The sequence below is a fragment of the Vidua chalybeata genome, chromosome 8, assembly GCF_026979565.1.
Source record: "Vidua chalybeata isolate OUT-0048 chromosome 8, bVidCha1 merged haplotype, whole genome shotgun sequence".
NCBI classification, from domain to species: Eukaryota; Metazoa; Chordata; class Aves; order Passeriformes; family Viduidae; genus Vidua; species Vidua chalybeata.
This window is the reverse complement of record NC_071537.1, coordinates 17,760,482-18,004,274: the sequence shown is the minus strand read 5'-3', so window position 1 is coordinate 18,004,274 and position 243,793 is coordinate 17,760,482. Positions and strand designations below refer to the sequence as shown.

Below are 243,793 nucleotides of genomic sequence, written 5' to 3'. Positions count from 1 at the left end.
TTGTCTCAGCAAATTCAGCTGAATTTTATTTTTTATGTCTACAAGGAGACAAACCTGCTGAAGGGAGAAATACAGGCTTTTCAGCAAAGCCCCGTCCCATTTGGGTTTGCAGTCAGGCTGAACTATGAGCCCTCAGGAAAAGGCAATGGCATGGCAGTAGCCAGAGGACGTGCCTGCTCTTCCTCTAGCCATCAGCCATTTGGGGAATGGAATACAACTGAAGCATGCTGCCAGTGTGTTTTTGGGGAAATCTGCATTAGCTGACCTCCAGTCTCAGGCTGAAAAAGTACTGTGATTCTTGGCTTTCTGAATCACTAAGATAAATTGGTGTGGCTGGTATCATAGATGTAAAGGCATGAATCTTGGTTTTCCACTTGTGTGTGGAGATTGGAATGGCAAAGAGACAAGTTTGACAAGAAGCAACATGGGGCACAGCATTGGATGCTGAGAGACAGGTGGGCCTTGTAGCTCCAGTTATCTCTGGATCCTTGCCTCAGAAAGCCAGATGTATGTCTGGCTCAGGCAGGAGACCATCTCCACGGGGCCATGGATGACCTACATCACAGCGCTGCCCTACCGGCTGGCAGTTTCCAGCTGGTGTTGGTAGACCTGGCTCCTGGAACCAGGAGATTTAGTGCCCTTTCTAGATGTCTCAAACAAAGTGAAGGTTCCTTTGAATTAGGTGCAAATGGACATCCTGGACATAGATGCAAATGCATGTGGGAGACATGTCTTCTTTTTTTGATGTTGTTGTTTCCCTGAGACTATAGGGAAGAGGACAAAGAAGGATTTTTCTTCCTGTTTTTGTAGGTGGAGGAACATTACAAAGGGGTTTTTAGTATAAACAACCCAGGCTGACAAAAGGGTGTTGAGGTGCTGTTTCTTACTATGTGAACTGTATGTTTGTCTTTACCCCTTGAGTTATTTTTACCACACATAATTTGGTTACATCTGTTTTGCTCCAGTGAAGCAGAGATTAAGTGGGTGGGCATGTTGAAACTGGACTTTCAGGCCCATCAACAGTTAGTGAAGTGTGAAAAAGAGAAATGGTACTTCCTCTGCTGTGACTGTTCTAACGATTGTGTCTGCTTGAGTCCTGACGTCATCTAGTGAGGAGGTACCATTGGATTGGGAATATCTCTGGGAAATAAATCTCTTTAACCAAACAGCATGGCAGGGCTGCTGCAAATGACCTGTGCTTTTAAAGTGGCAGTAAAAGGGTGGAAATGGAGCACACTTAGGTTTGGTTCTGAGTTAGGAAGTCTAAGACAGTGATGTTCTCTCTAGATTGGTATTAATATTCTCTTCTGGATCTCTGTGCTTCTGCCATTCATCTCAGCAGCGTGGGCTAGATTGCAGCTGGAAGTAGATCAGCTGGTATGTGAATGGCCTACAGCAGGAAAGCAGCAGATGTGTTGGCACAGACCTTCACAGGCTGTAGGAACTGCCCTGCCTGTGCTGAGAGCTGTCAGAGGCCCCACAGCCACACCAGTGCAGCATGGGGCTGTGAGCGGCTCTGGGGCTCACTGAAGTGGCCAAATGCAACATTCACTGGAGCTGCCCTGAGTGTTCATAGCTCCGGGTGACCTTGCATCTTCTTGAAAAATGTCTAAGTAAATTATACTTAGCAGTATGTAAACAGTCTGTAAATTATACTTATTAAATTTAGCTAATGCTTTCCAAAACCTGGTCAGTTTCGAGGCTACTGTATCTATAGACTGCAGTCTATACAGAGAGTCTTTTCCTTGGGATCTAAATCTGTATTTCTGTTTGCAGCAAAGCTACAGTTGTGTTTAAATTCTGGTATAAGGTGTAAAGGGATGAACTGAAGCCATGATTTTGCTGATGCCTGTATTCCAATACAAGACATTCCCCATAAAGGATGAGAACTGTCCTCTGGGATTGCTCTGTGCCAGGAACACCACTGCATCAAGAGAGGTCCCTGTGGAGTATAGGCAATTACTATCCTGGCTTATGACTTACTAGGAGTCTTCAGCCTGGATTAGCAGCACTTTATGCAGCACAGTTGCAGCTTAGTTGGAAGAGAAAGTTGGTTAGTTTTCCTTCTGAATGCTTTTTCAAGCATTTGAATAAAGCAGATATTAACAGAAAACAGGTAGCTTTAACCACCTAGGGTAGAGTCCCCTCAGGTTTCAGTCACTCTAAGTTCATGATCCCATTGGTTTTCAAGGTCACCATAAAATTGCTGGAGAGAAGCAGTTGGAAACACTTGGGTTTCCTGTGTAAAAATGTTTAAACTCTACATTCCCTTAAAAAACCATTATAAAACCTTTCAGATGTGTTTTAGGGAGGACAAAAAAGAAACTAGACAACTGAGAAGTAATCTTCCCCCAAGCCCCTATCTAATCAAGGTTCATTTATGTTGTCAGTGAGCTTATAGTGCTTGTTTGCCTCTTGATCTGAGTAGCTGCCTTGACCATTTCAGTAAAGTGGTCAGGGACTCAGAGTTCCCCTTGCCATTCAAATGTATTTATTTTAAGGGTGCAGCATTTAAGGAAGGACTACAGTAGTTTCCTGACTTTGGCCATAGATTGTTGCACAGAGAGCATGAGCTCTGTGGTGCTGTATTAGTTTTTTAAACCTTAAACTCAAAACCAAAATGAAACAAATCCCACTCCCCTTCCCCCTTTTGAATATGGTACAGAGGGGGAAATACCTGGTTACTTTTGATGCAGAGAGAAGAATGCTGTGCCTTCCAGGTTCGTGTGTTAGCTGAACTGTTCTAAATTGCTTTGGGAGCTTGATGGCTCCTGAGCTGTGGTTCATTTGCTTTTCACTTCTGCTTTCCCCAGGAAGCAAGTGCAGCAGCTAATCAGGTGATTCACAGTGGAATCACTGTGCAGAGCAGAGTGGGAGCTACTGCATACACCAACATGCCTACTAGGGCAGAAGCAACAACATTCATTTCTCTGGATATGGTTATTGACTGCCATAGGAGCTACCAAATCTAGGAGCCCAGGTATGTCAAGAGATTGTCTTTGAATGCAGACAGAACAGACTGCAATATTGGTTGCAACTGGTATGTTATGATAGGATTACTTTCAATTAGTGAAGTAAAAGTTCACCCGAAGTTGCAGTGCAAAGACAGTTTTCCTTAGGAAGTAGTTGAATTCCTGGTTTTGGCATTTACAATTATTAGCTGTCATAGCTGTGTTCATTAAACAGTCATCTTGGCTGGCAATTAAAAGAAGGGAGTATAAAAGAGTATCACACTGGATTTTTGGGATGATCTGAGCTGTGTGTTTCCGATAGTCCACAGAATCCTGCGATTTAATATTCAAGAAAAGTATATTAGAGAAAGAATATTTAAAGCTGGTAGTCCTAGAACTAGGGGTCTGATATTTTGTCTAGTATATCTCTTGCTATCTGAATAGTTTGAGTAAATAAGGCCAATTGCAGTCTTTATTTTGTGTTCATGTACTTTTGGAGATTAAAGATTGCCATGTATACTCAACTAACATTTTTTTAAAGATACTTACTGTAAAAAGGGGTCCAATTTTGGCCTGAATTTTGGTATGAGATTTGATTCTTATTTAGTCTTGGTGCAAATTGGGATTTTTTACCTGAATGGGATCCTTCTATGAATTGCTGAAGGGGGTAATCACAGATAAATGTAATTAAAATGTCATTAAAAATCATGTTTGTTCAACTAGTAAGCTGTCAGGAACAGTATTCTGCTGATTCTTCTGCCAGTTTTGGTCAGGCCTTTCTTCCCTTCTGTCTTTTCAGTCTGGAAAGATGTAGCCACATTGCTGTGTGATTTCACACAAGCTTTATTTAGAAAAAAAGGGGAAATACATGATTAAGTTCCACTTTCTCTCTGTAACCTGTCACTGCATTCTGAATTATATATATACCTTCTTTTGAGGTCAGTGGAAGCACTTTGTTTCACCTCTCCATGACTAAGTTTCACCATTTATAGAATCCCTCTGTAAAGCACTTTGGGGCTCTCTGTGCAGAAGACCATGGTGAATGTAGGCACTGGAGTGAGTTACTCGTTAGCATTGATTTAGGCTTAGCAGAGTAGCTTCCAAGGTGAGAGATCTCCTTGAGGAAGAGAATGGCTTTCCTATTTGGGATCCAAGTTGAGCCTCACTGAAAACATTACTGAACTATGCTCACTGCTAGAACAGCACCCAGGCTTTCTCAACCAACACAGAGCTTCAGGATGACTCAAGTGGGTCAAAATCCCACACCAGAGTTAAGTATAACATATGACAAATGTAACTCCCACACAGTCACGAGGAACAGAGTGTTCCTGTTTACTCTTGTGTAAAAAGTGTGGCAGTCACCACACTTTTTCTTCTCATAGGGCTCGTTGTCTTAATACAGATAATTAAGGAAAACAACAGCAGCAGAACACAAAATGTTGTGGAGATAGGAAGTTCTAGACTGACTGTTCCTTGGGGACTGATCAAAATTTTATAGGCCTCCATCTCCAAGCAAAGAACAGAGTATGGGCTGTGGTAAAATAAGTTAGCATGTGGCATAGTGTGAAGGACCAGCATTTGCATCTAAGCACAGGTGTCTGCTGGGACCATCATCTTGCTGCAGGTAGTGTGGTGCACAGTGACAAGATAAATGTCCTGCCCTTCATATCTGTGGTAGAGAGATACTGCAGGAGTGTGGAAGTGAGACTGGGTCATCTGGCATGGAGTGGGCAGAATGCAAGCAGTAAGCTAGCTGTGTAACTGATGGATGATGAAGGAAGAGAATCCCAAATGCTGTTTTAGTGTTGGCTCATAATTCTAAGCCAGGCTCATAATACTGTCTTTTAAAATTTATTTTAAAGTATGCATGTATTGGTAGTGCAGATCTGACTCAGATTTTAGTTATGTTTGATTTTTTGGCATTTTTATTGAAATGGTAATCCAAGAGACACTGTAGAGAAAGAACCTATTTCCCAGAAATGAAGGCACATTGTTGGTTTTTTTTTTTTTTTCTTTGAGAGGTAATGATTTCTTAAAGACTCTTCTGAGCTCTTAAAAAACGATATATTTGCTAAGTAAAGTGAGCTACATTGATTTTGGTGACAACTCCCATCTGCCCACCCACACTGTCATAATTTGTCCTGTCATAGTCCCAGGAGACAATGACCTAGACTCCAGCAAGCATATGGATGACTTTGATGGAAACTGGAGAAGCCTGATCCCTGTTGGTGTAAGTGTTGTCATGGCTCAGTATAGCAGGGTGAGCTCACAGAGGCTGTGGCAAAGAAGTAGGGCTGAGTGAGCCTCCAGAGCACTATGGATGAAAACATGGCTGTAAAGTAGATGAGAGGACTTGGGGTTGAGGTAAGGGTACCAGAAGGATGTGTTTTCCTACTACACTCCTCAATGTGTTGTGTAAGATGGACCCATTTTAATTTTGATGGAAATGAGAGTGCCAGAAGCACCATGCACTTTCATTGCAGCAAATCCACTTCAGTTTACAGGATCAGCAAAACAAGCAGTGGTGTTGTGAAAATACCTATTATACAGAGCTGTACATCTGCCACAACGAAGAGCTGAATGTTGCTGCCTCTTTGGGCCAGAACAGCTCTGTGAGGAATCTTTGGGTTTTCCACACAGCTACTATTCCAGATGGGCTTCACTCTAGGTGGGGAGTGTATCAGTGATGTGCAGCTAGATTTAGCAACCATACCCAATGAAATGTAACCTAGCTCTTGGCTAGTGCTCTTATGGTGCAGATCTGCTGATAGTAATAGTTATAACTTCTTTTACAGTTGGGGTGGCTGAGGTACAAGGGAGAGGATCTGCCTCAGTGGCAAAGCTGGGGCTGGAATCAAGATTTTCTGTGTGGTTTACTGGTTTGTTCTGCCAAAGCCCAGATGAGTTGTGTCTCACATGCATACATCTCATGGAAGAGAGCTTGTTCATGCAGTTACAGGGTAGTAATGCTCTTGTCCAGGAGCAGGTTGATTTGCCATTAAAATTGGAAAAGAGTCAGTGACTGAGAATGTTTCTGTATTTCTAAACTCTAACTCCAACAGTTAAAACTGTCAGTGTCTAATTTTTTGGGAGAGCTGGCTGGTAAGAGGTGTAAATAACAGTATATTTATCTGGTCTCATCTCAGCATGGACAAAGCAGCTGAACTCATGTGGCAGCTGGAGGAGTCACCTGACAATGCAGGAGAGCAGGAGCAGAGCCCTGATGATGGAGACACAGCAGAAGTGCTGGAGCAGCCTGCACACAGCAAGGACGAGCTACCCCAGAGCCATACCCTCCTGTGGGAGACTCTAGGCAAACAGTTTGTAGAATATGAACAAGTGTCTCCATTTCTCATCCCAGAGGATCAACAGAGAAGGCTGCTAGAATTTCTTCCCCTCTTCTTAAAGGTTTGTTCTCTTGATTGCCTTTGGTGCAGATGGCAATTTGAGTTTCTTTTCCCTTATCCATTCTGTGGTCACCTAAACAGCCAGTGTAGTTAACTGAAGCAGGATCCCTCTAGGTGATCAATTCTTTTACTCCACTGGGAGCCTCCTCTCCAGTGTGGCAGCATGAAAAGGCCTTGGCTCTGTGTGAGCCCTGCTCAGCAATGACAGCAATATCTCTGTTATCAGCCCTGTGAGCAGCACAAATCCAAACCAGCCCTACTGAAACTAGACCAGCCTCTACCCCAGACCAAACCAGCACACTTCCTCTTGAAGGTCCATGGAAAACATGCATCCTTAATGCTTCTACGGCATTAACTCATCCAAACAAACAGGCCTCGCTATAGAAGATTGTCTCTCTAAACTGCTTCCTCCTGTTTTCATAAGCAATATATTGCTCTATGTAGGCTCTATGTGAAATTCTTCCATTGAGGTTTTCTTGCCTCAAATTTACAATTAAATTGAAATTCTAAGATCTCCATGTTTCTGAGTTCTATTAGAGCTTTAGTTTTTGAATACCATCTAGTGAGCATGAAATAAACAAGTTGTGGTGAGATGAGATTATATACAACACCTTTAGATTTACTGATCCTTAACTAAGTATGAAAAGCAAGAGTGCCTTTAATGTGCTGTTAATTTTTTGGAATGAAATTTTCAAAGAACCAAGAAAGCTGAACAAGGGTGATAAAAGTTATAAAATGTAAGAGTGTTAGGAATTAAAAATTGGACAGCATAGCAGTAAATTCTCAGATGTCACAATAAATAAGCAAATAAATTTTAGTACCAGTACTTTAGGGCCAAAGGACTGTTGTTCCCAGGAGGCAAGATGAGTATTGCTGTGGGACTGGCAATGTTGTACATATGCATATCCATCATGAGTTTCCTTTCTATAGGGCTGAACTTCACAAGCCTTAGGGTTGTAGAAACTGATTTCCTGAATTTCAGTAATGCTTGAAAAAAGGGGCTTTTAGGTTCTCAAACTAAACTTTGCTACCAAATATATTCATAATGGAGAAGTGAATTTTTCATTAGTTTAACACTAAATTTTGTGCCCTAGGCGTGAGATTCTTGCTCTCCACTTTTCTTATGCTAGTGGGGCTTTGCAGTGCTTTGTAGGCATTAAGGTCCAGAAGTGTGATTTTGGCTTTGCATCATTCATTTAAGAGTACATTGTGGAGGACCTTGCCCTTTAGCTTTTAGTTATCATGTCCTTCCCCACATGACTTTTACTCCCTTCATATAGCAGCCTTCTGCTGGCTTGGGGAAATGCATCTCAGTTGGAGATGTACATGTTGTGAAGTTCTTACAGAAACGACCTCATTTTCCCCTGTTTAACAATGGACTCTGTAAGTCCTCTCCTTTCTTGGAAGATTTTTCTCTTGCTTTTACTTTCCTGTTCTGATCATGCAGATTCCAGTGCATCTCTGCCTTTTTGTTTTAGTGCTTTAGCTCTTACTTGGTTGGGCAGAGAGAGGGTCACCAAGCAGGAGACACCTGGGGTGCGGGGGCTCTTTACTCACTGACACTCCTTGACGTGGAAGGAAAAAGGGTGGGAGGGAAATGTCAGCCATCTGCTCGTGATTCAGGCCTGGGCTGGGAGTCGTTTTAATGTGCCTTCTGTGTATCTTCTCTCTTGGTGCCTCAGAAAGTATCAGAACGTTCTATTACATGGCAGGTTTTGAGCTAACATCTCTCCATGAACCATAGAATAGGAAGGGCAGATGGTAACAGCAGACACAGGGAACTTGTGGCAGAATCTTAAATATGTAGAAACAGGTTTAAGAGGAAGAAAGAAAATCAGATTACTTTGATACCATATTATTTGAGTTTCCCCTAAAAGCAGATGTTCTACAATGGAGTCAGGTTGATATGCTCCCAGATATAGATTTTCTATAGGCTCAGACATGAATATGAAATTAATTAAGTCTGTTCCTAAAGGACAGTGTATTCTAAAGATTGGTGTCCGACCCTCAGGAAAAGCACTGACAAAATCAAACCAGAATATTAGTGGCCTGTTTTGTAGGGAGATGGACTAGTAGCATTGCTGTGAACATTTGATTACTGCTCTCTGCAGTGTATGGTCTGAGCTTCTAAAACTTATCCTGCTCATTCTGTTAGCAGAAGAGTGAGTATAGCAGGGCCTTTCTGAAGTGTTAAGAGGAAGAGGGGCAGAAATCTTTGAGGAAGAGGGGCAGAAATCTCGCTCTGCTTTCTTCTGAAAAAGGGCATAGCTTAATGACAGAAGTGTATTTTTAAGCGACTGTAGGTTTCTTGTCATTGTGTTTGCCCAGCTTGCTTCTGCTCTTTACAGATTTTCCCTCTCTTCTGCATCAGAGATGGATGAATTGGTGGATCTTGCTTCTGCAACTGAGTGTCTCTGAAAGTAACTTATGGTCAAAAGCTGAAAAAAAAAATTGCTTTTAATATTATTGACTGATTGATGAAAATTAATAATAGGTACACTGTGCAATTGCATTTCACTCTTATAGCACAGAAAGAAGATTTGGGTGCATTTTACTTATTGACTGCAGTAAAATGAAGTAAAAAGTTGATGCTTGCCTTATTACTGAGAGGTGACTGACACTTTGTCCACAAGCTGCCATCTGTGATGAAAGAAAATAAATTGAAAGCCATGGTAGGGAAGGAAATAATATTTGTGGAAGATCTTAATTTACAGAGAGTTGCACTGATTTCTTGGCAGAAAGTACTATGGGATGTCTGATCCAATTTCCAATTTTTTTTAGGAAGACTTATGTCATTTTTCTTCCTTTAATCATTGGGGCTTACAGTGTGATTTTTCAGAGCTTTTAAAAGGAGGAGACTTGTAAAGAAAATTTTTCAAGATTGCTGAGGACAGAGGTATCTCAGACTGGTCTTTAGAGGTGAATGCTGAACTGTTGCTAATACATAAATGTGTGTATCAGCAGATGTTCTATATAAAAGAATTGGCTGGTTCTCGGAGGCTGATGGGTGCAATAGTATTAGTCTGCTGGAATATTTTCTTTATTGGTGTTTAATTTTTTTCCCCAAAGGTAGGGCTAAGAAACATAAGAGGGGTTTGTTTGTCAGACTCAGGGATTCAGCAAGTCTTCCTGTTGTTTATCTAGTAAGTTTTGTACTTAATTGCTTATGCATTCTTGAACAAGTGACTTATAAACTTATTAATAAATTGTTTATAAGCTTGTCTATAAATGTGTGTTTCTTCAGGATGTTTGTCATACTTTGAAAGGAGCTAGCATAATTTTTGATACAAATAATTAGAGACACAGGGTATGACCAACATTTGCATTGTTTGAATTGTATTCAGTATAGAAAATGATGTAAAAGCTCTCTGGTAGGTGCATTACATGATTCAAAAGTTAATTCCAGTTTGATTTCTGTATCTGTAGTGTCATATTGCTGCCTGTCTGGGAAATACTGTTTAATGGATTATACTGACTAGGGAGGGAATTTTATAGAGGAATGTTAGCCTTATCTCCTCCTTTATTTATGTTTATTCATTTTTGTCAATCTAGCAGAGACATGATGTGTCAGAGACTTAACAGTTACACTTGGATTTCAGGCCTGGGAACAGTCTGCTGGAGAAATCGTATTCCCCAACATTCAGCTGTTAGCCAGTGAGGTTTCCAAGCTTCTGACTAAAGAAATTAAGAGGAACCTCAACGGGAAACCTGCAGGTAATGATCCCATACCAAATCCATTGGATCCTCTTATTCTGGAAATGTGTGTCTTTCCGTTGTACTCTGTGCTGGAAATAAAGGGGGAACAGGAAAATGCTATGTAGCAAACCAGATGTTTTAGTGGGTATGAGCTAGGACTGATTTGAGGTGATTGCACTGAAGATTTGGCCCTGTATGCCATGCTGATTTTTAGTTTGGAACTTCTGTAGCTGGAAGTGTGTAACATGTAATGCAGGTAAGAGTGAAAGAATAGGTTATACCCTATTCTGGGGAGCTTTCTTAAATAAGAAAAACATTGCTAGGTTGGTGGCTGTTGTACATTCTTTGTGCTGTCAGCTGCCAGGCTTCATGAACTGAGCTGGTATTCTTGGTGAAATTTTTCAGCTTGAAACATGTAGTTTACATGAACTGAGCTTGATGCTCAGTTCAAAATCATTTTATGTTTTTCTGTTTACTTTAGTGGACTCCTGCTACTGTAATTTTGTTAAATTTGTCAGATCTGTGATACATCTGACAACTTTAGCAACATGAAGAAGAAGAAAGCATAAATGCAGCATTTTTGTCATTCACTAAATAATTAAAGTTTAATGTTTTTGTGATAACAGAAGAAGCTCGTCTGGCTTTGGAGCAATTGCTGAAGCAGAAAGGGGAAGCAGGAGATGGCCATTTGCTCCTGAAATCAGTGTATCTGCTCTCACAGACTGACATGGTAAGAGAAAATACCACAAAGCGTGTTTTCCACTGTATTTCAGAGAAACTGTGTAGGTACAGTGGAACACCCAAGTCTCAGTATTTGCATTTTCCCTAATACTTTGAGCTTGAGCATGCCCAAGGTATGCAGTTAAAGGACACACCACCAGGTTTGTAGGCCAGGCTTTTCTAAAAGAGAGAAGTAAGCATTCTGTGCTTTCAGAAACGTTTTTTGTTTTGGTTATCAGACAGCGTGTTTTTCCAGTGTTTCTCTACTTTTTTTCCCACCCATTGTGTATCTTTTTGGGTATTCTTTCAGTCTACATATCAAAAAAGATGAATAGTAAGAATCTGTCTGATAATACAGTGGTTGACTTTTCAGTCCTGATAGTCTCTCGCTTTGAAGTGTTTCACAAACTCTACTTGTACAGCCATTCCCAATGCAGACTGGCATCAGGAGTACAGCCTGCTGGTGGGCATCTGTGCTGTGTTTATCCATGACATTTAGTTAAACAGTTTGTCTTAGTCTTTCTTGTTCAAAGACACACAAAAATAAAATCTTACTGTCATATTATAGTGAATATGTTCTGTATCATAAGGACCTCTATAAAATTATATATATAGCTAGTCACAACATGAACTTTCTGATGAAACTTGTTTTTTTCACAGACTTAAGACATTGCCATTTTTTGTAGCACACATACTCACAAAACTTCACATCACAAACCTCATTCTTCTGCTAGTTTGGTGCTGATTTTTGTTATGACTACTGTGTGCCAAGCACACACACTGAGACTTCTCTGGAAGTTCTATGCAGCCATAGTGAAGATGAGAAGAAACTAAGTATTGAGAAACACTGTGAAGAAACTGTCACTTGCATTTATAAAATCTGTAATTAGAAGTGTGTGCAGTTATTCAATATGTTAAAAAAAGTGAAGGCATTATAGGTAAACTGCTGCTGTCCTGAGTCAGGAGGGAGTGGAGAATTCATGCTTTCAGCATACCAGGCCTCTCTAGCTGCAGAGTGTCCTGGAAAGTAATGGTAAAGGGGACACTGTCAGTCCCTGGCCGTGCTGTTGGTTCAGCTGCTAGTTAGGTTGCAGGCTGTGTGCTTCACTGACTGCAGGTCTCCATATGCAGGACAGAGTACTGCCAAAGCTGTAGTTCAGCTGGAGCAAGGAGTCCTGGGAACAGCTACAGCAACACACAGTGTATTTAACTCTGCCAAGTGGATTTTACAGGCATGCTATGTGACTGCCAGTCTTGTGTGCCCTAGAGCACCCATGAGGGTAAAATGCTCAAGTGGGTCTTTCATCTGCCATGACTATTCTCAGTGTGTAGGAACACAAGGAAACTTGGTCAGATTCTGGAGGGACTGATCTTATTTTCTTCTTAGAGGACTATGTGGAATATTATTGGATCTGGGCTCCCAGCTGCTCTGATGCAGTGCCTGTACCTTTTCTTTACCATCCCTCTGAAGAAAACCAGTGATGACAGGGAGACAAGTGAGGATGATACCCAAACTCAGGAAATGCTTGTTAAGGTGAGATTTGCATTTGGGGGTTCATTTGCCCTGGGTACTCAGATGTTCACTTAGGCTCTTAGTTGTTCATTTGATTCAAACTGCCAAAAAATTGGTAAGCTTGGGCTGCAAAATGTTGAATGACTATCAGGAGCCATATAAGAATATATAAACTATCTCTGATTTTTTTACTAAACAAAACAACATGACTTTAACTGGGAAAAATCCATTAAGAATATCCTAGTGGTAGTTGTTGATTTCACTGCATCTTTTCTCCTGGCATTAGTATCAAACTTGTAATCTCCTTCCCCAGTGGATTATTCTTCATCTCCTGGGTATCTCTAGAGGTGTTTATTTTAGCTGATATTTGCTTGCTTTTCAGATAATGATTAACATGTACAAAGAGGAACAAGGCATAGAGGAACTGCTGGCAGCTGATAAACTTCAGTCATTAATTATAGCAACTTCTTCTCTGTGGGACCAGTGCAGCCAGTCGTGGAAAGTACCTACAGGCTGTGTGCTAAGAACAATTTCAAAAGCTCAGACCAAAACCAGCATTGTGTACCTACAAGGTTTGCCTTCTTCTTTCCTCATAGTTCCCCTGAGAATGAATTACCAAAAAGAGTCTCCCCAGAATAGATTACATCATCTGTAATCTCCCATACATCGTCCAGTAGTCAGCTGCAAAGCATGGGCTTGTGACTTAGTAGAGAGAAGCTTTATTTAGTACTGATATTCATCTAACATAAAAAAACCCTCAAAATTACAGCCAAGAGCCAATCCCACTTAATCACACTGACATAGACAAGAGGAAGAGGTGTTTTTTTTTTCTTAAGTTGTGTGACAGTCTGTGGGTCTGAGACTCATGAACACTAAATACAAGGCTGGGGGCACTATCAGGTATCTTTTGGGACAGCAATGTGGTTGGTTAAGTGCTCATTTCTTTCTAGGCTTTATTAGTTCTAGCAATCTTTTTCTTATGAAGAAATGCAAAGGCCACAAGTCTCAATTTCTTAGAAGTGAAAAAATAGTTTTATAATGCACAAAATACCATCAGTATTCCATGTCATGCATAAAGATATTTTTATTTTTTAAAATAAAAATGTGGCTTTGTGAGTGAGATGGAAAGAATTATTTGGATATATTTAAGTTGCCCTGGAAGGACTGGCCATGAGATTAAGCTTAATTTTTTAAAGCAAAATGCCTGTACCCCATTACATATGATTCATTGAGCAAAGAATTATTCTGTGAACTCTGCCCAGAATGTATGATTGACTTAGTATGAGACAATTACATCTGTTAGTCTCTGCTTACCTTGTGCTCAGACAGCTGGACTCAGTATATATGAATTTTGGTAAGTTGGGGAGTTGAAAGCTTATACTCCTGAGATTAAATCAGTTTCTGTTAGTAAAGCAAAGAAATTTATGCATATTTTAAAGCCAGCAATGCTTCTGAAATGAGTATGATATTTATATATCCTCTTTTCTTTTCTTTGTAGCAAAACAGTTATCTGACTCCTATTTTACTAGGAAATAACTTCAATTTGTTTAATTTTTTTTAGCAACTTTAAATTTGTTTGACTGTCAGTTCTTAAATACCTGCTTTTTTTTTTTTTTTTCCCACAGCAGTTGACTGCATTAAAATAGCTGTTCAGAATCTCTTTACACTGGCTGATACTCTACCTGCTTGTGATGTGTGTGAAGCTGCCAGTATTGTGCTGTGCTTTGTGAAAGATTCTTATCCTGTATCGTCAGCTTTGTTAACAGAGTTCGAAAATAATGATGGCTACCAACTCCTGCTAAAAATTTTACTCAGGTAAGAGAGGTTTCTAGTAGACTTCTAGAGGATAATAAAGCTTAATTTTCAGAGTGCATAGTGATCTCTTAAAATATGAATCATATAGGTAACTCTGTGGATGCAAAGCATTGCTATATTAGGAAGGGAAGCAGTACATAACTTTTACTTTAGCCATAACAGAAGGAGAACAATATAGGGGAAGTTAGTTTGCAGGTGGGATAGGGACTTTTTTGAACACAAGACAAAATTTCTTCATCAATTAGTATTATAGAGGATGTAGGTCAGAGACATTTGTCTCAGTTAAGCTGAGCTTTTTATCCAGGCACGCAGTCAGCTAGGGAGGGAAACACTATCTCCTTGCTGTGCAAAAACAAGCAAACAAAACCCACCCAAACTCAAATCTGAGATGTTTACATTCTTCAGAACCGAGATGAACACAAACACATCAGGAAAAATCTGCATTAGTTATCCTAATCCAAAGTACAAAGCAGAATCTGTTACTCTCCTTGTCACCTTGTGTTGTCACACCAGGCAGAATTTCTTTTTTTTATATGAAGTGTGTTTTAATTATTTGAATTCTCAAAAAGTTTAAATTTTTATTCCCCAAATCAGAATTTTTTTGTGGTTCTTTTTTTAAGGACACATAACGGGACTAAGTTAAAACACTTACCTTCCTTTTGATAACAAGACTCTTTCAGTGTCACTTCAGTTTCCTTCGGTCTGTAGGTTTTGTTCTGACTCAGTGTGCCACCGTGGTGTGGATTGTTCTGTGTAGCTCCTATGTGCTCTATGCCTGATGATGCATCCAGTGTTTGTATAATTAAGGCATGAACAAATGACTGTCCCGAGTTTTGTTCCTAGATGCGAGGGTTTGCAGCAAGATGAAGGAGACCCCTATCTGGATGAGATCCTGGACATGCTGACTTGCCTTACAACCTGTGGAAAAACTGAACTGAAAGTTTCTGGCAATATTGTACACCCGCAATTGCCACACTTTGATTTTGAGCGGACACAGCCTTCTGGTATGGTGCATACGTGTGTGTGTGTATATATGTGCACATGTGGCTGCGTGGGTCATAGCAAAATGAAACTCTATTCATTTTGTGTCTTAATATGGAGGAAAGGAGTATGGTGTGGCATCTTCAGATCTATGTGTCAGTGCTGCAGGAGCCTGAATGCCACCTACATCAAACTGAAATGAACAAGTTAGCTCTAGTGTCTCATCCAAGCTGAAGAATATGCCTCCCAATCACATCCCTCATGTCTGTTGCTCTTATTTCCACTTTCAGATGATCTAACATTGCAATTAGGGTGCTTGCAGACTTACATGACACTCAGGTAAAAATGATCTCACCTGGGTTTTTCTGCACAGGAATGACAGTGAAAAACCTCCAGCCTTTCCAGGTGTTGCAATCCATTTTCCAGAGAAGTAATGATCAGCACCTCTGTGGAAGAATCTTGGCAGCAATTGGTACCATATGGGCTTGGGACAGAGTGAACTTCTTTCTTCTGGAATGGACACTGCAACCTATCAACCAATTCACTGACATAATTCATTTCAAACCACACCCAGTCCAAGTCCAGTTCTTCACACTGGTGGAGTCCATAGTCCTGGACCTCTCCTATGTTCCCCATGAGATTTTGAAGAAGGTTCAATATTTGATAAAGGAAAACACAGTGCCATTCTGCACCTTAACAGCTCTCCAATGCCTTCTCAGCATGACCCAGAAGGACTTGTTATTTAGTGATATTTTCCGTGACTCTGGGCTCTTAGGCCTACTGCTGGCACTTTTGAGGAAGGAAGCCAAGATCTTGAGGAAATCAGGTACAACTTAATGCCACTTACAATGACCATTGAAGTAGGCAGATCAACAGGAATAAATAATCTATTTCTACAGTAAATTTATGTATTTTTTTTATACTGAGTAGTTAGATTTTGTCTTCAAGCCAATTGGCCTAAATTTGACACACAAGCTGGGTCCTCTGAAATATTTGCTGTTTATTTTTCTGTTCACTAGCCTAAACAGCTCTGGGCTTTTCTTTGCTAGTGTATGTTGAATTTTTCTGGGTGGCACCCTTCAACCCACACTTTTAAACAGGTCTTAATTTGGGGTTCTGTAGAATGCAAGCTTGAGATTGGAGCAAGAAAAATTCTTCCTTCCATTTCTTGTATATTGTAACATAACTTTTAATATGCTGACAGCTGGAACTCATCTGCCTAGCCTGAAAGAAGGCACTGAGAAGGAATTAAATGTTGTGATGCTGAAAATGGTGGCTGCCCTTACAGCAAGGTCTGTGAGGAACACAGGTAAGGAAATACACATGACTGCGTTACCTCATGATATTTGGTGGTAAGTGGCCATGGTCTTAAGGAGCACTAACAAATTTTCTGACTTTTGCGCTTCAGTCAGAAATGGAGGAAAAAAGCAAGAAGTGTAGGAATGACCGTGTTACACTAGGAAGAAATGAGAGAAAAGTATTCTCATCCTGCATAATGAGCTTTGTCCCAGTAGTCAGCTTGTTTCCTTCATCCATGTGCATACTCCTGAAGTGTTTATATAGGATGCACCAAATTAGCTTGTAAAAAATAAAAAAAGTGTGTACTTGACTCTTGTGTATTGTTTGTTCATCCAGATTTTCTTCCATTATATCTGTTATTTGAAATCTTGATTGGATCAGGTCCATGCTGAGGAACACTCCTCTATTTGTGTTATACCTAAGAAGTCTGCTTGTAGAGAATCTTGTGGAACATAGTACAGGAGTGAATGCTACTGAATACTAGAATCCACTCAATTCACTCTGGAACCCTCGAATTCATGTTTGCAGCATCTTGGACAGTGTAAATATATTTTCAGAAACTATCAAAAAGTTCCCTTCCTAAATGAAAGAGATGCTTAAACTGAAACTAAGGTGTATTTTCCTTTTCATTCATTATTGTATTGGGAACCTGTAATCTCTGATGATTGGAAATCATGGTCATCCAGTCATTTTATCCTTAGTTGTTCTTAGCCATTCCATTTGCAACATCTTTAGCTTAACCAGGTGCTCTTCTTACCTGTCCTGCTGTTGTGGCACTTCACACCAACACTGAAAATCTGCCTGTATAAACTACAAGCAAAGGATAGTTTAACAAATGATAATGTGTTTGTCCCTAGTTGTTCTGAAGGACTATGGAATGGTGCCATATATCAAGATATTTTTGGATGATGAGTGCTACAGGAGTGCTACTCTCAGCATCTTGGAGAAGTTATCAGTCATCAATTATGAAGAATATATGAGCATTGTTATTGGGGCCCTCTGTTCTTCCACTCATTGGGAACTGCATCTGAAACTAGATCTTCTGAAGGTAACTCATGTGGCTCTCACTTGGGCATTGTTTTCTTGGGAACTATCTTTTTTCAAGATGTAAGAGCAGAAGAAAGAGCCATAGGCCAGCTCTAGATTATGGTAACTTGGGCACTCTGGTTTTTAGCAATGCCTGTGTGGTCAATACCTTCACTCAGTATCAGATTACAAAGTATTTTGAAGACTTAAATAGTAATGCAGGAGGGAAAAATTGAAATGCTAGAGGCACAATTGTATGAGCAGTTCTATGTAATGTGACAGAAAAAGGAGAAACAAATGTGGATGGAAGTGGAGAGAGGATGTAAGATGTGAAGCAGTAAGATTGGAAGAGCCAAGATAGGTATGAGATGAACAGCTTCATTCTGATAAGTTTTCAAGGTTGAAACTTTGCTGTCCTTAATTTTGTCATTTCTCACAAACACAAGTGTCATGTAAAAAGAGATGAGGCAATGGAAAGGAAGAATTTTATGAATGTTTGGAGAAAGAACTAGTCATAACCTCTATTGACCCCAGAGTGTTTGATCCCTAAACAATGAAACAGAAGAAAGAATCATGGTGTTTTATTGTGGTTTAGGTCATAGGCATCCAGTTGAAAAGCAGCACTGTTGTAAGCACTGATTTTAAAATTTCTTTCTACCTTCTCTGTCAAGTGTGAATGAAATTCACTTTTCTGTATAATATAATAACTGTGTCTATAACAAAAGAACTATGTTATTTAAAAAAATTTAAAAGGATGAAGTTTGTAGCTTTGATTTGAAATAGTAAACTTTAACAGTATCTGTGGAAAAGTTGAGTATGGTGTCCAAACTAATATGAAAATAAATGCAACTTCAGTGTCTAATTTTGCAAATGATAACTGTATTAAAGTATAATGTAAGCAAATGAATTTATTTTCTTTATCCATTGGGACTGTGATTGTGTTACACACAAATTCAGATTGATTTGCTAATGTATATTTAGCTGTTAAAGCCTGAACCCAAATGCAATTAGCACTGCCATATTCCAGTGTGGCACGTGGACAATTATGAGGAATAACAAATAATGGAATGTGTGAAATAAATTCTGTTAGCAGTAACTGAGTTATGGGGTTTCCAGCAGACATCAGTTTTATAGATTCAAGACAGAGGAATACTAACTCACAGGTGATTAAATTCTAACTGAGTTAAAGCTGGAGGAAATGTGTTTACTGTTGACCTACTCTGGAATGCGTTAAAGCCATCCCGATAACTTCAGCTCTAAGTTATTAAATTTGCTCCCTGTTCAGAAGTCTCTGCCTGGTGTGATACATTATCATACAAAATTGAATGACAGTAATAGAGTGCTCCCTCCCCCTTCAGTTCTCACAACCCTTTCTCACAGTCCTAGGTCCTGTTATGGGCAGATATACTTCTGTTAAAAGCTGTTCCTCCTCAGGAGGTTGTGAAGTAAAGCTCTTTCATTGGATATCTCTTGGGGTGATCTATATGTAAAATTAACCCTTTCTAATGTGCAAAGGTACAGCATCAAATCTGAACAGTCCCTGTACAAAATGAATTGTGCGACACCCCAAAAACTTGGGATCAATTATATTCAAATGCAGTAGACTGTTTCCTTGCAAGCTCCATTTTCTCACCAATTTTACTTCCACAGTTCTTAATAAATTTTCCAGATTTGTTTCAAAATGACAAGCCCATAACATTCAAAATTGGCAAATAGTTTAAGTTGTTTTTATATATGTCAAGTGGCATTCACTTATAACCTGCTTAAAGCCTATTGAAGTTAGATGAAATCTAATGACTTCACTGTCTTGAGATCTTACTTTTTATGGCTTTTTTCCTCTAAAGTGTTGTGCAAACTTTAAAAATACCTCACCTGAGAAAAGGTATTCTTGTCTTTCTTAATGAGGAGAGCCTGCTATTTGCAATATTCTTTGTGCCATCCCATGTTGCTGGTTTTTTGGGGCCTTGTCAGTCATATGAGCAGAAGTTTAGTGTGGGTTCTCATGTGCATTCAGGGCTGCAGGAACACCTGTCTGTAGAGAGCTGTGCCTTCCTGCCAGTTTCCATGTGAGGGTATTTGCAATTTAATCTTTATTTCCATTTAGCTAGGTCAAAGGCAAGCTGCTTGAGTCTGAGAAGACTGGTAAAAGAACAGCCAAAGATATGAAACTACCTCTGGCCAAAATGACTAGGATATGTAAAACAGGAAATTTGATCTCTTTGCTTCCTCCTGTTCTGTACCTGTTAGGCTGAGTGCTTTAGCAGCTTCTAAGGGTGCATTTAAGTCCTGGTTGTATGATTCATTGGGTATATGGGGAAAGGGAGGAGAAGTTGTGCAGTGATGACCTTTATTTTGACCACCTTCCCCTCCTCCCTCAAAGAGTGAAATTTCAGTGAAAGAATTTATGTGCAAACTTGCAATTTTAAAATATTCTAAAGCTTCTTTTCCCCTTGATTTAAGTGCTTCTTTTGTTTTCTTTCTTCTTGGTAGTCACTCTTGAGGATACTGGAGAGTCCCAAGAGCCATTCAGCTTTCAGAACCTGCAGTGGATTCAATGGGCTCCTGTCCCTCCTCTCAGACATGGAAGGTGCATTGCAGGACCCTCCATGTGGGCAGTGGGCAGCAGTTGGACAGAATTGTATATTGGAGCTGGTTTTCTATGCTCTTCAGGGGATAACTGCAGCCCTGCACCTAGACCCTGTCAACAGCACCTTCTTCCAGAGGAATGGTCTCTTTGAAAAGATGGCAGAGGATCTCGGATCACTTGGATGCTTCTGGACAGAAGGGAAAAGGCAAATTCCTGTGAGCCTTGAGAAGACAAGGACATTTGCAGAATTCTTGGATGCAGCATTCTGTTCTTCAGAACCTCTCCCAGGATGGCTAAAAAACTGCATTTGGATTCTGAGTTTTCTTGATCATATGGTCAAAGGAACCCTCCATCAGGAAAGCTACTTTAAGGAGAGGAAGCCAGAGATGGGAGAAGAAGCAAGAGATGATCAGGAGGCACCCCAAGCTCAAGAAGAGCATCCTGTTGCTTTCAAAAGACCAAGCAACGAATTACGTGCCTCTGCCTATATGCTATGGGGAAACCCTGAAGAGAAGTAAGCCTTTATTTGCTACAGGAAATAGAGTACTAAGGCTGATATGTGCATTTTATATGGTAGTAAACTGAGGTCATGTGTGGTATAACCTGCCAAGGGTAAACAAATCCGTTCAACCCCAACTCCCAGTCCTCCAGGCAGCAGAAATCAATGCTTTTGGAAAGGTAAATGATGGAAAAAATTGGGGTATAAGGATTTAGTGCAGCAGTGGGGCACACAGCCCCAAGAGTTGCAGAGTTTATGTTGAAGATTCTGACACCTACAAACTTGGAGCAGGAATGGAGTCTTAGAAGAAGGTTGCTTAAATCTTGTGCTTAGTCACTGCTTGAACCTGCTCTGATCAATTTTGACTTTTTCAGTTATGTGGAAAGCTGCTTCCAGTCACTCAATACATTAAAAATAAAAGTTACGCTAAGGCATTTTAAATGCTCCCTCAAGCGTGTGTGTCCAAGTACATGTGCAGACACACTCTCATTTATTCATGCTTAAATAGATAAAATAGGAAAAGGAACAGTCATGCTGCCTACTTCATTGAATGAAGGTTTATGTCAAAATATATATCCTTGGTAGGAAGAGAAGACCATACCAGAAATCAGCATAGCTGTCAGCTGTGAATCAGTTCTGAATCACCTGCATTTTGTAACTCATGAGATTTTTCAGTCCATTCATTTTTCTCTAGCTTATCTTGAATCTCAATCATTTAATCAAATTTGTTTCTGGTTGGAGTTATGCTTGAAAAGGCTAAGTTGATAAGTGTGAGATTTCTTCAACCCTTACTGTAGATTATTGCAAAGTCATCTTCCAAATTAAAGACCAAGACATGATGTCTGCCACTCATAGCAGCAGTCACTGAAGTCAGCAGAACTTTTCCCTGTGTACTGAAGCAGGCTGAATAAGCATTTCTGGTTATATTTATACTTGTTTGAAGCAAGTAAAAAAGCATGTGGTGGATTTCTTTGTACCCTGTGCAGGAGATTTTAAAGTAGTCATGTAGATGTTTGCTCCCTGTTTACTCTTTAAATTCCACTGGAAGTTTCTGGTTAGATACTCAGTGCTGGGGAGAGGCCTTGGTAGCTTGGGAGGAATAAATGCTCTTTTCCAAGCAGATCTTCCTAGCCTGATTTGGGAGAATATGGGTCCATGTGCATAGAGTACATAGATGATGGTAGCTGTGAGAAGTACCCTGTCTGTTGTTGAAGTGTGTGTATAAGGGAGGCTCAGGGATGTTACAGGAGAAAGATTAGGTTGGGGCAATGCTGGGAGGGATGTGGCTCTGTCTTCTGATTGTCTTTCTGAAATTACTAGGTCTGAAATGAGCAAGGCTTCCTATCTCCTTGTGTTGTTTTGCCTGCTGAGATATGATGCTGTACAGTTACTGAACACCACCTGTGGAGATGTTAATCCTGTAAACTGGGACCCTTTCAGTTCACAGTGTCTGTCTGATTTGGGATTGTTTGTCTTGGTTCTGGGACATGAAGGCACAAAAGGAGGCCAGATTAGCTAGGGGTGGTTGGAGACTATCCATGACAAGTGTATGCAAACACAAAAGAGGAACATGTACTGTAAAGCTGACAGTCTTCAAGCCATACAGCCTGAATCCTTTTGCAACAGTAAATTTTATGAAAATAAAAATAAGAAATTCCATTGTTTCTGCAAGCCTGTTGTTCCCCTAATGCAGCTTCCTCTTAGCTGTAGTCCACACTCACACTTCCCCCTGAAAAGGTTTCAGGCAGCAGCTATGGAGCTTGAAAGGAGGAACTTGAATGCAGTGAGTGTAGGTAGCCTGTGATGCCCCATCTTGCAACACATATTTAATATTCCCAAGGAGGCAGGGAAAGGGGGTGATCCTGCAGAAGCCTGTGACTAATACATAGAAAAGTTAGTATTTTAATGCTGGATAATATTCTAGCCCCTTCCACTGTCCTGTGGTCAATGATGTTGCAAGCTTCTGGGACACAGGGGAATTGACTCTGTCTTACCCATCTAAAAACCAGCCCTCTGTGTTCCTGCTCCTGCAGTAATGTTTGAAACACCTTTTGTGACAGATGGGGTCTCTGGTTTTCCTTTTGTTCCTGGTGATTAGACATAGCCTGCTGCAAGCTGTGTTAACGGAGGCTGATTTCTTTGGGAGGGAAGCCCTTCTTTGTGCCCACCCAAGCAGCATGGCTGCTGCAGCTGCTGTTACTACAGACAGCTCACTGTGCTAATGGCTCTTCAGGTTCTTTGTGACATCTCATTTTGTCCCCAAAATCTCTTATTTATCTTATTTAAGTAGCACTAATGCAGAGCAGATTTGCAATTCACACCATGAAACGGGTGAGATAGATGGAGTGGAGTCACAGGGCTGATTGGATATCCCTGGGGCAGGAGTGTGAGAGATGGGGTATTTGCAGACATGAGGAGCTGGAACAGGAGCACAGCTTTTGTACTAAGGCAGCCATAAAATGAGGGCCTCAGAGGAAACCACAGAGAAGGGTGGAGATAAGGCTTATATAATATTCTTTAAAATCCTCCTTGAGCCTTGTTACTCTTCTCTGCACTCACTCCAGCACCCCGATGTCCTTGTAGTGAGAGGTCCAGAACTGAACACAGCTCTCGAGGTGCAGCCTCACCAGTGCCAGGTACAGGGGAAGAATCACTCCCCTGCTCCTGCTGGCCACACTATTGGTGCAGGCCAGGATGCCATTGGCCTTGTTGGCCACCTGGGCACACTCTGGCTCACCTGGGCAGGTTTGTTTCCAGGCAGCTTTATTTTGTCCCTATGGATTTTAGTGAGCCTGGATTTTTCTCTTTTAAAAGGTCTGGGTTTTCTCAGGGAGATGAGAGTGTATTTTCAGTGTACTTTTTTCTGTGACATTTAAAAACTTGCCCACATTCATGTCAAGTACAGGTGTATGTATCGACACTGAAGCCACTGCTGCAGCAACTCTTTATACCAGACCTGATTTTGATTTATTGCACTGAAAATATTGCAAATGAGGAATTAATTTGAAATTATCCTTCTTGAGGGTGCAGTAAAAATTATTTGTCACTGTGTGGCAGTGTACTACACACTACTCCCTGTTCTGCTGTATCAGATGAGCCTTTTTGGGAGTGGCTAACAAACATGTTTAATTGCAGCCTTTTTACCCTCCTTTATGTCCCTGGTAAAACTCTTCTTCTTCTTTTTTTTTTTTTTTTTTTTTTTTTAATGCTTACTCTTATTCTTGTACCTTGTGTTTTATACAGTTCATAAAGCATATTGTGCTTTATTTTGTCAGTCTAATTACAGCCATTAGGTGTTGCCTTTGCTTTTTGTGTGAGATCTGCCTGGGACAGATATTTCTGACAGTGCACATCACAATTCCAGTTCAGAGGTGCACCCAGAAATGCTGATGATACTCTAAACAGGATGAGCCTGTAGTGCCTAAACTAGAGTATTTGCTGTGCTGTGGGTTCATCTTTGAGATATATTTGACCTCTAGCCTGCATCATGGCATTAGCAGATCTTCTCTGTGATGTCTCTGATTCCTCAGTTCCTTCCTGTGCTTGAATATATAAAGGTCATAAGTGGAAAAAAATGAAAACTGGTGGGAAAGCAGATATTCAATTTTAGGCAAATTGAATTTTTACTACTTTAGGCAAATTCTAGTGTTGGAAGGGGAGGGTGGCATACTGATTTCATCAAGACTGTCTCACCTTTGCTTATTTCCATTTTATTTTAAAGTACTAAAGTTAGTGTATAACCCAAGTTATAAACTTCTAGAAAATAAAAGGATAACACTGATTGTGGACTGATGCATCAGTGATTCCTCTGGTTGTCTGTTTTCTGTTCTGCAAATACCTTCAAAGACAAAATTTGCTTAAAGAGGCTGCCTCACATCTGTGAATGTGCAAGTCCTTGAAATGTCAGCTCATGAGCAGGTGATGTCCTGTCTTTGTTACTCTCAGGAGGCATCCAGCTGTTCCGGGTCATCTGTATTGTTTGCTTAGTTTCCAGTGCTGAGACTGGTTGCTACTAGGAGGATTTAATGCTGTGCTCTGCTGGAACAGTGTTAGAACCTCTTTGCTGTTCTAATGATAATTATGATGTGTGTTTTTACTGCAGGTTGGAAATGAGAGACTGCACCATTGTACATCCAGGTGCTGTCTGTGTCATGGTGAGGTTGTTGCCAAAGCTGTACAAAGACGGATATGCTCCGGTGAGTCTGAACATATCAAAATACCATCTAAACAGTGTCTTCTACTTCTCTGTAGCTTCATTTCAGGAATTGCTTAGTCTTTGCAAATGTGGCAGTGCTAAAATTTACCTAAAACATTGTCAGGAGGAACAGCACAAATTTCACTGAGTCAGTAGATGTAAGAACAACTATTGTAGTAGATGTAAGAAAAACTATTGGCTGTCAGTTTGCCAAAGCATTTCTGTACCTGCCTGATGCAGTATATGGATTTTGGTCTCAGAATAGTTATTGCAAAGGCATAATGTAGAAGTGCCTTGAAAACTGTTTTACGTATAGCCAACAGGCCTAGCAACAAGAACAGTCTGACACTTCAGACCTAATGGTCCATAAACTTTTAATGCAGCTTAGAATGTGTTTTTCTTTGTCAAATCTGCCATATATATACACACCCACTCTGAATAAAGATACTGCCTATATCGTATTGGCTGTTTGGTCTAAAATACTTGAATGCAGTCAAAGTACATATGAAGGGACTGAAATAAAATCGGGTTCTTCATCCAGAGCTCTGAAAGGAATAAATAACTGCTGGCACATTCCAACTCTGTTTATTGGAATCAATCCATGAGCTAGTGAAATTTTGTTAATTACAGTAATTAATTTCTGAAAAATAAGTAGAAGGGTTAATTGGACGAGTGTCATCAAGAAATTGGAATTGGCTCCAGGAGTTGAGCTCTGTAAGAAGAGCCTTCAGATCCTCAGTAGGTGGCAGTGTTCTTAAAAGTATGAAGGCCTAGAGCACAAATTCCAGTTATGTATTTAAGCATGCTCATATTTTCTTTTTTTCTCTCACTCCTTTTCTCTTAGTCAATAAGAGAATATTACTGGTAGCATTTTAGTATTTCTGTTGTGAATATGATTGCTTCAGGTAAAATTGGACCACTATTATGCAAGGTCCTGAGTCAAACCCTAGCTAGGAGTTAACAAATGTCTTGAAGAGTTCTCATAAAATAACCCACAAAAAAGGATAAAGGAAAAATAGAATCTTCCTGGCTATTTCTATTGAAAAATCATTGAATGAGAGCGAGAATGAATAGAATATTTCAGAGCTTGGGAAGCTCACTGATGCTGCCAGACAGAAACATATAAGGCTGGAATTTTATTAGCTTTAATCATAACATATACCACTGCATGAATCTTTGTGCCAGGAGATTCTACTTGGAACACAGGAGTCAGGTAAGGTCTGATGCAAAAGGTTTAACCTCAGTGGCTAGTGACAGGGTAGAAGGAAAATAATTGAAGGAATTAGTCTTTGGGTAGATATATGCTGTTCCAAATAGGTTACTATTTTTTTTTTTCTAGTGCCACAGTATTTAACAGCTAGATAAGACGAAATAATGGCTTTGTGGATGTACTGCAGACTTTCATAAAAAAGTCTTAAGGGGCTTCTTGCTCTGAATTTAAGACTGTTGCACATGTTTCAAACACTCAGTAAATTGAGACAGGTTTGCATCCACTTTAGATATGTGGCCCAGGATATTCACAGCGTATTTTCTACCTTGAAAAGAAAGAAGTTTCCTCTCAGGCACATGTCATCCTTGACTGAAATTTTAAGATTTCAGAGTGTCATGACAAATCCTTCCCGTTTGTTATGTCAGAGATCCAGATCTGACAAGGGTGGGTAAGGGAAAGGAAAGAACTTTTGAGAAGAGAAAAAAAGCTTGTTTCAGTTTTGTCTCATCATCCTGGCAGTTTTCTTCTGAATACAGACAAAAATATAATACTCACACAATTTATCATGTAAATTATTTATACTTTTACTAAGTAATACTATTGCTTCTGCAGCTGGATTTTTCCTTTTTGTTTTCATCCATGTCTCTTACAGGATGAGCTGCTGTCATAGTCACTGTTGTGAAAGTAAAACATTGTCCATCAATAAGGATTTTGCATCTTTTAAAAAGAAACTTATCCCTGTTTTAAATTTAGGCTAAATTAATTGTTCTCCCTTTAGATGTTAAAAAAGTAAAATTTTTCAAGTATTTCTGCACACATAATGATGTTTTGTTCTTCAATCTAAGGAAATTACACCCTTTTGAAGTGAATGCACAGTGACAAAAGTTCATTATTTTTGCTTATCTTGAATATAGCATAATAACCTGGAAGACTAATAACAGTGAACTAAATTCAGCTACCAAGCTTTGAAACTATGGTACTTAGGAGAAAGAATCTGGGAACTACTTAAGCATATTGGGCAAATTGGTAGGTGACATTTGCCTTTAAAACTCTAATCTGAGGCAGAGCTCAGCTGCATTCTAACTGCACCTTCAATATCCTGATTCACAGTGCAAGTAATAAGTGTTAAGAAAATCAATCCATGCATACAGAAATACACAGTGTGGTTTCTTGGCCACCTTTAATATTTCCACTAAAATCTCATTTTACTGGAACAAAGATCCATGAAAACAGCTCATTTTATTCAAAACAAGGCAATATTGGTATTGACAGAGCTGCTAGCCTAATGAAAACAATCAATCTTTTTGTACACTATTATGCTTTTATTGGATTTATTTTGGAATAAACAAGTTGCTTCATTTAGTCAAGACCTGTGTCATTTTCTGCTTAGTGTTATTTACACATACGTTCCCGCATATAGTCAGAAATGGAGTAAAATGTTAATTAAAAGATTTTAAAAGTTGTGAGACTTTGAAACACTCTGTAATAATGTAGTTCAGTCTGGTGGAACTTTCTGTGTGTAATGCAATGTACAGTGAAATGTATGTCCCTGGCAATGAATAGTCCTTCAGAGAGAAGAAAATGCTATCCAAAGAACTCACCCTTCAGATATGACAAATGGTAGTTGAGTTTGCAAAAACAGTATGTATGTTGCAATGTATGCATTGTTTTCTAAGTGTTGCAGTTGGGGACACTTCGAAAACAAATTGCTTGTTGGCTTTGAAATTGTCCTGTATTGGCTTTGTCTGGTTGAATGCAAAAGAGCTCAATTCCTCTTTACACTTAAAAAGCTTCTTCTGAATCCAGTTGCTTCTCATTTATGTTATAAAATCAAATCCCATTGTCTTTATTTGTGCATCTGTCACCATTGTTGTCCTTTTCTTTAAAAGTTTGCATGTCTATTTCCTAGAAGAGCATGTGAGAAAGCTTGGAAGCTCTTTGAAATAGGGAATAATTCATCTTTTTAAGATTTGTGTTTAAATGTATGATCCAGTTACTTTTACATGAAATCTAGTTAGGTGAATGGGGTACAATACATTTCTAACTGGGAACAAATTGCTCTGAAGATAATTTATGAGAATTGAGAGACTTAAAGATCATTAAGAAGCAATAATGAAGCAAAGCTTCAATTCAGCAAAACATATAAAGAAGTGTTTAATTTTTTTCGTGACATGGTTTGATACAGTTTTAAGTACAGTGCTTTTAGAATGAAGAGTAGTTCATGCCAATATGGCTCTCCACAGGCTTAATGGTAAACATATTCTGAGTTCCTGTGTTGGTCTTGGAGTTTCTGCCTAATAACCTGCCCTCGGTGGTAGTGCCTTGTTTTTGAATGACAGCTCATTGTTTTCTTCCTTCACTGCCAGAGAGATGAGGCAGGAAAGCTGAGCTGTGTTTGGCCAGGCAGCTGCTCAGATGAATAAATGCACACTGTTTTAGTGCAGAGCTTGATGGAAAGCCATGCAGTTCTGCTTGAGCCTCTTGCCTTAGGGGCTTCTTTTCTGGACCAGATGTTTACACTCAGGGATTTGACAACTGAAAAACAAATTAAAACAGAATAAATCAGTTGTCCTATACAGTTTGGTTCCAGCTCTCTGGCTTTACTTCTGTGCTCATTTCAGCTTTCCCAGGAAATCCAGTGTGCTCTGGTTGATCATATCCAGTCCTTGGTGAAGTCAGAGAAGAGTCGTCAGGTGATGTGTGAATCTGGCCTGCTGAGCACAGTCATAACCTCCTGTCAAGATGCTTTCTGCAGTGACAGTCATCCCCTGCACCTGCCCCTCACCAGGGTGTTTGAGAAGCTTGCATCACAGGCTGTTGAGCCACATGTGTTAAGGTATAAGGTTGTATCTAATGGAAGCAATTTGCTTTAATGGTGCCATTTTTTGCAAAGTTTAGAAAATAATTAGATGCTTCACGTAGTGCTCTAATTCAGCAAGACTCAGCCTTTTCTTTCAAGTCCCAGTTAATCCTCCTTTCTCATTGATTGCAGGATATATGCTTAAATCACTCCTGAAGATGGTATGAGTCTGTAGTGTTCTGCATCATCTCTGCAGGGGTTATAAAGCCATTTATGAATGAACTAATTAAGTCATTGCAAAACAAACAGGGTTATTCTCTCCTAGTATTTATATGTTTTCTGCAGAGTAAAAATTACTCTCTCATGTCTCAGATCCATGTCAATGACAGATGCAAAAATATAAAGTGCAATCTTCTTCCTCAGTTGCTATTTCCAGTTTGAGGTTGCACTTTCTTCATAAATGCTAACAAGTGCTAGACATTACAGTACCTAACAGCTACCAGAGTGCAGGTGAATTTAACTGTTCAGTGGAAGACTGTATTTCTTTCATTCAAATTTGGAATAGGATTTATAAAAAAAGCACTCAATGAAAAACCCCAGCCAACAGATTTTTTTTTCTGAAAAATTAGGGCTATTCAAAAATATTGATGAAGAAAAGCAATCTTTGATTCTTTTTTTCCAACAGGAAAACCTTGAAAGGAAATGTAAAGCAAGCAAAATATTTGTGCTGCTACAATGGAAAGCATTTCTTCTGTTCTCTTTGAGATGTCTTTAAAATTTGGTGTTCGATAAAAAAATCATTCTCCAGAAGTCCCTGGAGAGAGACTCTATTTGTATGATTGCTGTGACTCCAAAAGTGTCTGGCTTGTTTGCCTTCCTTTTTTTAAATGGCTTTTTATTTGGGGTTTTTTTTTTCACATTAGGCAATTTTTGTGGTTGGGAGGTTCTCCGTTACTACCTTCTAGGCCCAGTGTAAACAAGACCAAGGTCCTTTCCTGTCAGGGGAGTGATTCAGCTAATGCAGGTAAGCACACAAATGAACAGCCTGTTGCTGATACAGGGGCTGAGTCAGAGACGTCTCTGAAATGACAGGAAATGCTGTTGAGTAGGTTGCTCTGAGACAGTCACTGTGAAGGTGGAGTATGCCTAGAAGATTTTCACTGGGTATTCCCCAGATTGGGTGGTACTTGACCAACACTGAGAGCTGATCCAATGGCCAGCACAGATCAAATTAAATCTTTGCTCAAGTTAGATGCTGAGTATAGACTCACATTTTGCTGGATCAGACATGGACATGGTTTATAAAAACATTAATATTCTACACATCAAGGACAGTGTCTCCTTTGCTTGCAGCATATTTTCCTGTGTTTTATAGACAGAAATAGAATAAGGATGGGAATAAAGAACACTGCTTTTTGTAGTCCCTAGGGATATCCTAGTAATCTACCTTGCTTATGCAGGCTGTTTTCCATCTGAGTCATTTCTCTGCTCTAATGTATTTTATAGATGAGAGGCTGCAGTATTTGGTGCTTAAATTAGTCTCATGCCTGACACCTGATGCAGTATGGTCTGTATTTGGGTATTATGTTCTTTGCAGTCATTCTTCAAATCCTCTCCCATGTGTTGCTTGTGACTATTCTGTTACAGCAGAGTTGAATGAATGGTCTTTGTACAAGAAAAATGAAACCAATGGGTTGGGGACATTTTTTAGTAGGGTGAGTGCTGGAGTTGCCTGAAGATGTGTGGGAAGAAAATATGGCAAAACTATGGCTATAGCTCTCCTGACAGCCTCCCATTTTGAAATGTCTTCAGTGCAATATTGTTTTGTATTGCTGTAGGATTTCTGTAGCCTGCTGAGGATGTGTTATCTCAAGAGCATGAAGTGATGTGCTGAGTAGGGCCTAGAATATGGGTAATACCTGTGGCTGGAAAAAGACTTGCAGACACTGATCTGGTTAGGCACTATGTTAATCTTTCAGGTTCAGAAGAGAGTGTGGTGAACAGTAAATCTGATCCTCAGACTGTTGTGCCTGTCAGGACCTCTCCTTGGCTGTCTAAGGGATCTGCACTGGCACTCCAGACTGCCATGAGTCTTATCTCCATGACATCCCCTCGGAACTTCCAGCTGCACAGCACTGCTTTAGCTCCGTCGTTTGTGGAGTTTGACATGTCCATGGAAGGCTATGGGTATTGCTGCTGTTGCTTTTAGCTGCTCTGGGGTCTCCAAACCCTTACTCTGAACACAGTAACCATTCACTTCTCTCTTCTTCTTAATCTATGGTACCCTATGGCTGCCTTCCATGCAGCAATGTTGCCAATATATTTTGTTACTGTCTTATTGCTGACAGCCTGCTCTCTGCCTTGCCACCATGATTCTGCAATACCAGAAGTCACTGGTGACCCTCAGGTTCTGTTTCTGATGATGGGTTCTTGCTTGCTTTTTTATAGGTGTTTATACCTCCCTACCTTGGCCACTGTCATGGGATCCAGTGCAGACCAATCTGTCTCAGGAGGGACTGGCATGGGTAAGTGCTGTGACTCACCTACAGCTTGCTAGGAGCACTGAGTTCTCAGCCCCAGTGAAAACATTCAGCAGCTGTAAGAAAGGGCAGCACATAGGCTGTGTGCTCCAAAACACTTCTATCTCTGTGTCCCAGACCAGCTCTGAACTGTAGAACTTGTAGTGCTCAGCAAAATGGGGAATTGGATGCAGCTTCGTAGTGTGATGAATTAATATTAGCAATACAAATTTAAAGCAGGCTTCTAAGAAAACAGTCTTAATGAGTAAGAGCCACCAGATTTTAGGGTAATCTTCTATGGAAGGAATAGGAACTGTCCCTTAATGGAATTCTCCTATACAACAAAATCCTCTATTGGGTGAACTGGGAAATGGTTGTACCTTTAGCTTCCTGAATTTTTGTGAAATTTGAGAACTTGTTGCTGGCTCAGAGACTGCTAATTCATCTGCTCCACAGCATGGAGATCTAGTGCTCATTTCTCATCAGTCAGCTTTATGTCATTTATACATGTGCACAGATCATATGTGCAATCTCTGTGATATTGAATACAGGCAACGAAGTCCAACAGAATAGAAGTTAAACCCCATAATCTAATGTTGGTTCTTCCATGGTATGGAAGAATGAAACAGAAAGCAGTTTGCTAATGGCTGCACAAGAAAAGAAAACTTCCTTAATACTTCTTTTGTTCCTATCTACAGGCAGCAGAACGTTCCCTCCCTCAAGTGGCCTGACACTGTCCTGCTGGTTCCTGGTTAGCAAGTTTGATTTGATGCACCACAGCCACCCACTTCGCTTCCTTACCATTGTGAGGCACATGTCAAGAACAGAGCAAGAATTTGTTTGCTTTTCTGTAAGCTTCTTGCCACAGGACCTTTCTTTGGTCATTTCTACAGAAGAAGTGGAATTCCAGCCACTTGGTAAGGCTCTTTTCTGTCAAGTTGCAGTGCTGTGTCCTCTTGTTATCTGGAATTTTTCATTAATAAATTTCCTCTTCTTTGAAGTACCCAGGATATTAATGAGGTTTCTCTTCAGTTTTCTTCTTGAATCCAGTCATGATTGTAATTGTTGCCCATGTTTAATTTTTAAGTTTGCTGTAGGCATTGTGAATTACTGCAATATTCAGTGGAAAATTTTCAAGTGTCACTTATATTGTGGTGTGCGGTTGTGGAGACTGGGCATGAACCAGTCAGCTCTGTGTGACACTAAGCAGGCTTGGAGAGTAGGACTGAGGATTTGGGGAGTGGTCCAGCTTCCCAATGAAACAACTCATTTTCTCTCCTTGCTTTCAGAATGTTTTCTATTATGCCAGTCTGTTAATATTATTCCCTGTTGATATTTATCCCCTTTTCCTTATTGAGTAGAGTGGGTACTTCAAATGTAAATGTGATTGAATATTTCAGAGGAGGTTGGAAATGGAGTGGAAATAGTAGCTGGGACTTTTTCATGCACAGCTGACATTGTGTGAGTGCTCTGATTGCCTTAGAGAATAATAAAAATTCCAGCTTGCCTTTTTTCATAAAAGCTACAAATTAATATGGAGACTTTTATCATCTCATGGATCTGCTAGGAATTTTTTCTCTGTGTCAGCTAACTCTGTAAATACACTGAGTGCTTCTCCTCTTAGTGAATATGTTGGGTTTGTCCTAGTTCAGGGTAGTTTTGCAGCATCAAGGCAGATAGCAGGTGTTATTTGGGAGGGTGAGACATATACTGGAGGGATCTTGAGAGCTATGCAAGTTGTAGGTCCTGATAACAGACCTTGGGCAGTGTTTTTAAGACATTAGACGTAATAGCATCAAATCACACTCTACCCACAGAGTGTCATGTTTTTTCTGTCACATTTGTAACTTGTGTTCCAAAGGCAGGTGAAGATGAGAAACTTTCTGTTGACTTTTCCCCTTTTTTTGCTGTTACAGATATTATGGAACCTGAGGGTGAGGTTCTAAATCCCTCCCCATTTCCAGGGCAAGTCAAGTTTGGCTGTGGCAAACTTCTCGTCACTGGCCAGTGGCATCATCTCACAGTGACAGTTGCTAAGGAAGCAAAGAAGAGCTGCGTTGTGTCTGTTTATATAAATGGTCAGATGCTTGGCTCCGCAAAGGTAAAGGCTCTCTGCATAGATCTTGTGCCTGACTTTTAACTTGCATTGCTTTTTATTTTCATCTCCCAGCACACCTACAATGACTTCTCAGTAATTATCTGAGAAACTCAAAGCATGGTGATTCACACATGTAACACCTGCCACTGTGCTCGGTGTGAGTGGAGTCAGAAATCTGTACAAAACAGGGTGTACTTCTGCTGCTTTTCAGAAGTATGTTCTCAGCTTATACTGATGCTTTGAAATAGCTCTCCTCTCCCCCTCAGCATGTAGATAAACCAGGGCAATTTGTGTGGTGATGCTTCTCTAGAGTCAGGGGTACCTAACTTGCAGGTAGCTCAGGGTTATGTTGCTGAAATTCAGTTGTACCCTTAGGTCAAAATTTTCTGAGTTTACTAGTGATTCAGAGGATCTATCAGTTTAAGCCCAAGATCTGCAGAGGTTGCCAGCTCTAAAAAGTACTTCATATCAAGGTGTGGCCAGAGAGTCCTAAATCAAGGAGGACTTGGTTTTAGGCTAAAACCTGCAAAGGTGATGAGTTACGCAGAGAGTCTCCACTCTTTCTTTTCAAGAAAGTTCTTGAAAAGTGGAAAGGTCACAGCAAAATAAGCTGCTGTGACTGGTCAGCTCTTTGCAAGAATCCAAAGGTGGGAGGAATTTCCTCAAGCATCTTATTTGGTCACATTTCAAGCTGTCCTCTTTCTCTTGCACTCTTTGCACAATCAGGCAGTGGTCTTTTTCCTCACTAGCACACTAAGCACTCAGGAACAGATAAGTGTTCCTCTGGGTTAGTTGTTCAGTGTGTGAGATGATATCAGTTCATGAGTTCATTGCTAATATTGGTGTACTGGTATCTCCCCTAATATGCAATTTCTTGTGATTTTTGTTGCACAGCAGTCAGTTCTCAGGTTGGATGAAATAGCAGGCAAAAGTAATCCAAATGTACCTGAAGGGTTCATAATCTATGAGATAAATGAGAATAGCCCCTGGTTTCTGTTATTAATATCATCATGCTCCTGGATTTGCAGTTAGTCTCATACTATTTCAGAGATCTGATTTTTGGATTTTGAATGCAGTGTAGAAAATGCAGCCTGTTCTTTCTATTATATCTCTGGTTGGTGTGGTGGATTTTTGGTTTTTGAGTAGAATCCTTTTATGAATTGAAACTTGCAACCTTGGTCTCCTTCTTTTTGTTCCCATATTTTAATTCAATCTCAGCACGTGCAAAGCTCACTTGTGTGTTTTATTTTTCCCCTGTAAACACAACCTGTTTAATTCCAAATATTCTCTTTCCCATACTTGAGAAAAATCATCTGTCTTATAAATGTCTTTTGGGACCTATATCCATTTCAAGAATGAAAATTTAATTTAATTTGACTTTCTTCAAATGAGACTGAAAGTCATCAATAAAACTAGGCCTAAACATTGCAAGAATTCACAACAAGTGTGTTTAACATTCAGTGAAAGAGCTTATATAAATAAAATAATCCTTTAGTAAACAAAAGATTGTCACAATGTTGGGTTCACTGACTTAATGTCATCTTGATCTGATATGTACAGTGAAGAGATTGCCTCTTGATATGTACAGTGAAGAAGAGATTGCCTAAGAAATTAGAAATGGACAAGGTTTGTTAACAATACCAAAGGCAATTTTTAGTTGGTGGAGCTGGAGTGGGATGTGTTACTGTGCTGCATCAAGTCTAATATTTATTCACTGAAGTGTCAGCTCCTGCCTCTTAATATTGACCATCCCTGTTTTCTAAATCTCAGTAGTCAGAGACCAGTAAATGAATGCTTGGAGTCTCCCATCCTAACAACAATTTGTTAAAAACAGGGCTAAGCCCCAAAGTACACTATAGTTTCTCTCTACCAAAAAAAATCCAACTACTTTCTGTTAAAGCTCTCTACAGTTAAATAAAATAATAGACTCAGTTTAGGAGGCCAAATCATTATTTTGGTACCAAAAATAAATGGCCCTAAACAAATAAATGTTTCCTAAACAATGTTAGCTCCACTGAAATTTACTGATGCAATTGGACAATCTACACTCTTCAAAAACTGCTTATTCTCCATTTATGCCAGTACAAAGTAACTGTAACTTGTCTTTCTGTGTTGAATGTCACTGTCAGGATTATGAAGTTAGGAAAGGAAAAATATGTTTGAAGTCAAGGCAGGGTTTTTCTTTGCCAATACTTAAAATTCTTTTGATTGTGTTTTTGGAACAAAAATTAGGCTTAAACATTCAAAATGCTTATGTATAGAGTACTTCTTAAAGTCCAATTTCTGAACAGTAGTTTATAATTGTTGTGGTGGGTTGACCTTGGCTGGATGCCAGGTGCCCACCAAGCAGCTGTATCACTCCCCTTCCCAGCTGGACAGAGGAGAGAAAATAAGGTGGAAAATGACTAATAAGTTGAGATAAGGGAGTTTATTAAAGCAGAAGTGAGTTTTCATGTGCACAAGCAAAGAGAAAAAAAATAAATCGGTTTATTTTCTACTTCAAATCAGTGAGTGCTGTTGAGCCACTTCCTGGGAAGCAGCGCTTCAGCACATGGAGCAGTTGCTGTAGGAGGCAAGCACTGTAAATCACGAATTCCCTCCCTTCCTTCTCCTTTCCTTAGCTTTTATGCCTGTGTTGATGTTATATGGTATGGACTATCTCTGTTGTTACTTTGGGTCAGCTGGCCTAGTTGTGTGCCCTTCCAGGATCTTGCCCACAGCCAGCCCCTTGATGAGGGGAGTGTTGGAGAGCTGATGCTGAAGCTGCCAGCTCTGCTCAGTAATAGCCAGAACTCAGGTGTGTTGTCAACCCCTTTGTAGGTCCCAGTGCAGAGCACAGCACTGTGAGGGCTGCTGTGGGAAAAGGAGCCCCAGCTCAGCCAGGCCCAATATAATTGTGTTGCACAGCTGAGACTTCAATGAGCAAAGAGGTGGCAGGCAGTACCTTGCAGAAACAAGACTCCAGGGCACCCTGAGGTGCATTGGATCCCCTCAGTGAACTCTTCCTCTGTTACAGATGCAGTATCTGCAGCCTTTACCTGGTAGCTGTGTTTCCATGGAGCCCTCTTCCTTTATTGATGTCTATGGGTACATCGCTACTCCTCGGATTTGGAAACAGAAGTCCTCCTTGACCTGGCGCCTTGGTCCTACATACTTGTTTGAAGAAGCCATTTCTGTGCAAACCATAGAAGTTATTATTAAGCTTGGTCCTCAGTATTGTAGCAACTTCCAAGCAATACAGCTTCAAGGTATGTGGCAATTCTCATACCCACCACTATTTGTTTGTCAGGGCAGTGTTATTTTTATTCTTGTATTCTTCTGTTAGTGTTCCAACTGTGTCTAGAGATCACTCTAAAAGTCTGAAAAACTGCATTACTGGATGTTGTACAAGATTGTAGTAGGATACACGAGGATCTTGTAACATACTGTGAATTGGAAAGAAGGGTAGGAATCAAGCAGCAGAGAGAGATGAAGAGTAAAGAGGGACAACATGTCCTGAGTTGCAAGATTGTGATTTCTGTTGGACAGACATTAAAACAGAAGCTTTAACTGAGACATTCTGCATTAACGGTACTAACAGGAGAAAAAAAAAAAGGCAGAAAGAGAAGTATGGAGTTTAACTGCAAATGCCTGCAGAATGGGAGACAGGGGCAGGGGAGTAAATTATGTTCAATTTAATGAAGAAGCTTTTTAACTAAAGTATGCTGTTAGCTTCAATTATTAAACAGACAGACAAAACATTTCAGTTATTGATTATTGTTTGTTCAACAAGTAGTGCATTCCCCTCTGTGCTAGAGCTTGGGATGAAATGGGATGGTCATTTCTCATTTGAAAATAGCAAAATAATCTTTCTTGGTCATGCTTTAGCCTAAAAGAATGTAAAAAGACTGGCTGAGAGTACTCCTTTAGACAGAATGCTGTCAATCCACACAAAAAGCTGCAAGTCAAGTGTGGGAAGGGGTTGTTGAGAGAGAAATGGTGTCAAAGTATAGCTCTGAAATAAAAACATTACCTCTGTAAGTCAGAATTATTTGATTTTTTGAATCATTGAGTCTTTATGAAGTCTTCTGCATAGCTCTTCCCAGATGGACTTCAGTACTAATCATAGGTTGTGGCCATGTGACTCTCCCCTGTTTAAGGGAGATCACTGAGCAACATACAAGATGTGATCTCCTAATTGTGAAATGATCTCACTCTCCCTATTTCCATCAAAACACCCAAAGGAACTTCGGCAAATAGAAATTTTGACTTAAAAAAAGCTTTACACAATCCCCCCAAATACTACAGTTAGGGTTTTTTTTTTCATTAAAATGGATTTATGACCTCGTTGCAAACAGCAGTGGGAATTTTTGGCAGTGTTGTGTCTTGTCTCCCCACTATCTCATTGCTTCTTGCTAATCAGCTGCAGTTGTACAGAGGCTTAGTCTGCAGACCAAGTCCTGCTGGAAGGGAAATGGTGACAGAGTCTTGAGGCATTTTATTTATAATTAATCTTCATGTGGTTTGTGAACCAATTTTTTGCCTAAAAGGGCTGTGTTACCAGCACTAGTAAGCAGTTTTGTAAGTCAGCTGTTTTCCCAATCTATAAAACTGTCAAGAACACAACTTGACCTTTTTTTTAAGAAAAATACACGTAGTTTTTCCAAGTGTGAGAAGGAATAGAAAATTCTTTAAAGAAATACATAAGAGAATTTAGTACTAAACTGCTGAGCCTGGTACTTTTAAGAAGCTTGCCAAATGTGAGTTGGCAGCTCTGAACTTTTGCCTCTGCTCTCCTTCCACACAAATCTTTGCTTTGAGTACCCCAATGAAGTTCCCAGAAACACAGAAGGCCTCTGAAATGTTTTCTATGTCCAGAAAGTTTGTTTATATTGTGTGGACAGAGAGAGGTTTATTCTGGACATTTCTGAGCTTCGTGAGATGTTATGAGAGGATATAGAATCAAGGCAAAGCGGTTATCGGAGCACACAGCCAAGCACTGGTGATGCGAGCTGCCATGGCCTATGTTGCAAAGGATGGATGCTTTTTCCTGATTATAGTTACGACAAAGTAAAATTATTTCCTAAAGATCAGTTTCCTCCAGTTATTTTTCACCTGCCTCTCTCCTGTTTTGCATATTGAACAGTGAACTTCCTTCCAACATTCACAGTCTTTCTTGTTTTAGGTGAGGACCAGTGCAGTGATCATATCATCGCACCTCTGGTGGCAGAAGATAAGATTTCTTTTGGAATCAATGCCGTGTGCTCATCTCTCACTACAGTCCAAGATATAAAGAGCTCTTACAATGAAGTGGATGGTCGGCTGATTGCCAAAGAGGTCACAAATTTCCCTTTCTTAAACAAGTTTTCTGTGGCTTCTAATCAGTTTCCTAGAGCCAAATTTCTGACTTTGTCTTGCCTGTGTACCTTCAGAGATATATCTTTTTTTAACTTTTTTCCATTCCTTAACTTTGTTCTACTCATAGGTTAACTTTTTATTCCTTTCCTTTTATTTTTTATTTCCTCCTTCCTTTTATTTTTTATTCCTCTCCTATGGAGAGGAATAAATTGGACAGTGTGAGCACAATGTGAAAAACATTTTTTTGAAACAGGAACAGAAGCCATATTTTTCAGGTTTTATGATAATTTGTTTGTCTGTGTTTTCTTAATGCCTTCACAAGGACTTTTCACATGCTATTGTAACATTCTTGCTAATACCAGGTCTATTGATATGTGAAAGTAGTGGCATTGTGGGATGTTATTGGTGGGTGAATATTTGTCCTTACAATCAACTTTTTCATGAAAAAAGACAGTTTTCATAGTTTACAATTATTTAAATAATCTAAAGTATTAGAGCATGCATTTTTTTTAGTGTCTCCGATACTACCAAAGTTTTTCCTAAAGTGCCTTTTATCTGTTTTAGATTGGGATCAATTCTCGGGACAGTTCAACTCCAATATTCCTAGCTAAGAATATTGCTGGACACCTCTCAGGTTCCTTGCGGACTATTGGGTCAGTTGCTGTGGGCCAATATGGTAAATGCACTTGTCTTAACGTTTAATATTCTTTTAAGAGTGGAGCTATATTCTGTCCAATAATAGATTGTCTGTGTAACAACCTGAAAGAGTAACACTGCAATTTCCTAGGGGTAAGAGTGTTCCAGTCCTCCCCAGCAGCTACCAGCCTGAACTTCATTGGAGGCCCTGCCATTCTCCTGGGTCTCATTGCTATGGCCCGTGATGACCACACCATGTATGCAGCTGTCAAAGTCCTGAACTCCATCCTCAGCAGTAGCCCCTTGAGTGGAAAACTGATGAGGCACATCCATGGGTACCAGGTAGACAAACTTTTGTTCATTCTGGTTATAGTCTTTCTCTTGTAGATATTTATCTCCAAATCTATCAATGGGAATGAACCAAACATATCCTGACTATAGCCACTTGTGGTTGGAACTTAATAAGTTAGGAGGGGGATGTAGGATAGTGCTCTATCTCCTGTGCTTACAGTCCCTGGGAACCTCTGTAACAGTTTTCTGCTGAAGGAAACGTGAGGACAGATACCTCTTGGTCAGACATGATTTAACAAACTAAATAAGCCAGTGCAGCAGATTTGTGACTGACACGCTCTTCACCTTTTACCAACACACTTGATCCCACACACAGAAGACCACTTCTCAGGCAGCTTTTCTTCCTCCCCTTGGCTCATACAGCCTAAGACTCCTCTTTACGGACTGCCCAGTGTAGGGCTGACAATGAATTCCTATGGCTCAGTCTTCACTGTGTATGAGGAATTGTGCTGATATAAATAAGTCCTGCCTGAATTGCATTGATTAGGTCTGTCCCAAATTAATCTTTAAACCTGAAAGCTATGCAGATGTAAATATGCAGATGCTTGTTGTGTGTAAAATCTAAATATGTAATATTGGATGGATTGAAGCTCAAGTATGAAGTTTCAGTTTAGTATAATTTACTTTGTGCTGTGTACGTGAAGCAGAGAACTCTGAAGGAACAGAGAAGACTTTAATATAGAAGGTTCCAAACAAGACCCTTAACATTAGGGTTTCATTAATGATTTATTATAAACGTTCCATTTTCCCAACATGCAAATTGTTCATAAATTGATCGCAATTTATATGAATATATTTATCCTACTTAGATATTGCTTGCCCAATCCTTTCTTGTAGGTCAATGCCTGTCTTTATATTGTGTAAAAGCTGTTCCTTTTAATTTTTTGCTAAACAGTGTTCTCTCCATGTAATTGATCATTATATTGCAATGGAGTGAAGCTTTTTTTAACAGTCAAGTAATAAATGTGTCTTGATATGTATTTTCCAATTAATTTCTATTCTTCCCAACCTGTTCAAAATGTAATGTTTTTCTGAACATTCTTCTCACAGTGTGGGGAAATTGTTGGATAATCAAAGGTAGCCTCAGCTGAGAAACTTGCAATGTTTCACAAATGTTTTTCAATTGAGGAGGTAAAAATTAATATTTTTAAAATTAGCACCATTTGTAAGCAATTAACAATGCATCCATGAAGACTAGCATAGGACACCTACCATGGTTATTTACAGTTATATTTGTCTGTTGCTTTTTAAAAATTACATTCAACATAATATGACATATATTTTCCCCCTGTTCAATGCTACAGAATTGCCAAGCTCCTTCAAAAATTCATCCTTACACTTTCTGCACAAAATTTTATGTCTGGACTGAAATCTTCATTTTCTTCATGATGCTTATGCAAAATGCATGCATGCATGACTGCTACATCTGATTAAAGTATATGTTGGTCTTGAATTAAATACAGATTTATACTTGGCAGGTACTTACTCAGTCTTCTCTTTTCAGTTGCTGAGCTATCTTTTGAAGAGAAAAACTCAGCTGCTAAACAACAGGATTTTACAGTTAATGTTCTCCCTAGTGGGCACAGCTGAGCTGGGCTTTGAGTCTTCCGTCATCAAGAATTATAGTGCATTCCAGTATGTTCTCTGCAACTTTGAGGTAAAACGGTTCATGTTACTCTGTGGCTTTGGCTGTATTAAAGATGCCTTTATAGTACAAGATTTGGTTTGTTCATAGCATCTCCTGGATCCAATATTTGCGTATTGTGCATTATCAGACTGTGGGCCCCCCAGGTTTGCAGGAACCCTCCTAGGGGGTCTGCTCCTCAGGGCTAGAACTGGAGCTACAGTTCCTTGCACTAGCAGGGACTTCCCAGTGCCTGCAGGCTGCATTACAGAAACACTGAAAGTTTATGATCTCCTCCCTAAACTGGTTTTAACTTTTTCTCTGATGCAGCTACTGTTCTCACAGCTCAGCAGAGCAGTAAAACCTCTGCTTTCCTTTGTCTTTCAGCTTTGGATGAAAGCACCAGAAAATCTTGACCTTGTTCTTCTTTCCCATCTTGTGGAGATCTTGCAGTCTTCCAGGTATAAACTTGTGTTTGAATCAGAAACCTGTGGGACAAACTCATCTGTAACCTGAAGATGGAACTCTGTGGTGGATATGAAGGGTCTAATCCCAGTTGGAATCAGAGGATTCCTGTGAATTCACTGAATCATTCCAGTATTGCTCTTTCAAGCCTGGAATTAATGATTGATCAGGGCCAGTCTGGGAAAAGATATCTGGTTATCTGGTTCATGTGGAACAACTGCTGTACAATGCAAGTTTAAATATCTGCTGGGGGGGGAAATCTTAATGTTTGAATTGACTATGAAATAATTTTTTAAAATATATTATTGAAGTTGTTTTAAAATGAAAACACAACCCTCTTATCAATATTCTTAATCATCTGGACTGGAGCTAAATGTATCTAAAGAGACAAAGCATGGCAGAGAGACTGAGTAAAGATAGATTCCTGCTTTTTGGTAGCAGAAAGCTCTGTGCAGAGCTGTCTTTTGCCCCTTGCTAAGTTTTACAGGAATAGCATTTTTTGCTACCAACTCGCTGCTTGAAAATGCAATAATGTTTCCTCGAACTTGTTGGAATGCAGCAGTTTCTGGGGAAGAGAAATTTCTCAGAGAAGAGTAGAACACACAAAGTAGTCTTCTGATCTCCATCACTGACACATGCTCAATTTGTCTAACAGTGTTTGAAATGTTATAAAGACAATATTAGAAGCCAAAAGTGCAAAGTATCAGTCAATCTGAGAATCCTTTTTGCTAAAACTCTGCAAATTTGGTCAGTTCCAGTAGAAGCTTTTAATAGTCCCTGTGCTTTTTTTACAGAGATGCAGGTCAGAATATTGCAATTGCCTACCAGGTGCAAATGGTGCCCAAGCTTGTTTTCCTTTTCAATGATCCTGAAATCAGCAGCTCCAAGATCACTGTGGCCTGCACTATTTTGTCCCATCTCTTGCAAGGATACTTTAACACAAGGGATGTTCTCAGGTAACCCTCAAGGTCTATGGCTTTCCTCAAATTTCAGATGAGCTATACTCCTGCTAGAGCTGGAGAGAGCTCGACAGTAGAGCTTCCCCCACATTGTCTTTGGCAGAACACCAGGTCTTTGGCAACTGCAGGATCCCCTGGTGAAAAACTTTTCATTCACTCCAACTTTATATTTGTGTGAAGGTGAATTGGGTGATTCCTGTTATAATGGTGGCACAGACAGTTCTGTAGGTATGACTGGGATTACTCAAATATGTACTTAATATTTGGTTTCATTAAAGCCTTGTCCCTAAAGTATCACTACAGTATTACAGTCTAGTCCCAAAGAACTGTGTACCTAATCCTAGTGGTTTGGCTTATATCCCAGTAACAATCCTTTTTGTTCCTGAATTTCAATCAGTTGTGTTAGTCAGGATTTCATGAAGCATAGCATTTAAATCCTTGTTTGCTCTTCATAGAATGCAAGCACTGCTTCATTTTATATTCCCAGCCTAATTGTATCAACCTGCAACATATCAACTGAGGAAGGTCCACATAGTGCTGTCTTCAGGCACCTAATTCTCAGGGAAATGCACTGCACAGATGAAAGCTCTGTTTTTAATAAAATGTAAAAGCAGAGTGGCATGTCAAATCAGTGGACTCTGCCTTTTGCTCTGTTGAAGAGTATAAGTACCTCTAATAGTTAACTATTAGTTAAGTTTAAGGAGTAATCTAATACATGAACTTGGTGTTTTCCAGCTCTTTTGTGACTGTGTGCTCCTGGATATATGTTATCTATATCTATATTCCTACCCTGGGCTTGTAGGAATTAGTCTGTTCTTTTTTCATATAGCTGGTGAGACAGGTGAGAGTTGTGGATTTAGTGTGTCAAATTTGTTGTGTTGTAAGGAGTGTGAATGAGTATTTTTTCTTAAATAATCTTTTTTTGTTAGTCCATGGTAATATGATTTGTTTTCATGCCCATGAGTGCTGAGAGTGGACAGAGACAGCACTCTGTCCGTGTCCTTCTAACTCCAGGACTGCAGAGACTGTAACAGGCTCTCAGCAGCACTGAGAGGTACTGGAGTTTCTGCTGGTCCCAGATTTGGACTTCTAGAGGGAATTGCTGTGTGGGCTATTCCTGCAGAACAACTGGTGTTCTGTCCCTTAAGAAATATCCCTCTTGTGGGCAGGAGGAGATTGTGCACTTTCACTAAATGTGTATATATCACATTAATCTTTCTATCCTTAGAACCAGGTAATGTGTCGAAGCAAATTATGGGTGTAAAAAGGGTGCCAGTCCTCCTCACAGTGAACCTGCTAAGGTTTCTCTGTTCTCCTCTGTATGCTTGGAAACCAAGTGGTGATAACAGTGATATTAGAATGCCACAGGCTGCTCAGAATCTTTCATATAAACTGAATGCTTTACTCAGTTCCTTTCCTCTTGGTGAAAAACCTTTAAAGTAGATAGAGAAAATATTTTCATAGCAGAATATATTTTACTTTGATTTGTCGATAGTTTCAGCCATCACAATATAAGAAAGATAAGCTATTAGAGAGCATACAAAGAAGGGCCACGAAGAGCCTTGAGGGGAAGCCAGATGAGAAGTATCTGAGTTCACTTAGTCTGTTTAGCCTGGAGAAGAGACTGAGTGCAGACCTCACTGCAGTTACAGCTTCCTACTGAGGGGAAGAGGAGGGGCAGGCACTGATCTAATTCTCTGTGGTGACCAGTGACAGGACCTGAGGGAATGGCCTGAAGTTGTCAGGAGAGATTTAGACTGGATATCAGAAAAAGGTTCTTCCCCCAGAAGGTGGTCAGGCACTGGAACAGGGTCCCCAGGGATGTGGTGACAGCACCAAGGCTGACAGATAAGCAGTGTTTGGACAATACTCTCAGGCATAGGTGTGACTCTTGGGGTATCCTGCTGAGGGCCAGGAGTTGGGCTTTGATGATCCTTGTGGGTGCCTTTCAACACAGCACATTCTGTGACCTTTTAATTTACTTCCTACTTTATAAAGTTTTCATCCTGTTTCTGAAGTGGCTAGAATTTCTAATGGTGGTTGTTAAGTCAATTAACCAGTATGCAGCTTTGCCTATAATCTCCAAGTAAGTAAATTAATATATTTCTGTTGACCACAACTGCTTCACTCTTTCTCTGCAAGGATTGGACTGTTCCTTGTTTACACCTTGAAACCTTCTTCTGTGGATGAAAATCAGTTTTACCTGGATAGTGAGGCTGAGAGACCCACTGAAGGTGAGGGGCTGCCTCTGGGGTATGTGTTGTGATAGTTTAACTACAGTATTTCCCTCCCCAGGACCTGATGAACTCTAATTGCAACATTAGTGCTTCTGCCTCCTGTGGCAGGAAGAGGCAAAATTCAAATTTCTTCATATGGAGAGGGACAGGCTGCCCTGAGGTGACTCTTTGTTCTCTCTCTGCTAATAAACCAGCAGTACTTTTGCTGTATTCTCCAGAGCCAACACAATGCTGGATTTCAGATATACACAGAGAGGAAGGACATTAAATTGAAATTGCCCCCAAACCAACCTACTGGGCTGCTACAAGGAATAAAATTTCAATGGGCATCCTGGATTTTCTGTGAAGACTTTACTACACTTACAGGTGTAGCAAATAATAACGTGGAGCTCTGCACCTCTTAAAGTAGCTGTGTATTTGTCAGGTTCACGTGGAGGAACATCCAGTCACTTGGCCCTTTCAATGGGATCTTTCAGTTGAGGCTTTTTTGTTATTTCACCTCTAAACAACAGATCATATTAAGGTGACAGTGGTAACTGCAGTTTGTATATAGACATCTCAGCTAGGCAGTACAAGTCAGATTGCCTGTATACATTTCCCTCTCTAGTTAACCTGAAATTGCTTCCTCTGAGATATTGTTCAACATGCAGTCTGAATGAGTTTTAAATAACTCTAAAGAGAGGACTTAGGCAATGTAAGCAGTGGTTGTTTCTTATGTTAGCAGAAATCCTTATGTCTAAAATTTGATGTCTGCATCTTTTTACTCTGCAAAAACCAGATATGAGTACTTCTACAGGGCTAACTGGGTGCAAACAAAATTGTTCATCAAAGCAATGGAACATCTTTTGTCTCTTCTTTACTCTTTATTTCTTTCTGATATTCGTAGCCTTAAACCAAACATCTGGAAAGACAATCTGTCTTCGAAACCAGCTACTGAAGATGCTGTTAGATGTAATACGCTCAGACAAACTTCACCTGTCCTCTGAGTAAGTAGAACCATTAGGAAGTTAAGTGTCTCTGTGTCCCAGGTTTTTCATCTTCCTGATGTTAACCAGGACTAAACACACTGATAGTATTTGAATTTTATCAAATACTAAGTAAGAGCAGATTGCATTCAGAGAGACTTTTTTGTCAGTGATTTATTTGACATTCACACAGCTGTATGGTCAGATGACACATCTGATACTCATTCTGGAAAAAGTCTTATTTTTTCAGAAAACATGGTGAAGGGGGAACTTGATATTAATGCTTCTTCTGCATAGCAGGGGCTGAAGAAATCCCATCTGTCTCTGAAAATCAAGTCAATCTAATGTGGGATTACTTGCATCACTCTATTGTAACCATGAGAATACCATTATTATAATTCTACCTTTCATAACTGAAAGGCAGATTTCATAGTGCTGGGAGCTGTAATTGTGCATTTTCATTAGATAGTAGATCTTGGACTTAAAAATTTAAGCCAGAATTTTGAATATCATAGCTTGAAAGAACTGGTCTGTGATATAGTTTGCCTCATTTATTGATACACACTCTCAGAAGGGGCTTCATATTAATGAACTGTTTTGCCTGACAGTAATACAAAGTTAGATGTAGCAGGAATTGAATGACTTCAGCTGCGTGGATGAGCTTGTTGTTACATCTTTGTGATTCTCTAAAGGTAGACCTTTAATGAGATTTTTTTCCTAGAGAAACATGAGGTTCTAAATCACTTTAAGATAATTTAAAATAATATCTCCTTTGTCTTCCATCATGTTTCCTTCCATGTGTTTTCCTTTACCTGTTTGTCCTAGGGAAAAAGAAAAGACGTTTTTGGCACTGGGGCCAGACTGGTTTCTGCTGTTCACACAGAGCTACCTGCACTTCAGCACAGTTGTCCTGGGAATCAAATTGCTTCTGTGCTTCCTCCACAATCGTTTGCTGCTGAACAAATTCAAGGAGGGGGTAGTGGCTGGGCGTTGGCTGGAAAACAGCTCTGCAGGATTGAATATTCTAATGGGTATGTGTTGGTTTAACATTCCCAAAACACTGCCTTGATCCAGCTCAGTGATAGAAGATCTCTGTGTACATGATAGCAGAATTCCCACTGATCTCAGTAGACCTAGAGTTTAAATTTCTAGGGCAAACTTGTCCTGGTACTTCAGCATTTCTGTGCTGAATAGTAGGAAGTATTACTTCTTCCTTGCAGGTAATTAGCAATTCTAATTAGAATCTGCAGGGAGATGGGCCTTTTTGTGTTGCACAAAATTAGGCTACTTGATAAGCCTGTAAGGTGTTCAGATGTCAACTTGTGCTCTGAAACCTTTTGTTTTTTAAAAATTGGTTCAGCCTGCTTTTTGATAATTAGACCTGGGGTTCTGAAAAAGGGAAGAGAAAGGATGAAAAATAATTCAAGGAAAAAACCCTTTAACAAAGATGATAGTGGGAAAAATTGTAATCTGTTAGTCTGGGGGTGTTTTTTAAACTGTTGATACTGCAGCCCAGCAGGCTACTGAGTGTTCTGGGACAGAGACAAATGAGGATAAAGTTGTGTCAGTAATCCTTCTGCTAATATGACATTTATTTTTAGACACTTTCCTTTTCTTTTCCTTTAAAGATAATTTAAAAGGTCATCCTCCAGTGCCTGACAATAGCTACTTCTTGATTTTTGGATTTTCTGTATTGCAAAGATGTCTAACTGATCATGTTCATGTCCCTGAGATCTACTTAGTTGTGGCAGAGCTCTTTCTGGCAACTCCACAGTCTGAACCACCTGAAGCAGTCAAGGTATTATAAAAAAAATAGCAGACAAGCACCTAAAGCTGCTATTACATTACTATTTTGACATTTTTTGCCCTTTTCCATGAGAGGATTCTCTGGCATGTTAACCCTACTTGGGTTTTGTAATAATAAAAACTATTCATATTTTTAAAATTAAGTTAGTTAACTTTTATTTAAGAAAATTTATGTTCAGAACAACCTTGTTCATGCAGATGTTAAATGTTACAAATTTAATAGGAGAGGAAGGAGCTGCTGGATGTAGACACATGTTGGTTTTGTTCTGATGTAGAGAGAGCAGGAATTGTTCTTGATGTATCATACACAATTCCCATCTCTTAATGAAATCTCTTTCCTCCTCTGTAGAAAGATCTTGAGTCTATGTTGCAGTGGATCTTGCAGCACCACTCTAGAGAGAATGTCCTCAAATTTGGGTTGTGTGCAGAGGCAGCTGTGTTACTGCTGGAAATGATTAGATTCACTGTGGACAAGGTAAGTGTTTGCTTGCAAGGACAGTGCAGTGTGAGTGGCTGAATAAAGAGCCCAGGTGTGCAGGCGCTGGTGGCAGCCTTTGCCTGTAATCTCGAGTCCTGCTCTGCCCTCACAGGGCAATACTGGGCAGGGACTGCCAAGGGCCACAACTACTACTGCCCTGGTTATGTAGCACAGGATGTGATGGGCTCATGTTTGAGAGAGACCAGAGACAGATCTTGCCCACAACAGTACTCAATTTTTTCATTCTTGATGACGATATGCCACCTTTCTGGTTGGTTGTATCTTCAGTCTGCAATGTGGGGGTTGGCTACTGGTGCCTTGTCTGACTTTTGTGGCTGTGTCATGTTTGCTTAGGAATACCTAAAGAGGAACAAAGATAAGCTTTTATGAATGAGAGGAATGCTGCCTTGACCAGATGCACATTTGTCTGTTCAGCCTATTGCAGATGCAGAAGCCTCCTGGGCGATTGCCTATCCAAGCAATGTTATCGAGTTTCTGAGCTTGATCTATCACAGTTATACACAGGACCCCGTGTGGCACTGTCCTGACTTCTTGAAAACTTTGGCTATGCTTGCTTTTCATTCAGGACCACCCAAGGTATGTGCACAGGAGGCAGCATAAGCCCTTCAGACCAGAGATGGGTCCCTAGGAGAAAAAAAATCAATTTACAGTAGACTGAATGACAACGTATTGCTATCTGCTTTCACAGGGTGGGTCTGAAGGCCTTTTGACTCCTGATGGTCCCGCCATTGCCGAAGGGAAAGGCTGTACTGATCCCTCCTCTCTCCCACTCCTGCCACACCCTGCCAAGAAACAAGTGTGGGATTTTGTGCGAGTCGTCCTGATGGACAGTCTTCTCAACATCCCAGCAAACAAACAAGGACATCCCCTTGAGCTGCTTCTTGAGGTTTATCTCATCAGCAGGCTTTGCTGTTCTACCTTGCACTGGGGGTGGAAGGACAGGACATATCCTTCTAGAGACCTAGTAACAAAAGTGCTAACAGTGACAAAATGAAAGGACTTCTCTAATTCCTCTGCATTAATGTGAACTAAGAAAATGCTGTCCCCAGAAAACAGAAAAGATATTTTTCAGACAATGTTTAATATTGAAGAGAGGTGTGAAAAAAAAAATCCTTTTCCTTAGTAATTCCTGCTTAGTAATACCTGCTTGAATTTGTTGAGAGCAGACAATGTCACATGGAGCATCCTGTGTACTGATTTTTAAGATAACAAAATCTCAGTTCTCAAATAAACAAAAACCCCTGCCTCTACTGTAAGTACAGATTAATACAAGCTGTAGCAGCTGAGTCTGATTATAGATTTCAACCACTCAAAGCACTCTAGAGAATTAGAGTAGTCTGAAGAAAGGGGAAAATGAAAAATTTAGGATTCAGCTCCAAATTATCAATAGTCCAGGTGTCCCAGGTGTGAGTTCTGATGCAGACTTAGCTTAGTAATATGAATAGTAATGAACATAAGCTTGACTGCAATTGTAATGAGTTAAATCTTGTGGAGCACCAGCTCCCTAAAGGTTTATATATACTATCCTAAGCTTTGGTACAGTTAAAATAGAGTTTGGATTTCTGACTGTCTGAACCCTGGGGCTGGTACTGGAGCTCAATGTCCCCGAGCACAAAACCTTTTGGGAACCACCTGTGAGCCAAATTCTGGCCCTTTACAAAGCTTGTTTCTGTTCAGTGTGCAGAGGGTGACTGTGCAGGCTATCAGTTAGATGGTGTAGTCCTATGTAAGATTTCCTTGTTTTCCAGCTGGGAATGAAGTTCTGCCATCTCATCTGTTGTCCAGTAGTTGTCCACATATGCACTCATGCTGAAAGTGAAGTTGAGTCAGATTTCCTGTTTTCCTGCTGTACTAACATGTGTGCCATCACTGTATAGGCTTCTCCAGAAGATGCTACCAGTGAGCAGAGGAGACTTTTTCAGACCAAAGTTCTCCTGTCTGCTATGGATGTCTTTCAGGTTACCAGCCAAGGCGAGGGGAAATTGAGATCAAGAGGTGAGTGGTGAGAATCAGATTGTTTAATTATTGTTGAAATATCATGCTAACTGATATTTAGCATGTAGGTGTAATTTTTAGAAAGGTTTGGAAGCAATAGCTAGGAAGGACAGTCCAGCTCAGCAGGCTCCACTGTCCATTCTATCTTGCTGCAAGCCAGTTGGCATAAATTATTGTAATTTTATAATTTTTCTGGAGAGCATCTTCCTTCTTTTCTTTTTGAGAGGAGATTCTGAATATTAGAAAGGGAATATATAGAAAGAAACCTAGGTTTAACTTCTGGAAACAGCCCCATTAACTTAGATCTTACTGCTCTCCTTTCTAAGTCGTTAGTTAAATCAGTTCTTCATTACAGCATTTTGGTGAGATTGGTTCCATCCTCTAGATGGAGCTGTCATTTCCAGTCTGAGTAAGGTGTTTCTGCTATACCTGGAGTCTTCTTAGACATGTCCCAGCTCTGATATATTATGGCATGAGACTGTTCCTTCTCAGCTCTGGTAAACTCACATTTCACTTTTCTTTTTTTTTTTTTTCATTTCCTCTTGTTATGGAATAATCAACCTTTTTATATCCTCTCCAGCAAGCAGTGATCCTCATAGTACTTCAGAATCAGCTGCACCCCTATCCATGATGAATATTGCTTATTTTGTTCAGAAGCTGGTTGAGAAACTGAGCAGCAGAATGTTTGTGGCTGACCCCAAGCAAATCCTGATCTTCATTGCCAAACAGATTATGTGTGTGAGTCACGTTTTTTCTCCCCAACTTTTATCAACATGCTGTAACAAGCTGGTTTTTTACACTGAGGTAATGATACTGCAATTCTGAAGAAGATGGCTGTCATCCATTTGGTGATATTCCTGTTTTTTTGCATGAGAACATAACAGCTGTAAATTATAATTGGAGAGAGATGGTGCAGCATAAAGAAAAGATAGTTAACTCTTTTGTGACATTGTCTGTTGGCTATGTACACATTGCTAAACTGGGATAAATTAATCTCTTCCACAATTATGGGGACTTCAGCAGAAATAGAGAAAAATGGAATTTTTATGTAACAGGTACTTCAGGGGAATTTTGCTGAAGTAAGTTTCCAACTGCTTAAATGAAGTGGGAGGAGTGGATCCTTGGGGAGAAAGTTCTTTGAGCAAGCCAACTAAACTGCTGTTTTGTGTTTTCACAGGTCTTAGAAAGCTCTGTTTCTCAAAAGGAATTTTTCCTCAGTGCCCTGTACAGTTGCTTAAACAGAGCCATCCTATATTGCTTATCCAGACCACAACAATCACTGCCTGAACAGTTTAATGTCCTGAATACTCTCATTGTTCTGCAAGAGCAGTGGGACATTATTTTTGCAACTTACAACTCAAATAGTAATTTTGTCATCTGCCTGATGTACTGCCTTTGCCAACTGAATTCGGGCAGGTACAGATGTTCATCTTATTATGTTTCCTTATATCTTTGTGCTATACCTATGAAAGTGAGTGCAGAGGAGGAGATGTCACACAACTTAGGCAATATCCAGTCTGGGGAATCACTAGAAGCTGAGATTGAGCTGGATCCAGCATTTCCAGCAGCCTACTCACTTCAGAGTAGTAACTGCAGTTAACAAGCTTGAACTGATTTCAATGGAGCTGGCTCACAAGCCCATCAGGAAAATGAGGATCTGGCAGTCTTCCTGGGATTTGGGCTAGGATCACTCCCAAATCATGTAGGTGGCCATTCTCCGAGACATCTGCATGGGATAATTCAGTGAGATGTTTTTTTCTGATCCAGCAGTCATTTGTGTGTAGCTACATTTAAAACATACACAGAAGTGTGAACGGATCTTGTGATCTTTCTGTTATTTTTACTTGTATCTGAGCTGCAACATTTTAGTTGTTCTGACATTGGAAGGTTTGCCCTCTGCCATTGGGTAGGGCTAGAACATCCATACCCACTGCTTGCTGTTCTTACAGATGTTGATATAACAGATGCACTCTTGCTAATGTAAGCCGGGGAGTTACCTTGGAAGCTTAGTTTTGTGAGAAAAAGCAAATATTGGCAAGCGCATTTTTCACTTTAATGTTTCTTGTTTCAACGATAACCTTCTGTACTCATTTGATGATCTGAATTGAATCCATTAATACAGTATCACACCAGAAATGAGTTGCACTTCCTGAGATATTTTCTGGATGTTCTTAGTCCAGTCAGATAATAATTTCCAGGCCAAACCCGTTGAGATGGGGTGAGGATTGTTTTTATGGAGTAAGAGCACAATTTTTTTTTTTTTAACTAAAGTACAGAAGGGTTTATGTTATCCAAAAGCTAAACATAGCAAATCCAGAGAATCAGAACTGTGGTATTTTGTGGTATTTTAAAGAAAATCAGAAATAAAAATGGCAACTTTGCATACCCAAGGATTTGATTGTCCCAGATAGTAGGGCCTGTTAAGACTTGAAAGAATTTTGTGTTACTAGTGGCTATATATGCTGTTATTGACAGCAGTTCTGTGAGAAAGTCCCCATTGTCTGGATACCTTAAGCAAGCATGTTTCATTTTTTGAAGTATTATTGCTGTACTGAATTTCCTTGTGTCTTTTACCTCCTGACTGGGTAGATTGTGGCACAACCCCTGTCCCAAAGCAGAAGTGCTCTTGGCCATGGTGATGTTCTCAATAATTCCATCTACATGCTAATAGTATCCATGGTGCCAAGTTTATAGCTTTTTTGTGCTATACACTTAGCGCCATGGATAAAGCATAGCGTACAGCAAGACACTGCTTTCCACATAGTGGCAGATACCTCTAGCAAAGGAATTCAGAGTAAAGAGACAAAGTACAAGATGCCCAGGGGAGGTGCAAGAAGGCTGGATGCAGACTGGACAGCCCAGTGTTCTATTTAATTGGGGTGAATGGTAGATACAAGTGCAGTAAAGTGCAGGGATAAGGCACATACAAGGGAGTGATCTACAGGGTCATGATGACTACTCCTTGCCTTTGAAAACCAGACTGGCAGTTGTTAAGTTCCCACTTGCTGAAAATTCTCTGGTATTACATGACTGCTATAAGCTCCAGACCTGAAAATACTCATCTACTAAATAAATCAGATACGACTGGATGTGCAGAAACACCTGTAGCTCTTCCACTGTTCTCAATTTGTTCTAAGTCTGATTTCCTTACCTGCCCTCCTTTTTTTTCCTTTTTTCCCCTTTGTCACAGCTGTTTGGAAGGTTTTGGGGTGGATGCAAAACCAAAGCTGGCTTCTTATCACCAAATTTTCCTTGCACCCAGTGAAGAGGAAAAGGGCAGCCTGCCTTCTCCAGATGATGGTAATTTATGGCACGTGTTGCCTGTGGCTTAGAGAGAAGGAAAATACCTGTGTTAAGCAGTTATCAGAGCAGCAAGTGCCACTTACTTCCTCTTTGGTGTACAGGCACTGCAGGCACAGCACAGAGAAAGGAGAACTGTGCTAAAATTTACTTGTGTTTGCATCAAGCCTTTTTATTCAAAAGTCACACCCAGCATCCTCAGGAGTAGCGGGTATCAGTTTGGAGATCCCTCCTCCATGTTATGGACAGTATATGGGGCCAGATACATATACTACTACTTTTTTTCAAGGCCCATGGAGGGTTTGTCTGTTATATGAAGAGAGAAGTATTGCAGCATTTCAGAAAAACACAGAAAAAAAATTGGGTTGTATTCAGTGTGGTCAGCTGAACCCTGCAGCAGAGCAGGGATTTTTTAAATTTTTATTTTTAGATATATATTGGCTTGGTTAAGATGCAACCAAATCAATCTGGTTTGCAGGGAAATAGAGTAAAACAACTCAGCACTTCCTTGTACAGTATCCTCCTGCTGTGTCAAATTTTTTTCACAACTTGGTTACCTTTGCCCCTCCATCTCCAGTGATGTTTGGCAACATAAAGGAATATCCTTTATGTGCTTCAGCATTCTATGCATGACAATAAGATCTTCAAAATTCTGATTAAATGGTTTTCCAAAGCAGAAACCAGTTAAAACCATGTGTCACTCCTACTTGTTTCTTTCAAGGAGTTGAAATATCATAAAAGAAATGTCCTGCTGTTTTCTGTATTAGATTAGCTAGTCTAGCTTAAAACCTGTGGAGGCAGTGGACAAAAAGGAACAACTCCACTGACTCTGGCAGTTACTCTGAACCAGTGCTTTTCCAAATGAGATGTTTTTGCTTTACCTGTTGCTTGACTTGAAAACATAAAGGAAGAAATATTTTTTGGTGTTACTTTTGTTTCCTAGTCCGCCAGGAGATTCTGAGAACAGTAGAAATCATCTGGAAGCAGCTCATTTCTCAGAGGCGACAGGCTCTGGAGGACATTTACAAGATGGATCTTTCTGTAAAAGGAAATGACAAAGAAAGGGACATGAAGATAACAGAGATCACTCCTTTATGGGAAGAAATTATGACTAAAGCTTGGCAGCACTTGCTAGGTCTCTGTTCTTTTATGGAACACTCATTGTAGTAAGCAAAAATGTGGTAAATGGGGCACCTGGTGGAAACTGCTGTTCCTTGGTTTTGCCTTTCCTCACCTGCTGAGAAAACAGATTCTCAGTTTCTCTCATTTAGGGCTGTGATTGCTTAGTGTGTCATAACCCAGCCCTTGTGTACTCACCTGGTGGTGTCCCAGGGCTCATGTTGTACTGCAAGAAAGAGAAATTATCTTAGATGATTGTAACCCATAGGAAGATTTAAAAGGGAGGAGATATGGTTGAAAGAAGGGCATTGCAATGCGTGTAGTGCTGCAGTGATTCAAAGTTCATGTCTATGTAATGAAACAGATCTATGGCAAACCTCTGTGAGGCTTTTAAATAAAAGCTTGAGAAGTATGTGTTAATTCACTTCTCATAAAAATAGAACATTATTCATCTGGAGTGACACACTGCCACATTGTTTTGTCTTGTGTAATGGGGATAGAACCCCTCTATTTTCTGACAGGCTCAACTACAAGTCTTAAACGCTTTTTTATCTGTTTTCCCTTGCAGTATCTGAAAAGAAGCTTCTCCAGAATAAAGCAGGGCCAAGCCTGTCCCAGAGCAAGCACAATTCCTGGAGTGAAAGCCTCTCTTCAGCTATTAGGTTCATACCTGGCCGCAACACAAAGGAAATGTCATGCAATTCAGAGGTAAATTTTGCTCTTTGTCTTTTCTGGGTCTGTTACTGGTCTGCCTGTTATATAGCTCTGGATCTGGATCTGGGAGGCTTCTGAGTGTGTCTGTTGGTTGACATGTTCCATTGTTAACTAGACAGCTATTGCAGCTGAGGCTCCTTTTCTAGGCTGCTAGAAATAATCACAAAGAAATAGTGACCTGAAGAACTTATCTTGGCAGCCTGTTCATACAGTCTAATAATGCATACTGTTATTAGACTGTTCATACAGTCTAATAATGCATACTGTTATTAGACTGTTCATACAGTCTAATAATGCATACTTTCTGCATAGGGCCCAATTATGGCACTGGAAAAACCTAAGCAGCCCAGATGCTTAGGTTAGCCCCGATGCAGAGGCTTACAGGCCTCTACTTGGGGTGGAGCAAGGTGAGGAGATGCCAGCTTTGCTGCTGCTGTTGGCTTGCATCACCAATGCAAACCTTGTCCTTCAGGCTCTGAATTAGTAGGAAGGCTCAGGTGTTATAGTACTATCCTTACATTTTCTGCTCAATATAAAGTATTAAAGGTCCAAATTTTCATTTAACCCCTAGAGATAGGGAAACAAGTCTTGGTGTATAATCCAGGGATGGGTTTGGAGGGTATGCATAATTTTTCTGTCAGCAATGAGGATGTGAACTATCTTTTCTGTACATAAGCTTCTCCTTTGCTGAAAGAGAGGACCATTTCCATGTTTTTGCTTAGCATTGTCAAAAATAGACATAGAAAGCACTAGATAGATGTTACTTTTCAAGTGTACTAGGGGTAGAGTGACTAGCTATAGGGTAGGGCAAAAGTGCATTAACAAAATATTCAGAGCTTTAAACCAAGCTTGTGTTACTGGGCTGCTCAACATATTAAGGTCTTTTTACTTCTCCTGAGGAGACAAGGAGTCTGTTATTAGGCTCACTTTAGGCAGCCTTACTCCTCTAGCTCAAGCTATAGGCGATTGCAGCTACGTCTGGTGATGCCTGGTTCACTTGCAGGTGTGTTGACCAGGCAGACTGGGACACCCAGCTAATGTGTCTGATAGTACCTTACTGAGCTGACAGGTTTTTTTCAGCGTGCCTCAGAATCCTTCTCAGTCTTAAAATCACACTGCTGCTTACAGAGTGAGCAAGCTCTTCCCAGGTACATATGCATACTGTGATGTCATACTGCAAGAGTGTTGACTATTTGCCCTGGGGTCTGTTTAATTATTTTTTAAAATTAATTTTGATTATTACAGCTGATTACACCTCAGTGAGCAATGTAATTGATATTTGTAAATGTATCCCAAGGAACATTTTGTACAACATGCTTTTTGCTGTTGAAGGTTAAAGACTCTGTTATTGGTTTTTCCCTAAATATGCCCACATCATTAGTTCCTCCAGTGAAAAGGTTGCCATCTGGAAAAGGCAGCACGGAGACATTATTCAGGCACAAGTGCATGAAATTGGTGTTTCTACATCTTCTGTTTCTCTTCTGCAAGGAAACTGCTTGTAATTAAAGGAGCTGGGTTTGGAAGAAACATTACTCACTTGGTGTTATTCCTTATCATGTCAAGTACTGACAGCTCCACAGCTCTGATAAATTGTTCTTCTCAATGAGATATGAAGCTACAGTTCCAAATGTTCTTCTCCTTTCTCCCTCTCCCCCTTTTTCCCTCCAGCCTGTCTTTCAGTGTTTGATGCACTTTTTAGAGAGGTGAAATATAAGAGGAAGAAAATGTTGCATTACCTCTCAACAGCCCTCTTCCTTTATACACTTAATTACATTAGAAAAGTTACATTAAAAATAAATGGTATTTGTATATTTAACTCGTATTTTTGACAACTTTGGTAATCACTTTAAAAAGTGGTGTAATGTAATTTTGTATCATTTTCTGTGTCAGGTGACTTCTGTGTTCACTACTGGCTTCTGTCTTCACTTCTGCCAGTTATGGATTTATGTCCTAAACCAACAGACACCTGGTTGAAACATGGAGATTAAAGGAAAAATAACAGCATGAACTACATAGTGAGGAACAAAGAATTTAAATCCCATAGTAAAATAAAAATATTTGCTCCTAACTGAGCAAATTTACTGACAAAAGTGCAGAAATTCACCCAGGATTTCAGAGGTGTGCCCAGTAGAAAGAAGAAATTGGTTGTTTACTGGGTTATTAACTTGATTCCTTTACCAACTGAAAAGTAAACAAAGACATTGAAGCAGTAGTAGTATTTGCTACAGATTAAAACAAACAAAAAACAAGCAGCAAAACACTCCTCTTAAGTTTTTCCCTGTGGTTATTTACAAGATAGGAAGAGTGCCTTTGAGGCCCAATCTTCAATCCGGAAAAAACAGCAAAATTCAAACTATTCATTCCAGCAAAAGCTCAGACCCCACGTTTCCGCTGTGCTTTTGCTCATGTTCTCCATCATCAGCAAAGCCAATTTCCTGCTGTTTGGTGGCAAGTATTTGAATTAGCCATCAAATGCAGCTGTGTTTTCTGCATATTTCTGAATACACTGTGCTATCTCATGCTTTGCTTGTGGCTTTGTTTGGGAGGCGTGATCATGTAGAAAAGAGAGTGTAATTACATTTCTGGTAGTAGAATGGCAATGATCTGCTGTGGTGATTGTATCCTCTCGGCAGCCTCAGGAGTTATGCAGGAGCATGAGGAGCATTGCGCACAGTTGGATTTTGTTTGATGCTTAAAGGTGACAGACTTGGGTAAATTTGCTGGCAGAAAGGTCTGTAAGACTGAATACAGTGCCAAAGGTTCCAAATCACTGACTTTTTTTGTTTCAAAGTGAGCCTTTTGATCTCTTGCTCTTTCTCCTCCTTTCCCCCTCCCACCCAGTTTTGCTGTCAAAATCTACTACAGGTATTTAATTTTTAGGTTGACAATGATTGTGACTCTTTTTTGATATCATAAAAAGCTACAAAAGCAGCAAAGGACTACTGTAGCAATTGTGTTTCAGTCAACTGTAAATCAGTCAGAGCTTCTCCATGCCCTGTCCTGAGGTTCTTTAGGATGAGTGCCTGAGCAAGGTTACAAGCACCACACTTTAACTCCTGTAAGACACACTGCCTCAGAACTGTAGACACAGCTGTTACTCTTTACAAGAAATGCAGAGCTTTCTCAGTTTTACAGGAGGCCTGATTGTGCCTGTCCTCTACTGTTTTTGTTGATTAATTGCATTCCTCTATGTCAAAGGCCCAAATAACTTGAAATAGATAAGGTCTTTCTAATCCCCCTTTTAATCCCAATCTTCAGAATGAAGAGGTTAAGAAACTTCTTAAATTGTAATTGCAAAGCCAGAAACTTTACTTAGATCTTTTTCTTACCAGTCACTCAGTTGGTCTTTTATCATATTTTCAAGTTAACCGAGTTAAAACAAGCAAACATTTAATGATATTTCTTTGAAAAGAGCATCATTTGTGTAACATGTTTATCTTCATAATAGAAGGATAATTAACATCACTAATTATCTAATTAAGTTCATTAACTATCCACCAACAGTGCACCGTGAAGTTGACATTATGTTCTTCTGTCAACAAATGCTTTGATTTCTTAGGAAGTAATTAAAATGTAAATTAGCATGTCATTAAATGCACAAGGGAACTTTGGAATCAAATATTCATTTCAAAACTGCTCATAGCATGCATTTTTTTTTACTTCAATGAAAGCAGGCACTTTACTATTAATGATGTATATTAAACAATTTTCATTATAATATTATTGTCTTGTTTAATAACTGGCTCAAAGCTAAATTACAGCATGCTGTAGCAAGCTGGAAAAAGTTTCTTTAACTTTGAACAAAGAAATTTTCATGTCCTCTTACATACATATCTGACACTGCTCATTTATCATTTTCAGATTGTTTACAAGATCATAAAGAAATAATTCAACAGATCAATGTCAGATAAGAATTGCATGAAAACACAAAATACAGAGCTATTTCATATTATGTGATACAAATCACTGAACTTTCTGAAACATGTGGGGATCATTTCCCCTCTCATTGAAGGCAAGTATTTAGCTGAGAATTGGAATAGAAGTGTTCTATGATGAATACAAGTCTTTAGGCTGACTCAGATTCACAGACCCCTCTCTGTCCCCTAAAAATTCATTAGAGGCTGCTACAGGAGATGGTGTGTGATAGCGCAGTGCACAGTAAAAAACCTATTCTAGCACAGTTGTTTCTTTCTTGATTGATATCAGTTTCATCTTAAAACCTGAAACACAAGAGATATCACTTACAAATTTTTTGTGGGTAGCTCTTCAGAGGGAGTTTTCCTGTATTTTTAAACTCCGTGGTCTTCTGTGGGAGTGAAGTCCCTTCATTGAATTACACGTTGTATGAAAATGGTGCCTGTTTTCTCCTGCATCTTGTTTTAAAACATCCATTTGCCTTTCAAGCTTGAGACTGTGTCTGGTCAGGCTTAAGTTTGGATATTGGATTTCAGCAAGTGGAATTTAATGTTTAAAGCTGTTGGCACCAAAGTCTCATCTTTCAAGAGCTGCTGGTTGCAGAGTTTTACTTTCACATAACAGAGCTGATGCCAAATGAGTTGAATGGTGTTAATGTGGATGAAAGAGGAGTTTTATTTGGTTGCAGAAAAACCCTAGAAACGTGTGCTAAACACTGAAACAGATTATTCTTTTTTTTTTTTTTGCTAAATACATGGAGAAATAATTTTTCATATTTCTTGGTTCAAATATGTCTGTTTTCTTCCAATTTTTTGATTCAACGTTTTACTTATAATAATTTCAGAAAGAAATGGTTTGAATTCAGAGAACTGAAGTGCCAATTTAAAATGAAAAGTAAAGAACAGAAAATTGAGGGAGGTCCTAGAAATCTCTGCAAGATTGACTTAAATGTTTCTTCTAGGTCAGGGTATAGGTTGGTAACTCTGCTGAAGTCTGTGACCATTCATTTCTTGTTGCTCTCATCTTTGCTAGCCAAATTAAAGTTTGCTTGTGTCTATCTGTGTTCTATTTATACTTTCTGCTGCAGAGCAGCTTGAACTACGTGCACTAAAAAACCCCAGAAGTAGTCTTGTCACCTTTAAGTCATTTTAAGAAAACTGTTATTTTTATGGGTCAGGAGAGAGATGTTTCTTTTTTTTTCTGTACTCTGACCCCTAAGCACATACTGATGTTTACAGAATTGTTTCATCAGCTAAAGGACTAGAAGGGCATATTTTCCTAAATAAAAGCCATGACTCAAATGTAATCAGAAAATGCCAGCTCATGAGGCTGTTGGACAAATGCATTTAGATAATAGAGTGTAATAAAGTCCTAAGTTACATACACCTGTAGGACCTCCACATTTTAAATAGAACTAGGAAAACAATGAGTAAGAACAAGTGAAGGCAAGAGATTCCCCTGCTCTTCCCCATAATGTCCAAGTCTGACCTTCACCTTTTACTTCAGAGGTAAAACCTAATGCTACTGCTGTAACAGGATGGAATATGAGTCCTCCAGGGGTTGAATGAACTGTCACAAAGTCACAGAAGCCATTCTCAGAAATAGGATTAAAGAACAAACATGCCTTGACTCTCATTGTGGTTTTTTGCTATTAGGAGGCAAGTTATCTGTCCTCCCAGGAACTAATCTGTTCAGGAGTGTCATCTGTTCAAGGGCTGTGTGTATGCCTGCACACATACAGACTTATGGTTGCTAGAGAAGTAGACTGGCTTCTGTACTGCCTGTCCTTAGCTGATAAATACAGTGCGGAAGTCTCATCACACGTACACATGACACTTTAGGTTTACCCTTTGAAACCCACCCCTGTGAGTGGGTACATTTATGATGCACTGAAATATGGAGGATTTTTTCATTAGGTCTGCTATTCCCCAACCAACTGGCAATGCCAGGAATCCATCCAGGATCCTTAGGAGCAGTTGGCACACTGCATTAGCCTCCTAGTGGGCTGAGGCACAAGGCTTCCATGCAACACTTCACTGCTGGAACTCAGGCTGTTGAAAAGCTAAATGAATTCTGGCAAAGCAACAATAAAATTCACACAGCAATAACAATTTTGTGATTCAAAAGAGCCTGCAAACAACCCTCAGTGTGGAGAGTGTATGTGAAGGACCAGGATAAACCGCTCTTTAGTCTGCTAAGGAAAACATTATCTGCCTTAGCTTAATGATTGCTACCTGGAGAGTAGAACAATTTTTCCTCTTCTGAAATAAACCTATTTGCTGCCTAGTGCATAGTTATTTACTTGAAAAGTAATCTGGTCTCAAGATGTGTGGCTTATTGTTTGCACAGGGTAGCAGCATACCTGGTCACTGTGTCAGATTCAGTAGCAGGAGCAGATTTGGAGATGTTACACAATTTGTATCTGAATAGAACAGGGCTGGTGCACTGAAGACTTCACCCAGCTCTAGTAGTTTACTATAGCACTCAGATGCTTCTCTGTAAAGCTGTCATGGTAGCTGCAATCCTGTCCTCTGTAGCAAACCTGATGAGGAAGGGATTGATTGCTTGATTTAGAAAGAAAGGACCAGAAATACTGAGCTCTAATTGCACATGCTGGGTAGATGTGTGGAAAAAGGAGCATGAAAACTGCCATGAATACAAGAAGATAGTTTTCATATCTCCAAAGAATTTAGGCTTAAAACTTTACTGACAATCTGGCTCTGCCTGTGAAAGTCATAGTGGTTCAGGAATGTGCTATGAAAAAATTTTTGGCTCTAGATGATGCCTGAAAAAATCATTTGCTTTTGTAAGAAACTCTCTCCTTCCTGACTAGGTCACATCCTCATCCACACTGGTTAGGGCATGCAGTTCAGCAGGCAGAGGTTGCATATGGGGCTGCTAGAAGAGCAATGCTGCACCACAAGCAGATGCCATTTAACGTTGAGCTGCTGGGAAATATATACTAAAGAAAAATTGAACAATTTTCTCTTTATAAAATGGCATTTCCTTAGTGTTATTTCATCTCCTTTTCTGTTTGATTCAAGATGTGAAGTTTACTACATTGGTGTAATTTAATTTTTCTCATTCTAATGATGCTAATTTCCTATTTTCTTCTTTCAGAGTTATAGGGATTTTAAGTATTTTTAATTGTCACTTTCGAAGTTCAAGTACTGCCTATGTATTATCTGTGAGTTGATATATTTAAAGTTTGGTTTAAAGGAAAGGCTGCCCCCCTTCACTAGCAGACAATCTGTACATAAAGCTGTGAAATGCATACCTAAGGATATCCCTAAACATAGTGATTTCTTGAATCAAAGTCCTCAGATCTCTTTCTGCCATGCACAAACTCTTTGCTACTGTCACATATGCTATTCACATGCAGTTTCTGGCATCCCTAAGAGCTCACTACCTGTTGTTCTGTTTTTCTATGCCCATGACATACTGTCTAAAAACCTAATGATTACTTGAATATTCATAATTAGATTAAAAAACCTTCCTTGTAGAATTGTGAAGGCCCAAGTTAGAGGAATTAAGTACATGAACTCTTCCTGGGATATGATCTAATATCTAATACATCAGCTGTGTTAGATTGCTCTCTGCCACTGGAAACATAAGAGTAGAAGGGAATTCCAAACTGGTTCATCAAAAGGGTTCCTCCTCCCACTACTGCATGCTCTCACCATATGCATCTTCTTTGTGGGCTTATTAAGCTGTTGCAAATTAATTCAGGTTGGGTTTGCCCCATCATACCCCCATTCACTGCAACCATGTCCTAATGACAGGAGGTTGTGGATTCTCCATCCCTGGAGCTGTTCAAGACCAGTCAGGATGGGGTTCTGAGTATCCTGCTCTAGTGGAAGATGTTCCTGCCCATGGCAGGGGGGTTGGAACTGGGTGATCTTTAAGGTCCCGTCCAACCCAAACCATTCTATGATTCTGTGATGTTCCAGAAACTCAGCTCTTGGATTCTGTGATGTTCCAAAAACTCACTTCTTAGTTTCCCCATCTGTAAACTAAAGAATTTGCCTTCTTTCATAGAGATCTCTAAGATGTACTGGTCAAAAGTACTGCACAAGGGTTATAGCTCTGATGCTATATTAATGCTCTTACTATGTCTGTTCATATACTTACAGTATTTTGCTCAGAAGAGCTATTGTAGACTAATATCACTAGTTCTAGCCCTTACCAACAGATGACTTAAAATACATGCTTCAAAACAAGTATGTGGGTATTAACATCCGTGGGATAATTTGCTTGGCACGGGAACGGATTCGAACATTTGGACTTTCCTTGTGTCTCTTACAAGTGCAAAATTAGTTTGTCTTGATATTTATTTTCATTTATTAAGAGTTTCAGCACATACTTTTGTGTGCATGTGTATTCTGCGACCCAACACATACAAAGAAAGCCTCCAAGTGCAGAAGACACCATGACATAATGTTTCTTTAGGAAAGAACTGTGGTATGTGTGCTGTCTGTATCATGCAATATGAGTATATTATGGCAAGCCTGAATATTTATGAGTTGCAGGAGTGTTAAGTGATCTATATATATTAAAAAAAATCAGACATAAAGCATTCCAAAGCTCAGTAGAGTTTTGTTAACTTATAAGTCACACCTCAATCTTTTTTTCTTTTCAACTGTTTCTCATTACAAATAGTCTCTCAATTGCTTTACTTGAAAGAAATTATAGAAAATTCACACCCTGGGTTTCCTCAGTGCTAATCATTTTCTCTCCTATTTGAAAACTCCATGCAGCAAGACAAAAAAGAGATTTGAGTCTGTGATTTGTTTTGGTTTTTTAATAGGAAAATAACTTGTGAATTCTATCACCTTTTCAAGCTCTAAATATTGGCGGGGGAATATGTGGCAGCAAAATGATCTGATTCTACTTACAATGTGATTGCCTAAGGTTACAAAGTAGAGAAATCTGTATTAAAAAAGACTTAAAGCATGGTTTCCTACTATTTCCTACTATTTTAGGAAAGGGTTGATCAATAAGACCCTTTAGTATGCCCTTCCCAAAAATGTGCATTACAGTTCTTACATTTACACCTGCTTTTCTGCATATGAAACTCAAACCTTATGTTACACTACATCACTATTTATCAAAGCTGTTATGTTCTTGTTTAAGATAGATTTTACTGTGGCACTGATGTATTTAATCTACTCCATAAAGAGTTGCTCTTTTAAAAGATAAGCACCTATAATTTTTAATGGAATCTGTTTATTTGTTTGAAACTTGTTTGCACTAGTTATTCATTAGGCATTACTGTATAATTGTTTTGAGTGAACACTTAGTAAATAATAGCCTGGTCTATATTCTCCATGTTTACTGGTTGTCTTTTTCAGGTTTTGTTTTGTGTGTTGGTCTGGCTTGTGTGGCTATTTTTTTTCTTCAATCATAGTCATCTCCAATTTTGTGAACTGTTCATTTCACTTTACAACCAGATGGTTTTCCTGTGAGATCAATAGCGACATGTTCATCTGGTTGAAGCTGGCTAGCTATAGCTCATTTGGAAGCCAAAGTGGTTAGTCTTCAGTTGACCAGATGTGGGTAGCAGAAGCTCTTCTTAGGACCTTTCATATGTTTCAAGGGCGAGGAGCTGGGTCAGTGAGAATCTTTGTAATGTGGACTTTGACCTTAGGGGTCTCACTGATGACCACGAGTGAAATACGGACTATGAGCAACTTTGAAACAGCTGCCAGTAGAGCACTGACTTGGCTTGAACAGCCTGTGAATATCTAAAATGGAGGAATTGATTTTTCTACTCTGAATGGTTTTGCCCCAAGTCCACATAGAGCCAGGGTCTCAGCTTTTCTCCTATACCAGGACTGGTTTAAGAGCACAGAGATGCTGTTGCTTTCTAGGTCAGCCTTTATGGGAGTTTTATATGAATTATGGAATAGTTTTGTGAGGCCACAACTGTGATTACAGGTTTAATGATGCTTTAAACAAACAAAAATATAATTACTTTCATCAGTGTAAAACAGGAGCTTCCTGCAGGGAAACACCAATAAATGTGACTTCACAGCAGGGTTACAGACCTGGCTGGCAGCCAGCAGTAATCAGCACAACACCCAGACCCTGTATGTTAACTTAATTAGAGCCCAGTGCAAGCAGCAGCCAGAAGTTTGCTGTGAGGGACCACTGCCAGCGTGGCACAGAGTCCCTGCATTTAAAAGTTACCTACCTGACCCAGGCTGGGACTTTACAGCAAGTTTAGCCTCATGCTGTGACTCACAACAATCTCGCATTTGTTAGGGAAGTTCAGCTGGATGTGACAGCCTTTGGTACTGGGGGCACTTGCCTCTCCTTTATAATCTCACTGTAGATCCTTACCTTAGCTGGAGTCTCTACAACAGACAATTGTAATTTATGCTATTTGCAGTACTAAGTCAGCTGCAAAAAGAGGAGCCTTACATTTTATTTGGTGTTTTCTTTCTCCTTCTGAGAAAGTTCTGAGTAGTTCCAGTAATGACCATTGTAAAGATGATGTCTATGTTGATATTTGTGGTGTAAGTGTGCAACTTGCTCTCAGGTGATTGAGTCATCTCTACACTGCAGAGCCATCAAACTTGCAGACACAGGCCATATTCCTTAATTATTCTTGAAAAAGACAGAACAACTAATGCCTGCTTCTGCCCCTCACAGGATTTACAGCTGCAGCACCTTGGCATAATGTGTTCTGATGTTTCTTCTAGGGATTTGTGTCATGTATGGAACGGTACCGAAGAGTTGGGCAGGAGCTGTATGCTTCTCTGTACAAGGACCACGTACAGGTAAAGGACAGGAATATTGGGCAACAGCTTTCTGTTGTTGAAAGGTTACTCTTGGACTACCCTGAGAAACTGCGCATTTTAAAAGTGAGATGAATATTGTGCCTAAAGAATTGCTGAGAGTTGATGAGTCAACACTCCTCCCCTGACATTACTGCTGAAGTGTGAAAAATCTCTGTGATATGGTTTTCCTGGCTCACTGCTTTTGAGTTGGAAATTTTATGAAAGCAGCCACTTTCAAGTTTGTGACATTCTTTTATTTGTCACTGTCAGACTATCACTATTTTATCACTAGTAACATCTCCTGCAGCACTTGCAGTGGTCAGTCGGGCTTGTGTTTGTTAGGCCTGCAGCACTCCCTCTGCAGTGGTCCCATCTGGTGGGTTGGGTAGACCCCTCTGAATCACTGGTGGCTGAGAGGAGGGAAGTTTCCAAAAGCTGGCACAAAGTGCTTCTGTCCCACAGATGCAGCAGTGTGCTTACAGCAAAGCAGCCAAGGACTGGATGATACTTGAGGAGCAACTTTTCTACAGAGGAGGCCCATGGAGAGATTCTTCACGACCATTAGAGCCACGATGGATTCTTGATTGTTACGAGGGGCCCTCACGAATGAGGAGGAGGATGCAACATGTGAACACACAAGTGGCAACAATGCAAAGGATGAGTGAGGTAGAAAGCTTTTGCAGGAGGTGCACAATGTCTGTAATAGTTGCTGGTCACTTTATAGAATTAGAGAAATATTAAGGTTGGAAAAGGCCTTCAAAATCAGAGCCCAACCTTTGATAAATATGTGCATCTCTTTCCTCTGGTTCCCATCAACTGACTTCTGAATATGCTGCTCCATGTACAGAGAACCCACTGAAGGGATCCAGTTTTGGGGGGTAAGAAAGGCTGCAATGTCCTGTTAACAGCAACAGAATTATTTTCTTCTTTTTTCTTATATAAAATCTCCCAATACAGCTGACAGTATAAGCTGTCTGTACTTTTCTGCTAGTAGTATCTCAACGATATAGTGCTTCCCAATGTATGCAGCAGAGTCCAGTTAGAAGGCTGCACTGTCCTGTTACTAGTGCTGCTAAAAGTGGTGAATGGCCAAAAGGGGAAATAAGAGTGGTTTAAGCTAAGACTGAACTGTGAATGTGGGGTATTTACTGCTGTCTGTTTCTCTAATGTCAAAATGCCAAATCCCATAAATGAAAGGCTGAAGCACTTTAATATAAGGTTCCCATACCTAAAGCATTTTTTGTGGTGCTTGGATTCTGGCAGTTTTCTGTACACTGAGTAGTATGATTTTTATCCTAAACGTGGCCTCATGTACGATCACCTTTGGAAAGATAATAGTTCTTTTCCTTAATTGTTTATGTTTGCTCCTTTAGGTTCCTTTCCAGTGATGTTTATTTGTTCCTTTCCAATGGGTTTATTTGAATTTCCAAGGCATTTATTTGCAGCATAGTTCTAAATCTGTGTTTTTCTCTGCCAGCAAGGTTCTGTTGGCAGAGTTATGTTTACCTATCTGCATGTTCCACTCTAGTCACACCTAGTCTCTTTTCAGGTTCACCTAGGAAACAGAAAGGAAACAACTTCCCCTACTGAAGTGAATCCAGGTAACCTTTTAGGGCTACATTACATTATCAATATAGTAGATATAAACAGTCAAAGATATTTGGAATTAGGGTATGAATTTCTAGGTCACAATTTAATCCAGAAAAAAACTCCTTACTGTTGATGCTCTGGGCAAAAATGTCACTGTAACATCTGTGACAAAACTGATGCAAATTTCATAGGTGATATATCAACTATCTTCAGAATTTGCTGCTCTCTTGTTGCCACCTGAAAGGTCTAAAGCAAGAAAGCTATTTTGAAGTGTAAGCTTTGGGCACTTTTGGGCACATGGAAAGCTCCCAGTTGCTTAAACTTGGAAGAAGTGCTCTTGGAAATATGCAGTATTGTATACTTTTTACTGTGATAGCACCTAGCAAATAAATGAGTGGAGCTCATTGTTTTTGACTCCAAACAAGATGGAACCACTATGTACTTTCTGCATGAAGCCTTAATAAGAAGACTGATTGTGCCTTTTCTGTGTGCATTGCATGAGTTTGCAAAACTTGAGACACAGCTTGGGCAAGATATAAGTGAGTTGTCTCTCTTCGGGTTTTCTTAAGATCCTGCTCAGTCCATGTCCCTAAAAGAATACCATTTAAATTTTTTCCTAATTTCCTAATCTTCTGTGAATATAGGGATTTTGTTTGAATTATGACTGACTGCATGTATCTGTCTCTGGTTCCCTGAAATAAGCATCCTTCTTCAGCAGTCACAGATTTTAATTCTCTTGCCTGTTTTTTGGAGATAAATAATGCTATTTCCCAAGGTAGAATAGATTGAGTGAAAGACTAAATTGAATTGCTTTTGGTGTCATCCGGCTGCCACTAAAACCACAATCTCTTTTATACTCATATAGGAGAGCTGATGTTAAATGGAGCAGAGAGGGAGATGGATCAGAAGGGATTGGATTGTAACCAGCTAACATTCTTCCCCGCTCTACATGAAAGTTTCCATTCAGAAGACTTCTTAGAATTATGCGTGGAGAGACAAATTATATTGCAGGAGTTTGCAGAAAGTGAAAAGGTAGGAAAGATGAACTAGAAAATTTTCCCTGGGGACATGGCATTTTAGAGGGTGAATTAGATATGGAGGCCTATCTGTTCCTTTCCGTTTGGGGTTCAGGTGGATTCAGGCTACAGTAGACATCATTGCTCTCTGTTTCCTTATGGCAAATACAGTTTTCCAGACTCTGTATGAGCTCCTGTACAGACTCGTCTTGAAGAGCAATTAACATTAATTCCTTGAAGTAAGAGAAAAAAATTTGGGCATGGCAAGCAAGATATTCTCTTATGAGGCACTGTCTGAATTTGCCAAAGACATGGCAAATTCTGAGACTCCAAGAATTTCTGTGCTGCTCTACAACCTTTACTCATGCTCAGAGCAGTGCCTACATCAAATTTATTTATAACCTCTGGAAGAGTATGCCAGTTTTGTATAGGTTGCTAGTTCAGTGGTGTTTACATGTCTTCCTGAAGAATACCAGAAAATGTTTTCCTCTTTGATGCTTCCATCATGTGTTATCTATTAAAAACATTTCTGTTTCTTCTTTGCTCTTGTACTGGACTGGATGCCCTTCACCAAGGTTTCTTCCCAATATAAGGAAGAGGCTTAAGGTTCAGGAACACTGGAGGAGAAGAGTTGTGGAGTAAATAAGGGTGACTCTTAGGAAGATGGTACCTTTGTTGTCAATTTAATTGAGACAACACCAGTGAAATTGACAACCTGGCCTCATTCCCTGATCTTTTGCAGTGTACCTGTTTTTTTTTCAGTGGCATCATTCCCTCAGTGGGCCAGGAGTTAGCATCCCATAGTGGAAGCCAAATACTTGCAGTATGTAAACTCGGACCTCACAGTGCTATGATAATTGTACACAGATATAGAAATAGCTGTTTTATTAAAATATCTCAACACCATCACCAGACTTTCTTGATGCTTTGCCACTGGCTAAGGGAGCACACTCATTCTCCCTAGTATGACTTTCTCAGAGTTCTTGATGCAGTCTGTTTCTGTAACAGAATTAATTTCTCTGCCCCTTCCTCCCTATACCTCTTCCCAGCAGAAGGAGACAGGCATGAATATGTGAGGCATGATTTCCATACACTGATCTAATTTTGAGCCTTCAGGCTGTCTGTCTCTTCTCCATGTAACTCTGCAGGAAGCCATCAGAAATGCCAGGCATGTTTTTTTCCAGCAGCAGTCACTGCCTTGCCGAGCTGACAGAAGTATTAACAAAAGCAGCAGGGGGTGACATTAGCTGTCCTGTGCTCACTTAGTGCACAGAGGTCCTGCCTTGTCAGTGGCTTCCTCCTGAGCTGTCTGCACTTTAAGCAGGCAACTGAAGATATTTTATTTCCTGCACTGCTCAGAAAAGTGATTGAGTGTGTGTGTGTGTGTGTCAGTGTGTGTGAGTTTGAGTGAATGTGTTCCCTAGTACATCTGAATGAACAGAGCAATCAAGAGATGAAGGGCTTTGGGCAATACCTTAGAAGGTAATTATTCAATTATTTTATGTCATGTTTGCTTCATTGATTAATGATTCTAGTAGCTTGTGAACTGGGTTTTGATCTGTTTTGACAGAAAATGAAAGTTTTTGTTTAATTTATGATAATGGCAAGCTGCTTGGTGTTCAATGCAAGACTGAAGGTACAAGGCTTGCAGATACAGCACTGTCCTGGTGGAGATTCTGCAGTACGACTCAGTCAGATCTTTGTTGCTCATCAGCAATAATATAAGTCACATTCCCCAAATGAAAATAATTGACTCAGCTCTTATATTTGAAATAATGCAGATCTATTCAATAATATAAATTTGAAGAAATAATATAAAATTGAAGAAAGGGATTGTTACTATTGACTGTTTCTGTGACAATACTTGGGCTTAGTTTAATGTTTGTGAAAGACAGGTTACATGCTCTTCCCCCTCAACAAGGTCTACTCACATGCCCTGGTTCTGCCTTAGGCACAATAGCACAGTGTTTTTTTGTGCCAGACCATAATAATGATCATAGGCCTCCTTCATGGTCCACGTGCCTCCTATACCCACACACATGATCTCTGGGTTTAGTGAGGTGGATTTCTTAAAAGTCTGGATTTCAACTCTGTGTCTGTGGAGCTGCTTTATGCAACTGCCTGATATTTCAATATTCACTTACCTTCCTTTTGGGAAGAAGCAATCTTTTTCCTATTTAATTACTTCAGGAAACCACGTGGTTTGCTAATGTGAGCAGAATTCCCCAGTATTCTCAGTGCAAGCATACATGTCTCTAACCACGTAATGGCAGGCACTCCAGTCCAGAGTTCTGTGGTTGGCATATCCCCGCAGAGACAGACATTCTTGTGGGAGAGGTGATGGAAAAATACTACCTTCCTCTTAGAAATCATTTAGGGGGGAGAGAGATTGAAGAGATTTTCATGAAAAATTACCCACAGAAATCTCCCAGGGCTGTTTTTTTCCCTTAAACCAAGAATGAGAGAAACAACCTCCTGTGCCCACTAAGTGATTTCAAAATGAAGCGCCCTGTTTGTTGGTAAAATAATAGCTTTTCAGAAAAGTATTTAAGTGTGGAAACAAGATTTTATTTAATTTACTTATGAATTTAATATTTATGTTATCCTAACATCAAAGACTAAAAGCTTGTGAAGCAGTGTGGGTCTGCTTCAGCTGACCTTAGCTAGACCATGTGTAGTTTGCGATGGCAAGGAAGGTTCTAGATTTGGCTCCAGAAATAGTGAGTTTAGGAACAAAGGCAAAGAGCGAAGTAGAACCATACTTATTCTATATATTATCATATAGACCTTACATGATCTAGTAAAACTAATCCCATTTCTGGGTCAATTTTGCATGCCACATAAAACAATACAGTCCCTAGTTGCTATGAAATTTGGCAGAGATAAGGTAATTGAGATTTTAAGAGAAAAACAGATTTTGTGATACTTCTCATACTTATCAGTCTGTTCTCTTAGGAACACTGCATTACATTTCTGAACCAGGAAAGTTGTCCTGTTATGTAAATACCTCTCTAATCCCTTTGTATGTAGCCCTCTGGTCCTTGCAGCTTCAGATGGACTCAGCTTGCAAGATTCTACACTCATTTCTGGATTCTGTGCAATTCAGGATTTTGCTAGTTTAGAGAAGGAACTCAGCAGTGAGCAGTTTTCTTAGTACGTAAAGTAATATTAGTGATTTAAAATTTTAGGAGCAATATTTTTGAGACTGGGCTAATAGATGATTAGCTACTGTCCCCTTCCTAGGAATAGAGGAGGTACTGGTTGAAAGTTCTGGTTGAAACTGGGCACAACACTGACTTGACCTTGACCATCCCAGTTAACTGTAATAACCAGTGGACTTAGCTTTTGGAGCTGAGTATAGAATATTTTATGAGCAGACAAAAATAAGGAACTCCATGCTGCTAAATGTAAGGGAAGTTCTTTGCAATGAACTACTGCTTGATTTAAAATCAGAACTTTTAAATTTTCTGCAGACCACACAATTTTCTGATCTCTAAGTTGGTTTGTTTACTTTGTGCACCATCTCTCAGCCATAGAAAATATTCCAGAAAACAGGCTTTCTTTTCTTTATCAAAACTGGTCAATTCCCAAGAACCCTTTCTATCAACTGCCATATATAATAAACAAAATACTTTGAAAAATTCCCCATGTTTTTAAATCGTATTTTAGAAATTCCTCTATTGTAAGGGCCAAGTTAGTTTACTTGGGAGTAAAAACAATAAATTGAGTCTTAGGATATCAAGGAAAATTTTAAAAAATATTCTAGAATATTTATCTGAATCCTTAAGACAATTAGATTGATATATTCTGACTGGACTTTTGTCAGTCATACAGCAATTTTGTGACTTTGTCACTGTGAACCCAAGAATCAATATGGCAGGTTTTTGGTACAAGCATGTGCTTTTCTTCATCACTGGCTCCAGCTCCCTGCTGCCTCTGTCCCCTGTGTTACCAGCTCCTGGCCTTATGCTTGCCTCCATTCTAGGTGACGTTCAAGTGCTCCGTGGCAGTTGTGCAGGGTCATACAGCACTGGAAGGGGTGCTGCTCTTTGGCAAAGAGCACTTCTACATCTGTGAGTGCTTTGTGTTATCCCTTCTGGAAGAAGTCTACTGTACTCGTCACTGCTTGTCCAGGTGAGTCATTCTTTCCTTCCTTCCAGAGATCTGCCTGGTCAGCTTCAGTATTGGCACAGGGATACCTTGAATTTGCACAGATTTTGTGGGGATTTCAAGCAGAATAATAGCACAGCAGGAAGTTTACCATCCTTTTCATTTGTTAAAAAAACTGTTTAACATAACTAACATAGGTGCTTGTTCACAGGCTTTGGAGGTGCCATAGACCACCCATCTTCAACAGATGGAGATGGTGGACAGTCTCACACCTACACTGCTGGTTTTCAGTTATGATATAACATATCTGTTGTTAAAGTTTCTTTCTGAGTAACTCACATCTTTTATTCATATGGAACAGTTAGGACAGGAGCCTTTAGCTTCATTGTCTCATAAGTTTTTTGTTTGTTTCTCCAAGACAGAATCGTAATTAATATTTGGCACACTGCTATCATCTCTTGACTCATGATTTATTGAAAGTGATCAATATTGCAAATGAGTCTGTTAGACCAAGCTCTTTGTGCATACTGTGTGCTCATGTGCAAAGCCCGGTGGGACAGTGAGTAGCTCAGCATTTTTACTCCCTGTCTGCTCTGCATCCAAATCTTACAAAGTCTAATATCAGTCAATATGATCAGGTGACTCAAAGATCGATTGGACTAGATCTGATAAAAGCTTAGGTTGTTTTTTCTAAGGGATTTTCTGTGGGCTTGGCTGTTGATTGCAATTCTAATACATATACACTACTAAAATAATAATTAATTAATTGCTTAATTATTCATTCCAAGTAATTGCTGTTTACAGTAGCTGTGTCCATATGGTGCTTACCCTCGACTTGGGCTTTCAGGTTCTCCCAACAAGTTTCTTCCGTTGCTGATTCTCAGACTCCAATGTGTGCAAAACATTGCTGTCTGCCTACTTGCATATACTAAAATAACTCCAAACTTACCCTTAGCCTCTTCAGGCTCTTTATTTGGGTAACTAATAGAAAATCTGCCTTTAGTGTTTAGCTTTATTTATTTAGCTTTGTTTTCAGTTTATATGCATCCTAGTTGATCTTGATATCTCTCGGTGTTGTTATTTTTATTTAGGGGAGGACTTAAATGTTCAGGAGGGCTCTCCAGGTTGTTTGTTTTTTTTTTTTTTTCAAATTAATTTTTTAAAATTTATTTTTCTCCTCCAGAATCAGTGATCCATTTATTTTCAACTTATGTCATAAAGATCATGCTGTGGGAGACCAGATATGTTCCCGTTATTCATATCATGATATCAAAGAGATTCATCTGATGCGCTTTCTCCTGCAGGTAGGAATTAACATGCTCAGTCATTTGAGGGAAAGCTGCAACAGCAGTAATGACATGTGACTGAAAACCACTTGCTCAGTTTTCACTAAGACTGCTGATATTTTTTCACTTGATATCAAAATGCTTTTGGTCCCATCATTGCTTCATTAGCCTTTGCTAATACAAACTCCTTTCTATACACACCACAGTGTTTAAACACCCTGACTGGAGTGGTTGGCTTATTAATTGTTGGGCTAACAGTGTTGTTCACACAGTGTTTTTGAAAATTAGACTTGAAGTAAGTGTTCTTTATTTTTATGGAAGCTACCAGTAAACAGCTGACTACCAGTAATATTCAGCTCCCAAGGACTTCAGTAGTCATGGCATCAGTGTACTATGGGTTACTAACACACATATCCTGGGCCTCTTGGAATAACTTTTAAGTCGTCCATGTGGTTCAATAAGAGAACATAAGCCAAAGAAGAGGATTCTGTGCCTGTAGCTGTAATACCCAGGAGCTACTCATCACCAGGGGCCTTGGTACCCTTTCAGTTTTGTCTTGTTTAGGTGAACCTGTGAGGAGAATCACAGAAGAGTTGTAACTAGAGCTTCTTGCAACATCAGAGCCTGTACTTGCCTTGGAAAGCTTTGGTACAGTCCAAGGAGTAATTCACAGATTTGACCAAAGTATGAAGTTCTGAAGCAGCTGTAACTATTTTTCAAAACTGTAATTTTGAATCCATTTTTGGAAGGTTGAGATTCAGCAGGGAATTACAAAATCATTTAGAAAATTCAGAAGCTGGAGAAAATGGGGCTGATAATTGTCTTATGTCATGTAGTATGATCCTCATCCATGAGTCAGCCCTGTTTTATTTTATATAAAATTATGTATGCAAATGGGGCAATTTTGGTAAGTGCCACTTGCTTCAGGATACAGTATAATTGCAGTGGTTAGGTCATTAACCAAGCATGCAGAGGAATGGTAACTCATGTTCTGACAAACTGTGTGAAGCTTACTAAGACCACTGGTGATCAGCCTGAGCAGAACTGTCACCTCTTCTGTTTGGGGATAGTATCAAAGTTGCCAGCAGAAGACTTCCAACTACTCATATATTCACATTTGTGTATGCATGGATTTTTTTAACCATACAAAATAGAAAATTTTGGTGTGACCCAAAGTGAAAAGTGGAGATGAGTAGAAACATTCTTTGGATGGGACTGGGGCACAGGCTGAGCTTGTTGGTTTGAGGGGTTTTGAGGTTTGGGGTTTTTTGTTGTTGTTCCATGGGCTTTTTGTTGTTGTTCCAGGATTGTTTTGTTCAGGTAATGAACTGAAAACTCAGGTATCTGTATCAGGCTTGTGCTGGGACTCTATACCACAAACTCCTTTGAAAAAATATTGTGGAAAAAGAGGAAAGCTGATTCCTTGTGCTTTCCCTGCAGGACAGGTAGATCTGCTGTTTAGGCAGTGACACTGCCTCAGCCGTGTCCTCTTGTCCATGCACGTAGTCCAGCCCAGAGCAAAGCACTGGCCCAGTCCTGTAATGGCAACACTTGAGCAGACCTGGTTTGGAAAGCTGAGCTCCAGAGCAAATGCTGCAAGCTGTTTATTGTCATAGCTGCTCTCATATTACCTTTCTGCTTTATATTTTATTTGTGAATCATGTATGGGCCACCTGCCATCAGAGTGTTTCTCTAGGTTTGTATTGCACCTGCCACATTTGGATTGAAATTCATGTCTGGGTTCCCAGACACTACATGTTATTTATAGTTTTATTTGAATGACTTGGGGGGAAAAAGGACCTCTCACTAAGTAAATAATAGGATTATATTCAAATGCTCAGCAAAACAAAGTATGGAGACATTTTAGGGACAGGGAAAAGGAAGTGAAGTTTTCTTTCAACTTCAATTCCTCAAAGTTTTGGTGTGAAATGTCATAAACTGCCCTTCCTCCTTTGGTGCTTCTAGTCAGGAGAAACTATTTGGCAGTTCTGTTGAGCTCTGTCTTAATTTAGCAAGCAGTATGGTTGCTTTCTAAAAGAAACTCTTATTTAGAATCCCCTCTTTGTGTTATCTTTATCATCTAGCTGGAACTAGATGATAAATGCTACTCTTAATAATCACACTGTAATTTCATGATAAAAATGTTTCAGAAGCAAAAGGAAAAAGTGCGTGATAGAACCAATATCTGGACTTTGGTTTTGCTTCAAAAAAGTATTTGAACTGCTAGTCACCTCGTAGGACCATCTCTACAGCTGAAGAAACTTAGAATGTTAGACATATTTTGCTTTAGTTCTGCACATTTGTCAAAAAAGTCAAGGTCTGTTTTTTTAAAGCCCTGAAGAATTGGACAGGCCATGATGAACCCTTTGCAGCACTAGGCTTTGCTCTGCAGCTCCTCACACTGTAAATTATTTACCTTTCCAGGAGATCGCCTTGGAAATATTCTTCAAAAATGGTTACTCCAGATTTCTGGTCTTCCATGACAGTGACCGAAATAAGATATTTAAAAGGTAATGACTAGCTCACAATAATGTGGGAATGCTCCTGGTGATGCTTGGTATACCACTCTTATTTATCCTGGTGTCAGGCGTCTCTGTTGTGTTGCTGCAGGAGCCTTGTTTTCCATTTTTTCCTGGAGTTTTAATGGGTTACACTTTAGCTGTGAAATTTTCCTTTTGCTGACCTGCGGGCTCTTTGGAGCATTACATAGCCATTGACTTATCAAGGGATCTAATGTGTAGGACTTTTCTAGCACCCAGTGGTGTTGTGTGTCCCTTCATCCCAGGAAATTTCTACTGTAGTTGTTTTCCTGTCTCCCACTGAGATGACAGCCACCTCCACCTCACCTCACAGTACTGGGTGAAAGAAGGTTTCTTTCTGCTTTCTTCCAACCCTCATAGTACCACTAGATTCTTTAGGAATAACATATTTTTGTCTCTCTGACTTTATCTTTGTAGGGTTAACTTTTAATAATGGCATTTTTTAAAAAATTCTCCTTATGTACTTGTCTTGTTTAATGGAACTTGAATGTAAGATTATGAAGTGATTAATTTGCACTTTGTTTTCGTGCATATTGTTGTCTACTGCAGTTCTGGCCTTTAGATCAGGATTGCATTCACTGGCCTCTACACAGGAAAATTCACTCCAGCACTAGTGCTTCCTGTACTAAATTCTGCAGATCGAACTGAGCATTGGTACTGTTAATTTCTAAAGAATCATAGGAATTCCTTCTGCTCCTGAAATGTCTGAACAATCCCTATTGCAGTATTGCATTAAAAAGTCAGTGCAGATCTATCTATTCTTCCTTTTCAAACAGGCTGCATAGTGAGGCTACTTAGAATCACCAGGATCTGCCCCAGAGCCAGCCCTTTTCTTTGCTGTCTTTGAGTTGTGACAAGTATCTCTTGGGGGAATCTTTCAAAGGCAGTTCAAGACAAGGTTTTGATCCTCAGCTGAAGGTCACCAAAACTGTATATTTCAAGAGTATCGTTTGTCTGATATCACAGCACATCAAATGTAAATACGAATAGTTAAGATGAGGGTTGGTGCCTCTTTCTGCCATTTTTGCTAAATAAAAAAAAAAAAAAAAAAGTCTGAGTGGGTTCTTATTCTCTGACTTTAATAGCACCTTAAACCAAAAAATCCATAACCCTTTATGTAAATTCAAAGTCCTGTTGGTGAAAGAAACTGCTTTTATCCAGCAAGTCCTTAATATTAGATCTATGCTTTTGCCTGTTGTCTTATAGCTTTGTCCTAGGTTAGAGAATCAGGACAATGCTGTGGCTTCCTGAAGAAAGTTGTGAGGACAAAGCAGTTATATAGATATGCAATGTGTCCTAATAACCATTTACATAACTATAATGTGACCTTTCATATCTCCTATAGATTTTGTTCTTTCCAGCCTGCTTTGAAGTCGAAGGGGATAACAGAAGAATCCCTAAATATAAGGTAAAACATAGGAAACATTGGATAACTGTAATAAGTGCAAATATGTGAATAAATTGCACCTTTTAAAAGCATATAGAAACACACCTATTTGTATCCTTCCTTTTAAAGAGTCAAAGGTGTTGCCAGAACTTCAAAAAGCATTCTAGCATACTTCATCACAGTATGAAGCTGAGTGTCAGAAGCTCACTGTGCATAGATGATTAATAATTATCTCCTTCATATCACTTTATTGATAAACTCTACACAAATAGTTACTGTGGGAAGAGAGAGTGAGGTGAGGACAGAGCTAATCCATAATGCTTTTGCATAACAACCTCTTCACTGCGTGCTCAGGGCACGTGATGTACATATGGCTGTTTTGGCATGTTGTATTAGCTGCACAGTGGAGATTCTAACTTGTCCCTCAGATTTTACTGTTGCAGGAAAAAAAAGTTTTCTTCTAGTGGAAGGACCTTGAGAGAATGTTTCATGCATTCCATGAGTTAGAGTAACTTTTCTCAATTTAGGTGTCTGGGGAGCACAGCCCTAAGTGCCTAATTGGTGTCCTCTGAAATTATTTTCTGAGGCTGAAATTGTGTTGAGACCTGAGGTGCACATTTGCCCTTGTGTTGTTGCAGCCTGTATCAGCTATACCCATTTTAATTTTCAGTCTACCTGTTGCAGATCATTACCTATCTTGTAAGTGAGCACTTTCACCCCTGAGCTCCAGTCATCAACTGCCTAAAGGTATCAGTGCAATATGGAACCAGCTCCAGCTAGAGCCTAACCTAAGCCAGAGGGGATGGCTGATGTGGAGTGTGATATCTATTCTGTGTAAACAGCAACTCGCTCTAGCATTTCCTTTCCCCCTGCTTGCTGGGAGCTCAAGAGGTGTGAATGTCTCGAGAGAAGATGCATTAGAGCTTCAAGAAACTTGGGCATTAACTGGGCTGGTGGTTTTTGGAAGAAGCACTTGACTCACGGTTAATCTCAGAATTTGAGACAGGCTGCATGCCTAGGTCTAAAGTAGCCTATCCTGAATCCCAGTAAGTAGCCTATCCTTTCTCCACTGGCTGAGAGAAGCCCCTACACAACTTATTCATTCTGAGAATGTAAAGGGCCTTTGGCATAGCTTTGGCTGGACCATGTTAGAGCATGAACTGAAATAAAATAAATGTAACATTATAATCACTGCCTAAATATTGAAGCCAGAAAAGTTGTGTTGAAGTGGAAAGTTAGAGAAAATTACCTCAGTAGGTGTGAGTCAGAACTAACAGAATGAGGACTTGATGAATTTACTCTTCCCTTGTTTGAATTGTGGAACTGTTTCAGATTTAGAAAATTTCAAAAACAGCACTTGGGGCTCCTTCCCCATCTAGGGGGACAATGGCCAACTTCCACATCTTTCCAGCTTTTCCTGCCATACCTGAGACAAGGAGGCAGGCCAGATTAAATTCTTTGCCAAGACACACTATTAATGATTGCACAGTTGAAGCATGGAAAGAAGAAATTACTAGCTTGATGCATCATATGACATTGAGGTAATAGAATTTCTAGGAAATCCCTTATCAGTTTTCCCACCTCGTCCATAGGAAATATGCAGGAGCTCTGACTCCCAGGCTCTACTGTAGTAATTTAAAAAATAAAGTGCTCCTGGCACTTTATTCTTCATTCAAATATATTTAAAAGTTTGCTGTCACCATAGGTTATTATGGCCACTGCCAACCCATCTCATGTCATGCCTGAGTGCTTTTATAATCTGCTCATTGCTTGTCCCTGTGTATTGCTGTTTGCAGGATGTCAGCACTCTCTGCCCTAAGGATGTGGTTTCAGCAAGTGAATGTGTGTGCCCAGGTGCACATGTGCATTTGTACATGTCAACAGAAACTGTTGGGAATACCAGACCTGACTTTGTCAATTCAGAAGCTGACTCTTGGATCATGGAAGACAGTGACTCTTCTCTTAATCACTTTAGTCACTACTTATGTGATAAGCCTGGGACCCTTAAAAAGATAAATATTTTTCCTACCCATTCTACATCCTCCTTGGAGAGAGATTCAGAGGCCAGCAAAATCCTATGAGTATGGGCAGTCATGCTGATTGTGTTGTACAACTTGGAAGACTGCTGCATCTAGGTATAGCACTCAAAATCCCAAAGAACTTGCAGAATCTGGCCCCTTGATGGCAACCAGGATCACTGGTTGTCTATATCTAAGTGTTGTGTTTGTACTGCTTAGTTACTCCTGTGTTACTCTTGTGTTTGCTGCCTCTGCTGAACTGGAACAGACTTGCAGTTCCTACACTGACAGTGCCTGTTTGAGACTCTGAGAGCTTGGTGGCAGCCACCAGCAGCAGAAAGTTCCCAGGTCTTCTTCCTTTTCCTCCGAATGGTATTTACTGAGACTAGTTGAACTGTGTCTCGCCCTATGAAAATGAGCAGAAATAAAACCTGAAGCTTAGTGGTGGGAATGGATTTACTAGAAAAACCCGTTGTTTAAAAGATCCCTTCACTGGGCATTGTACACAGAAAAGACCCCAAAAAGCTCAAACATGGAGAACATGTTTGACAAGCCCAGATGTAAAGAGCCTTTTCCAAATACACATCTGGTTTAGTTGTTCTGGTTTTCATTCTAGAGACCACAGACACCTGCTTCTAAAACAAAGCTGATCTTTAAAGAAGCAGAACTATAGGAAAACGGAGGAGGAGGGTAGGCAGGTTTTTATTTGCTTGGGCTTGACTTCATGGAACATGGTCTGTAGAGTGCCTTGGTATATTTCACAGATTTTCGTCTTTTATTCTCCATTCTTCTTGGTTATCGATAGCAGTGGAATTGGGTGTAGTGAGTGAAGGGAAACTTGGCTTATCTGAGGGGCCGGGTGTCATGTCCTCTAACTTGTGCAGCTCATCCCTCTCACCCTGACACGTCTGCAGGCAGGAATTGCACAGGTCTTTCTTTTCTACTAAGTAAAGCGATTCTATGCGTTTAATGGTGTCAATTGGCTCATCTTCCTTTGCGAATTCTGGTAAAGGGTTTCTTTTTACATTCAGTCTCTCAAGCTTGGGGAGTTTTTTCACGCTCTTCGGGATGATGGTCAAGGAGTTGTCAAAGAGACCTAGTTCAATAAGTTCCCTCAGGGCCCCAAGAGTGGTGGGAATAGTCTCAAGACAGTTTAAGCCAAGGTTGAGAGTACGCAGGTTCTTGAGGTGGGTCAACTCTTCTGGTAGACCTTTTGTAGTCAACTTGTTGTTGCATAAATTCAGGTAAGTAAGGTTCTGAAGTGTGCCTATTTCTGCAGGCAGCTCATCAATCTGATTACTATGCAGGTCCAGCCACATCAGATTCTGGAACTTCTCAATGATGTTTGGAATCTTTCTTAACATGTTTCTGCTCAAATCAATTTCCTCCACATCAGCCAGCTCCAGAAGGCACTTGGGGAAGATGGCAATGCCCATTTTGCTTAACTCAAGACGGCGCCTTCCATTAAAAAGTACCCGGACTGCGTTTTTGGCCACTTTCAAGGTGATCCTTTTCCCTTGTGGACCTTTTCCCTTGGGCATCTCTCTGCTGACAGACAGACAGACCAGACCCTGTGGATAAAATGTGAGATCTCCAATAGAGCTTTTGAAAGCCATGGCTGTTAATCACACAGTTATATGTTAATATTACTGCTAGATTTTTCTGAAGTTGTTTTTTTTGAGGTCAGAACTTTTCAACTGAAAATCTGCAGCTCTGAAAATTCTTCCTCAAAGTATTTTCAGTAGGTGAAATTTTAATAATTTACAATATTATTTCATTGCAATGTAACATTTATGTTACATTACAGGGTGAAATTACAAGTGGGACACATTTGCTGTCTTTCATTCCTAAATACTGATTTGAGCTTAGGATATAATGAAACTGAATGAAATATGTTATTGTCCATCAGCCAATTGAGGACTGGAGAAAAATATACTGTGGGTCTCAACACAGTCCTTAGAGACTGCATTAAAAGAAGCTATCCAAAATTATCTCATTCTACCAGATCAACATTTGCCATCTTTACAGGCCTGGCATTTGCTAACAGGCTGGTTAAATTTCTTGTGTAATGGACTTGAGATTTGGGCTCTGGATGTTATTGAAAGATTAAAGGTTTAAAGGAAATTATTAAGAATTTTGTTTTGACCAGGACTTGGAACACAGTGGCCTCCCAGACTTGCCAGAACGACTGGCGATTCATACATCACCTACAGGGCAAACTGCAACAGGGATTGATGTCAGTGCTGCTTAATGCCATGTTAAACCAGGCTTTGCTAAGTGTCTCCTCCTCTGGATACTCTAACTTTGTTATTTTGTTCATGCTGTGGGATAGAGGGTCTCCCACTGCAAAGGCACCCTGCCCTCAGAAAAATGCATATAGGTGTAGTAGTCAGACTTTTGACTCATACTGATGCTCAGCATGTGCTACATGCTTCCTGGAATGAGGCCTGTAAGAGTATAGTCCACTTACTCTCAGGTTTGGTGAACTCTTTCTAATCAAAGGTCATCAAATACAGCTGCTAATTATGGCTAGTGGCAAAGGAAATAGGCTGATTCCCTGGAAATGGATGACAATGTCCCTCCCAGTGAGAGTTTAGAGAGGAGCACAGGTTACAGCTGAGTAATCTCAGGTCTGGGTGCTCTGGCATTTAATTTTGAAGAGTCAAATTGCAGCTTTGATGAATGATTGTTTAGGACAAAATATAGATTTGTCAACAATACATGTCCCTATTAGAAAGTCTTCACTACAAACCCTTCAGGCTTTTTGGCTACTCATTAATCATGTGTGAGTACATGAGGAAGAAGCTCAAGCTACAACTAAGGCATTTCAGCTTCTTTTCAATTACATGCCATAGCCCAAAATAATGCAAAAGCATTAACCCAGCTACCACCCACTCTCCCAAGAGCTCTGTAATGAGGCAGATGCTTCAGAAAATACTGGAAGCAGTGCAGTGGATTCAGTCTTGCCCCAAGGGTGAGTTCCGAAATAGGTTTTTTGCTATTTTACATGAAAATATTTAAACACAGTTAGATGATTGTGTGTCACTCCCATGTTTCTGTCTCTCATGAATACTTACAGAACCATATTACCAAGGGGCAATGTCAATGCTGTTCTATCTATATGTTGACTGGTAACTGAAGCAAAGTACTCTACAGTGTAAGTAAGTACTCTTTCCACCTTTGTTGATGTTAGTGTAAATAATTTCCCCAGGAGTGAGTATAAAGTTCTGGAGATCAAAACAGCAGGATTTTCTCATCACAGCTCACTCATTTTAAGGATTTTATGCAATATTCTTGTTGGCAATTCTGTGAAGATAAATTGAGCTGTATGGGGAATGCCAGGGTCCTACTGCTGACACAGGACACCCTGAGTACTTTCTGGTCCACAGAATTGGGGTCACTGCCATGCTTCAGAAAAGATCTATAGGGGAGCTTTCTTAAGTGTTGGTAGAATGGAAAGAGACTTTCTGCTTCCTGTAATTGACATGAACCAGGTGACCTTTGGGTCCGATTTTTTCTTTGTTTGAATTTTGTGTTGGACAAGTCGACCAAGACATTCGGTGCTTTTTGATAATGAAGCTTTTCAAACATGTATGCCTTTAAAAAATGAATGGGAGCCTCAAGGAAAAACATGTAATTTTTTCCCCTAATTTCAAAATTATAGTTTCTTTTAAAATGCTTTTATAAACCATGTTCAAATCTCCGAAAACATTGTATTCAGTTCCTATACATTTTTTCTATTATTTTTTATTTACAATTCAAGAGAGCAACATTGAGCCAAAATACTTCCTTTCCTATTTTACAAAATACTATCTAGGCAAAGAATCATTCAGTTGTGCCACTGTTCTGGTCACTGGCTCCCGGTGCCGGGTCCCCCTGCGCTGTGCGCGCCTGGCAGCACTAGAGGGAGCCTGGCGTACAAGGTTGAGTGCTGCCGTTCAGCCCGCTGGCTTTGAGTGTTTCTCTGTCAATAACCCTTTCCAAGCTGTTACAAAGTTTGAACCTGGACCTTTCACGTTTTTAAGTTGAAACAAACAGATCAGTGTGATTTTTCTCAGGACAGTTCTCTTTGTATGATGCGCTGCATAATGTGCAGGTTCCAAAGATTTTCTTCCCATAGCCTGCTTTAGCCAGATTTTTTTACATCCAACTGTGAACCTCTCAGATGCACTGATCAAGTCCCTAAGGAGTGCTCACTCTAAGTGCTATTTAGTTTGGGTTAAAAGTTGGAGCCATATTTCAAACTTAGAAAAATATGATTTGCAATTGCAAAAATAGGGATTAGTACTAGAGGACTGCAGAAACATTTTAGTGTGCTTGACAACTTGAAGAGGATGAATAGCTCTCCTGCCTCTGCATGCTTGTAAACTAATTATCAGTGTTTTACAGAGCTGTAGCTGGAAATAATGGAGCTTACTTAGCCATGTTTTATTGTCTTTGGTTCAGTGTAAGACGCCTCCAGTCCTGTAGCCACTGATATTAAAAATTCAGGAATCACAGGAGTCCTCCTTGCTTAAAAGTTAATTATGCCTGTTCAATCTTATGCTCACAGTGCATCTTCTGGAATGGCAGAGGGAGAGGTACATGTGCTGCTCTACCACCTAAGAAGTGATAGATAATAAGACTTTCCACCTGTTTTCTCTAAACCTGCATCCCACTGCTGGGCTCACGCTCTGAGTCATTGGCAAGCCTTTTCCTCAGGTGGAGGGTGCTGTATTTCTGTGATAAGGTCTCACTAAAATGGATCTTGACTAGAAAACCCTTTCCCTTTCTATCCACACTTGTTAGAATCTTTAGCCTGGATGGGCTTTTGAAGCCCAGAGCTTTAGGAGTGTTTAGAGGTTGATCCGATACAGAAATTAATAGAAAATGTGTGTCAAGGACATTGTGCTGTCTGTGGTGCTCAGTGTTGCTGGGAGCTGCAGGGATGGAACAGACCTAAGCATCAGTACTAAGACTGTCAGTGTCTCTCTGAGGCAAGGAAGGATTGGGGATTATTCCTTATCTGCACTTAAGCACTTGCACAGGGGTCAGTCATGACCCACTGTATCTTAAGACTGCCCAAAAAGGATGATCTTATCCTAAAAGAGTGCATATTTGGACCCTGAACATCTCTTTTTCCTTTCCTGGCCCAGGTGGGTGCAGAACTGGCCTTCTTCCTGTAGCACTGCCTGGTGCTTCAGGGCCTCCTTCTCTGTGGTTCTGCCTATTATTTTCTTCTAGGGTTGGTTTTTCCTAGTTCACTGCACCTGAAGCTGTACAGGACCATCTTAAGCCCATCTTGAACTACTCTGTAAGAAGTTTCCTCTGTCTTGCCTCTTGGAATTCTGCATGCTGCAGAGCAGCAAGCCCAGCAGAGCTCCACATTCCCTACACCTCTCTGGTGGCAGGAAGACTGTGAGGTGACGTGTGCTAATTCACCCATGGAATAGGTGATACTGTCATCTGTAGTGAAATACTTGCATGTAGAGCTTAAAACCAGCATTCGTACAGCAAATGATTTTGCATGAAGCCAAACAGTTCCACTTCCCTGCTCACAAGCCTGTTACCATTTCTTGTTGTTGGATATGATCTGTTGTGGAAGAGATTAATTCACTGACTGTCTTAAATGCAGTCTTAAATAGGCAAGATTTAGACTAAATTTAGATTAAATTTAGACAATTAGATTAGATTAGATTAGATTTAGATTAAATTTAGACAATTTAGACTAAATTCCACCATGAGTAAGTAGTTTGAGAAAAGTTTCCTTTCTTAATATTCTCATTTTCCAGATGACTTCAGGGCCACTTGTGCTATCACACAGTTCAAAGTCACTTGCAAAACCAAGGCCCAACAAGAATAAGTAAAAACATTGTTTCATCTTAACAATTCTGCCAGGCTGTCCCTGCATATGATCTTACCGGCTAAGTTGCTTGAAAGGCCCAGAGGGTGAGGTGCAGATGTCACAAGCTGCTCGGTTTTTCTCAGTAGTGTGGGCTCTTACTGTGCAGTTGTCCTCTGTCTGCTCTTCTTTGAATAATGAATTAGTCTTTCAGTCTGTAAATAAAGCCATGAGGATGAAACACAGGCAGTTTCCTTTCCACAGTCCTGTGAATTCTGAATGGTACTTCCTTGATGGAAAATGGCAGCTCTTCAAGAAGCTTGTGTGAGCATGCCAGTGAGGAGTGGCTAAAGGGTTTCCCCAACTCCAGGGTCCTGCTATTCAGTGTTATTTCTGCAGCTTATGAAACTTGTGTTACCAAGCAACAGGAGTGCTACGCCCTTGGAGATCATTAGCATAATGGTTGGTTCCAGAATGCAAGATCAAGCTGGAAAGAGAAGACCTGAATGGCATGCAGTGCCTGGAAATGTTGTATTTCAAATTATGCCAAAAGAAAAAGCATCTGGAGTTCATTAGATGCTGTTAGTCAGCTTCTAACATTGCCTTAACTGTCCATTTTAGTCACTTGACTATTTCATTTTACTTGGCTGTAGCAGAGTGAGATATACTTGTCTGTGCGTGTTAAAACTCAGGATGTTTGTGGTACCATCCTTACCACGTGCCACATGGGATAGATGTGGACACTGGAGGGGAGGTTCATTCAATGGTGCAGCAGAGAGTATATGATCTGCAATTCATCTGTTCATATGTATCTATCTGTCACATCTATCTACAATATCTATCAGTGACCCTTCAAAAGTGCACTTGATATAATGATTTCCATCTGGAGCATGTGAATTTATTGAAATTTGTCCCTATGACTGAGGTTACCAAGCTCAAGTTCTTAGTAACTGATCACAATCATTTCAAAATAATATCTGAAAGAAATACTAACCACAGAAGAGAATAAGCTGAATGGTTGGTTTAGGTATTATTCACAGGAGATGCAACATTAAGGCCTCTCTTGCTGATAATAGGACCAAGATAGTATTGGCATAAAGAAGCTGATGATGTTAGTGTACTTGTCTGATTCCAGGGTTGGAGATTGCATTCTGCTCACCTAAACAAATTAACTGGATTTACTTGATGTGTTTCTTCATGACCTGAAGTATGCCTGAGTGCAGCATCTCCACAGTGGAAATGTTATCCCTTTGGTTTAAGCACTGTGAATGCACATGGTGCAAGCAGTGTTCCATAAATGAGGGAGATTCCTTTCTCCCCCTGCCCTAGCCCTTTCAAGAAAACCTGCTTCAAGGAACCCTACTTGAATATGGTGTTTATTTTTTATTTTGAATTACATCTCAATTCTTCAGCACAGATTAAGCATAACTGGAAGGTGGACTGGTACAGTCAAACAAGGAAGACGCCATTCCTTTAGAATAAAGTAATCTAACTTAGCACACTTCTAAGTTTGAGAGAGAGATCATTTCACAAGGGAAAGCTGGTATTTTTTTGGTAATTGCAAAAATTTTTAAAGAAAAGTTGGTTTATGAGAGCCTTGGCAGAGTTTTTTAGACTGTGGTCTGGAGGATGGAAGGAAAATAAAAAGTTAAAGCAGAAATCTAAGAATCAATTAAATTTATTGGAATTTTCACGTTAATTTTAGTGAGGGCAAAATCTTATCCTTTGAGATTATCTCATCTACAATGAATCTCCAAATGGGTTGAGGTCCACCTATCTCTAGCAAATGGCACACTGGCTATCACAAGGGTGAGATCATAGTCTGATGTTAATGGAAAAGGGATTAATAAATCACATATAGAGTAGCCAAAGGTGGATCATCATTAGTACACATCATGTTTACATTCTGCCATGGCTGGTGTCCTACAAATACCTTATAAATTAAAATATAGATATATCTATAGGTATTATATGAACTCTCTTGAGTTCATATAATTTCACTCCCTCTAGAACTCTAGCTATTTATATTTATAAAGCACTTCAGTTTCTTTTACAAACCAGCCTTTGATTATTTATTTATTTTTAAATTCACTTACTGCAGTTGGGTAGCTGATCTTCATCTACACTGAGCTTTTGCTGTGCTGTCTAGAGAGGTGTTGGCTGGAAAAATGCAAATTGATTATCAAGGAGAAGTAGGAATAGGCTTTAGCTGCCTGTAATGCAATTCTTGTTTTGAGACCCTGAGTCAACAGAGGAGAATGGAGGATTTCAGATCTCTGGGGAATTAGAGGGAGCATCCTCTGAGACCCAGAAGGATGGCTTTTACAGGGGAGAGACTACATTTAGCCTTGCTTATTTTCATGACATGGTGAACTTGTCAACCTCTTTTGAGTTATGTAGTGGCTCCCAAAGTCATCAGAGAGAATTATTTTGACCCTTGTATGGTCTTATTAGCTGTTTAGGGCTTGGGACAAGTAGAGCAAGTGTTTCACTAGGAGGTCATGGCACCCACAAATCAACATGCGTATATTTACATAACATCCACACCAGACTGGCCCAGTTTAGTCCCATGTGAAGCATTTTATAATGCTCTCCCCTGCTCTCTAACTCAACCAGAAATCCAAAATAAACCTGGATGGTTTTAGTGAGCAAGTATGCCCCTATGGAAAGGGAAGAACCTAACTTGATCACTCTGTAACAAACAGCCTAATCCAACCACACTTCAAATAATGCCAGGAATCCTGATCCTATTACATCCCTTTAAGATACCCTCTCTGAGTTCCAAATGTGTCTTGGAGGCCTCACAAAGGCCACTGGGGCAGCGCTCTGTGAAATGTACATGCAGTGTGAGAGGACTTTATTTTAAAGGGTAAGTGTTCACTTTTGTACTTTGGAGCTCCCACACTGATGAGCCATGTGTTGCTCAAACTGGGGTGTAACACAACTACTCTAGTCAATAGAATTTCTTCTGATTTACACTGTGTAACTTGTATACTCTATTCTTTTTTTGGACAAAGAGTGAAGATCATATTTTTCTGTACTGCACATGAACTCTACACCTTTGTGTGTACTGGTTTCCAGAAACATAGCTTATCATTATTAGTTTTCATATGCTTAGCAGAAGACCTAAGCAAAGCTTAGGAATTGTAGACCATGTGCTAGAACTCAACCTGGCTTTCATGTTTATGCATTCAAAACCCTTCTCTCAGACACACACTTTTCTCTAAGCAAAGAATAAAATAACATGTAAACCATAGTGTTTTTCCTTTATGTACGCTATTAAATGGTCCAGGATTCAATAAGCAGTAAAATTATTCATAAGCATGAGAGGTGGTTGATGAGACATTACTACTGCAAAATTCAATAAAATGGTAATGATCATAGACCATTCTGGTCTTTTATTTAGATCTTTGAAGCTACTTTAAGCCTTGCTTTGTGGGTTTCTAGTGTGATCCAATGCAGAGCACAGGAGTAAAAAATAGCAGCTAGTTATTCCTGCAGTAGTTTTATAATCTATGCCGAACTGATTTCCTTACACTTCATGAAGTGAAATGTCCTGACTCTGAGCTGGCACCTTAGGATTTGTTTTACTGTTAAGGGGAAGAGCCTCTCTTACCACCAGTATTGTATCACATCAGTAAGCTTGTTTACTTTGGTAGATGAAAAGTTTCTTCAGTCTGTGTACTGGTTTTAGCTGGTATAGAGTAAATTTTCTGCATTGTAGGAGAAAATTGTGTTTGGATTTGTGCTGGAAGCAGTGTTGATAATTCAGGGATGCTTTAGTTATTGCTGAGCAGTGCTTACACAGGGTCAAGGCCTTTTCTATCTCTCAAACTGTACCATCAGGACCATGGGGAGGCTTGGGGTGCATAAAATGTTGGGAGGGAACACAGCCAGGACAGCTGATCCCCACTGCTCAAAGGCGTGTTCCACAGCAAACTGTGTCACACTGGGCGTACAAACCTGGGGGAGTAAGAGGCAGGGACATTCCGAGTGCTGATGTTTGTTTTCATAAGTCATGGTTACATGTGATGGAGCCATGGAGATGGCTCAATACTGGCCTGCCAACGGGAAATAGTGAGTGAATTCCTTGTTTTGTTTTGCTTGCGTGCACATCATATACTTTGTCTGTTAAACTATCTTAACTCACAGGTTTTCTCACTTTTCCTCCTGCAATTCCTTCATCCCTATGCAGGGACAGTGCTTAAGGGACTGTGTTGGGCTCATTTACCAGCTGGGGCTAAGCCATGATAATCCAGTTGTCACTTGTCTCAGTTTTGTCTCTAGATGTTGACAAGAGCAAGTCCATGGTTTTCAGATACTGACATATGTTCTGGTTCAGTGCAGTTGAAATGAAACTCTTGCTTCCTCAGAACCTTTGATTCTTATTTTCAAGTGAATTCCCCTGCTTTTAGTTGATCTGGGATTTTTTTATTCAAAGTTTTAATATCAAGTTGCATTTTGAGAACTAAAAATGTGGAAAAGACATGTTTATTACTTTAAAAAGTATTAAAATGACAATCTACTCTTTAAGAACCATGCTTGTTTTGTGCAACAAAAGTCTTTGACATGGAGGCTGAGAGAGTTCTGTTTTCTGAAGTCAGTGTTTTCTGAAGGCTTCAGAAAAGTATGAGCTTTTGAGAATAAGGCTTCAGATAGAAGCAGACAGGCTTAATGGTACCTGTCATTGGCACTCTGTAGCTCCACAATGGCATGAGACTGGGAGTACAGACTGAGCAGCGTGGCTTAACTCAGAACAGTACTAACCTAATCAATGACACTCTGATTTTGGAATTATTTGAATGAATCAATGATGAAACTTCAGCCTTCTAGTGTTGGTGTTCTCTCATTTCTGTGTGATGGGAGTAGGGGGCACAGGGAGCACAGATGTTAATGTTTTGACTTTCTCTTATTTTTCTGAAGTAGGCTGTTTCAATCAAATGTTTGTTCCATACAGGAAGCACTCAGGAGGGGAAAAGACAATGCTCCAAAAGTGGCAGGTAAGCTAAATCTTGGCTGCACATAATTAAGCAAAGAATTTCACCACAAGGTATGTCTGCACAGAGATATGTGTGTGTGTGTCCATATGTACCTCAAGGCCTAAGCTGTTCTCTCCCTGCTGGAGGTGAGGCTGTTGGCAAGAGGAGCACAGTATTTGCATCTGGTTATTGCAGAGTTTTTGCTCCTCCTGCTATGAAACATATGGTGCTACTGTCTGGCAGATTAAGTGTGATTTTATGCACATTTTTAAATTGAGACCAAAGAGAGCCACCTAGTTGAATGCCTGTTCACAGATCATCTATACAGCTAAATCAATGCACAGATGTTTTGCTGAGCTGGGAGACGTGTTTACTTTCCTGTAGCCGTGATCTTGGTGACTCGAGACAAATGAAGAAATCCATACCTTCTTGCTTATATATAGCACTCTGTGCAGCCTTTTCTGTATAGGCAGTTATCCAGGATTTTCCAATACCCTGACTGCATGCATTTGGCTCACTTTTAAATCAAGAAAAAATGCTCTGTTATGCATAAAATCATAACAGCATGATTATAGACAAATGATTATAAACAAATGATTATAGACAAATGCAAATGGCCTGCCTGAAGAAGAGACAGAATGAAGACAAGTTCTGTGGAATGGATTGTTGTAGAAGAAGTATTGTGTTGATCTGAATGGCAAAGGATGATTGATTTCACTATTTATATAATTCTTGTCCTGGTGGACCTGGGAACCACAGGCCTGTAAGGGTGCCTTTGCATGTTTTTTTAGAGGCAGAGTCTGGAGATTTTAATGCTTGTTTCCTTTCCCTGCAGAAGAGGGAGATCAGCAACTTTGATTACCTCATGTACCTGAACACTCTGGCTGGCCGCAGCTACAATGACTACATGCAGTATCCAGTGTTTCCATGGGTCCTTGCTGACTACCACTCTGAGGTCAGTGCTGGCTGCAGAATTCTGTACTTTCTGTGGTAGCAGCTGCACAAAGGATTGGTGAATGATGCCACTGAAGCAGAGGGGTCTAGACCAAGGGTTTAAAATTTGAAGTAGTTGGTTTGAACTGTACTGATTAATTTTATCTTCAAGTCAGCATACTGAGGATCATGTTCTGTGGATGAACATCTGTTTAATACAGACCTAGTTAAGGACATGCTGCATCAGCTCAGCATGTAGGCATGGATAGGTTTCTGTGAACACAGAGAAGGAGGTTTGGACAGAAAAGCCTTGAGAGCAATTTGCAACCTGCCAGGTCCTTTATTTGTGAAGTTCCAGAGGAGGCTAAACCTGTGACCTTCTTGTATGAGTGAAACTTCCAACACAGCCTTGCCATCTCCCAGTGTCACTGGGATAGTTATGACATCTAAGATCTTAAAACCCCTCTGCTGGGTTTCTTTTCAGACTCTAAACCTTACTGATCCTCATACATTTCGAGACCTGTCAAAGCCCATGGGAGCACAGACTGTGGAGAGGAAACACAAGTTCATCCAGCGCTTCAATGAAGTGGAAAAAAGTGAGGGTGAGTATTTCAGGAGGCTAATAGACAACAGAGGTTTGAGTCCCCTCAGAACACCCAAAAACTTTGCAGAGCTGTGGCTAAGGGAAACACCATGCCAAGGAGAGCCTCTCTCACTGCTGTATACAAATTGTGTGACAATTCAAAGAGAAATGTCTCTTTGAAAGAAATGCAAATTCTGCCTTATGTGCCTTGTACTGCTGCATTCTGTTCTCTTCCCTTGGACAGGACAAAAAGTCATGTTCCCTGGAAAAACTGTGCTGTTAGCAAAGCTGCACACATTGGTCTTATTTGTTAGCTAAACTACATGTAGAAGACTGCTGCATGCAGGTTAACTAATGGCTACCTTAAGAAAAGGAAACAGAATGTTGAGGCTGTTGACCTCTAGAGATCAAGACCTTTTTTGGCACTACTAGAGAAGGGGATGGTCTGGAAAGTTAAAGGCCTTATTCATCAGAAAATGAAATGTGGAAGGCAAAAAATGAACATAGTTCAATAGTAACTGTGCACATTCAATGCACATATTCAGTGCAAGGTGTGCTGTAGTTCACAGGTCTTTGAACACATCTGCTTAAAATACCTGTTCCCTGTTGAGTTGTATTGTGGTAACTGGATGCTATGGGCTTGAAATGGTAGGGTTTTTTTACTGGAATCTAATTTGTGTGCAATTTCCAGGAGATCTGTCAGCCCAGTGCCATTACTGTACTCACTACTCATCAGCAATTATAGTGGCATCTTACCTGGTCCGAATGGAGCCATTCACCCAGACCTTCTGTTCTCTGCAGGTAAAGGGGCAAGATAACTTCCCTCCTACTCCTTGTTATGAACCATCTAGTGCATTACTGTGGCTATGTAATGGAGGGGAATTAGTTCTTCTGACATTTGATATACTCTCTATGTGGACTTGGGGCTCACTTGGAGCAACATTTATGCCATGAATGTTGAATTCAGTGAAAACAGCTTAAAGGGACTATGGTTGATGTGAGGGAGAAGGATTATTTAGCTTTGTGAGAGCTGAGGCATGTAAACAAATAGATAAGGTTGTGTTGCCTGTCTGACCATAAGCTTCTGGCTTTGGGGCAGATGAGACTTGGTATGATATTCTAGAAGATGGCAGGTCTTCTAAACCCAAGTACAGCCATGTGGCTACTGGCAAGTACCAGGAGCTTGCTGTGGCATAAAGAACATCCCTGGGCCAGGTAAGGACATATAGGTTCTGGCAAGTGTGAAATGATAGGGATTGTGGGATCAGCTTCCTGAAGAAGTGGGATGAGATTACAGTCAATGCTTCAGAAGGAATATTTTGTGTAATCTTGTTCTGAACTTGTTACTGTTTATACAGTGCCAAGCTGGCTTTCACCATGGAATTGAATTTATAAAAATTGAATGTTGTGTGTACCTTTCCTATCTGCCCAGGGTATAGAAACACCAAATTTCCTGATTGCCCTTTTCAGCAGGCAGTTGGTAATGCTCAAATACACTTGGGCTATAGCAGAGAGTTGTTACCCATGTGTTGTGTTATAACGGGGTCTACCAGGAGGACCAATCCTCCAAGGTGTATTTTTTAAAGAGTATCTTGCTGAAATGTACCTATCCTTGTGGAGAAATACAAGAAGATAGCTTGGCCAGAATATTTCACACTTGGAGACTGCTGTATGCATAGTATGGGATGGGCATGTCTCCTGCAGCTTTCCAAGTGCTTTGCTGTTGTGCTTTGGGTTTTTTTTTTTTTTTTCAGTGAAGTAATACAAATAAAGTGCTGTGTTAATTAAGTAATAAGCCCTATGATATCGGCTGTTACCAGCAGTAGCTGATGGGTTAGTGAACCACCTGAGGCAATGGTTGCCATCACACTCTGTGAGCCATATGTTAGCTGCAGTCATGAATGACTGTGGAGCAGTTATTTCTTCTTGTAAACAACAAAGGCTGTTGGCTCTCCCTGGCACACTTTTCATGCATAATGAGTTTGCAGTCTCAGTGAATGCTTTGTGACTGTTTGTGTGAGCAGCAGGTAACCAGCAGTTTTGTGAGCATAATTATCTTCAAAGGCTACTGAGATCTGAAACATGCAAAAAATTTTCTGGGTGTGGACCCACTAAAAGAAACTGTTGAACTCCTTCTGTTCTTATTCTTTTGCTTTTATGTTGGTGCATGCTCAGCTGAGCTCAGTGTTGTCATTTCCCCCAGGTAACTGGTCCTGTGGTAGCTTAGGAATTGCTAACTGTGAGATGCTTTCAGGCAAACAGCAGATCTGAGAACTGTATGATCAAATCAACGTCAGGTTGAAAAAAGAGAACTCCCACACTTAAGTTCTTGGAAGGGTGCTACTGCCTTTGGGAGCTGTGAAAGTTTCTCAGTATCTTAAAAAGTGAAGAAGCTACATTTATATCTGCAAATGGACAGTCTGAATACATGACAAGGACATGCAACAACTTGGGTGCACTCTCTGTGAAAAATTGATGTTGGCATAACATTTTGTCTCTCAAGTCAAACTGTTGATTTGCACTTGACCACAGAAGCATTGAAGTGAGGAAGCATTGCCTTCAGTAATGGGACTGTACTGGAGAACCTTTATTTCACTTTTTTTTGAAGTGTATTGAAATCTGACTCTGGATAAAAGTTTGTATGTGCTGTGCATATTGTACTGGAATGGAGGAAAACCTGGCTTATCAAACAGGTATTGCTTGGTACCTCCTGGGATTCTTTTCAAGAATTGGTCTCAGCACCACAAAAGAGCAGTAAAGTTTCCGTGTTTAGTGTCTTTATTGGAAAGGCATTCTAGGACCTGCCCTCAATATTGAGATTTGCTTTTATCAACTCAGCTCTTTTATCCCCTTTTATTCTTATACCACTCTTGCATTTCAGCTATCAAGTTGACTTTTCCTGGCATTTCCCTCTCAAAACTACTTATAGAGAGCAGGGTCTTTACTTTTCATGGTGTTACTGACACTTGAGCAGTCACTGCCAGCAGGGAACAACTTCTTAGCATCTCTGGGCATGTTGTAAGTCTTTGCACCTGCATAAGCAACTCTTAGAAGCACTGAAGTCTTCGGGTCTTGAGCACCACCACGGTGATGGATGCTTAGTGTTACAAATTTGTGGAGTTCGGACTTCTTTCTAGAGACCATTTTGTCTACTTGCTTTGTATATACCCTGCTGGACTGTAGTTTTAAAAATCATGTTTTTCCAGTATTTTTGATGACAATAAGGCCTCTACTGAAAGCAAAGAAAACCAACTTACTGTGTCTAGCTGTAGAAAAGTCATAAGAGTTCGTTGTCTTGCAATCTAAAAGCATAAAGCAATTCTTGATTCTCTTTTTCCCTTTCAGTGCAGTTTTTGCTTTCATAGAGAGAGAAAACTCATTAATTCTGATATAAATATATGCAAATAAATTTATTAATATAGGAAATGGGAAAATCAGTTATTGCTTCCTTTATAAATAATACAGGCTTAAGTTTTAAAGATATTACTTTTCCCTAAAATGAATTAGACAGCCAGGGAAAAAATCACATTTTTTCGTGGTGGTAATATCTTTAACCAGATTTGTCGCGCTAACAGCATTTCCTATGTATATATTATTTTTATTTAATACAGGTAATCTTTTTATTACAAATCATATTGTTTCTCAGGAGATTACCACCAGCTCTCATAAAAGCTGCAAAAAAAGATGAAAAAGCATCAATCACCACCAGACACAGCACACTGTGTGCAGATTAAATATACAAAGCCCTTTAATATGCTTCAATGAGATACTTGTTAGCTGTTGATTTATTTATAGTCCTCCTCCTACTCTGTTTTAATTTCAATTTGAATTTGACTCCAAGGGTCCCTGCCTAATAATGATCAAGAGCAAGATGACCTTGTGCATCAGATTAACTCCAGATAGGCTTGCTCATGTGATTAGCCACTTTTTCACTCTGTCCCTTGAATGGGTGTGGGAAGGCTTCACAATTGTCACTGGTGTAAGGAAGAAGGACAAGGAGCTAAAGCAGAACCATGCTGTCATTTAGAGATGAGGCTGGACCAGAAGCCTGACCAGAATTCACCTTAGGGCAAAGAGGGTTGGGATCTTTCCATCTGGAATATATGTTAAGTTTTGGTGTGAGTCTATGTCAAAAGACAAGTAAGGAATGGGACTTTAGCACTTGGGGTTTATTGACTACTGTCTTCTGATAACTTACCCACGAAGGTATTTTCTCCCTAAAAATATATGGCAAAAATTACTTCTTGACTTGCAGTTGCCATACTGTGCAGAGCAGATCTAAAGGAGTTGCAACCTAAGTGTGCAGGTACTCAGGGGGAGCCAAAAGGGCAGTGGTTCTTAGCATCAGAAACCCATGTGGGAACTGCTGCTGGGGTTCTTCTGATCCGTGGGAGTGGGATCCCATCCTCACAGCATGAGTGCCTAAATGTTTGCCTGTGTAAGAGATTGCAAGATCAAAACTTCAGCTGATTGTTACTGTGCAGAAGTACAGTAACATCCTCTTCATCTGGCACATGCAGCAGTCTACAGGCAGAGAATAAGCTAACTGAAGGTTTTGTTTTCCCAAGAGGTCAGCCATAGACAGAACCTGACTGCATCTCGTATCTTAAACAGATTGACTCTCACACCTCATCTGTGTTTTAGTGTCTTCGTTATACAGTCCCACTGGTTTATTCTTTTTGCCTAGGGAAGCAGCTTTGAGGATTGGATGGCTGAGGGTGAACAATCATTCATACATGTTCGCTGTACTGCAGAACTATTTAAAAGTATTCATTGTATCTCTGACAATCTCTCTTGAGCCCTGGCAGCAGGCTGTAGAGTTATGTCCTATGACATATATATTTTATATATATATATATATATAATCCAAATTAATTAACCCCAGTGAGAAATATCTATATTAGCCTGGGAGCACTGCTGCCAGCACCTGAACTAGGTATTGAGAAACAATTCAGTTCTGTCACTTTAATACAGTTAAAAAGTCAGCTTTGCTCTGAAATAGTTTGGTGTTTCTGAAAAACTCATTCAGGTGATCTCCAAAAATTGATTTTTATTTGGTTATTTCCATTACTATTGAAATTTTATGTTACATTAAATTCTTCCATACTCCATGTAGGGTTCCATATGTAAAGGTAAACCTGGATTGTCAAAAATGCATGCAGTATCTGAAATCCCATTAGGAAATTCTGTAGGAAAAATGGCTTCATTAGGAGTCATATATCCTTCATTCTGTAAGTGACTTTCATTTTAATTTCCTCTTGAGGCCTTAGTTTAGAATGATGTCCTGGGATACTATGGCCATTTTTGTCTAGTGTTTGACTCTCATTAATCAAAACTTATTCAAATATTCTCAAGATGTGAGGTACTTTTTCTCCTCATTGCTTCATTGCTTACCAGTTCAGCTCAGGCCCCAGAAATTATTTTTTTCTCTCCTCTTTATGCTGTCTTCCTTCCCATACTGAATGACCAGTCTCTGCACACTCCTGTACACGGGGCCTTTCTTTTTTTCCTGGATCTAATTAATTTTAATTGAATGGTAACCTCCCCTTCTCCAAGGATTTTTTTCACAGGAGAATTGCACATGAGATTGTTCACAACTGTTTGGGTCACAACTGAAGTAGTCCATTGCTTGCAAATCACTCTGGGACAAAATAAATTAATTGCTTTCAGAAGCACTTGAAATGGGTATGGGGATGTTTTCAAGCTGCCCATGATGGCTCCTGCTTGCCTCTGTTATTGCAGGCTGTGCTAAGACTCAAGCTTTATGGCCTGTCAACATACATATCTACAAATCAGGGCTAAGAGAGCTCCTAGCAAGATGACTGTCTATGAAGCTGGGACAGATCTTGAGACATCCCCTTATCAATCATGATAAGGGGCATTACAAAATTGGCTAACGTGCTTTTAATGCAACAGAATACTCACACTGAAGTCTTTTTGTCTGCCTCCATTTCACAGGGTGGGAGTTTTGATGTTGCAGACCGGATGTTTCACAGTGTCAAGAGCACATGGGAATCAGCATCAAGGGACAACATGAGTGACGTCAGGGAGCTCACCCCTGAGTTCTTTTACTTGCCAGAGTTCCTAACTAATGCAAATCACTTTGAACTTGGTAAGTTCTGTAAGTGTTCCTCCCAGCATCCTACCAAAAGGAAAGCTCCAGATCACATGTTGAGAGCTGGTCTCTGGACTATGTGGATGAGCCTTTCTAACCATGAGATCAATTTTTATTCAAATAATACTACAAGAATAGAAGCTTCTGAAACTGAATTATGTCAGGAGAACCAAGTTTCCAGCCCATGAAAAGAAGCAAGTAGTTTCTATTAATTTCTGGAGAAAAGAATTACATGTTTTGTAACACAAAACTGGAGTTTTATATAACCAATCTAGTTGACTGCTTTTTAAAGTTTGGCCTGTATTATCATATTTGTGTAACTATTGAAAATGTATTATTCTTTTGGAGATGTGTCAATTGTTAAATGGTGTTGGTGAAAGGTGGTTTCGGTTTTGTTTATTTTAATCCGCACGAGATCACAATGTGATTAGTTTCCAAATCTCCTCACTCTCATCTTCAAAGGTTCTGCACAACTCACATGGACTTCATATATTTTTGCTGTCCTCAAGAGCATCACAATGCCCTCTGGAAGTACACTGTCTCTAGATCTTTCTGTGTCCATGATGAAGGCTCAGAGAGAATCCAGAAAAAACACTATTCAGAAATAGGCATGGCAGTTCTGACTCACTTCACTTTACAGGACTTTCACATCATTTGCATTGCAAAGCTGCTTTCTTTAATAGACACTGGTTGGTTAACAATTAAGGCAGAGGAAAAATACCTGAAGAATCATCCTGAATTTGTGACAAATTGCAAAGGCAACTTAACCCATTGAAATGTAGCTATAATTGTATTTAAGGTATCAGTGAAATGAGGCATGCTAAAAGATAGTAATGTTTATAGTTTTATAGTTATATATAACAATAAGGGAAAAAATCTGTTAGAAGTTTGTTGAAACATAAAAAAGAATTAGGATAGTTTCCTCCTGAGAGGGGGCCAAGAAACAAAGCCTGGTTGAAATCAAGCTACAAAGACTGGATTGAGTGCAGGGACACAAAGGGCACCAGAATCTTGGCAGTAGAGAGCAAATAGACAGGAAGATTTTAAAATAGGCAAAGCCAAGAACCCAAATCTCTTAGCTGCTAAATTGTATGGAAACTTGTGGTCCCAGAGCTGAACCTCAATTTAGATTTGAATTCATCCAGTTGCACAACACTGTGCTCTGAATTAAGAACATATGCTCACCTTCTGAAAAGGATCAAGTTGCAAAGGACTTGAGAACAAAATCCCTCTCAGTGGCTGTTTTGGTAGGAATATTTGGCAGTAAGGCCTGCAGGATTATGTATAAAAAGAAAGTTGTGCAAACACATTTGTCTTGTCTGCGTTTGCATTCTGTACTAAAATGGTTTGTGCTGAGGACATGCATATTTTTACTGTGTTTGTGACAATTACTAGAACATCATCTCACTGGTTTATCACTGGATCACAAATCCCAGAACACTGCTGCTTCAGTCTTCTATGGCACTAAATTTGATGAACCTGAAACTGCATGTGGGAAAATCACCTCAATTTCCTTTGACTTCAGTGTTTTAGCAAAGTTGTTTCTATTTTCAATGTGTTTGATTCTTGTTTTGGATTCTCCCTTTGTAATTCCTGCAGGCTGCATGCAGGATGGAACAGTGCTGGGAGATGTGCAGCTTCCTCCTTGGGCAGATGGGGACCCCCATAAATTCATTTTTCTGCATAGACAGGTCAGTGAATATAAAGATTTATGACAAAATGCTGTTGGGGTCCCACTGAAAATGAAGCTCTGAAGGCCAGAGTCACAAATGAAAATGTTGGATCCAAATGCATCCTGCCTTTGTGAAGTTTGTATTGGCTCTGAACTTTGCATGTCTGTTTCTCTGACTAAAAATTCACCTTCAATCAAGGCAAACTTTCCAGACCAGATGTGGATTACAGATAGGTTTGTGGCATGAACATATCTCAGCGCACAACTGTAAGAGAACATAATATAATGCACAAGAATTTATATTCATACAGTTCCATGTTGTTGCTAACAATCTCAGTGTTTGTTTAAATTATTTATTTCCGTCTCTAAGTCATGCCAGAACTAAAGGTTCTTTTTTATTTTTGGGGGTTGGGATGGGGGAAACCTAATGTAATTCTCTGCCCTTAATGGAGTCAGCCTTGGCAATTTGAAAGCAAATAGCTCTAAGGTCCTGAGACTTACTGCAATTAGTGCTATCTATTAATAGTCAGAAAGTCTTCCATGTGATGTCATCTGCTACATAAAAGTGAATGCAAGTGCAATTCTGTATGAAGATTGTTGCATTGAACTCAGACTTTGCAGCAAAATATCTTGGTGCAAGTCTCTAGTGCTCCTGCATTACCCCATCAGATTTCTTAGGGTGAGCTGCATGTGTGAGTGCACACAGATTGTTGCTGTGTACAGCTGTGATGAATTTGTTACCATTGGTGGGGCTAAACAAACAGCCTATGACTTTCAAGGCATTGCATTATCCTGGTTTGTCATGCTGCTTCACTTTTTGCCTCATGGGTTCTCACCTCTGCTCTGCAGGTCCTTGGGATTTCAGCTTTCTCTCTCGATAATCATTTTGTGGGTTATTATATCCAAACCTGTGAATACAACCATCTTTTCTATTTTGGTGTCTCCAAATAAGCCTCTCCTCAGTTGACTGCTCCAAATTCTGGCTTATATCCTCTGACCCCCTTAATACCCTAACTACTACTTCTTTTCAACAAAACCAGTCATACTCTTATTTTGTAAATACTTTTCTTCACTGTTCTCTGAACCATTAACAGCAACCACAATGCTCCCACTAAGTTCCCATTACTTTCATAGAATCATAAAATGTTTTGAGTTGAAAGGGACCTTAAAAGATCTCCTAGTTCCAACCCCTCTGCCGTGGGCAAGGACACCTTTCACTGGATGAGGTTGCTCAAAGCCCCAAGCAATCTGACCTTGAATATTTTCAGGAATGGGGCATCCCCAATTTTCTCTGGGCTGTTCTAAATTCTAAGCACCCTCACAGTGGGCAATCCCTTCCTAATATCGAAAGTAAATCTACCCTCTCTGTTTAAAGCCATTCCCCTTTTTCCTGTCACTACATTCCCTTGTGAAAAGCTCCTCTCTGGCTTTCTTGTAGGCCTCCCCTTAAGTACTGGAAGGTTCCTTGTGGATGCCAGCCTGGTCAGAGAGAGAGAAACGACATTTGTTTCTCACAGTGGCTTGTGAGAACTTTACAGAGTTGTAGGAATGGTGATAACTTTTTCATATAAACAACCTGCAGGTGGTGTTTTTTCTACTCTGTTTTTCTGTTCTTCTCAAGGACTGTGAGAAACTAATGTTGTTTCTCTCTTTGTGACCAGGCTGGCAGCCACAGTTCCTGGTGCCACAAACTCTTTGGCTTGTGAATGACTGAATATGAGAGAGAGCTAGTTCAACTCTAGTTTCATTTACAAATGCTCAGGTTACTGCAGTGAGTGAACATGGATATGATCTGAGCCTGTGCTTGCCTACTTTTCTTGTGCGGTAATCCTGCCTTTGTTGTTTTGGGTTTTGTTTGTTTGTTTGTTTGTTTGTTTAATGACTGTTGCTTATATAGTGTGACTGTTGATTATACATTGAGATATTTCATCTTTTCATTTAAGAGATTAAGAGGCTCTCTTTAGTTTCTATTTTGAATTTATGACCTGAACACTTTAAATCTGTGTCAGAAGAATAATGCTAAAATATATTTAAAGGAAGTTAAATTTCTATCTTGCTGCTTTACCTATTTTGAAATGGATAACTCTTGTTATGGATAACCTACTAAAAAGTCTGTCTTCAATCATTTTGAAAATGCAGTTCTCTACCAGAGTTTTTTTTTTTGCCAAAGAACTGAAATGGAGATTAAAAGCCATGTTCAGAATGTTTAATTTCCTGTACATACACAGTAATAGGCATTACTGAGACAGACATCTCTGAAGCTGTGTAGAGAGTGACTTAAGAGGCTCAGAGCTCTGTTCACACTGAAAGATGAATGTCAGTGCCCATACATAACCACAGTTACTAGGAGGAAGGAGATCCTCATCTAAGTTTTGTGTGCACTGTAGACATGCTGCTGGAAGTACAGTGCTTGCTAAAATGAAGAATTGGGTCCAGTGAATGCCCTGTCTCCTAACTACTGCAAATTGGTATTGGCCATTGAGGTCAAATATGCAACAGTTCCCTTATATTCCTCAGTGGCTCCATGGAAGGCATGGAGGTTTTGGGGCTGTCTGGTTCCTTTTGCTGCTTTGTCTTGTGATCTTTCCAAGGTGCTCAAGCTCTGTTTTCCAGGTCCCCAAATATGGGAAAGGCAAAACTGTCCTTCCCTACCAGCTATGCTGCAGAAAAAAAGCCATGTATGACTGAAGGATGCTGCAGTTTTACACTGATGCCTTTTAAAGAAAAACACAGAAAAAGAAACACACATCCTGATGCTTTTTAAAGAAAAACACATCCTGTCTATTCTATTGTGGTTGTTTGGAGTGTAAACTACTGAGCTCCTTACTGCTTGTGTTATGGTGAACACTCCAAAGGCACTTGGATACAGTGGAGAAATCTGCTTTTACCTTGTGCTTTAGAGTAATGGTGCAATTTGGACATCAAACTACAGTCATCGCTGCATAGCATGGGTTTAGTGTCACTGTAGAATGATCTCAGATTGTGTGAACTAGATTTGTTTTGGATGAAATGAAAGAAAAGCTGCACTCCAGTTGTGTGCTCCAGATGCTGGTATCATTCAGCCTGCAGGAGCAATCTGGATTTAGTTGGAAATAAAACCCCCAGAGTGTATTTAATGTGGATACTGGGTGCTCTCTACCATTTGTTTACAGAACTGCTTCCACTGGGCTGTACCATTTAATAACATTGGCACAGCTGATAATTTAAATCTCAAATAGGAATAGCTTAGCAAATGAAAGATCATGTTGATAGACGTGTGTTCTTAATAATTTGCCAGACCTGATCAGATTTCCTGTACAGTCACTGCAATATTGTCTCTTCAACCATAACTGATACTAGGTACTACACAGGGGAGTGCAAGAAATCTTAATTAACCTGCCTGAAAGACTTTGTCTAACCCTAAGTGAAGAGTCAGAGATCTTGAATTCTGAAACATGAGGGTTTCTGTCTCCTCTGATGATATCCACAAGGCTGGAGGTACTAATTACTGGTATTGTGGCCATTTTTAGGAGGCTTCGCAATGAGTTTGGTGCATAAAACAGATTGAGGTTGACACTGTTCTGAGGTCTGACTATTGCTTTCAACAATATGAGAACAAATAATTATTCTTGACATAAAACTCTGAACAGCTTCCTGTTTCATGCTTAATAAGTTAGGAATCTAATCCACTAAATAAATGTATTTACTTCCTCCCTAAACCACAAGTTCTCCCTCCCTGGCTGGGCTTGCCATAGTGAAATTCTGAGTCTGCACAGTTACAGCTCTGTTAGTTTTTCTGTTTTGCTTTGGCAGGAATGCCCGTCAAAATTTACAGTTTGTAATTCATGGACTAACTGCTTTTATTAATAAGAATGAGTTCTGAGTCTGTTCAGGGACAGATTGTACACTGTGCTTGTTCTGTGAGCTGCCCTGTGATCATTATAGCAGTGGGCACGGTCATTTACACCAGCTGCACTGGGCAACTGTCTGCTCTGTGAAATGAGCCATTGTTCTGGATCCCATTAGTTTGTTTATTTCTGCTGTGCTTTGGGTGGGCTGGTCTGCTTGGAAGACCTTTCACTGAACATCAGGGATTACTCAGTCAAATGATTCAGAGATAGGAAAGTGCTTTTAATAATGTTTGACACTGCTGTTTGAATCATTGGGCAAGGCTGTTTGGGAACACACAAAAGTTTGGTGAGGCAGGTGATGGCAGGAGCAGTAGTATTTAGTGAAGCCTCACAGGTAAGACTGGCTAACCTGGTGGTGGGCACAGGTTCAGCTTGGACTTATGTCCCCTGCTTATGAACTTGCTGTCTGGGTCTTCCAAGCCCAAGTTTTCCTCTGTGATTGCATTGAGATTTCTATGGAACTCACATTTAGGTGGATATATTACCTTGTAGCACCTCTTCCAGTCTTCTCCAGTAGTAATTGTTCATTCTGATCCTATTAATCCATGTGCCAAGATCTGTGGAATGCTTTGATTCTGCTTTGTGGAACCTACCTGTGTTGTCTCTGAGGATATGCTCCTCGTGTCTGTTAAGTCAAACATGTGGCACCTTGTCTTCTCTTTCCTGTGGGGGTCCAGTTTAATCTCTTTTAGTGTTTTATGAGATTGTGCTGAGAATCGTGGTACTGGAGAAACTGAAAGTGTGATGATTGACTTGCAGAGAATTTGTCCCCAGCAAGGATTGGAAAGCAGTAATGCATTTGTAATGGATACAGTCTGGCAAATTAAGTCATTTTGCTTTGATTTCAGGCACTGGAAAGTGACTATGTCAGTGCACACCTTCATCGCTGGATAGACCTTATTTTTGGCCACAAGCAGCATGGCTCAGCTGCAGTGGAGGCAGTTAACACCTATCACCCTTACTTCTATGGAGACAAGATGGACCTCAACAACATTAAAGATCCTCTGATTAAGGGCACTATCCTCGGATTTATCAGCAACTTTGGACAGATACCAAAGCAGGTACCACTTTATCGTGAGAGTGGAGAACACAATCTATCTTGATCTTGCAGTTTTTTTACTGGAAACCAATAACAGTAGCTTAAATCAGAAACATCATTTGCTGTAAATCTGCTGATAGATGAGCTATAGGCTTTTCCAGACTTTGTACTACATCAGTGTGCACCCCCACTTTCTAGCCATGCTGCTCCTGTTGTATGACATACAGCTGCAGCATCAGCTCTGGGTTCTGCTCCTTCAGTATGGTCACACAAGTAATCACTAGTCTGGGAATGGGTATAGTCAACTAAAACCCAGCTCAAAGTCTCACCTGTGTTTTCTTTCTTGACCAGAATTGTTGGGATTAGCTTTCTGTCTCTCTGAAGGAGGAATGTTCTCTGATGAGACCGTAGTATGCATAAGATTTTATTTTAATTAAGAGGTTAATGTATGGTAGTCCTGGAGTCTGTGATTAAGGATTTAAACAAGTGTTTTTCCTGCATGGTCTTGCAAATAGAGATTTATCTTTCAATGACATTCCTTTGTTCTAGCTCTTCACGAAACCACATCCATCTAGGAATGCTCAAGGGAAAAGTTCAGCAGGAAGAGAGACTGGGCTGTTCCTTCACTCAAGTGGAATTCTTCCTCCTTTTGTGAGCAGTCTGCAAAACCTGAAGCTCTCACCAGTTACCATAAAAGGTACTGCAGGGGCTGTGTTCCATTTTCTGAGCTAACAAGTACACAATTTTTGGATAAGATGAATCTAAGATTTTCAAGATCACAAAAGTAGTCACACAGCTTTGTATGAGTTAGTTCAATTAAGATCCCTTCTTCCAATTGTGATTTTTGTATCCCTGTATTAGGAGTGGGCACTGAAAAGTTCTTCAAACTCCTATTGTGGAATTTGGAACAATTTTTTTTTAAGTCACCCTCTGCACATGCATTTATTCTGTGCACTGGAGAGGAGTGTTTCCACTATTGTGTGTGGAATCTCAGCTTCAGAGTGGATTTCTGTCTGTGGGACTGGCCACAGCATTGAGCCCAGATATGAGACTTGCCAGCCTCACCACACAAGCTGTGCAAGGAGAAAAGTTAACATAAGTGCTCTAAACCCAACAGAATTAAATATTTTCTCTGTCTTGCCAGACTATCCCAAGGGAGCTATTGGGCACATTGTTCATACAGAGAAAGGTATTCTGGCTGTCGAAAAAAATAAAATTTTGATTCCTCCTCTTTGGAGTAAAACATTCTGCTGGGGATTTGAGGACTTCACCTGCTGCTTTGGCACCTATGGATCTGAGAAGGTAAGTAAGAAAAACTCTAAGAATTCAAGAAATGAGTTATATGCTGTGGTCTTTGACTGGTTCGGGCACCGATTTCAGAGGCTGTTGGAGAGCTGATTTCAGAGGTCTCTGTACAGGACTTTCTCACAGTCAATCTTCTTGAGGAATCTCAAGTTGGATATCCAAGATAGTGTGAAATGATTGTAAACTGCTCAAAAACATAGCATTTACCTCTAAATTATCTCAAGTTTTCCATCCAGTGATTGTGTTGTCCATGGGTCATAAGGACAACACAAGGTCTCCTGGTCACTGATTAGAAATTTCATTGTGCAGAAATTTCTGCTGGAATTAAGACAGAACCATCTGTCAGTTCCCCTCTGGCTCCAGCATAGCCATTCAAAATAATGAAGTTAATACTCTTACTTCTTTGCTGTTAAAAATAAATGGTCTATATCATCACACTGCTTGTTAGGGCACTTGACAGATCCCGTTTCTTCCTCTGCCATAAATACACTGATTTTTGGATGTATCTGGGACAACGCTATGCAAAGAATTCTGAGTTAGCTTAGTTACCAGAATATCATAACAAGTAATTCAGCACGATACTGACTCGGATATTTGTGCAAGTGGCATTCATTATATTTTTACAGACATACCCAAAGTCAATGGAAATGAAAAAGCCATGAGATATATTTTAATTTCTGCTCCCTTTCTAATAAAATCAGTGCTTAGCAGTTCATAGTGTTGCTGCAGGCATCAATTATTCAGTTTGTCACTTCAAAACTTAAGGTGACACTGAGCATGGTGAGTGTGATTGCACAGTCATTGTGAGTAACAGTTGGGAGTCCAACTTGAATTTTCTCTGGGTCAGCAGTGCCGCTGAACATGAGCTTATAAGAAACTTTAGTCCTTGTTGTAAGCAAGTAAAGGTTTGTTCTGTCTGTGGCAGGGGTTTTGTAGCTGTGCCATCCAAGTCCATCAGAATCATTGCCACCAAAGTGGTGTCCCAGTTGTGTGGGGGAGAGCTAATGCAGAATGTGCAGGAGGGTCCTTGTGCTGTGATTGTAGCAGTGTATAATAGACCTGACACTGCTTTAGACTGATTTGGGTGCTGCTAACAGAGCACAGAATGGAATTCTTGTCTTTTGGCTTTTCAATCCAAATTTGGGAGGGTTGCAGGGCCTGGCAGTAATTATGTTGGCAGTGGCCATCACAGCCTGAGACTTCTTTTTAATCTACATGGAATGTTTGCCTTCTGTTACAATCTGGTTGGCAGAATGAGCTTTCCTGAAGTTTGTATGAAGTGTAGCCCAAAAGGAATTGGACCGAGATCTCCTAAGACATGAGATACTGAGCTTTGTTCAGCATTCCTGTTTGGTCCCTGGAAGATGGCACAGCTGCATGCAGCCACAGCCTGTGCACATCCATATGTTCACAGCTGTGCTCACATAGAGACTGGTTATGATGAGCTTTTCTTTCTTAGATTTAAAATATGGAGGGTCAGTTTTGAAAAATTAAATCTGCCACTTGGTAATAATAAATACATGGTATCGCCAGATGAGAATTTGACTTAAAGATGCTTTCTTGTACAGAATGTGACTACATTTGAGTGCATGGCAGACTGGGGAAAGTGCCTCTGTGCAGTGTGTCCTTCAGCAACTACCATAATCACATCTGGAACAAGCTCAGTTGTGTGTGTCTGGGAATTCTCCCTGGTCAAGGACAAAGTGAAATGTCTAAACCTGAGTAAAGTAAGTACTGTGGCTTTTCTGCAATGGAAACCTGATGAAACCCAGAAGATAAGGTTTTTATCTCTCAGATGATTGTCAGAAGAAACATCTTTGTTGAATAAGAAGGCAGGGAAAAAAACAGTAATAAACAGTATCATGTGACAGCCTGTATCAGGGCAGGAGCTGATAATATGCCTTATACCAACAGCTCATAGTTATGAGTGCCACTTGGTGGATTTTTTCCCTTTAGTAGCATTTTCAAAGTTCATAATGATAAAAGAAATAATGAAGATAAGGCATATTTTCCTCTCTTGAAGTGCATTCTTTTTTCTCAGCCTGAATTCAGTATGTAAAAGGTTTATCTGTCACTCTGTGAGGGAGGGATGCATCCAATAAGAATGCTATAGTTTTTGTCCTCATTATCCAAAGCCTTGAAGTGGTTGTTGATTTAGAGCTCATCTATAGTCACCAACCACCAGTAGACATGCTATTTCATTTACAAAATTGAATTCTCATGCAAGATTTGTGTGGTTCAGCTATGGTGAGTTCTCAGCTTTACAAGTAAAACTGGAGTACACTACTATCATATCTGGAAGGTAGCATGAGGCCCTTCTTCCCTAAAGCAATGAAGATACTCTTGATTAAAAAGCTCTGCTGTTTTTAGACAGACAAAGGGTTCATTGATCACCAAGGTCTCCAAGGGCTAGAAGCTTCTTCTGTTTGCTTGTTCTGGAGGGGTATTCATATGATATTTCAGTGCTCTTCCTACCTTAAGCCAAAATATATTTTATTTGTTGTTAAACGAAGTGAAAACTTCATTGTCGGCTGGAATGCCAGAGAAGTATTTAGATCTTCATTTGTCAGAAATTCCTGTTGGAATTTGTGTTGAAATTAGCAGGGAAAACTGTTTTAGAGCAGCCTCTCTTTTGAGGTTTATGATGTTTAATGCTGTAGAAGACAAAACTATGAGACAAGATCTAATGACCTTTTAATCCAGCTGATTATTATTCCAAAGGAGGACATGAACATAGAAATGGAAGAACTAGCAGCAGAGAAAAGCAAAAGCAATCGTTTTCATCAGTATCTAAACTGTACCAGTTAGGGGATCAGTCTGAGTTTCAGGCAACCAAAGAGGCTGTCTTTTATCTGCATTATAATGTCTTTCTCTTTAACAATCTAAAATCAGCTTTGCTGATGTGTTCCATTGTGATTAATTTGGTATTACCCAAAATCCACAAAGTGGTATGAGATCATGCAATGACAAATTTTGTATTTTTTCCTTTACTTTGCCAGCAGAGTTTTTTTTTTTCCTTTTTATGACTGTCTGGACTGGACGTAAACTTGAACTATGGTTCTAAATGTCTTCCAGTGAATTACTTTCTGCTTTCATGTAATTCACTGTTTCATGGTGGCTGCTTTTTCTGCTGAACAAAAAAAAAATTCCTGAGAGAGTGAGCTTTGCTTAAGAACAGCTTACGTGCTATAAAGTGGATGCTATTCACTTACCAGCTGTCTCATGGGACTGACACATTCTAGTTTGGAATGCAGTAAAGTACAGAAACTATATTTCTGCAGAAAAAGTAGCTTTTGCCTCTCTAGTGGGATCTGCTTCCACAGTTTGAGGAACACTAAAGATTGAGCATAATTGCCTCAGTATTGATCCATGCAATTTACTAGCAGAGGGATCTGTGCGATCCAGTCGCTAGAATTTCTGGGCCAAACGAAACACTTGAGCAAGGTGTGCTCTCTGCCTCACAGACCTCTCAGGAAGGTGTGGAGCATATCTGTAGTGTTTCTATGTCCTTGTCAGCCACTTAAGTTGAATGGTCAAACTTAGTATAAGTTTTCATGGACTAAACATTCTTGCAGTGAAGCTGGCCATCTTCTTTGTCCTTTGATATTTGTTAAAATACCTTGGAGACAGGCCTCAAGATCTTTATGCAAATATGCTGCAGGATTTTTCCCATTAAGGAAAAATCTGTCAGTCTTTGCAGAGTGATAATGAAAAGATGTAGGGAGCCAAAAGCAAGAGACTTTTTTTTCATGAATGTGCATTGAGACTGCTGGGTTGAATCTGATAGTGTAATTGTATGCAGGTCTATCCATCTCTTCCACACTCAGCTTGTATTTAAAGTGTTTCACTGCCAAGTAGGTTCTTCATGGGTTAAAATGAAGGAGAAAAAATGTTTTAGTGAAACTTATGCAGGAGCTTGGCTTGGCTTGATTTGGCAGTTTGGATGCTTTCACACTAGATATGTTTTCTTTTATGCTTTGGAGAAAGGAGAGGAAATTTTGAGCCCTTGAACCTGCCTTGTCCCAGCTCTTTTTGCAGCAGTTCTCACTTGATTATCCTTGATTATCCTCAGTCCTTTGTAAAAACAATGTTCCACAGCCAGTCGGAAGCTATCGCTGATCCTTCTTTTCCATGCTTAGGTGAGAGTGTTTCTGACTTCTGAAAACCACAGTTAGAGACCTAATTTTGTGCCAGTATTTATAGTTGACAGTTCTTATGCATGGAATAAGTCCCAAGCTGAAAGTCATTCCTCACAGTTGTGGGTAACCTTCAGCAATACAAAGCCTGCTGCAGCTCAGCTTCTTCACCAGTGCATTGATGTTTGATTGCTGCTGTCCTGGTGACCTTGGCAAGTGGCAGCACATGCTAGCCAGCAAGAGTTCAGTCTCACAGTCATGTGCTGGAAAAGAGGGTGAGGTGTGTCCAGAAAAGCCATCTGGTACATGTGGCTCCCTTGCTTCAAGCTCAACTGAGACAGAATCTAGAAATGTGCTAATAATGTGCTAAAGAAAGCCAGCAAGTAATAGGCATTTCCTTCGAAAATCAAAAAATGAAACTGGTAGGTCTGACTTTTCACAGTAAGGAAGCTAAAAAATGAGACATGAAAGGCTTTTTAGGAAAGCTGTGAAGGACTTTCTCTGTTGCACTACAGGTTTTACTTTCATTTACTGTGGTTATGTAGCAGAAATGTACACTGCTGTCACTTGAGAATGCTGAATAAAACAATTGTTAGCAGCATACTTCAATCCATGCTATCTGTGCTGTTAAGTTGCCTAAAGCTTGTTTCTTTTTTAAAGAAACTGTTTAAATAAGGCTGAGTTTAACTGGACACTCCTTATGTCACGGAACCTATAAAATAACAGCAAAAAATAATGTTGTGTACAGATGAAAGGGAAAGGAATTCCTACATGGCTTTAAAGCAAGAATTCTCCATAAATGCTGTTTCTTCTCTTAACCAATATTAGAAATTTATTAATACTTGTTCAGATCCACAGAAAGATAAGACTCAGAAGGTTACTGAATTACATCTTGATAAATTGTATTTCAAAAAGTTTTTTTAAATATTGGGACATTTCCAAGCATAAATTTTAGTTAAAACTGCATGGAATGAAGTGAAAAATGATTTTATTTTCTTGCTGAGCACAAAGCACTGTCTTATAATCTGAAGAGTAGGCCAAGGGGCCTGAATCACTGTGTAATTTGGGCAAGTCATATCATCTCTTGGACCCTCAGCTTTCTTCAACTGAGTTGAGGACAAGGATGTTTCTCTGTCATGACCTTTGGTGTTTCCCCCTCATTCCCTCTTCTGTTCTCCAAAGAATGACTAGGTTGGTTGTTCTTACTAAGGAAATGAGGTAGGACTGTGGTTCCCTAGTAAATCACCCACCATCTGCTGTGGCTTATTGGTTGGATTTTCCCCACCAGGCTTTGTATGGACACACTCAGGCAGTGACCTGCCTTGCTGCATCTGTAACCTACAGCATCTTTGTGAGTGGATCCGATGACAGAACCTGCATCATCTGGGACCTGAACCAGCTGACGTTCATAACCCAGCTTCCTGCCCACCAGGAAAGCCTCCGTTCTGTTGCCATCAACAATTCAACAGTAAGGTCTTCATTTATCATCTTTCTTCTGATGCATCCATGAACATTTCATGATAATGTAATGGGTGCTTTTCCCAACATAAAAACATCCTGAGAGTCTGATACATTGATTTTTTTTTCTTTCTACTGAGATTGCTAATAGTGTTCTTAATGATGAGAGGCGAGCACTAAAAGCAACATCTTAGACTGAGTAGCTAAGTAGCTAAGAAGCATCTGTGGATAGATAGATAGCAGGATTAAACAACTTTTAGTTTATGGAGCATGAAGTATTACCTTAGTACCTCCTGTATTTGGCTCACCCGTAACCTTGTTGCCCCTGTTATTTCATTAATTTCTCCTGACATTCTTGCAGCAGAGTCACATCTGAGCTGCACATTCATGCATCTGAGACATGTTAGACTGCAGTCTGCCAGCTCAGGTGACAACTGCCTTACATCTTTGCAGTGATAATGTTGGTTTTTTTCCTTTCCTTTCTTCTCCCAGGTGCAGGGAGAGCTCCTGATAGCAGTGGGTATAAATCTGTTGAGATCTGTGCCTGGCCAGAATTGCATTCATGTTGATAGGAAAATATTCTGTATTGGATTTTACTGTAAACACTCTGGATGAGATTTTTTTCTTGCAACCTTTTACCTCCCAAAAATGTTGCTTTCATATTTGGTTTTTTTGGTTTTTTTGTTTTTTTTTTTTTTTTCCTCTCTGCTAATATCCTGGAACAGGGTTTCAGCTGCTCAGACAATTCAAGGTTGAATCCAGTCCTGGATATTGTACAAAAGCAAAATTGAGTTCATAGCAGTAAGAAACCAGGCAGATATTCTGTACTTGGTCTGTGCCAAAACATCATCTCATATCAGAGCTTTATTAACCATGCAGTCTGATGGCTAGCAATTGGAGGGTGGGAATTAAGTTGTCTGTTCAGTGCCAGCTCAGCCCCCAGTCCTAGCAGTCCTGGTTAGTGTAAAGTGGCCAGTGGCCTCAGCAGGCCAGTTCAGAGTATCTTGATGGTCCCTTGGAAGTGAGCTGAAGCAGTGCCAAGCATTCAGAAAGGAAGGAGAGGGCTGGCACAGAGCTGATTGAGATCCCCAAGGGACAGAGTTTTCTGCATTCTGCACCAGCCAGTACAGCAGCCTTTTCAGTCGGTATCTGCTCTCCTGGAACCATCTAAAAATGAGACAGTCTGTGCCAGGAACAGTCTGGTGATTGACTGATCCAAATGACTGATCTCCACTTTACTGGAGTGCAAATGGTTAAGTTGTTTGGATAATAGTATATCAAAAGGTTCATTTAATAGAGGAAAAACCTTAGAAAAGTATGACTGAAGCTTCAAAAAAAAAAAAGAGGTCCATATTTTGTGGATGAAAAAATTATTTTGATGTTAGCAAAACAGAACACTTCATTCTGAAATGTAATTTTTGTTTCATTCTTATCTATATATTTATGTAAAGCTACATGAAAATAGAAACAAAGTGTTTCCATTGTGCTACAGTGTTTTGATTGACAAAAAATTACATGATTGGTAGCAAGAGTTTTTTCCTGAAAAATTCAGAATGGTTCAAAGCAAAGTTTTGAAGGAAATAAAATTTCAGTGAAATAAGAACCCTATACATCTCTTCATTATGTGACTGTTGGAGTTGCTTGAGCACCTAGAAGTTCCATCTATAGATCTAAACCTCATGGTATTTGTGTAGCATAGACACAAAATAAGAACTGTCCCCAAAAGTTCATAAACTGAGGAGGATTGTAAATGCTTACTGTAACTAATTATTTCAGTTAGTTTTAAATCCCTGATCCAGACCTGAAAAGCATTGTAGATTATTGCCCAATGCCTGGACATCATGTACTCTCATGCAGATAAGTTAGCTGAAATTTAATCTCTTGAATTATTGGCAGGCCTGTTTTGAACATGCTATCATTTTTTATCTCCAGAATTCTGCCCAGCAGTGTGAAGAGCCATGGCCCCAAACGAGGCAGGGGTGAAGTAAGGTGTTAGTTGACTTAAACCAGATGCATGCTGCTAATTTAAGGGCACACTGTCCTTTCTCAGAATCAGATGACTTCACTGACGAGGTTCTATTTAGCTGATTCTTAGTACGGATCAAGAGTAGAAAAGTCATGTAGAATTTCAACTAATAACTTGATCAAAATGCACTCTTGATTAGATCATTTACAATTGCAGCATTGGCTCTTGGTTCTTTGTATTTCCTGAAGGACTTACCTATGTATTTGCTCCTTATAAGCAGCCTCTGGTAAGGCTGCACCTGCATGGAATGGAGGGGGGAGGTGCCATGCAAAGGATGTTTTCTGCATCACAAGTGCAGGTCACTGGATGCAGAGCTGGGCATTGGCCAAGTGCAGAGCACGGTGTAGAAATGCGATGACAGTGAGTTCCCTGTGAGGGGCAGAGGAGGATTGTGAAATCACCAAAGGCTTTGTAGCTAAGCAGGTCCTTGTTTCAGGGAATGCTTATTTGTAAAACTCATAAGAGCACTAGTTCTGGCCCAGAACCTGTGCTAGGCACTGCTTGTGCACAGCCCCTGTCACTGATGGTAGCTGGGTCAGACTGTCAGTCTGCTTTTTTTACTAAAGCCCTGGATTTTATGGAAAACAGAAAGGGAACATTTCATTAAATATTTTCATTTAAAAATGTGGAAAAAAAACTGTTTTCTTCTGCATTATCTTGCTAAATTTGAGAGAGTTGTTTCAGGTTTCTGTGATGTAAAAGTATCAGAATTTTTCATGGAAAAAAAAAAAGTGATTTTTACTTTGTCTGGTTTATATCATCTGCCCAGTGGAAAAACAATGGTCAGAATTTACATCAGAGCAATTCAGCAATTTCTAATCAGCATTTAAAAGTTAGGAGGAGGATGAGTGTAGGACTTTGAGACACTGCCTCTTGCTCTGTTACAGGGTGACATTGTCTCTTGTGCGGGGTCCTGCCTGTACCTGTGGACAGTCAATGGCCAGCTTCTTGCAAGCACCAGCACTGCCGCCAGCCCCACCTGCCACATTGTTTGCTGCTGCTTTGCTGAAGTGATGGACTGGGACACACGCAGCATCATCATCACAGGAAGCACAGATGGAGTGGTGAGGGTAGGTGGATGGGAGAGAGGAAAAGGAATCCTGATTCATTGTAGACCAGAGGTAGAGATTTTTTTATTCTAAATGGAGGGACAGAGCTACTAAAAGCCCATGCCGCTTTCTTAACAGTGCAGCAGAGGGCAGAAAGTAAAAATCAGAGTAAAATACTGGCTTCCTATCAACTTTTATCCTCCTGACAAGAGGACTTCTTGCCATACATGGAGAATTTTGAAAATGTGCTGTCCATTTTGGGGTGATTCTGAAAGCAAAAATTCTATCACTCCTCAGAAACATGTTTGAATATAGTTTCTGAGAGTTCACAGCTCAGTATGTTAAGTCCTACTTTCTCATTAGTAAGAATTCACTGCTGATTCTGCCTCCGGTATGGTAGGTGAACTTCCTGGGTTACTGGGATTTTTGATAGCATGTCAGCCTTGCAACCCCACCAGCTCCCTGCATGCATTTTTTCAGTGTGACACCCTGCAGGACAGTGACAGAAAGGGAGACAGCTGCAAAATCCTGGTGTTAGAAGTCCAATTCCCTTGCTGGGAAGCAGGAGCTGAAGCTTTCTCTCATTGTTACAATCCATGCTTTTTCCATTTTTCCCCCCCATCACTGGCACAGCTGTGGAAGACCAAATACAGCAACACCGCAGAGCAAGGTGCTGGACTGAGAGCGCAGAGCGGTGTGATGGAAGAGCCCGGTGGCACAGGTATGACCACAGTGTGGGCTGGAACTGCAGCGTGACCCAGTGCTGCAAGCCTTGTTTGGCTGTGAGGAGGAAGAGAGGGGTGTGAGCACCATGGTGTGGAGGGGAGATGGTGTGGGCAACTGGTGCAGTCTCACTGTGACCAGCAACAGTGGTGGGTGGCAACTGCCCCACCTTGGAGACAGAGAGCACACCTGAGCCAGCCATCTCATGGGCACACCTGGATGAAGCTGAAGGCTTTTTCACAGGCTCTCCTGTGCATTCTGACAACCTCAGAAGGCCACCTTTCTACATGAACCCATGAAACCAATGGCTGGAAATAGTCCTGGCTCCAGAAAGTCCACTGCCTTGGCAGCTCTGCTGATGGTCTGTACTAAAGCATCTTGGCACCACATCAGAGTAGGCAGTGCCAGATCCTGCTCTGGAATGGAACAGAGAAGTTTGTTGTCTTTGCCACCTAAAAAGAAGTCAGAGGTCCTTCAAACTGGTGGGAGGCCAGCAGCACGCCCTAGTGCTTGGAACTGTTTATTCAAGGCTGTGTGCAGCTGAAGCCTGTACCATGGAGTTCTCACAAAGCTGAGGTTAATGAGATGGTGGGACTATGGTGCTGACTGGAACTAAAAACAACTCAAGCTCAATTCTCTGTTTTAACAACTACAGGAGCTGAAACCTGTCAGAAATCTTTAAAGGCACATCCTAAATAGCACAGCTCTCTTCTTTTCCCAGTGCTTTTTCTAAGAGAAAGGAATTGTGGTGTTATTATGTATAATTTACTCCACTTATTTGCTGTGGTCCTCATTACAGACATTCTCTGTTACTTCAATTTTAGGCATGCAATTTGCATAAATATAGAGCTATAGATGTAACATCTGCAAAAAAAAAAAAAGATATTATACAGTAATTGGGCATTACCACAGAGATCTTCAGAAGTGCTGCTCATGGAACTTGGCATCAGCATTGCTTAGATTGCTATGTGAAAATATTTCCAATATGCCTCTTTATGTTTAATGGCCTAACCAGATGCTTATCAAACCTTTTGTCATGCCTCAGAGTATCCAGAGCCAGATGCTTCTAGGAAAGGTGTAAGAACACCTGAGATGCCAGATGTGAGATAGTCTGGCTGTGATAACTTCATATTTGTTTTTGTTCTCATCTCTAATCGAAGATTGTTTTGTCAATAACTCAAAGCAAAAGACTTAACATTCTTTCCAAAATCCCTGTGGTATTCTGTAGTCATTTTGTGGATTCTCTTTACCTATAGAAAAGTCTCTTTTGATTAAAGAATTTCTGAAGTTCTTGTCTATAACTTCCCATGGCAGGTCTTTCCAGGCATAATTCCATATGCATGTTTTTGAAGAGACTGATATTTTAGCTATTTGTAAAATATATATCTTAAGCAGTTTTCTAAATAAGGACTTAAAAGCCATCCACGGGAGCGCAGCAGAACATTCTTGTTTGTGTTTTTTTTCCAAGAGGTCCATAAAAGATTTGTGCCTATCCCAGATATCCAGTGATGTGTAGAGACAACACCTGTTTGCACATGAACATAAGGCTGTGTGTTTTCAGATGGATATAGGAACAGCATTCTTTAATAAAGAGTTGAAAGGTGTAATCAAAGCAAGGTCATCCTCCCTTAACCTATTCAGATGACTACAGAATTATTTTAAATGACCAAATATTCCCACATCTTATTCTGTGCATTAAAGAAAATAAAATTAATAGAAAACACAGTCATTAGAAAGGCCAGAGTAACCGTGATTGAGTTATGTTGTTAGGTGTGCGTATGTATGTGTGTGTATGTGAAATGTCCACAGCATTTAATTATTGGTTCTGTTATGAGCAGATTTAGATAAGTTGATAATACCAGGGCTTTATGTAATTTCTTTTTACTAGGCAATTATGGGCTGTATTATATCCTGGCAGCAAAGTATTGTGGGGCATCTTATTAAGCACAGAGCCAGTGAAAACTGATGAACAATTTTGCTGAACTAGGCATGCAATTTAGAAAGCAATAATACACAAATCCAATTTAGCACACAATTGATACCGCCGCACGTCAGCACATGTAACTATCATAGCCACAAATTAAATTGGGATGGGCCTATTTTGCAACAGCACAGGCCAAGATTAAATATATTTGTTTTCAACTTAACAACTTGCTGACCGTAAATAATAACAATCTCATCCATGCTGCCCCCCTGATGCTTTCTAAATATTTATTTTTAAATCACACAACAGGTAACAAGTGTGGAAAGCATCTTGTCCTCTGTCGGGAACTGAATCCCAGCGTTGCCCTGACTGGCAAGGCGAGCAGGACGAGTCCGGCGGTGACGGCACTGGCCGTGTCCAGGTAGGGCCACTGCCAGCAGAGGGGCCCTGGGGCTGGGCTCCTGTTGTTCATTCAGTTTGGGACTTCTTAGAGCTCAGTCGTACCTCTTGTAGCCAAAAGCAGCCCCTCAAGGAGCTGGCCTGGCTAGGTGCATTAATGAATGATGTTGGGGGAGTCATTGGATAGGTAGAAGACAAGCCAGGAGCAATGGCAGGTTTTGGCCAGAATAGTTCTAAAACTTAGTAGCTGCTACACCATCTCTGCAACACAGAAATAACTCCTGTCTTAGGAGTTGCTGGAGATACTACCTCCTTAAAATGTGAACTGGAAGTTTTTGGCCGAAGGACAACTTTGTCATTCAACTCCTCTCCATTTGCACAGCCAGCAGTATTTTAGTTTACTCAAGCCCCTCCCGCAGTCATCTGGCCGTAATATTTGTTGTTGTCTCCTACTCCAGGATGCTGTGATGTACTGTAAAACACTTACTGTCTCTTTCTCTGAAAGTCTTGAAGTTTTGACAGTTGATAAAACGTTCCTGTGTTCTGCATGCTCATCTTTTGAGCAGTTAGTGTGATGCTGATGTGCATTGGAAGGGGGAACATTTGGGGTGAGGATTAGTTTCATTAGTGTTGGTGGCACTGCATGAAGCAGAGATTTCATTGGCTGAACCCAGGATATCATGCTAACAAGTCTGAATTCTGAATCTGGACAGCAGATTATTTAACATTCATAGAATCTCAGAGAAGGGTAAGAGCTTCTGATCTGGTTAAGTTGTCCCCAACTCACCCACTGAATTCCAGGAAATTTTGGATCCAATTCTAAGCTCAATCTTTGAAGTACCAAAACTCTGACTATTCTCTAACATGGGTCTTCAATTTTAGCTTTAAAGACAATGTACTCCCCTGAATATTACATCCTCCTAATTGCTGCACATACAGGAAAAGCCTTGATCCTGTTTGTCTTCTTCTTAAACATGGTTTTCTTTGTCTTTTTCTTTCTTTCTCAAGAAATTCCTCAAAGCTCCTAGTTGGTGATGACTGGGGAAGACTCTGCTGCTGGTCTGTGGATGGATAGGAAGAAATAGCCAAGATTTGTTGGTCTTTCAACCCTTTGGATGGAGAGAAAATTTACACTTCAGAGCATGAGAGAAGCAGAGAAACTGGAAGCCTCTGGTTGGGGACAGAATCTTAAGGGAGTTGTTGGACTGACCCTGCAAATCAAGCATAATTTAAATTGGACACTGGACCCCAAAGTTGTGAGAAAAACTGACAGATATGCACATAGACAATGAGATTTTTGTACTATTTGTCTTGGGAAAACTTTTGTATTTAAAATGTTATTTTAGATACTGAATTTGACATAATACGTTGTAGTTCACAAATATTATTTAGCAAATAAAACTGCCTTGATTATGCCAAAGAGCAGTGTAGCTTAGTAATAACATATTGCATTTTTAGTATCATGAGATAAAAAATACTTGGGCTTCAAACAGGTAAATGAGTATGTCCCAGTATTTTTATTCTTCACTGACATGCAAGAATATTAATATCTCGCTCTTTCCTTCTCCCTGAATTTGCATTAAAATGTATGCATGCCTTTTGAAATGCTATTTTGTTCGCAAAGTGAAGTTTGGAATTCCCAGCCTGATGATGGTTCCTTTATCCAGCCCCACTGTGAACATGTGTTTTGCTGCAATGTTTCCTATCTCTGACTTTTTCTTTATAATAAGGCAGGCAAAATGTATGGAATAGGTGAGGAGAAAGATCTGACATGGCTGGTCAACATATTCATTAATTTTCCTTCTTTTCTGTCTTCTTTTTAACCTTGTCTTTACAGTCTCTGGAAGTTCAGTATATTAGACATACTTCAGGATTTACCTCCACAATCTCCCTTTATGGTAAAAGTGAGTATTTGTAGTAAATGAAGGCTGAGACCTACAGTGTAATAAATTCAAGTGCCATTTGTGTCCCTAGTGGGGATGGAAAAACTGTGAAAAATCAACCTGTTTAACATTTTAGCATAATTGAAAGGAGCTAAATTGAGAACTCCCTCTCCCTTCTGCTCCTCCTGGACCTGGTGAAAAGATTGAATCCTTTACCTCACATACAGAAGGGCTGAGCAGTCACACAGGCAGAGCAGCATCCTGAACATGCTGAATGGGTGAGAGATGTGCCAGGAAGAATGTGAAGGACATTATAGGCCTGAAAGCTCTTTTGTTCATACCACCAAACACATCCTTGAGCAGAATTCCCTGATTTCCAGTGCACTGAGACTGGACAGCACAGCAGGAATGAAGCCCCATGTGTGCTGCACATGAGGAACTGCTGTATGCCAAAATCGTGGTGCTAGAGACTTGCTAGCATCATTAGGAGCAATCTGGACTAGAACACAGGTTTTTACCATTCTTTTAATTACACTATCAACTTTCTTCTTCCTATGGGACACTGCTTAGCTAATGACTCTTCCTTTGAGTTACGTTGCTGAATGAGCAAATTGTCCTGTAGCAAACAGCCTTCTTCCCTCCTTCCCATGCTGAGACATGTCCCCACCAGAGCCCCTCCATGGTTCGGCCTGATCTCCTGAGTGAGTGAGGTAATTGCCTGTTGAAAATGCAGTAATTAGATGTAAGTTCATGATGCAGGCATCCAAGGAAGTCTGCATTACGTCTACACAGATGACCTGTCTGGTCTTCCTTTCTAACCTCCACGTGCATGCCTTGGTGAGTCAAATACTAATCTTTCTGTGCTCAGGGAAACATACACTGAAAACAGGCCAAGACACACCAATATTCAAATCAAAATATGGAGCAAAGGCGAACTGTGCCTATCTTTATTTTTCCTGAGGACAGAGGAAAGGTCAGTTGTCAACAACAGTGTACTACTTCTTTCTTCTTCCTTCTGCACATTCCTTAGAAATTAGCTGAGATTTGGATACATGGACAGCAAGACTTGGATTTCTGTCAACTGCAAATACAGCTTTACTGAACCATGGTAAAGGTGATTAAGAGCTGTGAAAGAAGGTCACTACCTGTGTTTTCATCTACCTGGTAAGCATCTTGAATAGCTTGCAAATTGCTTCCTCCTTCAGCCGTTCTATGAAGCCTGTCTTTGCCAAGAGCAGTTGCTCCCTGTTCTAGAGCTGGCAGTGGCACTCACTGTGCAGCCTGGGCAGCTGCACAAATGGCACCAATACTCTAGACATCAACCTGTCTTTGTTTGGTATAAGAAGAGGCCAGCTGTAGGCTGGCCATGCATGGATTTGACAGGCTCAGCTCCTTGTGCCTAACATCAGTTCTCTTAAATCTTCAGTAGTTGTTTCAGCAACATCTGTTTTGAATCACAGAGAACCGGTCCAGAGTGTGCATGTGTGAATGAAAGTCAGCATGTTAAATGTTTTCCCAAGTTGAGCATCTTCATCTTTCCTCATCTTCAAGGAGCTGTAATTTGGGAGAATATAAAAGGCAGATGAATAGAAGTGGGTTGCAATTTCATCCTAGTAGAAGTTCTCATTAGGAATGATTTGCTGTACAACAATGGTTGGTTGAAAACATTTTGCGTTCTTCTCTAGCTCCAGAGAATTTTTCCCAAACGACATAAATCATGGGAAGAAACACATACCGTGAGTACCAAAAGCATGACTCAGATTGCAGAGTTAAGGCACAAATGTCAGCATGCTGCAGATAACAAATTTTGTAGGCCTGATACAGCCAGTGTGTGTGACAGGACTAGAGTGCTACCAGGTCATTTTTCTACAGGTAATCTCTGGACAGGAAGTTTTTGCTCAAAATTTGTAATAAGTGGTTGAAGGATCAGCTGAAATGAACCCTGTTGCAACCACCTGTTTTAATATCTGTTTTGGTCTCCTGCGCATTTGGTAAATTGTGAATATCCATGAAAATGTCCAGGAAATTCCATCAGCTCTGGATGTGGAGGTGGCTTTGACTGATACATAGAAAAGCCTTGGTGCTAGGCCAGGGGCAGTAGTGGTGTGAATTGTGAGTATGCTGATGTTACACATGTCTGGGATGCATGTGTAGGGGTAGCAGATCTAGAATATGCTTGAAAAATGAAGTATAGCAATTCCACAGCAAATACTTTTAGCACAACTCCGTTGTTACTATAAGTGGAACAGTGTGAACATCAACAGACTATTATAATTATCTCCGAAGCAACTTTTGCACGGGGTAAGTAGCTCAGGATGAGAATTATCCTTAAAAGAAATTCAATGCCATAAGGATAAGAAATGCAGAAATAAGTTTTAACTCTGCCCTCTGGGGAAATGAAGAAGAGAAATGTGGAACAACCAAACCTTTGTGACTTTAAAAGCTAGTTTAATCTAATTGAGTACCATAAACCCTAAAATGCCTTAATTACACTTATTTGGTTATTACACAGGCTATCTTGCTTCCTTTTTCAGCAACAGAAGTCTTATAACACTGAGCATTAAGTAGAGCCTGATCTCTAGCATTTTGCGGGCTAGTTAACATTCATGAGGCAATATTTGCCTGTGCACTGCAAGGCCTTTGCATCCTCAAAAAAGAGAATTTATTTGAACCTTTTTTGAGAAATCTATGCATGGCAGCCTGTAATTCCCACAGGGAAATTTTCCCTGTAGTTGTCACTATGTGCTACTCTTCCCAACTCAGGGATCAGTTGTTGCATTATTGGTGTCACTGTTCAGATGTGTGCATGCCAATTATTGTCACTGAAGTCAGCCAGGCTGATGGGGGTGTTTGAGAGGGTACAGGCTGGTGTAATTCCTGTGGAGGAATGACAACCCTCTCTGTACTTTTTTCTGACAGACAGTTTGTCATCAGAGCTCTTCCCAAGCATCAGGAGGCTCATGAAAATTTGCCACATGAAATTTTTTAGAGGGCTTATCTAAAAGAGCTCATCCTTATTCCCTGCACTAGGGTTAAATGTCTTAAGGAAATTGGTACCCAGAACCAGGCAGCCTTCAGCAGTACATTGGAATATTAGTGACCATAATGAATTAGTGACCACAATAATTAGTGATGTAATGAGTACTGAGCAAATGTAGCCCTTCTGATGGGGACAGTGGTGCCTCTGTCCAGCAATCACTTGATGTGTTTCATATTCAGGTGTTGCAACTCTATGCATGTGGAGACTTTGGTGTGGAGCTGTCATGGGGGTAACAGCAGCATGGGAACTTCTTTGTTTCAGGTCAGAAATTGTCTCCTTGTTCAGTTTGGACATGAGGCTGTCAGGACATGACATGAGGCTGTTTCTCCCTTGCACATATGTTCTCTGGCCAAGAGAGACAACAAAATCTCCTGTTCCCATATCTACTCCAGTTTTGATGGGATGCTCTGCTCTCCTGAGGGAAGCACATGAAGTAAGCCACAGGGGTGAGAGTGCTCTTTTTCCCCTCCAGTGTTCAGTCCATTCCCTACCATCTCCTGTCTGTAGCATCTCCAGTGAAGAAGGGGTGGTAAGTTAAGTCTCCTCAGCCAATGTCCATGTCTTCTACGCCTTATTTTACTGACACTGCTGGTCTGATCAAAATCAAATGCAGTCAAGGTGCAGTCATTTAAATTCCCACCTTTGACTTACACAGTTGCAGAGCACCAGATCTAGTAAGTAAGCAAAAGGTGTATCTTTGTGTGACAGTGGGACCGTGGATGTTCTAAATGGTAACGGTATAAAGGAATTCCAGTAGTTACAGAAATAACCACAGCTACTGCCAGACTATGAGATTATTTGGTTGGGAAGGTGAAATCCTGATTTGCTCCAAAGCCTCTGTCTGCCTGGCTTCAGCCAGCATTTGTTGGCTTTTGTTGTGTCAGGACTCATTTGCCACCTTATTGTATAGCAGCCTGTGGTGTCCATGGGAGAAACTCGGGGCTCTTCAGAGCCTGATTATGAGCTGAATATATATTCCATATCTGGGCTGTATATTTACAGGCCCTCCTCTGTGCCAGTGTTGGGGCTGTGATAAGTGGGAGGAGGCCCACTAGAAATCTACTGAAGCAGATCTAATTGAACCAAATAGACCAGCTCAGTAGAGTAGAAAATAGTCCTTATATATCTACCCGAAGAAGATAATGACCTTTTAAATAACAGAAGTAATTTTATTTCAATACCCCAATTACTCTGAACTCTCAAATGTCAAAGTGCCAAGCACTTTCAAAATAACTTAATTTAGACATTTATAGCACTTAGACACTGCTAGTTTCTTATCTAACCTAATTATGGGTTGTACAGGAAATTGCAAAGCATCCCAATTAGTGTTATTTTTTATAGTAATGCATAGGAGCGGCCTTTGCCATTTGCTGTAATCATGTGCATGGTGATTTACTAATTTTGGCTTTTGTGTTAGTTCCTCTTCTATCCTCTGGTTGTTCTTTGAGAGCAAGCAAGGAGGAAGTAGAGGTAGAAGTGAGCATAGCTATGTTTGTTTGAGGGATTTGAAGGGCATATTTTCCTCTAAGAGCAGAGTATAGTTGCAAAGCAGGACCATTTAAGATGAAGAGGTGCCATGGAGAAAATAACTGTATAGAAAATTGTTGATCTTCCTCTGACCTGAGCACTTAGCCCATGATTCTTGACTTTTCTTATTCTATGTCCACCTTGATATAATAAGGTCTTGGAGAAAAGAAAACATCGTCTTGTAATTAATTACACATCTATAAGTATCAAAGTAATCACTGAAAGACTACAAAGAAAATTTCACCAAGTATAATATGCTTTAGTGTGAGAAGTGCAGAAAAAATGGATTTAGCTCCTTTTAAGAAGAACTGCAAGGCCAAATTAATTCCTGGCCTAACTCTCTGGCTTCAGCCCCACAGGACTAGTTCAGGGGAAAGAGATGTGTAAAGCTGCTTAACTGATTGCCTGAAAAACCCCTTCACAGAGAGCACTGAGCAGTTTTCATTCTAGTTCCTATGCACAGCAGGCAGAATGAGAGGTGGAGGAAATGGTGCAGCACCACTGAGCAGTATTCAGTGACTTCTTACTTGCTTTCATGGTAAGGGGAGAACATGCATCCAGTTACTGTTTGAATGTGACAGCTGTTCCCATCCACATGTGTTTTTTTGTCCTGTATATTTTATGTGATGTCTTTGTTCTGTGCTGTGGTCCTCCACCCTCCCCAGTGTCAGGAGAGTTTATCTTAGCAGTCAGAGAAGTTCCTGCAGGCCTCTTCATTCCTCAGGATAACCCAAAAGTATAAATGGCTAATTTCTCAAAGAAAGATGAGAGGTTGTGGGTAGTTATGTACTGCTGTTATGTACTGTGCCCAAGGTGATGCCAGTCTGGAACAGGAAGGCCAAAGCCCCAGAGGTGATCTTGTCTTTTCACAGCTCTATGTACAAAGCCCAAAAGCACTCTTGTGTTCTCATTCACTTCCTTATGGCAAAATACTGCTACAGACAAATAGGATTTTAACAAGGCTTAACTCAAATTAAGTCCATGAGGGAAAGCTTGTGTTTGACCAAACCAGTCCCTTTCCCCTAAGTTTCTCCCTAGCCAGGATCACAACCCAAGTGAGATTGCCTATGGCCTCTGTGGACATGACCTCCTACTTCCCTGCTGTAAGATGCAGGGACAGATCCTCACAGAGCAGGTCTTAGATCCTCACAGCAGGGAAACACAGCTGCAGTTCCTGTCTCTGTTACGTAAAATGAAAACCTGAGCAGGTCTCAGCAGGAGGCTCACAAAGGGCTGCCAAAACATTTCTGACCATAGTGGTGGAAGACTGAAAAGCCCTTTGTGGGGTTTGGAAACAGCCCAGCAATGCTGGTAAGGAACAAGAGAGACACAACAAGGTGCCAAGGCACAGAGGATTCATGAAATGCCTATTGCTATGCAAGAGTCGTCCACTGACATGCAGTCTTTTGATCAGCCCAGCCAAGGTAGTGACATGGAATCAAAGCTGCCAGTGAAACAAAGCACTGGAATGAATACATTTCACATCAGTGCAGAAAATTCAAAGGACCACTTATTATGCAGTAAAATTTAGGAATTCTATCTTTTACCCTGGCAGGTAAGACTGCAGCCAAAAAGGATCTTGGCACCTGGATGTCACTCACCCAAGGTGTGTTGGAGATGCCCTCTAAAAGCAGAATTTAACCTACAAAGTAAATATTACATGCAATCTTTTCTGGTGTGAGTCCCTCTTTGCCAGCATCACCTGGCCAAACCTTGGCTAAGGACAGAAGTTTATTGAACTTTTTAATGAAAAGAACCCCACAAAATTACGTTCCAGTTATACTAAAACAAATAATTTGCTTGCAATTGCAGAGATAATGGCATGCTGACCACACCTACCAATTAGAAAGTTGTAATAAAGAGTAATAAAATACCTTTTCCTTGGGCTGCAGATTCAACCCCCACACAGCCTGCGACACTAATATGATTTACTCCTATTTGCTGATGGAGGATTCTAGTAATAAAATTTAATGTGGAGGAACAAGGTGCATTTAACCAAAGCTGTAAACATATCTAATTCTATTTAAAGCTATAGGGTGCAGTACATTAACGTTTAACAATCCAATATTAAATTGGTGTGAAGCTAATAGAGCTGTATTTGTTAAGATTTCAGCACAAAGCCATGCTTTACCAATGACAACAGAAGGAGTAACCAAAATAGTGTGACTCAACAGACTCCAACTGCTGCTTAATAAGGTACTAAGAGTCTTCATGGGAACTCCTGTCATAAAAGAACGGTGGGCCACCTTCAGCTCTGTTGCTGTTCTGCTAAAGCCAGAGAGAGTTAGGCTAGGGATTAATTTGGCCTTGCAATTCCTCTTAAAAGGAGCTAAATCCATTTATTCTGCATTTCTCATACTAAAGCATATTACACACAATGAAATTTTCTTCTCTGTAGTCTTTCAGTGGGCTGCTTTGACACTTACAGATATGCAATTAATTGCAGGATGATATTTTTCCTTTCCCTGGTGATGTGATCTGATGTTATTAAATCTAGGTGGACATTGCATAAGAAAAGATACAGGAAATACCTTCTTGGGACGATGGGTGTTCTCCCAAGTAATATTTCTGGCCTTGTTTCACTCAGCTGGTCTGTTGCCTTTCAGGATTCTGCTGCATCTGAAGTCAGTTCCAAATAGAAAATATTTAAAAAGCTGGAATTTTCTGCAGAATGAAGAATTCAATTCCAAATACTGTGACTTTCTAAATGCTGTGTAAGAGATAAACACATGTCCTTCAATCTAGGAAGCAATATCACTCTCTAGGAAGCAATAAATCCTACAGAGACTAAGACAACAAATCTTAAAAATGGTAATTTATTCAGTTCAATTACCTATTATTTTAGGGAATTAGATATCAAATATAAACAAGAATATATAGGATATTAATACATAAAGAATGGTATTCATTAACATGCTGGGCATAAATATACAGTAGAGGATTCTTCAGAACAATGGTCATAATGGCCAGTTCTATGCAAAAGAAATGTAACCAAATCTGAAAGTTTTCACAGCTAAGTGGTCAAATCATTAATGTGTTAGGATTTTAAATTCCAAAGTAGCAACTAATAAATTCTATATTTTTCTAAGGCCTTTTGAACAGCTGTCTGCATTACAGATGTCCTCTCTGAATAGTCAGTTAAACTGGCTGTTTCAAAATTGATCCCTGAATGTTGAATCACTCATTAGCACCAATCTGGTTTTGGTCAATGAATTAGTTGATTGCTGTTGTCACTGAAAGTCCAACACCTGATCACAGAACAAGGAAAGCCACCACACCCTTTTGGTGGGTGATTAACTCCTGGAATAACGCAAAGGTGAAACAAGCATCTTTTTTGACAACTCACAAATGCAAACATTAAAAATGCAAATAATTACTAACAAATCTACTGATGAAAGCTGGCCTTAGTTTGGAAAGAACTGTTTTGATGATAGAATAGAATTGGAATTAGTACTGTACATAACGGTTAGCCTGATAAGCTTTTCTTAAATTCCTTTTTATAGAAGAGATTTTTATCCAATGTGGAAGAAGATGACTGCATTTTATATTTACAGATCCTGGCTAGACAATAGCAGACTATGTGTGCTGCCTAATCTCTACCACTGTTCAAAAAAGTTAAAAAGCAGTTTATAGAGACTCGCTTTTTCTGGTGAAATCCTCCAAAAGGCAGTGATGTGCTCTGTCACATGGTTGCCCTTGGATGCATGTCCCCATCCTTGATTGTCCCACCATCCTCCTCTCCTGCACTCCCATGCAGTAACAGGAACGAGGGCACGAATGTTCCTGTGGTGATTCCCAGCTGTGCTCTGAGCCCTCCCTGGTGAGAAGCTGTTCTGTCACTAAAGGGGTGTGACCTGTAAAGGAAGAAGCAACTTGGGCCATCTTAGTTATGACTCCAGAGCCCAAGGAGTGCTACTCCAAAATCCACATTAAATACTGCTGAATAAGCAGCCTGTCATGGGGCTCCCTCACAGACCTGGAGAAGACCTGGCATGTGCCAAGTACGGCTCTCCATGACCTGATGGTGACCTAAAGAGCCCAGGCTTCTACATCTCCATGAACTGCACGGTTACTCAGGGGTTAAAGCTTCCCAAGAGCTGAAAGATGTCAGGTATTTGAATTATCACTGAGCTTTGGGGAAATTTAGACGCTGAAGATACATGAGTTTGAAAACATCAGTCCAGCTACTCTTCATGACTGAAATGCTCAGGATGGCACAGAATAGCTCATTTTCCATGAATGTGTATCAGAGGAAAAGGAACCTCTCAGTTATCAAGACGTAAAGTAAAAGGAATGTTATTTTGTGTCCTGACATTAGGTTCACTTCCCTATCTCCTGAGCCCTGGTCTTTCCAAAGAAATAACTCTAAAGTCAGCAGGGCTTTACAGAGTCTGTTCCATACTGAAGGAGATGATGTGTAATTTTTTCCTCTAGATCAGCAGCTCATTAGTGCAGGCTAAAGGAGGAAACTTTTACAGGTTTGGAAATGCGAAACTAAACCAAGACCAAAAGCAGTGTCCTGGTTCTCTCAGTTTTTTACTCATGATCAAGTTTTTCCTATTCCCAATCAGAATTTTAAAAAATCACATCCTGGGAGATATTCCCAAGCTATGAATATTCTTCCTTAAATCATGGGAGTTTAACTATAAATGTTTCCTTCATATTATTTTGAAATATTTTATTTCAAACACCATACTAAAAGTAGCGTACATTTTTAAAGACAATGTCATTTACAAAAGGGAATTTGAAAACATAGAACACAAACCTTTTTAACTATTTCTGAAGAAGGGAAAAAGAAGTAGAAAAAGTAATTTTAGCTTTTCCTTGGCTTCAACAAAAGGTCTCAGCGTTACTGGGTTATTATTTTTCTGATAGGACGAAATGCATTAAAGTGGCCATTTTCCTGGTCAGTGGTCTTTTCCTTCAGTAGCAGGTTGATGGGCAGGGATCCTGCTGTTTGTCCTCCTGAGGCTTGCTAAGATACTGACATTTGCAGCTGGACTCATCACATCAGCAGTAAAGAAGGAATAACGTTTAGTGTTCAAAATGCCCCTGGTGGAACTTCAGTCCATTTCCAACAGAGGTACAGAACACCACAAAGGGGATCTCTGGGATGTCACTTGTTGACCAGCTGCTTTTTCTATGATTACTTTCAACTACATCGTGTTTAAAAGTCTCATAGAAAAATAGAAGTGCATGAATGAATATAAAAAAATAAGGACATTTGTATGATTTTTATAAATAAACAGCACAGCAAGAATTAAATAGAACACAGACAAAGGACATTTATACAGGCATGAACTATTACAGCTTGTTCTCCTCAAAGAGTATCTGTGCGTAGACTGTCATACTGGAAATGCCTTTGGCTTCCTGAATTGGCTTCATCAGTTCAAGTTCAGCATATGTTAAATTCTCCTCTGCGATTTTTGGCTGCAAAACACAACCAACAAATTTGTTATAATGTCGTTACCACTGAATGTAGGTATTTGATAACATTGGGTATAGTTCTTCTCCCACCCATTCTAATTCTGCTAGGTTGTTAAGCAGTTTACTCTGCATTAGAGCTAGTTCATAGAAGATGAAATAAAAACAGTATTAAAAACAGGAAACAGGGCTAAGTAGGATTTTCAGATTTGCTTCTAATTTCACAAACACAGAATATTTTGACAATTCAAATATTATAGATTTGAAAGATGTATGTTAGCAAAATGTTCAGCCTTCTTAATACTAAATTTCCAAATTTTATTTATTGCAGATTTCACAATATGAAAGATATATGCCAGATGTGCTTTCCAGCTGTAAACCTTGGACCAGTTACATCTCTAATCACAGCCACTCACAGAGCCTCTCAGTATATTTCTTAACAGAACCAAAAAATGTTAAAAATACGCAGAAGGCAGAAAAAACTGGATAGAATTACTGCCATTCCAGTGGAATTTCACCACTTTTGCCAAGCTATAGATGAGTTCAGAGTTTAGAATAAAGGCCATACCACCAAAACTGTCTGCTGTATTACAATGATTGAATTTGACTTAAAACTATAAAATTTAGCTAAGGGAGATGGTCAATAAAATTTACTGAACAAATTTCTCATGTGTGGCAGAAGCTGCCTACTGCTATTGACAGCTTCATCCAGACTCAGGTGGCTTAGAGGAGGAAAATCTTGCATTGTGCTCCTGCGTGTGTTTTGCTCACAGCTGGGAGTGGGTTGTTCATGTCTAATTCACCTCAGAAAATGTAGCAACAAATAAAATAGTTGCTGTGGAATTGTATGTGAGACCCTCAGTACTTGAAATGGATTTCAGTTCATCTGTAGAAGACTGAGGTTTATGCTCCCTGAAAAAGGGTGAAGTTCTACAGCCCTATGCAAGTGAAGAACTGGAGAATTGGTTCTTTATCTTCTTGAGTACTGTGTTCTACCCAAATAACTGGTGTCCTCAAGTTGAAATGCAGAAGACAATAAAAAAAACAAAACATTTCAGCCATGAAAATTTCTGCAGTCACAAGAAGTAACCATGAAAAGCTTGCATCTCTCAGACTAAGAAATGGCATTTGTAAACTTAAAACTGAAGTTTAAAGTTCATAAAGTTTCAAAGTTCATAAACCAAGTTTTTCCACGCAGTACTTAAATGTTAGGAAGAAATTGTAAATATTTGCCAAGGTCAAAAGTTTCACATTTTATTTATTACTTATTTATTTCTGATTTAACACAAATGATTCCTGTTTCATTGAAATGTGTTTGAATAAGTATTGTATTGTCTTCTGCCTAAAAAGATAAGCATCTAATACCCTCTGAAATCAGTCCCTGTGCTCCCCTGCTTCCTGTCCTTCACACTGCACTGGAATCCTCTCCTTTTGCCGTGACAGTTGCTCACACTCAGCATTTCAGGTTGCTTACATCAGGGTGAGAAAGTTTACACTTTTCCAGCATTAATTTAATGTTATTTCTTCCCTGCAGATCAAATCCTCCAAAATTTGTGCAGCTGCTGCTGTAAGTGGTGTTGCTGAAGTCAACCAATCTGTGCAAAGTGAGTACAAGCCCTTTGCAGGGCACTGCCTGCAGGGCTGGCACCTTTGCATTTCACTGGTCACACTGTCTTCCCTCCCTCCCCCAATACCCTATTTCGTCTCAACTCCTGGTCCTTATTCACTATCAAATGCTCTGCTCTTGACAACATAGAACATTTCCTGCATTTGCTGAATTCTCTGGTGCAATGACAAAAGGAATTCCTGTGGATCCAGACAGATCTTGACTGTAAGAGAAATCAAACATATATTTTCTTTGTTAATATATTAAGACTGAACTGAATCACAGTGTTTAGAAGGACATCTCTCCTATCCTGGCCTTGGCTTAAAGACTTGAAAAAAACTCTTGGTCAACTGCTGTGATGCCTGAAAAATTTTTATATTACTCTCTTCTTTCTATCCTGAAAGTATTAGCCTCAGTTTCTAGGCACTTCAGTTGTTTTCTGCTTTTATGCTAAGTTAGAGATTCCTTTTGAGATTTCAAATGATATGTGCCTGTCTATTCAGTTATGCTAATAACAGAAGCTAAATACAGGAGCTACATTGAGGGTGGACACCACAATAACACCAACAAATGCTGAAGATTTTATTTTCAGTGTATGACAGTATACTGAGTTTCTGTTTGAAGGTATTGAGAATTTTGCTACCAGCTTTAGTGTCACATCAGACCTTCACACTGCATGTGAAAAACCTCCTAAAAATGAATCTGATTAAACTTTTGAAACAAAGCTGTTGATCACTGCTAGAGTAAAATTCTGCATTTCCTAAGTCCGATGCAGACATCTGTTGAGGTAGAAATATTTTCATTGTTCTGTAGGAACCAGTTGTTCAGGACAAGTTAAATCTGTATATGTTTTCCCCATGTTTAATCATATTTCTTATGTTTCCATTTAGAAAGTGCCGCATGTCCTAAAATAGCCACCCTAACGCCCAGCTCATGTAAATTTTAGAAGTGAGATTTATGAAATCATATTGTCCAGGTGTTTTATTATATTATCTCAAAATTGCATTGTTTTCCAGTGTAGATTATCTCTTTATTCTTACCTTATTCTATTATGTTTGGATATGAAAAATAACACTAGATTCCCCAAAATAAGTCATTGGGCAGTAGTGGCTGATGTGTTGCTTTCATACATTTTTATGATGTTCCTATAGTAAACATAATTTAATAAAGCCAAAACACACTAAATAAATAATTGCATCTAGAAAAGCAATAAAACCAAATAAAATTAGTACTTTCATAAGTGGAAAAGGTACTTCAATTACTGCTACAAGCAACAGCACACCATAAAATGTGTAGAATAATTTCCCTTATGCATATTTCTAGTATGTAATAATTTGATTGAAAATATGAGGAAACACACAGGAGGTTCAAAATTGTGAAAGGTATACAGTTTTCAGCAAAAGATGTGTAATAACAGTACATGGGAGCCAATAGCACTTTAAGTACCTGTGGTAGCCAGGTTTTTATTCCATACACTCTTCTGCACTTCATTTATCAACCACATGTTTAATTTAATTTTGCTGGTTTGTTTGTCCAAAACCAACTTTTTTGAGCAGACAGGGAAAAAAAAAAAAAAAAACCCTAATTCTACAATTTAATCTCTCATTAGGATTGGATATTGTCTTGGCAGTGTTAACCTGAAACCGTGCCACCACCTTCTTTCTGGAACAATTGTGTGACTTTAATAACTGGTGTTATAGGTGGGATGGAGGATAGGGCAGAAGAGGAAGAGACAATGAATGACTGGCCATTCACCCTTCTCTTTCTCTCCTGGGTCTTCCTCTAGGAGGTCACTGAGATTTCTAGGGCTACAATATCCTTTTATAAAAAATTGCATCATTGTTCTAAAATAATATTGAAATTATTTTTTCAAGTAGGATTCTATTCCAATGTGGCATTCCTAGATACAGTATTTATCTTTTATGTCTGTTTTCTCATCTTGGGATCATACACTTTGCCAAAATATAAATTAGGAAGAGTTATGATTTTCCAGTGTATCTTCTGGCAAATGCAAAATTATTCCTCTTCCAGGTTTCTTCCAGTTTAATTTTAGTTTATTCCAGTCACAGAGCTTCTTCCCATTGGCAACTATTCAAAAGAGTTCACTTATAGGAACATTTTTCTTATTAAGCAATCCGCAAGGTCTATCATGTGAATATGTAAAAGAAACTAAAGTATGTGAATATATAGTTTTGTTTTTATTGGGTTTATCTAGTATATAAATGTGTTAGAAATTAACTAGAAGGGTTGGGGTTTTAATCAAAATTATTCTGAATTTTATTTCATAATTACCAGGAATGTCAAGTTTGCTCCTACCAGGCTTAGCTAGTTTGTTTCTTTGCAGCCTCAAGATGTTTGCTGTGAGCAATGTCAGACTTGAAAGTTCTTGAAGTTTTAACTAAGACTACTCTCATCCAAATTTGTGATTAGGTATGAAGAAAACAAGCAAATAATAACCTCATAAATTTAACTTCTCTGGAAAAACAACTGATGCCAACTTGCACTGCTGCAATCTGACTGTTCCATGACCACACACATTACCATGAAGATGACAAACCCAATGGGAATTTTTAGTTTACTATCAAAAATAAGCAGAAAAGGCCTGACTTCCCACTTCATTTCAGTCTTAAATATTTTAGAGACTATTGCTGCAGACATTCTCCTTTGAATTCAGCGTCTATATAATCACATGTAATGTAGTTTTTGTTTGAGATACGATACAGAAAGACTTATATACAGGGGAAAAAAACCCTATAGATGACATTGAATTTTCATCTCTGAGTTTTCTGGATTTAACAAGCATATGTCCCAAATTGTGCACATGGCAGGGGGCTAGAAGTAGATGATCTCTAAGGTCTCTTCTAAAGCCGTTCTATGAAATTCCAGTCAGAGCTTCACAGTATTTTTAGTAACTCTGGTTTCCTGCAGTAACACTTGAAAATGAAACACCACCTTCCCTGGCATGCCCTGCACTCACGAGTGAATGGATTAGGTCAGCAAGGATAAAACCCTGCCAATTCTGCAGATGTTTGCTGATGTGATTGCCAGTACATGGCAAACTGCCACCTGTGGCCCAGCCATGCCTGCTGTTGGGTGGACACGTGGTGCCCAGAGATGCTGCAGGAAGTGCAAATGGGAAAGGTACAGAGTCAAGAGGTGCTGCTGATGTTTGTCTGATCCAGTCTCTAGGAATTGCACTTCTTGCCAGGTTACTCCACAGCACCAAGCAAGCAGCCTTGCCCCACTGCCATGAAGGAGCTCTTCTTAGCAAGCACATTCTGGAACTACCATTATTTTTCTCTCCCTTTCTCTTGCAAAAGCCAAACTTGACTCTTTGGCCTTTTTTCCTTTCATGTTTGAGAAACATCCTGTTTTGTAGTCACAGTCAGTAAAAAGCTCCACAGAAAAAATGCAGATACTGTCCAGATGGCACAGCTCAGGAGCACCCAGTGTCACTGCTGAGCACACTCCACCGAAGTGCTGAGGCAGGACTCCCAGGGCCAGCTGACTGGGCTTGTTACCACAGGAGGAGATTGCTGGCTGTCTCTGTATGCATGCCCAGAAGGGTGGAAACTGCATGCTGAGTGCAGCCTAAGGGAAAGGGGGTAGCCCATCATCTCCCCTGCGTATCTCCTTTCCAAAGCACCTGGTTTTTACAGCCATGGAGGGGATGGGATATGGCTGCCAGCTAGGCCATCACTGAAGGGTCAGTGAGTGAGGTGAAAGTGAGGATGTGCTGAAGCAAAGATCCAGCATGTTCGGTGGGTGGGCTGCCACTCCCTTGCCTGGGCCACCCGAGACACTGGAGAAAGCACATGCTGGCAATGGGGTCAGGCAGGAGAAAATTCGCTGTAGCTTCAGAGGGAGAAGGATCTGATAGTCTTGGTTTTAAATCTACATTGGAAAATCCCTCCCTTTAAAATATGTGGCCTTTCTTGTGTTAAAATCAGTAGTGCTCTTGAGGGCCACAGATCCACTTAATGCTCAAACCCAATGAACTTTAGTGGCATGACTTCCTCATTAAGATTGTACCATAACTCAAAAGTCAGAAAAAGATTTTTTTTTAAGAGCTTCAAGTGTTTACCAATGTCAGTAACTTGATTGCTAGTAGAAAGCTAGAGATACCCCTGTAACACAGGAGCTTCAGAAATTACTTCTGCAGAAGTTCTGAAGCTAGATCTGCAAAATTAGTTATCCTCTAGAAATCCATCTACTGGCCAGTAAGAGTGCTGAAATATCAAGAGAGACATTCAGTGCCAAAGCTAAGAAATATGATATTGGAAAATATGGAGAGTAGTAATTATGTCTTTTAGTGGCATTATCAGTTAAAAAAGGCAGATTTTTTTCCCATTAGGATGCCTATTTTTTACTCCCTATAGCATAAAATGTTTCCTATACTCCCTGAGAGTATGTCCCTGAGAACAATATCTACAACAATTTGTGAAGACTCGTTCACCATTACATCTAAATTTTGTTATTGAATCTGACAGAAGTTATGATTACAGAGTCAGGGATGAAGATGATTTGATAAGTCTAACTGAATGAGTTTTGGGGGAAGAGCGTCCTCACCTTTGCTAATGCTCTATTGCTTTTACAGGTGCAGTTATTCCTAGATTCTAAACCAACATTGGTGGAAATCAGGCTGATTCCTTCTTATCATTCAAAAAACAAAAGTTTTCACTTCGTTGGTGACACTTTTGTTACTCCAAATGTGTTATCTCCTGAATGTGTAAATGATATTCATGACCTATGGACATCTCACATCCTATGAAGAAACTGAAAAAAAAAAAAGGATTATTCATCTTACAGAGAGAGGAATTATGAGGACTGAATGGAATTAATAAAGAATAACAGGGAGTCAAGGGAAAAACTGTTCACCAGCCCTTTGTATATCATATGTATCGTCTTACTGGGAGTCTGTGGAGATCAATAATGCCTTAAGAAATTGGGAGCTTAAATCATCACTCTGTTACATGTTATGGAGAAAGCAACTCTTCTAACAGAGGGTGGCACAGCTTTTAATTTAAAGTCATCCAGTAGAAGGGAAGACCTGATTGCTCCCAGCTTCAGAATTCAAAAATTACTCAGCAGATGTATTTCACTTTATTTTTCTTTCTCAAGGAAAGGGCAAATGATACCTACAGCTAAGACAACTGAGGAATCCTACTAGTTGTGCAAAATACTGACTGCTAGAAATTTCCTTCCACCTTAGATAACCATAATCCCTTTCTGTTTCTCAAGTAGCTTTCACACCATCATCATCAGAAGCACATCTCAGTAACCATGGAGCACTGAGCCACTGGTGATCCAGTCCATGCTGAAATAAACAATGCTGTCTACGCTGTATAAGCTGAAGGCAGATGTGTGCTTCTCTTAAACAGCTCAGCACTATGGTCACTGAGAGGACTCTGCTCCAGAAGTCACACAGGAACCCCTCTGTGGAGGGGAACAAGAGAAGCCAGATATACTCTGTTCAACAGAGAGGGTATTCAAGAGATTGGTCAGTGTAGGAACAGCAGAAGCCAAATCTTGTGGACTGTGACACTTACATGGATGTGTTTGAAGAACTAAGCCCAAGGGACAATTTGTAATACAGGAGATAGATACCTGATTTCAAAGTGTGATATTTATATGATATAGCAGAGTGCACACGTCAGTGGCAGAATCAGAAGATTCCCTACAGCTTGTCTTATCTAAGCAGAAATTCCTACCCTTAAAATTTAGTGTGAAAATTATGAAGTCAACAAAAATTTTGCATAAGTAAAGATTTGAAGGTCTGATCCAACCTGAAGTTGGTTGGAGTGTATCACGCAGGAGCTCCTCAGATTGATGGTTTAAACCTTCATGAAAAAGACACTAAAGCCTTTTCATTTAGATGATGTTCTGTAACTGACACTCTTGGGCTATGACAGCTAATCACTACGAGGCAATGAAAGCCTTACCAGAAAATTTGGTTGAGGAAGTAGAAGATTTATCTCTACCAACTCAAAGGGCTAAGTACTTAAGGCTAGAGTAGAACAGCCCTTAGAGAGAAGAGTTTGTGGGCCCCCAGAATTTTCTTTTTCATAATGACTCTCTGTGCTTCTTGCATGCTATAAAAAACATCCCTTTTTGCATTTCAGCATCTCTATTTCCTTTGATCTGTACACATTTCTCATTGATGCTAATAGAGAATGACACTGATGGGGAATATTTTTGCAACAGGGGGAACATAGAATTGTTATTCTGGCTAAAGCAAAAGCAATATGACTTAAGCAGAGTATTTAGAAGGCTTTACTCAAAGCTGTGCAATTGAACTTGGTATTAGGCTTTCTCTCTCTTTTTTTTTTTTTTTTAATTTTCATTGAGATTATGTCCATATTTTATCCAGGTTATTGTGTTCTTGTAAAATTATACTACAACCCACTCTAGCACGTTAACAACAAAAGAAATTCTCTAGCTTATTATAAACATCTTTCAAGAAACCAAAAGCATATGTCCTCTGGAAATAATTTTGCTGGTATTTAGGCTATTACAAAAAAATTTCCCAAAACACTGGAATTATTTTGTAATGTTCCTTTACACTCTAGCTTGTTAGCTTAGGTTTTCTAGAATATTGTCCCGGTGCCCCAGTATAGTTTCTTCCTTGGGTTGCACAGGGAAGATGAAAAAGTAGCCCAGAAACTCAGCAATTTGTGTCTCTCTTTGCAGTAGTGATTATGTGATACATGTGCCATCAGTGAAAAAAGACCTAGTGTAGACACCAGCTGTGCAATCATTATAGCTGGAAAGAAAAGGTTATTTTATCCTGCAGAGATGTGGCAGGATGATGATAATTTTTTTTGCCCCAAAGCAGATGGAGAATTTAAAATCTGAGAATTTTTGTGAATTAAAATGGGGAGACAAGCTTACTAAAAATAAAAAAAAAGTTTCATTTAGATGTATTTGATATGTCTTTTTCTCTGTATTTTCTGTATTTTTTATCTTTCTTTAAACTTCTTTAACTTCAATTAGTTTCATTTTCCTCACTGAAAAAAAAAAAAGTAGTTTAAAAGCAGAAAGTATGGATTATTTTTTCCTGAGAATTAAAAAACATGGACAACTGTGTTGTAAAAGGAGGCAAGAAGAACAGAATTGAGAAACTGCTCTGGGAAGCGCCCTGCTCAGCTTCTGAGTGTGCCTTACAGACTGACTTTGGTTTTGTTTACTTTGTCCCTTAATGCACTTTATTGCTAGGTGAGTCCATATTTGTTCCATCACTTTTTAACTTAAAACTAACTCATGTCCAAAGACTGTGTACTTTCTGGGGGCTGCTGCATCTCTCCTGCTGCACTCTGAGGTGAAATATGAAAGGGAAGAGAGCAACATATGGAAACAGCTGCCTGACTGAAGTCCAACAGCAAGGCATTAAAACAGTTTGCTGTCTGCATGTAGTGTGTGGATCCTCAGTTGTGCTAGGGGAGACAAAGCTGATTTTGAAAAGGCTTTACTCCTGCTCACCTCCAAAGTGTTTGGACCTTGACTCATGTTGAATAGCAAGAAGGGAAGAGCAACAGCTATTTGAGGGCTATCCTTGGAATTATTCCAGAAAGAAAAAGTATCTGGAAACAGATTTCCTTCAAGTTCAGCATGTGTTGATGTGTTTTATTGACCTGCAGGAAGTATCTGAGTGCTTTAACTGGTGAGAGCTTTTCCTAAGAGAGCTGAAGACTGCCTGATTACTGGTGTGCCCAGGTGCTGGAATTTACTCCGTGTGCAGGGCAAAGGGTGGCTGTCACCCCTGGTGCCAAGTGCTCTCATCTGTGTCTTTGTCCTCTTAGCACAGCTTTGGCCCACATGTCAACAAAAGGACTTTTTCATGGAGTTTTAAAACTCTGCCTCTTCCTCTACCAAAGCCTGACCTGTATAAGCAGAGTCTGGCCAAGGGGCGATCCCAGCAGGACCAGTAGAGGAACAACAAGCTCCATATCCAAGCAGTAAAATTGCCTAAGATATTAGCTGAACTGTTCTCAAGTCACCTGGCATTATGTCCAGGTATCCAGGGTTGTAAAAAGTAGAGTATTTTATTGACAATTGGTGGGAAAGCTCCTAATTCTAAGCCTCACCTGAAAGTGAAACCATCACATGGCATTTGAGTTATTCCAGTGGCGTAATTTTAGGCATCCACCTTCACCTAACATAGAAAGTTGGTCTCTCTGGGATCTCTCTATTGCCAGAGAAGGAAGAAATTATTCCCAAAAGGCAACTTAGAGCAGCAGTCTGAATTACCAGGAGCATCAGGCTCCAACTCTAACTCATCTCTCTTTCTGTTGTCTACACAGAAAACAGAGCGGACCACAGCAGCTATAGGCATCTGAAGTGAGCTGGTATAAAACTCTGTCACTCTATTACCACTGGATGTCTTGTCCAGCCACTGCTTTCTTACAAAAGCAGAGGAACATCTCACCATCCATCTGATTTGTCTGGCATGTATCTGCAAGGGTATATTTCAAACAGAAACTCATACCCAAGAGAAACTGTTATATGAAGGTTTTTTCCCTTAGTATGAGCTATATATATCCATCTTATAATTGCAATTCAAGGCATTTCTGACTTATACCAATGAAGTAAAGCAGAATAAGGCTCCCCATTTCTCACTTGAAAAGTCTCAAAAGAAGTGTGAACAGTACAGTAATGATTCTGTCAGTAACTGGTATTTTTTCCAAAACACCAGCTGCTAGAAGCACGTGAGAATGAATAGCAGGTTTCATTTAAGGACAGGCCAAGTTTGTAGACATGAGAACTGCTAGAAAGCTGGGAAATAAAATTCAGTGTAACATAATGCTCAAAATGAAAAGAACCAAGATAATTCATCACTTGAAAAATTATTACTTAAAAAAAAAAGTACCCGTTTAATTTTTTAAGGTGATTTATAATATATGAACTTAAGAGTTCTGGCAACATTACAGCATTTGTATTGAGAGAGAAGAGTATACAGAAAATTATGTCATTGAAAATTACTCACCAGGATCAATTTTCTTTGAGGTTTCAAGAGCTTGGGCTTTGGAAAATTATTGGCAATTGGAGCTACAAAAGTAAATATTAAGGGATCATTTCACATTGTTATCATTCACTGTCATTTTTAGTATATGTATTAGCAATCTATAAATTACATATAAATATCAAATTAGAAGCAAATGCATGTACTTATATATGAGTTTAACCATATTTTAGGTATTTTACAATGAAACATAATCAATGTTTTGAATTAGAAAAAATCATAAGATTAAAGAATCTGATATGCAAGACATGCTGTTTGTATGCAAATATTAGAGTAAGTATACCCTCTGGGAACTGATCATTTGTGACCTAACCCACAGTAAATCTTCATGTCCTTTCCCTCTTCTCTCCCACTGGCTTAGCACTGGCAATGTTGCTCAGAAAATACACCCAAGAGTTTGTGAGACTGACCCCGGAGTTGCAAATCCTCTTGGAAAATGAATTCCCCCAGAGACTGCTCTCTATCTGCTCAGTTTGCTTGACTTCCCAAGTGCACCACCAGTTTTAAAGAGTGCAATGTGCTGGCTTCCCTCAGAATATCCCCAAACAAGTACGTTCAACTTGCCTAACTTTAACCTTTTCTTTGAGCAGGGTGAATATTGCTGCAGAGGTTCCTCTCTCTCCTCTAGTTAGTAGGAGCTGAGACCCCCTGCTTGGGCTCATTGAGTAGCATCTCAGAATGGCTAAAGCTGCAGGGAGGTGACAGCCTGTCCCACAGCAGGTACAGGGCATTTCTTCCCCCAAGATGGGAGCAAGAAAAGGCCACCTTACAGCAGAGAAGGTGGCAAAGTGCAGAATTCCTGACGTCCCACACTCTGCTGTCCCTCCATGGTTGTGCTCAGGATTTGAAATACCTCTGTACCTCTTATTTTCATACCTTTTGCTGGGATGGCTGGTGGCTGCTCCAGTTTCTCTTTCTCTTTCTCTTTCTTTTTCTTTACCTTCTTAGGCTGTAGAGGAGACATGCTCGTCACACTGGTAACTGTCTCACCAGAGCTGCAAAGCAAAGGCCCAAAAGTGAGGGGAAAATGAAGGCAATGGAGGGAAAGTTTGTCCCTGTGAGTCCATGCAAACACATCACCTTCCACTTGTGGGAGCCCGTGCCCAACAACCTGGGTTGTGATCTGGGTATATAGTGAAAAACCTCTTATGGGGGTTGGAAATGCTCTGGGTTTTGCATTTTTTCAGCCACATAGTATGGCTGAGAAACTCAAAGAGTCTCACTCATCCTGGCATAGAAAAAGCAAACTGTCACGTTTAAACAAGACCCATTTCATAGCACCTATTCCTTAAAAGCATGTATGACCCCACTGCTGCACCTAGGGTGAACTTCTGCCCACCTGCCCTCGAGGGTCAGAGGCTCAGACAGATTACAATAGTTACATAAGCTCCCATGGGAAGTGTATGGCAAAGCGAAATCTTTGCTGCTGATTCTTGGCTAAGACTGGCTCTGCGACTAGGAGAGCATGCAGCATGCCTTCAGGCAGCTCAAAAACCCACATCTGCAAAATCTGGCTTCTTCAAGGGGGCCAGTGTGCCCAGGGAATATAAAAAAAGAAGCTGTGCTCCACTCTCTAACTCAGGCATTCCCCAGTACATCTGTGCTGAAAAGGTGCTCTTAACTATGAGGGAAGAATACAAGTTATACTGTAAACAGACTCCTATCTGCTGGATTTTTTACCCTTATTGCCTCCCAAAGGCTGAGATCAAAAATCCTGCTGTGAATATTCAGGGCTCGGATACGCAGTCAGGTTGCAGTGGCTGTCACTGCGGGTCACTGGGCTGTGGTGACTGACTCTGCAAGGGCTCCCTGCTTGCAGCTACAGGGGAATAACACTGTACTGGCTTAAGTGGTAATGGAAGGAATCTTAACTTACAGCTGGGGTGTGGGGAGAGTGTAAACCATTCAGTTATGATGCCCACAGTGATGGAGGTGACTTGGCAAGCAGTGGTTGCTCAGCTGCATCTGCCCCTGGGCTCACCCTGTAGAAGGTCAGGGCAGTGTGGTTGTGGGGACCTTTCTCTTCTGGGCTCTGAGTTCCACCACACCATGGAACACAACCAGGGTCTCCACAGTTGTTAACACTGACAGCACTTATTTCACTGAATTTTAAATCATTTGTCCCAAGCTCCTGCTCCTCTCCAGATTCTTTTGCATAATGAAACACTCTCTTTATATTAATAGAATAAAATACTCAGACTGGGCAAAAGACTTAATGAAAGTTAAGATGTCTCAGCTATTGCCCACACAAGAACAACAAAATTACAGACATTACCATTTTACGCAGTTGTAAATTCAAATGAATGTCACTACCACTGGTAAAATCACTCTGGATTTACACTTGTGTGGATTGCAAAAAGACTCTGGTTTGCTAGTTTTCCCAAGTTCTGTTTCATGTACTCAGTCAAAAACATAGGTTTGCTGCCAAACTTTCTAAAAAGTGTTTAAAAAATAAAATATGTTCACGATTTACAAATAAATCACATCTTATGTAAACTGAGGGCTGGATTGAAACCATTTCTAAGTCTGCCTGCTCTACTATGAACCGATCCCACAACAACCATTTGTATCTATACCAAAATCAAGATGAAATGTTTTAAAACCAGCAGAAAATTAAACTGTTCTGCCTGGTTTCTTTGTATAAACAGAAAACTACCTAAAAAAAAAAGACTACCAAAAAGGAGATGAGAATGATTTTTTTAAATGTTTTTGGTTTTAATAATCCAAGGTCATTAAGGCAGATGTGTAGCTTAAAGATGCTGTTGTTATGACATAACTTCTTTAAGCACAGTATATGAAAAAGCTTGGTGTCAATTCATTGCATTAATTATTCCTGCTTTACCATGAAAAGAGAAGCTACAAAAAATGTATTTGAGACTTGCAGATTTCTTTTAAATGCCAGGGCCATACAGGGTTAATTAATTCTGGGAGATACAATAACTATACTTGCTGTCTCAGAACTGAGCTCCTCAAACCAAACAAGGAGGCTCAGAAAAGACTCCTTGGCTCTGAAACACTGCCTCTTTGTGAGCTTGTCTTGTTCTATGTCTAAAAGGAAAGTTAGTTTTTTATCTCCAGCTCCTTCTTCAGCCCCTGGGCCTCTACTTCAATGGTGTCATGTGGTGCATTTCTTGAAGGATCTAATGAGTTTTCAGAGTGCAAGATTAACACAGGTGTTTGGGGAAGTAACCTGTAGAAGATGTGTAATAATCTTGGAACCGGGCAGCAGTCGTCCTGAAGGTCATGGCTGTTGCCAGACCTACTGAATTTTGGCTTTGCTATCCTTATTAGAATCTAGGATGTGGAACTTCCTGTTGTCATCTAAGTCAGCTCTTTTTTTCTTGTCAAAGGTCTGCAGGGGGGTGACAAAAAATTCACCTGAGTGAACTGGAAGTTACTTAGATATTTTCCAGATAGGAGAGCTGTGTGAAAAGGTGCCAGGGATATCTGGATTCTTGTTTCTGGTTCTGTGTGGCAGAATGTGCTCCTGCAATGTGAGATTGGCACTGTGGAACCAAGGTGTTGAGATGGACAGCTTTCTGAGGCACTTTATTTACCTCCAATTACTTATCTCCAGAAAAGCAGTAACTGAAGGACTAGAGAGTTCAGGCCAACACAAATATAAAATACAACAAAAAATGTTCCTGCTTTCAAAGCTTCACCTCCTGGGGTTTTCTGGATCTGAAAACTGGCAAAATGATCCAGTAACAAGGAAAATAATATGAAGAAGGGTATTTAAAGAAAATACCAGAAAATGCAATTAGGTGGTTTGGAAAACTAAAAATAACTGTACTATTTTATTTAGGCAGTTATTTTTAAAATGTGGTAAAGAAATGGATTTTGGTCAACTCATTTTTTTTCCTTAATTTGTTATTGGTCAAGTAGCAAACCAAAACCTAAACATTTGCTTTGTTATACTCAGGAAATCTGGATTTAATTTTCTTTTCTACCACGGCCATTTTGTGAGACCTGGGGCAAATCACTTAGCCCGTTGTGCTTTAGATTCCAATTAAAAGCAAAAACATCATTCTGATGTCAAGACATAAAATATTTTAAGATGCCTAGGTATTACTGCAGTGGGAATACAGACATTTCTTAGACACCAGACTATTAATGTAATTTTGAAAGTAGATTCTACTCTGTGTTTGAAATATCACTAAGGGAGCTGGAGTTGAGCTTCTCTAATCAAGGCTGAATTTTGCACAGTAGTAATTTTAAATGACAAGAATCTCATGCAGATTAGTTAATCAGTTTGGCCTAATGGATATTTAGACAGTAAGTTTTGGGTCTAAATGTGTTGAATTAAGTTCCAAGACAAGGAATTTGCAGATGAAGAGCAATGAGTTCAAAGGAAGTGATGGTTCGTGTTTTGAGCAGAGGGTGGAAAATAAATGGTACCAAGTGTGAAACATAATTATGATGCTGGTAACACTTTCATAGGTATTTAATTTTAAAGCCCCAAAGTCAATGCACTTTAGGCATGCATTTGTGTGATCGAGGACTTCATTAGCATAACTTGTCATACTGATATACATGAAACCATTTTTTTATCCATAGAGTCATGCATTTCTTTCACTTCTACAGAATCTGTTAGTGAAGAAATTACCTTGGCTTGTTTTCTCACTAAGTTCAGTGTTTGCAGCAGTATCACTGCTACATCATCTATTCCCAGAGCTTGTAGTATGTGTTTTTATCTGACTGCCATGCTCCATTTTTTCAGTTGGCTCTCATTTTTCTTCTCTTTTTATGTTCCCTACCAATATACATTGATTTCCTCCCCCTTTCCATTCTTTTTTGTTGGTTTGTTTTTTGTAATTCCAACTTTGTCCCAGCAGTTAATAAAGAAGGGGGAAAGTGAAAACATGCAGGAAAAAATGAAAACTGCTGAGCTGTCTCTAAATTTTTGGGTGGTGCAATGGCTGGTCAAGGTCGCAGAAGAAATATCTGTCCATAAATAACGTGGAAGTTTTGGTTTGTACTGGCCTCTCCTGAACCCTGTGCTGCTTTGTTTTGATTTCACTTCCTTCTGAGTGCCAGTTAGATTGAATACCATGATAATCCCATGAGAATGCACTAAAAATCACACTGTTGGAGGATCTAGGGTGTGCTATATTTGGCATTGAATCCCATAGTGTCTAAAGACACTATGAGAAACAGCATATGATACCAAGAGGTATTGGATTTAAACTGCAAGGCTAGAAACACATGGTTTCTGTCACTGAAAACTGGGAAACAGCTATGCTTTTATGAGGCATCCCCCTCTTTTGTCTTTTTTTATTGCAGTTCCAGTCCAATATACATATCAGGAAAATCATACAATGGAAATCAGTTTTATAGCCACACCATAACAAACTTTCGGCAGTTGATGGTATTTAAAGGGACAGTGATTAACACTGCAGCAGAAGAAGAATTCTTCCCATCACTTGGAGTCTTCAGCTGGGAAGAGACTGTGGGCCTTGAAAATCTGCTTTTGAACCCCACTCTGTCCCTGGGTGTGGGAATCCCTGGGTAACACTGTGATTTGGTCTATGTGGACAGTTTAAGTCATTACTATCCCATGAGGTGTTGGGGAACCCTAGAAACCCACACAGAATGAAAGCAGGCTTCTTCAGAAAGCAATTCAGAACATCAGGGAGAGGCTTGTCACTGAACACCTGCAGGACCTACAGCTAGCCCTGGCAGATTCTCCCTTTTCATGCACAGCAGGCACATTTAGGAGTCAGGGATATGCAAATCTCTATGTTCTCATAAGCATTTTGAAATCATCACTCCTTTTCTTCAGCACACATAGCAAAACAAATCCAGAGATGGTACCTTGGTACATAGCAAAGAGATGTCTAATCTCCTACCTGTTCTGGGGGCATTTCACCAGGTAATGCTTCACTGTTAAAGAAAAGAAAAGAAAAAAAGAAAGAAAATGTGGCTTCACACCAACACAGTTTATGAGTTTCAAATGAGCACTGCAGACAGACCTGTGTTGCTGAGAGGATGGAGTTGCCAGGTTGTTACACTGGGAGAGCTAATCATAGTCACCATACATTGTATTGTGCTTTAAAATGCAGTCTGACTTGAAGACATAGCTAGTCTTGGGAGAGGGGAACGTATTAAACAACACCAAAAATCTGCTGTGGAAATGCTGGGCAGCACACATTCCAGTGGTCAGCCCAGCCAAAAGACAGCTTGCTAAAGAAAAGCACAGCAGGCCAGTAATTTTACTTTGAAGACTTTTATTTCCCTTATGGTGCCTGTATTTATTTCCAGAAGCCTGAAATAAATCATTCACCCACAGGAGCCACGGCTATTCCTAATGTAAGTCAGATTGTGGCCACAGGCATAAAGAGATCCCTTCTGGGATCAGATCAGAGGTCCAGTCCAGCCACCATCCTGTCTCTGACAGCTGTGTGTGTGAGCTGTGTAAATCCTTCTTCATATTCCTTTGAGTCAGTAGTCCTGAGCAAGGGCAGCTGCCCCCACTGCAGCCTTTTAGGAGCCAGGGTTATTAAAATGCTCTTTTGTGGCTTTGTGGCTTCTATGCCTCTCTTAAAGGACAGACTCTGGCTCTTCTGGTCAACCTACTGCCAATTTATATCTCAGAAGGATGAGAGAGTGCATCCCTGGGTCATGATGTGAAGTTGAATGCAACACAGACGTGCCCCTCCCTTCTCATTCCCTGTTCTTTAAAGGACCATGAAAGGCAGACACCAGGGCACTCACATGACTCTGCCCCTCTCTATAGGAAACTTTTCATATTTGGACTTAGCTAAATTCTCCCATTCTGAGGGAGCTATACAGCTCCCAGGAAGTGCATTTTAGTCCTAAGGAAATGGGTGCTGAGAGCACCAGGAGCTGGGACTACACAGGGACAATGCTTGAGCCAGTCAAGGTAGTGCTTCCATCTACTTGTCTGGCCTTTTTAAAATGTTTATGAGGACAGTAGGCCAAATCCTTCAGCAGTAAGGGAATGCTCATGTACAGCGCTGACACATTTTTGAGCATGTAAATATTCAGATATTTGGGTAGCAAAGAAAGGTTTCAGCAGCTCAGAAGAACCTACTTTTTCTCTTTTGCAAATCCTTATTCTATATTGTGTATTATTTCAGTATTTAGCTGGTGTTAGTTCAATGTAAATAGACCCTTCTTTTAAGCTGCTTGTATGCTCACAGCAGTAAATTGACAAAACCAAGCAAATTCTAACCCAATGTCTGCTCAAGAAAAACTGGGATACATCAGTCTAGTGCTTGTGGCTTCAGGGTGACTCACCACGACCAATGTACTTAAATGTGGGTACTCCCTTGGCACAAAACCTTTGTCATCACTTAACAGGGTAAGAAGAATAGCATCGATCTTGCTCCTTCCTCTTGGCAAACAAAGTTGTTGGGTTCAGTTAGAATCAGAGTTACTCTGCTAAGTGCATTACCAGCAAGATGGAGCCACAGACTGAAATGTGTTTGTGGTCAGGCAAGGGCTTCTCTATACATCTATTTCTGGCTTACATGTCTTCTCACTTGTGTATCTGAGTCACTCATTCTTCGTGGGATCTCTGTAGGCTGCAGAGGCAGCAAAGTCATGATTCTCTCCTGTCATTAACAAAGCAACTCACTAACCAGACTCCTCCTGAAAGCTTCTGTTCAGAGGTGGTCCTCACACTCTCCTCTGACATGGTGGCTGCTAAGTGTGCTGGTATCTCATCCTTGCAGCTTGTGTGAGGTCTCCAAATAAACCACTTTTAAACTGAAATGAAAGTAGAGCCTGCACTGGTTACTCCACAGATCTGAAATAGCACTTCTGTTTACAACAACACTGCTTTGATGCAGCCTTTGAGAAACCTTCTCTGAGGCCAAGAATGACACAGTAAGCCTTGGTCTTGAAATATTATTATGAAAAGACAGATTTGAATGTTGAAATGATGCTTTAGTTTCAGAAAATACTGCAAGTGAGTATTTTCTTATTATTGCTAATAAAAGCCCTCAAATTCCCAACAATATTGACAGCTACTCAAGAAAGGAGAAGGAAGCAGAACAGAGTTAAGATTGCTTTGAAACCCCTCTACACATTTAAAGAAACGTGACTTATACAAAATTTTAGCTTCTGGTCAGAATGCAACTCAGTGATTCAGCACTTGGTCTCCTCTGAAAGAAGTTCCAACTACTTTCAACTTATGCTTGTGCAAAGGTAGAAGATTTTTGAAAAGTCCAAAGCAAATTTAGTTTTATTTTCTCCCTATTTAAAGGGAAGAAAATGCCTATGTTCTAATTTGGCTGGCAGAATTTTTCTCTTCCTACCAATTTTATTTAAAATTACAATCAAGGCAAGGAAATATTTATTTTTCCTGCTTTCTCTGCGTTGTCTTCTCCCCTCCCCTGCCCCCCTTTTTGGCAAGGGCTTTGCAGTCATCAAGAATGGCATTTCACTCACCTGTGGATCTCCTCTTGTTCAGAAGGGACTGGCAGAGAATGACAAGTGTGAAAAGGAGGACACTGATGATGCCTATGGAGCACACAAACACTGCGTACACGTACAGATCTGAAACCCAAGCACAGATCATGGTCAGTGCTGCAGCTGATGCTTCATGATGATGGGACAGGAAAAAGTTACATCTACAAGATCTAAACAGACCCTGGTCCTATAGGTTTAGGGTTACAGTTCAGAAGTAGTTTAACCTTCTTGAAACTTTCCTATAGGATCCTGCTCAGTTTGAAATTTGGTTGAAGTCTGCATAAATGCAAATAGGCATAACTGCACTTATGAGTTGTGACTTTCAGGAGCAAACAAAAGACTGGTTTCAGGTTTGGGGATTTTTTGAACAACAACTCAAAACCCAAAAGGACTTCAGTTGGGTTATTTCCCAGCTCAAACAGCTGGTTTTTTTTGTTTTGTTTTGTTTTGTTTTTTTGTTTTGTTTTTTTTTTTGTAACAAAAGAAAAAACAAACAAACGAAAAGGGGCAGTGGGGAGAGTGCTGAGTGGCTGGGGTAGAAGGAAGAAAGTCTGCAATTGCTTCTTCTGTTGGCAGCACTGGCTTGAAATTTTTGTATGATTATTTTTTTCTTTTTCAAACTACAGCTTTAGTCTCCCTTCATGGCTTTAATTCAGGTTTTGCAACATATTTCCAGTGGTTATTTTCCCATTGGCCATAACAGATATAGGAGACACTGAAGCTGGATTCTTCCATTCTCTTTTGTCCAGTACCTCTTGTACTTTGTGGGATGATTTCTTAGGCAAGGCTGGGTTTGCACAGGAACTAGCAAAGTTGGTCCTGATTTGGGGCACTTTAGTCATCATGACTAAACTAACATCAAGTATAAACACAGTAGCAGTTACATGTATCTTTACCTTCAAAAAACTTCCAAGCTTCATGATTTTTCTTGAAAGTGGGATGATCAGAAGATTTTGATGAAATCACTGAAAGAAACCAAACAAGATATGACAAAAATTGAAAAATGTGTGACATAAAAAGTTTGAACCTCTTGAAGTAAATGTATTCTGCCTTAGACTTCAGTGCTCCCAGATTTTGCTCTAATTGTCTTTTAATGAAACACCAGAATTGTCACAGAATTGTCCTCCCTGTTTCAGGAGGATGGATGACTGTCAATATCATAACAGCTGTACAGCATAGAACCAGAATCCAAATGCTCTGACTGCTGAAATGTTGTTCAAAACCCTTTGTGCTCTCCTCAGCCAAATTGTTTATGTATGCTGATATTTTTTATGATATCAGATTAGATGATGTCACTTATGTCAATTCCATGACTTTTCATTCTCTAGCAATCACTGCAATGAAATGGGAGTCTGGTAATGTCCTCCAGATTGCCAGTGAAGTCTGAACCTCCAAGAGAGCTTCATGTGGCAAATCATTAGAGAACAAGTATCTTACTGGCAAAGGAATTCATTACAGAGTGCCCTGCCGGGATGTGAAGGGTGGGGCTAGATCAATGGATATACAACTTGCAGGACTGATGAAATCTTCTCATCAGTTTCGATGGGAAGTTCATCCTGAATATTTTAACAAATTACTCATTTGTTACATGAAAGCATCACATGTGTAGATTTTTGGCAAGTATTTCAGGATAACTTCCCCGAGAAAAGAGATTTTGTTCATTTTGGGAAAAAAAAATCTTGCATTCCTGTATCTTGCAACATTTTTACTGTTAGAAAATGCCACATGTAACTAAGAAGTCAGACTTTCTCCTATGGTAAATTCTGATAAATTAGCTTCCCAACAAGACAGATTGTTGTGGTCATCTACTTGTTTTTGTTCTCTATGCCAATAGGATTATACTTGGACTGCCTAATTTTCTATGTTTGTCCTTCTATAAGAAGCCTCTTCTCTTGGATTGTAAATCATTTGGAAAATGTATTGCTTTTCCAAAGAGATGTGCAGTATCATGAGGGATTGCCTGATTATAAATGATGGTTTTGGGGTGCTGTATACTGTTCTGAGAAGAATACTGATTACTTTGAGCTTTCTGATAGGAAGGGAGTAGAAGAACCATTTTTCTGATTTTTTTTTTCTCATAAACTTGGTTTTTTTTGTGTATTCTCTACTATAATTAACTTGGTTTCAGGCTGACATTGATGACACAAGCCCAGGAAGAGATGCCTTTAATGAGAATATGGGGGAAGGAGAAAAGGTTGACCTTATCTTAGACATTGTGTGGCTGGATTAGGAGGCACTTCTTGGCAACATTAGCACATGGATTTCTCTTGGTTTTACTAACGAGATTTAATAATAACCTACTTATAAATACTATCTGATATCTTGTATTCACAACACTGAAAGGGGCAAACTGCAACAGTTCAAATTTCAGGTGGACCTTCTGAAAACACTACAGAGTTGCTGTAGTTGACACAAGTGCAGGAACAGAAAACTATAAGGATTCCATCTCCACAACAAGGCTTCTTTTCCAAAGAAATGTATTTTGCCCCTAAAGTAGAAGCCAGATATGTAACTAAAATTTAAATGTCATCATTACATGGGAAGGAATTGTAGCCTGTAACTCAGTTGTTTTTCTGTAAGTCCAATATGTGTATTTGTACAAATTTATGCGTTGAGACAAAATGTGTTTGCAACTTGTTAATGGCCTATGCAAATTTGCACAAGAAAACTTGCTAGCAAATAACAAAATCTGAATTTAAATTAATAGCAGTAGATACCACAGATCCAGCTGTCAGCTTGCTTCAAGAGCAAGTTGCATTTTGAAGAAGCAGAATTATCCTTTTCTTTTCCCCCTGGAAATCTGCATCTTGCACAGTAACCTCCTCTTTCTGTGTGAATATATATATTTTTTTAAAGGGACTGTTCTATTTCTGCCTCTGCTTGATGTGCGAAGTTTTAAGAAACTTGTCTGGTGCTTTAGCATAAAGATACTATTTGAATTTGGGCATAACTGCAGACACATTACTGGAACAAAATGTTAGGCAACACAGCAACTGTGATGTGGTAGAACACTGCTACCTTATTTGATAAAGCACAAGCAGTACAACTTAAGTATCCAAATGCTTCAGGCGATTTGTATTGCTCCTTTTGTTGTATCCTGGGTCTAACTGTAATATAAGTAAATCCCTTTGCAATAAAAGGTTTAACTGATCATAATATAAAACACAAAATGTGTTTGGAATAAAATTTCCTTGAAAAGCCCAAGTGTTACTTTTGGGAAAACTGGAAACTTTATCAGCACTTGGAAAAGAGTTACCTTCCCTCTTAAGCACAGCAAGTACTGTACACTCAGGATGCATTAGCCAAATGCTAGCAAAGGTGGTCCTTTGCTTCCAGTCAAGTGGCTTTAAGTGGTAAAACGTTGCTATGACATTTAAAGATACACAATATTTCAGATGTCTTTTGGTATCTTTAATCTAGATCTAGAGTTAGAATAAATATCTTTTTAAGGGGCCAGGGTGGTTGTGGTGTTTGCCTCAGATCCCCACAGGGTGTCAAAAACTCTCTACAGGCTGGCCAGCCTTGCTCCCTTGTCTCAGGTTTCCTGCTCTGCTTTGGGTCATTTGAAGTGGAGAGCAGCAATACAGCTGAGCAGACAGTGTGAAAATTATGAAGTCATGAGGTCTCAAATCCCTATTCTGATTATATATTCATGACTCATACTAGAAATCTGTTATATAAGGACTGGACTGAACAATTATGGATTTCCTTCTTTTCAGTAATTTCATTGATCTGAACTCCATAGTTTAGCTATGAAAAGTAATGAGAGGTTTCAGTGTTATAATTAGCAATAGTCTGAGAAGCTATGAAAGATGTGCAGTGTCTCTTTGTGAGGAGGAGTATGACAGGTGGGGTGACAATATTTTATATTGCTTTTTCTTCTGCAGCCACTTACTTGGAACATGCCATTCCATCTCCAAGAACTCCTGACAAATCCATATGTTTCTACTACAGGCATTTAAGAACTTACATCATTCAGTGAATGAGAAAACACTCGACACTGCTTTCTGGCATTATCTTTAAAGTTGTTCCTGTGAGAAACCAACTTTTCTGTTTATAGAGACATGAGCAAGGGTGGGAGTTTGCCAGCTAGCACTGATGGCACAGCTGCTAAGCAAAACCACCTCTTCAAAGGAGTCTGTTCTCAAAACCCAACTTCACCCATCTCTGAAAGTGTGGGTGTGGTGGCTTAAGAATTGAGCTCATCCATCCCAAAGGGATGGCTTGTCTTCAACTTGGTTCAACTTGTTGCTGGTCATTTTATTCAAAGTTCAATACCAGCAGGCTGGCCATTGCTTTTCTAGCTTTGCTTTCTGGCTGCAAGTGGTATAAACAATAGTGCTGAAGTGATAGTAAAAGTGCTACTTACCAACTGGTGCTAGGCTAGAACTAAGACCAAGGGAAACACTAAGAGAGAGGCAAAACGTAAATTGAGTATTAGGTTTTCTTCTCCTATCCACAAATTACATTCAAAAATAATCTAAATTCAAATGTCTTATGGGTGAATTTATAAGGAAAAAATAAAGGGATCACAGGACAAGAAGAAATTATAGACTTGCAATCAGTAATCTCTCACCTCTTATTTCAGTAGCTGCTGTACCATTTGACCATGCTGTCCACTTATTTCTGTGTTTGCCAATTTCCTGTACTTTACATATATAATGTCCTTGATCTGTTTGCTGGAGGCTTAAAATAAGAAATTTGTACATAGTTCCATGCTTCTCTTTAAGAAGATGAAGTCTTTGCTTGTGAAAATGATGTGTATAATTTCCATAATACTGGACAGACCCAAACTTTGTCATTTTGATCATCAGATGCTCCTGGGTCGGCGATGCAGCAAAGATCCACCGCACAGCCAGCAAATTGTCTGTCTTTCTCTTTTGAGAAATGTGGCAGTAAAGGGTAGCATTATCCCCCTCGGAGTATTGCACTGTTGGTCCAGGAGAGACCGTCACATTTAAAGCCTCACAAACATCTGTAAGGAAAGAAAAGATGGTGAGAATCCTCCATACTGGCACAACAGCACCATAATCTGTCCCAGCATGCAAGCCCAGGTAAACTGATGGTGTCTGTTTAGTGTGCAGTAATTTAATGACCTTGTAGAACCTGACATCATCTGCCTCTCTGTGAATGTTAAGGATGGTGTGAGGCCCTCCTTCAGTGAATCTGCCCTAGCATTTTTTCTGTCACTAATCAATAACCTAGAGATAACATGGAGACCTTGCTACTGTCACAGGACCAATTTCACATAATCTTTTATTGGTCTTTCAACAGTTTTGGAAACTGTTTCGTGACCTGCTCTTCTGACAGTTTGCATCTTTCTTAGGACCTCCAGGCTAAATGCTTTCAATAACCAGTTTCTGCTCATTTGTTCCTATGCCAGCTTTAAGCTTAAAATAGTGTTTTCTTCTCTGGAGCTTACTTCCTGACTCCATACACAAAGCAATTATCTGGCCTCAGCCTTTGCTTTGTTGAGCTAAAGATGCAAGCTCTGTTAGTCTCCTCTAGTAAAGTAGTGTCTTCCCTATTCACCCTAACAGCCCTTCTCTGCGTTGGTTACAGTTTAAATTTTGGGGTTGGTTGTAATTATTTTTTTTTTTAATGTAATTGACTGCAGTTACAGGCAGTGTCTGGAAAGAAATTCTCCACTGTCCTGTGGAATACTCATAGTATTTCTCAGATTTGACTGGAATATACCTTGCCTGGTATAACCCAGAATTATCTTGTCCTTTTTCAAGATACTTTCATACATGATTTTATGTCAGGTGACAAATAAATAGAATATTTGAGTCTTTTCCCTTCTTTGTCATTTGCATATCACTCACCAGCATATCAAAGAAATTCTTACTAATCCGTAAGTATGTGACTTTGCTGTACTAACTTCGGCTCCACTTCTGTTACCCCATCCTCAGTTTTTTCCTGTGTGCTGTCCTCTTATGTTGATTTGATAAGGTCAGCATTTCAATGTGCATGCTTCTGTCTACTTCTTTTAGACATTATCTGTGCAGACCTTACATCACACTTTTCCCTAGATTATCACTGGAAGACCACTGAATTCTCTATAGACTGTAGTTCCCCATGTCCTCTGTTTTAAGTAATGTTCTCCTTGTCATAATCAAATGGTCATCTCAAACCTGGGTTAAATTCAGACTAGGTTTTCTGACTACAAATTCAAGTTAATCTGACAGTATTTGACATGATTTATATCATGACAAAATATGACATGAGATCATATTGGGACAAATGATTATTCCATTGTTCCATTAATTTATGATTCTTGTCTTTAATGTTCTTCATCCTAAACCATCATTTAGACCAGTTCATTGTCTCTCTTGCTTTACTTCTAATAATAGCCAGTATAGGTGAAGGCTGAAAAAAGTGTCCATAGCTGTTTAATAGAGGAAGATTTCCTTTTCCTGACCTAACTGATTTGCACTGGACTGATTTTCTGAAGCATGGGAATCATCACTCATTTTATTTCCTTCCGAACGCACATAAAGAAAGTCCTGATTAGTCATATCAGAAAGTGATCTTTTTCTGACCAATGCTGTACTGTGGCAACGTGTTCCCTAAATGACTTGTGATGTGTAATCCACCGGTCTGAGGGCATCCACTAGACAGAGAACCATATTCCAGCAGTGAGCAAGCACTCCCTGCAATGAACTCTGCAAAGCATGAAATGTCCTCTAAACTGTGAACTTCCTGTTATGTGAATACTGTACTGCTCTCAAATACTAATGAGAATTGCAGCTCTGGGAGGATGATTTTTTCATTTCTGGACACTTTTCTAGCACATCAGCAAGGAACATTTTAACAAAGGGGATGAGTGTTTTGGCAGAGACTATTGTCTGACATCAGCTCCTGAAACACAAACATATATTTATCTTCAAAATAAGCAAGTAAAGTATTTCCATTCTATTTCTGAAGGAGTTTTGGAGACAAAGACACTGGTTTTATAGTCCCAGTAAAGCAGTGAAATGAAACGGTGAATTATATCACCTTACTTACAGTAAATCCACTAAATTAAAGAAGTTGCATTGCAACTCTTTGAGAAGAATTCTGAAAATTAATAGTACGATCATTATTTTGTGCCACTTCCATCAAAATGTCTACTGAATGGCATGTTTATTCCAAGTAAAATTATTTTTTTGTTATGAAGGAGAAAATATATTGCATAAAGAACAGTTCGGGTTTAAAAAAAAAATTATTGAAGATACTACAGCTAAGCATGGATGAGATTATTGGTAAAATTATTTGTGCATTATGTTTGTGTCTGCAATTCATGTGAATGTCAAAGTAAGAGGTTATTTTGCATTATAGAAAGCATAAAACTAGAACAGGATTTTGAAATTTAAAATTAAGTCTGAATTCCACCAAAAGCTTTCCAGGCATGAAATTTCAGTTATTACTCTCTGGACTTACCACTCTTGGTGCTTTACCAGCAGAAGGGAAGCCAGTAACTGGCTGTCTCTGCTATCAAAATAAGATTAAATTTGAAGTTGTGCTGCTTAGTAAATAAGGAATAACTTTGAGATTTTCAACACTTTTTGGTGTCCTCAAATGTACTTTGGCAATAAATGTTTAATAAATCATTTATAAAATTATGGTTTGGAAAAATGAAAAACACAGACCTTTTTTCTACTGAAATTATGAACATGTCATGAGAACTGTAAAGAAAAACAATTATGTCATTTTCCTGACACGTGAATTTATTTTTTGAAAAAGCTGGCTAGGAGTAATTGTGAAACAGAGTCCCAAAATAAAAGGAAAAAAAAAAAGAAATCATTGCTTAATTCCAAACTAGGCAGAACATAGTGCCAAGAAGTACCCAAGAGAAAATACAGAGGAAGTCAGTCAGATATGGTGATGATGGACACCTCTGTGAGAAGATAAAGCAGCATTGTACATGGAGATTCTGATCCCTTTCTAGCTGTTTACACTCATACAAACATTGGTATTTTATACCTAATGCTTCCACTTTTCCTTTGGGGATATGCCTTTTTATAGGGACATACCAAATTTTGCATCCTTCATGTTTCTGATCAGTGGGAACCTATCTCCTTATCTTCCTTCTGTGGCTCCCACTGGTGCTGCTGCACAAGTACAGCCATGGGGAGAGTTTTGGAAATCTCACGCTGCTTTTATCATGGTATCAGCACATGTTGAACAGGGTCAGGTGATGCTTTTATATAAAGCAGAAAAGCAATATCCATTTGACTTTATCCTCCTACCACCACTGGGGGAGGAACAGTGGATTTTGAAGGAAAGAGTTCATTTACCTCCTATGTGGAAAGCAAAACCCTCATTCAAGGCCTTCAGGCACTAGTGGATATGTTCCTCCTGTCTTTAGCAGGCACTGGTCAGCCCCAACATGAGGTTTACCCTTGTAATGGGCTTCCTGCCAAGAGCAGAAAACTTCACAACTTAAGAGCAGACTTGTGTGCCAACACAACACTGAATTTCTAGACTTCAGATTGCTGTTTCAAGTGAGGAATCACTGTTTATCTTCTCCTGCCTTCCCAGTACGATGTAGCCATTCAGGTGGAGCTCACCACAAGAGTTTCAGTCTCGTTTCTGCTTGGAAAGGGAAATTATTTATAGAATGGGGGAGGAGAGTCAGAGACTTGGTGATTTCTTCACAGTGTGCTTAACCATCAAACTTCTCTCCTTTTTGCAATAAGCTTGTTTAGTTGGTCCCATCCCAACATTTTAGCTGCTTGCTTCTCTGGTATGTTCCACCAGCATGTCTCAGTAGCCTGTGGGGACTCAGGAAAGGTGACTGCTGCCTAAGCTCTGTTTTAAAAAATCCCACTTTGAAAATAGTCCACTTCTGCTTGCACCAGCTCAAGTCCAGGAATTAGCTAGATTTGGACTTTGCTGTCTGCCATATTACACAGCAAAACACTTTAACAGCACTGTCAGGAGTACCAAACTATACTTCTAGCACCCAGAAACTTGTTTATGCCAGGGCCTCTCCCCTGTCTGTGCTGGAACAGTGCCAGAGGACTTACAGTGGCCACTGGGTCCTTACATGTGCTGAGCAGTTTCAGCATGGCTGTGGTTTTGTGGGAGAACTCCAGTTACTTCAGCTGAGACAGGAGTGAAGCTGTTCCTGTCCACAGCTGCTCACAGTCCAGGTTTAGTGCTGTATACAGGCCTCTCTTTCATCCTCCATGGAGATGATGGGCAGAATCTGCAACCCAGCCTCCAGTGCTGCAAGGACAGATAGCTGGGGGACTGGAGGTGGTTACCTTCTGATCTCAGCTTTGCACGACCAGAAGCATATGGGATAGCTTTTACCTGTGTTGTAGTTTGTTCAGTGAAGCTATGCTACTGTCAAAGCCTGCTTTCGTTTGATTTCTTTACAATTAAAAAGAGCAGATGATCTAAGAAGAAGCAAAGCCCTTTGTTTAAATGAAAATAATTAGGAGCTGGCTAGCAAGAGCACCAAAAAACAACCAGCCATTTTCAGTTGAACAGATCTGTCATCAAGTTTCACAAGTCAGAAGCTCCCCCTCAGAGAAAGCTTCTGCATTGACTAAAGATGGACTTGAACCAAACCTCTGCCTCCACCATCTCCTGCCTTTCTGCAGTGGAGTTCAAATTCAAGTCCTTCATTAGCTTTCAATGAGCAAGGCTTCCCCACCCCACTAAGCTCACTGCACCTGGAAGTTCAGATCCACACTCTGTGTCTGTTCTGCAGCTTCAGGACACACAACGCTGTCCAACACAATATACCTTTGTTTTTAGAGGCATAAAGGGTTTAAAGAGAGGACGCTTTTTACAAATGACCTACAAGTTCCATTTCCACCTGATGCCAACGGGATCAGGGCACCTATAGAAAAAACAACGCCGAATCTCCCTTTGCTTCGGCTTTGCCTGGCACAGAAGACAGCCGAGGACCCGTTTCCATGAACTTGCACGGAGTGGGCTTTCTTTTCTAAACGGGATCCGATCGCTGCGAAGAAGCGCTGCTGCCGGGAGCCCGGGGAAGTGGCAGCGGAGCGGGGTAGGGACCGGGCGGGCGGAGGGGCTCCGCGGCCGGGGACCCCCCGCTCTCGCCCGCCGCCCGTCCCGCCGCCCGAGCCGGCGCTGCCGCAGCCCCGCCCGCTGCGGGGACCCGCGCCCGCTCCGCGGCGCTGGCCGGGGGCTGCCCGAGCCGGGGCCGGGGTCCGCCGGGCCGAGGGGAGGGGTCGGGTCCCGCTGGGCGCTTACCTGGGGCCGAGGCCGTGGCCAGCAGGGCGGCCAGCGCCGTAGCCAGGAGGCGCATGGCCCGCGGGGCGCCGGGTCCCGTCCCGTCCCCCTCTGCCGAGCTGCCTCCCTCCTCTCCTCCCCGGCCTCTCGCCTCCTCCCCGCCCGGTCCTCCCTTCTCCCCTTGCTTTTCATCTCCTCCCCTTTCTCCTTTCTCCTCCTTTTTTTTTTTTTTTTTCCTTTTTTTTTTTTTTTTTTCCTGCTTTCTTCCTTCCCAGCGTCCTGTCCCCCTTCAACTCTCCACTTTTTCTCGCCCCCTTTTCCTGTTGTTTCTGTCCACACCGTGCCTGTCGGGTGGCATTAGGGATAGACAGGGATCTCTAGCCTCCACGATCCTCTCTGCTCACACACACGCACCCCTTGCCCAAAGGACACGGATCTCTGTCGAGGGGAAATGAGAAACTCCCTCTCTCCCTGAGTACAGAACACCTCTGTACGAGCAGGTGAGGCAGCCCGGCAGCTGGAGGCTGTGGGGTAGATTGCTGGCATGGGGAAGGCTGTATTAGGCATCCTCTCAGGTTTCCTGGATGTGTTGGCAATTTTGCGGCCCTCATGCCCATTCCACTCATCCCATTCCATAACTGGAACAGGACCGCTACTCCCTGGCAATTCTAGTTAACATTATCTCCCGATCTGTGGGTTCAGGTGGTGGCAGCCTGGGGACAAGGAGGTCTGGCAGGCAGGAGTAGCCCATCAGCAGGCATGGGGACGAACGCTGTAGGCATTTAGGACACCTGTGCCAGGACATTTCATACTGTGCTCTGGAGTTTGCCCTCTGCTGTGACAGCACCTGCTGACCACTGACGATCAACCTCTCTAAAACCAGCCTGAATGGATTGATATAGTAGCTTAAGGTGCATCACCCTAAGATTAATATTCTTGTTTTCACAAATGGTACTACAGTGCTAGGCCAGAACGAACAAGGGATGTTGGTACCTTGCAGTCTATTCCTGCCTTTCCCCTGTTCTCTTTTTGAAGTATTTATCTCTTGAAAGCCTACAAATCTCCCCAGATATGTATTTAATACTTCTGCCAGCAGGTATGATGGGTTATATATTCAGGTTGCATGAAGTATGGATGATACAAACACATTGGCATTCCTGCTTCCCTGGATAGGGCAATTAGTACGAATTTAGCTACTCCACCCCTCTCCTAGTAATCCTGTAGACAGGATAATACATGTCTGCTTCTAAGCATCACAGATAATTTAGCGTGTGCTAAATCTGACCCTTATGAGACTGAAAACTGCCTTTAAAATCATGTAATTTGTTACCTCTAGGGAGAGACTTTGGTGTCCATACAGCAAACACTTCTCACAAGAGGGTGACAGGTCTGGATTATGCGCAGAGCAATCATCAGACTTGAGGAAGCAGAAGCAGTTTTTAAAATTTATACTGCCTGGGGAGGTAATTAAAATTTGTAGAATCAAATCTACTCTTTTAACACAGCAAAGGGAAATTCTATCAAAGAGATAAGCGAATTCAAAAACAAATAGACAAATTCACCAGAAACATTCTACCAGCAATTATGCAGTATGATGGTCCTGATGGAAATTCCATTTCAGGACGTCCTTGGACTGCTAATAGAGAGGATACCAGGGATGACTGATTTTGCATACCCTTCCAAAGCATCTACTCCTTGCCGTTGCCTGAGAGAAGATATTAGGCTGGATGGACATCTTCTCATATAGTTTTGCTAGGCTCGTTCATGCCTCACTTCATGTCTCTCATAAATTACTTCAGCCTACTAATCTTTTAATGGTGTGTACAAAATACTGGGGTAAAGACATCAATAAAGACTGCCTAATGTCTCACATGAGTTCTTGGGCCCTACGCAGAACTGAAAGATGCACTGCGAGAGTCAGTATCAATTTTTGTTGTTTGTCAACAATCCCCATTCCTGTTTGCACCAATAGTTCCTTAAATTGCACTGAGAACCCTAACAAGTTTTGGGACAGAACTAGGTTATTTAACTGGGGAAAAGGCTTTATATCATGTATTTGCCTATAATAGACGACAGAAGAGGAGTCAAAGGCACATCTGGAGTTCTGAAATCTCTCATGTCTGAGTTTACTGAAAGCATACTCTTTCTGTTTTGAGCATGTGATCTCTGTACTTTTGACAGTTCCCTCTGTGTTGTGGGTTCTCTTTTGTGTAGAATCACTTTTATAGCTCCGTCTGGAAAGTTCTTCAACATAAAAAGTGATTCTTATTTTTAGAGGGATATTTCTTCTAAAGTTCCTAAGGTACTTTTAAAAGTGGTCTAGGCTCAAAGTCTTTTTTACTTGTCATAGCATAAATGAGCTCAGGGAATGCTGCCCTTTTAGGTTTTTTGCTAAGGGAGAGCTGTTCCTTGCACAGCTAGAACAGGACTCATAGATCTATGTACACCTCTCTCTCTTGCTATCTCTAAATTGTACTGCCAGCAAGCAGCACTCATCAGGTAACCCAGCACCTAACACACCTGAGGAAATCTACATTGTGCCAATCCCTTAGGATATACTCATGGTCTAGACAGCACTAGTCAGGCTAGTGAAGTGTGGACAAACATAAACTTCTGACCTCCCCTCTTCCCAGGTTTGATGCTGATTTGTTGGATGACTTTTTACAAATTGGTTCTCACCTCTCATCTGGGCTGCAGGTGGGTGAGATGCAAACTTCCTCTGTCCCTCTGTTAGAAGGGTTTGCTATTGGAACTGAGGCAACCAGGAAAGGTGGCAGTTTTATGATTTGACTTTCTTTGCCCTTAAAGACTTACATCCCTTCCACCCATTTGTTGCTGCTGAGATATTTCTGCTTTTGTAAAAAGTTTTTTCAAGATTTTTTATGTCTCTTACCTGATGCCATCACAGTTTACCCTTGCACCAAAAATCCCAAAGGCCAAATGAACATGCAGTACAATTCCCTTTTTGTCCCCCAGGCTGGGTGCACAGCTCTCTTTGTAAGACAGCGCAGCTCCCTTTGCTGCTCTGGAAGTGTGCTGACGCACGCGAGTGGAGCCTCTGACCCGCAGGATATGGCTTTCTCAGCTCTGGCAGCACGCATGTGGCCTCGTTTCCTGCTGAATGGGTCTGCTCTGAGGAGAAAAGTGCCTAATCAGCACTCCAGTGCAGCTGACACAGCGCAGACTGACTGTTTGCAGAGCCTGGAGCCCCTCTCTCCCTAGGGCAGTGTTATTGAAATATCAGCTTTAGTCGCTCGGGGTGAGACCGGCTGTGCAAATCCCCTTTGCCTCTCTGCAAAGTCACATCTGTCAGGAGAGGTAACCACAGCCTCTTGGCTTTTGCTGTCCTGTCCTCCCTCTCTGGCTGTTCTTAACCTGCCTTCTTTCTTTGAAAGGTCTTACTTGCAATCCCAAATCTGTCTCCAGAACGTGCTGCAGGATTCCTGTGAGCAGGATTGTGCCTTGCCCTTACGGTAGTGTTGCAGTGTGGCAGAGGAACACAGTGGTGTCCACTGCAACTCACACTGGACTGCTTTGGCTGAGCTCTAGCATGGAAAAAAGGTTTTCTCAGGGCTGCAGCTCTCACCATGTGTTGATGGGTTGGGGTGGGCTGCCTGCTTTCACACCTGATGTGCTGTTAAGGAGAGCTGTGCTTGTTCTGAGTGATGTATGGGAGTTTGCTCCCCATCTGCACCAATAAACTGTCTCTCTGAACTTTTCATCTTTCACCTGGCTATCGTCTTTCAGGGCAACTACAACTTATCACCCTTCCACACCTCATGCAGGCAGCATGCAAAGATGCTTTCTGCTTGTCTGGAACCTACCTTCAGAGACATGAGTTATGGTCAGGTCTTTTTCAGAATCCAGCAGCTGGTAGCTCCCATGGCCCCAGGAATCCTAATTAAAAATTAATGTTCAGTGATTAAAGATGGATAAAATAAAAACCAATTCAATGTTGCCAAGCATGGAGGGTGTTTGTATCTGTATCCAAACTTTCCTATTCCTTTAATGGGCCAAGTTACCTTTGAACTGTAGCAATCCAGAACTTCTGAACAACGTGGTTCTGCCCATGGTATTTTTCTATGGCTATTTGGTGGACCAGCATGTGGAAAATACAGTTTTGTGAACCCAGCTCCTTGTGAACAGAAAAAACACTATGTAAGAGCTTCCAATTTGTAAGCATGTGGCCATTTATTTCTGAGTGATTGGAAAATATCTAAATAAATTGGGTGATTTTGTTAACTGCAGATTTCCTTTCCCTCTGTGTAAAGTGTCCTTCTTCCATTCCCTTTTCATTTTTTCTTTCAGGATTATGAATGAATGATCCTGATATATCTGGGTAGGGCCTGAGGTTTTGTGGCTGCTGTGCAGCCACTTTCATGGAGAAGTGAAATCCTTACTGTTGATGCTATAATGTAGTTTTCATTTTCTCTTTCTTCAAATAAGATCACATTTTGTTTTGGTACAGGAACTTGCATTTGTTATTATTTTTATGATTATGTTTGGGACTGCACAAAAGCACAGGGGGATTTAGTATGTCTTTCTTAGCTTTTGCTTCAAGTTTGATCATTCCAATTTTCAGGGCACTGCTAATCCTGAGAAAAAATGAGACCTATGGGTGTTTTGCAAGAGTGTTTAGAGGCTCTGTCATGTGTACTTCCTGCATAGTTAGGTGTGTGCAAGAGTTGAAGAGTCTCACTGTGGTTGTTGTGTACAAAGACATAATTCCAGCTTCATATAGTTGTATATAGCAGCATCAACTTCATAGAGTGGCAGTGTCATTTGGGAAGCATTAAAAAGTCCATTGCTGCTCCAGTTTTATTCTCCAAAAATAATAAAATGTCAATTTTAGGTGGCCTTATTTCTGGCAGTTGGTGAGCAAATGTCATGCTAAGAGGGATTTCAAAGGCTTTTCAGTGCATTGGTATGTTCTGGCCATGCATACTCCTTAGGTACCTGTCCCAGTTAAAACATTATTGCCAGGACTTCAAGCTAGCCCCTGCGAGACTGCTGATCTCCCTCTGCTCAGCTCAGAGAGAGCACAGACTCCAGAACCACACAGTCAGTGAGAGTTGTCCTGACAGTGCACTGTCCTATCACCTTGCCTTTCTCCCCAAATAATTATTGCAGACAGGTCTGGGGAAGAACAAGTCTCTAAAAGACCACAGGTTTATCTGTGAAGTCTCATATTTCATGGAATTCAGGCTGTGCTTTCCACACAACCTGTGTTGGCATCATATTTTATCTGGACTTTATGTCCATAATTTGTCTCTGGACCTTCTTTCTAAGGGCTTGATTCATATAAAGATGACTCTACTGAGACAAAGCAATGATTCTTCTGGTTCAGTGCCCTTTTTCTGACTGTGGCTGGAATAAACAAATGCTTAAGGGCAGGGTAAACACACAGTATTGTGTTCCTTGGAGACTTTTCCAGCTTCGTATGGTTTGCAGCATGTGCTGCCTCCACAAGACGTGTCTCAGAGCCTCACTGATCAGACCCAACCACTCAAGGTGCTCTTTTGTCATTTACTTCTGGGCTGAGGAGAGAGAAGTTTTCCAGTGCATCTCTCCTCTGTGGACAGGGTGGAGGTGTGGCTCCCATGGTGCCAGACCTGGTTTCTGATAGAATAAAGCTTGATGAGAGGGAGAACATTTTAAGGTGAAGCTGATCGTGAAACAATCACTGTACCCAGATAGGGATGGTCGAAGAGCTGCTCCATGGCTTTTGGCAAGTCACACTACAAAAGCAGTGAACTAAAGTCAGAAGGCATAGTGTACTTGTCTCAGATTTGTTGGCTTATGCTTGGATTTATTGTCTTAAGTTTTCAAACATCTCTTCAATAAAATTTCCAAAGTAGCACATTTAGCTTTGATGTATCTTAAGAATAAATTCTTCCACATAAATTCTTTTGACCTACCTGCTTCTGTTCTGAAACCAGAAATATTACAAGAAATGCACCCTTTCCATTTTCCTGATATTGCTGATCTGCCCTTACCCAGTGACCTGGATTGAGAAAGATTGAAGTAGTGTCCAAGCAGAAACTGAATGGTTGTGGAATGCAAGGTTTGGGTGAAGGTGAATTAAAGGGAAGAATGTTGGACTAAATGAGACCTGAAGAGCTCTTTTAGCTTTGTTTTTTTGGTTTTTTGTTTGGTTGGGTTTTTTTTTTTTTTTGTTTGGTTGGTTGGTTGGTTTTTTTGGTTTTTTTTGTTTTTTTTTTTGTTTTTTTTTTTTGAGACTGCTTTACACTTTCTGTATGTTGTCTCCTTTAGTAGAAATACTAAATTCTTGAACACACCACAGGAAAAAACATTTAAAGTCTTCACATCCCATGGAATGTGAAGATACATTTTGTATCTGACTTACTTTGTCCTTCTAGGACATAGATAAAATCTTGCCCTCTGATCTCCATTTTCTACCATGTCCACCAAGAGTTTCTTCTGTTTCTGCTTTTCTTAAGGATAATAAATCCTTGACGAAATTTCTTGTTTGGATAATAAATGCTGTGACTCTGAGTTTTGAGTTTTTTAAAACATTCCAAGCTGAAAACAAAATACCCACGCACATACTCACAGCACAGTTTGTTGTCAGAAAAGCAGGGAATCCTTCCCTAACCTCAGGAATGTCCCTGGAAGATGTGCTGCACTTTTGCTTTGTTGTCAGGAATGGTGTCGCTACACTTTGGCAGCTGCTAATTTTAAAACAGATTCTTTAAAGTTAAAAAAAGAAGTAAAAGCCTACTGTTTCTTAAGGAATTCTTCCAGTAAAAATCTTTATCAGAGACAGTTTAATCAGGGAACTTCAGTCAAATTTTGTGTGCTATATAGGTTTGAGTAGTGGCTGAACTTTGACCTCTAAGCTTCAGGAGGACTTATGGATGAGAGAAGTGGCTGTGTTTCCTGCTGAGCAGTGAAATAATGGAAAAGTATTTATCCAAATATCCAGTAGGCCTGTGAACTGCTTAAAAAGTTACCTCACTTGTGTTTTTAAGATGATCTCTCTGAAGAATTTTTGACACAGCTTTGAATAAACAAAATATTTGTTTCATGTCCTTCAAATACTGGGTATTTTAGAATAGACTGTCTTTCACGTTGTAGATGAGGACATATGTTCCTCAATACTGCATCTAAGTGATAAACAGGCAGATGCTGTAGCACATTAAAGGCATCTCTTTCATGTAGCTGTCAGGTACTGAATATTGTGTTCTTCATCTTCTTTCCTTTAGAGGTAAAAACAGCGAGCAAAAGAAACATATTATCTGGCCTTTTTCAAAGTACAGAAGTTCAGGTGCCACTTGTTAAAAGATTCTTTGCAGGGAAAGCAGACAATTTCACATGCTGCACATACCATAAGCTTGGATGCATCCCTTAACCAAAAATAGATATTTTGCTTAGCATTTTTGTGGCCACGTGGAAAAGATGTAGAGATGTCAGATCACCAAATCAGCTTGTATTTCTTCTGTCTGAGAAGTTGCTTTGAATAAGCTCTCAAATATGCACTACCTATTAAAAAAAGAATCTGATTTCTTTTTTTCTGCGTTCCTCTCCTTACATGAGAAGGCAATAGACAAAGTTTGTCTCCTAAAACTGGAAGAAGATAAGTGCTTCAACAGCAGGCCTTTGAAAGGTGCCAAATTATGTGCATTGTTTGATGGAAGAGGAGAGGTCCTGACCCATTAAAAACTAGTGATTTTGATGTGGTGAAGTAGCAGCCAGATCCCTTTTGACTGTGTCTGGTCTGATTTGCTAACTCCATGGCTACGTGGAACAATAGTCTGTGCAGGGCAGCTGGGACGTGGGCAGAATTATAAGTGAGCATCCATCAAATTCCTCTGTACAACACTAAGAGGGCTTTTCCTCTGCACTTTCTAAATGACAGAAAACCTGTGTGAATGATTCTCTATGGCTTGGGATAGGCAGCTTTGAACTCGGGATTGTACCCTGGAAAAATGAAAAGTTACGTTTGTCACCCATGGAGGTATTAAATTTTACTCTGTTGATGTTAAGTCAGATATTGGCAAAGCTCTGGTGATGGGTTGATTGGTTTGTTTGTTTTGAAGAGAATACAAATATTTGCACAGTTTGAAAAAACAAAACTTCTCTTTGTGGAGAGCCTATGTGTAGACTATTTCTATTCTGATGGTTAAAGTCTGTCAAAAGTTATTAATAATAGCAGTGAAAGTTTCTGATGGGGATTGTTGACGGGGAGTGCCAGTAAGCAGTGGCTGAGTTGCTTTTCATGGGTTTCTGGGATTGTATCTAGAAAAACAGTGCAGTTTCTTGGAGCTGCAATTCTATCAAAATGTGTATTATCCACAACAGGCATTGAGCAAAGGCTTCCACCTGGGGCGTTACTGCTGAAGGATATCCCACACCTGAGGCTGACTTCACTAGGCTACAAGGTTTGTGTGTGCCTGAGTGGCTGTGGAGAGACACAAATGGGAAGGAGGAGAACTCATCTTCTTCTCTGGGACTCACAACAGACTTTGTGCTGATCTTTAAGGGAAGTCTGTATTTGAATCTAGAAAACCTCTAAAGTTAAATCATATGGGTGAGTGAGAGCATCTAAATTCTGCTTGACTGACAAATAAGGTATGTTGTACCTTGTAGTGTCTTGTTAAATGTCTGCTGCTGATTCTGCTCTTGAAGACTGATTTATTTATTTATTTTTGTTATTCAGACTCCTCAGTGCAAAGGCAGTCAACACTCTGACTGAAAAGAAAAGCTAGCCAGTGAATGACCACAGTGCTAAATGGCCATAATATGAGCCACAGCATAGGCAAGTAATTTTCCAAAATGGAGTGCATTTGAACATTGTTCTGAAGAAAAAAAAAATATTATAGGGAAAAAAAGGAAGCAGGATACTATCTTTTAAAAGTAATAGCACACAATACAGGCTCCAAAATGTTCCATAATTGTTTGTGGCATAGCCTCAGAGTAAGGAAGTATTATCATTAAAAAGAAGTAATTTGAGTGAAGCTGCAGATCATAACATTCCACTCACCCATTGAAAATGCCTACTGTCAAAACACGGGTTTCCGATAATACCCAGAGACTTTCTCTGCTTCTTTTGATCTGTTGGCCTGTAACAAATATACTTTCCTTCTCTGACACTGAACTTAGGAAAGTAAACAAAATCAAAACCATATTTAAAGCACTGACTCACAGCAAACATTATGCTCACATATGTATGTCAAAGGCCTATGTTATATTAGTAGTTATAATTAGATTAATACACACATCTGTTTTACAATGAAATGTGAATAATGTGTCACTAATTATTGGCATCTGTAGTTCTTTCTAGTGATGATATTTCCATTTTTAAATGCTGCACAATCTCTGGATTAATAAAATGTGCAAAAGCAGATTCAAAGTTTAAATTTAAAAACTATAACACCCTGAGTTGTACTTTGATTTTGCTCGTATCAGTATTTGTCATCAGGGACATCCTGGCTTTCCATGAACTGTCTGTTTTGCCCCTTTCAGCAACCAGAACAAATGTTCAGCAACTGGACTGATATTTCTTCCCTGCCTTCCCAGAAAAATGTGTCTAAGCTTGCCCTCTCTTTACAAGAGAAGCTTTCCTGGGAGCCTGTGAGTTAAAGCAATTGTGTCCTTTCAGCACTGCTCAGCCCTCTTTGAGAGCATCCCAATTTCCCAAAAGTGCCATTAAAGCCTTTTTTAGTTGTTTTGGTCACTGCTTCTCTAATGAGTGCACTGTCTTGACCAGACTTAGAATGTTAAGATCAGCTATAAGATTTTCCTTCTTGACTAAATCTTGGAAGACACAATATTATTGAGCAGCCCACAGCTGCAGCCAAATCATGTTTTGTAGCCATGCTGCCCAGACATCTCCAGAAGCAGCAGTGTTGGTGTTGTCATCATTGAACTTGCCCAGCCTGCCTTGCCATCTCATCATGAATTATAGCTCTGATATAGTTTTAAGCTCTGGGCATGGTTTTGGCTTGTGTGCTGAGTCACATACTGTTGTTTTGTACTCTGAGTATCATGAGCAGGTACTGTCTTTGTATCTTTATTCTTATGGTGTATTTGCATGCTATCATGGCCACAGTATCAGAGCAGCCTGCTCTCTGTAAGCTTCAGTTAAGTCTGGGTGACTTCCTTTGCTTGTCAGATTCCAGATGTTTTGCCAGAGTTTATTTCTGGGTCTTTCATGATCCTCTCTCTGGCTTCTCTGTGCATGTGTGTCTTCACGCCTGTGACGAACTCTGCTCTTATCAGGGTTAGTCAACTACCGTGCTCCCCCAACCCCCTTCCTCCCCACTCCAGAAAAATAATGTTCCTCTTTCAATTCTTAGATCTGTTACAAACTCCTCTAATATTTTCCATTTCCCCTGCATTAAAACAATTTTGCTCCATTTCTGCACAGAATGCAGTCCTCCTTAAGGTTCTGCAATCCATTTTCATTGTGAGACTCTCAGCTGTCTTAACTGAAAATGAATAAAACTTCAAGTGACTGAGAACCAACTTTTATCAGAAATAAATTGACTTTCTGCCCAGCATCCATCTGATAGCATTCACTGTAGCTGTAGAAACTGCATGACTTCTCTAAGGGGTTTTCTTCACTAGTAGGGAGTTTGCCCACTCCATTATTCATTCCTGCAGAATAGTTTGATTCTCCCTGATATGGTACTTTGTCCTGAGCTAATGCCAAGTCTGAGAGCCTGACAGCCTGTAAATGTGATATCTGAATGTGTCAGCATTGTTCTGCATGGAACACCACTGAACTGAGCATTTCCTTCTACACGTCTCATACAGCAGTTTTTAAAGGCACAGCTGCACACATGCTGAACACATTTTCCCCAGGACATTTACCTTTCCACCCCTCACTTTTATGCCCTGAAATGGCATTGTGGAGGAGGAAAATTAAAAGAGCTTAATGCAGCCTGCAGCCCAGGGCTGTGAATTCATCTCAGCTGCTTGCAGAGTGTTAATGGACACCATGCAGGCCAAAAAGGCACAGAGGGAATCTGTCCCAATAGTTTTTAAAGCTTCACCTCTGTTGGTAATGCCACCTTTGAGATCTAATGAAACAGTTTTCAGATGTGGGTCTGGTCTCTGCTAATGCTTATGATTGTGAGCATACAAATAGTATTGCATACTCCAATGGGAAGTTTACTTGGGCAAAATTCCCACTGAGGTCAGCTGGGCTTTGTCCAGAGCAATCCTTGCCTAATAAATCCCTTAAGCATTGCATTTGGAACTGTAGTTAAATATAGGAATATTTTAAATTCAACAATACATGGGCCGAAATCTCCTCCTGTCTGTACTGCTCTTTCCTGCAGGAATTCCATCAAGTTACTCCCAGCCTTTGCTGGTGTACAGCTGAGTGCAGAATCATGCCTCCTATTGCCACATAAAATAACTCATGAAAAAGCCTCTGTTTTATACATTTTATTTCAAATATTCAATTAGGGCTTTAAACTCATGAACAACACGACTTCTAATGAGTCCTGCAGTATCTTAACCCTAAAATAAAATTGAGGAAAATTCTTATTTTTCTTTAAATGAAAGTGTGATGGCAGAGTGGTTACAACATATGGCATTTTGACAGAGATATAAGCTCCCTTGTTATGACAGTGATGAGTGTTTTCAAGACAGGTAGAAAATCAGATTGTGCTGCTTTGAGGCTTTTCTTGGTCACCTTGGCTGTAAATAGGTGCCAGTCATTCCAGCTAAGAATCAGAAAGGCTGTGAGAAAAAGGTCTGTGATAACCACCTTAGTGTTTTCATCAGTGTGGTTTACCACAGAGTTGGCATGTGCCAGTCCGATGGGCTGAAGTGCCTTGGTGTAAGTTGTGGCCATTTTCCTACTACTTCTGCTGAGAGATGTGTGCTTCCAGGGTAAGCAAATTTGTCTTGGAAGAGAAGGAAACAGAACTAATGAAGTTGGCTTCCCAACAGGTTTGGTTATGTTCTTGGTTGATGTTTGCTAAGTAAGGCCATGGATCTTAGTCAGCATCAGGTAACCTGCAAGGAGAGATCTAGAGAAGGCCTCAGTCTGGGAAAAGGCTTGAAACAGGATTTTGTGTCATCTTCTTCTAGCTGCTTGCCTTCATGAAGCATGCTGGAATGTAAATGTCATGGAATCTTCTGCTCTTTTATCAAGTTCTGATAAAAACTGGCAAATCTGTTCAAATGGTAGCAGGAGGCTGCCTTGGCCTGAGCACCAAAATTATCTGAAAGTAGAGATTCTCCAAATCGTAGCACTTTTTGGTGGATCCATACAGTCAAATGTGGGAGGATGGATTGTAGGAGAATAGAGATAAGTACTGAAGGCAATTTCACCCCTGAGGAGTTGCAGCTATACTAATTACCAAAGAGTAGGAACAGGCCTGCCCTTAATAGATCACAGCTATGTCCAATAAGGATGGTTCAATAAGGATGGGTGTTACAAAAGAGTGGGTTAGCTGGTGAAGAGGAGAGTTGGAGTCATTGGCTTTGCTGCTGTGAGGAGCAGGGGTTAGGCAGTCATGCTTAGGGACAGAAAGGGTCAGGTGTTCATGTTAGGGACAGAAAGGGTTAGTGTGTGCTGCTAGGGACAGAAAGGGTCAGGCAGTCATGATAGGGACAGGAAGAAGTCAACCAGCCATGCAGAAGAAAGAAAAGGAGTCAGTGCTGCGAGGAGCTCTGTGAGAACTCACAGAGAGAAGGTGTGAAAGTCTTACAGTGAGATAAATTAACAGTGACAGCTCCCATCCACTGTCGATTGGTGCCAAGCACCAACACCAGTAACTGGTGGCCTGTACGGGGATGGATCCCGACAGTCAGGCATGAGCTCTGAAAGGATCTGCCATGGGCAGGTGACTACTCAGTGCACTGGGAAACTCCCTGAGTTCAGTTGTTCCAGGACCAGTCAGGAATGGCCAGGCTGCAGCCAGCAGTGTGTGGGGATCAGTCTGCTTTACCTGACTCTTCACTTTCAGCTCAGGCAAAGTCTGGCTGACCCTGCTGTTGTAGAGCAATTAACGTTACTTTGAAATCTGCTTTTCCACTTACGCCTTTTAACATCCATACAACTCAATTGCTTTGATTTTCTCTTGATTTTCCCCCAGCATGAAAGATGCTGATTTTTTACTCTCAGTATGTAGTTGCATCGACTTCTTTAATGCCATTACATTAGTATCAATTGGCAATGTCCAAAAGGACTAAAAGGCCTGTTTCCAGAATGAAACAGAAGACATTGTCATCAATCAGGCCACAGTCAGGTACTACTGCTAGATACTGGGATTTTCCCAGGAAATCACAGGATGGGAAACAAGAACTTCGAGAACTGTGAAGAGGGTTAAATCCATACATTTCTGTAGTGTGTAGAAATTCTGCAAATAAATATGTGAATATTTGTCTTTTACACTGAATTCTTGGAATTCTTACCTGAGTCAGAGAAAGCCTCCTCTTCTCCGGAGTCCTTAAGCATGTGCTTAACTAAAAGAAGGGATTTTTAAGGAGAATTTCTGTGGAGCTCTATGTATTTCCTATCAGCTGCTTCCATGTGGGAATCAAGCCATTTATGTTTACAGTTCCTGACTCTGGGGCAATTAAAATCTCAGCCATAATGTTATATTAACATAGATTTTGGTGTGCCTAATGACATATTAAATCTTCCTAAATTATAGCTAAATTACAAAAAAGGACTAATTTACCAAAACCAGTTACTAAATGTTTAGAAAAGGAAGCTAATTTAATTATCTCTTGTTTGTCAGAGACGGATAATCTCCTTGTGAGAAATCTCATTTTTTCTAAAGCATGATTAATTTGCCTTACAAGTCAGAAATTATGACAAATTATGCAGGAGAAAATAATAGATAATAGTAGGAAGGCTTGGGAGCAGAGAACTAGCAGCTGTTATTTGGTTTGGGTCAAGGTACCACTTCTGGATTCCCCCTGATCCTTGTATGTTCTCTTTGCTGCTGCTGCTGGAGATGAGCCTTGCTGCTCTCACAGCCACCCTTTGTCCTTTCCCTGACATGCTCAAAGCCTCAGCCCAATTCTGATCAATAACATCACCTCCCCAAGAAAGATGCCTGAACAAACACCTGCTTTTAGGTCAATGAATGGTTTCTACTGAATAATCAAGGACATGAGATGTATTTTTAATTTTCCTTTAGTCATGGTAGGAAGGCATTTTTGACTCACACAGAAGATCCTGTCACAGCTTCGTTATCTTATTTGAAAAACCTGGCAGGTGTTGGATCTGAATCAAAAGTTTATTGGTTATGTTAATGTTACATGACATGGTTTTGAGAATAATTTTCCATTTGCACTATCTTGTATGTGTAGATCACGCTGTAATAGGAACTAGATTTGAGTTATTGTCTCATTATTTGGAAAATGTTATGAATTAGATCTGCATTAATTATTAATGTGCTCAAAAGTAAGGTATATTTAAAATTATAGGGGGTGTTGCCACAGTTATGTGACTTGAAGACTTAGTGTCTCAAATAGAGTATCAGGTAGTGCAAAACTCCCAAGTTAAATAATGACTGTTGGCACCACTCTGCTTTTCTAGTTGTTCTGACTGCTAAAACAGTGATTTGATGCAAGTATAAGTTCACATATTCTGCCTTTTCCTCTGCAATTGCTTTTTACCCCTTCCCAACATCAGTTGGTTCTCTCTCATATTTAGTTGTCCTTTATATCATCTGTTGGCTTATAAGAAAAAGCAATTTCCCAGGCATCCCCAGCCAAGTCCCTGTGAACCTACCACTGTCCACAGTCCCATACCACACACATCCAATCATCTCCTCACACCAGGACCCCCTGAGGTACCTGAGAGCCAACCCAGCTCTACTTTGGGCACTACATCCTTTTGGCAGGAAGGAGCACACAGTGGCCTTTTCTTCTGAGTAGCTACTTTGTGTTTTGCATGAATTACAAGGTAGCAGCTCCTTTGAAGATGTCCCTTCAGGAGCCCTTGTGCGATCAGCACAGCTTTCTGTTGCTTCCCTGGTGTCACTCTAATGAGTTTAAATATGAAGCAGCTTAAAACATACAGGGGTTGTTCCCAAAACAGGTGAACAGCCAGTGGTTTATATTTGTTGGAGCATTTCAGTCAGTTTTAATCACAACAGAATATGCTTGCATCTGGTCCTCCGAGTCCTCCCTCAGTACTGTGGAATAATTGAAGAATACAATTAAAGGTAATTATTTTAATTGCCCATTGACTGAGGAAGATTTCTGATAGTGCTGGATAGGATCTGATCTGTAAAGGAAAGGTTTGTGGATTGTCTGCATCAGGACAGATCCCCATCAGCAGTGGTGTGAGGGGTGCAAATGAACCCACTGGCATCCTGCAAGCAGCCTGTGGATTATGGCATGGAGAGAGGGGGCGTGGGGCAGGAAACACGAGACATACTTTTGTCTGGATGCAGAAGACAGAATGTGAGCACTGTGCCACTTTGCTTACAATGCATTTGGGCTTGTTATTAGCTCACATAGTGTTCAAGCCCAGTGTAATGTCATTGACTTTGCTGAGGCTCCCTTTGATGCAGCTGTCAGTGAAAGCACAAGGTTTGTCTAGGAATTAAAGCCAGAAATACGAGAATTGAAACCATATATATTCAATAAGGTGAAATACTTAACACCTAACCATTCCAAAAGCAGCATTTTTGTTGGAGGCAGTAGTAGAGAAGAATGATGGTCTACTAGGTAGCTCATCATGTTGAGCTTGGAAAACTTTGTCTGTATACTTTGCTCTGCTGATCCTGCACCGGCCTTTGCTGCAGCACTTAGGCTGCTCCACGTCTCATTTCCGCCCTCGTTAAGAGTGAACATGCCTTCTTAGGACTATGTGAATTGCTTTCATGATGCGTTACCATGAAAATTTGTACAAATACACTGATGTACTGATAGGGAGGACAAAGGCCTTTGTGATTTTTTTTTTTTTTTTATGTGTAACTATATAGTATCTATGGAATTAACCACTTCTGACAATGGAAGAAAAATACACCAGAAAACAATAAATTCAACACTTTTGGCTTAGTGACACTGAGCCGAAGTTTGCTGTAGGATAATAGGGTCTTTTAGGAGATCATTGGCACATCTTTGCAATGCTCTTAGGCTTCATCTAGATGTTTGCTGGGGCGAAGAGGCTATCAGAGAAGATGGACCTCTGTCAGACCTAGGCAGACTACTGTAATATTCCTTGTGTGTAATGAGAGCAATTTTCAGAAGTTTGAAGCCTCCATAGGTCCTATTTGTATAGTATAAACATCCTTTCTTTATCAGGTCTGCTACTTAGGTACTTTCTTTGCTTGTGTTTTCCCTTATTTGCTTGTTGAGTAAAGAATTTTAATAATCTTTTTTATTTGATTAAGTGCTGTTGTGAGAAACAGAAAAAAATATTCCTGACTAAAATGGTCTGAGTTTTCATTTACAGGCATGAGAGAAGCCAAGAAAAATTCATATTGCAAATGTTTTGACCATTGACATTTGTCATCCTTTCTGTTTGGGAGGAGCTGAATCAACTCTCCTCTTCCTCATACTTTTTAGAGTGGATTTATATCACTGGGGTCTCCAGGACTCCACCCACAGGCATCTTTTTATTACCCATGCAGGAGTACTGAGTCCAGTGGATTTTTGCCTGATTTATTATCATGTGAGCAAGGGCCATACAAGCCGTGTGACTCCTGCAGTTAGTTTTGATTTGCACTGATGCAGCTGACAGAAGGAATTGACTTGAATGATCTCACTGTTGCTGTGGCTCTTGCATTGTAATTAAAGCCAATGCTGTGTCGTTATCTCTTTAGACATGCATGCTGTGCCTGCACCTCTTAGCTCACTTCTTGTGCCTAAAACTGTCTGCTCTTCTGAATAACTCCATTCACCAGCATCATTTTGTTGCTGGGCATCTGCTGTGAAGGGACTGAGGTCCAGCATGACATGCTGGGGCATGTGTCCAAGCCCTGGCTGCAAAGAGCTCCCCACTGTTACCCATTCAGGGGAATGCCCATGAGTTCAGGGAGAGCACGGGGTGCTTAGCATGGACAGGCATAACCTGTGCTGGACAGGCAAACAGGCAAGTGCGGATAGGTGCCTGTTCTGCTGGATGTTGACTGCCTGGGCTGAATCTTGATCAAAAATTCGTGGAGCTAACAGTGTCTTTTGTTCAGTCTTTTGACTGAATGCCTCCCAGATGTTCCTTTTTCATCTAGTTTTCCTTCACTGATTATTTCCAAGCACTGCTGTGCAGTTTGGCCTGAATTTAGGAACTGCTGATGCTCCAAGTGGTGCTGGTAAAGCTGCTTGTAGGAAAGGACAAAATAGCAACTCCCTGAGATGGCAAAAGACTGCAGCCCCATGTAAGTCTGCCCAAACCTCTCAGTGACAGCAGAAGCAGTAGCACTGAAGGTCCCTTGTGTCCAGCTGTCTTGTCTCAGTATTGCTCGTCCTTCTCCCATTCCCAGGGAGCCAAGGCACACACCAAAAGGTTTTGAGAAATCATAATGTATTCACTACCCCAGCACATTTGCCTGATCAAGATTACCAACCTTAATTCTCCAGGCCTTTCTCCTCTACTGCTTGTAGCTTAGCATTTCTTGTTTATTTTCATTTTTATTTCCATCTTTATTTCCCATAGTGTACTGAAATGATGCCGACTGAAACATTTGTTCACACAAATAAGGGAAGGTGATAGCTTTCCTCCCTGACCACATGCTCTCTCTTCTGTTCCAAGTCTTAATTAAAATGATACTGCAGGAAGCAAATCAATTAACAGATACCTTACAAGATGCTTTATTCACTTACACATGTACACAAAATTACTTACAAGTATCACATTACTGCTTTAGTTTATCTGTTAGCAAATGCTGCTAATGAACTGCAGTGTTACTGAAATGGGTAACAGACACCTAGGAAACCAGGGAAAGTATTCCAATATATCATTCTTCTGTCAAAATAAATTTTACATTTTGTTGTTCAAAATGTGTGGGAAAATTACTATCCAGTTTCCTTTGCACATTTGACAAATGACCTGCTTTGTGAAAGTCAAAAAATACCTATATTGAGATCCCTTTAGTTAGTCACAAGTAGTACAGTAGCTTATTCTTTATAAAAACAAAATTCTGATATATCTGTTCTTATGTTCTAACAGCATGTTTCCTCTAAGTCCCTGACCCAGCACATCAGCTCTGCCTGATCTGAAAGTTGATTACTGGACAGGAGGCCCTTGTCTCCATGACTTTTGAGTGATATTTCTTAATAACACTCAGAATTTCTAGGTTGGACTTCAGTCTTAAAACTGCGCTTTTTTTTTTTTTTTTTAAGTTGGATTAAATCTCTTATATTAGTGGAGAGCTGGAAAGAACTTTATTATATTTTTATTATGATCTGCCATACTGAAAGCAGAAGCAGGTATAAAACTGAACTTTAAGAATGTATGTAAAGTGAGGGATTTAAAAAAGCCCATATGTCTATAGACATTGGCTTGAGCTAAAAGGTTATGAAGATCCTATTTATTTACAGGTTGGAGTCTTTGGATCTGGATAATGGTAAGTTGCAATAAAATAGTGTAACATCCAGTTTGGAGTCATCCTGTAATGCTACAAAATACAGCTCTGCCTGTGAAATACTGGGATATTACTTAACTCAGTTGGGCATGCCATCTACCTGAGGCCCCCAAGCCTTGAAGTTCTTTCTGCTGGGTTTCCTGAGAGAAGCTGTAGGAATAGCAGAGGATGCTGGCCAAGAGTTCCCAAAGCTCTCACAGTTGACAGTGGCTGCCCTGTCTTCACAAGGTGAAAGAAAAGCCTGGGTTGAAATACAAAAATCTCCCCGTTTTCTTCCACCTTGTGATGACAATATGTTATATACAGCATTCTTGAAAGAAGAGGATTAAACAGAATAGAATCCACAGCATTATTTTCTGAACCAAAACCAAAGCCACCGACTCAAAGCTTTGTTAAAAGTTGGAAAGTGTTTACAGAATAACTTGGGTTTAAATTATTTTAAATTATTTAAACTACTCTAAATGTTCTGAAACAAAGCTTTAACTTTTCTTCTCATCATTCCCACTGTAAGAAACTTATAATTGGAGCAAGGCAAAGCAATTTTGATATAATCAAGTCCAACAGAACATATAAGGCTAGAATAAGAATGAAGGTGCTGGGAAACTGAAATTATTCACAAATTCTGATTGAACTTAGTGCATTGTTTTATACTAAAGAAATAGGGATAGGGAAATCCTGGAAATAACAGATTAGTTTGTTTGTACAGTGTTGACATGAAGTGTCAACAGAACATGAAAAACATTATTTCAAAAAGGAATTTTTAATTTTAAATGGCCATAATTAATTTTAAATTGAATCATCACTAACACCTACAAAAGACATCAGTTCTAGATCTAAAAAAGATAAAACTTTAAATTAATGAAATATTTTCTTACCCAAAACATGTATTTCCTGAAATAAATTATAAGCCTTGTTTTGTTCTAACCTCAAATGAATGATTTTCCAAGTTGCTGAAATAATTATTTACTTATCTTGAAACATGTCTGTAACCATGAATTCTGCTGCTGAATTATATTGCCACCTTTCTGATTACCTGATATTTAACTGACTTTAGAAATCAATCATATATTTATCACAGAATAAAGAGGATCTATTAGTGAACAGAGCCCATCTATTTTATTTTCCTCACACATCTCCTTCACAGACATGCTGAGGGGGATTGCAGGCCTTTTGGGTGCAGGTTATTGAAGTTAGCTGCACTATAAGCTCTTCCTGTAAACAATCAATCAGCCTTTCAACTAAAGAACAGAGAAAAGGATTGGTATTGGTAAGATTCCTGCCTGTGCACAAGAGACTTCTATTGATCCTCAGACCAGGTAACTGTTGATTGCAAAAGGGTTATTGATCTCTTGTACTTGGGTTTCTTATTGCATTGCTGTCATCTGTGAGAAGAAAGAAAAACCACGGGTTAACAATAACTCTCTGGCTTTGGTTTTACATGGATTATCTCAGGTAAAACATCATTGTAGAAGTTGAGCTGGGAGATACTCAGATAAAAATCACAGGAATTCTAGAAAATTATTAATGGAGGTGCTGGAGTTACATTCATGAAGTTCCTTTCACTTACCTTTCTTTTACTAGATGTCTCTTTGTACCTTTGGAGGCATTTGTTTATCCTAAGTGAATTAATAGAACAAATGCATGCTTGAGGCTGTTGTGGTGACATCCAGATGCCCTTGTCACTGCCAGGTAGGAATCCACTAGCAGCAAGCCGTGCATTTTCAGGCAGCATCCCAGGGCTCCCCTGTCATTTGGGGTGCTTCCCACTGTTGCCTTGCCACAGAGTGGGGAGCAGCTCCTGGATCCCTTTTGTGGAGCATCTTCCCAGGAGTTTGTTACCTGGAGTGCCTGCTGCTGTGGGGCAGCTGCACAGGGCAGCCAGCCTTGCAGTGTGCCTGGGCCCTACACCAGGGAACTCCAGGTGAAGCACTGGGAAGCAGTGGGACAGCACAGTTCAATTACCTGCCTTAGCCCATGCAGAGTGCCCAGCAGATCCGGGCTGTCAGCAGGAGCTCAGGGTAACCCACCCACAGCCTTTAGTGCTGTGTGACCTTTCCCTAGGTGGATGTGCCTCTACAACTTTGGGTCTGCCCACTACTGTCACTCCCTGTGCCACCAGCACCCCCTCCCCCAGAACATACCTGTTTTGGCTTGATCCCGTGTTTGACCTGCAAAGTGTAAAGAGTGAGCTATTAATTGTGACTTTCAGCGCCATAACCAAAGGTGAGAATTCAAATGACTATCACATTAGAGTTGCAGAAATGCGGGAGCTTTTTTATCTTTTCTTCACTGCTCTAAATTTTTTATTCAGTTTTGCTCCATCTAGTGTCAGTGTTTGGGAACACGATCTTGTCTTGCAGCCCTCAACTTGTTTATATTAAATCTCACAACTCCACAGGGAAATGAACTTCATCGTAGTCCCATTCCAGCAATACTACTTCAGCATTTTCTGGTGTCTTTGCTAAAGAAAACTGTCACAGGAGATTTGGTGGGCAGGGACAATCCATGCTTCACATAATTTGCCTCAGCCTTTTTGCCTTCTCGGAGAGAAATTTTGTCACTCGTGTCTTTTAGAATGCTCTGCCAAATTCTGTTCATGTGGAATTCACTGCCCTGTTAGTGTCTGTAAGATTTTTATTCTCATCCTTCCAGTCTGACCTGGGCATACAGTCCATGGGAGACCATATGGTGAGACACAGGCTGGAATCAGAGACATTTTTTCTGTTCTGCTGCTTTTCCTCCCTTATCTCTTTCTCTGGTTTGGGTCTGGGGTGAGTCAGCACAGCTCTGTAAGGAGCAGTGCCTGCACTGCCCTGCAGCACAGTCACAGCTAAGTTCCCATTCTGCCTGCTTTGCCCAGCCCTTGGGAGTTTCCAGGGCAGCCAGATAAAGTGTCTGCTGCTGGAATGCAAGGACAAAAGCTCATCTCTACCTGCCTGCTTTGCCTGGTGACCACACTGGAGGTACCTGGCGTTTGTCTCAGCCCTCCTTTGCCTGTGCTAGTCTGGCACTTTGCACACACAAGGAATTTCTTTTAGTGACACAGCTCTGACATTACCCAAGAGGTAACAGTTATGCAATAATATTTTTCAGCTTGTTACAGTCCGTGGCAGCTCTTTCCCAGAAAGGAGAGGCATTTCAAAACATAACCAGGGACCTGATATAGGCTGTGCTTATGAACTTGTCAAAAATTTCTTCACAAAAAATAACAGCCTGGGAAATGCTACACAAATTTTTGTCTGGATCTATAGCCAACTTTAAAAATACAATATTTTTCCCACTTCTAATAACATATTAATACAGAACAGGCCAGTGCAAAGTGATATGGGCTAACTGAGGTGAATCAGCAGTTGGATAAGGTTCTCCTGCCTGTGTCACAGGAGAAGCTGGCAGGGAACTGCTAGGAAGGGCAGTTCTAAGTGATTGCCTAAGAGGTCTAATCCTAACTCTATTCTCTGCATGCATAAAGAGAAAAGAAGAGATTGGTTGGGAGGCCAATGCTCTTCTCCACATAGTCCAATGCAGTCAGTAAGTTACCCAGAGATAGTGGCTGTCTTGCTGATGCTCTCAGGCAATCTTCCCATTTTTGACAATGCCAGTTCCTGCAAGACAGGACAGTCCAGCCTTCCCTGGCATCTCAGTTGTAATATTTTAGGACTTCCCTTGTGCCAGACGTCCTTGAACAGCCTGGTACCTCTAAAGATTATTTTCATGTTCTACCACATTGATTTTTGTCAGGGCCAGTTCCCTGAGAGTAGAGAAGGGTGTTGTCTGAGCAGAACATAACAGCTGTGCTGGGAAGGGAGAAGTGAAGCAAGCCTTTCTCTAGACATGGGACATCCTTTGCTCCTGTGCTTTGCTCTCCTCCAGGGAGTCATGGAAGCTCATTCACAAACACTTTAAAATGTCCATTTCTGCCTACAGGGTTAATTACTCTTCTTATCCCCAGCTTCCACCTCTCCTGTGCCAGCACAAGCATTTCAGTGTCTGCATAGTAAATAAGACTTGGGAGTCAGCCAGGTGCTGTTTTAATGCACACACTGAAACACACACATAAACCTAACAACTTTTCAGGCAGTGTTTTTCCTTTAGAAGACCATGCAAATTTTCCATTGACTCTGTGACCTTCTGCAAAGTGTCTTTAAACCCCATTTAAATCCATATGGAAAGCCTTTAAGCCCGTAACTTCTGTGAACTGCTGTGAAGTACACCACAGATCCCCAAGCACTTGCAGCAGAAGTCAGCATCACTTTGTGGTACTCATTGATTTCTTTCAGCTTGCTATTTGTTCTCTGACACCAGGCTGTAAAGTACACATGGAATGTGGAGAGTGGATGATTATAAGCAACAATCAGGAGAAAAACAAACAGCTGTGCTGATACTTAGTACAGGTTGTTCAAGGCAGAACTCTTGGACAGTAAGAGATCAGGGAACTGAAATAAAATGTTGCAATAGACTGTACACACTTAAAAAAGGATCTGTAAATAATCTTATTTTCTGAGATGGCACTGACAAAAGTTCCTAGGATCTGAAATCAGTGATTCTTTTTTTGTAAGTCTAGTGTGAACTTGTGTGCAGAAATTAAATGTGGTACACGAAAACCTGTGAGTTGGAGTATGCAGGAGCTCTAATTCGATGCTGTTCTTGTCTGACTAACACCTGCGGCACTCTCAAGTCTCTTGCGTCAAGAGGCCTTAGTTTGTGTTGGTTTTAAGCTGTCCTTTAGCTATCATAGCAGCTTTCATTCCTAGCTAATCCCATGTTGTCACTTCTCTGACAAGCCCTAGGCAACACAAAGCTACTCAGTTTGTTTGGCAGACTGGTGCTGCCAGGGAGCAGGAGGCTCTTTGCTCAGTGGCATCTAGTACTTGAGTTACCCTGGGTGCCTGCTGACAGGGTTGAAGAGGGTACTCTTCCAGAAATATTTCACCTTTTTTTTTTGTATCCAGACTTGCAGCAGCTCTAGGGAAGGGTAGAATTACTCGTTCAGTGTTGGAATCATTTGCACCAGCAAGTTTGCCAGCAGTGACCACGATGGCTGCGGGAGGAATTGCCTCTGACAGGTGTCTGAATATTACCAGGAAAGCATTCTCCTGACTCGGCAGGTTTGGCACCAACTCTTACAATCAGATTATTTAGAGCTATTCAAGACTAGCCCCAAACAGTTGTGCAGAGGGGTAGGAAGGAGTAAGGATTCTTCCCTGTTCGGCAGCTGTGAAAAGGTCAACCACAAAGGCAGTCCCCAGATCCAAGAGGAGAACAGGCGCCCTGGGCCAGGTGCCCCCCCAGGGAATGTGGAGGGTGGCCAGGGGAGCAAAAAATAGCCAGAAGTGTGGCTCTGCCCATCAGGCTCATAGCTGGCATCAGTGATGTATTCTGTATCATTGAAATGTGTTTAATGAATTAATTTCACCCTAGAAGTTTGTGCGATATGTATGTGTGTAGTGTGTATACATACATATATATATATATATATATATATATATATACTGTCTTTCTGTCTTTCAGGGGCTGTGTCTGTATTCCCTCAATCCAGGAATGGTGCTAAGGGAGCTGAGAGCCTACAGAGTGTGTCTTACTGCTGCTTTTTAAAGCCTGCTGTCCCAAGCATAGTGCAAAGCTTAATGTCCTTGATTTTGAAGTGTGTGATAAAAAGATTAATTTCATTTTATGGAAAGGGTAACCTGAGCCAGGGACTTGTCCAAGGTTATTCAGAAGAACAAGTTCAGCTAGACAGGGAAGTACCAGAAGTAGGAAGAAAAGACAGTTTATTACTCTAGTCACTGGTGACTATTGCCCCGACACAGAATGGATATTGGCATTTTGTTTATGCAAATGTATATTACAAGGAATTGAGACAGCCATTTCTGCTGAGATTATTTGCCCGTTTTTTAACATTTGCACTCACATGGAGTTGTTTAGATCATCTCTACTCGTCCTTAAATTTATTTGCAATAGCATGCATTATTATGGGATTTGTGAAGCTTTAAATATTTTCCATTAAACTCAATTCCCAGGATGGATGCTGAGGAAACCTAAAGCAGTGAATACAGCCTTCAGCCTATCAACCACTCACTACTCCCTACAGTGCTGAGAGAAGAATTGGGCCTGTTCTGTGTATCAACAGGGCCACACTTGTCTTGTGCAGGTGGTATCTACTCAGTGAAGTGCAAATGCACTTCTGCCTAAGAGGACTGGAGCCCTCCAATCTGTCTCCCACTCCCATTCTCGTGACAGTTCTTCACTACTGGTTTTAGGCCATGGTGGCAATGTGAAGAGAGGCTCTGTAGTCAAAACAGATCTCACAGGAATAATTTGTGACTGATTTTGCAAAGCTTATTTGGATCATTGGAGAGGTTAAGTGTCATTGCTCACTCTGTTTTTCCTTCTATGTAAACCACTGACAATTTCTGAAAACTTTGTTGATGTGATGATTGAACTGTACAAAGTATATCCTACTTGTCAGAATGAAAGACCTTGTGAAGGTCTGCTTGGGGAAACCAAGAGTGGCAAGTGAAAGAACAGCTTAGGGCATCACTGAGGGATGTTAAGAGAATCCATTCACACAGAGGTGTCAAAGATTCTGCTGCATCTACATGACTGGTCTGCTACAGATCCAAGAAGATCAAACTGACTGCATGGTTTAAAATATTCCTGGGACAGGAAAAGAAAAAAATAGGCTTGTTTTAGGAGAGTAAGGATAGATGCAGGCAATTTGCTGCTGGGCTGTGGGCTGAACTTACAGTGTTACCTGTGAATAGCTGGCACAGTATCTGAGGGGCTGCAATGCATTTCAGTGCCCAGCATCCTGGGAAACCTGTGCTGTGTATATTGACCCTTTTCCCTTGGGCACCACTCTTTCAGTGACACTCTCAGACAAGGCTAAAGTCTCTTTTTTTCAATTTGTATTTATTAGGGATTTTGGTTTGTAAATTTAGGGACCATTTTCCAAAGGACTCCCACATGTGGCTTTTTCAAGTACCCACTCCAGCATCAAACCTAGATCTCCAGTTAAGTTTATTTGTGAGCTCAGACTCCAGTGACTGGACAGACTGTGTCTCTCATTTGCAGGTGACAGGACTCATGTCTGTGTTTTTGGCTTCCTGTTTGTTAAACGATGTGTTCTGCAATTCAGTGTTGTAGACCAAGTTTGGATCAGAAAGAACTCTTCTCATCTCCAAAACAAGATCTTTGTCTTTCTATCTGACTTTAAACCTGTTTGAAGGATATGATATTTTTAGATCAGATCTTGTTCACTGTCCCTGCCTGTCAGGCTACAGACCTGAACATGACAAAATGCTAGGAAAAAGACTCCTGGTTCAGATGTTTAGGCTGCCACAGTTCTGATAGTTGGAAGAAACTGCAGCACAGCACTGAAACCTGCACATGATTGCCCAAACCTAGTCTTTTCCATGCCATCAATCTGTGATGTTTATATTTTCAAAGTGGATGATTTCACCTCCTGTGCAATGTGTGGCACTGTTTTTAGTGATTATTTAGAACATATTAGAGGCTTTCAAAGTGCAGTAACATTCCAAGACCTGCTCCATTCACCTAAAGAATGCTACAATTCTCAAAAGTATCCTGAGTTTCTCAAGCACAGTCTAGCAAAGGAGAGAGAAGTTGGTCCTTTAAAAGTCAGGAAGGAAAATATATGAGAATATTTAGATGAGGCTTCGGATAGGAAAAGAAAGTCACCAATATGCTTGGCAAGCACCTCCCACGCTCCTCCTCTCTTCCATAAAACATCAGAAGAACTTGTGTATTGCATTTAGAACCTGATTTTCTACTGAATGATTTACATAGAGTCCTGTAGAATCCAGTGAAAGGCATGGGGAATTTTGTGTGTGCTGTTGCCCAGGATGTTTTGACAACAGATTCATTTGTGGCAGGTTTAAAATATGTACCTTTTCTTTTTTAGTAAACATTCTCTGTCTCTCCACCCTTCTCCTTGTCTCTGTATGTCTCTTTCTTTGTCTCCTGTCAAAATAAATCTGGCTGACATGCACTGTAGTTAACTCAAAATATTGCCAGCATTAAATGTGCCCAGACATTTTTATGAATACATTAAACTTGCATGAAATTTTTAGGCATTATAATTTACCAAGCTTACACCAAGACGGCATTTGATACTGACATGAGCTATTAATTAAAAAAGAGGACGTTAAATAATTGTCAGTTGACATATAAATTGCTGTTTTGTTGGCTGACAGAATCTTGCCTCAAGCCTTTTTCTTCTCAAGTGTTAGTAAATATCCCATTGAGTTTAAGGGCAACCCATTGTGAATTGATTGTTTAAATCTTAATGTTATGTACCTGACTAAATAAAGTGGTAAATTCTGTTAATTATTTCACAATGAGCTGTCAGTGTCATGTAGGTATCAAAACACTTGTGTTTTAAGTATTTTGGAAATTATCAAGGGGGATGCATCTGAATACTTCCTGATTTTAGTGAAAATCTGTTCTTGGAAGGGGTCATTTAAGTTCAGTACCAGCTAATTGGGGTTCTGCCACAGAGGATGATTATCTGCATCAAGACCTTCAGCTGGTACAAGGCTGAGCAACTCCATTGGCTGTGGAAGTGCAGTGCTGGGTGATACCCACTTGGAGTATTTCCCAGCTAGGGAAATACTGAGTGGCTGGTGGCATTTGTAGGAGTAATGATGTAAAATTTAAAACAAAATTTGGCTGAAGGTGAATTTGGTTGAGTGTTCTATCAGTTGGATTAAGTATTTTTTCCCTAAACAAGCATTAATAATCATCCCTGGTCAAGCAGAAAATGAAGCTGTTTGCCGAAGATTTGCCAGTTCTCCTCTCCAGTCCTAAAGGGATGGTGTCTCTTAACACCAACATGAAGCTTTCAGGTTGCCTTTCCCTGAGGGATTCAGGATGGCTGTATGGTTGGTTGGAATAAATCAGGTGATTTCAGACAATGGACTTCACTTTATCAGAGGGTTTTCTAGGACTAGCCACTGGTCTAAAAATTCCATGAAATACAATTTCCTAGGGAACTGAGGCAAGTAGGTAAAATCAACTTAGACCTAATTATCATATGTGTCTCTGATGACCTAAATAAATCCTACTAAGTATTAGTTTATTAGGGGCATTTGAAAATATTTATATGGCTCTGGTAGTATTTTTACTGTCAGAGGTTTTCTCAAAAACAGTAGAAGGTTATTCTGTTTCCACAGATTATTACCAGCATTATAGAATGCCTTAGTGACCTACCAGAGAGTAATAATACATAGATGCCATGAAGTGAATGAGAACAAAGATTTGCTAGTAAGTTACTGATTACCACAGCAGAATTGAAAAGTACACTGATTAAGAAGTGACAGTGGATTTCTAAGTTTTTTTTCTACTTAGCCATAAAAGTGTCATCTTTAACATAAATAGTTTTGCCCCAAAATATTGTGGAATTAGAGTTTCTCTCACTGGTCAGTGTCAGTGGCTCTAAGGCAAAATATTTCTGTATTGTGTCACACTTCCAGCCTTAAGATCAGAATTTTGTCATGAAACTGGAAATTTCACTCTAGCCTTTAGCAAATACCTGCAGACTGGGTAAGGAAACATCAAAGAGATCAATGTAAGGTCACCATTAAAGATGTTAACTTTTGCTGCCACAGCAAAGTCAGCCACTTCCCCTAGAAAGACCAGAGGATGATGTAATAAATGTTCAGTCTGTCTCTGAAGGAAAATACGACACATAATAAACAGCAAAGAGAGATAGAGAAGTCCAGTGTGGAACAGTTCATAGATCATCCTGTCTGCATTTCACCCAGGCAGTAAATCTACCACTGCCTTCTGTGTTTCTTCTTGTCTTTGTCCCTCTCATCCCTTTATTCTCTTTTCTCTTGACTCTGGTCTCTGGCTTTTCTGTTCTGGCTCAGCTCTTTCTCGTGACTTTCCTGTTCATTGTTCTGTCTACACTGTCCTGAAAGCATCATAAAGTTTACCAGGTATTCTATGTTTGTTCTTCTGACCTTATCATAGTCCTAATCAATTTCAGATTAATGCACAGAAATTGCCAGAGTCTTGTCAGAGAATAGTGTGTTACTAAAAAAGGAAATATTTTGTGCCATTTCTGAGATCACAGAGTATAGCTGTTGTCTTCCCTTGATGAGAATGCTCATTAATTGATGTTTGGGGAATTTTAGTCACTTATAAAATGTCTCAAAGGGACACAAGTGTCCACATCTGTAGGTTACCATGAGCCAACAGACATCTTGTAGTCCAGAGTATCTGCTCCTGTACATCCCTTCCCCACTGCCTGTCCTTGGGGGAGATGCAGAGTGGCCATTGCCTCAGAAAACTGGCTCTGCTCTCCTGCTGGTGAACTGGTCAGGTGCTCAAACCCTAAAATGGCCTTACTGTTTCTGGGTAAGGGGGAAGAAGGTGAAGGGCAGAGGCATCACTCTCAGCAGGAATGATCACTGCATGACCCTGACTTATAAGAGCCCAGAGTAAAGGGAGTTTTCAGAACTGAGATACAGAGACAGTAAGCTTAGATGAAGCCATTTACCCAGAGTTTGCTGTTATTATGCAACGTACAAACAAATAAAAAAGAAGCTTCATCACAAGTGTTTCAAGATTTTCATTTTAAAAAGAATCTCAGTCTGCTAGATTTTCTTGTGTATTTCTGAAATGTTGAAAAGCAGTTAGAAGAAAATTCCTTTTCCCATACAGATTCACTAGATATCCCAGTCCTCTAGAAGCTTGCCATGTGTGCAATCATTCCAACGTGGGGAAACATCATGCATAATGAGAGAGAGAAATTAAAAGTTGCGCATAACAGAAAACACAATGACTCTTACCTTCTTTCCATTTTGCCATCTGACTCTAAAGTGAGAAGAGGAAAATGTGGTTAGTTGAGAAACAAGGAACAGAGTGGTGATAGGCCTCCACAGAATTTGTGATGAGGCAACCAGGAGTATATAGTTACAGCTGGTAAAGATCCAGCCATCCTTTGAGGCAAAACTCTTTGATATTAGTTGTGTCATGCAACTTTCCTAAAGCCCTTCTTGATTCTTCCAGCTGGAATATCTCATGACAATTTTCTCAGAGCTGTGTCTTAGCTAATACTTTGTCTGGTTTGAGTTTGGTTGTAGCATATCCCTCAGGTACCATGAGAAACAACTTTGAGGCTAAAGAATAGACTTGGTTATAGTGAAATGTGAATCTGCAGTTCCAGGCAGTCCAGCAATTGAGACACTCTTAATAGTTCTTCACAGGAAAACCAGAGCTGTTGTACTTACACAATTGCTAACACTGATGCTCAGATCTGCTGTATCAGAACATGAGGAAAGCTAGATTTATGGAAAAGGGATCAGGACTATTTTTTCTTACCTCCAAAGTCACTGTCAATCATTTTGGCTTTGACCATGCAGATTATTACTGCTACAAAACCGATTGCTAGAACTGCTCCCAGAGTAACTCCTATAATAACATATGTGTAATCTGCAAATATTGAAAACAGCTCAGTGAGTATACACCATTAAATAATAAATACATTCTTTGAGTTTCAGATGTAACACATCCCTAAAAAAAATGCTGAGCCAGAGTAGGTGGCTGAGAAGAGTCTGAGTCTATTCTTTAAAATCCCTGCGTACAATGAAGCCATGTGAATCTGTGGCTAAGGGGTTCGAGAGTGTTTTATAATAATGAGCAACTTCACCTTTTGGGGTGTGCAGGTCTAAGCTGAGTTTTAGAGCCAGGACTTTACTTACACCCCAAAAGCAAAATCCCCCATCCACACTCCTTTGCCAATTTGCATCCTTCCAAACTGTTATTGCTGTTTCAAGGCATGCACATGCACATATCCACCTCCCTGTCCCTTGCCCCCCTGCCTTGCCTAGCTGTTCTGCCTCTGTAAGCCTTTGCTGGGAAGAAAGGAAATTTGAAAGTGTAAACTATGTGTTGTGATTTGGCATCACTGTGTGTACATACGGGTTGTACGTCAGGCAGGGGGGTGCCTGTGTTCAGGATCTGAGTCCCATGCTCTGTCCTCATACACGTAATTTAGAGTCAGTCACATGACAGGACTCTGCACTTAGGCAACTACAAACTCACCATGTTTATCTTCTACACCTAAAAAGTATACGAAGTCTTCTAAGGACATTCAGTTTTGTTATTTTGCCTCTAATTTCCTGTCTGGAAGTGAAAATCCCACCATGAACTCACCTATTTCCTCCTCTGGGCTTCCAGAAGCATGTACCTTTGCTCTCCAAAAATCTGGAATGGAAATATTTTAGCCTGTTAGGACATTGAGCAGAATGCCATTTCTGGCTTTTTCCAAGGGGATAGTTGATTCTAAGAAATCTCAGGATAGAATCCAAGACTTCCTGCAGTAGTCAGTCAAGTTAATGAGGGCATCCTAGAGATGTGGCCACACTGTGCCAGTTTTTGACCAGAAGAGAAAATACAGTTCCAAAATTTTATGTTGCCTTAGCACTGTTTCCATTCCATGGTTTTGTCACTGCAAGCCAGAGAGCTCTATACAAGAGAAGCTGCTATAAATCAAGGAAAAGATTACAGATGCACTAAAGCTAATAAAACACGCTAATAAGTGAGGATATGGCATAGCCCAACACCCCTTTTCCCATGAATCCCAATCCTGCCTGGAGTTCCAATCTTCAGAATGTGATTTACTGCTGGCAGAGAAGAGTCTTTTCCTCTTGCAAGCAAATTCTGTAGGCTGGAAACAAACCTTTCCAGAGAATTCTACACCACATTCCCTGTTCATGAAAAGGACACCTCCTGGCCCTTCCCTTCTCCATAAATCCACTGAGCCATGGTGCCTGATGCTCAGAGTATGCAGGCCCTCAGAATGGAGTGGCTTTGAAGAAAACAATTCCCACATACTTTAGCAAGAAAACAGAATCAACTCTTTTTAGAAAGGATAAAAAGGAGAGGTCATGTTTAGTTTTAATGTTGCTTGGTTGTTACAGGAAATTGTTAAAAATGTACACTCAAATGTTTTTTAAGTGAAGGATGTTTCCACCAAGGCCTTCTCAAGTAGCTCCAAATGATGTAACTGATGTGTAGCTGCGTGAGGTGCTGGACCATGAGAAGGCTTTAAAGGCAGATATGACTCCTGCATTCTAAACCTGTGTGCTGCTCAACTCCTGCCTCCTGCACGTGCTTCAGGCACAACACCAAGTCACCGCTCTTTGGCAGGGTGACAGTACATGGGGCACCTGGAGGGGACACAGCTGCTTTGCACACAACATCATCTTTTCATTAGCATTCCCCACCATAGCAGGGAATCGGGAGGGAGTATTGTCTGACTGAAACCCAAGTAGAATTTCAGTGTCCTAAATGCACTCAATTTTCCTACCACTAAGGTGTCCTACATTGTATGTCCCAGCTCCTCCCCTCCACGTTTTGTGGACAAAGAATTTTATTTTCTTGAGGTTTTGGGGTCTGTATTTTCATTTGTTGTCCAGTAAAATGAATGCTAGAAACATGACTGCTTTTAAGCTTGAAGCATAGTCCTTACATTCCAAAACAAGGCATTTTGGTATCTTTACAGAAATAATCTTATGTCTGCTTTTCAGACTGCTAAAACTCTTGAGCTGAGTGTGGGCCCTGGGGCTTCCATGGTTATGCCAAAAAAATCTGATATACTGGGTGGCTTATAACAGATTTATTTTTATTTCCTGGTCTTAATTGCATTTCTATTCCCAAATTTTAATAAATTACAAATCAAGCTTCAAAAATCTGGAGAAGAGCTTGAGTTTAAAAAAAAAATTTGGGAACTATAATTCAGAGCTGAAAGTCTTTTTTTTTTTTTTTTCTTTTTTTTTTGCCAAACTTTTCTACATAATGAAAATGTCTGGGAACTTATTTTATACAAGCAGAAATGTTTTCTCTCCAAAACCTCCATGATATTCAGAAAAGGAGTTGTAAGGAGTAGAGAATCTATGCTTATACTGGCTATACTAAATGACCAAAATCAAAGTTATAAAGATAAGGAAATTTAAAAAGAACAAAAAGCTATAAGGCTACACAGTGGGCACAAAAAGCATAGCTTCTGTTTTTCCATATTAAAAACTAGTCTCTTTGCTCTCGCCTGTGATTTTATTTCATTATAAATTAAAAAAAAACACCTTTCTTCTATCCCCTTAATTATTCTTTGTGCTCATATGAAAAATGTTTTAAATTCAAGCATAATAAAAGTGATATTGTATTACTTTTATTATCCTAATGATCATAATCCATAGACCTTAATGTATGCTTTCTAATGGAATTAAACCAGTGACAGATTATGTGTTTTATGGCAGAAATAATATTTTACATGGAATATTTTATGTAGGTCAGTTTAATAAATTGAGATTAAATTATTAGTTGCTTTTTAAAAAGAGAGGGAAATTCCTGAAAACCCACAAGACTAAAGAGAATATTTTCAATTCGTACTTTCAATATGCTTTTAATTAAGGTTTAATATCATTTACTGGATGCTGCTTAAATACCGCTTGCTTTCAAAGACTGTGTTAGGTGGATTCTATTTGTTTCAGTTTTTTCTTGGGTGGAAATAGGTGGATTAAGTAATTCAAATACACGTTTTTCTGTTCGATCTTGATCTTATCTGCAATTTAGATCTTTTGGGGGCGTACAAAAACCTCCCATTTGGGGAGGTTAGAAATGATGGCTTAAACTCCGCAGTGCTCTAGTCCCAGTGCTGGATTTCTGACTCTCTCTGTCGGGAGTTTAGACTAACACGTCTTGAATAAACCCCTCTGGACTTGCAGAGTATTTGCTCCTGTGTGGAAGAGCCTAGCAGACGAATTTGATACCCACGCTTGAGTGACTCGTGGATCATTTTTCAAAGAGCCTCGAAGCCAGTGGCGGTGCTCTTTGCCCTGTGCCCTGGCTCGGGCACGGTGTGCAGCTGGCACAGCGATGGGGATGTGCCCCCGGCTCTGGCAGCACCGGGAGCCTGCTGAGATACCGGGCTGCGCCTCCAGCCGCTGGGGAGCACCTTGGTGAGTGTGCTGCTGGCAGAGCCCGCAGGCCGGGTGGGCCCTGCTTACAGCTGGGGGCAGTGCGAAGAGGAACGGGGAACGCGCCGGGGAGCGGCGCTGGCTGAGCTGAGCCGGAGCCGGGCTCCCAGCGGGGAGCTCTCCCCGCCGGCCGCAAACACTCTGTAACACAGAGTAACGCGGCCGCTGTGCTTCCCCGCGGCGAGGCAGAGCTGCTGAGCACGCGATGGACCCGCAGATAAACTCACCGGGCTGGGAGCCTCCAGTGTGTGATCTCGGTGTGACTCTGGGCAGACTCAGCCCTGCCCAGACATTGCTGCACACAGAGCTGAGCCGAGCGGAGAGCAGCGCGTGTGTCACACTGCTGTGCCCGGGCTCTCTGCGACACAGCTCTGCTCACGCGGTGCCTTGCCCAGAGGTCAGCTCAGCCAGGAAAATGGTGCAGAATGCAATTTGGGCCTAAAATCAGGGAGCAGGAAGAGCTCAATTTCCCCACCGGATTAGGTATTGTAAACCATTCCCAGCCCTAACCTGCAATGATAAACAGCAATGTGTGCCTCGTCTAAGCACACAGCATTTGCCTTAATGCCTTTGCTTGTTACCTCCTGCTTCCACGTGACTTTCTTTCCCTTCCTCCAACAACTCCTATTTCTCCTCATTGCAACAGATAATGGCTGGTCCTGTGGCATTGCAGCAGCCAGGAGCTCACTGCCATTTATAACTGAGGCAGCAAATAGGAAAGGAAGGAAATCTCTGGGAGCCCCAGAGGCAGGGTAGAACACTGCTGCAGATCTGTGGACAGCTTTGCAGAAGGTGAGGCAGGAGCCGGTATGCAGTGGATGCAAGCTGGAATAACCGGTCTGCATGTCTCAGGTGGGGCAAACTGCTCCTGTGGGATTCCCAAGGTGTAGATGGTGATTTTCTGTGAATGTCTGCATGAAGTAGGGTAGTATGGGAGGAGGTAAAAGCCTCAGCTTTTGCCACCAGAGGGTGGTGCCTTCCCCCTTACCAAACGTCCAGGGATGGCAGTAGCCCATGGAACTGCTGCCAGCTCCCCCCTCCCCGTCAGACCACACTGTCCCAGTGTTCATATGACCTCTGCTGAGGCTTTCTAGCCATGAGCGCCACTTCTTCCCTGCACAACGTGGAGATGAGTAAGAATGAAGTAAGTAAGAAACAGGTTGTGAGAAAGCCCTGCTTTGGGCCAGCAGGGAGCATTAGAAGCAGCGTGAGTCAGGACCGTGAAAGTCCAGTAAGGGAGAGTCCAAAAGCAGCTTGCAGTCAGCATGCACGCAGGTCAATTTTCCCTCAAACTCTACTGAAGTACTGTTTCCTGTACAGGGAGAAGGAAACAAAGTGCTAAACAAGGTGCTCAGCAGGTGCACATCTCATCTGCAAAGCTGCAGGCATTTAACTTCACTGTGCCTTCTGGATTGTGCACAGCTGAGCCCTTTGCACCCAGAATAGCAAATGTGAGCTAGAAAACTCAGCAAAGCGCCCCTCTGGCTCAACAAATGTTTTTTCTCCAAGAAAGTTTTACACAAGATACAGACAGTTAAGCTAGGGAATAAATAATCCCATCAGGCCCAGGAATAAAAGTTCTCAGAACGAGTGGAAAACAAATAAGTTAGATCACTTACCTAAGAGAAGAAATGCTGTTGGTGCTAATATCCAGCTTGTTAGTAAGGTCATTATGAAGTTGTGACAACAGAGTGGTTTCACCCGAGTGTTCATGAATTTTGCTCTTCTGCAGTGTCTGAAAAAAAAAAAAAGCTAAAGTAGGTCATATGATTATTGAGAAACTACAGTCACATCCTGAGTAGTTAGATTTGCAAACAGAAGTTCCCTTTTTTGGGTTTAAGCTCAATACATAAACAAATTTGAAAATGTTTTGTGGAGAAGGTGGACAGCCAACAGTCACAACCTGGTTCAACTGTTTTGCTCTCTAAGGCACCATTAAACAGGAACAGTTATTTTTGCATATCGAAAACATCCTACCACAGTGAATTTGTTTCTGCTGAAATCTTCTAAATCCGTGGATAACCAAGTGGATTTTCTGTCTTAGAAGAAGAGTTTTCTGAGGCATTCTCTTTCAGCATTGCTAGTTTTCTTATGAATTTAACTTGAATACTATCATGTTTTCAGCAGAGCACTTATTTGAATATTTCCCTTTCATAATCAGCTTTTTCAGGAGTAGAGAAGCAGCACACTGTGGCTGCTAAACCATTGCAAGCCAGTTCCCAGACAGTAACTTCCTAGAAAAATATCTTGATGTCCCTGTCCTATTTTGCTGTGTGAAGCATTGGTACAACTGACTGAGTGTGGCAGATATCATAGAAAGTATTTGTTTCTGCTTTGACCTGTAGTGTTGGTGTGCACACACACGTGTACGTGTGTGTAGTTCATTTTTGCTCTTTCTCTGCTCCTGGTTCTCTATGGGATCAGAGTTGGAAACACCAAAACCAAGCAAACAAAAATCTCTGCACTAGCTGGATGGGAAAGATCAGGATCCTTGTAAGAAACCTCCAGTGTTTTTGTACCTCATGTTTCATCTGCAAATGATCCCATGCTTCAAGGTTCCTGAAAACCTCTTCTAGAAGTAAAAACAGGAATGTCAGCTCGCTTGTTTTGTTTTGGGGTTTGATGGTTGGTTTTTTTTGGGTTTTTTTTTTTTTTTTTTTTTTTTTTTAATTTTTTTTTTATTTGGGGGTGGTTTTGCTTTGTTTTGCTTCAGTTGGTTTTTGTTGCTTCTACTAGCCCGAATCAGCAGTCTCAAGTAGTTTCAGTATTTCAGAGAAGGAACTAAGCATCTGAGTATTTGGATGAAATCTCTAAAGCTATTTGCTTTATTCCATTGCTACTTTTCCATGAATGCTTCGAAGAACTTAGCTAGGTGACTGCACACAGCTGACTGCATAAGCTTCACTGTTCTTGTTCACAGCATACCTCCAGCAAGAAAAAGCACTCACCAGAATAAGACAGACTTAATATAATCCTGCTTTGTAATAGGTTTATTCTGATTCTTGACCAAATTGGGAAATGTGGTTTCAAGCACCGTCATCATTATCAGCCTTCCCTCTGTTCTTCACCATCCAGCCACTGGGCAGGATATATATGTTTAATTAATTCTGCTTTTACCTTCGACCTGTAAATAGTGGGAGTAATGTCAGATTTATATGTTATATGAATAACAAGGATTTCTCAGGAGACCCTATCTTGGTGAAAGAGGCTAACTGTAATTTTCAGCTGTGAGTAATTGTATATAATATAATCCTAAATGATTTTTCTTCTGTAATTTCATTAGAGTTTAGAAATTTAATTAGATTTTGAATCACTCTGAAATAAAGTAGCAAAACACCCAGAGACTAAGTGCAGTGGTTATTTTGTCCTTCGAGGCAAGAATTCTTGGTCTCAAATTGGCATGTGTTCATTAGGAGGAAGTTTGCAGAAGTTCTTGATATATTATTGTCTTTCAGAATGGACTCTGAATAGGTCTTTGGAGAGCATTAGAAGAGCACACAATTATTATACAGACTCTTTTTGAGGTTTAAGATCATCTGCCTTTCATATACTTAATAAAAATACGCCTCTAAAGTTGTTTAAGAAACTGTGGAGATAGGAAAGATGCTACTCCAGTGCCTCAGTGCTCTTCCTGGTTTATTAGCAACTCCAGTACCTGTGTATGATGATACAGAGAGGAGCTGTTTGCTTTACTTTAATGATTAGGTAGGTTTATGGTTATTTTTATTGCTACACATATGAACTGTCATGGTGGCTGTAATTAGAGACACACTAAAATGCTGTTCCTTCTGTTCCATCTGAGGTTCAAAAGAAATCTGTCCTGGCCAACTTTGATTCTCTGTGGAATTCATTCTATGGGCAAAAATGGACTCAGATGGCACTGAACAGCATGAAGCAAAGACCAGTGCAACAGCTTATGATAGCATGGGGTGCCACAACAGTTGTGGGATCAGAAAGGAGATTCTCTTAAAAATGAAAAAACCAAATGTTGTGAAATGAAGAATTTCAGCAGGACAAATCAGACAAATATAAAAAAGCTCTCTCAATAATGGCAAGTTAACCTATTTGAAAAGAAAATTGTAGGTCCAGTGCAGTGGCATGCAGTCCCAAAGTGAAAAATCAAAAAGAAAACACCCTGTATAAGCAGAATATTCTGCTACAGGCTGACCCATGCAAACATTGCAAGCTGACTCATGTCAACATGATGTTGACAGGATTCCAGCATCCTCTGTGTTGGCCACTTCAGCTAGACAGGAGTGAAACAGTTCCTTGATCTGATCCAAGGGGTCATTTCCTTTGTTTCATTAACAGCTCTTGATGAGAACTCACCATCACACAAATCCAGTCCTCAGGTTCAAATATGTGCTTTCAGAGTGTGGCCAAGTAAATCTTGAGTCTAATTGAAAAAGATTCTTGGAAAAAGATTGAAAGATTTTGTGCACTTTGCTTGATGGATACCATGGTGATTGGACAACCTCAGGCAGCCTGGTGTGTGTGGATGTGCTGCCTCCCAGTAACATGTCATGTCACATCATGGAACAAATTGAAGAAAACATGTTCAGGCTGGCTACTGCCAAAAAATCAAGGTGGTTTTGCTATGGGCATCCAGAACAAATGGAAACTATGCTTGAAAACTTACAGCTGCTCTTCCTTTGCTATTTTCTCCATCACCCCCTCTCTCAGGACTCTGAGCTGCTGGGACAACTGGAAGGGATTCCACATGGCAGCAGGCAGCAGAATCACAGATGTCGGGTGTGTTAACAAAGGGAAACACGCCTGCACCAGTTATTTAATGCTTTCCTCTCTTGGTGTTAAGGAATACTGTGGGAAACCATTCGGCATTCCAGTCTTGCTCCTTTTTTATTCCCTTCCATCTCTCTTTCCTTTTCCATGTAAAGTAATGTGTTATGTTACAGAGATGCTGGTACATTGTAAAAACATGTTTTCTGGATTTTACTTGAGAGACACTATAGCTTGGCCCTGTTACCAACTCAGAGAAGTGCAGGAGGCAAAGAAAAAAGCCTTGGGACCTGTACTCAAATCTCTTGTGTACATCAGGAAAGACAGTGGTAGTCTCTACATTATTTGTCTCATTGCTGAAATCTCAGTGAGCAACTGGAGGAGGAGATCCCACAGGTTGTATATTCGCTGAAGCACTGTAAGTCCCAGTGGAGATACTGTAGCAGTTGTAAAAGTGCCAGAGGAACTGGGATGCTACAGGAGGAAGAAACAATCCTACAAAGCTCATGAAAGAAGTCATTGTGGGAGAGTTTGGCTCTCTGAGCAGTGAGTTTTGGACCGGGTGACCCTAAATTAAGGGCTCCAGTATTCACTGGATGATATTGTCTGGTCCTCTGGTTATCTCAGTCACTGGAGGGGTGTTTGTTGATAAAGTTCTTTACTGAGGCAGCACTGCTGGAATTTTTCCTATGTAGGTATTCATACTGCATGAACAAAACATGCCAGGCAGCCTGGCTTTGTCATTGTTGCATATTCTGATACACTCAGCTGTGTCTTAAAATACCTTTGACGTGTATGATGATAACATAGAAAGTTCCTAAGCAACCTCTGAAAATGGCTAGGTGCTTGCTCTCTGAGGGTGCTTTGTGTGGAGGAGGAGAAAAATGCAATCAGAGCAAGAAGAAAGGGTAAAGTATGTCCAATTTCCATCCAATATTCTTGCATCTCCTCTCCATCTGTATTCTGTATAAGCATGTTGAACTTTATTAAAGGGAAACCATGGTGAGTTTCCTCCAAATGATCTACTAAAGAATATAGGTAGTGGAGTAGAAGAAACTTTTCTTTTGGCTCTCCTGTTCCAGGTGTAAAATAGGATTTTCAACAGGCTAAATCTTCAAAAGAAAATATGCTATAAGTTTGGAAAGGTTGAATGTCTTTTGAGGAATGAACTCCTGAAAAACACCAGCTGTTCCTTTGTGAAAATGTAGATTCAGTGCTCCATAAGGGTGGTAATTCAGGTAGTTCATGTCCCTGTTATCCCCTCTTGGCTGGGTCACCCACTGAATTGCATTCCCATGATGTGCTGTAACCAGAGAACAGAATGATCCATTGCACTGGCACAGCAAAAATTTGATGTATCTAGGGATTTTTTTTTTTCTTTTGCTAGTCAATTCAACCATCAAAAGAAGGGAGATGAGATGTGAGATATGTAACTTCTACAAGAAAGCCTGGTTAGTTTCTGGGTAGAAATGTTTAGCTTGTGGTTTTGGGTGTGTGTGTTTGTTTTAGTGATAAGGAAGCTTTTGCTGTCAGACTGCTAGTCAAGGGCACCTATGCCTAGTGAATAGTGGACAGCTGGGCTCCTACAGCTTATTTATATTTTTCCTTGCATGCACAAACATGTTGCACTTTACTTTTGAAATCCCGTTTTCAGAAGCCAATTTTGAATGTACATAGAGCAGAGTTACTTGAACAAACCATGCAGTTCCTATTCAAAGGAATTGCCACTTTCTTTATAACATGAGCAATACTGGTGACATGACATTAGACCTTAACTGTATCCCATTTCAGTGCCTGCTAATATTTACACTTACACAAGGCATTAAAGAAGCTGGGACTTCTCTTGACATAAAGCAAATGTTGCATCTTTAATGGAATAGAAGAGGCATAAACAAGCTAATCCCTTCTTTGGGATTAGAAATGTGTTTTGTCTTCTTTTACATCTGAAAGCACTAAAAGTTATTTGATATCTTCATAAACACCAGGTTAAACAACCATTCAGCATTCATTTCCATGCAGATGCCCCAAAATAGATTACATTATCTGCGTGTGAAAACAGTCCTTTTGCTTATGTGCACAGTTCTGTGGAAAGCTGAAAGCTTTCAGCCTCTGACAGAGGCATTCAGAAATCTCATCTGTGCATGGAAGGGCCGTGCCTGCCAAAGTGAGTGGAACGATGTTTATAGACAAAGGAAGAATGGCAATAAAATTCAAATTTAGGTAGCTAAAGTAAGAGAGTTAAATATGTTACCTCCCTTCTTTCTTTAAGCCCTTATATATGGATACAGGGATGTAAAAACTTGTTTTAACTCCTTCAACAGGAATTTAAGTATGTACATTATGGTTTAAGATAGTTAGAATCTTAGAATCTTATAAGATCTAACCTATATTATCTTTCTGATGGATGAGGCCTGAAGTCTTTCCTATGGAGGTAGTGTTAATGATAGGCAGTTAGCAGAAACAGCAGCTCAGTGCAGAGGCACTTTGCTAGTAAAATCATCACTATGCCTGATCAAGTGACAGCCAAGGCATTCAGCTTTTACTGTGTACTAACGTCTGCCTACATCACAGCCCAAATTAATCTTGTGGGAGGGATCTGAAACAAGACTGCCTTTCTCACTAAATCCTTGCAGCACCACAAGTTCTGGTAGATGCCATTCCCCTGCATTGTCTATCTCTATTGAGCTTGCAGACTCCTACACCCCTGGTTCCCCTCACACGGAGCCCTTTGTGAATTAGATTAATTTGAAGATATCCTTAAAAGCTTTAGGTGGTGGACAAGAAATGTGAGGTGGTCACTGATGGCAGCTTATGTAAATTTTGTCTTCATTGCTCTGTAGAAATCAAGAGCTGGGCCATAACATGTTTCTTGATTTCCTTCCCTTTTGTTTGTCACTGTCCTTGTTTATCAGTCTAAAGCATATCAGATGAACCAGGTCAGGGGCAACATGGGGTTGCTTAAAGGTGTCGATGCCATAGGGGGAAGCAGCAGAACCAGCATGTGAAGTATTCAAGGGCTGACTTCGAACTATGTGAATTTGTGATATGCAAGCTGCACCAGGAAAGGCAATGTGAGGTTACTGCAGTCACTCAAGCCTGTGAAGATATTTGTCATTCCAAAACCATGCTGTTGAGGGCTTTGGTTGAGGGGCAGCATCAGGGAGGGTAAAATAGAAAGTGGAATGTGGGTTCTCAGGATTGCTATAAAGAGGCACAAGTGACATCATGACAAACACATCTATTTCTCCCCCAGGGAAGAGGTGGAAACAGTACACATAACATTACCCCTGATCTCTTGGTGTGAATTTTGCAGGGTTTGTATAAATCTGTTCAGTGTACATGGATATCAGCTTAGGTTGGGACTCCTGTGTTCAAGGGAAGTCTGAAGTGCACTTTTGCCTCTCTTGGGCTCTTATTTTCTCTGTGGGCTTGCTGGCACCTGAGCCTGGCCCATGTACACCAAGTCTCTTTATGGGTTCAGCTAAGCAAGGGTTTGCAGAATGAGGAGTGAGGAAGAGATGACATCTACATGTCCATGTTTTGGCTGCAGAAATCAAAACCATCCCTTTGAAATGCAGGCTGGGCTGGAACTGATGTCCTCTTGACTTGCTTGGATCCATTCTTATCTCTTGGGATCTTCAGTATTCATTGTTTGTTTTCTCCTTTTTCGAGCTTTTGCCTTTTCCAGCCTTGGGCTATCACCTAGAAGTGAATGCAGATGCAGCAGAAGGTTTTGTTCAAAATTTATTTCCCTGATGCCCATAGATGGACAAAACTAATAAAAACCTGAGTGAGCACCTGCTGTAGTGGTGGCAAATTTCTGACATGAAAATGGAAGATTTTTCAGTGGTCCACATGTTCACATGGTCTGACACTGTGATTAAGGGAGGCAAGGGTTCATTTGGTAGCATCATAGAATGGTTTGGGTTGAAAAGAACCTTAGAGATCATCTAGTTTCAATCCTTCTCTCATGAGCAGGGGCACTTTTCACTAGACCATGTTCCCCAGAGCCCAAATCAGCCCTGAACACTTTCAGGGGTGGGGTACACCCAACTTCTCTGGGCAACTTCTTGCAGTGCCTCATCAGTTCCAGTGCCTAATATATCATGTTCCTTTGACATTTGATTGTCTAAATCATGTAGGGAAAATTCTAGTCTGAGTTACATGTGTGCAGTTTAGTTTGTCACTGCTTTAGTATCCTATTCTGTTTTCTCTATGAAGGATTTCTAAATTTCTCAAGTCACCAGTAGGATGTCAATCCAGCAACATTTAGACAACATCAGTAAAATTACAAGGTGTCTTTTTTCTTTCAGGACTCTCCTCCATGAAGTCCTTTATGATCAGCATTAAGAGGTCATTCCTTCACCCTGGCAGCCTCTACTGGACTGAAATACAAGCACTTTTACCAGCATTTACCATGGATAATTAACAGCTTAGTTGGGGCTTCAGTATTTACTTGAAGTTGCAAGGATGCAAGACTTAGGGAAGCCCAGTCTGATCATTATTCACTTCTGAGACAAATGTCTGTAGAAGAGGTTAGTATAGTCCCTGGCTTCTGTGTGAAGCTGGGAGCAGGATTTGAGGGGGGTCTGAGCAGAGAGCCAGTAAAAGGGCTTGGCTCATTCTACAGAGCTACAAAGCTCATGCAGCATTTTCCAAAGAAGCCCTGTAGCAATCAGGTGCCTCTTGCAGTTACATCCCGTTGACTGAGCATCCATATCCCCTTGGCTCTTCAGACTATCCTCGTCTCTTCAGTCAACTCTTGCTATCCCACTTGGTGTGATAAAAGAAGCTGCTAAAACTGGAGGCTGCTGAGTGTTATGCTGCCTCTATTCAAATCTCTAATGAGCTCCTCCTTGTAGCTCTAGGTTTAATTAGTTTTCATTGCAATATTAATGATCCAAACAAACCATTTTAACTTTCCTGTTGCACAGCTGGAATCTTCTTATTTAGTATTGTACTCTATAAGGGAATCACACCAACTTCCTTTCCCCTCCCCCATTTCTGCCATTAATATGCATAAAAATCACAGTCTCACCGGCATAGAATTTCAGACCTGCTATAAAACTCTAATAATTTCTAAAAATGGCAAGGCTGAACTAGTGATAGAGCCTTATCCAAATAAAGAAAAGATAGATTTCTCCTAGAGTTTGATGGAAACAATTATTAATATTTCATTTCTTTATTTACAGTCTATTAGCATTTGCAAAGATTTGTTCATTCCTTTGAGCATACATAAAATCTCTCTTGAACTCCTTAGTATTAGAGAAGAAATGCCTAATCTATCAATCTTCAGCAAAAATGCCTGCTTTCTCTCTTTATTTTTCCGTCAGGAGAAGGGCACACCCTGCCCTTCCCAGTATACCTCAAAGTCTTCTCCTATCACAATGGACTAGATGCATCTCACATTTCCCTCTGAAATCCCTGATAGTGAAGATTTAGAGGAGAGTTCTTTTGTTATCCTCTGGTGTGTTTCACCTCCTGGACTCACTGTGACTTGTGAAGGCTGAAATAAATTGGATTGTAGATAATCTGGGTATCTTCCTGTGGAAGCATGCTAGAGAAGACTAGACTGTCAGAAGGACTGACATGGAATCTTGTCAGCACCTTCTTCTTTCTAAGCCATAGAAATAATGGAAAAGTTGATAGCAAGAAAGCTGCAGAGTTTCTTGCTTAAACTCCTCCTCAGAGCTGGTCTCTTGCTGTCATAAGATCTGGTTAGTTTTGGCTTTTTCTTGTTTAGAAATGGATGTTTTCTAGGAGCCTGAAGAGCTGTGCTCTGCTAAGAGGCTGTCAGCAGCTGGATAAAAAGATTTGCCAGCTATACTGCACAAGAGAGGTCAAGATACAACTGTGAAAGTGCAAAATAGATTCAGTACCAGTTGCAAAAAGTAATTTTCATTGGGACTTACTCTCATAAGTGCTCACATTGTTTTTGAAAATAGGACCTTGGAGTGTGCCCATGAAGATAAAGAAAAGCTGTGTGATTGCTTGCTCTGTCGTTGCCTGCAGGGTCTAAGTTCAAGAGAGGAACAAGTGACTGGATTGCAGAGCACCATCCCCATGACCCATGTAATGGAGAGCTGGAGATGCCTCCCCTGGAGCCCCTGCAGTGTTTCCTCCTGCATGACCCAGCCTGCCCCTTCTCCAAGAGAGCTGTCCTCACAGAGCACTTTTCTTTAGGAAGTCATCAAGCCACATGGGAGCTAAACTCACAAATCTATCCTTAAGTCAGGCATTTATGGTAATGTAGATTTGCTTGAAAACTAAAGCAATTCAGTAAATGCAGGAAAGTAAAGGTATCATCGAGGTCTCTGGCTGCTGCTGGTGTTGGGAGAATCATCCAGGAGAGAGGTTGGATACTGATGGTCAGGACTTCACTCAGTGGTCCTAAGGTTTTTCCAGCTGTGTAGTACTGTAAAAATAAAAATCTCCACCTCCACCTATGTGTTTAAATACCATTTCTTTTTCTGCCTGCCTAGCTGCCTGAATAGAGACTTTTAGTGTGTGGGTATCCTGACTTACGGGATTCATGGCCTATTTTCTTGACTTCTGTGATCTCACAGGGGAAAGACTTTCATGTGTGGAATTTTTTGCCAGAACATTTCTCTGCAGCAGCAGTTTCTTGAAGATTCATATCAGTGAGCTGGTTTTCCTGATAATCTTGTGCTGGTTTACTTCATATTTGTCATTCATTTGTTGAATGGGAGTGTAAGGGTGACTGGTAACCTACAAAAGCACATTGTCAACAGCTGACAGGTGTTTGTCCAAAATGCTCCTGCTGAAAGTTGTTGATAGCGAACTTGTTTGCTCCCACATGGGAGAAAACAAGAGGATGTGTTATCCTTTCAGAAATCATGAGAGTAGATGGGGTAGAGGAGCAGCCAGGGAAATGAGGGATGCTATCTCCTTGCTCATCTGCAAAAAGTGAACTTAAAAAAAAAAGCTTCATGTGAACTGAAAGCGCTACCAGAATCGTATCCTGACAGTGTGAGGGGGTTATACAGCCTGCACCCACAGGAATGTGTGGCATCATGGAGGCTATAGGGAGCACAGCTCCTGGCTGGGCTGTGCCCACGTTGGGAGGGACACCTTCAAGAAAGGAATATAACAGCAACAGGGAGATAACTTCCCTGAGGTTTCATGTCACCAGAGTTGCCTTTAGTGTTTTGTTGCAATTGACAAAACCACAGCATGAAAATGAGTGGTTTAAAAGCACTCTACTCTAAATGCACTTCTTATTTAAGATTAAAAATTGGTAAGATCTCTTATCACTGTCAGCCAACCACACGAATATTTCCCTTACTTGCTTTCCAGGGGCTTATAGTCTTCCCTTGGCTACCAACAAAATTATGTGTGGTTTCTTCCTAACTCAGTTCTGCCAGAAAGATGAAGTTTAGTTTAAGTTCTTATCAGGAGGACTTTCAGTCTGTTCTGTTTCTTCAGAGTCACACCTGGGGCATCCAAAGAGGCCAGCAAGATCCAGAGAGGGGAGATGGGGCATTAAGGTTAAGCCAGAAAACTGCGGGGCACTAACACCTCGCTGGCTTGGAGCACAGCATGTGCAATTGCAGCTTCAGGACCTGCTCTGCTCTTTCTTCAGCCAGTAGCCTCTTAGTCAAAATACTGCTGTAAAGCTAAAATCAAAGGGATTATACCAGGGGATGGATCTGCTTTAACAGAATAGTTCTCTAAGTTGAATTAAATTGCTGTTCAAAGTGTGCTTCCTTCAGTGACAGAAGTGTGATTTTACCTCTTTCTATTCCTCGTATCTCTGCCAAACTGAACCACCTGAAAGGGGACAGCTTCATGACTTTCCATATTTGGATATTTCCACTGAAACTGAGCCAGCTTTTGATAGTAAAAGGTATATTTTTCCGTGATGTTTAAATTAAGAGCCTTGGTTAATTTACTGCTACCAGAGAAAATCACATGGCACTTAGAGAAACATCATTTTATCTCATACCTGAGTATGTCCTTCATTGTTGGTGGGACTGACAGCATCTCTTGAAGAGACAGGACTTCAGGAGAGCAGATGCTTTATAGTATTTCTATTTGCTTGCCACTTTGAATCTTTGCACCAGCTAGATTTTTCTTTAGCAACTGTGAACATAACTCATGGTTTTGGGGGGGACTGAGGATTCACAGCCTTATGTAGAAACCATTTAATGGCACTTTTCTCCCTTTAAGTGAAAGAATCATTTCTTGTGCTGAAACAAACATAAAAAATTGATATGTTTTGGGCATAAGTTGGTGTTGCTGCATTAAATGCTGAATCTTCTGTCTCCCCATAGAAGCATGAGGGCCAGCAACCTTGCCTTAGGTACAGGCACACTAAACATAGAATCACAGACACTCACCTGCAATTTCAGTAAGGGCATTTCTGAAGACAAATAGTACTGCAGGAACCAGGTGCATTTATGGTTGGTCATGAATAAAGAATAATCATATTAAAGGTGTAGAGTTGACTGGGCAGGCTTCCTATTCTGGAATTGGAATCTCCTCTTAAAATCTTTAGCCATTTGGCTTGTGATTGAAAGCTGCATGATGTTTCCACATTGGAGCTCATTGCAGGGAAAAGCTTAAAGCTGTCAGTTGTTCCAAAAGCTAATGGAGACATTAAAAATATAGCAGCTTACTGGGGGGAAAACAGGGTGTGTGGGGAACACGTGTTACTAGCATATGCTGTAACTGGACTGTAAGTGGTCTCCACATATTCATGAATGATGGCTGACCTCTACTCTGCTAGGGCACATGTGTGCACGTCCATCATGACAACACACTCTGAACTTACTCCATCAGAGGCTCTTGGGAACATAATCCTGATATCTGTCTCCAAATATAACTGCTGGTCTGCAATATAAGGCAGTGAGGAGAGCTGCTGCATCCAGGAGCCATTTGGAAACTGCTGCATTGATATTCACAGAGATCTCTGTGCCTGGTTGATGACCTTCTTCACTAAGAGGCAAATGTCTGCAGCTTGTAAAAGAAAAAGATGCCTCTGAATGCCTTTCCACTTTTAAAAGCTCCTGAGTGCCGGCTCAGCAGAGCTAGTGAAACCCACAAGTGGCAGTGCTTACTGTGTTTGTACTGTAAGAATGTATGCAGCCATGCATCTGGACAGGGAGGCTTGTCCCAAGCAGGGCACTGGGAATAATTCTTGGAGCTGCCTCCAGCTTAGAGCTAGAGGTTTGACCTGAGCCAAATCACTAACTAGGAACTGTTTCAAAGTCAGTTCCTGTGGAAATAAGGCCAGTAACACCTCTCTGCCTCAGTGTCCTGCTTGTTAATCTGTTTGTAAAACAAGACTGAAGAGCAGTTCACAAGGGATTGGGAAAGACTCATTCATTTGTATTTAAAGAACATTAGGATCCTTGGAGAAAAGTTCCTTATTAGAGCAATAATGAATACAAAAAATAAGAACAATTCTGTTATCACAGGGAAATTGCAGAAATTTGGTCAGCATCACTTGACTATAGCTTTATTTGTCCTGTGGATTACAACAAAAGAACAAATCATTCTCTCTAAGTATTTTTGAATATGGAGGATGAAAGTTATATATTGAGATCTTTTAAAAGAAAATTAAAACTTTAACTCTGAGGTGTGTGTAATAAAATGGCACTTTAATTCTCTAGTGAGCCATGCAGGCTTCTTCTGTTAATTTATTCACTTCTTTTCTTCTTGTGCTTCATGTAATATTCTGAAATTATTAATGTGGCAATATATTTGACCACAAAAACCTGCCTTCTAGTGTTGTTAAGATTGTGAATTAACTCCACAATGGAAGGCATTTCTGACTTCAAGGCAAAGAGATCATGCTTGGGATAAAATGATTAACAACATGACAGATATGCAAGAACTTCTAGCAGAAGGTTTTCTCAGGTGTCTTGCCATAATATGTCGGTAGGCTTAGGTCTGTCCAGCCTGTGGTATCCATCAGTCAGTATTGTGTCTCTGTAGTGCAGACACCTGTGAACACCACAGCTGTGCTGCTGTCACCCCTGGGACACAGCACAATTCCCCCTGAACAGCACTGCAAGCACTGGTGAGCTTGGGATACTTCCCAGTGCCCAGGGAGGGTGCTAGGCGCCAGGCTGAGGTCTCTGCATCACACCTCCCAGTACAGCACACTGCAAAATCCACTTGGTAAGGAGGCACCTCAGCCCTTATGTCATCTGTCTTAGCTGGGTAACCCAAAACCCAGCAGCAGCAAACAGAAAGGAATTTGGTGGGATGAGTTCAGTTCAGTGCAATCTAAACCATACCTTCATAATTCTACAAATACTTACAGAACTCAGATGCAGTCCTAGAAATTTCATAATCAATTTCATTTTTACCTCTGAGCTGCATCATCAAAGTCTGACACTGCACCTTGTAGTGATTGTAGCATACAGCTGTGACTTACCACTGCCAGCCTATGTTGTAGGTACCTTTCCTCATTGGACTCGTTCCATCATCCCTGTGTTTAGGCACTTCTAGGACTCATCCTGCACCAGTGGTACAGTTTACACTGAATGCACAGTGTAATTAATGGGTACAAGTTCAGGACTCCCTCTCTGTGGGCTTTTGGCAAAAAACAGGCAAAAACTGGGAGCAAACCAGGGTTTTGTTAGGGGTAGTTGCTAGGATTAATATCAGGTACAAAGAATGGGAGTAGTTAAGGAGAAGCTAAGCTGAATGGTGTATTCTACACACAGCATCAGCAATTACTGAGACCTTGGCTCTGCTGTGGATGTTGCACACGCCCCTGGGGCAGCCTGGAGAGGCTGTCATGGCAGAGAGCTATAAGCAGCAGGATTTTCCAAAATGCTTTGCTCAAGCACAGTGTTGCTGTGTTGGCTCTGGGATGTGTCTCCATGCTGGTGGGCTACACTCATGCCTCCAACATGTCTGCTTCATACTCAGCAATTAGAAAGGCACACAGAAGACTGGGAAAGGGACCAAGAATAGTATTGTGTCCCCACATAAATCCATTCTGAATAGTCTATGGTTGTAAGAGCAGATAAAAGAAAATCCAGAGAGTAGAAGTGTAGAGGAATGCAGAGTATTTTCTTCCATCAGAAAGACCCTCAGCTCCAGTGCTGTTGTGTGGAGCCTTCATTTGATGCCTGAACTCCCTGACTCTTGGCACAGACAAAAGAGTGTTTGGTTGGTGTTGTCTTTGCCAGGGGCTGGGCAGAGGCAGATTGCATCACCCTAACCCTTTGCTGGACTTCTTCTGGAGAAGAATGAGGTAAAGTTAAGGTGAATTTTTCACTCAATGAAGAAGAGTTGAACTCTAACTGCTCACTCCCCTCACTGCTTCCAGGCAGAGAGTTGCTGAAGTGGGGTCAAGCCACGGCCACCCTCTCCTCTGTCCTCCAATCCTTATGCTCAGCACAGCTGAGCACATGCACTTTTTACAGAGCTGTCAAATAAACAGTGAAAGGAAACAGACTTCAAGACTCATTCAATTGGAAAAGAGCACCTATCCTTTTAGACAAAGGCAGTGTTTGCTTGTCACCGCTGTCAGCAGCAGGGGCTCTGCCCAGAAGGCCCTTTAGGCACTTAATTGTGTTAGGCGAGCTGTGAGGTCGTGATGCAGCACCCATAGTGCTGGCAGCCTGGGGCAGGGGGAGGTGGGTTTGGTGTCAGCCCTGGGGTGTCACTGCCAGCACCACTCAGCACCCCTGGCTCGCTTCAGGCCAGCTCACACTGCCCCGGCCACAGCGAGGGAAGGACAGTGTTGGTACAGGCAGATTTCTCTCTGCAGACAACTGGGTATGTGTCTCTTTAGTTCTTCTTTCTGGGTGAAATTCTGTTTCCTGACTGATAATGAAATGAAATACAACCTGCTTTGCATATATGAACTTGTTACTGGTGAGGGCTGGTACCCTGTCTTGCTCAAATTTACCAGCACTTTCAGTGTCCACCACCTCTCTCCCTCTTTCCAGGCTAACTCTGAAATCCTGATGCATTGCAGAGGTCAGGAATGGCACTCAGGTCTAAGGGCAAAAGCTCAGGGCAAAGGCTGGTCGGGGTGTGGTGCATGCCCAGCACCATAGGCACGATAGGGCTGTGCCTGGGGCTTCTCCAGCAGGGTGACAGCTCAGCATGGTTTGCTTTGGAAGGTTGGAAGGAAGTCACTTAGAGGAGAATACTTAATTTGTTTAGGTGCTTTTGATTTGATCCTATGCAATCTTAATCTACTCATATGTCTTACTGGAAAATTCACAATTAATATACAGATATAGGACCAGACCTGCAAATTTTAGAGGAAAAACAGAAACTTTGCTTGTACTGCTGCTCCTAGTTTTCCCTTTATTATTTTTCTTAAATTTTTAGGATTTTCTCATTATCCCAGCTCCCTTTAAATCTCCTCTGGTGTGTATTTCATCTGTATTTCCTTGCTCAGGGGATCTCAGTCATTGCTGGGTTTCTGTCCCCTTTCTAGGGCCAAAGTCCTGCCACCTCTCTTCAGCTGTCCCAGTGCTTGGTGCCTGGGCTAAGCCACTCAGGAAGGCATCCTCTCTTGTCTGCCAGGTGTCCTGAGCTTGTGATTCTTCCTCACAGGAAGAAGGGCATGTCAGACATCCCAGAGGTGTCTGCTAACCTCCAGGGATGAGAAAAGGAGCCAAGATCAGTTTAAACTTGCAAAAGGTGAGCAGTGGGTGTGATGGATTTTGTCCACTGATCTCTCCTTCTTGCTCATGCAGGATATTTGGCACTAGAGCTGTTCTCTACCTCACATTGTGAACCTTTTCTGCATCCAGCACTGAAACAAGTGTTCTTAAGTGTCTCTGTACCCTGAGGGTGAATGGGTGCATTCCTGTGCCCTCACAATAATAATAAATAATATCTTCTATTTATAGAGCTTCAGAGTTTCCCAAAGAGCCACCTTTGGGATGGAACATACCAACAGTTAGTGCATAGCAACCCTAGACAACAGCTTAAGACATATGAATGTATCCAGTTGAAGCTGAAGCTGAGATTTCTTTTGGCAGAAGATAATTGCAAAAGTTATTAATTATTATTGGTTTTGTTTATGCAGCTCTAGACTCAAGAGCAATAGGCACTTTTAAAATATGACCAGCAGTTAGAAAAAAAGCACAAAGGTATTACAATCATACCACAGTAATTTGCAGAAGGCAGAATGTGCTAGTAAAAATCCTCCCTTGGAGGTTTTTCCATCTAGGACTCAGGATGAGCTATTGAATAGTCCATAATGCCAGAAGAGGAGAAAGATGGCTTTTTCATAAGTTCCCAGTGTAAACTTGAGCATATAGTTTGGTTGCTCTGAACCTAACAACATGTCTACAAAGCAAATTGTAGGTGTTAAAAGGTGAGATCTGGAAAGAATATCAATGCAAGTATTTGATATGAATCTCTATGTATTTTGCAGGGTGATTTTGTTCAAATTGACAGTGGGATTTACAGGGATTTTTTGTCTTAAACAACAGGACGACCATGTGTACATAGGCCTGGATTTACAGATCATCTCTAATTGCAAGGTTAGGTGTTTGCTCGCTCTGGTACTAGCCACAGTAGAAACCACTGCTATTCTGGATGAGTATTATTAAAATCTTCTGGACTTCACAAACTAATGTAGCTCAAATAGTAAATAGAAGGACTATGTGATTATATTGGAAATATTTTGTAGGAGCAGTGAGTCTGCAAATGATTTTTGAAGGAACTATGACATTTCATTACTAGAATATTTTTACATTGATGCCCAAATAAATGGTAAAGCTGTGAAAGGTGCAAAGGAAAATGTGAATCAGCACACTGGAATTAACCATTCATCAAGACAGCTAATGTTGAACAATATAAAAATATTCTTTTAAAGGAGTGTTCCATTTTTATGCATTTTAATACACAACACCTATTCCTTGTTTTCTTCTGATCTTGCATTACTAGCATGGGAGATTTGTAATTTTTTTTCTTTGGTTGTTTTCCTAAAAATCTTCTGAAAGGCTAAAAATCTGTAGCCTTTCAGAAAGGGTAGAGATGTTTTTTTTTTTTCAATGGAGATGTTTCATGCTTGTCATGCTCAACTAAGCTGGAAAAAGACTAGTCCAGGGTGTCATTAGCATGCCTCCTGTAAGGACAGCAGGAACTCTGTCTGAAGCAATAAGCAAGCAGAGCATGTTCCAGCTCCCACTCATGTCTGTGGAATGGTTTCTGTTGGTTAGAGCTGGCTCAGCTGCATATGCCAGGCTGCTTCTGCAGTAAACATCAATTTCCAAAATATCCAGTTTTCGTGCACCACTTTGAAATGTGTGAGATGCTGCTGTCCTTTGACAGGCCTGGAATATTGAAATCAGAGGGACTTGCGATCCCAAATGACATGGGCACTGTTAAAAGTGTTGCCAGTGGAGACATCAAACCTTGCCTCTTTGTTCAGGCCTGCCTGCATATGCAGTCATTTTCTTAATGGATGTGGGAACACTGGAGGTAGGAATTGCTGCTGTGTTTTGAAACAGCAATACTTTCTGTCACTAACTAAAAGACTGCAATGAAAATGCAGTTTGAACTTGCAGTGCTTAAATGCTTCAGTCTGCTCTGTATTGAGTGTAAACACTTCTGAAATCAAGGACAATATCTGTATGGGTGTCACTGTGGATCAGCTAGAAGCCTTGATTTTGTGAATGTTTAGTTTTGTTCCTAAGAGAAGAGTCCCTAATCTCTGAGATAATCATGTACCTGTTTGCTGCATTAGAATTTTCACCAACAATAATTTCATTATTGTTTTATGTTCATCTTATTTTATCTAAAACGTTTTTGTAAAATTTAAAGGAAATCAGTTACGACTTTTTTGAAAAGACATTATTTATCTCTTATCCCCATTATATTTTATTCAAATATTTGACAGCATGAATTTTCTAATGAATTTAGCAGACTAGAAACATTCCAAAAATGCCTGAAGGCAGTGGTTTATATGATCATAATTCAAACCACATGCCTCTTCCTTAACAAAATGAGATTAAAGGATTATTTTGTTTGCATTTGTCAGTTTATTGATACCAGCCACTTTAGTACATCTTGTATGGTGACTTTCAGTCCCAGGAATCACCTTACTACTAGAAATAGTCTCTGATTGCATGGGACTCATTTAATTAATCATCATTAATGGGTTGTGACATAGTTTTTAGGCCTGGGGGAATCCTTAGGATGTTCTCTGATGGCATCTTCCTATCTACTCCACATTCTCCAAGTTCACTGACTCCATTCTCCAAGTTCAGCTACAGGGAAAGAATGAAAATCCATCCCTAGCCTCCCCGTTCCCCCAATTCCCTGGGCAGGTTTTGCCGTGGACCTCTCAGCTGGGCCCTGGCTGTGTCAGCCAGCCCAGGTGTGCTGCACACGGGGGAGCTGAGGCCAGTTCCTGCAGCACAAAGGAGTTCTGTCTCTGAGTGCCCTGTTTCTGTTTCCTTGCTTTTCTGCAGTGGTTGCTTTTCTGTTCCTCATTTGGCTCCTTCCTTCTCAGTCATTATTCAGCACTGTTCTGCAGAGAAGCACATTTGCTATCTTTCAGGCCAGGTTTTTAGCTGTTCTTGGCCTTGCTGTGTTTGCGTGAATTCCTCCCGCTAGCACTGATAATCTCACTCCTTGTTAATCTTCCATTCCTGACATTCAGCAAAACCTTGAACAATTACACATTGGCTTTTTCTGAAAAGATGGGCATGAGCTTCTCGTTCTCTCTCTAGTGCTTTCTGGTTTACTGAATGCCAATTTTAGATTGCTTACTTTTCTTAAACATGACTTAAAGTCGTATCATTTTGGAGAGATAGTCTTATAATTATTCAGATTACTGGAATGAGAAATGCAAAATCTGTGCTGCTTCTTGCAGTTAAGGGGTGTGCTCTGATCTGCTGGTGGACTGGAAGCAGGTTAGGCAAGCGTGTTTGCTGTGCCTTGCATACTCCTGGTACCTGGTTTTCTGCCAAGACATGCAAAAATTGAATATTTTCAAAACCTTTGTGGTTTCCAATAATCCTTTCCTGAGAAGCATTCTGAACTAGCAAGAAAGTTGGATTGAGAAGGACAAAGTGCAAATTTAAATTTCTTCCCTATCTGATTCACATCTGGGCTGAAACCTTTCTCCTAAACCAGCTGGCCTCCCCTTCACTGGTGCTCCAGTACAAAACCATGCAGGGAGATATTTTGCACCCCAATATCTTCTGAACCCATTTTGCAGGACTTTTGAGTTTTTGAGATGATGCAGGCATGTTTTTATGCTTCATTGACTTCAGAGGAATAAAATTGTATTATAAAATTGTTTTCTTCTGCTGTGCTTCACTCTTTCTTCTTCTTGGCCCACAGAAAGTGTATTCTACAAACCAGAAAAAGAAAACCCGTGTAATTCAGGCAGCTCATTAGACTCTTAACGAGTTTTAATGTTTTATCTTTTCTCTCTTCACCTCTCTTCACCCAGAGATAAACACACATTAGTACCACAGTACCTCTGCAGTACCATACTGCAGCATACCACAACTTCCTCTTGTCATTTCCTAGCATCTGGGGGGAGTCAACCCTGCTCTCACTGCCCAAAGCCCATCTCTCAGCTGTGTAGGAACCTGGGACAGGGTAAGGATGGTGATTCTGTGGAAACTTCCATGGGAATTTGTCCAATGTGTTGTGTAAAGTGCAAAATACTGCATGAAATCTGGATGGAGGTGTGTGGGGATGAAACAAATATCATACTGTCTGGTTCACCTTGTCTGTTGTGGGGTGAGAGAGTGCAAGGGACTGAGAGCAGCCATGTGACACCTCTGGATTGACTGGACTTCTGGCTGCCTGGGCTCTCATACGATCCCCTAAAAATAGCCCCTTATGGTTCCCATCATTGTTTGTCCAGCTATTTTAATTAGCCTGTGGTCTCTGCTTTTTGCTTTGCAATTTGTAAATGGGAAATATTTACACTAGGCCAGTGACCTCACATTCTTCCAACCTTTTCTTAAATTAGATGGATTATAGCTATGTTTATAAATTACCTAATGCATTTGGCTTAGCATCTTTAAATGTCGCTGGCTTCTACATAATGTTTTTAATGAGAATTAATTTCAGATCACTCCTACTATTTACCCGTATTTTTTCCCACATCTGATATGTCACAATTGTGCTCATTTCTTAAACTTTAGTTTAAGAAAGACTGGTTTATTGCATATCCTGGCACAGGCTGAACTTCTCCTGCAAATTACAAGGTGCTGTCAGCTTTTGCTGACATATCCTAATGAGAAGGAAAAGGTTTCCAAGAAAAATCAGTGCCCAGAAGGCAGATAGGTACTTTGCATGTTTTTTTGGCTATTTTAGGTAGTGCAAACCCTTTGAAAATGGGCTCAGGTAGAAAAGTGCCTTGCAGGTTTAATCTTTATTTGTAGAATAATTTAGCCTTCTTCTGCTGTTTAACATTCTCTGTAGTTAGTTTCTTTATTGCCACATCTTTCTGGTGTTCCTCAGGAATGAGCACTGTAGGTGGGGTGGCTGTGTTACTGGTGAAACGTGACTGCTCCTGTCTGAAATATCAGTTTGATTTGGGGGAAATATGCAGGATGAGGTTATGACTGACATCCTTGCCAAAAGTGTCCCTGAGGCTGTGTTTTTAGAGTCCTTCTAGTCTACATTCTGTCCCCAAAAGTAAAAGAGAGATGCTGACCCCCAGACTGGTGCCATGGTCGGGCACTTCACAGAGTTTTAGGATGAGTGTTCCAGGCTGGAATCCAGACAAGTTCTTTCTGAGTCAGCTGAGTCTGGGTGCTATTGATGGCACAGCAGCAGGGAGAGGAGATCAGGAGATCAGAAATTCCATTAAAACTGCATTTAAGGTCTTATTCACAGATGGAAAAAAAGATGGTGGAACCAAGGTCTGCCAGTTACCTTAAATGCAGAGTCAAAATGTAGCAAAGCTTCTTGGTTTCATAAGAAATCTGATTTCAGAGAAGAAACATAACAATTTTTTTTAGGAAATAATATTTTTACTACTTTCTGAGGGCAGGATGAAAATAATTTTGACATTTTATTTTATTAAACACCATATTATAAAAATATGAAAGATTAAATTAAGGAAATATTTCTTTTTCTTGAACCCTTCTCAGATTTCTTCCAGAGCTTCCTTTTGCAGAGACTTTTTACTTTGCTAGGCTTCATTCAAAGCTTCAATAAGGACAAATAGGAAAAAAAATGCAATGGCTTAAAAAATTCTCTCCTTGTTAGAATTCTAGGAGTCCCTAGAGTTGGGAGCAATGAACTTTATCTTCTGGCAAGGTTTGAACCCTAAGGAGTAGTCCTAGAGAGAGGCTGTGGATGAGTCCTGCATCTGTCTCACTGCACAAATTCTGCATGAAGGGCAGCAGCTCTTCCAGAAAGGTGGAGAAATGTCCCCAAGGAAGGAGGCCATAGGACTGCTAATGGTTCTGAGGTAGTGGGGATCTTTTTGTCCTCACATACATCTTCTCAGCTGGGTTTGTCAGGACAGAATCTGGTTCAAACTGGGATGTGTAAGGGGCTGGGCACAGACAGAGAGGAATATGACCTGTCATTTCCCCTGATGCCATCTGCAGCACAGCCTGTGTTGGCTAGGAGGAGGTGCTGAGCAGAAAATGCACCCTTGATCTTGTTCCCCCTTGGGAGAGAAAATACCTGTATCAACAATTCACTGCTTCACTGCTTTTGTTCAGCTGATATGACCCAGAGGCTGCTCTGTCCAGACAATGTTCTACACTCACGTACACTCCTTGTCCAGTGCCCAGACATGAAGTTGTTCCACTTATTGTGAGAATAGTCAACAAATCATTCAATCTGTGGCTGCCAGGTAAGAACTGAACCTGTGTTGCTCTGCTGGACAAAAAGTGCTGTAAGCAAGCAGCTGAAAACTCAATATAGTCCTATTGCTCTCATGGGTTCCTAAACAGACCCCTTGCTTGTTAATGCCTTGAGAATTATAAAACATTTAATTTCTACAACCAAAACAGTTTGATGCTTGAGTTTTCCTAGTCCAGGGTGATGTTTTCATTTCTGTTTATAATCAGTTCCACTTTTTGGTTTCCATGTACCAGGGACTGTTTGCATGTGATTGGTGCATTGACCCCTTGGGGTCTGCATAGTGTTTCTCTGGGATTTGCAGCTAAGGTAACAAAGGAAAAAACTGTCTCTTTCAGTAGGCCAGAACTCCATTTATTTCCCTAGAGAAACTGTTGGGATGGGATACAAATCAGAAAAGGCTGAAAGCTACTGCTCTTACATAAGCCTCTCTTGTCAGAATTCTCAACATTGCCAAGCATACAAAGTTTCAGGTGTGTGCATGAAAGATGGAGTTCATTATGCATACAAACATACATACATTTTCCATTGACATATTTGTGCAGATTGCATACTGTTTTCATACGAGTTTAAAATTTCAATCCAAATTGCTGTCTGAAAAAGTTCAGTGTGATCTGTTATTGCTCGACACTCACTGAAAGAAAGCAGCAGGAATTTTTGGTTTTTAAATTTCCTGGGAGTGGGATAACAACATCTAAGTGCCACTGGGTTGTGTTTCCTGTGTGTTACTCAGTAATTTTCCCCAGAAGTGGTTTTATTTTAATGACAGCCCATCTGATCCCAGATTCTCATCTGAACACTGAATTAGCAAATATTTATTATCACAGTATTTGAATAAGCTTAATGCCTATCCCAAGATTGGAGTCCTTTCAAAGCTGGAGTCTGTGAACCACGTTTATCCTGCTGAATAGTGTTAACCCCAGTTGCTTTCATGTGAGAGGCCTGTTTTGGATTTTCCAAGCAATCAGTCAACCTTCCTGCATTGGCAGTTACCATTTCCATAGGGATCTTTCTAGTTGTGATTCAGCCTCTCAGCAGTTCACAAGTTCAGGGCTTACAGAACGCAGGGCTGTACCTGCCTCTCTTCATAGACAGCAGAGATAGGTTTATTTTTAGCACAAGTATTCCAGAAATACATTCCTCCCCTCTTTAGAAATCTGTGAGACAGACAGACACACATACAGACAGTTTTGCCAACATTAGTGGCAGTGGGTGCCTGAAAATTACTTTTTTGACTGTCTCTTGTAATCCCAAACATTTTTTTCAATGTGCACCAGTTCTCTCCTATGTCTCAGTCCATAGGTTCATGACTGATGATACACCAGACCTTTGTACATAAGTGCTGTTACAGGTGCAGAGCATGGGGAGCTGTTGGAACTCTGGAGTTCCAGGCCAGAACTTAGCACTTAGAAGTGCCCCAATGTTTGCCAAGACCAGCATTCAGTTTGGGATGAGTTAGAAATACTTGAGCACCAAAGCCCAGACCAGGACTTCAGGAGAGTTGTCTTTGCAAAATCTTCCTGCTGGAATATAAGGTGAAAAATATACCTCTCTCAGGTTGGGAATTCAAAGCTTTGAAGGTTTGAGTTTGGAAGGTTGCTTTGGAGAAGGCAGGTCATTGTTCCTCTGAGGAGGGGTAAGCCTGGGCTGCTTTTGGATCTCAGGGACAATTAGTTCATCACAAGTGTCCTGGTGCTTGGACAGAAGCAGGCAGCAGAAACTTGCTGGTGCTATAGCAATATAATTAGCAGGTCTTCTTAATGTGTAAATGACTACTGGGCTCATGTGGAGTCCTGCTCTGCCATGGAAGCAGGAGTTGGGCTGTAATCACAGGAGATCCTGCTCCAACATGATGCTGAACCCCAGGAGAGTCCCATGACTCCAGTAAGGAGCTGTGTGCACTCAGCATGGACAGGGTGCCATCCATTGTTCGGATCTGCAGTACAGAAATGTAGCTTGTTGACTTCATGGCATATTTCTCCCATTATCCCACATCCTATTGCAGTGTGCCAAATGAAACCCAATGCTGGCGTGTGCCTTCCAGCAGGATGGCTGATCTTCTTTGCTTTGGAGGGACAGTGGAAGAGGTCCTTACTCCAAGAAGTCCAAGAACACTGGCTATATGTGTCCAGCCTTGATGATGAAATGAGCTATTTATGAAAAAGCACCCAGGGGACAGCAATGTGTTACTCGTGTGCGTATGTACGCGGTATTTTTAGTGGTGACCCTAATAAACACTTTGCCTCCCACCTGTAGGTACAAAACTGCAGTGCTCTAAGGTTTGAGTCACTGGCAGCAGTGAGCCCATGGCCCAGCATTGCTGTCTGTATTAGTTATCTCTGAAGAATTACCAATGGCCAATCTGAATGTAAAAATAGCTGATGACTGTTTGTTTCATCTGTCTGTTACTCGACACCGCGTGGTTATTCCGATACGTATGTTTGCCTCTTCCCCACCGTGATCTCCGTTTGGTTTCCCCTTGCCTTATAACTATTTAAATACATTTTACTAACTTCAGAATCCTTGCTCATTTCACTTCACCTGGTTGGGCAGGTCTGCGAGGATTCAAGGGTTAGCTCCTCCACTTTTATTGGTTCTGTTTATTTTTCAGTTTTTTTTATTAAAATAACCATGTTCAGAGGAAGAGTCCGACACACATAAGTAATGGGAACTGCTAATAATAAGCAGGCTGCTCTAAAATGTGCTGGGGCTTTGACTTAAGGGAAGAAAGCACAGCCCTGCATTGTCCCTATCAGGAAGCTGGAGCACAGAAGGTAAGGGGGAAATATCTGGGTGGTTTTAAAACAGGGAAATTGTGGGGAATGGTGGTTCTGAGTGTGTGAATATGTGTGCACTCAAAGATCAGTAATGTGATTGATCAGATCAAACATCATTTAAATCTTTTCTTCAGTGTTTAGAGGTGGAATGTCCTTTCACTTTTTTTTCCTCAGAGAAGTGCAGGATTGTCTCTGAAAGTCTGTGTGTGGAAAGAGACATACACATAGATTTGTTTGCAGTGAATACTGTTTATGACATGTAATTATTTTGCAAAGGGGCATGATCTTTTTAAAAGATCATTTAATTTTTGTACATTGTGCTGTAAATAACTTTAAGGAAATATACCTTGGTTTTACTTTCCAGGTGATTACTGCCTACAGATAAGCTACTTTTTAAAACTTTGGTGATTTTTATAGGGTTTGGAAGGCTGTTGGATGTTTCTTTTTTTGGAACAAATAGGAATAAAATAATTTAAATATTTTATAAAAAGTAATTACCATGCTACAGAGCTGAAAAATTGAGATAGTTCGAACACCTATGCAGTGCTAAGAGGCCACTATAAATGACTGTGACTATGACTTGTATCCAATTTTAATTGTTGGAAGATTTCTTAAATGGCATAGGCTTTTCTTACTCCAGTTGTTGAAAAACTTCTTTGTCTGCTATCCTAAAGAACTGCATTTTATTAGTCTAGCTGCAGAACTCAGTAGCAAAAAAAGAACAGAAATAATTAAAATTGAGCTTGAGAAGCCAAACTGCTTATGCTTTTTTAAATGGCTTGTAAACTGGCAATCTGATTAAATCTAAACAGAGAAAATTTTTACAGGAGCAGACCAGAGTGACTGGTTCACACTGAATTTATACAGTACCAGCTAGAGGAATCCTCTCTAGTTCTCTGCCATTTTTGGGAGGGAGGCAGGAGAGAAGGAGAACAGAGAAGAGATAAGAAGGACAAATAAGCTTTCTGGACAGGATTAAAGTCTGTGGCTCTCTTCCTTTACTTCTTCAGAGAACTGACCACTTAAAAAGTAAATGTCCTCAATCAAATGCTCGAAGGATGAGGTCTGTGACAAACACTAAGATGTAAAAGATTCCCAGTACACTGTAGCCCCAGCTCCATTTATCCACCCTTCCATGGTTGTCATTAGGAAGGTATTTCTATATGCATTCTCAGCCTAGTTACCAAAACAGTTGTAACTTGAAGGCTGCAGCTGGGTGGAGGTTTGCAAGTGTAATTGCATCCCTGCACTGCAAGCCAAAAGCACACAGAAGTTTTGCTCTGTAGCCTCTTATTCCCACTTGCTTCTCTGAAATGCTTGTCTTACTTGTACTTGCATTACCAGAGCTGTGGAAGAGGTCCACAAAACTGTTAATCCCTCCAAGACCAGAAACAAAGTCAACTGACCCTATGAGCCGTATCAGGAGAAAATTCCACTCATCTGTATCAGTCTTTCTTTAGTCCAGCTGAGTTACACACAGGGAAAATTGCTGGCAGAGGCAAATTCTGCAAGTGGTTTTTAGCTGCAGGCCTGCCTGCAGCTGAGGTTCCAGGTCACACAGAGCTTTGGCTGCTCCGAGCGAGAGGCTGAGTTCATTGCTTTTAGAGGTAACTGTGCATTGCTTGAGGTTGTGTTGCATTTTGGGATCAGCTGTCTGTGGGCCAGCTGACAGGTGTGTGGGGAAAGGACCACAGTGGGAGGTACATGTGTTCACTCAGAGGGGAACTTTACCCTTGAGATAAGGTTGTTCCTCTTCAATCAAGCCTGCATATGCTTTTGGATGGATCAGTGATTACTTACACATAGCTGAAGTTGTGTGTCTATATATATGTATGTATATATTATATATGTATATATGTATGTGTATGTGTGTGTTGATCTTGGTGTGTTATGACTCTCTTGCTACTTGCCAGGTTTTTATGGCTTTCAAGTGTGTGTGGTGGAAGAGAGTGCCACCAAGACCCCTGTGCTTTAGCAGTCTCAGAGAAATTAAGGCAGCATTGAAGCTGTAAGAGGACAACCCTTAGCTAGAAGTAAGGTTTCCCTTGGGGTTCCCTGCCAAACGATCCTCTTTGGACAGGAATAGAAAGCAGATACTTAATTATAGTTCTATGTTTCTTTATCATCCATCACCTGTGCTTGCAAATAATGATATACAAGAAGGCAGTAGCTAGTAATGATTAATCTAAATCATCTGTTAACAGTCAGACTCATCTTTTTATGAGCCAAGAAGGTCAAATAGGGATGCATCTTTATTTTCAGCCTCTCTCACAGCCACATCCCATTAGTTTCAAGGATGCTCTCCCTGTTACCTGCACACTGTGTCAAAGGCTGTTTTGGGGACTATGAAAAGGCTATGACAGTCAGGTACATGGAGGCCACCTAATTCATACTTTCCACTTGCAATTTTTTGGAAGAGGCTCTCAAAGAAATGTATGTGGTTAACATTTGGCTACACCTTAACCTGCAAAGTCAGCAGTCTCTAGCAGTTTGCAGCTACTGCAGATCCTCAGTCTCAGATGTGCCTCTGTCTATCAGCTTTACCTGGATCAGCCATAAGCTGTCATACCTCAAGGCCAGCTTGGTTTGCCTGTCTGCTTCATTATAGACCCATGTACAATTTTGCACTCTTCTGATGGCTTTTGTTCTGTTGAGGTATATTTCATGTGTCCCTGTGTCTGTCCTTTGCATATTTCAAAGCACAGGCCTTCACTGTGCAGAAATTGGGATAAGTTCCCAGGACTGCCTAGGATGCTGGGGCAGGGTTTGTGCTGGGGCAGGGGGGCAGCACTCCTTACCATGATATTGTTCACTGAGACTCTTTATTTTGACTGATCTGCTTTGAAGTAGTGATATTAGGACTTGATCTGTCTCTCCAAAACTGAGAAATTAGTCTTTGACCAGGCTTGTGAATTGAATGAAGCCACAGACAAGTAGCTAAAGTTGCCACCTGTGTGGTGTGTGGGAGAACTGAGGAGAAGGGATGGGAAAGGAGACGTAGCTGGTGACAGCACTAGGCTGATGTTATTGTTTGTCTGCAGGCTTCTTCAGAGAGTCTAGGGAAGCCCCATGCTACAGCATCACTGAAGTTGCTGAGGAGCTGACTCTACCAGAGTCATCAGAGTCTATCTCTTGGGGAACAAGTGTGGATTCTCCTTAAAACTCTTGGTGCTTCCTTTTCTGTCTTTTACATATATCCTTTACAGAATAATCACAAGAAACACTGTAGCAAGTGCATTAACTCTGAAAGAATGAGGGATTGGCTTGGGGACACACCATTACATCATAACAATTAATCAATCTCTGAATAGGAAGTCTGCATTTCCCAGGGCAAAACCAAAACAACTCCTGTGCACGATGCAGCTGAAAGGGTTCATCTTGTTCAGGGTGGGATTTTTCTCCTGGCTTTTTTTGCTCCTCGAAAGGAGGAAAGTAGTATGGCCTCCAGAGATACCTGGGGCAAGGGCGAGGGGGCTCTCCCCTGTCCTCCCAGAGGCCTCCCATAGGTGTGTAGCTGTCCCATGGCCATGCTCCAGGTGGCAGGCAGAAGGCAAGCCACAGCTTTTGTCCTTCAGCTGGAATGGCTCTGTTATAATCACAAATGGTTGAGGAGCAGCTTGTCACTGGAGGAGAGATGTTATGTGAAAGGATGGCTATGTGCTTGCGTCATGTGCTCTGGCATGCATTGAGTGTCACCCTCCCTGCCACGCTGCTGCTCAGGAGCAGAGCTCTTTTGGCTGCATTTGAAAGCTATAGCAAGGTGTAAGTAAGAAATAGCTCTGTTCCTGCAACCTGAGCCAGAATATTTTGAAAACCAGAGCCTCCACCTTCTCCCCCACCTCTGATACCTACATCTTTTTGTCTGTGGTATTTTGGTATATTGCCTGTACGTAAATCCTGTGGAATTCAGTGGGTGAGAAAACTGCTTAGTAATTGGAACAATTTTGAACCTAGCACATTCAAGCGTTTTTAATTCTCTTCTTAATAAAAAACAGATTCAGTGAAATCTTTGTCCAAATCTTGAAAATATCCAGAAGTTATAAAGAAAAAGAGCAGATGAGACTACCAGTAAAAGAATAATCCTTTTTTTCTGCAAGCCTGTTATTTCCTGAGACTGTATCCTGTGTGGTGGGTGTGGGTCAGACTCTCCTTGTCAAGAAGCTTAAATGGTTTAAGTGTAAACTTGACAATGCTGATGGTATCAGTGTGTTGGGGCTGATGTAAGTGGGGGATGGTTTCAGATTCCCCAGCCTGGAAAGAGAAGTGAGGCATGTCTTTTTGCTAGCAGCAGATTTCCTTGTGTAGGTCACAGATGAGAATACACCTGTCTCCCATTTGTGTCTAACATACTTGCTGATATGGTTACAATTTTCCCATGACAGGGATTGAGACTGTCTGGTTTGCTCCTGATTACAAGGCAGCCAAAATATTATATTTGTTTTCTTGACCGTATATTTTATTTCCCTTCCCCCTTTGTCATCTTCTACCTCTAGCCATTGCAATGCTGTGGTACTGCACAGTTTTCCCTCTGCTGTGGGAAAATCTCCTTTCTCCTGTTCAGGAAGGGAAAGCTCAGAAACTTTCATCATCTAAGTCTTTCTTGAGAATGGAAGGAGACGAATACCTGTCTCATCAGCCAAAATCCTTCCAGTGCTCAGTGAGGGCACCGTACCATTGCACTCTCTGTCAGCTGTCTCCACTAGCTAGTGAGGAAGGCTTGAGTTTTAACAATCTTAGCAAGATTTAGGTATCAAGCACCTGAAATGAAGCAGAGGTTTTTGCAGTCAGTCACCTCCAAATCTGGTTGGATTTCACTACACAATGTAATGCCAAGCTACAGCACCATACTCAGTTGCAAGGGGGCTGGGGTGGGCTCACAGAGATTAAAGTACCATGAGTTATGAAGGGCAGTGGGAAGGCATATTTTTGCCTTACCTGAGAAAGGTTAAGCTCTTCTTGTGCAATTCAGAAAACACAGATTTGGTTCTCTGCCCTGCCACAAATGCCCTGTTTGATCTTGGGCAAATCAGCCAGTTGAAGCTGGGCCTTAGCTGCTGACCTGTAGATGAGACACAGATCCTGCTCGCAGTGGGAGAGTTTGCAAAGATAAATAGCCACGAGGTGTTCACGTACCGTATTGCTGGGGAGCTGTATAAATATCTTGGTGTACAGTGACTGACCTAGTTACGGACAGTGGCCTTTTCCAGGCAGACATTTAATGCCAAGAAACGCACTGTTTGGGTTCAGTTGCTTAAATGTCACTTGTCTGTGCTGACTGCAGGTCATAGGAGGAGCACCATCCCTTTTGCCTTGTGTTTCTCATAGACTCGTGCTGTTTGTCAAATGCTGTACCTGCCCTTGTCCTGTGTCAGTCATGTGCTCTGTGCCTTTGACTTCCCCTGTCATGTCTGCATGCTCCTGGCTCTTCAAAGGCAGTGAATCAGGAGATGGAAAGGATGAACAGGAGTTGCAAGAAAGCCTCAGTCCAGATACAACCCTTTCTGAGAGACATCTCCTTCTTCCAGACGTGACAGGCCTGTTGGCAGGATGGGGCATTTGGAGGACATTGGGAAAGGCAGTCCGGAGACCGGCTGGAAATAACTGTTGGGTCTTTGCCACTGAACCAGAAAGGGAAAGGTAGAGACACTTGCAGTCTCTGTTCCTCCCATTTTTCTTCATGTGAGGTCTTCATCTTCCAGTGTTTGAAGCTTTGTGGTCTGAGCTGGAAAGGTAAGCATTTCAGCTGGGGCTGCAAGAGGTTCACCTCCTTTGAGGAAAGGACACAGCAGGATACAGAACACACAGTCATTATCTAGGTACATTTCTTCCTTGTGTTCATACTTCCACGAGCCTACACTGACCTTCCTTGAACTGATTCCCTGGTTCCAGCTTCCATTGGAACAAATGAAGTAGCTTCAGTAGAGCTCACTGGAAGAAAAAGACTTCAGGTCTTTTTTTCAGAAAAAAAAAATGAGAAGAGGTTTGATTAAACAAATAAAATCACAATCATATTCATTTTAATGACATTTCCCCTAGAAAGATAATTCAAAATTTATGGGCTTTATAATTTGAAATATTTACTTAGGGAAATTTCAAGATCACACTCTCTGTTGCAGTACCATCAGTGTATTGTTTGACACAGAAAATAAAATGAAGGATTTCAGTTAATGTTAAATAGCATACACCCTCTTTGATTTAAGGACACTAATAACATACTATTACAACTATTATAGTATATATACATGTTATTTCTCATAGCCTTTTTTCACCAAAAAATGGTGAAATAATCTAAAATTTAAAAAAAGGTTTTTAATTCTAAATGAAATTTTGAAATTCCCAATTTAATTTCTCTTCACAATCTTTATTCCATGTGAAATTTCAAAAGCTATCTAAATGAGACCAACCTCCCCTAACACATACACAAACATATTTCCAAAAGTTGATATTGTCCACATGATGGCAATTCAGTTTGGCAGCCAGCTCTGCTGGTGCAGTCTGGAACTATACCATGCCTACCCCACCACTCTTAGGTCTATGAATATTGCAGAAAAGAGCAACATTACTTTATCCCAAATGTACTGCTATTTTCAGTGATGAGCAATACAGGTTAGAAAATCTGAATTCTACAGAGGGGACAATTTGGTGGTATAACAATGTGGTATTGGTTCCAACCCCTTTCCTTTGCATGTTAGTCTGAATACTTCGTGGGGGTGGGGTTTGGCTCTTCACAGATGAATTTCACTTTACTGTGGTTACAGTTGCATATGTAGCTTCTGGACAGTGCACCATTGTTGGCTGAGGAAGTAGATGTATTCAGTCACCAATTCTGTTCTCAGTTATTCTACTGACGTCTGTAAAATTACTCTAGATTTATACCAGTGTAACTGAGAACAGAAGTTGGCCCAAAGTCAAGAACAGTCTCTCCTCTGGCCCAGAACAAGCCGTTCAAGACATAATTGCCAGACCAAACCCTGAAGGGGAATGGACCCAGTTTCCTACACTGGTTTGGTTCAGACACATGGTTTCTTTGCCTTGCTTTCCAGTGCAGTGTTCAAAGATCTGATGCTGGAATAGCTGAAGTCACCTTGTTCTATGCTAGTAATTTCTGCCAGTGTTTGGGATTTTCACCCTAAGCTGGAGAGATCCACTTCTTCATCTTCCATCTGCTGTGGCAGGTATTTGTATTTGAGTGGTGTCCCTTTCCCCAGGCAAGAGAATTCACTTTGGTTTCCCTTTATGACTACAAAGAATTGGTGAAAGTGATCTTGTTGGATGAGGGAAACAGAGGCTTGTGCTAATAGATTTAATTGTATGTCCACCTCAATTTAGAAATTGCCTTTCTTGACAGTTCAGGGAAATGTGGCTTGAGCACTACTGCCTGTCTTGGAGGCAGCTCGCCTGCTTGTTGAGGGTGTTGTGATCCTCCCCCGGGTCCACATGTTAACTCCCTGACACCTTTTTGTTTGTTTTCCTAAATGCACAGTGAATCCATCAGTGTTGTGATCACTGACCGGCTGCAGCACACTCTGTACTCATTCATGTGCTGATCACTGCTGCCGTGCAGGATTTTCTGGCAATATCCAAGGGACCTCACTGAGCCAGCCCCACTCGGCCAGGGAGGAGCTGCTATCGGCTGGGAGCGCTGTCTCAGCTTGATGACACAAAGCTGAAGAGACTTTTTTCCATCCAGAGCTCTCATCTGATTATGCAGTCCTGTGTATGCCATGAACAAATATGAACCTATGCAAAAAAGTCATCAATTCATTAGGGATTCTCCTATTTCCCATGGCAAGGAGCATTAACTATTCATTGTCATTATGAGACCCTGGAAACTTAAAGCAGCATGTGTGGAAGTAGAGCATGCTGCTGAATAAATGTCAGCCAGCAGTCACCACAGGGCTCTGAGTTTTGAGCTGGAGCTGTGGATGGATGCCACAGAGAAGAAACCAGATCACAAAGATTAAAAAAAAAAAAATCTTTCCTTCTCTTCTCATTCTCATGGGTACTGCAGTGCTGCTGACTTCAGACTGCTATGCAACTCCCAGAGGGCGCTGCCAAAATGCCAGTGTGATGTCTCATGGCATAACCCTTCAGCCAAATACCAGCCCAGGGGGGTGGAGGAACCAACTGGCCTGTATATATTGCAGCAGCAGTGATGTCATACACTCCAGCCAAGTTTGCTGGTTTACCCAGCTCCTGTCTAGTGAAAAAAAAGGCTGACATTCAGTCTGTGCCAGGCCAGGAATAGTATCTGTAATTTAACCTCCTCATCACAACTTGCTAGGTACTTAAGAGAGACACTGAAAAAAGCCTCCTATTTAAAAGAGTGGGGAGGTTGGTTTCTGGATTGAACTGCTTGAAATCTGTGTTCATACAAACTTTTTCAGTAGCTCGTATCAAATGATGCCTACCATTAGCACCTCACACATTTCTCAGCATTTCCAAGTGGTTTCAGATGCCCAGCATTGCCTTCCTTTTTCTTTAACATAGACTAAATTCAGACATCCTTAAATGTTTGAACTAGCTGAATCCTGACCTAAGCTCAAATACTGCACCTTGCTTGTTAGCGGCCATATTTGTCCAAAAAGATAAAGAAATGGGACTTTATCAGGTTATTAAACCAGCCAGGAACAGCTTCTTTGCCTGAGAAGTCATTATTATATTTATATAAGGAATAGCTACATCAGTACAGTGCTGCTGTTTCCATCCAGTCCCAGTAATGGTCTGCACCTTGAACACTTGGTGCAGATACAGGTTTTCCAGCTTGAAACATTACACTTTACAAGCACTCGTATTATGTCCAGGCAAGACAAGGATTGTCACAAGGGTTTCAGAGACAGTGGCAGTCACTATTCTTTCCTTAATCAGTGGCGCCAAGTTGTTTTTGTAACTGTGACTCCATCTAGGAAAATAATTGCCGAGATTACATCATGATCTCCATGCTTATAGTTACTCTACTCACTTTTCAACAAAAGTTCTCAGTTTACAAGGGACAATATATTTCTCCAGACCTCCGTCCATGAGATCTGAAAGCCAAGATTCCTCCTAGTTCAGGCTCCACCACCACTAAGTACTGATAAATGTTGTGCTACTGGAATGTAGTCAGCAGCCCCGTTAATGAGTGAGACAGAACTTAATCACCATCTCCCATGTCTGTGTTGGCTTTGCACAGTTAAGAGTACCAGAGAAGCAGTAAAATTGTAATTTAACCTCTGATCAAAGAGAGAACTGACTGCACATCTCTGGAGTGAGGATACCCTTTTACATCTGTCTGTAACCAGATGCAGTACTGTTTGTTGTTTGCTTGCTTTTCCTTTAGTTTAACTTTTTTTTTTTTACCCACACGTCTTAGACAACATAAAGCTGTGATTGGTACAGGCTTATCCCTAAACACCCAATTTCCATTCTTCAGGTGAGGTGCAGGACACAATCACGGTGGGTGAGCCCTTGTTGCCTCTTTTTCCAGTAGGTTTTGCATAGCATGAGCTGACTCAAAAGTTTCCTTTGAGAAGACTGTGCTATCTGCATTGCCTCAGAGCCAGACAGTTCTCCTTGTAGGAAGTTGATATATTCTTGCAAAGATTAGGCAAACTGGCCTGAACCTTGGGGGTTTCCACAGCAGAAGAATGGCAGCAATTCTTGTTCGCCATGGCTGAGCTTTCCTTTAGCATCTCCAGCCTCTGGTTCATGCATGGAAGCAAAAAGATGTTTTGTTTACTGCCCTTACCATGCCAGCTGTCCACCTTTCATCTCCTTTACCACAGGGACAGTGGAATCCAAGGACTTTCAAACCTCAGCTGCTTTAGTTCCAAGTTGACCAGATTGACATCTGTATTTGTTGACAGTAGAAAGCCATATACAGGTGGAGTGGAGGTACATATTTTCCTTTCAGTCCCTCTGAAAGGGTGGCACAGCAGGGAAGAATTCTTCTTTTTAGCCTGGAGTAATCACCCAGGCTTTGCAAAGGGCAGAATGCCAGGAAATCATTGCTCACTCAGCTGCCGGTCCCTGCTGGGGCTACCAGAGTGTGCTGGAGATTGTGACAGTTGTTTGCTAGGAACCTGACTGCACTCCACAAGTTATCAAACCCAACAGGTATTTGGTTATTGTCACTCTGGGATGGACAGCTGTCTCTTTCTGGAAGAAATCCTGTAAATCAGCCCTAAAATGGCTGTAAAATGGGAACGAACAAATGAAGAAAACAATCCTCAGATCATGCAAACAAATATCTTTGTTTTCAAATTGCAGAGTTCACTTAGGATCAAAAAAATGCTGAAGGTCAGAAACATCCTGGGACACTACTTCTGTAGAATCTACATCACTGGACTATTTCTACCTCCTCACTAAAGATGGTCAGAAAAGAAGCTAAATACAAGTATGAGAGTGAGTTCTAAAAACAAGAAGCAAACTTATAAGGCAGGTATGTACTTGTATTTCTCATTTATATAAGAGTTAAGAATCAAAACCAGGAGGAGGATGGCCTTTCATTTGACTTCTCTTTTTTCTTGCTGCATTATACACAAAGATGTATGTCTGCAGGAGGAGTGAAACTCATGTTTGAAAAATCTTTGTACAAAGTAAGATGGAGAAGCTCTGTTAGGTTCATTTTATTTCTGGTGTAAATCTATTGTAGTTATGCATAAGTCATTGGAATTGCATGGCTGGAAGGATAGGATCTAAATCCACTATGATACTTGGAGTCTAAAAATAGGTTGGCTGAGATTCTTTTAAATAGAAAAGGAATGTGAGGAGTGTTTTCATTTGAAGAAACAACTGAACCAGATTAATTCAGCTGATTAAACTCAGTTCCTCTTACATTTCATACTTTGACCAGCACTGGTTCATCATAGAGAGAAACAGGTCCTTTTCAAGAGTTTCACTGAGATGGACCAAGGTGGAATCAGGGATTTAGACACCTGGAGAGGCTGGAATCTAGATCTGAATTTCATTGTTCAGTTCTGTGAGCTGAATCAGTGGATTCAAGCTTGAGATGTAAATATCTTCTACTCGTATAGAAGTCACTGTGATGTGAACTGTGGTATTTCAGCTCATCACAAGTTCATAATGCCATTGTAAGGAGGAAATGGAGATACAGACCAGACTTTCATTAAAGAGTTTTAGCCAATTCTGGAGTATGCTTTTAAACTGAGTCTCCCTGCAGTTAGTCAAAACTCTGCTCAAGTCCTCGAATGTGAGAATAATCATCTAAAGAATTTACAGAGAAACTGTGAAGAGTTTTAGTGTAGAGATTTCAAGTGCAGCCAGAGGGTCTATTTTGCTTTTACTTGTTCAATTAAAAGATTCCCCCATCCTGTGTTCAGACAGGAGATACACAAAAACCTCAGTACTGTGGGCCCTGACTGTGTGTCATAGTCTGTGGTACCTTATAATTGTGTTGAATGAGTTACCTTTAGCTCTCAGCAGTGCTGGAACTGAAATCAAATGTTCCCTGTGCTACTGTAGTGGGTCTGCTACAGTCCCCGGGGCACTCCTGCCTTCTGCTGGCTAAGCTGATGTTAGCAGCCTCGTCAGTCCAACAGACCAACACAACCCAGCTGCATCCTGCTATGGGTGGCTAAATTGTACCCCAGCACTGAGGCTCTGGAACGTGCACAGTAATGCTTTTTACCTGTAGTGCCATTCTGCTTTCTCAAATGAGGGTTGTGTTCATGGCAATCATGACAAAGCTGTGACAATTCAGTTTTATAAACTTTTCTTTCATTTTGGATTTAATGTGCAATGATGTACTCAGTGGCATCTTTTTTAAGCAATTTTTGTTACTAATTCTTCCTGGCAAAAAAAGGCTAACCTTCTTTTCTAAATGGATGCACAGCACTTGGAAGTGTTTATGGTTGGAGGTATGGAAAGGGAAGTACTTGAAATTTGTTTCTTATGTCCTTGTTTAAGAGCTCAAGTAAAAATATGAGGTGAAAACACATTTTTTAATGGCTCTTTTCAGAAATTAAACTATCTACCATGAGCTACTTGAATTGATCAAAATAACAGTAATTTTTCATGTTGTTCATTGTGTTGCTAGCATCACAAAATTAGTCAGTGACTGATATATCTGGAAAATGCTCTCTGTCTAATAATGTTAATATAGAAAAATTGTAATTTATAATTTTTGGCTTTGCAGAGAAGAAAGTTTCCTTCAGCTATTCTGTAAGATGAGTCAATGTGCAGCAGCACCATCTGGAAGAATGGCTTTGTGCTTGTGAATTGCAAACAGCTGGATCTGCCTCACAAAGTCACCTGCCTATTCAACATCTGAAACTAAACCTTAGGATACTTCACCCATGACTCTCATGAACAATGCAGGGAAATAAGAAACATACAGAAGGACACAGTGATTCCTCAAGTATTGGGAGTCTTCTGGATGACGCAGACAGAGAGGTGAGCAGCCTCACAGATCGGGCTTTCAAAAGTTTGTGTCTAGCAGAACTTGAAGACCCTTACAATGAACCAGAACTTTGCATTTCACCTGACTTCGCCCTCCAGTTGTCTGCTAAAATTCACTCAGGGACGTTAAACCATGACATCAAGAAAAGCAATGTCTGTGACAAGCTAACAGCAAGAAACAATGAACATACAATATGGGCTTCTACATTCCAGCAGTTACCTAAGTGTGCTTCGGAGGAGAAGAGGATTGCTAAAAACAACACCTTTGCCATGGAAAGGAAATTGAGCTTGCCAGTCCCTGGTCCAAGGAACAATAAACATGTTTCAAAAGTGTCCTCATTGATTAAGACATTTGATAAGACTGCAGACCAAGGGTCAGGAAGTTCTCTGATAGCAAATAAGCAGCCCATTAAGAATAGCTTTCAAAAATACAAAATAAATCATGGCAATGATACTGCTTCCTGGGATGATACAGACATTTTAAGTATCCACAAGGAACTTCCTGAATTTTCTGAGGCTAATCAAGGTAGCCACTGCCTCAGTGGCAAACATGAGCCACAGAGAAGACCTAATAAAATAGGTCTGAGTTATGGGGACTCTGATGGTTATTATCCTGTGCTGATTGAGATGTCAAAAGTAGCCAAGTCAAATTTTTCCCATTCTTCTAAGAAGGCTTTAAAAAACAGAAACTTGAAAGTTAGTGAACCAGCAAAAAAAGGTAGTTTTCTTCACAGTGAGAATAGTGCTTTTGAATCATGGAATGTTCATCATAAAAAAATGACAGAAAAGGAGGAATTTGTTGACTTAAAAATGGAAAAGGATGGTCTTGCATACCTGGAAGAATCACCAGTTGTTAAAGGATCCCACACAGATGAACATAAATTGTCACCTGTCATGACCAGTGTTGCTAGGAAGAAAGAGAAAGATTTTCAGATGAAGCCAACTCTACAAGAAGCTTCTTTCTCTCTCCGAGTTGTACCTCAGGGTCTCCTCCCTACAGAAACCAAATTTCCTGTTGCTTTCCCTCCCACGCCTCCCCCTAGGAACCATGTACACCAGGGTCCCCCTCGGCCACCCCCCACCCCACCAGCACCTCCTCTCCCACCCCCGGCCCGGCCCGGCCGTCCCTCAACTCCCCCTAGCCCTGAAGCCCCTCCTGTGCCACCACCCCCAGTGCCAGCTCGACTTTCCCCCACTGCCTTGTCCCAAGCCTCTGTGTCACCCCAGTCTGTGTCCTGTAGGATGGTTTCACCCTCACTCAGGTTTGAGACACCCAGTCCACCTCCACCGAAAGCCCAGGCCACCTTAACTGAAGAGGAATCCCACAGCCCCCAGCTGGTCAATACCTGCCCACCCTGGAGGAGACAGAGGGCTACAGAAAGGGCAGCAGGGAAGAGACAGCCTGCAAAGGAGAAGGTCACAGACAGCCACAAGACCTCATTGTCTGAAAAGGCAGCTGGTGCTGACCCTGGTCTGCATGTGACTCCTCTGGCTAAACAGGCAAACTCCCCTGGATCCATCAGTTCCTCTTTCAACATCAGCGAACTCCTAACGCCTGTCATACCAATAAATCAGCAGGTGGACACTGTTGAAAGTGAGCTGATCCCCCTGACACCTCCTCCCACAGAGAGCACGGCCTCAAGACACCATGGGGAGAGCACCTTAGATGATTACAGGTCTTGGGATAATTGCAGGTTGACAGCATCGAGTCTGTTATTTAACTTAAAGGATGTGCGCAAACGTGTTAAAAGCATTTATACCCCTTCTCCCCTGTTAAGGGCCTTGGAGGAGAAAAATAAAACAAGGGAAAATATGCAGGAGAGTGTGCAAATGGATTCCTCATTCTCAATTTCACATGACGAAAGTGAGAAAAATATTACAGAGAAAGATGAATTGAGTGATATAGCTTATGTATTGTCTAGCAGTGTTCATGAAAATGACAATAAAACCGATTTAACTGGACACTTCACAGGCAATTACCTGACTTTAAGTTCACCCCAGACAACAGAAGACCTTCCATTTTACCAAACGGGAGACAGCATGAAGCAAGACAACTCAAAGCACCAAGATCTGGTTAAAAACACAGGGGATAATGAAAATTTCCCCTCATTCAGATATGAATCAAATGAACTTGACTTAGGAAAACATCAGCAGTATACAGCACAGAGACCATTCAGTAGAGACAGTGTAGATACAAAAGCTGGGCAGCCTATGCAAAATCACAATGTGCAGGGTGAGGAAAATGAAAGACAAGCTGCTATTCAGAATGAAAATTTTGCCTTCAAAACACTCCTAAACCAACTCTCACCACCAGAAGATGAACCTTACAGTGGCACCCAAACCAACATTGTGGTACCTGGCTATGAAGCACGGGGCAAAAGAAGCACTAGTTCCTCAGAGCAATCCTTTGTCTCCACAGTGGAGCAGCCACTTCAAGAAGAGCCATTTCTGCCAGTGCCCCTGATGGAGCAGACATGCCTCCAAGAAAGCCAGAGGACTGACAGTGAAATGCATTCAGGAAGTAAGAAAAGACACAAGGAGAGAGGGAAAGAGGTTGGGGAAGATGAACTGCAATATCGTGCTTGTATCAGCCCTGGTACTAGTGCAGCAGAGAAGAGGGAGGGAAGTGTTACTGGGAATGAAGAGAGGAGCTTGATGAAAGAGAAACTAGAGAGAGAGAAAAGGGAAGAGGCCAACAGCACAAATTCTGCGTCCGACAGTATAAGAGACACGTCCATCTCCAGGCCTGAGGAACCACAAACACCGTCATCTTCAAGCTCAACCAAACCCAGTCTGTTTATGATTAAAGATAACACATTCAGGTCACCTCAGGTAATAAAGGCTGTCAAGCTGCCCCTACTCCGGTCATTTTCCCTGGATGATACAGTGAGCAACAGTTATAAGGAAATGGAATGTAAGTTTATGTCCCCAGCAGTTTACAACAAGCAGCACATGTTGCATGCCCAGGAGGTTGGCTGGTGGGCATCAAGACACAGAGGGCAGCAGAATGTGAGAGATGGAGCAACTGACAGAGAAAAAGAAGCCAGTGAGCCTGGATCTACTTCAGTAACACTGGATCCCAGTCTTCTGGAAAATACAGAGAGTTTTTCATTTGGAAAACTGACGGAGGAAGATGAAAAGACTTGTGTGTTGTTAAATAAATTTGGGAAAATGGATGAGGAAAGTGTCTGTAGAAGTAAAAAGAAGCATACAAAGGCAAGACACAGCTTAGCACAGCCAATTATAGGTCTGGAAAATGACCAAGCACAAAATAACCCCAGCTATTCTGCAGAAAGAAAGACAAATTACTTTAAGAATCATCATTTATCTAACCGCAAAGGGGGCTCTTGTGCAAAAAAAATAATCACTAGGCAGACAATTTCCCCTGTGACTGGCTCCATATTAGAGGACCACACATGTTCTTCTGTATCCAATGACACTTTAGAGGATATCCTGCATACAGAAGGTGCACCTTTGTTAGACAATCTTCCATGCTCTGCTGTTACAAGCCCCAGGTCAGGAAGCACGATGCACTCTCTTGCTGCCAGTTCATTGTCAGATAAACCAACTATTTCTGGCCTTAGAGAGACAGAGGATGTTACAAATCCTGCCTTGTTGAACATGGCACTAGAGAGGCAAGCTTATATGCCTGCAGAAGAGATAATCAATTCAGCACAGAGGAACCTACTTTTGGATGTCACAGGGGAAGATGGGAGACTGGAGCCCAGGGGACTTAGTGGGAGACCCACAGGCAAACCACCCACTGTGCCACCAAAAACAGAAAAGGCTCTGCGTCGGGCTAAAAAGCTGGCAAGCAAGAGGAAAAAAGTGCAAGAGCAGCAGAAAAACCATCAGACTGAGCATGCAGATGCTGTAGGGAGAAAGCCTACTCATTCTGGAGAGACAATAGTATCTGCTTCACCCTCAGTATATTCTCCCCTTCATCCTCCCCTTCTCTCAACTTTCACTCCCACAGAAACCACTCCTGGGAAATCTAGACTTGCACCTGCAGCAAGCTCTTCACCCTCTTCCACCCAGCGGAAACTCCTCCAAGACCCTGACTCCGGTCAATACTATGTAGTTGATTTACCAGCTGAAGTTAATGTAAAGACATTTTATGACCCAGAAACAGGCAAATATGTTCAAGTCTCAGTCCCTTCCTTGGAACAGAACTTACACCAGTCCACCTCTTCTTCTTCCACCTATGCCTCTTACCCTAGAGTGCTGCCTTTACCAGCCTCATCAGTAGCTGTGCTGAAATCACCTTCTCAACTCTCTGAACCTGCCTGGTCAGTGCCTGCTGCACCAGAACCAGCTGAACTACCTGAAGATGGCCAGCAGGACTACAGATACACTGAGTCTGTGGATACTCAGCCTGTCACTGAGCCAGCCTCCTACTCCTACCACCAAGATGCTGGAGAAACTCAAGTTCACTTAGGAAAGGATATGAGCCGAACCCAAAGTACTAGCATTGTCACCCTCACCAATTTAGATGATTTTGCTGCTGAAGGAGTATCTTGAAAACTGAAGTAACAAAACATGCCAGCTAGTGTTTTTAAGAACTTTTTGGACAGACACATGCACACAAAAGCACATGCAGATTTGATATTTGTACAACACTTTGTCTGAATCTCATTGTGGTTTGGGTGGGAAAGGAAACGAAAGCTGTTCATGTTGAAAGATGCAAGGTAATGACCACTCTGAAGAAAAGAGAAATTGAGTAAGCACCAAATTATCAGTGAGATGAACGGGCAATGCCAGCTAGACAAATACATTTGACAATGTAAAGCCACTGCTTGCTGCTGCTGCTGCTTTGTCATTAAGAAGGCTGGGATAGCCAAAGCAAGTGTCCTATTGCCCAGATGTGTTGCATGATACACGACACTAAATAAAAACCTATGAGACCATCCTATGCATCCTGTGAGACCTAGAACTGATGCTGCATGTACTGAACTTTCCTCACTCACTGCCTTTGAACTATATTGACAGGTAGAAAGTATGTGGCTACAAATATGCCATATATGCAAGATCCATGTTTTGCACATGTTGATTGCCCTGATGTCATTGACAAGAAGATTGTATACTGGATGCACAATACAACAGCCATGTCAAAAAAAAAAAAAAACAAACTTTTAAACAACCAGAATACAGTTGCAGCTGTTCTAGACTTCCCATATACTTTTGCAGTGCCCACTAACATGCTGCTGAATTCTTTATATTTCTTGATAACATCCAAATAGGTTCCCCCACAGTCAGGGTTTATTTATAATACAACTTAAAACTTCAGGTTATCTTGATACTTGGCCTGAAATATTTTAGTGAGGAGCAAGGTTGAATGAAGTCCCATGACAGTATTTAATTGTTTGTTAGGTCAAGAAGTCCTTCACTATTGTAATTGAAATGTGTTTTGTTTTGTTTTCAGGCTCCCACTGAAACATGGAACTAACTTTTAAAACGTGAAAATGTACCTAGGTTTGATCTTGTGAATTCTGTGATTTAATACAAACAAACAAACAAACCAACAAAATATTCAGAATGTCCAAAGTATTAATTTCTAGAAAAGTGCTTCTTTGAATTATCACTTCTTTTTTAAATCTGTATGAAAATACCACTCATCCTTGCATAAGCTCTTTTCTATCATCATAGTTAATGAGGAAACCTAGGTGAAAAGATGGAAAAATTTAATGTATTGTGCCTGCTTGTAAATATCTGTATTTGGAGTATTGGCTTAGATTTTTCTGTCTCATTTTCATACTGTTTTCCCCAGTTATAACTGAAGTGCAGAAGCTCTAAGGAAGAATTATGCCAGTGACATTCAGCCCGATTCACATCTTAGGGAATTTTTACAGGATTTTTTTCAGTGAAGCAGCTCTTTACTTCCTGAAAAGAAAGGGATGAATGAGGCTTTTTTTTTTTAATGAATACAATGTGGAGACAGGACACAGCCACTGCTCCACTCTCCCAGTGTTAATATTTATGACAGAATTTTCCTTCAGAAAATTTCCCAGGACTGAAGCCTCTCTTGGGACACAGACCCACTATGTGGTTTTTCTCCTTCCTTAACCTGAATTCAGCTCTCAGCCTTCCTCCATCCCTGACAAGAGCCATGTGTTCACAACCTGCCCTGGTCCCACCAGACCGGTCCTTTCATCAGTGCCACTTACTGAAACATTTCTCTTAGACAAACACCAAGGGCATCACTTCACTGATTACAGTGGGGTTTGGATTTAGTCTTTGATTATTTTCTATGCTTGATTTCACCTGTTACACATTTTGTGATTTGGTAGGTTTGATTGCAGCAGAGGTGTGGGTTGGAAATGAAGAAGCATGTACTGGTATGGTTTGAGTTTTAAGCATATTCAGCCAAATGCTTATATTTGAATAAACATTTATTGTTCAGTTTTCCACCCCGGAAAGTTTTCAACACCTGACTGAATAAAGCTCTAAACAACCTGGGCTGTCCTCAGAGTTGACCCTCCTTGACCAGGAGGTTCACTCAGAGATCTCCTGAGATCTTTTGCAGCCTGAATTATCCTGTGATCTGTTCTTAAAACATTAAAATTTTAATTAACTTTGACTTGGAACTCAGCAAATACAGTCTCCCCCAAGAAAGGGCTCATTTTGAAAGAAAGTTTTTAAAAAGAAACCCTGAAAATAGAAACTGTTTCAAAAACAAGAATTCATTTTCAAGTTGTTAGATTAAGGGAAGTGGCTCTTACTATAAGTATTTTTTTTAGTCACCAATATTTTGTAAACTGATGGTGCTATTCATGTTGCACTACTCTGTTGCTGTCACTCTATACAGCATATAATGTCTATCCAGTATAGAGCAGCATCTCATCCACATGTTAAAATATAGATAAATAGATCCATTAGAGTTTTCCATGGTGCATTTAGACAAAACCTATGAAATCTTAAAGCCTATCAGAATGCACAAGCCTTTTTTTGTGTGTGTGTGTGTGTGTGTGATATTACAAATTTTAATGCCCTTAACGGCCACAAGTCAAGAAGTAGGCTCTCAGAGGACAGGATAAAAGCTTCCTTTCCAAGGGAGGACTATGGTTATAAAGTATCTGTGCACAGATTAAAAAATTAATGGTAGTTCGATGACAAAAATGTATACATGCATTTAAAAAGATCCCTTTTACTTCTTTAACTGCCATTTATTTTGTAGACATGCACACTTCTGAACCCTTTTATCAAGGGTCTCCTAAAACTCTTGTAGTGGAGAACGAGATGCTCCATTATACTGCTTGCAGGTATGTGAGGAAAGCAGGCTGTATTTTTCCCTCTGCTGTTAAGCTGAACTGAAACATGGGCATCTAAAGAGGAGCCGGTCCTAACTTGGATACCAAATACATTTCAAGTAGGACTTTTTTCATTTCCATCAGCCCTTTCTGCTAGCTTCAGGGAGCTGCATTCACTGTGGACTGTGTCTCTGAACAGATCTGAACAGAGGGGGTTTTGACCTGGAGAAGTTGTAGCTAAATTGTTGTAGCAAGATGAGGGTCTTCTCCAAGGTAACAAGTGACAGCACCTGAGGAAATTACCTTAGAGGTAATTTCCATGGAGGTTTAGATTAGACATTAGGAAACGTCTCTTCACTGTAAGGCTTTCAGTCATTGGAATAAGCTGCCCAGGGAAGTAGTGGAGTCACCATACTTGGAAGTATTCAAAAGGTGTGAACACTTGGTGCTAAGTTAACTATTGGTCACAATGATTTTAGAGGTCTTTTCCAACCTTAATGATTTTATGTTTCTGTGAAATTAAACAAATGGGGGAGTTTTGAGAATAGATAAAAAAGCTCTTTTTGTCTTGTATCCAAAGCTTTCTGCGCTTTGCTACAGGGCATGAATGATATTAGAAAAGTATTGCTCCAGGTCCCAGCCTGGTATTGAGCAGGAAGCCATCAGCAAACCTTCTCTGGCCTAGGCCATGCTGCTGGCCAACTTCTTGCTAGGCTGTGGGAGTGTGTGTGTACAAACACATACATGTATCCACGTAAACAACCCTATATATATATGTAATACACCTGTAAAACTGCCATTTGCATATCAGTATAAGAAAGCAGCAATGCCTGTGATGGTGAGCACAAAATGTTTATGTGTTAAAGGAAGACAAATGACACCTTTTCAAATAACAAATATTTTTCGTTCCTTGCCCTATTGTGTTCGTGTTTGTTGGAGGGATGTTTTCCATTGCTGCTGTGAGAAACAGGGCTGGATGAGGTCAGTACTAGGCAGAATGAGAGCTGTAAATTTTCTTTGGGGGAGGAGTGCTATGGGAAACGTGCAATAGTCCTGAAAGCAGTTGTAGGAAAGCAGTGTTTTGTGACAGTGACATGAAGTTGTAGGTTAAAGAGGTGTTGAGGCAAGCCAAGCCAAATTCTGCCTTGCCAGCAGACTGTGGTTAGGACTAAAGAACACAGCAGGTTCTTGGTATGCACAGAAGCACAGCAGGCTGAAGGGAGCAGGGGCCACTGTTTTCACTGTCTCCTTCTCCTGCACGTTGCCTTTGTGCATGCTGCATTTCTTGGTGCCCTGAGCTCCTTTACAGTGGCAATTCTTCCTTGGCAGGTGTGACTGAGGCCAAACCTGACTTAGCTAGTCTTTCATTCTAGGGCCAGAACTGCCTCCCTCTGAATCTCCTTCTCCTTTTGGGGTGACTGCAATGCCAACAGTCCAGCTGTCACATGGCAGACTTGGACTGCCATCCCACAGCCATGGCTCTGTCCCAGGGGCTTGAATTTTCTTGTGGAAAATGCTGGATTTGTTTTAGAGAGTTTAGTTTAATTGAAATGGCCTACATGCATGGATTTTTGTCAACTCCTCCTTGGGAGTTCAGTGCCTTCCTAAGTCATCTGTCCAAGAAGATATATGTTCCATCAATGCAACTGTATTTGCAAATAAGTAATTATTTATTAATTAACAAACAAAATAAATGGAACTTGTTTTATAATACTGGAATGACTTCTGGCCAGCTTTTTCATTGTAAATATGTGTCATTGCAATTCTATGTCCAGTTATGCTGGCAGAGAAAGTTCAGAGCAAGGAAGTGAGTGTGTGTGTGTGTGTGGTATACAACTAAAATATCTAGGAGATGACTGGATGCAGGGCTTCATCCCCCTTCCTCCCCTTCCTAAAGAGAGGGAAGAGGATACTGGGCAGAAGCACCTTTGGCCCACGACTCCTGCGATCATTCCCACCCTCCCTGTTATGCAAGGGCAGTGATCTGTCTGGCCAGAGGACCATGGAGATATGGTGCCAGCACCCAGTCCAAAAGCACTGGGAGATGATCACCTTCTTGCCACCACCCAGAGGACATCAGGGCTTTTGTACTCCCTGTGTCCCATCCACCTGGGGGAAGTTACCAGATGTGTAACTTGTCTTTTTTCACATTTCCCTTATTTTCTCCTATTGTATGTTGTGTTGTGAAACAGAGTGGAGACTCTTCTCAGAGTGATTTTGGCTCAGTCCTTGTCCAGACTGGCAATTTCATTTAGGTTTGCTCTGCTTCAGTCCCTGAGTAGCCAAGAAGTCCTTGCTGACAGTGGAAGTGCTCCTGTAATATGACTATAACAGACCATAAAGAGAATAGTTGGCTGGTTATGTTTTTACCAGAAACACGTGGCAGGTTTGCACATCTGTATTTGGGGGATATGCTCTGTTTAATTTCTGAGTAAATAAAAAACTCTAACTTTGATCCCTTCTCTCACTGAAAAACAGCATCAGAAGCTGGTGATATTGCACATGATGGGTAACATGGGCTCTTGTGAATACATATAAATGTGTAATTTGGAGCAACTGGTGTACATCAGTCATTTTTATTAAAGAAACTGCTTCAGAGCCTTATAGGAGATAAGGAACATGGAACACTTGAGTAAATTTGACTTCAATGTGTTTGGAGTTTTTTTGTGAAATCCTCATTATAACAGCAGAGGTCAGTGATTAATTTATTTTGTGTTTAGGATGATTATTCTGGTCTTGTGATGATCTCATATTTAACACTGTCCCCTGATACTAAATAAAATATTGTAATTACTGGGTTTAAATGGATAGGGAATGGCTGAAAATAACCTGTGGTCTTCCCTTGCTTCTTTTTGATATTCTCAAAGTTTTCATGATGTTGATTTCTCACATTAGATAGTCAGATCTTTGGTACTATATGGCCAATTAGAGACTTGCTTCTAATATGCTATTGAACATACTTAGAAAGCAGCATTCCAATAGTGCAGAAGAGAAATCATTTATGTCCCAATTGACTAAAGCTCTGTGTTTTTATTAAAGCAGATTTAACGCAAGCCTTGGGGGAAGCAGCTTGCAGTGGTAAAAGATAAGCACTTTCCTGTGTCGAAGTCCAGATTGAATAAATTGAGGCCTGGGGTACTTTGAAAGAAGAAGAGAGGAAAGACTCTGTGAGAACCAGGGACAATCTTTGAAATCCTTCTAGCAATGGAAAGAAGTGGGACCCCAGAAAAAAAGTAGACAATGTTCAAAGCTGGAGCTGCACTTTGCAAAGCCAGGGCTTGTCAAAGGCAAGGTGCCTGACAGGCTGATTCTTCCCTGTGCTGGCTTGGACTCCCTTGTCATGGGGCTCCCAGGTGTGTTCATACTCCTACCCACGGGCATTCAGAGCCTCATCTCATCACAACTGTCCTCTTGCTTGCTTAAAGCTGGCATGGGGAATGGCAGCATTCAGAGAACATGAAAATGGAATTACTGCTGTGCCAGCATTGTCAGTGTTGCCACCAGCATGAAGCATTTCAGATGAGCTAAGGTGGCCTTATTCAGGATCATTCTTACATCAACAGGATGACAGACTCTGAGATAAACATTGATCTTTCTGTTCCTAGCACTGATAAGCTGCAGGGGATGAGAACTGGATCTGGTCCAAGAGAAACTCTCTTTGCTTGTCCTGAGATTCCTGGAAGTCTGTTGGCAGAATCAGTTTCTGCTGGTGAACACTGACAGCCTGGAACAGGTGCCCTTAGACTGCATCCCTTCCCAAGGAAGATGGGTGAAGACATTCCAGAATTATTCCATGCCAAAATCGTCTGTGCTACTTGAAGTTTCTAAAAAGAAAAGTTAGCAAAAGAATGAAAACAGAATTTCCTTTAGTATAACAAATATCACTTTATAGTAAGACAATGTTATTGTCGATAGTGCACCCATACCTTTGTGGAGATGCATCTAGGTGTGTCTACATGTCTATATAAACTTACAGATACAGCCTTCATGTACTTCTGAAGTGTCTGGACATGGTCTAAGCAGTGCCCTCAATGTCCTTTCCAGCTCCCACTTGTCTGTGCACATGTCCTATTACTTGCAGCTCCACCAGGGAGCTCCATTTCACCTGGGATTTTAATGTTCCACTACCCCAGGGAGATGAATGTTTGCTTCTTTCCACATTCGTGCCAGGACTAGGGTTGTACCTGGGATGCCCCCACACCTCCATCTCTCTGCTGGAGGTGGGGTGGTCACCCACACATTGTCCCCCTTGCTAAATGTGATGCAGTGGGTGAGTCTGAAGCCAGGTGGAACTGGAAAGGGGGATGGAGATGCCTTTTGGCTTACTGTGTCCCCTTCCTGAACCCCCTGCATTATCAGCCCAACTCTAACACTCCTCTTGGCAACGGGATCAGACCCAGCAGTTCAACCCAGCAGCAGAACTGGCCCTAGCACTGATCCTGCTGCCATAAACTCCTTTCCTTAGCAACCAGATGAGCCCTGACATAAACCAAGCAGGATCAAATACCACCTGGAGTACTGGACCAAAAGCCTACTGACACAGCCAAGTCACATGACTGCACCTTAGCAGGAATTTTCCAATAAAACAGCTTCTTTGCTGAAAAAGACACTGCTTTGACAACACTGAAATTGCAGGTAAAAAACCTACATATTTGGAGTGTTAATTTTTTTTCATCTGCTGTCTTCTCAGATGGGAAATTTGCTCAAAAATTATTGAGAAGTCCTTGTTTGCTTACATGGATGTCTAAGTAAACAGTCCTGGACCTTTTCTTTTGGACTGAAAGTACTTTTTAAAGCAATCATTATTTTTAAATGAATTTGAAGATCAAGAAAAGGGTTTCAAATATCACAAAATGTTTTTCGGTTTATTTCTTTGGAGTTTGTTGAGCTGAATATAATTTTGACCTTTTTTTCCCAGTGTTTGGGAGTTTGGGTTGGTTTGTTTGTTTGTTTTGCTGTTGGTAGTGGTGGTTTAGGTTTTTTTTTTTTGTCCATTTGGGAATGAAGAAGAGATGTTACCGTCACCAAAACGGCTGTGTGAGGGGAACAGTCTCTGATGCAGTCACAGAGAAGTGCTCCCAGCACCGGCTGTCACGATGAGCCTCTTGTGCTGGACTGTCCGCGGCTCTGGATACAGCTGCCGTGTGACCAGCTC

The 243,793-nt window shown here is 40.7% G+C and overlaps 5 protein-coding genes across 5 annotated transcripts; 2 read left to right on the top strand and 3 right to left on the bottom strand.

The window, feature by feature from the left end:
* The first annotated feature begins 6,098 nt into the window (after positions 1 to 6,098).
* On the top strand, positions 6,099 to 119,562 carry WDFY4 (WDFY family member 4). The gene is made up of 61 exons (XM_053948975.1): positions 6,099 to 6,359; positions 9,958 to 10,072; positions 10,681 to 10,784; positions 12,162 to 12,308; positions 12,670 to 12,859; positions 13,913 to 14,102; positions 14,946 to 15,106; positions 15,457 to 15,909; positions 16,288 to 16,392; positions 17,240 to 17,430; positions 19,899 to 20,509; positions 24,597 to 24,690; positions 28,521 to 28,735; positions 29,623 to 29,723; positions 30,679 to 30,886; positions 31,148 to 31,224; positions 31,917 to 32,135; positions 33,135 to 33,319; positions 36,333 to 36,564; positions 38,481 to 38,632; positions 39,218 to 39,329; positions 39,441 to 39,631; positions 41,145 to 41,297; positions 41,652 to 41,725; positions 42,524 to 42,685; positions 44,831 to 44,922; positions 45,812 to 45,911; positions 46,716 to 46,921; positions 47,519 to 47,688; positions 48,046 to 48,171; positions 48,610 to 48,771; positions 48,884 to 49,081; positions 50,073 to 50,194; positions 50,775 to 50,928; positions 51,368 to 51,606; positions 53,381 to 53,490; positions 54,434 to 54,625; positions 55,178 to 55,317; positions 65,943 to 66,020; positions 66,483 to 66,686; positions 67,570 to 67,621; positions 68,476 to 68,642; positions 72,612 to 72,760; positions 73,920 to 74,040; positions 76,447 to 76,532; positions 77,908 to 77,970; positions 90,746 to 90,788; positions 91,603 to 91,722; positions 92,185 to 92,302; positions 92,975 to 93,084; positions 98,242 to 98,395; positions 99,998 to 100,089; positions 104,809 to 105,021; positions 105,549 to 105,696; positions 106,144 to 106,301; positions 107,873 to 108,031; positions 111,729 to 111,908; positions 114,812 to 114,994; positions 115,607 to 115,694; positions 117,930 to 118,041; positions 119,028 to 119,562. The coding sequence occupies exons 1-61, from the start codon at positions 6,099 to 6,101 to the stop codon at positions 119,092 to 119,094; spliced, it is 9,579 nt and encodes a 3,192-aa protein (XP_053804950.1). The 3' UTR covers positions 119,095 to 119,562.
* On the bottom strand, positions 80,651 to 86,177 carry LRRC18 (leucine rich repeat containing 18). Its single transcript, XM_053948976.1, has 2 exons — positions 85,868 to 86,177; positions 80,651 to 81,538 (listed from the first exon to the last, which is right to left on the bottom strand). The coding sequence occupies exon 2, from the start codon at positions 81,506 to 81,508 to the stop codon at positions 80,726 to 80,728; it is 783 nt and encodes a 260-aa protein (XP_053804951.1). The 5' UTR covers positions 81,509 to 81,538; positions 85,868 to 86,177; the 3' UTR covers positions 80,651 to 80,725.
* Positions 119,563 to 127,267: 7,705 nt separating the features above from the next.
* On the bottom strand, positions 127,268 to 159,252 carry VSTM4 (V-set and transmembrane domain containing 4). Its single transcript, XM_053949794.1, has 8 exons — positions 159,170 to 159,252; positions 153,531 to 153,929; positions 149,851 to 149,919; positions 148,934 to 149,041; positions 146,368 to 146,401; positions 141,395 to 141,513; positions 140,483 to 140,544; positions 127,268 to 129,899 (listed from the first exon to the last, which is right to left on the bottom strand). Exons 1-8 carry the CDS (start codon positions 159,222 to 159,224, stop codon positions 129,774 to 129,776), a joined length of 972 nt encoding a protein of 323 aa, XP_053805769.1. The 5' UTR covers positions 159,225 to 159,252; the 3' UTR covers positions 127,268 to 129,773.
* A 17,634-nt stretch (positions 159,253 to 176,886) lies between these two features.
* On the bottom strand, positions 176,887 to 194,390 carry TMEM273 (transmembrane protein 273). Its single transcript, XM_053949102.1, has 6 exons — positions 194,297 to 194,390; positions 189,856 to 189,906; positions 189,022 to 189,132; positions 188,490 to 188,514; positions 179,817 to 179,843; positions 176,887 to 179,057 (listed from the first exon to the last, which is right to left on the bottom strand). The coding sequence occupies exons 1-6, from the start codon at positions 194,388 to 194,390 to the stop codon at positions 179,054 to 179,056; spliced, it is 312 nt and encodes a 103-aa protein (XP_053805077.1). The 3' UTR covers positions 176,887 to 179,053.
* Positions 194,391 to 231,304: 36,914 nt separating this feature from the next.
* On the top strand, positions 231,305 to 235,912 carry C8H10orf71 (chromosome 8 C10orf71 homolog). The gene has a single exon (XM_053949777.1). It carries the CDS (start codon positions 231,305 to 231,307, stop codon positions 235,910 to 235,912), a length of 4,608 nt encoding a protein of 1,535 aa, XP_053805752.1.
* The last annotated feature ends 7,881 nt before the right edge of the window (positions 235,913 to 243,793 follow it).

Coding starts and splice junctions, on each gene's coding strand:
- VSTM4 (XM_053949794.1), bottom strand. CDS start 159,224: ATGCGCCTCCTGGCTACGGCGCTGGCCGCCCTGCTGGCCACGGCCTCG. Junction 146,402..148,933: donor GAACAAGAGGAGATCCACAG/GTGAGTGAAATG, acceptor TTTCTTTAACAG/TGAAGCATTACCTGGTGAAA. Junction 141,514..146,367: donor GTGAAATGCCCCCAGAACAG/GTAGGAGATTAG, acceptor TTTGCTTTGCAG/CTCTGGTGAGACAGTTACCA.
- C8H10orf71 (XM_053949777.1), top strand. CDS start 231,305: ATGCAGGGAAATAAGAAACATACAGAAGGACACAGTGATTCCTCAAGT.
- LRRC18 (XM_053948976.1), bottom strand. CDS start 81,508: ATGCCCAAGGGAAAAGGTCCACAAGGGAAAAGGATCACCTTGAAAGTG.
- TMEM273 (XM_053949102.1), bottom strand. CDS start 194,390: ATGAACACTCGGGTGAAACCACTCTGTTGTCACAACTTCATAATGACC. Junction 189,907..194,296: donor AACAGCATTTCTTCTCTTAG/GTAAGTGATCTA, acceptor TTTCCATTCCAG/ATTTTTGGAGAGCAAAGGTA. Junction 189,133..189,855: donor AAGCCCAGAGGAGGAAATAG/GTGAGTTCATGG, acceptor CAATATTTGCAG/ATTACACATATGTTATTATA.
- WDFY4 (XM_053948975.1), top strand. CDS start 6,099: ATGGACAAAGCAGCTGAACTCATGTGGCAGCTGGAGGAGTCACCTGAC. Junction 41,726..42,523: donor GAGATCTTGCAGTCTTCCAG/GTATAAACTTGT, acceptor CTTTTTTTACAG/AGATGCAGGTCAGAATATTG. Junction 105,022..105,548: donor TTGGACAGATACCAAAGCAG/GTACCACTTTAT, acceptor CCTTTGTTCTAG/CTCTTCACGAAACCACATCC.